This window comes from Aquila chrysaetos, chromosome 2 (genome assembly GCF_900496995.4).
Source record: "Aquila chrysaetos chrysaetos chromosome 2, bAquChr1.4, whole genome shotgun sequence".
Classification (NCBI taxonomy): Eukaryota; Metazoa; Chordata; class Aves; order Accipitriformes; family Accipitridae; genus Aquila; species Aquila chrysaetos.
This window is the reverse complement of record NC_044005.1, coordinates 12,316,914-12,601,405: the sequence shown is the minus strand read 5'-3', so window position 1 is coordinate 12,601,405 and position 284,492 is coordinate 12,316,914. Positions and strand designations below refer to the sequence as shown.

Below are 284,492 nucleotides of genomic sequence, written 5' to 3'. Positions count from 1 at the left end.
CCAGCCACCAGCACCCAGACCTGCTGCTTTTCTAGCACTGAAACATGCACAGCTGGAATTACTTAGGACAAATGAGTTAAGCTCATGGAAAATCTCACAGGAAAACTAATAGTTCCCCTGTCTGGTAATAAAGGTGAGTAAAACAAACTTGAACAAAAATCTCAAATACCATTCCATGAATAAGCATATTGAATTAATGGATTCCAGGAAGAAAACCTCTACCCTTGTAACAATCTGCTTCTTGACACGCCTTTAGCTGGCAGTGAAGGATAACAGCATTTCGGCAGGCTGAAAGAAGAAATTAAAACTTTACTTCAAAAATAATCTCCTTATCAACACCTCTTGTTTATAGTCTCTTCATTTTTACAGGTAAGACAAATCTTTCATTGTCTAGTGCAAAGGATTCACAACTTTTTTTTTAGTAGAGACACATCCCTTTTATAGGCTCGTGCTCAGCTAAATTTGGATATTAGGACTGCTAGTGAGAAAGTCTTCGATGCTCAGTATAAAAGAGGTGAACGATCCCGTGTAAGTTTGCTGATCAAATTTAAGGAAGCATCTGCAAAATTAAGTAACAAATCTCTGAAGTACATCTTGCTTTTAAGTGTAGGTTGCAGCTGAGAAATATATCATGTATATTATGGAAGTTAAGTGTAAAACCCCAGATTTCTCAAAATCACAGACTTAAGATAGCTTCTTAGCTAGCATAAACTATAAACACAGAATATCAGTGTAGCTCTATGCAATACATTCTAAGTAGTTACAGAGCACAGAAGAATTCCTGTGCAGCACTAGAAGATGTGCAGCCTGGTATAACTTGGTTAGCCACTACCCCATATTATGTAAGTAAATACAAGATGCCTGTCTCAGTAATCAGGCTACATAGCCAAGCAATGGCATGCTGGTCTACCAGCAGGAGGTCAAAGTGCAGTGATAGGTTTGTTTTGAGTAAATAAGGTCACTAGAAGGATGACACCTAAGCTCTAGGTTTTTAATTTAAGACCCAGTTACAAGATGCTTCTTGTTCCCCTGTCTGCTGGCAGAATTGCCCTGACCCCACTGAAGTTAACTTACAGTAGCTAAAGGTAAGACCCAGCAACAGATCACACTATGCGAATCTGCTTTGGATCCCACATAAATCATTCTGTACAGACAGTTATCCAAGAAAACAACCAAGGATGCCCACAGATTTGCAGCTACGTTTGCTAACACCAGCTGAGCATCAGAATCCCTTGGGCTTTCCAACATCACTTGCTGCAGGAGTCTCCTACAGCCAGGGTCTCCTGTGTTAAGCTGGGGATGAGGCGTCAGTGTCATAAAACAGTAGCACTACTGCTGAGCCAAATGCAAAGACCCCCTGAATATTTAAAGAGAGGTTTCAGCGGGTCTGAGACATGTGTCACTGAGCCACTTCCCGCTGCAGGTTCACAGCATACCTGGGGACAGACAGCCCTGCATCCTGCAGAGATCACGTAACCGAGGAGAGGACAGGAGAAGCGAACAAGCCCCGGGCCCTCCTTGCATCCACAACAGCATCCTCTGCTTTCAGCCAGCCACGAACGCTGCCTGCCCAGCCATGCCCAGAGCTACCTGTGTATGTAATTTACCCCCAGGCCACACCAGCCTCCCCGGTGCCTCCCAGGAACCATGTCCCTTTGCCTCCTGCACAAAAGGGTCATTGGATGCAGTGTCAAGCTCGCCTCCAGCTGCACCATGCTGCCCCAAAACCATCTGTAACTGCAGATGGCGAACCTTTCCTCTCCCCTTCACATTGCCGTTGGAGGAGGCAATGAAGCACAGAGAAAGTTACTGCACTTCAGGGCCAAATCTCGCACCCTTTCATGTTTCCAATGATTTTCAGGCTGATGTGGCATCCAGCATTTCTGTTGCATGACGATGGTTGTTCCTGGCTACCGGTTGTCAGGCAGCAAGGGGACCCAACCCCGAGGCAGTCCCGGAGGGGGACCCTCCGCCCTGCTCAGCCACAGGCTGCCCTGAGGTCAATCAGTGTTTTCCAGAGACCAGAGATCATGGGCTTGCCCATTAGGGTGGCCCCTCCGCTTCTGCCTCCTGTTTTGGCAGACATTGTTGGGGGGAGGGTGTTCCCTGCTACCATGATCTTTTGGAGGGGAGAGTCCCAGAGACGAAAGCAGCAGCCCCGGCGGGCAGGATGCCTGCCGAAAGGCACAAACCGGGAGAAGCATCTGCTCTCCAGCACTGTGCCCGCTCAGCCAGGTGCCTCCTTCCAGCAGAGACGTAGGCCCCAGATCACGTCTGCTGCAGGGGGATGCCCCCATGCTGGGCCTGCATAGCCCCCCTGAAAGTTGTGCAGCCACAGAGGCGCTGAGGGTGGGCATCAGCAGCACCATGAGAGCTCATGGTTCACACTCAGCTTTAAGTCTCTGGACCATATTTTTGCATTTTGCATTAGACCACAGCTATCAGATATAAAACAGAAATCATCCCAGGCACAGTAACCAGGCACTGGGACCTGCTGCTTGCCCCACTCCCTGCCCCACAGCAGCTTCCCAGGAAAGGAGAGAGGAGGTACGCTCTGCAGGACCACAATATTTTGATTTTCTGCCTCCAGGGCAGCTGCTTCAGCCCAGATCTCAGCCAGATGGGTGCAGAAGATGCTCCATGTTGAGGCTATCTAAGTGAGGGACAGCACAGCCCTGGCAGCCTTCACAGACCCTCTGCAAGGCCCCCCACACCCATTGCTGTCACCAAGGCATCCCCTGGCTGTCCTCAAGCCTTCCCCTGCCGTGGCAGCACGGACGCTTCCCCAGTGTAACGGGCTCACCACACGTCCACGGCCAGGGATGCAGGTGCCTAGGAAATCGGGGACAGAAATCAGGAAGACAAATGTCCCTTCTGCAAGTGGAAGATACAGGTTCAGAGGCTTTGGGGTAAGGAAGGGAGCCTGTGTCGCCCAGTCCCGAGGCAGGGACTCAACCTGCTGTACTGAAGGTGCTTGATGATATTAGTGGCTCCTGGGAGCGAGCCCTGCTCTGGGGAAGGCGCTTCGCCTTGGGCACAACACAGCACCCCGATACGGCCGGCTGTGCTTTCGGGCACGCACCTCATCCCTGCCAGCCGGCCCGTGGCAGTACCCTGCTCGGGGAGCGGAGCTTTTGGAGGCACCTGCCCCATCCCTAACGGTGCCTTTCCAAGCCTGCAACGGGACACATCATGTACGCAACCCCCCGGGGCAGCGAGGCCTGGGTGCCGCCGTGCCCCATCCACCGGTCGGTCCGTCAGGGCACGACGCTGGGGCTCAGCTCCCCGGCAGGGACCAACCCGGGGCAGAAGCCCCCACCCCCGGGGCCAGCCGTCCCCCCGTGTCGCCCCGTTCCCCCCCCTCCGCGGGGACTTCTTCTCCCCCGTCGGAGGGGATTTCTCGCTTCCCTTTGGCTTGAGCCCATTTGGGGAGGGGAGGCGCAGCCGGAGTTTCCCCAGCCAGCGGGCTCCCTGCGCGGCCGGGTCTCCGCCTCCGCGCCCTCCCCTTATAGCCGGGCTGCCCCGGGGCTCCGCAGCCAGCGCCGCCCGCCGCCGCCCCGCCAGCCCGCCCGGGAGCCGCCGCCGCCGCAGAGTAAGTCCTTCGTGCCGCCTGTCCGTGCTGCGGACCTCGGGCCTTTCCCCTTCCTTCCCCGTAGGGCCGGTGTCTCTCCCGCTTCTCCCTCCCGGCTCACTTGTTGCGAGGCTAGCGAGCGGCCAAGGCTCCCTGTTGGGTCCGAGAGAGGGGAGGAATAAGCGGAAGGTGCTAAAGGATGGATTCGCGGACAAAGCGACAGATTTCAGCCCCACCTTGTCATTGCCGGAATAGAGAATAAATCGAACTGCTGCTGCGAGGACAGCAGCTCCAGACACATCCCGGGGCTGGGGACGGCGAGAGTATGTCTGGCAATTGCATTGACAGCTGCGTCCGATTTCTGTTGCTTATCCCCCAAATTTCAGGGCACGAACACAGGCTGCGAGCAGTGATTCCTGTTGCTGTCCCCCCGACCCCCCCAACCCCTTCCCCAAAAGCTGGACGTAGGTCTTGGGCACCGAAGCATCCTAAACCCAGATCAGGCACTGGGATCCAGGTTCAGCGTGGCACTTCCCGCCCCCTCCTCTTTGTCTCTGTTGGGAAGGAAGTGGTTTTCTCCCAAATCACAGGAAAATAATTGGGTTATGATTCACTCAGCCCGATGGCACTGGAAAAACACCATTTCAGTGCCTGGATCCTGGATGGTCCCAGGCAGCGCCTGTGCCCTGCACCCTGCCAGGGTCGCTGCACTGAGCTGGCACATTTCTGCGTTGCCATGCTCGCCATTTTGTGACTATTTTTTTCCTAGTCAGGGAAGTCCCCTGCCCCTAGGACCTGCCTTTTCCCAGAGCACTGAAGAGCCTGTCAAAATTCCCTCCTGTCCTTGGGCAGCCGCCCCTTATCCACTGCATCAGGTCTGCAGGCACAAAGTGAAGGGTTCAACCTCAGGGTTAGGATCCTCAGCGTGTTTAAAGTAGGATTTCTTCCTGAGGCTGCTGCAAAGTAAGGAAGAGACTTTCTGTGACTGGAGCATATGGCTGATCTAGAAGCCGTGGTCCCTCGCCATCATACCCAAGTTCAGAGCAGAAAACCTGAAGAAACAGTCATTCTCCAAGGCATTCAACCGCCTGCCCCCGCCGAGGGACTTTGAGGCTTGCCAGTTCCGATAGAGCCAATTGAACGGGAGCAGAGAGCTTTGGAAAACTCAGGTTTGGGTTTGCTTCAGTCACCCTCTCTGTAAAAAGAGGCCTGGAAAGCCAGAGAGTCTGAAAGTGATGGCAGAGGCGAGTGCTCCAGGAACTCTAGGTCTGGCTCCCGGGGATTTTGTGTATCTTCTCAATCACTGTTAGCTCTAGCAGTGAACTTTGCAAATTCCGGGCCTGAATGCAGGATTTCAATTTGGGAATAGTAATATGAAAACAAAATCCTAGACGGCAGCAGCTGATTTCTCTTTCAGCAGCAGCAGTTTAAAATTATACTGCCCAGATTTGAAGTGAGAAGAAAAAGGAGCATATTACACTGCATTTTCCCTGTTCTTTCCCAATAACAATATCTATGTGTAATTTTCTCTTCTCTTTCGCTATTTGAAAAATTCTCACTAACAACAGGAGGCGCTGGTTTACAGGCCATTTTCAGTTGTGCTTCAGCAATTTAGGGAAACCAAATTCTCATTTAAAAATGACCGAGGCACTGAGTAACTCTATCTACGCTGTTCCCCAGACAGGTGGTAACACGGTTTAATGCTGGTTTAAAGCATCTCGCACCAGGTGACATGCCTGGGGATCCTCTGCCTGGTCTGCCACTGCCATTCCTCTAGATGCCTTGGGTCCCCCATCACCCCCAGCCCCATGGGGGTGCCTGGCACTGCTAAAGCACATGGATCGAGTCCCCCAGGGAGGCTCTGCTCCTGCCTTGACTTCTTTGCTGGAGACATAGGTTTTGTTTCCCCTCGGCTTTTGACCCCATTAGGAGCAGAGGTTGGCCACCATCAGGGTGGTGTTGGACCACATGGGGTGGTGGGTGTCCCGTAGGGGTCCCCGGACAGGAGCATGGATTTGAGCAGCACAGTAAAATTTCAAGGTGGAGCTGTTGGTGGCCCAGCTCATCTGTGGACTGTGATTTCCCAGGCAGAGCCAAGTGGGAGCCCCCAGCTTCATGGTGTCTCCATTCAGTACCCAATCCAGCTAAAGAGAATTGATAGGAAAAAAACCACCTCCTAGGAGGGCTTCCCAACTTGCAAAGATTGGGGCTGGCACCTCTGTAGACTCTTTGCTTTGATTTATTAGCAGCTTATTTGTGTGTCACTGCATAGTCTGAGGTACACTAAGCTCAGACTGGCTGCACTGCTTTGCCGCTTCAAAAGATGGTTTGACCAGGTGCAATTTTCTCATGTGGGCAGAGGTGACCCCACTTCCATGGGGAGCAGGTGGGGGGAGAAAAGGCTGATGCAAACGCAGAGAACAAACTTTGCTAAATAACTCTGGATTTCTGAGAGGCTGTGGGAGTGGGGGGGATTTCCACTAAAACAAGATAAATCCCTGTGACCTAGGATGTCAGCAGGCTGGAGAGGACTGAAAATCCAAACAAATGCTTGTTAATACTGGCAGCAGCTCAGGAAAAAGCAGTCAAGAAAAAGAACAGGAAAAAAATTCAGAATAGGGGTAATTAATAAATCTCTTCCCCTGAGTGCTCTCTGGCACACCATGAGCCGCCCCTCACAAATGAGCTTACTCCTAAGTGTGCAGTTGGAAAGCCGTTTCCTTCAAGGAGGAAAAGGAGAAAACAGGAAGCCACCATGCCCAGAGTCTGGGTTGTGTCCTGTGTCGTGGCTCTGCTCCAGGCGTTTCCCTTGCCCTTGCTGCCCACCCTGGAAAAGCTCCAGCCTGGGCGTACACGCCGTGATCGGCACCATGCGGAGAGTTCGCTGGGTCCCTCTCTGGCGTGCCAGCAGCCAGCAGCACCGCTGTCCTAATGGTACAGGGCCTCTGTATAGGGTAGCAGAGGATGCTATGCGAGCTGTGCTGCTCTTCTGGTTGGAAACCGTAAGCTGAATATACTACGTCAAAAATAATTGGAGCTAAAGACTCCCCTGGCTCAAACTATAGTGCCACAAAGTAATAATGAGGATGGTGATGATGATGATAACAGTAAATTAACAGTAAATTAGTAATAATAGGGACTTGGGATCTATGTCAAGTCTTGACCTTAAATCATTACATTTCCCAAGACTTGAATTTTAGCTCTGTGCCTGGGAAATGATTCAGCATTTCCCAAAGCGTTAACTGCTAAAATAATTAGAAGCCTGCTGGAGTTTTAACAAGCTTTGATTTGTGAGCAGAACACAGGCGTACAGGAGCAGCCCATGGCCATCCGAGCCAGAGTCGAGCTCCTGGCATGTCCTGTCTGCCACAGCGGGCAGGAGCGGATGCTGGGGAGGGCACAAGGAGCAGTGCTGGCACAGCATCTCCCACCCGTGGCCTCCAGCCGTAACCAGTGCCATCTCTTTTTAGCTGGGTGTTTCTTGTAGAAAGTGGGGGTTTTTTTCTATAAGAAAGTTTCTTATAGGAATTTTCTTATAGGCGTTTGTTACAGTAAGTGGTTGGTCATCTAATGATAAGGGAAGAGATGGAGGGGGAGGTTTTGGTACTACTTGTCATAAGTGTCTGAGGCTGCATTTCAAGGTAGAACTGGGAGCTGGAGTTTACTGGTATTTCCTGCTGCAGATACAAACATATGCAAACCAGCAGTGGCAAACTGATGAATGCTGGGCGAACGTTCAAGCTGACCAAATGTGAGTGAGCATGGTAGCTATTGCACTGACAGCCTTACTCAGATGTTTAACTCCTTCACTGTTTATTAGCACAAGATGAAAAAGCACACCCTAACTTGCCAATATTGCCAACAGTTCACATGCTGCTGATGTGCAGCCCCTGGACAAAAATGCTGGAGCTGATATTATCTTTCTTCTAATTCGGCTGTGGGACTTCTTTAGGCAGGTCAGGGCATAGGGACGTGCTGCAGACGATGGCTCGGTGCGCTCTGCAGAGGGACCGCAGGGGCTCACCCAGGCTGCAGCCCCCGGCAGCACATGCCCAGCTACCTGCTTCGCTCCCGGGCACCGCCAGCCCCTGCGCCTGGCCCTTTCAGAGCATTACCAGGACAAAGTTCTGCCAGATGTTAAAAACTAGGCTTTTAACCAGCTTAGTCTTTCCCTTACAGACTCTTCTATGTGTAGTGTCATTTCAATGGTTTTCAAAGATACATGGCATTCATCTTAGTATTGAAGAAGAAGGAAAACCATTTTGAAATCCACCTTTCTGGCTGTCATTCATCAAAACAAAAGACTCTGAAAGTCATCTTTAGCTATAAGAAAGGGAGAGGTACTTTCTTTGTTTAGAAACCAAAGGAAAAAAAAGGAACAATAAATGCTTTGTTTGGAATAATAGGAGAGAGAAGAAGGACTGGGCTGAGTCTGTGCTTGAATAAACAGGAAGGAAGGGATTTGGCAGAATGGCTCTAAACACAGCGTTGTATTGGGAAATGCAGGCTAGGAAAATAGCCCTACAAAAATTAGGAAAGTCCCAAACGCTTATAGAGAATGCCTGTTACCATGATTTTTTTTTTTTTTTTTTGTAATGGAAAAGTAACAAAAAGGAGCTCGTTTCCACCTTTTTTAGGATTCTAGTGGGGCATCCTGACCAGAGTAGCCAGAGTGAACCGCGGGGGGTTGTCCTCCCTCCCTGCCCAGTAAATGTGCTAGGGGAAGAAGTGTGTGCGTAGCTTGAGCCATGACTCACTGCCGCTGGGCAGCTCTGGTGCTCGAGTCCCCGTCGCTCGCCCATGCAACCGACCCCGCAGCCCTGGGGGACGAGGGCTCTGCTCAGCAGCAACCCAACACAGCGACCCAACGCAGCAACCCAACGCCTCTGGCAGCCACCGCCGTCCCGCTCAGCCATAGAAGCACCTTAGGTTTACCTTTGCGCTTTGTCCCAGGTCACAGACCACCAGTGTAGCTGAGAGCCAGCCAGACTGTGCACACACACACCCCTTTCTCTGCTTCCCGAATGAGTTTTCATCTTCATTGTGTTTCAGAAGCAATAGCATTACTAATCCTGAACGTGACCTGGCAGCCGAAGCACGGAGAAGGAAAGCTTTCAGCCGTGTCAGGCTGTAACTGCTCCACCTGGCTGCTACTACTAATCTGATGCGTTGGAACTCTCCAAGCTGCCGGGAGCCAGCAGGAGCAATCACAATTAAAACGGAAACCACAGTCTTCCAACCAGTTTGCCCAGAAATAAGTATCACAGTTTGTATCAGCGTGATGCGTATCAACAGTATAAATTTAACAAGGGTATTTGAAGATCACGCCATTGTGACCTTATAACTGAAGCCAAATTCTTCCCTTATTTAAAGCCTAATTCCTCTGCCCTTACGCAGTACAAGTAAGCCAAAACTTGCCTGACTTCTTCGTACAGAAATGCACTGGTCTCCCAGAAAGTCACTTAAAAAACCAGTGTTGTTAGAACAAAGATTGGAAACTACGAGTCACTTTATTTACAATAATTACATAGTTATAATCATTATATAAATAAGTAGAATTATGCAAATAAATCTATAGCAATATATTAAATGGTACATGTACATAAATAATTCTAAATATAAATTCTAAAAGGATGTTGTTACAATAACAAATTTCTATCGTTAATTATTTGTGGCGCAGGAGTGTTGGTGGTAGAGCAGGACTGTGGCAGGATAATGTCTGTTTAAACAAGGCTAAACCACCCTGATCCTCATGCCTTGTTCCTGTTTCCCCCTCAGCCAGACAAGGACTGCTCTGGACATGCAGCAGCCCTGGTCACTAGCACCAGTTTAATTTAGCAGCCCTGGGAAAAGTCCAATCTGGTTAGTCCCTGCTATCAGAACCTTACCCCCTCCACCCCCCCATTTCACTAGCATTTCTTTCTGCACAAGCCACGGCCCGCATTACAGGCCCACATTTCAACATAAACAGATGGGACAACAATTCCTCCCAGGTATTTGAAAACACCCAAGTCACACTGAAGTTGCAACAAGCTGCGCTGAAGTTGCCTTGTCTTGGGATGCCGTAGTCACCCTGGGACCGTTTTGAAAATGAGATTACGTAGACTGTGAGTGGGTTTGAAGGGTCTGAATGCATCCCTGAGCTTGCGTCTGCCACCGTAGGGATGCAGGCAGCACGTAGAGCATTGAAGCCATGCTTCTGACTGGGATTTTTGGGCCTAAAGTGATAAGCCTCGTGATGCTCATATCAGGAGATACTGCTGTGCTTCCCACATTCCCATCCGTTCAACCATGTTTTTCACATCCCTAATGTTTTTGAACTCTCAGCCACCTTCTTTTGGAGCTCTCCTCAATAAAGCTAAGGATTTTATTACTGACTTAAATGGGGACACGGTTAAACCAGCAGGACTTTTGCTCAGCAAAGACTGACGCATACCTGGCTTGGTAGGCTCATCTCATTTTCATGCTGTAATTGCAGATTCATTGTGCAATAAGCTAAATAGGTGCTTCCACAAACAGATCTGCAGTCAAATAAGCAGAGATCAGAAAATCAGGCCCTGAGGAAGGTGGGAATTGATCCTGATCCCATATAAAATTATGGGAGTTTGTGGTTGCTTTAAATAGCCACAGGACGCTTGTCCACTCACCCACATCATTCATGTGCAGCATCCATGCTCACGTCCGTACTCCCACAGCATCCCGTGGGAGAGCCCTGCTCTCCTGTATCCAGACAAGCTCAAGGTCTCCAATCAGGCCATCTGAATCACCCTTAAAATCACTCATCAATTTTCTCTAAGTTATTTATTAGACCATAGAGCTGCTTCCATCCTCTCAGTTACAGAGAGGTGACGTTGCTCAGGAGCAATCCTGCAGAGGTGTCCTTATACCAAACATGTGTAGCGCTCCCCACACAAGGACAACTCATTCCAGCATTTGGTTTTTTTAGTGGGGATACACCTTGCCACATTGTGCCGTGGTAGCTTTTATGCAAACTGTTATAATCTGACCAGTTCTTTCTGAAATTTACAGGCTAGAAGGAAAATGATGAAATTGTTACCTTTTTTCCAAAGTGGTCCTATTGGAATACGCAATGGATCAGAGGGTTGCATTGGTGCAAACAGGCAGCTTGAAAACCCTTCGACATCAGTAGCTGAGCAAGGCCCTGCCTGTCCTCAACCTTCTGGAGACGAGATCTGGTCCAGGGACCAGGAGAAGATGAGTGAAAGGCCAGAGGCAGCCTGCAGACCCTCACGTGCATCTTCCATCACGAGCAATGGGAGCTGCACCTCTGCTGGGGACAGCCCTGAAAAGGGGAAGAAAGGAATAAAGGGAATCCTTACGAATGCACTTAAGAAAATGAAAAAGATCAAGCCACCCAGTGGTAAGTGCTCCTCCATCCTCCTTGCACCACCTCATAGGCCATAGTTACCTCTAGAGGGGCTGCACGCGGTGGAGAATTGTCCCCTTGAGAAACAAGGGCACCGACAGACTGAAGTGACTTGGCCAAGGAGCCTGAGGAAACACGGGTTGAGGGAGACACCACCTCAAGTCCTAGTCCTTTGGTACCAAGGGCACACTCCTTGAGAAACTGCCAGTTTGCAGGTTTTCTGTCCAAAACAAAACTTATTTCTACCTCTCATGGGGGCACAGAGATCTGTGGGTGGGTGAGAAACCAAAGCTTACCCCTCTGCTCTGTTCCTCCATGAAACTACCACCCTGTGAAATCTCCCCTTCCCCCAGGGACAGCAGTGAGCAGCATGCGGAGGTCTTTCCCGGGGCTGATATATAAACAAACAGCTCCTCCAGTTGTGGGCACTGTCCCTGCAGGGTGCTTAGAGAGGTAGAAAAATATCTGCTCAGTGAAACCCAGAACTGGAGATGGAAGTGTCCTTTGGCACTTCCAAGGCTCACTTGCCACCTCAGGTGACATATCTTGTTACCTGATTCATAAACTTAGCAAGCTGTACCTTAAAATAAGTTCATTTTTTAGTCCTACCTTCTTTACTGGGGCCTCTTACAAATTCTCACTGATTTAATACAAATTATTTCATTTCCAGGCAAGCCTTTACCTGGCTAGTTGGCATCTCTTTCTCCATGTGTCAAATGTTTTACCTAACTGGTGGTTTTCCTTCTCGGCCTTGAATTTGCTCAGCTAAATGAACCGAGTCTGATGAAAACAGGCCCTTCGTGCCTTTGTTCTGACTGCCACATTTCCCCATTCCCAATGTCTTGTTTTGAAATAAAGCAACCAGAATTGCAGAAAATATTCCAGATGAGATACCATCGATGCCTGGTACAATATGTTACTATTTTCCTATCTTAGCTGGCCATTCCTCACTGGATACATCCTGGGGTCATATCTGACATTTTCACCATCATCTCACAGTAACGATTTACTAATTCTCCAGGCATCTCTCTTCTTCCTCCATCTCAGGCTGATTCACATCCAGCTTGCAGCAGAAAATCCTATTTGTTACTAAGTAACCTTTGTTCTATTGAATTTGTATCTTATACTTTGTGCTATTAAATTTCAGCCCATTTACTATTCAAGTTATCCCGTTGTTCCTGTATCACACACCAAGCCCTCAGTTTCGATAATGTGTCTGAACTTTGTGTAATCAGCAGATGCCAACAGGGCACTCCCAGCTTTTGTGCCACAGTCTCCAAGGAGAATATGAAGTAAGATGAGTTTCATGAATAATGTAAGCTTTCTCCACCCAGGGTTCTCCATACAAACCTTACACACCTAACAAAACTTATTCTGGCGTATAACTTCTCCAGTTTAACTAATAATTTCCCAGATTGCACCATATCGAGTAGTTCAGATAAAATAGTTCAATTGTATTTATCTTGCCTTCTGAATATGTCCTCCAAAAATATTTCGCAGGTCAGATTGTGCCAACCTATTTCTGGAACACCCATGTGGTATTTCCTCTAGCACAACTTATTTAGCTGCATCTTTCCATCTACACTTTTTCTAAAGCCATGCTTCTGACTTGAGGTCGTATTAATGGGAAGGGGGATAATAAATAAATAAATAGATAGATAGATAGATAAATAAATAAAACTCCACAAATCTAAATTTAGGGAAAAAAATACAGGTAGCTCATGAATAGCTGTCCATATGTAACACATTGGTGACGGGTATTTAAATTTCCATTTTCCCACTTAGAGGCAAGCTAGAAATAACCTGATATTTAAATAAACAGAATGATTTTCTATATGGTGAAGGAGCCTAAGATCTAACATTATAGAATTATAAACATTTTTTTAAAAAAGTATTCCAGAGCCATCATTTTTTAAAAAAACAGAAATTCAAATCTTCACTACTGGGTAAAGAAAGGCTGTTCTTTTTTCACCAGTCAAACAAGTCATGGAACTCCTTGAAGAGCAAAAGCTTTGTGATGCTGCTCAGCATCTGATTCTCCTGGAGAAGAGCCTGTCTAGCAAAAGTGAGGAGGGACCGAACATCAGCCAGCAAGACGTTGAGTCCGTCTACGAAGTTCTGAAGCACAAAGTCTTCAGCATCTTGAAAGACTCCATACTGCTAGCAAAAACAAACCCAGAACTGCTGCAGCAGGCTGTAGAGGTACTGAAAGAGCAGGAGAAAGAAGATCAGAACTACACGTCAGAGAATCCACCTGACCAAAACATGCAATTTAGACCTAGAAAATGGAAAGACCTTTGGATGGCTACAGTAAAGGAGTCAGTAGAGACTCGAATGAAGGAAACAAGCCATACTTCTAGAACTGAGAACCTCTCCACAGTTGGCCAGAACCTCCTGCACATGGGAAAGACAATGAAAGAAGATTTGACAGTAGTTGTAAAGTACATTAAACAGCTTTATCCCCCTGAATTTAATGTGTTCAGCACATATGCAGAACTCTACCACAACTATTTTGCATCCCAGGCGAAGAAAAATGCTGAGTCTCATCTGGAAGACAAGGATATTTACCTTCTCCTCTCATGGGTGCACAACATATATCCAAAGTAAGTGAGACTTTTACACGTGTTTACCCCTGGTGATCAGCACAGGTTCACTGACTGCAAAACCAGGCATTTGCTTGATTTATGAATCAGTATCACTGCGATGCAGTCTGGCACCTGGCTAGGTTTTGGTGTCACTGGCATCATGCTGATGGCCAGGACAGTTGGAAGGGACACACTCAAGGATGCTAGTCTGTAAACCATGGACTAACCCCACTATTCAGGCTTCTGGGCAACAGACATACACACAGATGTTTAGGGCTTCACTTCTGGCGTAAATTGGACAGGTTCATTGCCCTGATCTCTATTCCAGCTGCAGACCTGAACTAATTCTTAGAAAATTTGGGAATTTCAGCCCTCTGGACCAGACAGCAGCCAATAAGTAGAACAACCTGAGATACAATTATCCTGGGCATGGAGGGTGTTGCTTAGGTGTTACCCACATTCTATGCTCTCCTCCCGGTTAGGCAACCAAAGGGTGCATCCCTGTGAGAGGTCATCATCAGCCAAGGGTCACCCTTCATCCTCACAAGCCCTGTATGTTATAGAACTGAAAATATTCCCTGTTGTGGCTTATAGTACTGGATGGAGAATTGAGAGCTTTCATTTCTTAGGTGAAAACCAGTAAATACACCATCAGTGTTTCTTCTGTTATTCTAAAGCCATTCAGTCTTCACCTCCACTTTTTCCTTCTCATGTTTCACTGGCGGAGTATAATGAGTCAGTGTTGATGGTGGAAGTTTTCCAGAGCCAGCGCTGTGCTCTAGGTCAGGATATTCAGGCCTGAACCAGCGTGTGTTTGGAAATCAGTAGCTGCGAGGAGCACGGCTCAGCCACAGCAGCGCAGCCTGGTACTGGGGACGGTGCTGGCCACAGCAGCGGCTGCTTTGCAGTGTGTTCCCAGAGGCCACGTCCAGGTGTCTGCTGGGGGACCACCGTCTCCATAGCTGGCAGTGAAGGGAGCAGCGAGGAGGAGGAAGAGGAGGAGGAGGAGGGTTGCACAACAGCCTGGCCCCAGCTTCCAGTGTCATACCAGAAACAGCCCATTGTGGGAAGCACGGCGGTGTACCCATGTGGAGCTGGGTGATGTGCAAACACAGGGCTCAGGGGATGTTCAGGGTTATTCTGTGCAGCTCCAGAAGGAGAGGCTGCTTCCAAATCAGCCCCCCCAAACCAAGTGCTGGCCTGAGCCACCCACGGCTGGCAGGTCCCTTCCCTCAAAGCTGCTCAGGAGCACCTGGCTCAGCCAGCATGCGGTGGGGACGTGACAGCAGGATATGAAACCACCCACTCCATTCCCAATTAGCCACAAAATGCCAGCTTTTCATCTGACCACCTCTATAGATGGAGAGAGGTCGTGTCCTGGGGCTAGATGCTTCAGGTCCCCCATCCCCACCAGAGCTCAGAGGCTGGTGCTCAGAAGCTCGGCAGAACATGACTCCATTCCCCAGCGTTGCTTGGGCTCCCACCCTCACAGGTCTCACCCCTGGCACAGATTCAGGTCCTCCAAGTCCTGCCTGGACTAAGGCCAATGTACATTTCCATCTGTTTTTTTCACTGATAGCCTCAAAAAGCGTCAGCGATTTTCATCAACAGCTGTCTTGCATTACGCTGCCCTTGGAAAATGTGATTGTTTGGCTTTTTCATTCCAGAGATATGAGAAAAGATCATGTTTTAGCCGAGGAGTTGGAAAAAGTGAAGCTTGGAAGCCTTTTGCCATCAAGTCTGAGCAAAGAGCTTGAAAAGAAATACCTTGACAGTGAAGAGGTGAGAATCTGTTCAGTCCCCCCTCTTCCCTTTACTACTCCCATATGACCCCTCAGAGGAGCTCTGACTTGTTCTGCACACATACTTCTCACCTGTGAGCCACACACCCTTCCAGAGAGAAGCAAAAGCAAGAATGCTATTGTTTCTTTTGCGGGGACAGGTCGGCTTGCTGCTAGATGGGACTTGCAGAGCGAACTTGATAGCTCTGTGAGCCATCAGAAAAGAACTGCTCTGTTCTTGCAAACCTCGTGGTAGGAAGGTGGGGAAAAATCCAACAACAAATCTTTATGGGTAATTTTCCGGTTATCTGTTAAATCCCCAGAGGGATTTATGCTCCCTCTCGCAGATGATGGATTCAGAATTACTTCTGGTCTCTGCAGCAGTGCCAGACCTTGGGTGAGCGCAAAGCATACAGGTCTGGTCTTGAAAAATCTGTTTCTTTGATGGAGAATTGCCTGTTCTGCAGAGCATAACAGTTGCTCTGGTTTTTGGATCACTCTTGCCTTAATGGAAACAAGAAGCAACTTTTACAGTACTCCCAGATCTTAGGGCTTTTGGCATTTTGGGCTGGAATTCCTGGAAAATGAGAAGACAAGTTCCAGGTTTAGCTGTAGCCTGTGATGATTTGCGTGTGGGAGTGGTGGGTGTGAGGGCTGCAAGGCGCATCAACAAGGCACCTGGAGATCAGAAATATATGCCAGCCACCGTACAGACCATTTCCAAAGCCTTGCTGCACAGTGTGCACACAAGAGGGGTTGGGGCAGAGAAAACCTGAGAACGTTTTGTTTCACTTCCCAATGCTCGTAAGACGTCAGAAGGGCTCATGAAAAGCTATTGCAAAACCAGGCCCAGAGGGTAGCACTGAGTGTGACACACAGGCAGTGTGTGGCTGGGGGAATTTGGGCTCCGGCACGCGTAGCTGCCTGTAACCTTCTCATCCACCGCTCCCCTCCGCTGCCCTCCAGACCACCACTGACGTGGTGGGGTGGCGGGCAGGGACGTGGATCTTGGTCTTCATTCCTACCCTGAAATAGTCAACTCGCTATTGCATAGGTGGGTACTGTGAGGGGGTTGTCCTTGCTGCCGTGAAGTGGTGGGAAAGGCATCTCGTGACAAAGAGCCTTAATTTCTCAGCCAGGGCCAAGGAAAAAGTCTGCTGAGCCAGACAAATGGTGGGTGGGCGAGTAAAACCTGCATAAGGCAGGAGCCGCTACATCTGCTTTGTGGTAAATGCTGTTGTTCTTCCTTCCCTAAAGGCTACTATCAAAAATTCACTGATCAAATGTTTAGATAAAGAAATTCAAAGATGGAAAGAAGACAAAGAACCGGAGAAACTAAATGGGCATTTTCAGAGTGAACTACTAGCAATATTTGTTATCCAGGTAATACAGATATATATGAAAAATAAACAATTGCATCCTGCACATATGTAGGCTTTGAGACCAACTATGGTCAATGCAGGAAAGCAAAACGCCAAGTCGCTTGTGTAGGGCAGTAGTAGAGGTAGGTGGTACAGGGGAGCCCATACCCACAGTCTGGCACGGTCCTGGTCTACCATGTGCTGGAAACAAACTCCTCTATAAGCAAAACGAGCAGGAAAGCTGCCTTGGTTTCTCCCTGTGCAGTCTATTCTGCACCCCCAGCCAACACCAAGCCACTAGGTGCTGGGTAATGTAACAGCAGAGAGACAAGAGACAGGTTTAGCCAAGCGAGGAAGCAGCACGGTGCTCTTGCCTTGCTTGCTCCCAGGGAGACTGTCACGGGCAGAGCGCTCCAAGTGCTCACGCCCTTTCCCCACGCTCAACGCTCTCCCTCCTCTGGCTGTAGAGGATTAGTAGAGTTTATTATTAAAAAATAAACCTTTCATATATTGAGATTGTTGTCCTTAAATTGTTTTTTTTAATGCAATCATATGACATTCAGCAAAAAAGGCAAAAAAAACCCAGGTGTCATTTTCCCCATTTTCTCAGCTATTTTATAGCCTTTCTTTAAGGTTTCTTTCTTCTTTACTTCCATCCCCATTTGAAGATGGAGTTCAAAATTGGCTTGAACCCACCAAATAAGTATAGCTGCTCTGCACGGTCCCTGGCTCAGTCGCAGGGGGGGATGCAGGAGAGCTGGGTGCAGTTACCGCAGTTAAGGATCTGTAGCCTTTTTAACCAGCAAACCTGGCCTTTTTGGAGCAGGCGACATTTAAAATTGGTCTTGTTTGTTAGAGTATCTACAGTGGCCAGAAGCGAGCCAAGGACATCAGCGCGGCAGTGGGCGAGGAGCTGTCGGATCGCCTGTCGAAGGAGCTGCCTGCCTTCCTGAAAAGGTGCGGTAAGGCAGCGTCGGGCAGCGGGGCTGGCGGGGCCACCCGGGGCACACTCTCATCCGCCTCTCCTCTTCCCATCTCCCCTCCAGCTACAAGGATGCTTTTGAAGACTTTAAGGAGAAAAGCAAGAAGCACAGATACTACAAGCCTATACTGATTGCAAATATTAACAATTGCTGGAATTTTAGGTAAGGGTCCAAAAGAAAAGGCTTTGCTCCTTCCTCTGCAGGCAACAGACAATAGTGTGGCAGAGGGGAGGTACTCCAGAGTGGGCAGAGGAAGGTCCTTCTGCCTGCAGAGGAAGGTTCGGAGACCTCTGAATTTCTCTCTCTCTCTTTTGAGGACAGATTATTCTGACCTTGCTGATATTTCCCTGCAGAGACTACGCAGAGAAAAACATGGCAGAAACGGACTACAATAAAGCCAGTATCCTCAGCGCTCTCGGCGACATTGAAAACAGCGGCTTTGATGTGCTGCTTCAACAGCTGTTTGCCCAGCTGAAGGTACCCTACCCGTGACCCACACCCTCCTGCCCCATGGCTCAGCCTGTGCCAGCGCTGGGCGTGTTCTCCTGCCGTGCTATCGGTTGCCCAAATCTCTGACTGAAATGCAGCAAAGTTCAGAAGGGCATCGCTGCCAGAAAACTCAGGCTCACCTCTCCTTAAGCTGCTCCTCGAGCCTGCAGGCAAAATGGGCGCAGCTACATAGGCGTTACTGTGCAGATGAACGTAGAATGTGCTGATCACATCTAAGATAACTGCTGCAGGAGGGAGAGTCTCAACCTGCAAGAGTTTACACTCCAAACTGTAGGAAGCAATCACAAATGACATGAACTGCGATTACGCAGCTTTTGGCTTCTTCATAAAGGTGGCCTGAAAGGCACTTTTGGCTTCTTTCTTTTTTTTTCTTTTTTTCTTTATATATAACACAAGCCTTTTAAGTTAAGGAAGTGTGGTGGAGGAGAAGGTGTAGGAGTCAGGAACGTTCAGCCACAATCTCTCCTGCTTTCTCTGTAGGGCCTTTTGGAAGGCATGACAGAGCAGGGGTGCTTTTTTTATTTTCATATTTATTTACTGTGGCCAAGAAAACTTGTGATTGAAAATGTCTCATAATGATTCATGTTTTTCCCTGATGGTTCCATAATTCTCTAATCAGACAAGATGGTATGGACAAAACATTAACAATGTGGAAATAAAAAAAGCATCTCCAATATGAGCCTCTCAAGCCCTCAGTCTTCTTCATCATGAGAAACCCAGTACAGCCCCCTCTTCCCCTGTCCCTGTAAGTCATTGTCACATGTCCCTGCACAGGACTGCACACCACGCTGTCGCTATGTAGGATACTGTACATATAGAAATGCTAAATATACATGTGCATAGAATTTGTTTTGAGGGAACTAAGCAGATTTCCCTTTTTTCAGCCAATTTATAAGAAGTTTACAGAAAATAAGTGGGACTCCAGCAATGAAATTATGAACGAGATCATTAAAACCACCAGCAAACATATTTCAGACTTCCGGACCCTAAAGGACCCTTTCTACCATGTAAGTCCAAGAGAAATATTGGAAGGATTATGGGATGCCAAGGCTGCATTTTCAGCACTGATCCTCTGCGACTCGAGTTGCCTTGACCCGTATTAAGCTGGTGAGCTGGCCTGGCATCGGAGAGCCCTTTCAGGCAGGATTTCCATCAGCATGCAGTTTACTTAGATTAGCCAAATAAATCTCACTCTTCTCCAACAGAAGCAAACTCCTGTAGCTCTGCTGCAGTGTTTGCAGAGAAAACCACCCCTTCTGTAGAGAAAATCCTTTAGGGACTACCAAAAATATGGCTTTATGTATGGGTTTGATTTAGCAACCCTGAAGCACGGATGCAATTGCATGGTTCTGTCTCATGGCTCCTTTGATTGCGCTAAGGACTGGAGGAGATGGATGCAGCTGGGACAAATCCCAGATAACTGAGCCACAACCACATTTTCAGTGGTGCTGGAGTATATATCAAACATCATTATATAAAAAAATCTTTGATTTCCTGCCTTTGTCTTTTTAGTACATGAAACAAAATTATGATGTTTTGTGTATTAGAGAGAGGAACAGGAGGAGCAGCATGAATTCCTGTTTCTCTGGAGTACTGTTACTTCTCTAACACACAGAGATCTTTTCTATGCTTTAAACTCTTCCCAGAAGGAAACAACACTTGGAAATTCCCACACTTCATTAGTTTGAGTACAAAGAAATTCTCGGCATCTAGGATGTCCCGTAACCAGTTGTGGAGAGGTTGGCAACTAGCGCCATTCCTGATGTGTGATCAGCAGCAGGCATTTGGTGGGGCACATCTTAGAGCACCCAAGATGTTTTTGTCCTCCATCCACACACATGGCTTGTTTTGTCCCCAAGGAAAAGACAGATGAATGACCCCCCCTCTCCTTCCCAACAGGCTATCATGGAGAAGATCCACGCCCGCTTGGTTAAAGAGTACATCGTGAGGCTGCTGAAGAGGAAAGTCAGCCTGAAAACTCCAGCACAACAGCAAAACCTGGCCCAACACATCTCCAAGAACGCTGCTGACCTGGAAGCCTTCTGCACCAGCAATGTACGTGAGTGCTCGCTGCGTCCGCAAGAGCACGGGGCATGGGCACACTGAAAAACAGGAAAATAAATTTTATGGGGCCTCTTGTTAAACTTTCCAACTCAGCTTAATTTCCTGGAAGGCAGGACCTTAGACAGAAAGAGGTCTCCAAGTGCCTGTGGGCAGGAAGGCTCCCCTGCCACCAGCCTGCCCTCCCCTGGATGGAGAGTGATTATTTCATCCTCCTTTGTCCCATGGACAGCGGTTGCCTTTTGAAGATTTATATTAATAGGGTCAGAAGGTTTAGCTAAACACTGCACTGCTCTGGTTTCAGTACAGCTTGTGTGGAGTCTAGGTTTTGACTTTTCCTTCTCGCACTTGATTTCCCTCACTCTGCTGCTTTTAGGTCAGGCAGGGGCTGGCGTGGGCAGTGCTGGGTCTCTGGGACACAATAGTTTCCTCCACAAGAGGCATGGCTGAAAGACCCCTCTCTGTCCTCTGAGAACACCTTCCTCCTTTCACGCCTCTAAATTTGCCTGCAAAAAAGCTAAGCCAAGCCCTGTCCTCCACCATCCCATGTACATCTGACTGGAGAAGGAACAAGCCTGAGCATCACTCAGCATGGGCAGGAGGTCAGCCAGCCGGTGCCTTGGGACATCCAATGACCAGAAAACAGGTCCAGTTGGGGCTTTTACCTGAGTGGGCAGGGAGAGAATTTTGGCAATTCCTGGAGATGGTAAAGGCAGGGTTGTGTGCAGAGCTGGGGCAGAGCAGCACGTGGCAGTGCATTACCTTGCCCATCAGACCTCACATGCACACCGCCAGCATAGAAACCCAAGGAAAGGAAAACGTGATTGAGGGAGGAGCAGAGAGAGTTTGTTGAGGTGGATGCGGAAACCTCGGTCTTATGGCAAACCCTACACCACTTGCGTAAGAGGGTTAAAAACCACCACAAAACTAATCCAATTTCTCCAAGGCTGGTCCAGGCTAGAAACATCACTGAAAACAGTGTGAGGCACCTAAAATCGCTGCCATGTCCTTCTCCATCACCAGGAAACAGCCTCAGGAGCTGGCTTGGCAGCACCCCTGGTGAAACACAGCTCCTGGGCTGGGTGGAGGTGTGCACCTCCACGATGCCCTGCTGATCGCTTTCTCTTCTGGCAGGGCTCTCAAGCAACGTGGCTGAATTCGGCGCTCCCCAAACTGGCTGAAATAATCCGACTTCAGGATTTAGGTGCTATTAAAATTGAAGTTGCAACACTCGCCACGACGTACCCAGATATCCGGTAAGAGGCACTGAAACAGATTTGCAAATACTCGTATGGAATTTTAGCTGAGCCAGGAAACAGTCAGATATGAGTATAGGTGAGGTTCATATAGCCTGAGTCTATAAAAACAGGTGGGGGCTGCCCGCCAGGCTGTGGCAATCCCAGTGCCATCGGACAACAAAATAAGCTATTAAAAAAAGCCTATTTATATATTCCAAATTCTGGTCTGGTTTTCTCCTTTGTCTTGGAGATTCCCTACCCTACCCCAAGCCTCCTGGGACGGTGCTGGGTCCCATGTAGGATGGCCAGATGCCAACCTGGCATCTGCCAGGGACCTCAGCGCCATGGCGGGGTGGGGGCCGTATCCTGGCGCAAGGGACCAGGCACGCGGCGATCTGCAGGAGGAGATAACACCTGCCCATTTTTCTTCCGCAGCAAAAGGCACCTGGAAGCATTCCTGTACATCAAAGCCAATTTGTCACGCAGTGAACTCAAAAGCATCCTGGGCTACTTGGCAGACAGCACAGCATCCACACCACCCGGGGCCCCACTCTTCTCCAACATAAATGTGTCCTAGGCCATGGCACCCCTTGGCACCCGCCTTGTGCCGGACTGTGGGCTAAGCCCGGGATGGAGACCATCCTCTGGAGTGATCCACAGTGCACGCTGCCGCCTTTTCCTACGGAAAACACTTTGTCCTAATCTGGTGCTCAGCATCTTTACAGGAATCACTGTCCTCCATGCATAGCTGGGAAAACGGGGCACCCGTGGGTGGAGCAGTGCTTGCAAGGAGCAGGGCTGCTCCTCACAGCAGTCACAGACTCCCTCCAAGGTCTCCTAGGTGCCACCACGTTCTCTGCCTGGACACTGCCCTGGTGCTCTGACCTCCGTCTACCTCACGGGGTGCCACGAAGGCCACGTCACTGACTCCCCAGCTAGCTCAGACTGAGCACGTGCCTCCTATGTAGCTTTTTGTCTTCTAAGGAAACGGAGGGAAACAAAAAACGAAGCCAAAATTTAGAGATGTTGGAAAAGTCCCCTGTGAGCGTGCTTGCACCCCATTGGCCTTCCTCTGAGCCAGGCAGGGGTGGCTGCATTAGGCTGGTGGGAGAGGCACCAGGTTTCGGGTGAGGAGGAGCTGTGGCTCAGCCACGGCAGGACTCCCGCTGTCCCCCTGCGCTGCAGCATCCCCAGATCTGGGGCTTGGAGTGGCCTCGGCTGCACGCTCTGCCCCACGCAGCAGCGTTGCCCAGGGGCATCGAGGTTTCCGAACCGGCCCCGGAGAGCCCTGGCTGTGCCCAGAGCAGCAGTCCAGCCAGGGCAGCGTGTGCTTCCTTCACCTCTGTGAGGTGGGAGCGCCCGACCCCCCCGGCAGCCACCAGCCGCTCTGCAGTGACCCCGTCCAGTGCATCTGCACCGGGGTGGCACCCCGCTAACAGAGGGTTAGGAGCAAGCTGCCTATTGGAATGGATCGTGTGGGCTAAGCCCCAGCATCTAGTAAAGCACCTTGGATGTTGCTTAAGCCTTCCCTATTGAGGCAACGACTTTTCCAGACCCCATTGAAGTCGTAGGCTTTGGATGGGTGGTGGAACTGGTCTCAAATGCCATTAAAATGTATTGAGCACCCTGTATGCGTCACCATTTTCTTGCTCACTCTTTCCCCTCTTGCTGTGAGGTAGATATGATGTGAAAACACAAATGGGTCTGTTGTGAAACTATGTTTTGTTTTTACAGCCCGGTTTTTTGGGAAGCAAATCACTTGCCAAAACAACAATGTGTTTAGTTGAAGACCTTTCCCTTCTGTTTTTCTCTGTTTCAACTTTTGTACCAGGCTGTAGAAAGTTGGTCCGGAAGGGAGACACATAGTGACTGTGCAAACCATGTAATGTATTTATATGCATATGCAGTATACCATTGGTGTATTTTTGCATCCAATTTTTTTTTTCTCAGTTAGAGATATTAATTTGCAATGTTTATATTTAAACAGTATTCAAATATGCTAGAAAAGTGACTCATTTATTCTGTCTCTGGCTGTTGTTTACTGTGTTGCCACATGTAGTCCTATGTACTCCTTCAAAGGGCCAATTCTTCCACTACTCCCAGCCTGCTCCGGTGAATGTCACCCACTGGTTCCAGGAAGGGAGCCTCTTACTGGACTACAGACAAGCTGGAAAAGCAGAGGCACCCTCTGTTTGTGCTGTGTATGGGTCTCATAGCATGGCTTTCCTTGCTCTCTGGAGCAAGGACTGCTGTGTGCACTGTGTTTATGGCATCTGGTATAACAAGGTCCAACACATCAGCCTCTAAGCACTACCGCAGTCTCAGTGTTGAATAATAAAAGATATATATTTGACATATATCTCATCCTTACTGCTCTGGCATCCCCCTTTCTCCACCTCTGTTGTCTCCTCCGGTTCATACAAGTCTTTAGCAGATGCAGCCCACTAGAATTTGGCCCCAGCTGGCCCTGCTCGCCCCCTTTTACCCTCCTAGCAGCTGCTATTAAACCTGTGGCTTTGCTGCTGTCCACAGTGAGATGGATGCAGGAGTCCCCAGCCAACAGGTTATATGACAAAATTGTACACTGGGAGAAAAGCAGTGCTTTGGTTTCAGGCTGCTGCCTGGCCGTGGGTAGTGCAAACCACCCACTCCTTCCATAAGCACACTCATGCTCACACAAAACTAACTCATATATACACATAATTTAAAAACTTATTAAACATTATTTAAACACTTATCCCAGCTACAATTTAAGGCCAAATGCCAAAATGACCTCTAGCAGTGCTGAGCATTCATGACAACTGTCACCTATTGTACATTTTCTTTTCCAATTAGTGAAAGGTCATATTATTGCTATAAATAATTACATTTTGATTTAGTGATCTGTTAAGGGCCTACAGAAATGCATCACACAAGTGATTACGCTGGTCTTCTAAAAAAAAAAAGATTCCAGCCAAGTAAGTGCTCAAAGGAAAATAGTGAATCTATTTATATATCATAATTAGGATGGGTAGAAGAAAATGGTTTTCATACACATTTCATAAGCCATATGGAACTGCATTGTGCAATTCTCTTCATCCTGCTATAAAAACCCAGCTTTCAGCTCTAATGAGCCTAGGAAACTACTTTATTTATCTTCCTTTATGACTCGACATTTACAATGGCATTTATTTATATGTGGCATATTACACATAGCCAGGTACTTTCAGGAAGTTGCATGAATGTCTTCTGATAACAGTGTTAGATTAATACTTATAAATAGCACTCCTATAAACTAACTAAATAAAATTTTCTGAGGTCAGCGTGGCTAGATTTTCTTTATCACGCAACCTCTGCTGATGTTGATGTCTGCCCCTCCTTGGAAGCAGAGCAGATAGCCAAGATGAAAAAAATAAAATCAGCTTTATAAAACAGTTAAGAAAGCTGGTTGCGGTGGCATCGCCAGCTCTCCCAGTCGGTTGTCATCAGTGCCACCAGGACATCAGCCTGCAACAGCCACCGCATTGGACACGGACTGAGCTCACACATGCACGCACGCACACTCCTGGCTCCCTTCTCATCCATCGCGCCAGGCACTTCCATCGTTTGGCAGAAGACTTGCAATTTGCAGTGCAAAAGACACAGGGACGCAAACCACAGCATACCAGTGGGTGGACTGAGGCACTCCTCCCCTCCCCTGCTCCTGCAGGAGCCATCTGCTGCACGCCAAGTCCCTGATGACACCTGGGGAACCTCTGCCCTTGCTGCAGGGGAAGCCAAAACCAGTCAGAGAGCTCCTGGGCTCCTCCCAAGTGTCAGCATGGTGTGAAAAAGCAGAAACCTTCTGTTAGAACCTGCTGAGAAACTTTGGGGTTTGCAGACCTGGAAATAAAGCCTTCAGAAACCAGAAGGCCTGCAATTCTTCCCCTTTGAGGCTGGATCTTCTCACCAGGATCCCCTGAGATAGGACAGCACTGGACTAAAGGCCGTAGGATTTATTGATGTACTGATTTTAAGAGAGACACACTAGACCAAAGTGCTTTGGTAATTGGGCCTTTCTGAATTCAGCCCACATCTCCGGGCGGACAGTCCTGGCTTCATTGACATGCACGGTGACAGGCACAGGTGACACAGTTCCTCACCTACTAATCGATGTAAAGCAGGAAGAGTACATGCAATTACATATTCACAAAGGGTGTGGCAGCAATTTGCTGACCTCCATTTGCAAATCTTGTATTTTGTTTAGCTGGTATAAACTTTAATAGGAGAAAACCAGGAAACCCCAATCCAGTGGGAAAAGACCGCGAAGCCTGGCAATGCGCGGAGCATCCCGAAGGAAAGTTGCAGCTGGAGCGAGTGGGAACAGCAGAACCTCCTTCCCCAGGGGAATTAGAGCACACGGGCTGTGGGTCCTGCATCTCCTGGCACGGTTTCACATGCTGCCTCATCACCTGCCTCTGCTTTGCACAGCTTGGGTCAAAAGCCAGTGCTGGGGACCAAATGGGCAGGAGTCAGCATCACTGAGCGTTGGGGAGGAAGGATATTTCGAGAATGGGCCAGAGGCCGGTAAGCTTGGGTGTGACACTGGCAAAATCGTGCTTTGCCAGACTGTAGATTGAAACCCATGAGAGTAATTGCTGCCTTCCTGCATGACTTAAAAGAGGATGTGGCCATACCACTCACACTGATATCCTTGAAATACAAAATAGCTCTTCTGTAGCCACAATAATAGAGATGGCAGCTAATGTCAGGGGATTTCAATAATTACTCATCAGTGCAGCAACCACAGATTTCCCACTTAGCAAAGTTGCAACTCCACACTGCTGGGGAGGGAGGCAAATCTCACCTCCTGGGGGAAAACCAGAGGAAATGCGATGGAGCAGACACACACATCAGGCTGTTCAGGTGCACATTACTGGAAGAAGGTTAATTGCATTTTTTAAAGCAGTATGAAGTTTTTAAGGCTACTGTGATTGTTTGCACCTGCTAGGCACCATTTCTCCTTGCTACCCAGGGCTTTGTCCTCTAGAAATCAGGTTTAAAAAAAACCCTTTTGAACTGACCAGATTGAAGGCTTCCCTACAAACCCATTTTTCATCTCTTCTCTGGGTCTTGGCCCTCAGAGGTTTTTGGTTGCTTCTTTCACCTCTCCACAAGTCTTAGATGTTTGCCCCAGCTCCCCTCCCAACACTACCCAGTAGTGCCTTTGGACCACATTCTCCTAATCCTCCCACCCTTCATTCAGCAGATGGGACACGCCAGAGCACATCATGTACCTGCACCCAGAAAGACCATCATTTAAGGATGAGGAATTCATCGCTATTTATCTAAGTAGTTTTCATGCAAATAGTGCAGAGCACTTGAGCTGTAATAACTCTCCTAATGGACTAATAAAAGAGGAAAACTTATCATTTAGCAGAAAAGCTGAGCTCTCAAAAGTATGCATTAATGTTGGAACGGCTGTGATGGGAAGAGATTAGCTCTGAAAGGGAGGAGATTATAACAAACTCTCGGGTAGAACAATATTGGTCCTGGAGTCTTCAAGAGCTTTTGAGCTCTATCCCAAAGGCTGAAGGCCAGTCCCCAAGTCCCACTGGCAAGTGCAGCCTGAGAGCTGAACCAAGTGTAGATTAGAGAAAATATCAGGACAAAGCTAACAGTGCTATGTCCTAGTTAACGGAGGGTTGTTTCTGCTCTTTGGTTTCATTGCAGTCCCCTCTACCCTACACCAACGCTACAAGAAGCGGTGACAGGTGACCTGTGGGGCAGGGACTGTCATCTTCCCACTCCTGCACAGCAGACACCTTGTCTTTGGCAAGGTCCCAACCCCAACTTCATGCGTTGTGACACAGCCCCTTCACAATCTGCATGGGGCTATGCAGACCCAAAAAGGTTGGTTGAAGATACCCACTCCCTCTGTTTAACATGTGGGGAGTGACAGAGGTATTTCCAATGCCTCAGGAGAGGCATTCAACCCAGCAGGATCCTGGCAGCCACCCGCTTGTGACAAGATTGGGCAGACACTCAGCGACCCCACCGGCCTTGAGGTCCCTTGGTCGGCAAGCAGGTGTGAAGCGAACGTCATCTGCAGAGGCCACACTTCATCCAGAGGTGTCGTCGTTGTCCTGCCTGGGCACGGGTGGTTTGCAGTAAGCAGCTCTGAGCAGCCTTGTGTTCCTCCCCAGGATGCTTGGGAAGGGGCACCCCATTCCACCTCCAAGGGATCACAGGGCTTGGGGTAACTCAAGAGAGGCAGGTAGAAGCCACAGACCAGTCCTGTGATCTCATGGGGCAGAGACTCGTAAGAGTTACTAAAAAAGGGGGGCAAGCCAAACCGGGGTAACTCTTACACACGCTGGGTGGGCTAGACCTGATCCTGGAGGAACCTTGGCAGCTTGCGAAGATCTCATAGGTAACACTGTTAATCCTGGAGCTGGCAAAACACAGCACGAGCAGTAATCCAGATAACCCTTGCTGTATATCAGTAAGAGAAACATAGGACGTGCCCTAGAGAAACAAGGCTGCAGAAGTAGACACTGAGAAGGTGGGAGAGCAGCCTTCAAGTACCTGCCATGCCTCTGGCTGTGCTCAAAAGTTTTTTGTTGGTCTTTGTTTAACTGTCCAGCTCAGCATCCCCTTCTGATCCATTAAAATACCACAAAGACTAAAGTATTACTGTGGAATGCATGAACTGCCCAAGCTCCCATTTTTGTTTGATTTGATTTCTCTACGAAGTCTCTCTTAAGGAGCTCAGATTGCATTTACTTGGGAAACATTTTGTCAGATCAGCACGTACAGCATGAAATCAATAGCAGCTTTTGAAGAAAGACCAGATTCATCCATCATCCAGAAGAGCCTCTTAAGCCAACTTTTCTTGGGTAGAAACCACAGTTAATAAAAGGAAAAGGTTCCACCTTCCTTCCACCTACCTCAAAACCTCACCCTCTGTGTCCCCTGTGGGCAATGGGCAAAAGCCCATCTCTCCATGTAACGCTATTTCTGTACAAAAAACTATTTCTGTATAAAATAACACTATTTCTATCCAGATATGATGTTCTTCTTTCCAGTGTAAGTTTCTACTATCTCATATGAACAACTCTATACTAGAGGTTTCAGTTTGTTATTCAAAATGATACTGATTGCCCATTTTCATACATTTCAATATAGCTTGACCTGAAAAAGAAATTTCTGCTTTCAGTAGTACATGAGCAATGCTTCCATGTTAATGTGTAAATTATCATTAAGAGAACCAATGCATAGCAGATTTCTGCAATATGTTTACCTCTCTCTATACACAGAAAAAATTCTTCATAGGGGTGCTTTCAAGACAGAAATGGAGGCAATAAAATCTATAGATTTTTGAGACCTGCTACCTGAAGTTGTAATGGATACTTAGATCATTCCTTAGTCTAAGACTCCCGCATCGCACATGTATACAGTGTCTTCACACAGACACTACTACCACAACAACTGTTTTTCTTACACTCTGTGTCCAGCCTTTTGCCCAGTTTCAGCCCTTCAAAGAACACTGTTTTCTGGAAATTCAACATTTTTCTTCACAGAAAGTGGCCAAAACAGGGTATTTTGTTTGGCAAACTCAAACCATGAAGTCTGGGACCTGAGAACTAGATGTGCCGATGTGTGAAACTCCCTTTCTCTTCCCACGCTCTGCCACAGCGTGTGCTTAGATGAGTCCCAGTGTGGGTTTTGGTCATTGTTCCTTGTGGTAACTTTCACTTCAAGGAAAATATCAGAAAATTCAGGCCATGCAAGTTCACAATGTTGTAGGAGCTTTGACATATTATGAAAGAAATACAAATAATGTGCAGAGGACTTCTCTGTCTTCTCCAGGTTTGTGAGCCGTCAAGAACCTCAGTGTTTCAGCCATGCAATTCCCACCTAATGTACAAAATAATTTAATAACCAGAAAACATGTTACGATCTTACAATCTTACCTCTACTTCCAGTATTCAGGACTGACAAATTGGGAGTCCTGAAATTCTGAATTCTCTGAATTCTGAAGCTTTTGGTAGACAAAGACAAATATATGCAGGGTATGCCCAAAAGGACGAGGGTGGGCATCAGCCCCCAGAGGCTGATGTAACTGGTCTCAGGAGCCAGTGACAAGCCACATGGTTGTTCTGTTGAGGTGTTTCACCTGCATGTCATCAGGGCAGCCTGTGAGGTTTGGTGAAGGAGGTGTTCCTCTCTAGGACAGGCTGAGAAGTCACCCAGGGGCCAGGGGCAGTGTCACCTCTCCCAGCAGCAAAGAGCTGCTTATCGGAAAGCTGCTGCAGGAGGGAAAACCCTGCCTACGTATGTAAGTAAGTATGCAAAACAACCATTGCTGTGATCAAGTGGTTGTCTATCTCCTGGATAAGGAGGGAACAGGAAGAGTTCCCAGGAAGAAGGTAATACCTGCCTGGATGTCTTGGGACGATGTCAGAGGTGGATGGTTGTGCTGTGGAAGGGGAGAGTGACCTAGCACCAGCACCAAGAAGGGGGACCCAGAGCTGGTCTCTGATCAAAGCTTTTTAAATACTTTCCCTGACAGAGGCTCCTGACAGGCACAAGCCAGAGTGCAGGAGCAGGAGGAGGCAGGGAGCCTTTCTGGTCAAGCATTAGTGCAAGCGGCAACACTTGCACATCTTTCATGCCTTCATTTGCATCTCTCATGAGCATGTGCAATGGTGTTCTCAGGTGGAAGAACAAATTAGGATCACCTGGTTATGTTTGTGCTCTTACTTAACCTGGCTTGGGTGACTGCAGCGTGAGGTGACTGGGCAGCAGTGGGTTATCCCAACAGACCATGGCATTCCTCCTCCAAAGACACAGCAAACCCACAGTTAAGGGCTGAAGCACCATAATGCAGTGCCCCAGCTCCCCCAAATACTCCTAGCCACAGGCATGATATGTGAGGGCAGCAAAGGCATCGCCTGGGGGCTCTCCAGTACACACCACGAGCTGGGGGCAAGTGCCTGGACGCGGGCAGAGCCACAGGAGGGTTGTCACAGCTGCGACTGAAAGCCAGTGAGACACAGTCTTCAAGGTCAGATGATGACCAGCTTAGGACATTTGGCTTTATATTTGGCAGTGATGCAATTAGCTAGAAGCAAATATTCATTTTCCATTGATCTGTAGGCAGGGCAACCATTGCCAAAGGTAACATGAGCACCGTCAGTGATAGATGATACATTGTCAAGGTTCAGACCATCCGACTCCTCTACGTTTCTGTGTGGTCAACAGTTCTTAATGCAGTTTCGCTTCTCTTGGAAAAAAGAAAAGTGGTGAACGGATTATTTCCCTCCCACTATATAGTACCAAGCATGCCAAGAAATGGTGTGGTATTTCCACAACCTGAGGCAGAGGTTTCCTTTTCCAGCCAGGATATCCTTGTCAATCTGCAAAGCTTCGGTGCTATCAGCCAGAGCTGTGCTGCACATAGAAGCCAGTCTGAGGCCAAAATGCTTTCAGGGGTGAAGTTTCAGGCAGCAGTTTGTGCCAAGTGAAAATTTGGCTAAACAGCAGGAGGAACCTGGAGGACGGAGTACCCTGCCCTCCTTTCTGCTGCCCCTCAGCTGCAGGAACCACAGCCCTGCAGATACACCTTCACAAGTCTGTAAGTGACCAGTCCCACAAACATCACCTTGTCCTAACCCTGCCTTCAGCCACAGCATCCAGAAAACAGACGCCCTTCTTGAGCTGCTCGGCCAGAGCTCTTTCCTCGCCTGCTTTCAGCTGCCGTCTGCCCAGATCAATGAATTTTCTTTATGGCAGAGGAGTGTGTTGCTCAGCATGTGTCTGCTCTCCCGTCATTGTCCTTCATCCAGCTGCATTCAAGTAATGCCATTGTTGAAGGTCATCAAGCATCACTTATCATCTCTTATAGCCAGACCAAAATGTCTAAATGCTGCACATTATGCAGATCAGCTGAGGGGGGAGCAGGAAGGAAGGGGAGATGAGCACAGAATAAGAGAGCGTTTACATGCATTGCACAATGCTGGAGCCATGGGACAGAAGTGACCCCGACTTACACCAAGCCAGAAATATGCTGAGCTGTGTCTGCTGGCGCCCCGAGGGTGCCATTCCCAGTGGGCATTGATCCTGCTCCAGCAGCTCTGCTGGCCACCAGGCGGGTGCAGCACCAGCTGATGGAGCGGTGATCACCCACCTCCATCCCCACTTAGCCATGACAGACACTGTTATCTCACTTACCTCTGACAACAACCCACCTAAGCCGGGAGGGAAAGGAAACCTAGGGATGAACTGTGTTTGTGCAGCGTGGGGAGCTGGCCCTGGGGAGCTCAGAGTGCATCCTGCCGAGGTCTGGGTTGAAGATTGTGGGCTCGCTGCAATAAGAAGAAATGCGCACCAACCTGCCTCCTGAAGCCAGGTGTCAGGGACACACAGTGTTGGTCTCAGAGGGGACCTGGTAGCGCTGGAAAGCAGATTGGTCTTTCTCACTTATCACATGGAGGAGACAGGTAATTCATCGGTAGTGTGTGAACTTTTGAAGTCCTCAATGTAGAACTCATGTAGCTCAGCTCAATGTAGCTCAATGTAGCTCAGCTGGGAAGAGGAAGAAACCTCTGAGGTCTTAGTCCAGGTTGCAATTGCACCTTTGGCTAAAAACTGCTCCTCTGAAGAGCCACCTAGAGAGATTGCTGTGGGCAAACAGAGTACAGAGGTGTGCACGGAGCCCACGGTGGCTGAGCATCCATCAGGCCAGCACCTGGGCAAGTGCTGCCCTCAGCCTCCCTCCAGGCTCCACCACAGCACCATGGGCACTGTGTTTACCCTGAAAAGAAGTGAGACAGATGGTAATTTCATCAGCCCAGGAATGCACATGCCCTTTGAGTCGTCAGTCTCATGTTTCCTCTGCTCTCTCACTTTTCTCTCCTGTCCAACACACGCTTGAGCTTGTTGCATTTTGGGAAAGAGGTTATCATGTGTGAGGCTGGCTTGGTGCCTAACCAAACCTGCTTTTCAAATATAAGTGGAGCGGTCAAGCATCTCCAGCAGCACAGCAGAGCAGGTCACACAGATTTCACCGTGCCCCAGTCCAGCTGACAGCCACAATGTGCATCCACCAGGTCAGCCCACATCAAGCAAAAAATGAGGACATCAGGCATTATTTTTATTGGCTTTCCTCCATGCAGTTGAATTGTGTGTCCTTCACTTTGGGTTTGTTTGCTTTAATTTATTCCTCATTACAGGAAAGCATTGGCAAAAGATCTTTGAACAATCTCAAGTCTCATTAAGTTAACAACGGCTGGGAGAAATCAAGCAGCCTGTGTAGTTCAGTCAAAAACCTGTAAGTTGAGTTAATATAATAGAGTCCATATTGCTACACTTATACTTAGTTTTAAGCACACAAGAGATTTTGAGTCATGTGTTTCTGCATGGATGTAAGCATGTAGATAAGCTAGACAGGACCGGGCTTAAAAGCCTTTACTACAGCGTGCTCTCTGCTTTATATCTCCAGTACAACCACTTGCCTGCTCCCATTGAAACACACTTCAGTTCACAATGTAAATGGAATCGAGCCAAGCCAAAAAATTCTTAAAGAAGTGGACTGCACTTTTTTCAGGGCAGATGCACAGCAATAACCCCGCAGAAATCACATTGTGCTCAGACTGACTTGAACCACACTGCTGTTTCACTGGGGGAAGAGGTATTTGGCCTTGTTCCTCCTTGGAACAGCCACCTATTTAGATGGCCCATGGGCCCAGGATCACAGCCCAGTGCTGAGTATTTATTCCCTCTGTGCACCAGGGAAAAGAACTGTGCTGCATTTTACAGACCAGGAGATGAAACACAGATGTGACCTGCCCTTGGACACATGTCATGAGCTTGCAGCAGGACACAGACTTGAGCCCAGGCCCAAAGGTCCCATGCACCCTTCAGCCACCAGACCAGCTTAGATTTCCAATCAGGCTAAGGCAGCAAGTTTGGAAATGGAGAAGAGTCTCCCGCCATCCTCCCTTCTGACATCTATTATGCAATACTGATGGCACTGCGATGCAAAAGGCACCAGCAAGAAGATGCAAGCTATGGCTCAGGAAGTCCCTGTGTTGCATGCTGCTGGGGGCTGGAAGCAAGTTTTTAACTATCCCACGGAAAGGAAGGGACAGAGAAAAGTCACTGTGTCCTTTGGCAAGGAGAACGCATCAGCCAAGCCAGGCTGGGCAACATGCAGAGGGAATAACCCAAACTGCACCCCATGCCCCAGGCAGCTGCCCACCTTCACACCTGCCCAAACTCCTGGGACCCACCTGAAGGAACTCTACAGCTCTGGGGCAATTTTGTTTCTGGGCGCTCCTAAAAATCTGACAATTTAAATCACTTTCCTGGATCCAAAGTTTTCTGCATCTTGCTCTGGAGGGCCTCCCTTGAACCCGTGGGCTTTGCACTGCTGTAAGCCAGCGGCAATCAGAGGCCAGCCCCACATGGGGCACACCGGGAGAGGATGACTGTCACATGAATGGCATGCCCAAACATGTGCACTCCCTCCCACTCACAACTGGGTCGTTTCCCCATCACAACTAAACCGACTGTTTTTACCATTAAGTAACCCCAGAAAAGCATCTAAGTGTTTTCCTTAGTGGCCATCTATGTGTCTCTTCCACAGACACCCTTCCTGGCTGCCACAATGTGTCCCTCACATATTGATTTTCCAATTTAAAAAAAAAAGCATCTCCCAAGAGGATCTACAGTTGGTGCCCCCTCCCTGTGCTTCCAGCTTTAGCTTCAAATCCTGTTTGCTTGAAACTAAGTGAACAACCTCCAGGGTTATCAGAAGGAAGGAGGAAGGCCATCATCATGGGCACAGTGGACTGTCCCCAGGGGCTGTCCTCCAGACCACCGTTGGGACATCCCTGGTGTAAGGCAGCAGCCTCACCAGCATGTCCCAATCTGCCTCTCTGAAGTTCTTATGAAACAAATCCTAAAACGTCGGGGACAACAAGGAAGGACCCTGCGCCCTGAGACACAAAGCTCAAATGTAATGTGGGGATGGAGAAAGGATGGATGTGTGATATGCTTGGACAGACACACGTAAAAGCCTTAGGAAACCTGGCAGATCTCTCTCTTTTTGCAGCAGATTCAAGTGGGAAGGATGCAAAACCGTTGGGCGAGCTTTGGAGAAGCACAAAGCAGCTGTACCCCCTTTGCACTGTGGCCCCATGCCCAGGAAAGGCTCCTCACCAGGGCAGGGACGGGCAGGCTCCCTCCAGCACGGGTCTGTGTGGCAGCAGGCATGGACCCTGTGGCAAGGACAGCCCTTGGATGTTTCCAAATAACCTAGAAGACACCCACAGAGCCTGCCCCCCTCCCATCGGGTGGCACCGGCACGAACCTTTGTCACCTTTCTCATGGTGATGCACCAGGGAAGAGCCAGCCCTGCTAGGCAAGGAGAAATGGCACCTCGCAAACCCACTGGTGTTCTTGGAGGGGGTGAGCAAGGGAGCGCAGAGGAGATATGGTTGCTGTAACCTACTGAGGTTTCCAAAAGGCATTTGACAAGCTGTTGCCAAAGGCTCTGAGAGAAAATGGGAAGCAACAGGATGAGTGAGAAGGTCCTCACAGGGATGAGTAACAGAGCAGAGATGGAAAATAAGGAGCAATTTTCATATTGGAGGGGTATCCTTCCATGCAGGGTTGTGCTGGGGTCTCTGCAGGAACCTGGGCAGGGGTGGACAGGCAGGTGACCCTATCATTTGCAAATGATACCAAATTACTTATGGCAGTAAAAGTGACCTTATGAGGCTGAGCAAGCAGGTGTTCAAGTGGCAGAGGAGATCTATGCAAAGGGATGCAAAATCCTTGTTTTACATAGAAAACAGGGGAGCCAAATGAGACCCTGGGCAGACAGTGCTGTGGAAATGTTACCTAATGCAAGGAAGTGAGCAGAAACCTCAAACTGAATGCTAGGAGTTACGAAGAGATGAAAAAGTGAACAGATCAGGAGCAAGAAATTGTGCCATAACACAAACTCATGGGAGCCCCAGCTCAAGGACTGTGCACGGTTTGGGTCCCTCTATCTCAAAGATATACCAGCAGAAGTGCAGAAGGTCCAGCAGAAGTGCAGAAGGTCCAGAGCAGAGGTGTGAAGTTAGCAGGGTCATGGCAGAGCTTCTGGGTAAGCAGGACAGGATCCTCCAGGCTGGAAGTGGGACAACTGAGGATGGAAGTTTGCAAAATAACGGAGGACTAGAGAGGGTGGAAAGAGGAAAACCATCTCATCCTACAGAAGAAGAATCAGATGAACGTAATAGGTGCAAGACCCAAAACCATAAAACTGAAGCTTTTTTCACGCAGCGTGTAATTAGGCTGCAGCAACTCCTGCTGCAGGATGCTGTGGTTGCTAAAATCTAAGCTGTATGCAGAAAGCAGCCAGGCAGGGATGGAGAGGGGGCAAGAGGAACAAAATAAGGCTCTTAAATACAGATACTGCTCTGGCTCAGGAAATGTGTAAGCCACAAATTGCTAGTGTCTGGGAGAGTATATGTGGGTGGATCATGCTTCTCTCATCCCTTCTGCTTTCCCTGGGCACCTCTTCTGGCCGCTGTCAGGGAACAGACACTGCGCTGGAGAGATGTTTGGCTTGACCCATGCAGCAATTCTGCACCCGCTTCCAGATTCCCCAGCTGTTTGAGGCTCGTGGATTTGTCATTTGGCTCAATACTACCCGAATTTTGTGTTTATTTTAATCATTTTGATATAGTGCCCAGAGGTTCAGGAGAAGCGGTGAGTGCCTCTATGAAAGGTCACCCTCAGAGTCTGCCAAACCTCAGTCACACTCATTTTCAAGCTCAAAAGCAGTCTAGGAAGTCAGATTGGTAAATCAGCCTTCTCATAGTTCTTCCCCAAAAATATCTTCTGTGCACTTTCTTCTTGTGACCCAGCAGAAAAACAAAACAAAGCTGATACTATGTTAAATATGGACAATATCTTTACAGGAGATGAACTGCACTTATAAATTCAAGTCAACTTTAGCTCACCAAAAACTCTTAAATCTTTTCACTGTGGAGTTCTGGTTTCATGGAAGCCTAGAGCTCCGCCTCACGTCCTTGTGAGCAGCTAGGACATGTGTTTATGCTCCAGTCATGTCAACAAGAACAAACATCCTGAGCAAGCATCACTTCTTGGTTCGATGCCTTGAGAAAGCAGAGCCTTGTGGGAAATTCCAACCTTGCCACAGGCTCTTGGGAGGCCTCACTTCCCAGGAAGCAATACAAAAAATGTAGCTCCTGGGTGCCAACAAGCTTCAGACTTCCAGTGGCATAAGGAAATTCCCGTCCTTCCACTCAGCTCTTATCTGGTCCCTGGCAGGGACTTTGGCTGTCCCATCTGGTCCCATCCTGGCATTGTTTGTGGTGAAGAAAACAGACTCCTGACTTTAAGGAGATGCAAACCACTCTAGTCTACTCTTAATTATGTTTTCCCTCTCTTTGTTTGCTCCTTCTCTTAGTACAATAGGTCAATGTTTAGAAATTACAGAAGGATAAGAGTGTTCTTCACCCCGGCTTTCTACTCCATCAACCTCCTTGTTACACCATGCTTGGGAAAACAACTCTTCATGCAAAGTCCACAGAGCCTTCACCACCTATTTCTTTTCAGGTGGGTGAGAAGTGGTAATCCATTACACATGAGCACCCAGACAAGCTGTAAGTAAGCTTGGCCTGGCCACAGAGCTCACAGGATGATGGCACTGCTGGAAGGGGGTCTGGGGGCCTCCTGTCCACCTTCCCATTCAAAGCAAGGCCATTGCCAAAACTAGCTCAGGTGAGCCCATGGTTTTGCCTAGCAAAGTCTTGAAAACCTCTAAGTGCAGAGTCCACCACCTCTCTGGGCTGCATCACCTCCTAGGGAAGAAGTTTTGCCCTGATGCAGAACTTGAACTTTCCAAACCACAACCTGTTCCCATTTCCCCTTGATGTATCACCTGCTGCTACTGAGAAGAGTTTGACTCTGTCACCATTGTAACCACCCTTCTTGTAGGTTGCTATCAAACTGTCCTTTATCTTCCTCTTTGCCAGGTGTTTTGGATTTGTGTGGCAGGGTTTTGGTAGCAGGGGAGGGGGCTGCAGGGGTGGCTTCTGTGAGAAGCTGCTAGAAGCTTCCCCTGCTCCAAGTCAGACCTGACTCTGGCCAAGGCCGAGCCCATCAGTGACGGTGGTAGTGCCTCTGGGATAACAGATTTAAGAAGGGGAACCTGCAGCAATGGGAGGAGAGTGGAATGTGAGAGAAACCCCTGTGCAGACAGCAAGGGCAGTGAAGAAGTAGGGGAGGAGGTGCGCTGGAGGAGAGGATGCCCCTGCAGCCCGTGGTGAGAGGGCAGGCTGTCCCCCCCAGCCTATGGAGGGGAGCGGGGGAGAAGATGCCCACCTGCAGCCTGGGGAGGAGCCCACGCCGGAGCAGGGGGATGCCCCCGAAGGTGGCCGTGACTCCATGGGAAAGCCTGCACTGGAGCAGTCTGTGCCTGAAGGACTGCAGCCTGTGGGAGGGACCCCACGCTGGAGCAGGGAAGAGTGTGAGGAGTCCTGCCCCTCCAGGAGGATGAAGCGGCAGAGACAGCATGTGATGAACTGACTGTAACCCCCATTCCCCATCCTCCTGCGCCACTGGAGGGGAGGAGGGAGAGAGAATTGGGAGTGGAGTTGAGCCAGGAAGGACAGAGGGGTGGTGGGAAGGTGTTTGAAGATTTGGGGTTTACTTCTCATTATCCTTGTTTTGATTTCATTGGTAGTAAATTAAATTGATTTTGTTTTTTCCCCACATTGAGTCTGTCTTTTGCCCGTGACCATAAGTGGTGAGTGATCCCTCCCTGTCCTTGTCTCAACCCGTGAGCTTTTCTTTATATTTTCTCCTCCTCATCCCATCAGGGCCGGGGGGAGGAGTGAGCGTCTGGCTTCATGGTGCTTTGTTGCCAGCTGGGCTTAAACCACGACACCAGGTTAAGCAAGCCCAGCTTCTGCAACCTCCATTCATCGGCCACATGATCTAGACCCCTCAGCTGGACCTTCTCACTGACAACATGTCCATTACTGGGGCAATTCTCTCCTGCATGTGTTTTCAGATATGGAGGGCTTTCTAGCTGATAGCTGCAGTTTCCCAAAACTAGTGGCTCTCACATGACAGGCTGCTGCCCCTGCCTCCAAACCCCCTGACGCCGGCTCCCAGCACAGCCCTGGGGGAGATGCTGGAGGTGTCAGCCCAGGCTGAAGGACAGCCTTTGCTGTTGGTGCCTAGTTTCAGCACCTCCGTGGTGCAGCGGTCCTGCCCTGACTCTGCTGGCAGCCCCGTGGGGAACCTGGCCAGCAGAGGAACTTGTCCCCAGCCCTCACTTACGGCCAAGAGGGAGGTACCCAGCTGCATCCTATCTGAGGTGAAAGGGGAATTTCATCAATGCTGAAACCATAGGAGTCCAGCATTGTGCAAAATACTTGAGGCTAACATAAACAGTTCTGCATTTATGAAAAATCAGATGGCGTCTAAGTGAAACCAGAGTGCTGTTCCTTTGGGGCAGCGCTCTGTTATTTCTCCATGGATGGAGAAGCTGCCCCTCTGGGCAGAGCACATCTTTTCCAACCAAATGAGGGAAGCCATGCCCTGCCTTCATTGGTAGCTACAGCCTTGCTTTGACGCACTCCTTAAAGCATGCAGAAATATGAGCTTGCATCATGCCTGGCAGCTTTGACTATTTCCAGAGGCTTGGAGTCACACATGATTTCCCAGAATCGCTGCTTTTCCCGCATCCTTCCAGCAGTGCCAGCCCATAAATGCAACCCCAGCACTCTGCTGGGATAGGAAAGGGAAAGCCCTAAATATACACCTTAACCCCAGAGGGTTTGGCAGCTCAACCTCTGCTGAAGAGCAGGACACACGCGAGCTAGACACCAGCTTGGGTTTACCTGCACAGCCTTGCAGCAAGACAGGACAGACAAACCCCCTGCACCTTCCTACAGCTGGGACACAAATGACAAAATGTGTCAGGGCATGTAGTGCCACAAATTTAAATGGAAACTGAGGCACAGTGTTGCTGTCTGACAGCTCTTCCCAGGGCATTTGCTGAGGTCTCCCTGGGCATCCTGCAGCCTTTTCAGCCTGAAGCTCAGCTGCAGAAGTGATTTATCTGGAGTTCACCCACTGAGGTTAGTTCCCGTTCCCAAAATAGCCCCGTGCTGCCCCAGAGCCTGGCAGCATCGGAGACACCCATGTATGTGAGGCAGCCTGGCTGCCCTCAGCCTCTGGGCTATCCTCCTTCTCAGACCTCTTATAGCCCCAGTCGGCTATTTTGAAGAGACTGCCTTTTCCTTCCCGGGCCCCCTGCTCCGCTGCCCTCCCCCCTTCCAGAGAGGCTCAACCTAGCCGTACCTGTGGGCTGCCCTGCTTCAACCCCAGGGATGCCTCTCGTGAGCCTGAGCCTCCACAGATGCCTTGGGAAGTGCTCCTCACCCCTGCACTGAGTATGCAGGACTCAGCGCTCCTTTCCTGATCCCCTTCTTCATGGGGTGGGAGAACGGATCCAGCCCTGGGCAGAAGAAGGTAGGCACCAGGCATGGGGAGACCAGAGAGATGCCCATTCTGAAGACAGGAGGAGCTGGAAAAATTAAGTCGGTGGGGGCAGGTTGCAGCAGACACAGATGCAACAGGAGAGACCCTGAGGCAGGTCAGTCTAAGGGGAAGGTGGAATTTAGACGGGCAGGCAGCCCCTCAGGAAATAATACTGAAGGCACAAAGAAATCTCCTAGTGCGGAAGGAGGATGTGCAGCATGATGGGAATTCAGCTGAATCATAAATTCCTTAATCCCCTGAAGTTTAAGAAGGAATTACAGAAAGAAAACAAGTTATTCAAATTCCAGGGGATTAATGTAAAACTGCAGCACAAGCATCTGGGGAGCAACTGGAAAGCTGAAGCGCAGATGCCTGTACCGAGGGATGAGAATCACCAGGGGAACACAACTGTAAGTGCTCGGAGGTGCATCTGCTCCAGCACCAGCCTTGGCTTAAGCAGCCTCTGTCACCCCCCATCACCGCTGCCCCCTCCCCAGCCCCCAACAGCTGCACTAGCACAGGGTGGGGGGGACACATGCAGTGGGGGCCGCTTACACCAATAACGCTGCCAAAAAATAAATTAAATAAGATAATGCTAACAAACTGTGCATCCTACTGCAGCCTAAATAAACCGGAGGCTTCCAGAGGTGGATTTCATCCACCCAACTTGTCCTAGCACAGTGTGTTTGGAATATCGGACAAAGCCATCTCGCAGCCATCCACCGAGATGCCCAAGAGGGAGGTGGCTCCCTGGGCAACGGCAAGCAGTGCTGATCTTAAAAGAGGGAGAGGAATAAGTCCTGGGGTTATTTCCTGGAAAAAATATTGGTAGAATTAAAGAGTTTTAAGCATGAGAAAGATACCAAGACAATGCACCAAGATTTTTTTAATCAAATTTGTTCTGCATAAATTTATTTGCTTTCCCTCCATGGCAGGAGTTTCTCCTCCCTGAGAGCAGAGCAGCTGCAGATGTTGGAACTCTTGACTTTAGTAAGGTTTTTGGCACCATCTCAAGTACCATTTGTGTAAATAAGCGAGGTAGGGAGTGTGGTTCCTGCCAGTGCCAAGCGCTGCCCCTGACAGTGGCAGCAGGGATGAGGCAGCGGAGCAGGAGGGTTGTCACTGCTGGCCATGGCTTGGCACAGGTCTGGGGAGCACCACACATCTCTCTGGGCATACAGACCTCGAGCTGGGGGTCTGCTCTTGTAAAGCTTCTGGGAGGCAGACAAAAAACTGGATGAAGATTCATGATCAGAGCAAAACTGCATGGGGTGTTGAGTGTGAGTCCACAGGAGTCTGGTCTGAGCCAGGTTCGTTAAAGATTTGGATGTTGAAACGCAGAGGATGCTCACAAGAGATTCAGGGACTACAAGCGTGGTGGCCACGCGTAGGGGACAGGATCTGATCTTGGAGTTATCTAGGAAAAAAAAAAATCGACAGGATGCAATTCAACCAGAACAAGAACAGCATATGGCAATGACACAGAAGTAAACAACTGCACAAATACAGGGAGGAAATTGCCTGTTCAGTAATCACTCTGCAAAAACCCAAACACTCTGAAGCAATGACAGATTATGAACGGGTTGCGTCAACATATTGCTGTGAAAAAGGAAGCCCCTAGCTGCGACTTGCAAAAAGGAGTGACACCTGGACAACACGGAAAGAAACTCCCCTGCTCCAGCTGTCATCGTCGGAGCTCAGCTACTGTACTGTGTCTGCTCTTGGCACTCCAGAGTCCAAAAGACAAGAGAGAGAATGACTGACAGTCCAGAAACGTGATGTCTGACTAAGCATTGAAGGAACCAACATAGCTTAATTTAGGAAAGACGACGGGACTAGACAAGATGCTGGCCCTCAAACAGGTAAAAAATGGTTCTAGAAAGAAATGCAATAGGGGGAAAGGAGGGGAAGGGAGGGGAAGGGAAGGCAAGGCAAGGCAAGGGCAAGGCAAAGGCAAAGGCAAGGGCAAGGGCAAGGGCAAGGCAAGGCTGTCTTCAGGGAAGTTCAGCTCCACTCTGGATTTGATACCAAGCCCCGGTCGCGTGATGGCAGCTCTTCCCCAATCACTCTCAGGAAACCACTCACTCAAGGCTTCCTCGTATGTTGTGAATTCACAAGGTTTGCCTGCAGCTCCGTGCTCCTCCAGGGCCCTGGTTTTTGAGCAGGCAATAGGGGAAACAGTGTCAGAGCTCTGCCCCTCGAGCCCCCATCTGCCCCACAGGACATGGGCACTTGGCTCCTGCAGTCACTGTCACCTCTCCTCTCTCCCCACGACAAATGTCTGATACACAGAGACATTTCCCACTGTTCCCACACAGTAATCGTGGCCCGTGTGGCTATCAGACAGTCTTGGGGAAAACATCTTGGTCGTGACTATTCTTAATTATGATCTTGTAGCCTGAGCTCCACCTGCCTGGGCTTGTTTTGTTTAAGAAGGAGCCAGGAAGGAGCTGCTGACAGGGCTGCTTATCAATGGCCATGTGGGACATAGAGCAGGAAACTCATTACATCCCCACCGGCCAGGGACAACCTCTATAAAGAAACCACCATAGGTTTGGGCTTCAATTTAGTGCACCCTGTTTCTCACAGCGTTTCTCCCCTTGCAGCGCAGACTCCTGCTATGGAACGCCCCCCCCCAGGAGTGAAGCACCAGCAGCAAGTGCCGTGCACTGGGCACAGGGCTGAGCCGGAGCCAAGGGACAGCCGGGACAGCTGCAGCCCCAGGATGAGCAAATTCCACTGTGGCAGGGGAGTTTGGCTGCAGGGCTTTCCCCAGGGCAGGGAAGGAACAGGCTCCAGCTGGGAAGCCTCTGGGATCGGGTGGGATTTGGCCACAGGACAGGGCCAGGATGGGGACAGACCTGGCACAGGCTTTTGCCATGGCTCAGGCCCCAGGGAGAACAGATGAGCGAGCTGGTGGGGACTTTCTGGGAGACGTAAGCATAAGCAGGACGGGAGAAGGAAGCACGTCCGCGGTGGCCTCTCTGCCATGGCATAGAGCTGCTCTCGGCGCTCAGCCTCACTCTGCATTACCCTGGCAGCAGAGACTGGGGGGAGCCTGCCAGCGAGGGACTCTGCAGCCCCCCGAGGACTGGGGGACCGGGAAGCCCACCCCAGGGCCCGCACTGGGTGTTTGGGCAGGACACAAGTATGTATCAGTTTTGCAGTGCTCCAAACAGCCTCTGCAAGTGAGTCCAGCTCCACCGTCCTGTGTTTTTAAGCTGCAAGACGGTGGGACCGGGCTCAAGAATAGCAGATACCAGTTAGCAAGGGGGTGAGAGTTGGCACCGGGCACGTGTTTGGAGGGAGAAACCCTCCACGCCTTACGCCACCGACCGTGCCTGCTGTCCCCTCCCGCTTACCCCCAGCACCCAAGGGCAGGTAGGAAAGCGGCCGCAGGTCACCGCGGCCCCCCGCGGCCCCCCGCGGTGACGGGCATCCCTCCCACGCCGCCCTCGTCGGGGCACGGCCCTGCTGCCTCCCCGCAGCCGGGCTCCCCGCAGCACCGCCGGCCCCACGCGTGGGCCGTGCCCCGCCGCAGCGCGCCGCGCCGGGTGTTCCCGCAGGTTTTACCCCCATCTAGTGGCGGGTCCCGACTTCACACGGGCGCCTCACCGGCAAAGAAAGGGTAGCCAAGGTCTGGGGCGGGGGGGGGGGGGGGGCGGCAGCTTGGCTTCAGGCTGGGGCAGTCTGTCCTCCTCGCTTTTGGGGGCACGAGGTGACTACACGCAGGGCTGTGTCTGGGGTCTGCCCTGAGAGCAACCCCTCTGCCAGGGGACCTGCTGGCGCAGGGTTAAGGGGTAGAAACAGACCTTATTAACAGCTGAAATTAATTACAGGGGAGGGGAGGTTGCAGCACCCCCAGCCCAGGGTCGCACCTCGGCAGGGGGAGGTCTCCGTCTTTGCAATTCCCTTCATGCTGCTGCTCCAAAGGAGACCCGGCAGAGCCCATCACCCATGTGTCCTGGCAGCCAGCCCGGGGCTACAACCCAGGCACCTGGACAACCTGCAAAAGACGGTTCATCATGAAAGGGTCACGAAACATGGTTACAATAAGGCCCCTGAGGCCATCGCCTTGTGGGTTACTGGCTGAGTTGGCCCCGCTCCGCATCACCAACGCACGCTCAGGGCGTACAAACTGTCAGGGAGGTCCGGAGATGTCCAGCTACCCCAGCAGCAATTGCCTCAGTCATCTCTGAAGACAGGCGGGTTGCAGCATGGAGGGGAAGGAAGGAGCTGCAGACAGCTGCTGCCGTTGTGGCCGTGTTCCGCCCGTTGCAGCGCGTGCGTTAGCCTCGCGCCCAGGCGCCATCACCGCTGCCTCGCCACAGCAGCAGCCGGGGCAGGCCGCAGGCCCCAGCATCCCCAGCTCCACTGACAGACCAGCTCCAAACCAGCCCCCGGCTGCCCCATCCAAACAGCTCTGCCTGGAGCCGCAGCGGGGAGACCCACGGGTGCGAGGAGCAGCTCAGACCTGGGGGGGCGAGGGTGCCCTTGGTGGTCGCAGCCCAGAGCTGCACGCCCACGCCGGGCCACTCCTGGTATGTTGTCACCCGTGCGGCGAGGGTGAGGCCAGTGACGTATGTGGCAGGATTGCAAAATGCAGTCTTGTGCAATGCCAGAGCTTTCTCCACGCTCATCTTTACATGGGTGCTTCACACCAGGCAGAGCACAGCCATTAGCCTGTGCACAGAAGTACCCTCCCCCTTCCGCAGAGCTTTTAATAAAGAGCGCGTGTTTAGCATCTACCCCAGCTCCTTCCTGGGCTGCAACACCTCAGTGTGGGCTCATCCTTCCCCTTGCCAGACCCAGCTCTCCCTCCCAAGTTTGGTTCATGCTGGATGAGACCCCAGCAGATATAAGCAAAGTGGGCCATGGACCACGTGGCAGCATCAGCAGGAGCCGGAGCTAGTGTCTGGGAATGAAGATTCAGATCTTTCTCAGCACTGGGCAGTCTGGAGGGGAATAAAATGACATCATTCAGCATAGCACCAGCCTGTTCTGTAAGGCACAAAAGATCAGTGTGGAGAAGTTTGGAGGGTATAATCCAGTGAAGGAAAAAAAATCTGAAACTCATCTGTGAACCAAGATTTGCTTTACATTTTTTTCCAAAACCCTGCAAGGATATATGATATAACAAACTGCTCCAGACAGTCTGCTCTTGCAAAAGTCCTTGCAAATACTTTGTCCCAGCCCTGAAACACAGGGGTTTTCCCAGCAGCTGTTTTAAACCCAGCTCATTTACTTTAACTGCTGGCTGACTGGCACCCCTTTCAGAACAGCCCATCTGGGCAACGCGCAATGGCCCTGGCACAGGCTGTGTGAGCCAGGGCGGGCAGGACAGGCAGCACCACAGCCCCATGCTCTCCGCGATGCTGCAGGCAGCAGCAAGCAAACTGCCAGCGAGGGAACGGCTCTGTCTGGTGTGGGCACGGGGGCGGTGGGCAAGGGGGCAGCTCAGGGAGGGCAGCTGGAAACAGGATGAAAACCGCAAGCTTTGGGATGGCAACAGGAGACAGGAGAGTTAGCAGGTGTGGAGCTGGCAGCTGGAGCTCGGAGAGAGGTAACTGCCCTAGAGCCCCTGAGAAGGAAAGAGGAGAAGGAAGCCCATGCAGGACTATTTATTTTGGCTGTTAATTTGCTGTCACAGAAGTGGAGCCGACCCCTAGAGCCAACGTGATGGAGGTGGTGGGGAGGAACCCAGGGGTGAGGGCAGAAACCCATCTTCTGGCGCCAATATGGCCTTAGGTCATACTAAAACCTTATCCTAAAAACCTAACTAAAACCTTATCCTAAAGCCCTTCACTGCAGCAGGAACCCTGACTGCTGTGGAGAGGGAAGAAAGCAGTTCCTTGGGTCCTAGCTCTGCAGTATGGTCTCTCAACCGCTCCTCTGTGTGCTCACAAGCTCCAGCTGGTTTTATAAAGCACAGGACACATCCTGACAATTCTGTTCATCGCTTTCTTACACAATCTTCCCATGAAACTGCTGGTTATTTGGCTGGCAGAAATATCTACATGCTCTGTGCATCCTACTTTACACCAGAATTCCCAAATTTTTGTTTTCCTGCAAGTCTCACACCCTGGTCAGGGGTCACTCACAGCCCACACGACTGATATGCCACGCAGGCATGTACCCCGTAATACCCCATAACACTAATAAAAATAATAAATATAAAAGAGCCACGGCCCTTTCCGTGTCCCAGTGCCACTAGATGGCACCAGGTGTGTACCCTTCACAGCCCAGGGTGTCCCCCAGGGTCACGGGGAAACTGGGGGGACCGAGCCCAGCCCTTGGTGCAGATGCCGGTGACTCCTCTTCCTCCCCACATGGACCATGGGGTGCTGGGGTAAAGACAGACATTTAAGCCTTAAAATCAAATCCTCAGCGATGCGCTGGAGTGTTTCCTCATGGGGGAATTACCTGTGGTGGTTTTTGTCATGCTGCTGATCCCACGCACGCACCCATGCCCACCCCTGGGTCAGGCATCGCTCCCCAGATGAGTACTGGCAGAGTCCAAGGCTGGAGAGGAAAGCCTCAAAGGTGGGTGCAAGTTATTCCGGTTAATATTGGGATCAATATACGAGTTTCCCAGCATTGACAGGCTCCTCTGGGAGGGGGGAGAAAAGGGAATAAAACACAATTTACTACATCATTTTGCAATCAGCAAGTGGCTTGCCCTCTCTGAGGTCTCATGGTTTTAGGGATTGATTCTCCTCGTGCACATTTGCTATCCAGCAGAGCTCAGCATGTCCCAAACCCTCAGTATTACCTGTTTTTTCACCATCAAGCCTTCCATTCAGTCACACATCCTTAGCAAAGCCACTAAGTAAACCGAGGAAGCACAGGTGGCACCTCAGCAAAAGTCAGGTCTTTCCTCAGACCTTGCAGCATAATTAAGGAGCGTTTTCTTTTCCACAATCTTCAGCGTCAAGTACTGAAGGTGACCCTCGGAGACAGGAGCTCAAATGACGGGGTTGGCTGGCGAGGCTCTGCCACACGCAGCACTTCAAAGTGGCCAGCCAAACCCCAGCCCCAAGCAGTGTGGAGGACATGGGTGACAAATCGTTGCTCACCACACAACCCATTGGCCCAGTGCAGAGCCAGAGAGGTGATGGATGGCGAGCAGCTCCCAAAAAAGCCAGAGCATCAAACCAGCAGGAGCCACATGTCACTCCTTGCTGCCCACGTCCCTGGGGCTGGCACGTCCGGGTGATGAGTGAGCATGGCAGTAGCATGACCCTGGTGCCAAGGGAATCCCTGTGAAACCTCGGGTGCAGAGGGAGTGGGACAGGGTCTTTGTGCAGGGACCCTCTTGAGTGTTGAGCTCCGAGCGATGCTGTCCTGCTCACGGCGGTGGAGCCGCTGGACACGAGGGCAAATGAGAGATGCTCAGCATGGCCCCGTGGTGGCCCTGGCAGGCTGACAGCAAAGGTAGCGCTGCTCCTGCCCACATCCCGAGGCCATGAGATAATCCTGCAGAAGGATCCTGAGTGTGACCCTGCTTCCCAGCCCTCCGCAGGGTGCAGCACAAATCCCACCCAAGCGCTTTAACCCCAGCCTAGGGTGAAGGCTAGAAAGGAGGAGGCTGGGTCATTTGGCAAGGTCAGGGCACACAGCAAAAGGGGTTAAAATCCCCCCAGATAAGGGAAATCCCTCATCCCCTTCCCCACAGCCTCCCTTCCCCTGCCTGATCACCTCAGAGAGCCCCAGGGAGCGACCCAGCATCCCCCCTGCTGCCGCCTCCCCTCCCGGGGAGCCACCAGGAGCCTCCCCACACACCATCTGTTCTCCCCAGGCGACTCGCGGGTGGCCGAGGACATCCCTCCCACACCATCTGCCTCCACGCCAGGCGGCCTCTCCCCATCACCCCCCTATGCCCACCCCAGCCAACGTCCCTGGGCCCTCCGGCTCTGGAAAACCTCCTGTGTGCCGCCAGCCCTAAACCACATGGACAAACTCAAGTCTTTATTTGCCCTCTCCATGACTGGATGCTACACACAGGGTGCAGAAACTTGCTGCTAAGAAACCTCATCGAAAGCGGTGCTTCTCCGCCCAGAACAGAACGCACAGAACAGAAGGTGCTGCCTGTCCCCTGCCCACCCAGCGAGGACAGGCGCAGCGGCAGCCGTGATGGCGCGGGGCTTGTCCTCACCCAGCTCAGCCGCAGGGTCGATGGTGGCAAGCCCGGCATCCCCCACGGCTCCCAGACACTGCATGCAAGCAGAATATACCCTCGTCTGACTGCGAATGTCAAATGGCAGAGACGTACATAGACATCGACATGTACGTGGCAGGAGCCGTCCGCATGCTGTGGGATTATTTTTAGCCCAACCGTGATCGAAATGTCAAAGGGGGTTTTATTTATTTTCTCTGGAAGGCTTGCTGCTTGAAATCCCCATCGGCAGAGGCTGACTCTGACCCTGCTGTCGCAGTCGGGTCTGTCATCCTTTCCCGCCCTTGAAAAAAACGTGCAATTAGGCAGGAGGGGAGGGTGACTGGCCCAGCATGCCCAGCAGGGCTGGCACCCTTTGGAGGGCAGGCGTCCACCCAGCCCCACAGCCCGACCCGCGTCCACCCGGCCAGGCTGCAGCTCCGCCAGCTCTTCCAGCCTCCCCACATCCCAGGAAAAGTCTCACTGAAGCTGCAATGGACAGCTATAAAGTGCAAGGGACACAGGAGCTGGGCCTTTGAAGCAGACGTGCAGTCAGGAAGGGCAGGCAGGCCATGGGACGCTCTCGCTGCCCATTAATGATGTGAGGAGTGTATCGATGCCGAGGTCTCATGGTGCCCCAAAAGCCCACAGAGGACTCCCTGCCGATGGAGCAGCCTGTTCTTTCCCGCTTCTCTGCCACTCACCTCACGCTCAGCGCTGTGCCAGGAGCAAAGCTCATGACAGGTATAAACCTGCCCCGGCTCCTGTCAAGCTCACAGGACCCCGTCCACGGACAAGCTGCCTCTGAGCCAAGACACCCGCGTCCCTGGGGTGACGGCACGGCACTGCAGAGGGTGGCAGCACCCACCTGAGTCTGCGCTTTCCCGGGGCCTGGCACGTCCCCCGCCTCGCACATTGACGGGTTATGCACAAATTTGCCCCTTTTCTTGTTAGGGAAGCAGATTTGAGGGGGAATGGCTGCTCAGAAAAGCACTGGCACGTCTGAGGTAGCAGAGCTTTTTTGCTTGTTTACACGGCCAGCCAGGAGCAGTAATGGCCTATATTAACACAATAGCAAAGGAGGGCCTTGAACCAAATCCAGCTTGGAGGTTGTGACCAGTCCATAGATAACTGGGAAGAAAAGTCAGCGTTTTCCCGGCGGAACTGCCTATTTACATCTGAAAACAGCACAGACCTTGCCTGGAGGCTGGGACAAACAGCTCCTTTCACTGCCTGCTTCCCATGAGGCAATTCCCTCTCCAAGAGGAAATTTCCAGTAACTGAGGTATGAAAATGAATGCAAGACTCTGCTCCAGAGTCAGCTGTAAAAATCACATGGGAAGAGCTTCCCATCCCACAGCTGGCACCATGGCAGGTTGCCCCCAAAGCAGGTCACAGTCTTCTTGTGTGGGGAGCGAGGGAAGAGGCAGCTCTGTCTGCACCCCTCCTGGTGCAGGTCAGGCTTCAGGGGGTGGATCCAGGTGCCCAAACCCACAGGCACCGCTAGCACCATGGGCTAGGCAGGATTCCCTAACGGAGGGTCCTGGGTCCCTGGGGAAGGTTGCGATGCCATGTCATCTGCTAAGACACCATGTGGTGCAGTAGTCCCTGGTTTCATGTGAGATTGCATGAAACGAGGGATGGAAACAGAGAAATTTGGTGAGGGGGAACCTTCCTCCTCCTCCACACACCACCATGCCACATCCTGGGAATAACCAGCAGGACTCAGCTAAGCGGCAATCTCTAGCAAATTTTGAAGGAATGTCTTTCTGCCATATCCCATTCATCTTCCGCCTGGACTTTGCATAGAAGATTAGGATTTGGGCCACGTGGTTTTCCTGCAAAAGTGCGGGATTTGTATCTTCCATAGCTGTCAGGTGGGAATTGTATCTTCCATAGCTGTCAGGCTTTGTGCACCCGGCTGCACGGGTCCCTGAGGCTTTCAAGGAACTGTGATTGCAGATGCTGCCACATGGGAGCGAGACCTCATGTTTCTCACAGCAGGCCTGAGGGAAAGCAAGATAAAAGCTGGGTAATTAAATAGCACTTGTCAGAACACATGCAAGAGTCAAACAGCAAAAACATCCCTCCTGTGCACAGACTCTTGCATGAAGCTGTATCAACATTTACCTGCTGAAAATCTCTAGTTCCTGGGCTACTCTGGCTAACAATCCATGGGCCCACAGCCGTGGGCAGCATCCCTGCTGGTCCCTGCCCACTCTAGCCAAACCTGCTCACCCGTCTTCTGGGAGGTGTTGTGGTTTAACCCCAGCCAGTAACTAAGCACCACGCAGCTGCTCACTCAATCCCCCCCAGCCAGTGGGACGGGGGAGAGAATTGGGAAAAAAAAGGTGAAACTTATGGGTTGGGATAAAAACAGTTTAATGGAACAGAAAGGAAGAAACTAATAATGATAATAATAATAATAAAATGACAATACTAATAAAAGGGTTGGAATATACAAAATAAGTGATGCACAATGCAGTTGCTCACCACTTGCTGACCGATGCCCAGTTAGTTCCTGAGCAGTGATCTCCCCAGGCCAACTCCCCCCAGTTTATATACTGGGCATGACGTCACATGGTATGGAATACCCCTTTGGCCGGTTTGGGTCAGCTGTCCTGGCTGTGTCCCCTCCCAACTTCTTGTGCCCCTCCAGCCTTCTTGCTGGCTGGCATGAGAAGCTGAAAAATCCTTGACTTAGTATAAATAGACTTAGCAACAACTGAAAACATCAGTGTGTTATCAACATTCTTCTCATACTGAACCCAAAATATAACACTATACCAGCTACTAGGAAGAAAATTAACTCTACCCCAGCCAAAAGCAGGACAGGAGGTCACTTCATGCTAACATGAAATAATCAAAGATAACACTTTTCCAAAGTGCTCCCACCTCTTCATACAGAAGGGACAAACACGCAAAACTATTTTGTTCCTGGCTGGGAGAAAGCAGATGATTCCCGATGTACCTGCAGGTCACACCTCCAAGAGTGGCAGCAAAATTGCAGGGCTGGGATGGAAGGAGGAAGGTGACCTTCCTTTAAGCACATGCCATAACTGATTTCACCATTACTGCTACCCCTGAGCTCGGGTGAGGCTACCAACCTGTGCTACACACGTGCTTCTACCACACTGCAGACTCAGCCAGGTCTTCTGGGATTTGGGAGCCCATTTACCCAGGGGATTTCAGCAAATAGGAGATTAAGTGACTTACAGTGTTTTAAAAACATGTTCCTGAATACCTATTCTAAGGTGAAGGTGATGCCATGGGTAATTTCTTTAAAGGAGAGTATAAAAAGTGGGTGGCTGATAGCCAGTTCATTATATCAGTATATCAGTTCTTGTTAGGAGGGGAAAGCTTGTGTGCTTATTAACTGTTTCTCTAATTGCTTTCTCTCCCTGCTACCAGGGTAGCCCGCTGTCTGCTTGTGCCTGGAGGCCCAGGTCAGAGCCCTGCGTAACACATCCCTGATCTGCTAACATGGGGAACTATAAATAAATGGTGACACTGGAGAGCGGAGGAGGAGGTAGAAAGGGACTGTGCTTCTCAACCTGAGATACTCAGGCTAGTCAGCCTATACAACAGAAGGTGACTGGTGGTAACCTGTAAATATTAACTGAGGGGGACTATTTCTGATAGCCAAGGGCTCTGGCCTGGCAAAGATAAAACAAAATTCTCTGACTCTGAGCTGGAGCTGGACACATTTGGACCTGAAAGAAGTTGCAGATTACTTAAATTGAAGCAAACAGCTGCACATTCTCCACTAAGAAGTATTTTGAAACCATGAGGACCTGCTTAGTTTCAAGATCTGCTGCAGCTTACCCCCCCAAAAAAATCCCCAATCTGTGACTGCAAAGGAATCCCTTGGGAAACTGAAAGGAGATTGCAGGTGCTCCAAATGAGCCCTGGCAATTCACGCCAGGGGATTTAAGACCTTACAGTGACAGTCATCCATCTGACTTTTACCCCTCCTCCCTTCTGCCACCGTCTGCTGCTGCCAGCAAGGAGAGGGCACACTCTCCTTTGGTGCTCACAACACGGCACAGTCACCTGAACAGGACCGAGCCCAGTTTAATTAATACAGCTCTCATGGAGGGAGCAGCAGTGGGGCTCACATATCCTTCCCCTCAGCGCCAGGGAAGCAGGAGGACCACAGAGGAGAAAATCCCTCAGCATGCCCTGCCAGGAGACAGCAGCGCTTGCCTGGGAGACCCTGCCCATGCACACATGGTAAGAGCTGGGAGGGAGGGGATGCTGCGGAGAGACCTTGCTGCAGGGACACACAGATAGGAGCGAAGGACGGGGAGGAAAAGCCCTGTCTTCTCCTTTGTCCTTTCTGTAACCTGAATCACATATCTAAGCATTTGGCACCCCGCACTGCCTACAACACAATGCTTCATGATGTTGAAATTTGCAAGCGGAGAGAGGGAAAGAACCAGCGTATACAGCAACGAGGACCTCAGGGAGGTAATGCTACAGCCATAGTCGTTCCACCTCCCTGTAAGCAGGAATGCCTACGCCTTTGCAGGTACACGTATTACACACAAGCACGCTCACACACACCCCTACCTTTGCTAACAGCAGAAGCATCCACAGAGTCCATATTTTCTAGGATTTACTTCTATATCTGCAAAAAGCAAGTTTGGTTCTGTTTCTGATTCCCTGCAGTTATCATGAAATGCCTTCAAGAGAGCAGCTCTGTCTTCTCGGCTGAGCGAGTCTTTGATGTCCAGCACTGCACTCAGATGTTCCTTCCTTTCCAAAAGGATAAGAGGGCAGGTCAGTGAACGAGTCAAGGAAAAAAGATTGCTTCCTATTACTCAGTTTTGCTGGAACAGACCAAAGATCAGAAGCTGCTGAGCTGCTTTTTGACACCCTTTGGCCACCTAACAAGGAGGCGGCTGTGTCACAAGAGCTGTGTGGGATAAGGCTGAGCTCACGGGTCCCAAGCCCAGTGCACACAGCATCCCCGTGAAACTTTGGAAATCTTCACCTCAGGTTTCTCCAAGAAAAAGATCTGTATCTGCCATAATAGGTTTCGGGTAACTCTGCATTTGACCATTTGGAAGCATTTTTTGTATCTTTTCTCCCCTCAGATGGAGCTACTTATTGCTCATCTAGAAGGCTATAGGATTTTTGTTCTACATAGCATTGCTTTGCTGAGCGGGGCCACGCTATATTAGTCTGATTAACAAACAGGGCAAAGGTATCCGAGCCAAACAGTTTTAAACATATGGGAATCTGCTGAAATCAAGAACAGTGACCTCCTCTGAGATCTGGATCAAAAGAATATTATTCTGAGTACTTCCTATGCCCACTTCCTATACTATATATATCTCTCTCTATAAATATATGGTTATATATATATATGTATTACTATTTATATGTGTGTGTATAAATATAGTAAGAGAATAAGAATTGCTATGCTGTATCAGATAAGCAGCTTTTTAGCTTAATAGCATCTTCAAAAGTAGTAAATGCTTAAGAAAAGAATATAGAAACCAGATGAAGCATAACATGATCTCTCTTTGTCTTTCTGGTTTTTTGCTTCTGGCAGTGTGCAGTTTAGGGACTTCCTTCGCTGGGGGTTATATCATGACTGTCATGTTGAATAGGCACTGAAATAATTATCTACCACAAATTGCCTGCTCCCCATTTGAAGCTATTCACACTTTTGGCCTTCACAGCATCCTGTGACAGAGTGCTCTAAACTGTAATCATGTTAACTTGGAAAAATACAGTCAGTAGCATAAGACATCAGAACAAAAGATAGATGTAGTAAATCACAGACTTTGGAACAAACGTAGTTAGCTAACATCTCACCTTCCTAATAAAAGTTGGGTTTCATTTTTGTTAACAGCTTCCTGTGAGAAATGGAAGTATATATTCTTGCTGAACACACCTAGGATTTTGTGGAAATAGTTATACCTAGAAAAGGATCGGTGAAGCATTAAATCCAAAAGCCAAGTGCTTGGAAGTTATGAAACGCCTGAGTTAAGGATGTTCTTGAAACCTACGTTTGGCACACATGTGCCTGTAAATTGTCTATTCGGGTAGTATTTTTCCACAGCATTCCTGCTTTGTTGACAGCCATTTCATCCATCCTTCACCTTTACAGAAGGACATCTCAACTCCACTGGTTAATGTCTGGCAAAGTCATAAACCATGTTAATCAGCATCTGCAAATAGGCAGCACCAAGTGCATTCAGAGGTAAGCATTGTGCCTGGCTCAGCACACTGCAAAAGGTATTGCAGGACTAATATTGCTATAGGTCTTCTGGTGGCAAGTAATCATGTAAGAAACTACAGAAGTCAAACCAATAAAAGACCTTACCTTAGATCAGGAAATTCTTTGAGAATGGGCAGAAGGGCTATTTTCATCCCCTCAGCATCGGAAGTTTGAATAAGTTCTAAAATTGCTTTTATAGGATCCTTGAGGGGACCAGCTGCAGGACCCTGGGGAGAGAAGCAAAGGTGTGTTCAGGATAAGGCAAGCAGCATACAACATTAAAGAGCTGGACTCGTATCAGACTGGGGATCTCACTGTATGGGTTAGGAGCTTTGCAGGACTGTCTGTGCATGTATAGAAGCCTGTTTTCCCTCCAGGGTAGGAGAAAAGAAACTGGAGTGTAGCCACAGACTGTTTCCAGGGCAGCTGGGCAACTACCTTCAGCAGCGCAGAATCCACTCCTGCATTTCCTTGGGCAAAGTGGGCAAATGTACCTCATTTTTCCCTACATCGCCTGTCCTCTCAAGGCCATTTTGCCCTTTGGGAAGTGGTTTGCTTCCAGAGGTAAGCACAGCCCTGTGCCTATGTGAAAACAAGCTCTGTTGGCCAGACATGATGACATTTCTGCTGCCCTCGAGCAAGCCCAGGGACAGAAAACTGACCTTGGGGAAAGGGTGAGGGGACACCATCCCTGGAAGTGTCCAAGGCCAGGTTGGACGGGGCTTTGAGCAACCTGGTCTAGTGGAAGGTGTCCCTGCCCATGGCAGGGGGGTTGGAACTAGATGATCTTTAAGGTCCCTTCCAACCCAAACCATTCTATGATTCTATGAGTCTATGACACAGTTCCTCTAACAGAAAAACAAAAAAAATGGGAAGCAGGGCTGGACACTGTAAAGGATATGACATCGCTGGTACATGCTGCATATGGTCAGCTCCCCCTAAACTGGAGGACACAGAAGAAGAAAGCCTCATCAAGAAACACACAGCATTTTTAGCAAAGCCTGAGGAAGCAGAATGCAGATGAACTGCCAAGAGAGAGCTTCAGGCCTTGTTCACATTTTTCAACGGTGCAGTAATGCGATTAAATTGCTTCCCTGAATTATTGATGCCATCACGTCAACAGAGACTCTGTGACAAAGCAAACCTGGAGAACAGGCTGCCAAACTGGGGCAGGAGAAGCCCAGGTTCCCCTGATCTCCACGGGGCATGAGAAACAGCAGGCCACATTCTCGGTGTGGATCACCTCCACATTGAAGTTAAATTTAAAATAATAGTAATATTCGAAGACAGCCTTCTTTCTCTTCCTCTGCACTGCAGACACACAGCAAGTCTAGCTCTGCACAGCGCACAAGCTGTACTCAGCTCCTAAGGTACCAATACTGTATAGCTTCATACTTGGCAAGCTCACTATTACAAAATGTTAATTAATTTGAAGGTGTCAGATTTAGTTAAGCATTATATAGACAGGCAAGGTCAGAGGTAAATAGCCTGCAATCTAAAAGGACAAAAAAGAGGTGTCTTGTCAGCAGTGCTTAAGTGTCTTTGACACGTACTGCTCCGCGGAGAGAAGCAAGGTATTTCCCAATGTGTTTTGAGGACGGAGGGGAAGGAAGAGCCTGAAGAGAGGGCAGAGCAGGGCAGGGAGCAGGTGCAGCCTGTGCAGCAACTGCACGATAAATTCAGTCTGCAGCAGAGTACATATTTTGCATGCATAACCGTGTACCTCATTTGACTGAGGATCAGGCTGTCCCCTGCAAATCACTTACAAGTTTCCTTCCCGAGGTTTTCGGTGCTCCCACATCAAGTAAGAAAGCAAACAGACTGGGGATGCAAGGGAAACAGTGCCAACTAGATGCAAAATTTTTTCACCCAAGCTGAATGTAGGGGTGTTAGTAGATAATTAGATTTCCTGTATCTCCTTTACACTATAAAACCAGCTTTCCTTGCACATTACATCCAAAGCTGATGCTGAGCACAGCATTACTGGTAAACTTCAGAGTTAAGATTAGAGAATCCTCCTGCTATTCCCAATGGCTCGACTGCTCAAAGCATTGACTTGTCTGTGATTGATCACTCCAGGAGAGGTGGGTCTTCAGCTAAAAGCACTGGCAGCTTCCAGCTTTCCACCATGAAACTAATGCATTAATTGTAATGAGTCTGAGAGATTTTTAGAGGAGCCTACAGACAATCATTTTGATCTCATTTTATTCTTTGGACAAAGTAAGGATTGCTGACAAATGACTTGCAGGGCAGCTCATCTGGGAGAAAATAGATTTCTAGTCCCTAGCACTTAAATTCACAAGTCATGAGAATGACTCAGAATTTATGAAATTATTAAAACCAATAAACCCAAGGTTTTTATCTGCTCTGTCACATCTGAGTCCTGTTACCAGACTGACCTTGCAACTGTTAATGTGATTCTCAGTCCAGCCTCTTACAAAGTGCTATGCCTGGGTATTCTCAGCCTGCATTTGCAAAAGAGCTGTGGCAGGGGACATTGCATGGCCCCAATTCTCCGGCTGGAGCGACCACAGTCGGGTATGCTGCTGGCATTGCAGTCCTTGCCCTTGGCTAATCAAGGGACCCATGTGACAGCCTGGTGGCATCCGCAGATGCTGTGTGCAGTACTGCCAATTACACAGGATTATGAATTAGGCAGAGAGGCTTTTTTAAGCTTCCGAAGTTGCTTCTGCAAATCAGACCTACCATTTTTCCACAAGTTTTCTTCAAAGGTGTGGCTCTGCTTTTACACCCAAGCTATCCCTTCTGCAATGCATCTTTACCTCCTAATGGTGTGAGGTGTTTACCCCTGCAGGAAGACTCGCTGTCCCCTGTAACCGTCACCAACCACAACAGCATCAGCATGTTTCCGCCCTTGAGGAAAGACTGCAGCACAGGGAAATGGCTCATGCAGCCATCAGCCCAGCTCTGAGGGGCTGGGAAGGGCCTGCAGGGAGGGAGGAGGCTGGATGGAGGGGTAACAATGAATACCCCATGTCCAGGGAGGAGTAGCCGTACAGGGCAATCCACGGAGAAGGTGAAGATGTGGAGCAGCTGATTTAGTTCATCACTCCAGAGGCTCAAGGGGAACACAGCTCTTCCTCATCTGCACCCCCCATGCCATGTACCAAAGTCTTGCCTGGGGGAGCTGACAGCTTTGGAGCTGTCTCACCGGCTCAGAGGAGCGCGCCTCATTCTTATTACAGTGGCAGGAGTGCAAAACTTGCCTCCTCTAGTCACACATTTCAAAACTATAAACTAACAGCTTCTGGCAGATCAGAAGGGCCATCAGCACATCTGATTGTCATTTCTGTGAAGCTGGATACCACTGTGGTAAGACCTCTTAAGCTTTTCTGTTGCTTTCAGAGCCTCTTCCTCTGCTGGTACTGTTCTTGATGACGGAGACCAAAACGGTAACCATATCAAAGACTTACTAAGCACTCTTTAAAGACGGTTTGCATCATCCTATGATCTTCTTCTATCTTGCTGACAATCATCCTCCTCTGCACAGAAGATGGTTTCCTGGAAGTGGTCAGGAGGGCCTGCACATATTCTGTAATAATGATGGTGTTGACAGCCTTGACCAGGGCCTGTTCCAGAGCAAATACACACAGAGTAACTTCCCTGTACTGAGCAAGGATCAGCTCATACCTATAGGACTCTGACCAGTGTAGACAGAGGATATAGGATGGCTGTCCCATTTCTTTGCTTAAGTATCCCTTTAAAATGCCTGGTCTAACACATGGAGTACCTACCTCCAAGCTGTATGTTGATGACATAAACATTGATGATAAGTGTGGAGACATCCAACCAAAAACAATGGGACCAGTTAGCTGAGCCAGAGGTCACTCACACTTCAGAGCAGCAGTGACACTTGGCTTAGCTCCAAGCTAAGAAACACATCACCTGGGGACAGCTTGGACTACCGACAAAGCCAGATCCAGCCTCCCTGGAGCATCCCCACTAGACATGTCCCAGGGCCATACCCTTGGGCACACAGTTGTGACTGGGCACAGAGAAGTCACCTGGGCATCTCTGAGCCACTCACTACCTGCTGAGAAACCCCAGTGCCGAGACCATGAAGTGCCTGAAAGGGGAAGGGAGGGTAAGCCTTTCTAAGGGGAGATGGGCTGCTGCACAGAAACCACATTTTCATTAGCAATTGAAATCAGAGCAGTTTTAGGCTGCAGTCCAAAGGTACAGGAAATCCCCAGCCCTTTCCAAAACAGACAAAGCAAGAGACAGATAGCTCTGGCACAGCACTCCACCATCAAGCTGCTGCTTGCCCCAGCACTAATGTGACATAATGTCCAGTGACAGGCTCTGAACAACAGCAGAATAGCTCCTAATTTTTTCTGTTCCATTACTTTTTTCCACATTTCAAAATGTTAATTAAAATCGGCACTGACAAAGAGCCTGCAGACCTGGTAGGGTAAGAGAAAAGGAGTCCAGTGCTTAGGGGCACATATGCGGCACAGGTAGCAGCAGCAAATCCAACCTGTGTGCAAAAGAGGTTACCCCAAGCACCAATCTCATTGCCGAAGAGACAGACTCAAGGGTGTTGTGAGACTCTAGACAAATTGTTTAGGCTACTGTAAAGGTGAAAAAACTTGGGTACTCTGTGAGGTTGTTCTTTGCCAAGCCTGGCATATTTAACTGTGCTTGAGAGACTATGTCCTTTGCAGATCTGGGCCTTTCACCTCTCCATGTGTCCACTCTCTGTCAAAGGGATAAATATTCCTTACAACTAAGGTTGAAGCACATTAGAAGCTGAGATTTCCAATACAATGGTATTGGGGCAATGGTAGGATGAGAGATGGCTCAATGCTCCCCCTCTGTATTTGGGAGGTACTTTCCATTTCCACATTTCTTCACTTCTTGGTTTCCCTGCTGAGATTACAGAAAGGGCCTAGCTGTCACAGTGAAGAAGATAGCCAACTCTGTTGGATGGAGGAACTGGACTGAGACCACTAGATCTTTAAAAGCCATTTTAACAACAGACAAAATTGTACTTTGGATTAATGTTCAAATACTGTGCCATCCAGAGGTTCAAGGACTAGTTGTAGTGATTTCCTGAGTAATACCTTGTTCTTACTTTCTTACTTACTTCTTACCTCATACGTGTCTGTTTTTTTCTTCCCAAATGCCAAAAAGCTTTGCTTTAAGGATTCAAGGATGTGGTAAAAACCACTGTCACACTTTTTGAAGTGCTCCTTCAGTGTTCCCTGAGGAAAAGGGACAGAGTCAAAGGGTGCACATGTAGAGACACTGCACAGAAGAGAGACACGGATTATTGTGCTTTTGCTCTTTCTGCTCTCGGAAACAGACTCCTCCACGAGCTGCAGCATCCTGTGCCTTCATTTCAAAGAAAAGCAAAACATGAAAGAAAGAAACAATTCAAACTCAGGAAGGATGTATTACATTCTTAAGCCCAAACCTGGAAGACCAACAACTATGAAAAATGGGTGGCAATAGCTCTGATCCAGGGACTATGTAAAACGTGCCCCAGAAGATGAGGAGTGCAGGAAGAGCCAGCCATTCTGCACCCTTCTGCTTTGGCATCCTGCTCCCAGCATGGCTGTTGCCTCTTATTCAATGGGAAAGTATAAGAATCATTTAGCAGGCAGGCAGGGGATAAACTCTGTCTTTCATGATTCAAAGCCTGTGTCAACACATCCAAAGAAGGACTGAAAATCTGAGCCCTAGATCTGCTGTTTCTTCCCAGGGTTGTCCATGTTCCCTGTCAGAACCACCCGCAGCTCCTGTCTCGACACGTGGGCCCATGGGACAGGCTGGCAGTGAGCTCTGGAGACCAAAACTGCACAGTGTGGCCAAAGTTTCTTTTGTTATTTTCCTTTTGCTGCCTTCAGCATGCTTGAGGGAGCCTGTGCAATGAGCCTGAAGATGCTCGGGGGAGCTTCCCAAGGAAACACAGAACACCACACATTATTAGGAGCCTGCAATTGTGCGTTACCTAGACATGAAGCCCAGAATATGAAGGTGGGTGTCTGGGCTAATAGTCTGATATCAGAAAGTACGAAGGGAGGGAAACTTATCCCAAGCGAGGGATCCATTTCTGGTCAGCCTTCTCTACATCCTGACTACGCACCACAGCCTTGGGCTCTGTGAGTTACCACTGCCCCGAGAAGATGCCCAGCTGCTGGGGATGAGTAGGTATCAGATGAAGTTCAACCCTTGGGGTCTGGGTGCCCAGGGGCACCATGGGGTACCCATTTGTAGCACAACAGCAAATACTACAAACAGTGGAACTGGGATCCTAAAAACCGGAAAAGACAAAGCTGTCAATATACAGCTTCAGACAAGGCAGAGGAGGGTACTGGGCATGAAGATCAAACTATGGTCTCACCCTTTCCAAATCAGGACATGAGAGTGAAGTGCGTGCCTGCCCTACAGTCTGAAAATATTCAGTGTTAACATGGGTCTCCCATACCTTGACTTTAGAAGTGACAGCCTGCAGAAAATGCCCCGAAATCTCATCTTCCATCCTGTCCAGAAATCCATTTACCTTAACATCCTGACCAGTGCTGGCACTGCAAATGTATGTTAGCTTATGCCAGACAATTCTGTAAAAAAAAAAAAAAAAAGGATATGGAAAGTATTGATCAGATCAAATCAGGCTATTCTCTCAGATCAAAATTCTTCCTATGGTAACAAACACGACTGCCTGGGTAATTGAACAGACCAGGTCCAGGACTAGCTCAGTGACCCACATATGTGCACTCATCTTTTGGAAGGGTCTCATTAAGATGCTGCGACAAGGACACAAAAGCTCAATGTACACAAATGCCGCTTGTACCCATCACTAGTGATCTTTGATAAGTAAAAATTTTAGTATTTTCAAAAATGAGTACACATGAAGTGGCCTTGATAAATGGAAGCTGGGTGAGCACCCTGTGTGCCTCCAACACCCTACAAATACAAGACAAACAATTATTTTCCATCAGAACATTCTTCAAGTCAGCAAATCCTAGTTAAAATGACCACCAGCTTGAAACCAGACATTTTACTTTCTGCAAAAGCTCAGTGTGTAACTTCATTCTCAGTATCACTGTAAAGAATTACATAAAAGAGCCTCATAAGTATTCAGTCTAGGATCCAGCATCAGCAACATGCAAATACAACAAATAAAACAGCTACCTAGGCTCAACGCAAGGCTCCGATGTCAAGTAAGCACTGTGCATATGCTGGATCTGGGCATTTTGCTGACTCCAGAGATCCCCAGATAATTTTACACAGGAAGAAGAGAAGCAACCTTGTTTTCTCCATCGCTGCAAGCACTTCTGAAATTAGCTCGTAGGTGCAAACACCCTCCCCCACCCTTCTGTGCTTTATTGCTTCCCTCCTTCCTAGCAACCCCAAGGAAAGCCTGGCATGTTCAACTGGGTTTCACTCAGCAAAGCACTCACTTAAGCTTGGGCTTACCTTGAAGTGCACTAGCACATGCATCTCAATGCAACATTTACGAGGCTTTCCTAATGAAGGAGAATCAGGCCAGGGAAAGGAACCACATCGCAGCACACAGCAGGGTTGGCCAGGATAACGTCCCCACATGCAACATGGCACTGCTGCCTGCCTCCTGCTCAGGGTCGCGGGTACCAGGAAGAGCAAGATGCTGGACCACATGCTATGGCCCCTGCGCCTGCAGGGCCTGGGAGCCTCGAGAAGCAGCAGTATGGTGCTGCCGACACAGCAGTCCTGGCCCTGGCCACAGGCACAGCCCCCACCTGAGTCTCCCTCTCGCTGGGGCAGCCAGGGCAGCTCTGAAGGGGTCTTGCTGACTGCAGCTGGCTACCTCCATGCTTAAGGGTTGGGGTGCATGGGGTTGGATGACCAGATCCAGCGGGAGGCAAGGCTGACACCATAGCAGAGTTAGAAGAAGATCAGAAAGCAGAAAATTCATTTTGCTTCCCATGCCACTAGGGTCTGGTTTCTAACCTGAGAATGCAGCAGTTCTCCAAGATTCGTAAGCTGCTGCAGATCCCTGGGCAGCCATCGAGCTGGAGAAAGCTTCTTACTTCATTTTCATAGCTAAATTAAAACAGGAAGACGTATCTTTAAGCTGGTGTGCTCCATAACGCATCTGACAGCATTAGCCCAGCAGCAAATGGAAGAAATATTCTGTGATTATTTGTCTTTTCAGCACACACAGTTTCACTCCCAAGGTGGGATCTACAGCAGGACAAAGACGGTCTCTGTCCTGCCCAGCTGGCAAGGAAAAAGAGCACAGGAACAGCACAGGGAGAGCCCTTGAGCTGCCTGGGCGCCACTGCTAGGGATCGAGAGGCAGGAGGTTCACTTTACCATTGCTGTTGCTGCAACACTTGCTTCTGGGAAGCAACTCAGGCTTTGCCGATAAAGCTGCAGAATAACGCCTCAGCATGTATGAATAACCCACAAAGTCTATCGACTGCTTCATCACAAGTTCAGTCTCAGAAATGGTTCCTGGATAACTCTGTTTTATAGGAATTTCCTTTCTCTCATAATGTGAAGGGCCAAGGATCTTAAATCAAACCTCCTTCTGAAACATTCACCTACAACCAGCAGTACTGGCATTTTCTGCTGCAGGAGGTACACAGGGAGGGAGATGCCCAAGAACAAAAAGCAGATAAAGGGAGCCAGAAGTGGAGAGAGGGCAGAACATGAGAAGAAGACATTCGTCCTCCTCTGAGAAGCAGGACAGAGCAGAGCTCCTCACCCTCCCAGGGAGCCAGCAGAAAGCACCATGCCTGGGAAGTGCAGCCAGGGTAGGAAGGGCCAAGCCTGGGCACTGGCCACGCGGCTGCCCTTCTTTCTGGTTGTTTTTAAGGTTTGAGCCTCTCCAGAATAAACATCCCCCAAGGCTTTAACCTGTCCAGGCAAGTCCAGGTGCTCCCTCAGCTTTAGTCCAACAGCAAACACCGAGCACATAAAGAGCAGTGAAGCGCTGTCTCTCCGGTAGCAGCTTGATGGGAAACAGCCATCAAACGAAAAAGGGCAATGGCAGATCCAGGTAAACACAGCATCACCAGTCGCTTCATCAGGATTTCTTACTTTTGAGCACTGAGGACATGCCAAGGAGGAAAACAGCATCCCTCCTACCTCTCCAGGAACATCAAGCACTCCTCCAGGCACACAGCTTCCACCTTCTCACTCAGGCTCTCACTGACACGCCAGGCAGCCTCCGTCTTCTCTCTTAGTATCTGTGGATTTCAAGGCATGAGAGGAGAATGGGCCAAAGTAATTTTTCCCTATGCAGTGAACAGGAATATATCCCATCCCTCACTCCACTGCAAATCCCTCTGCCATCTAGGCAACGACTTCTGTTCCAGTTTTGAGAGCCCTTGTGGAAATAAAAGAATTTTTTAGGAGCCTGATTTTAATGCCTGATCCTACACCTTTGCCACTGCTGCTTTCATTGCAGTCAACAGGCTGGAGCCAAGTCCTGCACTTGGGGGAAAGCCTGTCCCTACAGATGTTCTGTGCTAGCAATGTCCAGTCTAGCAGCTCAGTTCATGCAAAGACCTGCCATCTGAGGGAGCACCTGCACTTCTGCATGATTCACCCTCTCAGATAAATTTGGGTGCAGATGCTAAAAAAAAGATTAGGCAGCTGTGTGTGCCCTGTGCCTCTGCCAGGGTCTCCACCAGTGATGCCTGAGGAAGACGGGTGTCTTCTTCCCAGCCACCACTGCTCACGCCTGACACGGCAATGTGTGTTAAACCCCACAGCGCCTGTCTCGCCCCACTGACCCCAGTTGGGTGGCCCAGGTGCCTGCAGGAGGTGGGCTGTGCCAGACAGCTAAAAATCCACCCCATATTGGGCAGGCTTGAGCAGGTGGCAACTTAATGCTGCCCATTAGTTGCTCTGTGGAAACAAAAGCTTGCAAGGGGAGGAGAGCCAGATGGATAAAAGGAGACAGATGGACTCATACGCTGTGCTCTCCCGGTGCTCTGGGAAGCATCAGCCAGAGACAAAGGGTGACTCACATCGTGAATGGCTTTTTCCACTGCTCACAACAGATGTAAAAGTTCACCCAAAGGGACAGGATAAAATATGCCACCCCAAAGAGTCAGGAAACCATGGCTGATGAGTTTCCATGACACCTCGTTCATTTTCTATCTGATCTTTAAGTGACAGCCTGAGAAAATTGAGGAGGCGGTAATTTCATAAGGCTTGCCTATTTATCCAGCCTTTTCCATCACCTACCCCAGAGCATTCAAACCTGTCAGTTACATACACAATAGAGCAAAACCACTCGTGCTGAAGCATGGCCAGATGTTGCAGATATGACAACAGCATTCAAACCAGGCTTTGGCCTGGTCCCTGTTAGAAACCTTTGCTCTGTCAGCCAGAAGCAGGAAAAAAAAATGCCAGCTTGGTGGCTAAAAGCCACCCTAGCACAGGTACATCACTGAGTACATCACTGCTCCAGCGGGCATATGGCAAGGTGATGAGGGAGCAGTCCCCTCTGTGAGCTCTGTACTTGGTGCCTGGGTCTGAGTTCGGCCAGAAAAGCCAGGTTTTGCCAGCTAAAGCTGTATCCTCACAAGGAAGGCCAGCTGCTGTTGATCTGCAATGCCTACTACCAGCCTCCAACAGGGTGTGTGAGGTTGTCTGCCATCCCAAATGACCATGGGGCTACTTCCCTCTCTCATGACCTGAAACAGGATTGCCACTGGGGTGGTGGCACAGGACAAGAAAGATACAGTCACGGCAGCCCACAATCTGCCCCTGATCTCTAGCATCACTTGAGTGTAACTCCACATGTAAACTCCAGGATTTATTTTAAGCCTTCTGTGGGTCTTGATCCAAACACCCTCTGGCCATGGTATGTACTACTCATAAATCAGCAGAGTGTGCTTCTGCAATGCCCTTTGAGCACTCAGCTTTGCTGTGCTCTGAAGTAGTCCCTTGTGCTGCCTAACCCATCAGGGCAGCAGTCGCAGCTGTACCCAGCACATAAGCAGGGAGCAAGCTGCCTGCATTTGCACTGCCAGATATGGGGACCTACATGGCTTGGCAACTCTTGCTGCTTTTATAAAAGTGCTCTGCAGAACGCACACAGAGCAGATCGGTTAACGTACACCATGACTTTCTAAAAGGTTATACAAAAATCCAAGTGCATATATGAAAATGCAATTGCAGCTTGAATCAGCTAATCTCAGGCTCATCCTTTTTTAGTTAGTTTAGTTTTCTTCATATATGCACAAGAGAAAAACAGATTTGGGAGCAAACAGATGCAGTTTAAGTACAGCAGATAACTGGCAAGCTTTTAACACACCAAGCTTAGCCCATGACACACAAAACTGGGTCTTGCCAAATACCTATGTACTTGTGTGCAAAAACAGGACTGCCCCAAAATACAAGAGCTTTTCAGTTCCCCCCGGTTTACCTGAATGACTGCAGCATCTGCACAAGGGGGTTTCCCAATATCAAAGGCTTCTTTCAGGGCTTTCCCTACTTCCTTCTAAATATTAAAAGAAAAGAAAAAAGAACAGTTGAGATACAATGGCATTCATAATGAGTTAGGTTTCCCAGCTTCTCATTATGCATTTGGACTGGATGAATTTCTGCCTCCATTTTTTGGCCATCTTGTTTAACCCAAAGCCTGGCTATTTTCCAGCTGACCTAATAACATTGTTCTGTTTTGTTCTACATTGTTTGTTTGAGTTTAAATGATTTGCAGCTTCCTTTCATCCCAGTGTCAGCTTGGGTTATCTACAGTCTTCCCTAGTTAGCTTAGCTCAAATGAAGGCGCCCACAAAGCAAAACAACACTTAGACACAACTCTGTGCAGCCAGCTACTGTAGCTGAGATTTTCCACCCTTCCTAGCTACAACCGGCACCCACATAAACCAGCCAGCGTTAATTAAAAGCATTCCCTCACTTAAGCCAGGGACTTGTGAGTCCAAAGAGGAGTCGGGTTAGTGTTTAGAGCTACTGTCATGGTGAGATGAGCCCCCTGAGGCTGCATGATGGGAAATTTCCCAAGACTTGGCTGGCTTGTGTTATTTTGAATGGACTGTAAAAACAAAACTAACACTGCAGAGAAAGGGCTCATTGCTTAAAACATGATCTGACCTTTATAGAAGCTTTAAACTCAAAAGCCTGGCTCGCTTATTTATTCTTTCATTTCTGCATCCTCCTCCAAGGAAATAAAAAGAATGTAAAGTCTGATCTTCCATTTTTGTCTTTGTTCTTTTCTAGCTGATGAATTAGGAAATTTGTGGCTGTCACTGAAGAATTTCATCAAAAGTATATTCAAAACAACTGCTTTGCCATACTCATTGAAAAGTGTTAATCAAAGACAAAAAAGCAGTTGTAAACAACCCAAGAAAAATTCCTTTCCTCCGAGTGCCATCACCTGACTGCGAGCAATTGTGTGAACACGATGTGCTGAGATAGCACATCCCAGCCGAGCTGCACAAACACTTCTAGCCTGCCCCAGTTGCACAGTAAAATGTGTCAGCTTAAGCCAACATGAAGGTCTTGCTCCCCAGTGGGACAAAGCACGCATTTAGTTAGTAACTGCAAGGCAATAACTTGTTGAGCCACTGTACTTAGTTGCTTTGGATCAGATGATGTGTCTGAATTAGCATGAGCTTGCTTGTTTGTAGTTCTCATGGTGACACCAGCACCTCAGGCACCAAAGCTCCAACGTGGAGAGGACCAGAATTTCTGCTATAACAAACAGGCCCATAAATAACCTCAAGTTTCCTCCTTGTCCCTCCCTGTCTGACCAAGACATAGTACCCCATGCTGTAAAAGCTTCAGATCCATGGATGGCCAGCCCGCCGGTGCTGACTGCCCAGCCAACAGCTTCCTCTTGGAAAACACAAGGGGCTGAGTTATAACTTGGGTCCCTCATCTGACCAGCTGCTGTTTTAAAACATGCAAGAATTTAACATCCTTGAGACCTTTACATCGTTATCAAATGCGGTCAAAATTCGCTAAGAGGCTCAACACGGGTGGGAGCGCACCACTGACAGACCGGCAGGAAGGTGGGCAGAACAACTGCACAGCCTTATTTGTTTGGGTAGCAACAGGTCCTCGGCCCAAATTCTCCAAAGCACATGAACTTCTCAGTCCTCCTTTCGTCTACTTGAAAAAATAGAGGAAGGGAGGGAGGGAGGGAAGAAGTCACAGACCCAAGCGATCCTTTGCAGGTCAGTCTAAACCCTCCTCGAGCTTTTGTCCAGGTATGCATGTCCAGTCCTGCCATCTCCGGTTTTGGACAAAGAGCCAGTTTTGAGCTGAGGCTGCAGAATCAGGGGACAGAAAGTTCATTTTCTACCTCCCAGTATCAGAATTAACCCTGGCATCATGCTGGAAAGTTTGCCTTGCACTCATGTCAAATTCCCCAGTACAGCAAGGGCAGGGGTGACGGATCAAAAACCCAGTCGATGGCACCCTCATTTTCAGTTCACCAACCCTGCAACCTCAAAAGGCGCAAAGCCCCTTTGCCCTAGAAGTGTTCGGGCTGAGGGAACACCGCCTGCAGGCAGAGCTGGCCAAGTTCCCCACAGTGATGTTTGGAAGTGGTTTTGAACCCCACGTGGCGTCTGAGCTCTCAGAACCTTCAGATGTGGTCACAGTTCTCATTGCTCATTTCTGTTTAAAGTGCTTTTAGTTTGCACAGATATCAGGCTGGCATTCCCAGTGACAAGCCAGGTATTCATAGGCAAAGCAGACCATGGCTTATTCTGGTCAGTCTCTTTTCATTCAGAAAAATTTAGTCATCCATTGAAGTGGCAAAACCTGCACCATGTGATTTACAGTCACAATTATATATTACAATTGCTCAGAGATAACTGACAGGGTATTTGCTCAATAGCAGCTTCCTGTATACTTGGAATAATGAAGGGCTGGAGTATCCTGGAAAAAGAAATAGAGGGATAAAGCAGGTTTTATAAGCTATGCCACTGAGCTGAGTGAGGAGGCATCTATAATTTTTCCATATGGAGTCAGCTCATGTCCACTTAAGCTCATTAGCTTGAAACTGGAGCTGGTCCTAAACTGGACAGGTTCGAAGTGAGCTGGAACACTGCTGCACCACACTCTCCAGCAATTCCAGCTCTGTTCTCCCTGTACAATGTGGCACCATGTAGAGCTGTAATGCTTCCAGATCCAAGGTGGCAGGCAAAAATGCAGCCAACTCAGGGCAGCATGGCACAAGAGCGCATAACCACTGCCAGATCTACATGAGCCTGCTCAGCGCGTGGTAGATCAGGAAAGCAGAAAGCCCATGGTTAAACAAAAGCTTTCTCCAGCCATTACCTTAGAGGAAACTAAAAAAAAAAAGAGTTAAATTCTCGATCACTGTTAGTCAGCATCTGTAAGGATTTGTCAATGACTCAGTGACATGCTCTAAGATAACCTCACTAGCACTACCTTGAGTAAAGTAATCTCCTTCACTGAAATAAGTGCTAAAACCAGACCTTAAGAACATGTGGTCTTCCCCAGGGTAACGATCAGAAATAGCCCATAAAGATGCTTTATGTTAAACACTGAAATCAGTAGGTTTTAAGCATATTGTCACCAGCTGGCACCTCTACTCCCATGTTTGTGACTACCTTCCTGTTCTCCTTCAGGGAATAGGTCTTGAGGAAAATCTCTGCAATTTAGAGTACTTTCCCTGGAGTGATTCAGCAGTTTGCCATGGAATTTCCCCTCCTTTGCTCCCCTGAGGCTGGTGGAAAGGGAAAGCGAGAGAGATGAGTGTGGTAACTCCTGCTGCTGCATTTCAGCTTTAGCTGAATCTAAAAGGCCCCGCTGAGTTTTCCAAATAGCATGATTTCCTCTGGAGCTCCCCGTTGCTACAATGCATCTTCCCTGCTTCGTTTGTATTCCACACACTGAGACAGCATTCTTCAAAAGGGAAGCTTTGCTGAGAAAAGAAGGAGATCCCGCAGCCCTGGAGCTGAGGTCACCTGTGGGATCGCAAGGCAGGATGCCCTGCTCTGACCTTACAGGAGGGCTGTGCCAGGGTGCACCAGCTGCACAATTTCTTATGCTGGGCTCTGGAAATAATCTTTGCTATAACCTCAGCAGCATCCAGCAGGCTGGAAAGGGCTGTGAGGGGTCCACATACAGACAAATCCAGCAGCCTCAATATCCTGCACAGCTGAGGCAAAGGGGCTATAAAAAAACCAACTGTTGCACACTGTGGGTTCATTAACAGCTGGTGAGATGAGCAGCATCTTGAAATGGCCCTCAATAAGGAAGTGGATTTCACGCATAGCTTCCCTTTCCTCCAGATACATTGGCTTCTGAGCAGAGTAGAATGCAGCACTTTGAAGGCGCAGCAATGGGATGAACAGAGATTTGCAAATGTCTCAGCATCTCTTTGCTAAGGAGCAAGGACAGGGCAGCATCCCTTTGGCAGAAAACAGTCATGGATCTTCACACCTGGGCTCTGCAATGAAACTCGGCCAAGATGGAGACCTTGGGGCTCACGCACACCTGAGCAGAGCTGGCTCAGCTAGCAAGAGAGCAGCTAATTTAACAAAGGCATTACTTATTTTAAAACCATGGGAATAAAACAGGCAGATTGGGGTAAAACTCCTGAGTTCTTACCCGGGTGACCGCAAGTAACTTTTCCTCAGTCTTCAATATAATCCACATGAGACACTGTACACCAAGGGAAAGGCTGTGTTGGGGGGTCTCCCTGGGTCTCAGACATGTCTCGCTGCCACTGCGTACAGAAACAAGAGCTCAGCCAGAAGGGCAACTTCCCGCTGGTCCACAGCCCATCACCCGCCTGGCACCCCCTGCTTGGCACCACGGCCTCATGCTAAGCAAATGGGGTGCCCTGCAAGCACCCAGCAGTTGGGGCAGCCACAACGTGGTAGCTGATCTTTACCATGCCCTTTTGCCAGCTATTCTTTTGTGCCGTTTCTTTTCCTTCTTCCTATATTTGCTGCCCAAATTACACTTTTTGCTCACCATTTCTCTCTCCCCTTCCCTCAGTCCTGCTGCTGAATTCCTCCTCAGGCTTGGGCAGAGTGACCCAAACACACTTGCATGGATGCACAATTTTACAAGCGTCACATATTCTCTCTGAATGGACAAAAAGCAGCTATATAGCAGGACAACTGCATCTACACTAGAGCTTTCATTAAGGTTGTAACTGTATTCGGAGAGGAAAATCCAAACATTTACATCTGGCATCTCTGTTCTTCTCATTTCCACTTTCTTCACTACCTTCTGACCGTAATACAGTCACAAGCTGCTCTTGCTGGTTTTTTTTCTTGAAGGAATTCAGCATTTGCATAACACTTACATTTTTTCCTATCTTCGAGCTTTTCATTATATATTTACATTATATAATTATTCACCTCCAATTTCGTGTAAGTTTTCAATATTTCACCAATCCATTACTCTTATCTAAACCCAAAGTTTTACCATTTTAAACCCATAAAAGTAGCAGTAGAAGGGATGCATCCTGGCCACATGGCTCCCATGTGTCTGAGGACAGCATGCACCAGGATGTACCCACTACCCTGCCTCCCTCCTTTGGGAGCTGGTGAGGGGAAGAGCCCACCTGAAGAACTGCTCATGAGCTAATCAAGGGTTTACAAGTGTAATTAATACAAAGAACATAGAAGCTCTAGGCTTGGATGGAAGCAATCAAATAACCCAAAAGGGCTGAAAACTATTAGGACATAAGTAGATTGGAGCTGTCGAGTAGCAAAGTAACCATGGACACAGAGAATCAAACACCTCATCTACCACTGTCATACAAAAAGAAATCACAAGAAAACTTCTGGCTTTGATGATACCCACAGGCTTTGAATTCACATTGGGCCAAAAGGTCCCAGATGTGCCGCTCTTCAGATCATGGGGAAAGCCACATCCGTTTTCCAAGACTTGGGCAGGATTTTAATGATCTGCTATGTGTTTTTCCTGTGATCTGAACACTAATGCAGGAAATATGGAAACAACTGGTCAAACTACAAGCCAGATAAAGCAGCAAGAGAACCAAGGAGACAACAAGAGAAGTCCGCAGAGCACCACGCTGACAAAAAAGGCAAGAGAAAATTATTTTGGAGTAATCAGAGTATTATGGACCTTGCTAAAAAAGGCTTAATGTGAGAAAAGAAATTGTTCAAGAAAGCAGGACACTGTGCATGTCCAACAGGAATCCAGCAGAGAAATACCTGCCTATCTCAGGTAAACCCCGGAGCCCAATACTAAGGATTTAGAAAGAGGCAGTATTGCAATGAAAAAAGGCTCTGATTGTGAGAGCACAGAAAACAAAACAGACAGTGGGCAAGTCTAAACTCACCAAGAGTCCTGAGCATCATTGCGTTAACAAGAAGCAGGGATGTGCTCAGAACTGATGAACTGAGACATAGAAAAAATGTAGATGAAAAGAAGTCCTTCAAACATACCTTTTGTACTTTTTAAGGCCCCATTCATAAACTGAAAGACATTGGCTGAAGCTGAAATGGTTACTGTCAGTAAGTGTGGAAAGGTGAGAAGACAAAGAGGCATGACAGCAGCGGGCATAGGTGACAAGCAGTCCGGCTTCCTTGAAGACATCACTTCTGTGCTCCAGGCTGGGGAGAAATGTCATTTCCAGCTGACTCAGATGCTGGTGTAGTGCAGTCTTGTCTGTGTTACTAGAGGACCCAAACTGGGGAATCTGGGCTGTCATGTACTGTATTAGTTTTTCCTCCAGATCTTTCCTCCAGAAGTTTGGACTCCAGGTGGAAACAGACTCCATCTCTTGGCTGCTGCCAAGCCACTCTGCCTCCTTCTGCTTCTGCCACTTCAGTGATTCCCCCACCGACTGCAACAGCTCCAGGAACATCCTACCGCTTCCACTGAGTGCTTCTCCCACCACAGTCCACATTCGTTCAGCCAGTAGCATATAAAGTGATTCAGATTTTCCCACACCATCATTTCCAGAATGCTCCAGGTCATAAATATGATCACAAGCTTCAAAAAATTTTCCTTGCTCAATTAGTTCACAGATGGTTTCCTCTGCAATAGAGAGAGTAACAAGACAACTTGATGTTTGTTCGCTCCTCTATTAGGACCCATCACTTTAATATCTGAGTCCTGAAGTATGTAGTTTATATGTACCCCAAAATTCCTCAGGATCTACTCAGGATCACCTCACTTAAGGTCTAGCACTAGCACCTCTCAGTTTCCTCAGGGCAAGCACTTACTTTCCTCTCTCTTTCTTCCATCCTTTCTCCTCCAGGCTAACTTAGCCTGCAGCCTAGTCTTCTGCAGCTTTCTGTCATCATCCCAGTAGACCTCCTCATGTGGGCAATGCGGGTTCAATAATGACAATCTTTCCTTAAGGAATATATCTTTTGTCCAGAAGAAAAGCATTACAGAAAGGACATCTGAAAGCCAACAGCTGAAAGTCAAGCCTAGAAGGAATCCTCTGTCTTCTCTACAGAAGCCTTGGCAGGACCAAAGTGCTGCAAACTCTCTTGTAAGGTCCCCCCCACCTGCTCAGTCTGGCATGGCTACACAGAGGGTGTCACTCCTGCCAGCGAGCTCTTGTCTTGGACTGAGACTGCTCAGTGCAGTCCAGGGCCCTCTCTTTGCCAGAGCTTTTTAACTAGGCCAAATGACTATGCGTGCTATTTTGCCCAAAGGTGAAAACCATAAGGTGGGCTACCTATCTGCAGCATCTCAGCAATGGGGATTCATGTAACTCCCCATGACTTCCATGTCTGCAAGAAGCTGTGGTGACTGAGCCACTGCCCTAATCACCAGACACTCCGTCAAGGCAGTTATGAAATCTTTAAAGTTCAGAAGTTGGAAGAAGTCTTTCACAGCTGTTTGTTTCCAAAGTATCTTACCCATCACACCCAGCCCACCAGTAAGAGTTAAATGTAATCTCACAACAGCTGCACAGAACTGCGTTTTTTTCCTGTGCATTTTACAGATGACAAAAATGAGCAACAAAGGGTTAAGAAGATTTGCCCAAAGGTATCTGGAGCAGCACCTAGAGGAAAAATCAAACTTGTTGAGAACCCAGGGAAAAGTTAAGCAAGGCCAGAGGCAGTCGGACCCTGAAATCAATTCAGGATACAGCTTTGGGGCTAGAGTGAAGAATGAAAGAGCATGAGCTTCCATTATCTTTCACCTTTATCCTTCACTTTCCCCTATGAAAACACCTCGTCTGTGTACTAAGACTTATATCAAACAGGACTGGAGAGAGGAATGTGACACAAAATGGAGAAGACTGGATGCAAGGATCTTCAGCAAAGCAATGGGCAAGCTGCTCAGGAGGGTCTAGCAAGCTGCACTCATCCTGCCTCGATACCTGTAACACTCAGGAAACATTTACTTGGTACAATTAACCCATGTACAACTTACCTCCCCCTCCCCATCTGTGGAAGAACAGCACAGTCACACCCGACAGGGTGTCAGTCACACATACCTCGTCTTTCTCACAAGACACATCAGGAGTCTTTGCAGGGATAAAAATAAGAACAGCAAAAAGAAATACTTGTGAGGCAAAGGGAAAGCAAAATACAGACGTTTCCGGAGGAGCAAGCATACAGTTCAGAAAGGACAAGAACTTGGGTGAAGGATGGAGAGGAGGAAAGCGCAAAGCACCTACTCTAGAAGCTAATGAAACCAAGAGCCTGCAGGGCTGGAAGAGGCAGAGAAGGTCCAGGACTGGACCCAGAGATAACTTCAAGGTTACCTGCAGGCATCTCTCCCTCTTCTCCCTTCCTACTGGTTGCTGTCTTCAGCAAATTCCCTGCCACATCCTCACTGCCAGCCTTCTCCTCCGCTGCCTCTTTCCCACTAGCCACGGACTTTAGTAATTTGCCTGCCATGGTTTTCAGTTTCCCTCTCCTCTTCGCTTCCTGCTTCTTTCTTTCCTCATGCGTGGCCTTGGGCAGCATCCTTGCATTTTCCCCAGCCATTTTCTCCCACTTGCTGCCTCTTCCTGCAAAGGCTGCCCAGGAATATTTCATCTTCCTCATGATCCAAGCAGATTCAGATGCTTTCCGTCCAACTGGGAATACCATCAGAAGAAAAAGTTAGAAACATTTTGATGCAAGGTGATCTTAGCAGCTGTCTCCCAGAGAAGTAATTTCTCCCCAGATTTAATTTTTTTCTGTGCATCTACAAGCTTCAGCTGCCTTCGAAGAAGCCTAACCTGGTTCCTGCCCGTGCTGAGTGAGGACATTTTTATAGGCTGCCAGGCCTCTTACGTAATCTCTGGCTCTTCAAGGGAAATAATGTCAAAAACCTCATACATAATCTAACCACGAGCACTGGGGGAAAGCCAGCGGGATTTTCAGCATTTTCTAAATGATTAAAATATCCCTGCACGCTGCCAGTTATTTTGATGACAATCCTATCAGTTTCAGGGAGTTGATAATTAATAGTTTCTATGAAGCACACATCATTTTCCACCCACCCCACGTGCCCCATCTGAACCTGAGCTCTTGTTTGGCAAGGAGATCATGCCTGGCTTTGGAGCCAAATTTTTCCCCACCTACCAGCAAGCCTAGTGTTAGCCAACAGGGAAGTAAAGCCCTGGAGAACAGGCGATGGTTTTCAGGTTTTAGCAGCACCATTCAGAGGAGATCAGAGTGATCTCAGCTTTCTGGATTGTGCAATTTTCCAGCAATTATATACACTATTGTATATTATTTTATATTTATACACACACACGTATACATAAATGGCATAACATTACAGCAATGCATCATAAATGTGTGCATGTCTGTGTGTCCGTATGTGTATGCGCACATATAGGTCTATTCACCAGCCAGCCTCTGGAGTGAAGAGAAAGGAGATGTATGCCCATTCAGTGCAAGCACCGTATTGGAGAGTCCAGGGCTGTTAAAGGTTCTGATCTATAATCCTCAGAACAAATTCCTACACAGAAAATATCACTTAACTCCAGGAGCTCATGTTTAAAATAGATTTTTAAAAAGTCCCTGCACTGCTGTAAGAAAGACACTACACTTGGAGATAAGCTGAAATGCTGTCCTTACCACGCTGTCTTTGCTAGATAGTTTTTATTTCTCCTTTCCATTATTATAAAAATGAAATCAAGACCTTGAGGATTTTCATCAGCTGAAGAAACAGTCTTGTATGAGCCATTACAAGCTGTATTGATTCAAAACCATACATTATTCAAGAATTATTTTTGGGGGGTATGAATTTAAGGCACAATTTTTCCACACAGCATCTAGATTAATCCAAATAAGTGCATTCATCTTTCTGGGTTTAACGCCTGCAGTTTTTTCCAAGATTTTCTACATTTTTGTGACAGTAAAATTCCACTAGTTTCCCACTTGGAAACCAAGTAAATGTTATGTTGTTCTGGCTCTTTTACTCAATGCTTAATTCCACCAGCATGTTATCATGGAGCCGTTTGATTCATCAGTAACGATAGGGAGGAGGAAATAAATCCATTTCATTTGGAAGGATAAACAGAAATTCCAGCAGTGGTCATAAATTTGAGCTGTTGCCAGTAGGAAATACTGAGGTTTCAAAATACAGTGTTTTCCCAGGTTGTGAAAAAGGTTGAAAATTGAGAGGCTTTATGTACATTCCATTTTGACCTTATTTTTTAATTGGCTAAAGTTAAAATGTTTCCTTTGGAATATTATAGCTGCACTATATATGAATACAAGACGGAGTGAGAGGGTTAGTACTGAAGAGACGCATTGCAGGCATGCTGAAACCCTTCAGCAATATTTTCTCATGAAAATTCCAACACAATGTGTTTATGTTTCACTTCATCAGCATTTTTCCAACAAGCCCAGCTCTAACAAAGATCATTTCCCCAGACTTCTCTGTGGAAGGAAATTGGATGTCAAAGTGCCAGTCCTGCAGGCAAGATTCTCTGCAGTATACGGATTTTTAACACAGTACCATTGCAGATCGTGCCCTAAACTGAGGCAACATGACGTATGGGAATTGCTGTATTTTCCCAGAAAGCTTCTTTCAAGGGAATACAATATGAGCCTGCAGAAAGCGGCAAGTGACTGAGCAGAGATGGATAGACTTCCTGAGGCTAGGACCATCTCTTGCTCCATGGTCCACTCAATCCACTCAATCAAAGCCATGGTAGACACTCTGCAAGATGAGAGTGCCCTGAGGGCGCACCCCATCTGAGCACTGCAGCACCAACAATCCAGACCTCATCTGTTCTACCTTTAATTGGTTCACAAACCAGGGGCAATGTGTGTGTATAGGCAAAGCAGGCAGTTGCCTAGGGGAGCAGGCAGCTATGAACACCCTACGAAGGGACAGCAAGTTGGGGATGGCCTTTCTGACTGTGGGCATCGAGCCCGTCAGCAGCATGAGGTGATGCCCCATCCCTCCTGCTGCAGCAGGAGCAGCAATCCATCATCACCCACTCTGCGTACCTCTGCCCACAACTACTTTCCAAAGGCAAGGGTTGAAGCATGGCATCACTGAGGGGAAATGCACTGCACCAGGAGAGGACGTGCCACAAAGGAGCTGCCAAAAGGTCACCAGCAGCCTGTTTTTCTGGGTCTATGTGCCTTAACAGCACATGCAGGGTGCGCAGGTCTCTCCCCTCTGTCTCTAATGCTATTTTACTGCTCAGGCTAAAGTTCTGCAGCTAAAACATGGGGATGATTTGAATCTCTAGGAACACCTTCCACCACAGTGCTTCCATGAATGGTTTTACGCCTAGACAAGCAAAGTCCCCAGGGAAGCTACACCTTTACAGAAGAGGAGCTGAAAATGGTCAAGATCAAACTAGAACAAAGGTCTTTCACCAAGTGTTAACATAATGCAAAGGGGTTGTTTGCAGTCCAAAACCATCATTTTGGGCAGTGGAATTGGGGCACTGCTACATTTCACCTGCCTCTTCCTGGGCTCCTGAGCTGCCCACCCAAGGGGAGTCCTTCCAAGCAGAAAGAAGGGCAGTAGGAAACCACAAGAACACAGCACTGTAACAAGCACAGTTCTGCTTCTGAACAATCTCCTTTGTCAGGTGTACCAAATGACCTTCTTCTTCCTCCAAAGACACTTCTTGGAAGCCCGCCCCTGCCCCCTCCTTCTTCCTGGTGTTTCAATGCCTCTATTTTATCCACAGTGTGATGTTCTCTAGGGGGGTCATTCTCCTTCCTGCCCTGACCCTTGCTATGCTCACTGAGGACAGCAATTTGACGAGCAATTTGTCTTCTGGGAACATCCCCAGTGTTCAGGAGTTTCCCCCGTTGCCTGGAGCTCCTGGGAAAGCCCACAGCCTCCCCACATCACTGAGACTCTGTCTTTCTCTCTCAGAAAAACTGTAACTCCTTTGTCTTTGGAATCTTTCACTAAACAAGCGAATATCTCAGAAAAATTTTTATATTGTTTCTCTGTTGACTTAATCTTGCTGCTTCCCATTTCTTTTGCCTATGTAGATAAAATCCCTTCATAATAAGTGGATTGTGTGCCTGCCTCGAACAATAGCTGTTTGGTCTGGATGCTAATCGGATGAAGTCAGACTATTAGCACTTCAAATTAAATGACTTTGCAAGAGTCCAATTACATTAATATTCCAATTCCAGCAATGCAGTGATGCCCCTGCTTGCTTTGCTGGGACTCCACATGAACACAGTCAGGCATATACAATGGAAACTTTGTGCTCAGTAGCATCTGTTATATGAAATACACTTGAGTCCTAACAGGCGGGCTGCGTCTGCAGTATCCGGAGAGAGAGATCTGGGGTTTTTTCACCTCCTTCTTTGTTTCCAGAACATGCTGGTACTCTTCACCACTTTGAACTAAAGGCATGAAAGATGGCAACAAGAAATCTTAATTATGATAATAAAACATGCAGAGTATGGCACAGAAACATGGTGGTTCCCTCAGATATAAATTCATGCAAAAGCACTTTGTGAAGCTATGCTGTAGTCTGACAACGTGTTCCTCCACCCACATGCAGCATCTTTGATTTCATCAGCAATCAAAGAATGGACAGTCTGTATTATAAGCAAGGTAGGCTTTTTGGAGAGAGAGAAAACAAACAAACAAACCAAAAATGCCTTCCCCTCCAGTTTGACATTGCAGCTGGCATTGCCATAATGGTCATATGCAAGAGGTGACTTTGTTAATTGTGCAAAATCAACTGTTTATCATTCTGTGGAAAGCATATATTTATTCTTATTTCCTAAGGATAATGCCATTTCCTAAAGAAATGAGGCAATGCAGCCACAGGTTGCATGCATCTCTGTGTTCATCTGATCCCCTGCCCCAGTGCACTTGACTGGGTTTTAAGTCAGTTTTAACAAACTTTAAAGCTAGTTTTAACCAAACTAACAGAGGGTGACTGGCACAGAATAGTACATCCTTACACACTTCATGAAAATACATGGCTGAGGAGAGAGGATAGACCTTCACTGCTCCTGTTGAGGAACAAAATACAGCATGAACTCAGCCTTTATTAGACATCAGGGACTCCACCCAGCAGCTCAATCTGAAGGTACACAGACATGGTTTCCTTGCCTCTGTTGCTCAGCAAATCCCCTGTTTACTCTCCAGCTAACCCGTGTGTGTGCAAGAGTAAATAAAGCAGCACAAATATTTAATACAAGCAACCTTTCCCATAGCAACAGCTGAAACAAAGCTGCTTCCCTACAGTGCCTCCTCGCCCCAGGCTGCGCCTCCTCGCCCCAGGCTGCACCCCCTTGCCTCCCTGAGATCTGTGTTACCCCAAACAGGCCAAAAAGCTGCGAGTTTGGAGCTAATTTGGAGCTGCTGCTGCTGTCTGACAGCCACGGTCAGAGCAAAAGGGAAAGAAGGAACCTCCTTCCTTTCTCTTACTGACTGCCTTTGCTTGAGTAGCTCTTCTCTGCTCGGCCACTGATTTTCATCCTGTTTTGCAGAAGTTAATCTGAGACTTCTCTCCTGCTCCGGATTTGTCTGAAACTGGAGGAATTCAGTTTATTAGGAGGGGACAGACAGATGGATTGACAGGCAGACAGACAGGCTGCATGGTCCCAGCAGTTTCAGAAACCACACTACAGTCCTAAGAATAAGTTCCCCAAACAACTGAATACTGCCCCTTCCCCTGCCCTGAATACTGAAACAAAACACATTTGAATTTGATGTACAGTTTGCACTGCCTCTGTTTTCCTCCTAATTGTAAGGACCCCATTCCAAACTGACCTTAATTTTCACTTAATTAGTAACCTACTTTGCCATTCCTTTGGAACATTTTTAGCTAATTCCTGGGGATTTTGCCTGATTCTGGTTTTGGGGTTGGTTTTTTTTTTTTTTTTTTTACAGAATGAAACAAGCATTGCTTTAAGGAAGATGTTCCCCCTTTTGACAACAATAATAACAGTAATAATAAATAAATAATCACTCAACTCCCAAAATTTTAAAGATATACTGTAGAAAGTCAAGCAATAGGAATGTTGGAAGTGACCCTAAAAATCCCTGCATTAAGAATATCTGATCCATGTAGTAAGAGAAGAATAAAGCAATACTTCCTGAAATAGCAGCTTACCCTTCAGTAAAGAAACTGGGAACAAGCTGGGAATTCCACTCCCTGATTTTGCCCTGCAGGCCTCCAGCAAGGGCTGAGGATATTGTAGTAGTTGCAACTTCCTTCTGTTTTCCTTCAGCATCAGTGGAAGAGGGAGAAAAATTTATCCACCAGACAGAGTACATAGCACACAATACAGACTGGTTAAAAAAGAGTTTCTCCAACCCCCCAAAATGATAATAAAATTAATATTAATATTAATATTAGTTGTTGTTGTTGTTGTTGTTGTTGTTGTTGTTCAAAGTAAACTTGTTAATTTTCACATACTTAATCAACCCCGAGGACCTCTTTGGAGTTAGGTTATATTTAGCTGTGGGGAGGCGCAGAAATAGCAGCTACCAGGAGGAGCAGGAGGCAGTTTCCATGCCACCCCTGCCCTGTACAGTGGCCAGCGGCTGGTTTGGCATTACTGGTGTGGAGGGGTGGGGGCTGCAGCCCTCAGAGTGGCACTGGCACCTGCAGGGGACACGGGGAGAGGACGGGGCCCACAGACCTGGGTCAGAGAGGGGATGGAGCCCGTCAGCTCCATCCCCTCGCCCCGTGCACCCCAGTTTGGTAAAAGCCCCCCGCTGCTTGCTACAGCATGGGCTGGGCAGGACATAAAGTTTCTGTAAAGGTTTGAGGGCTGTTTTCCAATTTCTTCACAGACAATAACTTAGCAGGGAAAGCAGCTGGCGTGGAAAACATCAGGGCTGCAAAGCAAGGCAGGCTGACAAAATCTGTGTTTGCCCAGGGCCTCTGGAGTCCTGCATGGGCAGCAGGTGAAGAAGAGATACTGTCTGACCTTGTTCTCCTACCATATATACCTCTATATAAACAACATATACCTCATGTCAATCTGAGAAGTACACTGTACCAAGGAGGGATTTGAAGGACAGGCGACTTGGCCTCTCTGCCTCAAAAGGGATCAGGAAAACACGAAGAAAAATTATCCCAGAGGTAGTTTTTCACGCCTTGTCTCCTGTTACCCAGGGTCCACCCTCATCACTTCAGCGCTCAGAAAACCCAAGTCCTGAACAGCAGCTGAGGGAAGTGCTTCTGCCACAGAAATGACCGCAGTGCTACGGGCTGTCGGTTTGGTCGCATCCTTAGAAAAGCAGCCACCCAACAGCTTGGTTTCTAATTCTACGAGCTATCTGAAGAGTTACCCAAGGAAGGTTGCAGGGGCAGGTCTGCCACCAGAAAACTACAACTTAAATGCTGCTTGCTATCCTTGGGATGGAAAGAGCTTTTTTAAAAAATAAATTATGGATATTGTTTGCTAGTGTGGTAAAGAATGCATTACCTCAACCACCACCATGTTTCTTTTCAAGATGATCCATGATTTCATCCAGAGGCGGTTTTTTTGGAAAGCTTGTATTATGAATATTCCATCTCCAATTGGACAGACAAGCCTAAAATGATTTTATTCAAGTCTTTTCATTTGGCATAGATTGGCAGGATTCCTCTGTGCATTTTTACATAGATTCTTTCCTGCAGTAAAAACTTTAGGTTCAACTTTGCAGGAAACTTCCTACACACATCTGTACCCACAGCCCTCACAGAGCAGTATATGCAGAGATTTGGGACTGAAAACCCACATTACATCATTTTCATGTTTATTCTGCTGCACAAGAGGCCAGTGATTGTGTCATTTCTAGTCTCCAGTGTTTCACCCCCACAGGCACATCTGCCAGACACCATCTGGAGGCTAAAAATCATAACTACAGATTGGCTTCCAGGTCATCCTGAGACCTCTCAGTTAGGAGCTGGGCACATTTAAATATTAACACAGGATCAGAACTCAACCATTTCTCCACTCAACATTCATGGCAGGTATATCTGGCTACAAACTAAGGCAGGAACACCCCATGCACCTGCACTGCCAAAGGAGTTGTTATATGGGATGGGATATATTTACAACACAACTCAGGGCCCCTATCCTCATTGCTAAACACTCTGACACAGCAGACAGGTTATTTAGGAGAGCAGGTGAGAGAAAAGAGATCAGCTTTCATATAGACACTTAAATAGATCACATTTTCAGAAATGCTCAGCACCTAGCATCTCCTGTTGTCACTTCTGGCAACTCTGAGTAAGAACTCCATTCCCAGCCCACAGTGAGCGTGGAGCTGGTTTAGCCACTAGCCCTGGTAAAGCTCAGGATATCCAAGAAGATGCCATGTCACACTGTAAAAAGGTCAGTCTTAAAAGGCTTTTGCAATCTCTAAACATTGGAGCTAGCTAGCTACAATGAGGGGTTTGCTACAGCAAGAGGAACCCAAAGGGTCCTAGGAGAGAGCTAATCATCCTCTGAAACGGTTTCAGAAAAATACCGTGGGGAGGAACTCTGCATGAGCACAAAGAGAAGCATTAAATTTTTATCAGCATGAGTTCAGGCTGAATAAAGCAGGCCTCCCAAATACATGGTGATAAAACATTTACACCACACCACTGTGTTTTCTTCCAAAACTAGAAAAGCATTTAGAGGAGACGTGGCACTGGAACATTCAGCACTGCTACATGATGTGGAAGTTCCCTGAGTCTTCAACACTTTGAGCAACTGATGTCATCTACCTGGACTTGTCCAAAGCAATTGACACTGTCCCGCATGACATCCTTGTCACTAAATTGGAGAGACATGGATTTGATGGATGGACCACTCAGTGGATAAGGAATTGGCTGGATGGTCACACTCAAAGAGCTGCGGTCAACGGCTCAACGTCTGAGTGGAGACCAGTGCTGAGTGGCGTTCCTCAGGGGTTGGTATTGGGACCGGTGCTGTTTAACATCTGTGTCGGCGACGTGGACAGTGGGATCGAGTGCACCCTCGGCAAGTTTGCCAACGACACCAAGCTGTGTGGTGCTGTTGATGTGCTGGAGAGAAGGGATGCCATCCAGAGGGACCTTGACAGGCTTGAGAGGTGGGCCTGTGCGAACCTCATGAAGTTCAACAAGGCCAAGTGGACATGGTCCTGCACATGGGTCAGGGCAGTCCCAAGCACAAATACAGGCTGGGCAATGAGTGGATTGAGAGCAGCCCTGCAGAGAAGGACTTGGGGGTGTTCGTTGACAAGAAGCTCAACATGAGCCGGCAATGTGCACTTGCAGCCCAGAAAGGCAACCGTATCCTGGGCTGCATCAAAAGAAGCGTGGCCATCAGGTCGAGGGAGGTGATTCTCCCCCTCCACTCCACTCTTGTGAGACCCCACCTGGAGTGCTGTGTTCAGCTCTGGGGCCCCCAACATAAGAAGGACATGGACCTGTTGAAGTGAGTCCAGAGGAGGGTCACGAAGATGATCAGAGGACCAGAGCACCTCTCCTTGAAGACAGGCTGAGAGAGTTGGGGTTGTTCAGCCTGGAGAAAAGAAGGCTCTGGGAGACCTTACGGCAGCCTTCCAGTACCTGAAGGGGGCTTACAAGAAAGCTGGAGAAGGACTTTTTACAAGGGCATGTAGTGGTAGGACAAGGGGTAATGGCTTTAAACTGAAAGAGGGTAGATTTAGATTAGATGTAAGGAAGAAGTTCTTCACTGTGAGGGTGGTGAGGCACTGGAACAAATTGCCCAGGGAAGCTGTGGATGCCCAATCCCTGGAAGTGTCCAAGGCCAGGTTGGATGGGGCTTTGAGCAACCTGGTCTAGTGGAAGGTGTCCCTGCCTATGGCAGGGGGGTTGGAACTAGATGATCTTTAAGGTCCCTTCCAACCCAAACCATTCTATGATTCTATGATTTTCTGACTCGTTCTTCTTTCACAGGAATGGAAGAAATACCGACAAAGAAAGAAGTGGGCAGAACTTGAGGGGGGAGGCATCAGATACAGGCAAGGTAAAGGAAAGGGAAGAGTATTTGTAATGCATTCATCTGCTGCCGGTATCAGGATTATCTCATCTTTCCGTTGCTTCCCACTTCTCAGCAAAGTGGAGGGAGCACTATATAAAGATTCAGAGACACCAACCCATCTCCCAAGAGCTGCACAGCACTGACTGCCAGCACATTGGCAGTGTTCCTCTGCTGCCTTCATCGCAACCACTCTGCCGGTGTTCATCACTCACAGCAAGTTCTTCCCTGCAAAGGAGAAAGATTTGGTCCTCGAGGAACCAAAATTAGGTAACTTGTAAGGATGTTTCTAAATTATCAAGCAAATTAGAAAAGGAACCACTATTTTTGCCCATGCTGAACAAGCATGTTATCTGTACTGTTATGACCTTAGAACTCCAGTGCATGTTATTTACTGGCTGTCAAGAGCCGAGACTCTTGGAACTCAATTAATAAAAGAGCATTAAGGCCACATTCCAACAAAGGATTTAAGTAAGTGACTATTTCCTTTAGTTTCAAAGAGAATATTCAGCCTCTTAGCTGTGCACATCTGTTTAGTGAGCAGGAAAGAGTGGTGTGGAGTGGTGTTTGTAAGCTCCATGGCTACATGACAACAAATGCCTTGGAGTCAATAACATCTGAAAATTGCACAAACTGCAAACCAATTTAATATAGCTGATCTTGACACAGCACAGAATCATTGGATTTTAAGGCAGCTGCCTTGGAGCTTGTTTGTTTGAATGAGTGGGGTTTTAATGGTATTTTCTGCACAAGGTTTTAATGGGCAGCTTCCAAGCCCAATAATGGTTACACGTTCACTGAGGTCTCCTTAGCTGTTACCACGCTCTTCACAGTTAAATATACCTTAGGCAGGCAAAATGGGTAAAATGGCAGTAAAATATAAGCTTTCATGCTCTAAACCTGGTTTACATCAGGAAAAAGAAGACTGCAATGATTTTGTTGATGAGGATAAGAAGATGAACTGGGCACTCCCTAGCACTGATTCCTACTAACGTTACCCTGGGTAACCATTTAGGTCTACGCAAAGGGAAAGCCAAAGAGCTGTAAAATATCTTCTGGATCAAAATGGCTACGGATCCCACTTTGTACAAATGGGACCTGAGTCCTTCATATCTGCAATTGCCTTCCCTCACCCTTCGCATGTGTAAATACAACGGAGAAAAAGCATATTAACATTTTCTTTCCTCTTGCTTTCCAGTCTCGGGGGGCCATCACACACAGACAAATCAGGAACTACAAGCTGGACTGCCGTCTTACATAAAATATATAACACAACAGATATGCCATGGTACAACTAGTTCCAAGAAGCAGCAGATGTACCTTATGATATTAATTTATTCTAACATTTTTTGAAGGGAAGAGATGGGGAGAGATATTGATATGTATGGCAGGTACTGACTGATATTTAAAACCTTTGGCATTACCATATGCGCCTGGAAATAACTGCCAGTGCTATTAGTTGCTGTCATTGATGACAGCATGTAAATGACTATCTAATCTGCATATACAATTAAATAATTAGATGCCATATGTAAGAGCAGTTATTTATAGGTGTGGAATCAGAGAAAAAATTTAAGCCCCATCTTCATAATGTATCACCTCACGAATCAGATCCTCTTGAACATAGGTATAGATCTTCATTATTGAGTGCCCCATCTTAGGTTAAAAAAAAAATTTAAAAATCACAATTAATATTTCATATTATTGATTTTCCCCTGTGATGCACTGAATCAGTAATGCCTGCATCTAGCCTGCTGGCAGGAAGCTATAGCTGCCGTCCACAAAATGCCTGTCAACTTTCGGAGCTCATTATGAACAAAACAAGCCAGGAAAAAAAACCCATCCTGCTGAAGGCCCGTCCACTGCATTCAATGAAGGCTTGATCTATTCTTACGAACAGCTGACCTAGATTCTCTGCCTGAATGAGAGCATTTCCCAGCATCGAGGCTGTTCAGAGAGTCAGAAATTCATATATCGCTTATCATGAGAGAGGGGGAAAAAAAGAAAGAGGATATCATCTTAAGGGAAAGCGATGGCATCCATTAGTCATAAAAGAGCTTTATCCATATCCGCACAAAGCACTCCCCGACACACTTCTGCTCTCATTTCAGAGTCTGGAAAGGACTGCAGCCCTCATTTCAGCACACGCAGCAGGCCAGGCAGCCACGGCTCCATGGAGAGGCTGAGATGTGCCAAAGCCGTGGAGGACACGACCGCACAACGGGGTGGCCAGGTTGCCGCTCCGGAGCCACCCGCGGCTTTCCGGCAGCTCGGAGGCAGCTCCCGGCCCTGGGCTGCCGGCAGCGAGGCTGTGCTGGATCAAGGACTGCTGCTTCACGTCATGCCAAGAGGAAATGAGCCAGCGAGGTCTGCTGAGCCCTACACTGCCAGGTCGCGATGGGATCCAGCTGCAGACATAGTGCACATCCATCACCCCTGGGAAGCTAGGGAGGCCTTGACGAGGCAACGCCATGTCCTACTGGTGAACCACACCGGACATGTCTCCATCTGCCAGTTCTCCAAGAGATGGGAAGCACATCCTGTGGCACTCAACAACGTAATGATGGTGGTATGTGGCTCAGAGGGACAGAAAGGTTGGTCAGCCCTGGAGTAAAGGCCTCCAAGTCCTTTTCTTCCTGCCTCTGCTACTGATCCATTTTGTCTACAACCACATTCATCTCCCCGAGATCCTAGCGGGCCCCTCTATGAGCCAGGCCCAGTAGCCTTTCATATTAACCAATAATACTCACCAGACCAGTGATCAGGGGACCCTGAGGGTGTCCATCGCTGTGAGGGATGCCGGCTTGATGCTAGCCCTTGACGGCTGCTGTCACTGCTGTCTCTGATGCCAAGCTGCCCACAGGGAGCAGCTCCAGGTCCAGGTCAGCACCTGAGCAGCATCCCCTCTGGTGGGATGAGAAGGAGCTGGCAGGCAGGGGCTAGTGCAAGACACTCTCATGTCCTGCAAGTTACAGCTCCCACCCCAGGGCTATGCTGCAGTGCTGGCCGCAGGGACAAGGACAGGAGCACAGACCGAGTACTGGGGGTGGGCATGAGCTGGGCAGTCAAGGGAGGTTTCCTTCAATACCAAAACGTTTTGATCTGCCTCACAGATGGAGACAGAAGGCTAAATTCACATACATACATTCAGGTCCTCTGATCACAGAGATATTCTGCCCTTTCTCCAGACATGAACGTCCTGGACTGAGTCTTACAGAAGAGGACTTCTGCTCATGAGGACCCCCACTGACTGCACCACACAGGTGCAACCCACACATCCGGCCCATGCAGAAGGCAAGCAACTGCTATGGGCCATGCTGCCAGCGAGCATCCCCCCTTCCCCTCTTCCCTGAAACTTCCAGAGGGGCCGCCGAGAGGAGAATGTAAGATCTAATTAACCACCTCTCAATTCAGATCTGGTTCAGCAAATGCAAATACCACAACAGGCAATTGGGTTTTCCTCACCAAGTTATTTTTGCATGTGGGCAACATGCAAACTAGGTCAGTATTATTCCTACCGAAACGCTCACTATGGCTGTTATTTTTAGAAAACCATGTGATTGTCTGACTTTTATTTATGAGAGCACAGAAAGATCCACTGTATATTTTCCTGTCTGTCTTGTTTGGGGTGCTTTGTTTTTTTAGTTCTTTGGGTGGGTTACTGAGATCTCAGGCCTCTTTTTAAAATGCAAAGTCAGACTCAATCAAGAGACCTTGCAGGTTGCATGCCTTGGCAGTCAATGAAAAAAAGTACATGCAGCAGTGAGCAAATCAAACCAGACAAGAGCACAGAGAGGCTATGAAAAGGCAAGGCAGTGATGCAGGTAACAAGGGACAAGGATATGGAGCAGAAAAGATGCCAGGGGGTAATGAGAGGTGGGGAATCAGGCAGAGTTTGAAGGATGATACAAAACACTGCACGCACTTACTTAGATCTTCACAACTCCTGAAAGGGTAAACCCAAGATCTCAGCAGCTAGACAAAAGTCAGCAGGAGAGCCAAGTTCAGCAACAGAAAACTTGTCCAGAGATTCAAGTTTATTTCCTGAGACTTCTTCCTGCCTCCTTGGCACAAGCAAAACAACTCGAGGCAACTAAATCCTGTATCAGCTTTTCATTCAGCAGGTTAGTGGTCACAACCCTGATGGATATCCATCGGACAACCAGGCCAGGGTGGATCCTCCCTGAGGGGGAGAGGGGGCCTATGGCCGGGACCTAGCAGGGACCCTCTGTGTCGAGGTCTTTACCTGCCTGGTTTTCATCTGGCCTGTCTGGGGAATCCAGATTCTTTGCCCAGTGTGTGAGTTAACAGGCAGTTCAAGTTCTGGGGACGTGAATCCTTTTACTAACCTTGCATGGCCAGTGTGAGAAGTCTACATCTCTGCTGATAATCCAGACTGCTTTTATAACCAGAAAAAAGGCACGGGCATAGGCAGTGCCCTTCCTCTCAAGCAAATGCAGACATCTAAAATAGGCCAGTCAAGCAGCATACCAGCACTGCCTAATTCTCTCCATCAACAATAGAAGGAATTCAGAATGAGTAGCTCAGACGTCAATGTATGTATTTCAGAGCAGACGAACCACAGCCTAAATTTCCAGAAATTAACCACCACAAAAAGTGCCAGAAACTAGTCTCCAGGCCCACAGGTCTTCTGACTTTCCACTCACATGAAAAAATTCAGATGTATATGATCTGCAAGGGCATAGGGTCAGCTGTATGGCTGATGAGTCACGTGCCTTTATGGGCTGCATATCTGGCAACAGCCCCAGCAAAAGTTGCTGCATCTCAGCAGGAGGGGAGCCCCGCATGGAAATCCTGCTTGCCCACCTCCCCAGGTCACCACCCCTAGCCCAGGACTTCTGCACGGCTGGGAGACATTGCTGGCTCCTGGCTTCAAAACCATGCAAGTAACATCAGATTTTGCTGCTGAGAGGATGAAAGCATGCGGACAGGCTGCTCCTGCCATGGGGGAAAGGGAAGGGCTTGATCTGGCTGGGAGGGCCTGGTGCTTGCTGACACCTTTTCTGCTTCTGCCCAGGAACTGCTGCCCCAGGAACTGGGGCCCTTTTGGGGTCCCAATTGCCTCTTTGGCAATCCACCAACATGCTGCACACACTCAAATTCGGAAAGGCTATTTTCAACTGTCCTTTGTAATTGATCTCAAGCCCTGAAGCTCCCATCCCAGGCAGCCTGCCTCACTGAGCTAACTGCTGGTACCATCTAGGTGACTCCCCCCAAAAAGAAATGAGAACTTCAAAAGAAACAACACAGGCAGAGACAAGGACAACTGGAAAAGATCCAACTCAACTTCCAAACTACAAATAACATTTCTCCAGCAAAGACCACGCTGCCACTGAGAGTTAGGTATGCACTGGAGATAAAGCTACACAAACTACATCCTCCATGCAGGGCAGGCAATTGTAGATTTTCCTGCAAACAGAAACAGCACAAACGAATGGGGAAAGGCTAGGCCCTCTTACATGTGGCACAGCTCTGTGTTTCTGGGGTGGTGAGTGAGAATCATATGCAAGGATGCTCAGGGGTGTTTTAAGAACATGGGACATATCCTACAAACTTGCTGGAATGGCCTGGGTGATACAAGCTGGCTGGAGGCTTAGCCATGCATCACTGTGTCATCATCTAATGCTGCTATGCCACATGATTCTAAAATTGCTTCCAGGAAAACCAGTGGTTTGGGATAAACATCATGGATATGGCTTCTTATACCCCAAACTTCCCATTTTTTTTCCATCCCTCACATAAGACTCACACATGGGTCACTTCTGCTACCTATCACCTGCAACACATTGCATGTGATACTGCACTGAATTTTCTGTAACTATACTTTTTGGGGATCAATTCATACAAAAATAAAACATGCTTTATCAGTCACTGACACATGCGTTCTCCATCTTATTGTTAAAACCAGCAAACTAATACTGCCTTGAAAAAGAACTGAAGGCAGCAATTATTCACTGCACTCATTAGTAGCAGAAACTGCTTTCCAGCCATTTCAGTTACCCTCCCGAAATTACGCAGTTAGTTGTTGGTGCCAGATTCCCATTTATCTCAAGAGCCTTTTGTAACAACAACAAACAATAGCTTCTTCTTCATTTATCAGGCTTCCCATAAGAGGAAGAACTCATGTTACAAAGGAAGGGCCACATAATCGTGCCTTACTAGCCCAAGGTACACGGGACTTTCACAAGTCCCTTAGAAATTTCAGTATACACAACACCTAGGACAGTTATGAGCAGCCCAAGGAAAACTGTCTGACCTCAGTAACAGAAGAAGTACTAATGAGTGCAGGACAATAGGCACAGGCAGGCAGGTGAACAAAAAGCAGAAGCAGAAGTGTAATGGGAGCCAGGTTATCAGCTGTCCCGTAACAAGAGAGCTGGTGCAGGTCTGCTCTGTTGCCCACCAGCACCATGCATTCACTGTGTCACTGAAGCTCATGGAGCCACCCCAGAACTGAAGCTATTGCAGAGGCGAGAAATGCAACTCCTCTCTTTCTGCTACTCAGAAAGCATGAGTCCTCTCCTCCTCTAACTGAAGTGATGTTCCTCTCACTGCTGTGTTTCCTCACGGGCAATGTGCATGTGTCATTCCAGCGCAAAGCTGCTGTGAAAGCAGATTCAGGGTCACATCAGACTGGCACACTCAAAACAGTCCCGAATTCCCTCATTCTTTAAACATCCTTTCTTTGTGTTTTTTTACAAGCATGAAATGAAAACTTTGTGTCTGTTTCAGGGAGGGTAATGTTTTATTTAAGGTAGCCTGCTAGCACCATGAATTTTACATGACAGAAGCTCCATCCCATAACATCCTTAAACCTCTCCTCATTAGTCAGCAGGGCTCTGATCCTGCAGCCAGGAGATGTGGCGTCTCTCACCAGAAGCCCTGGCATGGGGGCTGACTCATGTTGTTCACAAGCATATCCCTTCTCCCTGTCACCACCACTGAAACACAGCCTGCCCTGAGACCTTCCTGGGAGACAGATCTGCTGCATCAGCTCCCCCTCCCAATGCTGCCCACAGAAATCCCCCCCCCACGCAGGCTGTTTGGAGACACACAGATGTGAGCAGACGGTGGGCAGGTCTAGCGGAGCATCCTATCTGCTGCAAGGCCTTTGGAGGTCGCAGATAAGCAAACACAGGCAAGGGCAATGCTAAGGGCATAGATACATAAGCAAAACAAGACAGGCAGCAGCTCAGACATACCTTCCCATAATTTTGGGTCTAGTGCAGGACTGTTGATGTCTGTGGAGCTATGCCTGGTAATAAGTGTTCAGAAACGCCAGGTTTTACAGTAAACCAACCATATTCAACTCTCAATTAGCCACGGAAGATTAGCTGGGTTGGGGATTAACCAGACACTTCCTCCCCATAGCAACCATGGCTACACTACCATGCCACCACACACGTAACACGGGGCGCACGAGCCTCCGGGCCGTGCCCCACTTGGACCCCAGCAGATTAAAGCTGTCCCTGCTCAGCACGGAAACCAGCAGGCTTGTTACCAGCCTTTCACAGGTAGAAGACCTGAGTATGTTCTTGTCCCCTAACTAACATATAGCCTGTACTAGCCAGTATCTGGTTTTATCTAGGTTACCCCATCCCATATTGTCTTCGATGGCTGAAAGCTGACAATATCTAAGTGAACCAGCCAACACTAAAACAAGAACACACTGCGTAGCCTGCAAAAGCTGTCCCAAGCGTTAGGCAGCTGGTGTGCTGACACCATTGCCTATGTGCTGAGTAATGATGTCTCACTGTTTCTTTGCTCTCCCCTTACCCATCTCTTTCCATCTGTTGTTCCTTGTCTTCCACTTGGATCGTATGCAGTTCAAAGCAGGGCTTTCTGTTAGCACCTAGGAGATAATCTGTGACAGGGCACTAAAAAATTGGTCTGATCAATTCATGTGAGTAATTAGTGAATTGGAGTTGACGTTGTACAGGGGTGTGTGTATGAATGGGTTAAGCATGGTGTGTCTGGATGGAAAATGTGACTCAGAAGTGTTACTAACATTATTCTTTCTCATGTCCATAAACCTAAGTAAGAAATGGAAGAAATTGAGAGGGTAGAAAAAGACAGAAAGGCAAAGAGGCAGCAGGCTGGTGGGCAAGCTTCTGTCAAATACAAATGCACTAAATTATGGGCACACAGATCAGATGCTGAGAAGAGTTGTGCATTTGCAACTCCTACACACATTCTCTTTTCTTCTTTTATAGCTATTAACTTTGCATGCTTCTCCATTTTGGTTTTGCTTCATCTTTCACATACATAGACCAAGACTTGGACCTTATCTTCGTGTATCCCAGTGACTTACTGGCATATCATGCACAGGCACAGCTACACCCACAGGTCGAGGCATCTCTTTTGCTGCCTTCTGTACGTGATGATAGTGCAACTACGCTGGTCACCAGGACAACAGTCACAGCCCGTCAAACTGATAAGAAGTTGGTCGGCTGGGTTCATGCTCTGCGAGAGAGAAAGACTGAGGCAATAAATGTAATACACAGCAGTGAACTGCAAATGGCATTTGGTTTTCCCCTTAGGGAGTTGGAATGAGAACGAACATGAGAGCAACAAAGAAAGAAGAGGGTCTGAAGAGAAGAGGTTTGCTGTTTAACTTTTAAAGCTACACAGTTAATGGGAAATGGGAAAGATTCAAGTAAGTCACAGGATTGGAGCTCAGACATGGGGCTTATCTCAGCCCTCCCATGCAAAGGGAACAGTTTTGAGCCCACATAGTCCCAAATTCCCAAAAGTGACCAAAGCTACTGTCATGCCAATGGCCTCAGAGGTTGTCCCTGCTGGACATCAAAGCAAGGGGCAACTAAAAGAAATAAGCGTTACATTCCAGGCATTATTCTCTGTTGCTAGAATTACCTCTCGCTAACAGCAGCCAAGACTGCTAAAGGACTGTACTACCTCATACCAACACCCAAAGTGTCTCCTGGCTGGACCTAAACCCACTGCAGGAGGAGGAAGCTACCTCTTCCCACAAAATAGCCGCACCAAACAGCACCGAGCTGAATCCAGAATCAGGGCATGCCATTCAAGAAAACTATTTTGCCAAACAGGCATTTGGTAGATAAAGAGGTCAAGTTGTAAATCCAATCTTTTGAATGCTGCCAAAGTTCAGGTAAACACAGAACTGGTATCTCTCATGTTCAGCCTTATGGCTTCAAGGCCCACAGTCCAACCATTTTTCCAGTGCAGAAATAGATATGAAAGACAGTCTGAAAACAAAACTGGTTGTAACTGGAAGTCAAGTCCATTTTATCATGTTATCTATAGCCTATGGCGGGGCTGATGTTATAGACAGAACTTATCAAAGTGGTAAAGTCTTGTCAGAACAAGAAGGAATTGTGCGTATCCAGGTGAAGTCCAAGAACTCTGATAAGACCATTCCTCATAAAACTGATAAGAAATGCTGTCCTGTCTCTTTGAGGGATACTCATGGGCACAGCAGGGCTTCTGCCAGAGAAAGGCTTGCATTAGCTATGTTCAAAATAAGGTCTGGAAATGCAGGTCACACTGGCCAAGCTCTAATCTAAATGGGAACAGGGGAGCAATATCATGCTGTATGACATGGGATCAGGCATACCCACCAGCCAGTGCTAAAGGGGTAGGTGATGGTTAAAGGTGTCCTCCCCATCTCTGCTCCCCGCTGCTTCCTAGACACAGAGGAAGAACTTCAGTCTCTTTCTCCTGTCTCCCAGCTGTGATTCAGCAGTGAATTCTCATGTTAGAAAGGTGCCCCAGCATTTAGACACCCTCTCTATCCTCTAGCCTGCACGTTAGGGAGAAGGGAACTGCAAAGTCAGCTGCACAGATATCTCTGCTTGGCTGGGGCTGAGATATGCACAATGGTCCAACACATTCAAGGCCTTTCTGAGCATAACAAAGCAATGCCAAGAAACAGAAAAATATCATCAACGCCATATAGGTGGGTTTCTTGCATTTGTTCTGCATCTCAGTCAAAACAGGCAGGCAAAATGCAGGGAGACAAAGAGGCCTTTCTCAGCAAGCAGTGTGGCATGCACTCCTGGGTCACCTCAGGCGGCTGTCTGTCTGCCCAGTCCCCTTTCCCCTGTTTTGATTGTAGCTGCATCCTTTCTGTATCAAGATGTGGATACTTAATGCATGCTCACCTTTGCCCTCAGCTACAAGCTGTTTCTGCTTAGCTAATGCTTTTCTTGGCAGGCTCAGCCAGGCAAGCCAGAGTTCAGTTTGCACCCCAATCAGCTGAAGCACAGATGACTGGCTCTGGGAAATGCTGCAGAGATATGGCCAAAATGAACTGAAGTCACTTACATGGAGCTGCAAATTGCTCTGTGTTGGTACTCGGCCAGTTTCATTCTGGCCCGTGACCAGGCATCCAGCCACAGCCAAAGGACAAATCAAAATAAACAAACCAGGAGTTTCTTCCAGGGACATATTATGAAGAGATTTTCAAAGCAGGATTTAAGAACAGAATCCTGTCTGTCCTTAATGCGTTAGCATGGACTGTGCACAATGACAGACCCTCTAAAAAGCTTTAAACACAGTTAGTATAAGTGGGAAATCGGGAAGGTATAAGACACAGGACAAGAGTTAAAACATACAGGGGTTTTCACAGCTCTGGCGCAGCTCTCCCATGCAAGTGATGCATGCCAAGCTTTCAAAAGTGGTCAGAGAGAATGGCTGAAGCTTAGCTGGTCCTGAGTAAAGGCTTAAGAATTTGACTTCATTTTATCTGATATTTTTATTTATTTATTGAGAAGCAGCCATTAGGCAGCAGTCCATGAAAGAGACTGCTATGGCAAACCCATGACTAATAACTCTCCTTTGATTCACTTGTTCTCATTAACAGATTTTTTTGGAAGAATATATTGCACAGCCTCTTGTGCAATAGCCCTGTGCAGAGTCCACGGATGTAGGGAGACGGACCTCCCCAACACGGATCACGTCTTCCAAAGATCTCTCAGCAGAAATATGTAGGTTGGAATCACTAGAGCAAACACAACCTGTTTGCAGATCTGGAGCACAATAAGTACACAGGCAAAAATCAGGCAAATCTGCCACAACCTGAAGTAAGCTACAGAACTGCCTCTTTAAGATCTTTCCTAGGGTAAGAGAAGATGTTACTGAGCAGTTTACTCCCTAGCAGGGGATAAGGTGGTTTGTGCTGACTCTCAAGCAACCTAGCTAGCAGGCTGTGACTTGGCAGCCCACCGCTACTTTGCCCGTTTCCCTGCTGTTCCAGGAACTGAGTAAGCTGTGAGCAATCTGCCTGCACACATCACAGCATATGCCTCCCTGTGCACCAGAATTAGCACACTGCCAGACAGGTGCAGGGGCCAAGTCATTCACCCTCCTGCCCACCTGAACATTTTGCAGGGTGCAGAACACAGTAGCTCAGGACTCTCTGCCGAGAAAGCGATGGGACTCCCTTACATCCGCAAGGGGAGACATTTCAAGCTGGTTCTGTATGACTCAGTTGTTCACTGCAGGTCTCTGTGGGAGCAGCAGTGGCACTGAGATTCATAATTCATTATCTATAAAGTGAAAAGAAGTTTTATCAAACATGTATTAGTAAACATCCTCCAGAGTGCACAGACTCACACAGAGACTTATCCTAGCAGCAGATAGACCAAACTATCAAAACCCCTTGTTGCAGCACTCCTTGTCTCAGTGCACCAGGGAAAAAAGCAAAAAGGGAAAATAAGGGCCTTCTTTAGGCACAGTTGGTGCTACTAATCAAAAGAACTGGTTATCTACAAACTAAAAATAACTATTTATAAGCATACATCTTTGAAGACAGAAGTATTGTATCTGTACAGCATAGTCAGGGATGACCACACAAAGCCACAACCAGGAAAGACATCCCAGAGGTAAAGTCTCTGAGTTAAACTGGCACATTATCCACTGCTATAAAATGGTGCATCACCATAGACATGAATGAGCTCACAAGCATTTACATATGACCTTGGAGATCCCACCTGCACCCATACACCCTCCCTAACTTCATCTAGAATGGAGAATTCATCCATCACCTAGTCATCCATTAATCTGTTGGCTGTGCAAACAATCAGAAACGAGAGGAGCTGTGTATTTATTACACATTTCTGAATAAGTCATGCCCAATATCTAGGACAAACAATACATTAAACCCTAAGGAACCCTTTGAAAGCTTTTTGCCTGCTGGAGACAACAACAAAAAAGTAACATGATAGAAAGGGAATAGTAAATCATTCATGAGAATGATTAAAAATAAACTGTGGGAGAGGTGCAGCAAAACAACACTGAAATCAGCCAGTGTATTCTTCTTGAGTATCTCTTCTTTTAGTGGGTGGAGTGGTTGTAAGCAACTTTAAGAAGTCCTACTTTGTGTTCTTTAGTGCAGGGATGACATACCAGATACAAAACCCATGGAGAACTGCACAACCGCAAGTTACAGCATATTCAGATGCCCCATGACAACATTAGGCACCGAAGCAAAAATGCTACTGTGCTTAAAACTACTAGTGCAAAAAATGCTTAACTGGCATGTTAAGGACACTAGTGAAAGAAGGATAAATTAGACTCCCAAGGACTGAATAATGTTTTACACCAGGGATCTCTCTTACATGCACATGATCACTTTGGAATTCTAAAATCATCCTGAGAGAGTTACAGCACCAAAATGTTCACAAGTACCATCTAGTCTAGCATAGTTGTTGATACTATAGTTTCCCAGATGAGTGTGGACAGAGATACTAGCCACAAATCATGTTATTTGCATTTATTTTACATCCTTTCAACTCTATGAAAATACCTGTTTCAGGAAATATTTTTGAAGCTTGTTTCCTAAAACTATTTCAGGTAAAAAGCTCAAAAACAATCAATGCAGACAAGATTTGTTTCTTAAAGAGTCTTAAAATAACATCCTTCAGCTTCAAGGCAAAATTCAGCCTCCGTTATGCATTTGAGCATTCATTGACCCAACTGTGTGTCTTAAGGCCTTTCAAAAACTGATTTTTAAAACAGTTCAAGGTGGTAATACCCTTGGAAGAAAGTTCTGCCATCAGTGTGTCTCCTGGGTTGTTCTCAAAAAGAAAAACCTACATTAGGTCAATAAAATCATGCTAGACTTTACAGTCAACAACATGTTTGACCTGCATTCACATTCAAGGGTATTTTTAGACTTGTTTCTTAAATAAGCAAGAGTTATGTGATCATGGTGTGTGTATCTGTGTGTGTGTGTGCACCTGCTTGTCTCTTCAGCCTCATCTACCCATTCCTGAACCCAGTGGATAATTCCAAATACACTGACATTCAGGTACATGAGGCATGGGCAGATGGGTAGAGTGAAACATTATTAGTGCTTCAAGTCAGCTTTTATTAGCCACCACAGAATCCCCATAGGCCAAAACCAGACTTAATTCATTACACCACTCTTGGAAACCATGTGTGTTATCAGCTATTTTAACATTGCTACTAGTCTATGTAATATCCTTAGCATACATAACACTTGGCATGTGCAAACCACAGAACAAAGTTTCTGCCTCTATTTTCTTATTTTAAGTACCACTCCTTTTTTTTTTTTTTTTTTTCAGTTTGGCAAATAATTTACTTTAGTAATATATTTGAGCTGCAAACACCAGAGCATTCAAAGACTTTGGCACTGCGTCGCAGTCATGTATCACTTGCTTCATTACAAAAGGTAATCCCTGTATTTTTATTAAGAAGCCCACACCAGCTATACTCTAGCTGAAGGCAAAACCTACCGAGAAAGCAGCAAATTCTGAATTACAACCTACAAATTCAACATCATCCACTATAAAAACTGTGGCGCTCTGCAAAATACCTTCAATGTTGCAAGAGAGGCAACTCTGTAAGGGATATAAAATCAGACTTCAGAGACAAAACTTTTTCTGCTATATGTCTCTCTCTCTGTTTCCAAATGCATGGCTCTGCCTTCCCAGTCAAGCAGCACCTTCAAAGGTTTAGTTCTGGAGAATATGAAGATTTTCCTTTGCCTTCAAAACACACTTCTCCTTTGCTTTCAGCACAAGCATCAAGGATACCTTCTCCTCTACTAGACCTGCCAGCAGAAGAACAAACGTAATCCCTAGCTGGGCCTCAGTACTGCCTCCAAACCCCAGCTCTCCCAGCAATGCCCTTGTTATCTTAAAGCAAAGAAACTCCTCCATGCTCAAATGACCAGATCGTAACAGCAAAACATGCTGTAACTAGCAGTGCAGACCCTTAGAAACCAGCTCAGCAGCCACATATTTCTGCCCATGGGAGAAGGGCTTTGAGAGCACTTAAGATCTCCAAGGACTCCCCAGACTGGGAGTAAGTTCTGGAGACAGGCTCTCAAAACCAGGGGCTACCACACCTTCCTCTTCGGAGAATTGGAAAGCCAATAGGTAACTCTAAGCACTCACTACTCTTTTTTACTGGAGTTAACATCTGCTGGGAAATCAATACTGATAATCACAGCACTGGTTGCCAGACCATCAGAGGCCAAAGAAAAAGGATGAGACAGGAGGTATATGTGGAGGTGTTGGCAAAGCACATAACAGCTGCAGAGGACCTGAGCAATTTCTTTAATGAAATGGAAATGAAAACATACATCACTATAACGATACTGGAAGAGAGATTTAACTTAACAAACAAGCAGACAGATTTTGATGTCTGAAGCCTGGCCATGATAAGTAGCAGGGAAATGTAAATGCAGCGGTTGCTAATGGGCATAATGAACAGGCAGGCAGCTTTGACAGCGTGTTCTCAGCTGGAAGCTATATTCCCCAGGGACTCCTTATCTTCCACATCCACTTCTTTCAGCAACCATATAAATGTAGCAGGCAGATTTGCCAACCACGAGCATGCAACTGCTGGATAAGGCTAGTGGTTGCCAATTAGGCCCGTGGCCAAAGCTGCTACGTGGACAAACTGAGGAAACCTGGCTTCTCCGATTCCTATCACAAACACTTCCACCTACTGCTGAGACACACGGAAAAAAGACAGCTCTCCAAGCCCAGGGCATCCCTCTTTCACAGACCTCCAAAGTCTGCTGTGCTGAATTCACCTCCTGACTGAACTTCCACCCCATTTGCACTCTTCATTCATTTCTGTGAGTTTGCCTTTGTTTATTTGCCTCTTTAAACACAGACAGCCTGGGTTTATTTGCTCAAAAGGACATTTTATTTTGTCTTTTCATCCAAACAACTACTGTCTGTAAAATTCCCAACAGACTCCTCCCACAGGCAAAGAACCAGCCAAGTGCAATGCCAAAGGTAAAGGTACACTATTAAAAAATCACCAACACAGGAAAAAACATGCAAAGCAAATCAACATGTTCCACAATGAAAATCCATGTTATCCTAGCAAACACAGTGAGACCACTCAAATGGCCACTGGGTACCTGCAGCCTGATAGCCCAAACACCCACTTTTCTAATGCATTGCTGAAGATATGTACTGCTTAAAATTCAGCGATGCACGTGACAGCCTTTAGCCCTTCTCTCAGCCCACATGGATGGGTGTTACTCAGCTGTTCATGAAGCTTGCCAGTTCTTCCAGATGTTCGAGTTGGTCTAAGACAAGACACATTACTACTATTATTTTGGAAAGGGTGTTACAGCAAACATACATCCAGACAGAGCCAGGATACTCTCTGCCCACCTTAGCCTTATTCATGGAAGCCAAAGTGACAACAGCCCCATTAGATCTGATGATGCTCTGGGAAGCCACCCCCTACTCTCTTTAGTGCAACATAGTGAATGTACTTGGTGTTGGATACAGTGTTGGTACAGGCGGGCAGTGACCCATCTCAGCAGATGACCTAGGGTGTGGGTCTCATACTGAGCAGCACTAACTGGAGAGTCAGGCCCAGCATCCCCTTAGCACTGCTCCCCTACCCAGCCAGCCTGTATTCATCCTCTGCATTGCATCCTGATAGGAAATCCTGGGACATAGAAAAAGCATTTTCCCTTAGCATTTACAGCTATCAAACACTAGTTTATATTCTGCAGAGAAAGCCGGTTTTTTTCTGCTTGCAGAGGCGCCTCCCTTACATAGGCAGACACACACTGGAAGAGAAAGAGGGAGAGCAGGAGGGAGCCGCGCTGTGTCTATTGAGACGATAACAACAGATTTGGGGCAGCACCTGCCTCATGCTGTCAGCTAGCACTGGGCCCTTTCAGTGCACTCGGACTCAAACACTAGCTGGGAGATTTTAGCATTTTTGCATAGTAATAGAAGCAAGAAAAATAACTACCATAAATAATGGCTGTATGTGTATCTAACATCATACACTTGCTCTCCTTTTTTTCTCTAATTCCTGAACTAATAAAAATAGCTAACAAGAATGACAGTGTTACAGCACACGGGAAGGAAGGCATTTCACAAAGTGAGTCTCAAGATGAACAGGGAGCTGCTGGTCAGCAATGTGGAGCTCCTGAACAGTAGAGCCAGAATTAACCTCTGCCCTTGTTACTGATCAGTGTCTAGTAACAGTCCCGATGGATTTTGGACTCATGCTTCCCCAAAGGTTGAAACCTGGTGTGTAAATAATTAAACTTTCTCTACACATTGCCAAGATATGAAGAAGAAAAGCTATTCCTATTCACGGTTCAGTGTAACTGTACATGATCTTGGCCCTCCTTCCATCTTCCGAAATTACTGAAATTACAGCCAAAGCCATGAAGATGGCACAACGAGGAATCACTTACTCAGCTAAGTTGATACTGGACAAAATAACAGCTCTGAACCAGCCACTGGGAGATAACACGTACAGCTTGCAGCACAGAGAAAACATTCTTCAAGGCCAAGGTTACCAAGTGGCTATTGAAATAGGGTTATGTTTATAGCCAACCACATCACCAATAGACAACAAACTTGCTGAAGAATAAACGGCAGACAGGACACAAAGTTGACTATCAGAGAATATAAACACACATGATTACAACGCCCATTTTTGAAGATTTATATTTTAAATACAGACCTATATTAAGATTTTCAATAGAATTTTTATTTTGCTGCATTATCACAGGCATTGACTCTTTGTTATTTTTAATAAAAACTGACTAAGGCAACATAGAACAAACTTGAATTGTTCAAGGCTGAACTGAACGACAATAAAGCATTCCTGTGATAAGGAAACGCACCCTAAGGTCCACTGCAGAAAACTTCCTATTTTCAGACATGAAACCACTTCCAAAACCTGACTTACTAATGCCATTTAAAATGTCTTAACTACAAAAGTATATATAAAACCTGCTTAGTTTCTACCAGTGAAATGCAAAGCACAAAAGTGGTCTGTATTTTGAAGGTCACACAAGCAATGTGAACTATGAACTTCAGGATTCATGAAAATATGACATTTTAAAGTGAGAGGAGAGAAAGTATTTTTCTATCTTGTCTAAGCCACAAAATACTGAAATGAACAAACTATAAATATTAAGATTCAGTGAAAAATATTTGGGATCCAACATTTAATATTAATGAATTGTTCTGGTGAGAAAAAAATCAACAACTAGGCACCGGGAAGACAATAATCTACAATTTTAGTCTGTTTTGTATAATCCAGGAGATTATCATACGACTTCATCTGAATGGGACCTGCTTTTTGCAGAAGGAACACTATCTTAAAAGGTAACTTAACTCTTTAACTTAATGATGTCAATTTATAGACTGTAAAATAAAAAAAAAATCCTTCTTTATGCTCCTAACCATAACTGTTATTCATTATGTCATTATTCAATATGTCAAATAGCACCAAATCCAGGGTCTCGTTTCCCTTTTGCTGCTCAATAAAGTGCTGTTGGCAGCAGTCTGCTTTAACACTTATAATTTATTAACCTCATAGGTGTTGTAGCATGGAACTAAAGCCACAGACAGGAGTCACTTAGCAAGTTATACATGCTGCATATTTTCACAGCAAAGGAGTTCCTGCTGTGCTTTTCTTGCCTCCCACATTTTTATGATTTTTTTCCCTTCATGGTAACTGCCAAGCCTCACATATTTTGGAGATGCTTCCTTATTTTGCCCAAACCCTCTTTCTCATGTTTTAAAAAGTGTTGCTGTGTATTTACCAAGGAGACATTTAACATATCCTGAAGAATTTTTAACTTTTTCAAATGCAGATAGTGAAGTCCAAGACAGACTCACATGTTGTTTTATAGGATTGTGTCCCGGCTACAAGGACTTGCTATTCCACAGGCTGAAAAGAGACGTATAACTAGGGCAGCAGCCATCATGTAGGAGGATCTTGTTAGAAAGCACTGAGATGTGCATATTTATCTCTCGTTGCTCCAGCTGAGGGAACAAGATTTTTATTATTGTGTGTCACTGGAACTGTTCATAATGATAGCCCAGCTTTTATGATTTCCAAGAAAACCTCATTTATCAGTCACCTTCATATCTGAATGCAGTTCTTTTGCATATCACACCAAAAATGTTCAAGATGTACTTGAAGGTTCAACAGGAGTGGTGTTTCCTTTAACGGTTGGGCTTGATGCTCTTAAAGGTCCTTTCCAACCTAAATGATTCTGTATCAACATGTTATCAAAGTCAGCCGAGAAACCTATGTTTCAAAACTAACTTCAGGCAGAAAGAGATTTAGAGTATATGACATTATTTAATGTCACTACTAGTTTTATCTTCATTTCCTCTCTTTTCCTCTATACACCCACATAGCCATCGAGCCTTCCAACATTATTCAGTAAGACACAAGTGACAGGAACTGAGTATTGTTCTGCTGGAGTGTATTTATATAGGGTGGGAGAGTTGGTTCATCACTCAATTGATAAAAGTCAAAAAAAGTTCTTTGCCACTTGAACATTATTCACATTCTAAAATGTCCAAAATAGTAATTCACTGTGATGCTCGAAAAGTGACTATGGAAGAAGATGGGAAAGAATAAAGCACAGGGAAGAAAGCACTGAAGTCTTCTGCTTTTTAAGTGAATGTAAATGCAAACGTGTATTTCATCCAGGGTCCCAATTCAGCTAAGGAGAGCTGGCAACATTTTACATAGAGTACATAGACATGGTGATCGTACCATCCTTTGTAAGCTGCCCAAAGCTGAATCTTTGTGACACTTTAGTTTAATAGGCTCCTTCCTGCACCCTGAAAGCAGGCTGTACAGGAAAAACACAACTTATTCAGCAAGTTAATTGCTTTAAATTATTTGTAATATAGCTACTGTAATGTCAAGCATTCAGTCATTGCCGGTCTATTACAAGTCGCAACCCACCCAGACTCTCATTCCTACTGCATTGCAGGCTTCGCTTCCATCAGAAGCGCGGCCCCACACGCCTCTCCCCAGCCCCGGCCGGGCGTGGGCTGGCTGCCACGGCGAGCGGGAGCGCGGCGGGGCGAGGGGCACCGCCGCCCTCCCCCGGGCCCGCTCCGTGCCGCCTGCCTGCGGAAAGCGAGGGCGGGGAGCGCGACTCGGGCTCCTTCCCGAAGCGCCCGGCGCCCGCGGCCTGCGCGGGCCCGGCCCCAAACGCGAGGGGCCCTGCTAGGCCGCGGGGGCTGGGCCGGGCCGTCCCGCTCGCCTCCCGGGAGGGCTGGCAGCCCTGAGGGGAAGCCGAGGGGCCCCTCCCTGCCGCGGGGCGCGAAGCGGCGCTGACCGCGGCGGGTGGGCACGGGAGACGTCTCTCCGCACAGCGCAGCAGGAAGGAAGGGGAGGCCGGGGAAGCTCGAAGCCCCGGGCCCCGCCGCACTGACTCAGCCCTCGCCAGCTCCCGCACCTCCCCCCCGCCGCCTCCCGCGCCCTCTCGCGAGACTCGGTCGATGTAGACGCGATGTCCTTTGGGGCACCGGCGGGGGGAGGGCAGAGGGGGAGGGAGGCGAAGCCAGGGGTGCCTTGATCGATAGCGGTCGCCGCCAGTGGGTGAGGGGGACGGGGAGGCCTTAGCCAATAGCTTCGTCCCAAGGCGAGCGGCGAGCCAATGGCGGGGCTGGGAGGGCGGAGCACGCCGCTGGCTGATTGATCCCAGCTTTGGCGTTGTTCAGTTAGAGCGAGAACATTCTAGAGGTGAGTACGGGGCAGCCATTGCCGGGGTCCCATCAGCCGCCCCCTTCTGCCTGAGCTGCGCGCCAGCCGCCGCCTCTCCCTCCCCCCTTCCCTTTTTTCCCCCCTCCTCCTCCTCCCTCTCCTCACAGGTGTCGCCACTAACGATGCCCCTGATTGTGTCTTGCCCGCAGATTGTCCGGCACTGCTGTCCCTGCTGATACCGCCCGCCCCAGGACGCCGGGACCCGGAGGCTGCGGCGTCCGCCTCCGCCTCCCTCTCCGTCCGGATATAAGCGCCCCCACGGCCCTGTTCTCCTCGCACACTCGGCTTCGTCGCAGCCCGGGGCGAGCAGCGTTGGGTTTATGTCTTTATTGGACGAAAACGGTGAGTATTGGCCCTGGGCTAGGGCGGATGGGGACAGCCGGGATTGAGAGGAGGGTTTGGGTCCTGGGAAGGTGGGGGGAGCGGGCGGGCGCCTCAGGCTGGGCTGGAGCGTGGGGTCGTCGGTAAACGGTGGATAGTGGGACAGGTTTTGTGTATTGAAGTGTCCGGGACCTTGATGGGAGGGGAAAGAGAAAACGACGAAAAAGACCCGAAAAAAACCCGAAAAGGCCCAAAGCTTCAGTTATAGCCGTTTGCTGATTTTGGGGTGGGGTTTTTTTGTCTTTTTTGGTGTTTCTTTTAATTTTTTTTTTCCTTGTAATTCCCCACCACTGCCATGCGACGAGACAAGATGGCGGCGGCTGGGGCCGCGCCTCCCCGTGCTGTGGGTGGGCGGGGAGGGGGCGCGGGGAGCTGTGGCGCAGTTACAAACCCGGGGGGGGGACGCCTGCTCTTGAAGGGTTAGCCCCGGGGCGCGGGGGGGGGGGGGGGACGGGGGACAAGGAGCGTGGGGGGCAGCCGCGGAGCGTCCCCCTTTCGCGGTTGGAGAGCGCACGCGTGGCTGGAGGTGATTCCCCCGCCATGTCTTCCAGGGCTGACTCAGTGCTTAATTGCTGCATTTATGACTCATCACAGGCTGAGTGGGGCGGGGAAATGGTGCTTTGAAGGAGGGAGTCTATCTGCCTTCCCGCTCTTTCCTCTGTGCATAGCATACGGGGGGGGGGGGGGGGGGGGGTGGTGCTTGGGATGAGGTGTCCAAGGGACCAGGAGAGGGAGCTTTAGTCTACAGCAGACAAAAGCTGTAATCTGGAAGGAGGGGAAGCGGCATGTTCTGCCTGAGAGCTCATGCTCAGTCACCGAGATACCTGCTTCCTCAGTGCTTCTGCAGGCACGTGGCCAGGTCACATGGTGGCTTTTTTTAGATACCTTGGGGAAGGAAGGCTCGAGCTTGAAACAGAGTCCGTGGTGCACTTTTTGCTGAGGAAGGGCAAAACTGCATCTGGGCTAATGTAGAACACAAGGCACATACAAATCTGCTCGCTTTTTATGTGAAGAAATTGTGAGCCTGATCGGAGGGACTCGGACCACGTGGAACCAGGAGATGTGCTCTTATGCATAAATAGTAGGAAGGCTATTTTAATGTGTCAACGCTTCTGTCATTAATGATAACAACATGATGACGTGTCAGAATAGCCATACTGTAGTCAGGGTTGCCTGTGTAGTCAACCAGTTGTGGCTTAAGTACTCTTAGATCTGATTATAGAGACACATGTTAATTTAAATATGTAAATACTGCTTAAGGCAACTTTAATAATAGGACTCATCCTCCTTCCCCTTCCTTCCCCTCCCCCCTTCCCCTAAGAAAAAAATCAACTGGAAAAGCTGCTGCACTGCTCTGTACCTCTGCATTGCTAGGCTTTCTACAGTGAAGCAACTTATGTCAGACTTTATCAGGCTTATTGTTAAGTCAAAACTCAACAGAAGCTGCTATGAGAATCCATAAGTGAGAGGGAGAATTACCTAATTTTCAACTCTTTTCCACTCCGATCCAAAAAAACTGGTAAGCCATGTAAAAATTATGTTGGGCTACAGATTGGTGCTGCTTCATCTTACTGATATTTCTCAACATTCTGACAGACTTCTGTTTATGTCATGGGTTCATGCTATGATGTGGAAATTGAAACTGTTTTCCAGATCTTTCTCCTGCTTCCTGCAGCCTGAAATGTATCACATGACCCTCTTGGTGCAAGACCCATTGGTCTCCATAATAAATCAAGCAGTGTTCCTTTCCCTTCCTTATTAATTGCAGCACTCCTCCAGAGTTAATTGTACAGAAAATAGCTTTAAGCTGTTCAATGCTTTGGATAGTAAGAAAAAAGAGGGTGGAAAGCTCTGTGGTGTAGTTGAGGAAAAGTTCCTTAGTATACAATTCAAGGCTGTTGGTTTCAGTTCCACAAGTTGAAGCAAGCCATAGCGTAAAGAATGTTTGGAGTTTTTTTCTTCTTTTCACCCTATAATATAGTCCCTTATATAGCTCTGTAGCAAAACCTGGTTGGCGCACATTAAGATAAACTTCCTTTCTTTCTGTTTATTAACACTTGCAGAGCTGTTGCGCAGCCACTGGTACCTGTATTGGGGAAACATAGCATACAAGCAAGAACCTTACAGCCTCAGTGGCGAAAATTTTTTCATGTCAGAGACCGAGAACTCTTGCAGTCGTTTATGTCATCCCGTCTTCTCCAGACAGAAGATACCAAAAAACTGCAATCAAAGATCTCTTCATCTTATTGATAAAGCTACTAATAAGGCAAAATGTCTGTCAACGTCAACCGCAGTGTTTCAGATCAGTTCTATCGCTACAAAATGCCCCGTCTGATTGCCAAGGTAACTTACTAACCATTAGCGGTAAGTAGGTAGTGTTTCACACCACTTGCTCTCTTGTTAGAGGAGGAAGAAAGGTGTGAGGTAATGATAATGTTTAGCCAGTCAGAGGGCAAAGGAGCATGTTTGGTCCTTTCTGTCCAGACTAAGTCCCCATTAGCTCTTCTAAGATGACACATTGCAAAGCAGAACTTAGATGTAGTGAAATGGGGAAAATGCACACTGGGTTTGGCTGTTGCAGTCACTTAATCTTAAAACTTCTTTTTTCTTTTAGGTGGAGGGCAAAGGAAATGGAATAAAGACAGTTATAGTCAACATGGTTGACGTTGCAAAGGCGCTTAATCGGCCTCCAACGTGTAAGTAGTCTAGAGTGACACAGCACTTTTTTTTTGTCTGTTCAAAGTGGTAGTGTTACGTAGCTAATAAGCATTAACACTTTTTTCGAGATTTGTAAGAAAGACGTGACTATCTCAGGATGAAATAGTGAACAGAAAGAAGCAATGGCATATTAAATTGCTGTTAAAAATCACAAGATATGAGAGCAGTGGTGATTATTGTACTTTCTTTACAGATCCTACCAAATTTTTTGGTTGTGAGCTGGGAGCACAGACCCAGTTTGATGTTAAGAATGACCGTTACATTGTCAATGGATCTCATGAGGCGAATAAGCTGCAAGACATGTTGGATGGATTCATTAAAAAATTTGTTCTCTGTCCTGAGTGTGAGAATCCTGAAACTGATCTGGTGAGTGTGCTCAGTCTGTTGGGGGTAGCGCTATGGAAACACTTCATTAGATGTTTATGGAGGTGGTGTGAATTTAATAGCTGACTTGAATATCTATGAAGAGAAAATGCAGTGCACACACACGCCCTCTTTGGGCAAAGCTTTACATTTGTAACAGTTCAGAATTGTAAGCTAAATTGCTACTTAAAGACTTGCTGTGTTAGGGGTGATATAAAGTATTTAAACCTCTGGCTTAAGCCTGTGGGGATGATGATGTAAACATCAGGTTTAGACTTTAATACTTAATTGTTCTGTAAGTGGAATGTTAACTGGAGGTTGTTCTGTTTTACAGCATGTCAATCCTAAGAAACAAACTATAGGTAACTCTTGCAAAGCCTGTGGCTATCGAGGCATGCTTGACACAAACCATAAGCTCTGCACGTTTATTCTCAAAAACCCACCTGGTAAGTGTGTTTCCTTATCTAGTGGGAGTAAAGGGAACTTCTTCAGTGTGAGTGAGGTTAATGGAAGCAGAAAAACGAATAGCTCACATATAATTAAATTGTAAAAAGACTCCAGCGTACTCAGAGTATGTTTGTGGGTCAGGATGAAGCAGCTGTGTTCATACTTTCAATATGAGCAGTCTCTTCCCTTGTTATCCTGTATTCTTCCCAAGTAGAAGTATTTGAAGAGTTGGATTTGCCTGTGCAGGACAAGACTCAAGAAGGGAGCTAGTCAGCCAGGAGCTCATTGCAGCTTTGTCTTCAAGTCAGTGTGAACTAGAAGGGTAGGAAGTAAAAGCAGTGTAGTAAATGCTAACTGTAATGTACTTGTTCTGTGCAAGCAACACTCTGTAGTAAGCATCTAGTTGCCTGCTGCAATTTAAGCTTGCTAGAATAGAAAAGTCTAACCTATTCCAGGGGTCTCTGTGTTGTGAGGTCACCTGTTATATAGACTTGGACAATCTTATGTCTTGATGAGAAATGAGACTTTCACCAGAACCAGGGGTTTGCCCAGCAGATGTATATCTGCCCTGAGTTTATCTGGGGATGGGTACTATACATAACTTGCTGCTAATAAAAGCATCCCAACTCACTTGGGGATTTGGCAGAGGTGAGGTAGTGCAGGGACTTTGGCTTTCAATAGTTCATGGAATAAAACATTAAAATTGACTTGCAGAAAGTGGTGACACTGGTACAGGAAAGAAAGAAAAGGAGAAGAAGAACAGAAAAGGCAAGGACAAAGAGAATGGTTCTGTGTCCAGCAATGAGACACTTCCACCCCCACCACCAGAGGAGATTACACCTCCACAGGTTGTGGTAAGTAGAAGGGAAAGCAGGGAGGTGGGGGTGTGTGGTGTCTTGCTCTAATTTAAATCACTGGTATTCCCACTGCTAGTCAACATTGCACCAAAAGTTCTTATTGTATCCAGAACTTCATTGCTGGAATAGAAGTATCCCTGGGTCTCCTTTATAGCAGCTTTATCAACTCTTCAGTAGCAGTGTTTGTGTTCCTTACTAAGTGAAAGCTGCATACCCTTTACAGTCCAGGTCCCTGAAAAGGAGTATCTCATGAGCATATTAGATAGGAGTGGTAAAACTGCTCTTCAAGTCACCCTGCAGATGGCTACAAACTCATGTCTAGCTTACATTACTTCTTCCCTGCGTTTATGCTTTCTCCATCATCTTTGACTTCCAAATAATACTATAACCCTTTCTTTAGGGAAAGATCAAAAGTACCTGTTTAAAAATGCTGTCAAATCCGCATTTGGAAAAGACACCTATTGCTAAACTTGTAGTAACATTGTGTGAACCTGTTGCTTTGGTTATGTTTTTGAGGAGGAGGAGGATGATGATGATTGGGGTGAAGACACAACAGAAGAAGCCCAGAGGCGTAGAATGGATGAAATTAGTGACCATGCGAAGAACCTCACACTTAGTGAAGACCTGGAAAGAACAGTGGAGGAGAGAGTCAACATACTATTTGACTTTGTGAAGGTGAATATTCTCTGGTGGTTTGCTTGGTAGTCAGTCTGCTGCAGTTATATAAAATGTTGGTAAGGAGACTAAGCGCAAGCTGCGTAAGCTTCTACCAAAGTAGTTCCACCAGTGGTGGGGAAGGACGTGGTGCAATAGAGCATTGACGCAGACCTCAGTAGCTCTAAAACGTTTCTACCCGTTACTGTCTTTGTAGAAAAAGAAGGAAGAAGGTGTCATTGATACTTCTGACAAGGACATTGTAGCAGAAGCAGAGAGACTGGATGTAAAGGCTATGGGCCCACTAGTTCTCACTGAAGTCCTTTTTGACGAAAAGATTCGTGAACAGATAAGGAAATACAGGCGTCACTTCCTTCGTGTAAGCAGCCTCTTCTTTTGCATCCAGTGTAACAACTGTTGGGTTGGCTTTTTGTAACAACTGCTTTTGACTCAGTTCTCGATTGCTCGGTACTTTGGGGAAGAAGACTTTTTGTAGTTTGTTTTGTTTTTTTTAAATGCCTCCTTAGCTAGGGAGAACTGCTGGGAGCGATGGTATGAGCTGTTGTAAATTTTGTTATCTCATTTTGTTGAGAAGCAGCAGTCCTTTCTGGAGAGGGGAAAAAAAGCTAATTTAATTGTGTTTGCTTTTATCGTGATTTTAGTTCTGCCACAACAACAAGAAAGCTCAGCGGTACCTTCTCCATGGCTTTGAGTGTGTGGTAGCCATGCATCAGTCTCAGCTTATTTCTAAAATACCACATATTTTGAAGGAAATGTATGATGCAGATCTTCTGGAAGAAGAAGTCATCCTTGGCTGGGCAGAAAAGGTAAGGGGTAGTATGTCATGTACTATACAAGCTAAGTACCTGAATGTAGTATACTGTGTCTGGTTTTTTCCCTTCTGGTGTAGCTTCTTGTGCAGATGTCTTTGAACAACTAATCTGAGAAGTTAACTGGGAGAAACCTCCCTTTCAAAAATGGGCTGTTGAAGGCAGTGGGGAGAGGTGAGAGTTCAAAGTTAGGCTTTTGCTGTGTTTGGGTATGATCTAATGTAAACTGCTGCAGTGTTCAAACAAAGTCTGGTTACTTCTGTCTTTCAGGCCTCAAAGAAATACGTTTCAAAGGAGCTTGCCAAAGAAATCCGTGTCAAAGCAGAACCATTTATTAAATGGCTAAAGGAAGCTGAAGAAGAATCTTCCGGTAATGAAGAAGAGGATGAAGATGAAAACATAGAGGTAGGAAAGACTCAGTTACTGTAAACAACTCCAAGGTTGCGCTGTTCCTGCATGCTTAAGTCTTTGTCTCGGTGCACTATAAAATAGCTTAGTTTACTTCATGTATTACTGTGCATGTTGGGAGGTGGAGGGACACCTCATGTCTAATGCTGTGTCAGAGTGTTTTTGCTACACATAGTCACTTGTCTACCTAAGATCCTTTTTGTAATGGTACAGGTGCATCTTAATAGCCAAAGACTATCATTGTGGAATAGTATGAACAGTCTCTTGCACAGTAGAGTAGTTTATGTAGTGGAAGATTGACGGGAGGTATTGTGTGTAAAGCCTCATCTTCTAGAAGAGTTAGTGGGTGTATGTTTGTTAGAAAAGTTGATTAAAGAACAAATGACCGTTTCCTCACAGTATAGGCCTAGGTAAAATCCTTTAGCTATGCTTCAGCTGACTGTGGCTGAGGGTTTTTTTTGTTGTTTGGTTGGTTGAGTTTTTTGGGTTTTTTTGCATGTGGGCTTTTTGTTTGTTTACTCATTCTCATCCCAGTAGTACCTACTCTTGTTCGTGGGTATGAGATCCTGCTTCCTACAGATACACATGCATGCCTCTGCCTTCTAAAGACAGATGTTACGGCATAGTTGTAGTGTCGGCATGCCTGAACTCAGGTTTCCTGTGCAGCATTAGTTCTTGTAGGGGAAGATGGTGTGCAGTGCATTTCAGAACAGAGCAGCGTGTTAAGCAGGTCATGGCAATAGACAGGAGGGCTGTTGAGCAGGCGGGTGTGTTGCAGCTTCTGATGTTAAAACTACTCTAGTGCTTGATGACAGTAGGTGCTGTAGTAAAAGTAAGTGTCTTGTTTCCACAGGTGGTGTACTCTACAACTGCCAGTGTACCTAAAGTTGAAACTGTGAAGCCTGCAAACAATAAAGATGATGATATTGATATTGATGCCATTTAAAGTGATGCAACGTAGCTTCCAGCATAATAATGCAAACTTCTCTGCATTTTCTGCCAGAAGTGTGACTTGTATGTGCACAAGCTGAAATGGCTTAACATCCTGCTACTCTTTGTACTCTAAAATGTATCTTTTTACTGTGACTGGTCTTGTGTAACTAAGCCTAATACCAAGGAGTCAGCACGTCGGTGAACTGATCTAGTTTGCAACTGGCATGTTCTATTTTGTTTTTCTAACTTGTGTTGGACACATACTTGGAGCACATTTATACAGTTGTGGAAATAAAGGATTTGGTTTTGGTCAATCTTCATTTGTGACTCTGAACTCCCTTATTTCTTTTCCAAGTAAGTATTTACATAACTTGGTGAAACATGCAAAGTTGAAGACAAAACGACAAAAGCTGATGTGCAGAGTTTGAGACAAAATGACAAAAATGTCTCGACTGAGGCAAAAAAAATAACCTTAGCTTAGAGGCTGTTGCAACAGTGGAGACTTGAAACCCTGGGCAAGAAGCAGGTGTTGGGTAACCTGCAGCGTACAGATGCCAGCTTCTTAAAACAGAAGGCAACCCCATTGTGATCCGTGCAGGCTTTTTTTTTTAACAAAAACTTCCACAGGTATTCATTACAGAAGTTGGGGGTTTTTTTCTGATGTTTTCAACAGCTCCATTAAGTACAGGTTTCAGAGCTCTGACTAGAGCTGAGGGAACCAGTACCTCTGCAGTTAACATGCATTGCCACTGAACAGCTGGCTGTGGCTTTACACACCCGCTGTGTGGTGTCATCATAGCACAGGAGACTGGTCCTGCTCCAGTCTGATTTGGGGGGTGGAGGGAGGTGAAGAGGGCATGGTTTCCTTGAGCACAGGAGCCCCTGATGCTGACCTGCATAGCTGTGGAAGTGAGTTTTGTAGATCCCAAATGCCAATGCAGAGGTGCCAGATTCCTTCAGGAACAAAGAGGAGCTCCGCCCATCTAAATGGGGAAATGTGTGACATGGTGAGTGATGGGTTTTGGTGTAGGTGTGTGGGTCAGTGCAGGGGCTTGGGGGAGAGGTTTTTTTGTTGCCCTTCACAGCCTTCCACTCTGGAAAACCAAGAGTGGCAAGAGAGTGATAATGTTTTCTTTCATTGTTGTGAGATTCAGTATTACAAGTTTTGAGAGATCAAGGCACTAGTGCAGTGAGCTGCTTTTTCTAGTCAAACTTTCAGCAGAATTTGCAGTTGGATGAAGGGGAAGATTATGTTTGCTGGGTACAATAGTGGTGACTTGAGCTGTGGTGTAGGTCTGTGAACTTGTGTTGCAGGTGGCCCTGGGAGCAAATTGTCACTTGGCACTAGCAGATGTGACAAACAGCATTAGAAAGATGGGGTGAAGCCAGGAAGCATTTGAAAGTGTTTAGACGGGTGTTTATTGTAGTAGTACAAAAACATGATTTTCAATTGAAATACAGGTTTATTCCTGGCTTCTTTTTCTCTAAAGGAAAATGCCATTATAGGCATTTGCCTGCCAGGCTGCAAGGTTGAGATCCTCTGAAAAAATCCCAGCTGAATACAGTGTCACTATTGCAGAGCTGATGATTTTTGCCTGCTATTCCTATAGAAAACTAATGGGTGGGGTTTTGTTGTGTGGATAGAATTAAGAGACTAGAACCTGTGGAACCTTCTTAAAGTGAAAGGCTACAAGTTCAGGGGTGGTGACAAGCTTGAGAGGGAAGGGTTAAAAACACTGTCTAGTTGGAGGCAGCCCTGGCTTTCCTGCATACTTGTATCAACAGGTTGGGCATGACCAATACCCGGATAATGAAATCACTCACCAGTATCTCCCCGTCACCTTGGTGATGTGGTTGTAGGACTTTGCAAGTTGTACCTCCCTGGTAGTCACTTACCTGTTGCAGTGGGACGTGGGTGCTTGTACTGTGGGTAGGAGTTTGAGCCGGCTTTGCCTTTCTGAGCAGAATTCCTGCTTGTGCAGGGAATGAGAAGCCTTGCTCTTTCCCAGGAGTGTGTCACAGCTGCAATGTTGAGAAATGCTGTGGCCCCTTAACAAAGTGTACAAGAGAGCTCCCTGCAGCATGGGCAGGCACCACCTTCTGATTCTCTGAGGCTGATTCTTAGCTAGTGTAGGTCAGCAGGATTCACCAAAATAATCAGTTGCTCTGTGCTGATCGTCCACAGCTGTGGCTTTGCAGATCTGGGTTGATACCAATACCAGAAGGTTTCTGTGTGAGGTATGTGTTGCATGGTGTTGGCTGCTACCAGCTGTGACGAGGTGAAGTTTAATTCAGGGTGTAGTTAAGTTTCATTTTAGAGCAGACTTAATTGTAATTGCAGGCTGCCACCAAAGGGGATGATCTTTTTTTTTCACCCCAAGAACTAGTGACTAGCAAGACAGACCTATTCTTTCCCATAGGGAAACTAGGAAATAAATCCACCCAAAAAAACAATTTTTCATAGGGTCAGTGAACTGATGATGTTATAGCAAAGCTGTGTGATGGTAGATTTGGGGTAAACATGGTGGGAGTGTGCAGAGAGTGAAAATGTTCTTGTATGTAGTAGCCCACAGGTGGATCAGATTAAGTGTATTATAAAGTGGTACCCTAATATTCAGATATGGAGGAGGCTTGTAGAAGCCCTGAGGCCACCACTAACTATGAAATTCCTGGCACTGAGTTCCACTTCTCACCCTATTTTCACACAAATTGCTGTTTCCATCTCGGATTGTTAACTGAGGATTCCACCAGATAGTACTAAAAATGAGTGTTCGTTTTGTGAGTATTTCTTTAGGGAAGGAAAAAGCCTGACTTAGAATTTTCCTGACTCTTTGAATTTATTGCCGCTGCTATCTGATTAAAAGTAACAAGTACATCTTCAAAAGACAACTTGGTGTTCAGATACCATCTGCTCAAAGCTTCAAAGAGACTCCTGGCACCTGGAAAGGAAACAGTAAGTGTTGGGCGATTGCCCTCACTTGCTTCATACCATACAGTCTCTCTGTTTAAAACCCTCAGCGTGAATCCTGTGATTTGGCAGGTGGAAGGTCTAGCAGCAGGTCCGTTAGCCTTGGCTTTACAAACCTTCATCTCCCTCCCAGGGGCCTGAGATCAGGAGCTTTGCTGCAGCTCAGCAGCCTTCATCAGTGGCTTCTCTTCATCCAGCACAATGGGGAGCTTCTCAGCTGACAGCTTTGCTTGGGGCAGAATCACAAGCAGATGAAAGGAGCTCAGCAGCTTCAGCTGAGGTTTGAAATCCTGATTGTTGTTGTGCGTACAAGAAGTAAAATTGCCTGGTTTTACTTTTATCAATGAGAGCCTAAAAATCATCATTAGAGGTCAGGGCCTCGCTCAGCTGGATATGGTAGACACGTATTATATAAAAGTACATTCTTTGCTCCTGAGAGTGTACAGCTCGGGCTTGTAGCAAGGCAATGACTAAAGATAAGAGTGATTTGAAGTGATTGCAGTAGGCATAGTGATGTGCTGAATGCTTTTTACTTCCCCTTGCTGTGGTAGCGGCCACCCCAGCTGGTGTAACCGCAATGTGACGCTCCCAAAGAGGTCAGCTTTTTAAACAGGGCGCAGTTTGCTCTGTGGGGTCACTTGTGTGAGGCATTGCCACGAGGCCATTGTTCCTCCCCACTAAGATCTTCCTTGTTCTTTAGGTTGAGATGCTTGCTGAAAGATCCCAATCTCCACACAAGTCAAACAGCTGGATTGATTTGTTGCTGGCCAGATGTACCATAGAGTTAAAAGAGTTGATTTATAACTCTAATAAGTAATGTTTCCTATGTGGGTGTATTCTAGTTGTGCAAGTTCTGAACTTTGATGTTTGAAAAGAAGAGGTATCACTGAAAAGTAGTTAGTGTAGCGATCTGTAACAATGCTGTCCTTTCATTTGAGGGCTGCTACAGGGTAGTAATAAGATCACAGCAGTCCTGGGTTCCCAGTGAAACCAGTGAACGGAAATGGCAAGGAGAGATGGAACAAAAGTAGCTGACCCACCAATTAATTAGTCTTCCAAACTGTGGCAGCTATTTTCTTCTCAAACTAATTACTCCGAAAGAGCCTCAGTGGGCTGTTGACTCCTTGGCATTCAGTAACACCACTGAACTGTGAAGATGTGGAACAGAAAACCTTGAAGCAAGACAATAAAAAGCAGCTTGAAAACAATGCTCTTGAAAGCCTTATCTGTGAAATACCGTTTGCACGCTTAAATTTCAGCTTAAGTCTTATAAAGTTGTTGGAGCCGTTGGGATTGCTTACATGCTTGACAGGCTGCTGGTGTTGTCTATGTTTTTCTTTTGAAGACAATCATCTTGCTGCCACAGAGGTGTCAGAATCTGTCTCTGGACCCGGAATTGGTGCGGAGCTGTTCTGGAGCCGCTGAACAGCTTTCCCAGGATACCACTTCCTTACCTAGTGTGGACCAGCACCAGGGTGTCTCCACAGCTTCCTTAGAGCTGTTCCGGTTGGCATCCATCAAGGACATGGCCCCAGCACTCAGGTGATGCTGCTTTTAATTCAGTAAAATTCTGCAACTCCTTGATGTTTTTCAGAGGAAAAAGAAAAAAATCTTTGATATCTTGGGTTAGGAACCCAAGAAACAGGGGTTCACCCAATCATTGTCAGTAAAACAGAGGGAATGGTTCCTCCTGTTGTGATGAGTGTCACGGAAATCCAATAAATGTTAAACCATCTTTTCTGGACATCAGTTTTTCTACTTGCACATGCTTCAATGTTGGTGCTTACTAAATAGCTAAGACTCTAGTAATTTAGCCTCAGCAGAAAGCTGCATCCTGGGTTTCTGTGAATAGGATGCTATTAGCTTCCAGTGATGGCCATGCAAATCCGTCATGACGGGGCAGGTCCAGGGTGAAGCCAGGTCAGTAAGGCAAGGCCGGGATCAGCGAGGGCCATGGCTGGGCACAGGCATGCCCATGCGGGTATGCAAGCTTTACAAGGGCCCCAGCCTAAGTGCCAAGGTGGGGAGGCCCCAGACTGGGCTTCTCCCAGCTCCTTCTCACTCTGCTCCTTCTGCGTCACTCAGCTCCAAGGTTACTCAGCTGCACCGTATCAGAGCTGACCTTGAACACAGGCGGCCATGCACCTGCAAGGAGGGGGAAGAGGTTGCAGAGCCTGTTCCTGCTCCCAGGACCCTGACATTTTCTGAGGCTGGAGCTAGAGAGTGCTGTTTTTTCCACTGCTAATCTTATCTCATTACCATGGTGATAGATGCATTTTCTGCACAGGATTTTCTTTCTCAAGGGGGGAAGAGATGATGCAAAGGAGAGCTCTGGTCCGAGCCTAGGGTCATAGCCACTTCAGCCATACATTGCAAATAAGGGAAGTATCAGCACCAAGAACTCCTCAAAGGGAAGTTTGTGTGGGTGTTGTATTATTCTCTCTGAATTTTTGCTCGATACTGATTTTTATATCTATCTGATATTAATAAATCCCTGCTAACAGCACTGACGTCAATTGAGTATGGCTTTGTATCTGTGCAATTAAGGGAGACATCTGGCATCTTTAAAAGAAACATGAGGGAAGTGTATTTCCCCAGGAGAATCCCGTTCCTGTGTTGTCAGGGAATTGTTAATAAATTATTAATTAATAATCACTCTGATGGACAAAGTTACAGGTATACAAATTGCGAACAGAGTAGTTCACATAGGAAAAGACTAAATAAAGAAGGAAAAGGCTAAATAAAAAGACTAAGGGTTTTTCACGTGGTCTCTGAGGCTGTGAAACCTGGATTTAAAGGCTTCCATCTCCTGCCTCCGTTGTTCTTTCAGCCTGTGCTCATATTCTGTATCGTGAGCCAGAGGAGCCGGCGGTCCCAGCTGGATGTGCTGTGGGGCTTGGGGTGGTTATGGGCAGTGGGCCAGCACACTCGGGGGAAATGGGAAGCAGGAGCACAGCTGCGATGACAGGAAAATACTGCTTTGTGTGGGGAAAGTCACGGGATTTTAAATAACCTCTTTAGATTCTCATTTGTCACCTGGTGTTTAATCCAGGAATTTGCATTCTCCATGCCTTCTCCATGAACAGGATGGCTAGATTTTAGTTTCCATTTATTCTGCTGAAAGACTCCTACGTACGATCCAGAATGCAGAAGGGGCAATTTTAAGGAAAAAGTCATTGACTATCGATGGACTTTCAACAAAATCCAAAGAACCAGTTTAAATGAGACAAACGATGTCAGCCAGGTCCCATGAGGTCAGAACAATGTGGGAACTGCATCCACCCAGGCTGCTGTCAGGAGTACACCACCTCCAGAAGAGCTTAGGTGGAGTGGTACGGAAAAAGGGAAGGGAAACCTTTCTGTAAGGAAAGCAGGCTGGATCCTACGCAATGGAGGTCACCAAAGAACAACACCTTCACCTTGCAGCCAAATGGAGGAGCCAAAGTTTTTAGCAAGTAGCACAACTCGCTGAAGTCAAGAGTCCAGGGGTGAAAAAAACACCATAAAAAGTAGTAACATGTAGGCAGAACTGGGTGCTCCTCATGCTGATTAAAAATAAAGGCGATGGGGGAGTGATGAGTCCTCCTAGCCAGCTCCTGGTCAATCCTGATGCCAGAAGACAGGAGCAACGCATTTGACTTTGGCAAAACAAAAGCCATAGAAATCAGGAGGTGCTCGTGAAGCCCCTGGAGCTGTGCAGCCAGCCTCTCCCCGCTAACCAGTCTTGGTGAACCTCCTCACTTGTGTGGACCTGGAGATGCTTTCAGTTTTGCATGGCCAGGTTTGGGTGCCCGGGTGAAACACCTGCTCAGGACTGGTCCCCTGGGGAGGGCAGGAGTGTGCGGGCTGGGCGGGAGGCACAAGGGAGGCTGGGCTCAGCACCACGGGCACAGCTGGCTGCATCCTGGTCCGGGTCAGCGAGCGGGAAGCCAGGAGGTGAAGGTGGCCGTGGTACGTGGGTGGCGGAGGAGTGAGAGGCAACTGGTGGGGCCTTCCTGTTTGGTAACGCCAGCCAACAGGCTTGTCCCAGGCAAGGAGGTGGTTTTATCTGAATCATCGAGGGGGAACTGAGTGTTCCTGGTGGGAGGAGATGTGGGAGAGCAGGTACCTGTCTGTCGGGAGAGCCTTTTCTGGGGGCGTTCGGTGATGTGCAGCAGGGAGCTGTGGTGCTTCACAGGCATAAGGCACTAATTGCTGCAGTTTCTTTTTTTTACATAGTCTTTTATGATATTGTCGCCGCCTTTGTTCCTGTTTTGTCTCAGTGCTGGGGGATGGGACTGGAAGACAGAAAGAAGCAGCGGTATCTCTAATACCAGAAAACCTGTTCGGCAGGAAAACCTGCAGATGCGTGCGGGATGGGGAAGGAGCGGCTGCGCTCATGACCCAACCTGCCCTGCACACAGCAGGCCGGGAGGGTGATGGGGGATGACAGGCACCTTCCTCTGTCCCGTCCCCCCCCCTTCCCATGAACCCATTCTCAGCCCTGGATTAAAGAGGCCGGCCGCGGTGTTGCGCCCTGCGGGGACTGCCGGAGCAGGCTGGGGGAGCTGGGGCCGGGCACGGGCTACGGCAGGGACCCCTTCACCCACCGCCTGCCAGAAACGGGGGGGGAACGCGGGTTTCCCGGCAAGGACCCGGCGCAGCCCGGCAGCCGCGGGGCCGGCACTGCCGCCAGGCACGGCACACGCCGCGGCCCGGCCCGGCCCGGCCCCGCCCCGCCCCGCCCCGCCCCGCCCGCCGCGCTGCACTGCCGCCGCGCGGCCGCCAGGGGGAGCCCGTGCTCCCCCGTGGGGGTGAGAGGGGTGGAAATAATTCTCCCCAAACTACTGCCAAGAAAGTGCTCGAGAGAGAGAGCTACAGCTGCCCCTCCATCACACACGGTATGTAAACCAGGAGGTATGTTCTTCCAGAAGGTACATAGTATGTCAGTGTTACACCCAGGGAGGACTTGCTTGCTGATACCCTCCAGCCTGCGCTTTGCAGGATGCTCTCAAACCCCTGGACCATGTAATCTCAGTTCACATGCTCCGAGGGCAAAATGATGCCCTTTACTTTACATTGGAGGATATATTCAGGCCGTACGTAGCCTGCTTACCCTTGGCAGCACTTTTGCCTGCAGGAACAACTACCACATCTCCACACCCGGCATAGCAAACGCTGCACGGGGTCAGGAACTGCACCCGCTATGCAGCTCCTGACTCTGTTTCCAGGTAACACGTCTTGTGAACGAGCTGCGCTTGCCCAAATGGTATGTGCCAGGGGATCCTGCACATGCAGCCGGGTGCTGCTTCGTCCACACAGGTGCCTGCCCTGTCCTGCTGATGATCTCGGGGGTTCAACCTTCCTCCTCCAGCATGGGATGTGGCGGTGGCACTGGGAGGTAGATGGTCCCTTCTCACGCACCAGTGACTCACCACGCAGCACCCTGCTGTCCCATGGTCCCCCTTCCAGCTGCATTCCTGGTACCAGGGATGCTGTAATTAAACACCTCCAAAGAGCTGTTTTAGTACAAGGGCTACCCACAGCTGCAGGGAACTGCAGAGAAAATAAAACTAATGGCCTGGCAACGCCATCCAGCTCCTGCCCAGCAGTCTGATACGATGAATCTGAGCATCTTTTTTTTTTTCCCACTCTCCTGTGGTGTTATTTTTCTGCAATCATGTCGCACACAGCTAAACTTAAATGAAAAACACAATGGCAAGAGCATCTGCCATGGTGGAGGAGAGACCTCCTTACAGGATCGCACCTGAAGCTGCTGCTGGACAGCAGCGTTGAGCATCTTGGCTTTGCTTGGGCAGTGAGAGAAGTGGCACAGGGGTAGTGGGATGGGTTGATGGAGGCTGAGTCGTCTGCCCATGCAGGGCGCTGGGGGCACCAGCTGCTCTGCCATCCCCTTGGCTCTAGCACAGACTGGTCCAAAAACTCACTGCCGGCATCTGGCTGCATCCATGTAGCTCTGCTGGGCACAGGCAGGCGTAGCATCCCAGGAAGAGACGATGGATTCGCCTCTCCCCGTGGGATGCTACGCCTGCCTGTGCCCAGTGGAGGGGCTGAACAAGCTGCCATCCAAAAAGCAGCTGCAAATCAGCAGTGGATGCAAATCCACAAGGCTGAAAGCTCCGTGCATCACCTTAGCACCTCTGGTTGATTCACTTGACCTTTCCCACCAGCATCCCGGAGCCAACTAACTCCGCTCACCCGGGGGCTATGGATGTCTCCAGGATACATGGGTGGGCATCTCCCTCTTGTCTAGGAACCAAAGGGGTGCTCCTCAATGTGGTGGTTTCACAGTGTGAGTAGCTGCTGAGCATCAGGCGAGCTCCAACTGGTGTCTCTACACACAGTGAGAAGGGAAAAGATCATCATGGAGAAAAGGGAAAATTTTGGGGTGATGTCTTTCCTTGAAAATGGAAGGAGAAAAAATAATTTTTCATGATAAATGAAGACACCAGAGGGGTTTTTTTTTGAAAGATTTTTTTCCCCCCAGTCTTTCTAACTTCTTCAAAACACAAACATAGCCTGCATCTTCTGGGAGGGCTTTTAGGTGACTGCCAGAGAAGTGAATTTATGGCTTTGCAGGTGTCAGAGAAGCAAAAGCCTGACTGTCTAACTCAGATTTAGGCAATTTTAATGTATTTGAGCTCCTCTCGCCTGACATCTGTGAAATCAGATGCCTGGGGGAAGGCTGCTTGGCCCCAAGTGTCTCAGGGAGGTGGGACAAGTTGGACACCAAAGTCAAAAAGCCAGGCGAGTCATCATCCTGGGCCTGGGTGATGGGTGCCATTTGTGGAGAGAGCGTGAAGGCAGTGCCACTCATGTCACCCTCAGCAGGACAGGGGGGCTCCAGGAGGGTCCCTGCAGCCCTTCCCTGTGCTCCAGGGCTCTCCGTAGCACTCCCCCACCCAGGAGGGGCCAGCCAGACCCTGCAAATCTCAAGGAGGTCCCCACATTTATAAGAAATGGGGGTTTTTTCCCCAAAGGAGGAGTGTGATGGAAGCCGGGTCTCTGCATCCCTATTTTCTTGTTCAGCTCTGAAACATTAAATCCAGGTCAGGGCATTAAACCACCCCTTGTTTAGGCTTTCCCAGGCAGGTATTTTCTCCATGCTGGGCTGCTGATGGAGATGGCAGGTTTCCCCCTCCCCACTCTCCCCCCACCTCCCCAGGCTTTGATCCCAGCAGCTCTGGAAACTAAGCTTTGAAAATACAGTGATTTCACAGACGTGTTGATTAGGAAATGAAATTCCAAGAAGCAAATGACAACCCGGCTGCACCGCTTGGCTCCGTGAGGCTGGAGCTCCCCACCAGGAAATGTATTCTCATTTTTTTTTGACACATCCAGGGTGTTGTATTATTAATAAAAAATGCAGACAGAACTTCTTAAGAGAAAATTACTTCCAAAGAAACTGCCTTTTTTTTTAGTTTTTCCTGTGAATCTGTCATCTTGCTTGAAGACAGCTCAGTCCTTTCTCTCTTTTGCAGAGCAAAAATGAAGCGTACGTTTACCCTGGAGCAGGGACAGTCTCCTGGGCATGCAGAAAGACCCCAGGGATTTGTCTCCCCTAGCAGGCTGTTAATCAAGGTTTCCAGTTTCATAGGAAAATTGATTTAATAGAAGCTGGAGAGAAGGCTGGGGACCATCATGGTTAATTCTACAGAAAAATAACCCCAGCCTTGCAGTCCTGTGAGGACTGGACTGTGTCTAGTCCATCCAGCTGGGATGGGGAGAGGACTCGCTGATGGGGCTGCCTCCACAGCAGCCATGATGCCATATGGTGATTCTGAGTAGGTCTTTCTTATTCAAACATTCCAAAATCCAGCTCAGAGAGACAATATATTTTTCCTCTTCCATCTGTATTAATAGCATTGTGGTTTTTTGAGAGCTCCTGACACAATTCTGAGAATATCAGCCCAGGGTGGGAGGGTATTTGGGGCCTGATTCTTCTCATTTTTGCTATTGGGAAAGCAGGGAGTGCCCTCAGCAGGGCATGAACTCGGGCAGCTTTGCACTCCAAGCCTAGGTCAAGCGGGATGCTGGATCCACCCTGCCTAGCTAGTCACCACTGCAGCGGCTGGGACCTGCCAGCCCTCACTGGGACCATGCTCTGGTCCACAGCAGGGAGAAAAAAATATGGAGGTAGGTTCCCATTTCTGGAAACTGCCATTTCCTTGTCTCGATGTCTTGGTGTCAGCCTGAAGGCAGCTGCAGGGTGGTTCAGACTCCTTTTGCTTCACCTGCAGGCACTTGGCTCCCTTGGGAATTGGACCCCAGGGAGCCCAACCTTGCAGGGTGGCCCCAGCATTGCTCCTCGCAGCCCAGTAAGCCCAGAGCCATTGCACCCAGCAGAGCCCCGGGATGCTCCGCAGGCACCCACCCGTGCAAGGAAGCAACCCCAGAAATGTTCGGGTGGTGGATGCGGACGAGGTGGGCTCAGCAGCTTAGCGGAGAGGCTGGGGATGGGGGAGGATCCGTCAGCCTCCAGCGCCGGCCGCTAAGGGCAATGGCAGGGGCTGAGCTGGTTTGGTTTCAGAGGAGGTTCAAGGAGCTCTTTGAGGCTGGCAGAACTGCTGTGGGAGGGGAAAAACCAAAATGGGCTCTGCCTGTGCGGAGCAGCCATGTATCCGTGCGGCACCCAGCAGCCATGGGCTTGGGTGATGGTTCAAACCTGCTGGAGGGTCACAGCTGCAGCAGCGGGTAGGACTTTGGGGGTATCGCTATTTGCTTTGTCTCCAGTTTAAAGTTTAATGGAAGATTTTTAAAGTAGGCTTGAAAGGAAGATGAGGAGATGTTCACAAGAACCTTCCTGCAAGGTAGAAATACCTGTGTAAGAGGAAGGAGGAAGATCATTTGCTGGTAAACATGGCAAGTACCCAGCAAAGGAGTGACCAGCCTCTGGTTGGCACCACAGGTTTGATGTAAAAAGGCTGTAAAGGGCCTTCCAGGAAAAGGCAGATCATTTTTTCCTGGATGAAATGAGGACAGAAGAGCCAGGGAAGCGATGCAAAGAAAACCTGTCAAAGCAACAAGCCACTAGAAGAAGCTTTGCAGAAGTGCTTTGAATAGGTGCGCATGCTATGACAGGGGATGTATCAGAGCCAGAGAGATTAAAGCATATAAGATGAGAGATGATGCTGGCCTAAACATGAAGGACCTTATCCTACTCTTCTCTAGCTTGCATGTTCAGAAATATCCAAGCAGACAGGATCTGATTTCAAAACACTGAACAGAGGTAGACACCGATAGCCTTTATCCCTGTAGACCTTCTTCCCCACCAGCACAGAAAGGGTAAACCTATTTCTCTCTCAGTGGGTTGCCTCCCTTCCCTTGGTGCTGCTTAATAATCACTCCAAAACCTAAAAACGGATCAGCCCTTACATCTGCAGCTCATTCTGCACAAGACGTCCCGTTGGGAAGGGACTTTTTCTGGTGAAACGCAGGAAACCCGTTTTGTGCTCCCCAGCGCCTGTGCTGTGGCAGCCCCCACCTCCCGCTGCTCCCGTGCATGCAGGCGTCCCCGAAATGCCAGAGGCTCACCCCCCTGCAATGTGGGGGATGCACGCAGAAGTGGGGCAGGAGGTGGGGATGCGGAGTGAGCCCGGGGTGGGAGAAGGCCGAGCAGCCCCAATCCTGACCGCCGTCCCCTGCGGTATGAGGCCGCTCTGGTCCCTCCAGCTGGGTGCTCTCACCCATCCCCATCCTATCCCCATCCCCACAAAGAGCAGCTTGCAGGTGACATCTTTGACACCTCCAGCTCGCTCTCTGCACATCACAGCTCTTTGTATCTGGCAGCTAATAGCAGAGTGCTGGGGGAAGGGACCATATGCCAAAGCAGCTTGTCTAAGGCATCTTCTTACTAATAAAATTACATGCCCCCCTAGCAAGAGAAAGATTTTGATATGCAGTTAGAGCAGTGACCAGAATATTGCCCCTCTCTCCGTGCTGTAGGTGATGGTTTTGCCTCTGTGCTGGTGTCAGGAGGCAGCTCTGTGATGGGACAGGGGACAGAGCCACCTCTGTTTGGAGTGACACCACAAAAAGCACAGGCTGGTGGCAGCCAGGAGCATGTGCTTCTGCCAAAAGTTCGCTGACAGGAGTATGCAGGGTAAGCAGCTGCTATGCAGTGCGACAGAGCTGGAACAAAGGCAGCGGCTGAATTAATCTGCAGAAACAGCCACCTTCCTTCACTCTGCTGCCTGCAGAGTGTGTGCTGCAAGTAACCACTGAATCACGACAGCCTGGGGTAATTAGAGGGTATGAAGCTCAGGCTCAGTTCAGCTGCACACAATCTCGCTCCCCTCCTTCCAAGGGACACTGTTTGTAGCTCTGAGGAGCTCTGGTGCTGTCCTAATTAACGATGTATCCTGTTAATGGCTGATCCTACACAGTGAATGCAGGTGTCAGTCACGATTCAGACAGCAGCAGCAAGGTGATGGGTTTGCCCATCAGAGGGCAGAAGGTGTCCTGGCACCCTGGTCCTCTTCCAGAGGAGGGGAGGAGCCCAGGGGAGGTGAGAAGCTGAGCTGCCTGGTGATGCTCTCATCCTCCCCAGGTCCTGTCTGCTCCCCACTGCTCCCTCCAGAAGCTAAATTGCATCGTATCGCAGCCGTGATTTCAAATGGAGCTGGTGTCCCGGGCCTGGCTGCAGGGATGTGGCAGTGGCAGGAGGTTGGGCCCATGGGGGCTTGGGAGGCCCTGCAGAGCAGTGACGAATGCTCTGTCATGGGGCTACCTGCGGGGGGTGGCCCATGAGCATCCAAACCAGGGCCCAAACCTTTTCCTTGCGTTTTGCTGGCCAGCCTGACAGGCAGCCCAGTAGCTGTAAAGGATGAACTGGTGGCCCTGTCCATCTCTCAGTGCATGGGAAAACATTACTTCTGCATCTTTTTCTAAAATATGTGGGAGTGCTAAATATGCAGGTCTGCTTCTCCAGAGCCCTGGGTTGTGTGACAGCGTTTGCTCTGGCGCGCAGTTGCTGGAAGGTGCTGCTGGAAGGAGCTGGGTACCAACCTGCACAGGGGAGAGACAGGCTCGCCAGGTTTGCTTTCCAGCTGGGGGAATCCCGATCTCCTTCTCCTCTCTTCCTCCTGGATAACACTTTCGTAACTCCTCCTGCTTTTTACGCTTGGGACTCCTGAAACCCCTGTCAACAGCGAACGCTCTCACCTTTGCATGCTTGGAGCTCTCTGGGGACTGGGACCCACCAGAGCAGCTACTACAGACAGTTTTCCAGGGGCTGTCCCCTTCCCTAGCCCTCTTGCCACTACCCAATTCACTGGCCAGAGAGGAGGCATGGGCATGCACATGTTTCAGTATGTGTCTCATTTTTAATGCACTTATTTTTAGCTTGTTTTTGTGGCCCGTAGAGGATTCCACAGGAAATCCTGCAGCCATGGGATCATGAAAAGCTCAGGTTCCCGATTGTGTTACATACGTTAACAGAGATGTGATCTATACGGGTTTTTTTTAAAAAGCAGCTATAAATACTTCCTCCAGCTGCACCAATATCCCCTCGTCCCTCTTCCCTCCATGGCACCTGTTGACACTCATGCAGCCAGTTAAGATTAGCTGCTTCGTGGGGAAGGGAAGCCCTGACTCCAGAGCCATCCCTCCCTGCCCTGTCACAGCAGCACCTGGCCGGCCCGTTTCGGGAGGCCGCTTGGGCTGTCAAAATTTGCACAACCCCAAAGGGCCGGCTCCGACGCCGGGTTTGCTCAGCCCAGCAGCGGTGCGGAGGAAGAGACCCGGGAACCGGCCCCACGGTGATGTGGCGGCACCTTTCCATCTGAGCCTCGGGGCAAGGGCAGCCCCAGCCTCCCGGCCGGGCAGCACCACCACTGTGAGGAGGTTGTCAGTTCTCAGCCCTGCTTCCTTCCTAAGCTCAGGCCGGCCCAGGAGCAGGGGTGCCGAGGGCGAGCGTGCGCATGCGGGTTTTGTTTTGCAGCCGTGGGGTGCGCTGCAAAGTGCATCATTTCCCTCCAGCTGTGGAAGCAGCTGGCTCTTTTGCAGGACCCCTCCGGGCTCGCCAGAATGAGTAATGCCTGCAGGGTTGGCCTGTGTTTGTAAAATGCAGAGATACACGTGTATGCAGCTCGGGTTCGTGGCACCCAAGCACGGGGGAGACTTTTGGGTTCTTCTGGCTAGAAGAAGAGTGACTTCTCACCCATGAGAGATGGCACGCAGTCTCTTCACCAGCTCTGAGCACCGCAAGGGGAAGGTGATGCACAGGGTGCCCCAGTTCGACCTAGTGCATGCCTGGAGGAAGCACCTGCTGGGAACCTGTCCCATCCATGACGTGATTTGTGCAGCCTCCGAGCTCAATCCCAAGATCCTCTTCCATGTAGAGAAAACCCCAGTGAGGTGAGAGGGAGCTGTGACAAGGGCCAGTCCCTGCTTCTCTGCAAAGATGCCAGCCCCGTGCTGGCGGCCATGGTGGACGCTGCTCGGCAAAGTCCAGCTCTGAGCTGTGTCCCTGGTTTTCCCAGCCCCACATGTAGTCATTCCCAGCTGCTGGCGAGTCAATCCCTGTCCGTGCTGGTTACCTCCACAGCAGCTGTGCTCTGCTGCTCTGCAGAAAGCCTCAGCCCTCTGGGGGAGCCTGTAATATAGCGGTTGCAGACGGTGTTCCCCTTCCACGCTGGGATGGAGCCAAGACTTTCTTGAAGGTTTGTTTATGCAGAAATTATCCAATTTATAAAGCGAGATTCCCTCATTTGCCACTTTCTCCCCTACACAAGAAGTGCCCTGTCCTGCTCTCTTGTCCCTCTCCCACCCCCTGGGTGACCTGTTCCCCTCCACCAACACAGCTCAACCTCAGCAGGGGCAGGACTCAGAGCCAGGCTTCCCGCTCCCTGGGAGAGATGGAATCATGATGCAAATGGTTAAATTCATGCTGGTAGAGAAGTGTGACCAGCCCAGCAAGAGCTGTTCTGACATTTTGCATCTCCTTAGCCCACCAGCTCCGGATCAGGCTGCTGCTGAGAGCTGGCAAGCGTGGAATGGAGCTTGGCTTGGGGTCCCGGTGGTCCGGGTGAGTGCCATAACCCTTCACACTCCTCTGGCCCTGGGTTTGCCTGGAGAGTCCGTCCTGGAGCCAGGAGAGCCGCCTGATGAAAGTTTAGCTGAACATGAAACACAAAACATCTTGGCTTTCACAAATGAGCATTTGCTGGTGAAAGCTCACCTGTGGACTGCATCGTGAAACTTGGGGCCTAATGCATGAGCTGGAAGATGCATTCAGGTCAAAGTTAAAGCAATCGGAAATTTACCCCATCATGTGGAAACTCTTCTGATCCTCGCCCACGCTCTCTTAACCTACACCTCTGAGCGTGCCACACTCCTAGGCTGGCAGCTGGGTTCGTGTCGCTTTCCTCTTCACTACTGTGCAGGATTAACTGCGAGTCGAGTGAAACCCTTCTCCCCAGGTAGACCCTGCTGAGGTCCTGATGTGGGTCCTGTACGAGGGGTTCAGAGACGTTGTCAGCTGTGGGTCGGGTGTGCAGCCCCGCTGTTGCCATACCCCAGTAGTGCCAGAAGCTTGTACTGGGATGGGATTGCAGAAATCCTAGGAAAGGCTCATGATACTAGCACAGAGAAGAGCACAGAGGGACAAGTGGTATTACGCAGGCTCAGCTGATGGAGGAGAAGGCAAAGCCCTGGGTCAGAAGCAGAGGACCGTGGGCTTGGAGGTAAATTTGGTCTGTTTATGGAGATTTCAGATTCAGACCCAAAACACTGCAGTGAAGCCCATCCTGGAGGAGCTGCCATCCCACACCACAGGATGCGTGAGGGTTGCTCTGATCCTCTGACTGCCCAGGGCCTCCTCAATCTGGAGGAGGTCTTGGCAGAAGGATCGAACATAAGGAGGGGGTGAAAAGGAACAGCAATATTTGCTTTCTTCTGCCCTGCTCCGCCCAGGCTGTCACTTTTGTCAGGGCTCCTGACAGCCCTTTCAGCTGAAGTGCACTCCAAAAATGTATGCCGGGGTTATATAAGACTCCGGTACCTTTGGTGACTCACACGCCTTGTCCTAACACGCCGTTCCCCACAGCCGTTGTGTAACCTCACCGGGAAAGCACGCAGCGGCCGGCCCCAGGGATGGGGAGCTGCAGCGGGGATGGGAAGCCATGGCCCTGGGTCTCTCCCCTCCTGGGGAAAGGCAAACCCACTGAAGGACCATCCCACCCCTCTTGCATAGGGAGAGGAAGGAGTCCTGCACGGGGTTGGTCCTGAAGCCGGAGGGACTGCCGGGGAAATGAAAAATGCGAGATTCATCTGACTAGAAAATTTGTGGTTGGCATCCAAACCTGTGGTTTTCCCTGTTGTGTGCCTGTAGCGAAAGGTCTGCTAGTGCTTGTAATGAAAGGGCTCGTTGGTAGGAGGGAATGAAAGGGGATATCTTCTTCCCCCGGCCAGGAAGCCTTCCTACCGCAGTGAAGGAGCCTGAGTTTTCTCTCGTTTAAGCAGGGAAACCTCAGGATGGACTTTGCTGCCAGCAGTGGAGATACCGGCTGTCTCTCTGGTGCAAAAGGAGGATCAGACCTTTCAGGAGCTCCTGGAGCTCACAGCGGATGCGCGGGCAGGGTGAGAGGCAGCCCGCATTGCGGCAGCAAGGGGTGCAGGCACCCACGGGCAGCAGCATTGGGAGTGGGGGTGATACTCCCAGCAGCGGGGTGGGGACAGAGCAGCCCAAGGATGTCGGGATGGATAACCCCATAGGGGCAAATGGCACGTGGCTCCGTCTTGGTGTGAGAGGCTGCAAAGGGGAGCGTGTGTGCCTGTGTACTGGGAAGGGGGTCTGCCCCGGGCTCCTCGCAGTCAGGTCCAGTCTGTCACATTTCGCTGCCTCCTGGGACAGCATTCCTGGCAGCACAGAGCATGGCAGGGGCCGGCAGAGCAGAGGGGACCTCGTGCCAGCATCACCTTCCCTCCTTATTCACAGTCTGCAGCCACTGGAAGGACACAAGTCGCATCTGGGCAGCTGTACCTTGGCATTTTGTGTTGCTGTGGTTTGGTTTGGTTTGGTTTGGTTTGGTTTGGTTTGGTTTTTCACCCCGCCCATATGCTGTGTTTCAATGCATGTGCCATGAATCGAGCTCAAACATCTCAGCCCCTCCAAGGCAGTGGAGTTGCTGTAGATGTGGGTATGCTGGAGGAAGACTGAGCGTTGGCAAGTCAGCAGCAAATGTCTGCTCCTCTGAACTCACACTGCCAAGGAGGTTGAGACCTCATGCTGCCTCGCACTCGTGTCTCTCAAAGAAACCAGAGGCACTGAGCAGCATGCTGCAGGTTCGGGTGCTGCCTTGTGACTTAAGGGCCGGCTCATCAGTTGGGACAAGTCAGCGTAGCTGCACTGAAGGCAGTCCAGATGAGCAGATATTTTCCTGACATTTTGCCAGTCCTTGATTTCTGTCCAGGACTCCACACCTACCCCAGCCTACCTTCTGGTGCAAAAGTGCTGGGTTTGAATCATGTAAAGGATTCGCAGCCTGGCTCATTAGCTGAACTGAAAAATACAGTTAATGAAACTCTTCTTGTTCAGCCAAGGATCTGGTTCCCAATGTTTAGTAGCTCTGCAGTGGAGTGATAACATATTGGGGCTGACTCTCGGCTTCAGGACTCCACTTTTAGACTAGTGTAAAATCACAGTAACACAGGCATCAGACTCATTATTTATGATACGGTTATAAATTATACAATTTTGCCCCCTCAGTCCATAGCTAGAAATCACCACTTCCCACATGTGGCATATGCAATGCTTTATTTTTAAAAAAATAACTTCCATCTTTCTAAAGAGTAAAGGCAGAGCAAAAAGATGAATTAATGTGACCTATTATTAAGTTATGAAATGCTTACAAGCCCACAAAACCATGCAAGCGTTCAGCTTCCTCAGGAAAGAGGGCAACTGAAACAAATTTCAGAGCCAGAACCTTGCCTGGTAGAAAGCAGAAGACACTGGCTTCAGGAGAAGTGTCTGTTCCCAGCTGCAGAGCTGGTTCCCAGAAATGGCTCACCATGAAGCCCAGCACTCGTGACGCTGAAGGATGCTCATGAGAAGCAAGCCAATTATTTTCCCAGATTAATAAGGCAGAAGGACCCACAAGTTGTGTTCTAATGGCTATAACCACACGGCCACCACGAACTAAGTCTGCAGGAACATGCCCAGCCTTTGCCAGCCAGCTCCATGGACTGCTTGGGCACAGGATGTCTCTGCCAACTGGCAGCACTGCCTGTTGTCAACATGGCCCAGCATTTTTTACTGTAAAACCTGTTTCAGTCACTTACATTTTGCCAGGTTCTAACCACGCAGCTGGCCTCGGACATGCCGGCTAGCTGCTGCGCTGGGAAATCTCAGTCAAGGTAGTTTGGCAAGGGTGAGGCCGGGGGATGACATGTTTTGTCCTTGACCTTTTGGGAAAGCTCTGGGATGAAGAGGTAAAGAGAAGAGATGTGGGTATGCTGGGGACAGAGGGAGAAAGTCTGAGATGGGGGGTGGGATGGACGAGGAGGGGCAAGATGGGATAAGGAGCTGGGGGAGAGGAAGAGATGGACCTCAGAGGACATGGGGCAGAAGGAGGAAAGAGGAGTCCCTTCTCCCCATTAGGACGTGTCCCCTGCAACACCTGGCTGGGATGAACAAAATATTCCCGTCTGTATTTCTCCTCCATTACCAGCTGAAACCTTGCGGTCTTATGTCTCATGTCAGTTGACACATTGTGGATGGCAACCTTCTGCTGTGGCAAACGCTTTGTTCGCTCCCGTCACACTTCTGCCTGGTGGCCTTGGCATTCTGGCTCTGCTTCTGGCCTCAGCACCAAGGCACGGCGGGCCTGGTGGGGACCTCCAGTTTGCTTTGCTGTGACCCCAGAGTGCCCATGCAGAGGCGAGCACGTGTGCAAGCGACATTGAGAAAGCTGAGGTTACACGGCCGGCCGCTCCAGAGTTAGGAGATGCCGAACGCAGGCTGTCCCTGCGTATTTCTCATTTCACTGTTGACTCAAGGCTCCCCACCCAGCCTCGTCTCCACGCACAAAATGGACAGTTCCCACCTCCAGAACAATGGCTAAGCAAAAATCCTGCTTAGAGAGATACCTGAAGCAGCCCTGTGAGAGCCCTAAAGCAGTTTAACTGCAGAGCTTAGGGGAAATTAGCCCGCTCCATTGCTCTAATGCATTTATATTGCTCCTGGCAGAAGTACCCACTCTAACCCAGTCAACCACACAGCACGGCCATGCGCTGTCGGCGTATCCTGGCGAACAGCTCCCAGATTTTCCTTTCTCCATGCTGGCCAGTGTGTCAGCTCCAAGCTGCCTTTACAGCTGATTGCACAAACTTCCCTTGGACTTCAGCATCCGGGAGTTTTGCAGTCCCTGTTGAACTCAGCTTTGCAGGCTGCAGTCCCCTGGAGAGACACCTTGCCCCCCCAACTCCGCAGCCTCACCACCTCCGGCAGCAAAGCAAAGGGGGTTCCTCTCCCACGCGCAGCTCCGTGCCCCCGGAGCAGGTCCTTTGCGCGGGAGCCTCTGGAAAGGCAGAGTGCAGTCCTGTAATTAAAGCCTGGATCCTAATGTGCGAGTACAGAGAGGCCACATGCCGGCTGATTTACTTTGTAGCTTGAATAACATTTCTTTAATGTAGGTGGGTTGGTTTTTTGGTTGGCTTTTTTTTCATGCGTGCAAGAAACATAAATAGGACTTCATCTTTTATGCATTTTCTTGTGCCTTCCAGACCCAGAGCTCCTTTCCATCATTTGACGTTGTTCCCTGTTTTGAAAGACGCACTTACTAGAAAAAGATATAAGGGTGTTTTCATTGCAGTACATCATATTCACATACATAAAATATTAAAAGCAATACAGCTGAACCCAAAACCAATGCGGTACTTTAGAAAATAGTATTAGCCTTTTCCCTAGGTGTTAGAGAACGTGACAAATCCTACTCTCTTATACATACATTACAGCCTCCATGGATTCCCAAGGGGAGCGTGTGTCACACTTACAGATACCGGGAGGTTCTGTTATGAAGGGAGCAGAAGGTGGTTTCCTGTTATATGTATGCACACACAGGGATATAAATATGTGTATGTGTGTGTATGGATGCTTACATAGCATTTGTCAGCGCTGCCAAGGTGCATTGGCTGTGTCTGCCCCACACCGCTATCTGCTGAGAACAGGTTACATTTCCCAAGTCCTCTCCCAGTCTGTGCTGGGACTTCCCAGAGAAGCCCTGAGAGAGATCCTGAAGACCAAGGGCACAATGCCATGGAGGGGGCTGTGGGACGTGGCAGCGGGTTGCAAACACAGAGCAAACGTAGCCCTGTTGAAACAACACGTTTTCCTCTAACGGGCAGCCCTGTTAAAGAAGCCCTTTAATGTCCTCCAGACATCCCCGCTTGACTCATTGCAGTCAGACTTCGGTCCCAGGTGAGCCCGGGCTTGGTCTCGGGTGGCTGCAGGTGATGCCTCAGACCTTCAGCAATGTCCCCCGGGGATAAGTGCCCTAGCAGGTCGTCTGCCTCATGTAAGGAGGCAGAATGATTTTCCTCCTCTTAAAGGGTGTCCTACAGGCTCATCCCCACAATAACCACTGCAATATTCACTGAAGCCAGGTAATATTAGGAAACAAGAACTCAAACCATCCAGAATCTCACCCAGCGTGGGACCTAATGCGGCCTCTCAGCTCACTCGACCTTATGAGAGGAGCGCATTTAAAAGGAAAATTCTCCTGGGGTTAGTGCCTGCCTGTTTTTCCAGCCGCTAGCTCTTTCCCCATCCCTCAGATCCGTGTGCTTTTCCAGTTTGTCGGATCTTCCTTTGTGTCCCGCATGTGTGTTCCCTTCCTCCTCTCCCTGCAGAAGCCTCCCGCAGCCCACCCAGCCCTGGCCCCTCCGACGCCGACGCCGTCCTTCCCTTCCCCTCCCGGGGCAAGGCAGCAGGAATCAGCCCTGCTCCCATCTCCCTGCTTACTGGGGTTGAAGTCATTTCATCTGCTAATGTAGATGCACAAAGTGCTTTCAGCAAGAGCTGTTTGAAAAACAGGACCAAGCATTTACTGAATCTTTACAAATCTGCAAAGTCCTCTCCATTCTGCTGGCTTTCAGAGGGAGGAATCTTTCCTTTGTTCAACAAGTCTTAGAAAAGTTTTATATTAAAAATTATTGGTGGCTCTTTTTCATGGGTGTTTTGGTTCTCTCTTCCTTTTTTCCATCTTGCTACTGAAAAAAAGGGTAAATATAAAAGGTTCCTAAAGCATTCAAAGTCATACCCCCTACGTTTCTTTCCAATATTATCCTCCTTTTCGAAATCAGATTGAAAAATCTGTAATTACTGTGAAAGTTTTAACAACAAATTTAAAGGGCTGACTCTTCAAAGTTCAAGTGGCTAAGCTTCAGTAGCCACAAAAGATAGTAAAAGCAGAACCAACAGAAAATACAAAAAAAATCCTTTTATGGGCAGAAAATGTTAATGGGAAAAACATTAAAGGTGTTAATAGTACCAATGCCATATTCAGCATCTCCTATAAATGGGCAAGGGAATGTTACTGTTGGCAACTTCAGGCCATGACGGGAAGTATTTATTAGCTCCACGGGATCCTATATTTGCAAGGGTAAATCCTGCCAGCAACACTTATTGCTCCATTGCCAGACTAGCAAAGAGGCCAGGGAGAAGGTAGGTGGCAAACTGGGCATTCAATGAGGGCAGGGGAGGGGTGCAGAGCCCCCCAAAAGCAGCACTCCCCAGGCAAGAGGGTTCCTAGGGCTCCCTGCCCGTCCTGCTCCTGGCAGCTCGTGACTGCAGCCACTCCGATGGTATTTTTAGGAATGGTGAAAGGAGACTTTGGTCCAACAAGTCCCAGGAGAAGTACCAGGCTGAAAAAGGGAAGGGCAAAAGGGAAGAAAAACAATGACTGTTAATTAATGTAACACAGTTGTAGTGAGATATTTGCCTGTAAATCATGTGATGCTGTATAACATGTGAAAAGAAAATTGATGCAAGGTATTCAAAGGTAAACTCCATGACACACGGAGAAAACTTTCCAGCTGTACGCCACAGGCTGAATTTTCTCCACGGAGAATACCTGCAGCATGCACGGACTTCACTGCCAAAAGGAACTATTAATTTATTAGGTTTATATAGCGCCGGGCACTTCAAGCAAGTCATACAGAGCTATGTGATTCATACAGACCGCAGACCTAATCCCAAAACATTTATTGTCATCAGTGGAAAAAAGGCTAAACTGTGACTGGCACTCTTGGCCAGGAAGAAGCAGAGCCGGTGCCCTGACTATTTTGGGATGAAGATGTCCTGTTCCTCCAAAGCCTGAGCTGGGAGCACGTCTTCCCTGCCGGGGAGCACCGGCCAGGTTTGCTGCGGGGGCAGCCGGGGGAAACCTGGTCTTCACCAGCAACTTCAGATACCTGTTCAGATAAATACAGATGCAGATGAATACAGGACTTGAGTTTATTATTTGTGTGTGTTTGAAATGACGATAGTCCTAATTGCTGTTTTTTATTTTGATAATATTAAAACATTCCTTCTAATTTATTTTGTTCTTCTATGCATCTTGAAAACTGTCCTGTGCTTAGATGATAAAACATCATCTCTCTCTCCAAGTGCTTTTATGTTGTGTGATGTGAATTCTAATCAGGATTGGGGCAACAGCATTAATGTGGTATTTTTCCAATTCAGTTTGAAGCTGTTGACCTTCTAGCAGATATTTTCAAATCTGCAGCTCATCTTTTCCTATGAAACAAGCCCCAATATGTTATGTATTTGTCATCTCCTTGATGTTCTGAAACAAACAAACAAAGAAGTGATGATGTTACTACACATCTACAGTAACAGCAGTAAGTATGGGTCTGTTTCTTCATCTCCTGGGTTCCTGTCATTGTTTGAGGAGAATGGAAGGTAAAACGTGGTTTAGGACTAGAAGACCAAAGGTGTGGTGAAGCACCATGCTGGGGACCATACACAAAACCCATCTGTGCCATGCATCCCTCTGGCTAGTCTTCTATGAATCCTTTTTTTAAATCATCCATGCATTTTAAAAAGACCCTTTGTAGCCATAGTACTAGGTTGTGACATAGAAACTCAAGATAATCATGCAAATGAAACATTTCTTCCTATGCTTTTGCAAAGGTTGCTTATGATTGTTGAGTTAATTCATTATTCAAAACCCCCTTGTTTCAGTAGAATATATAACGTGGCTGGCTTTGTCAGGGTGATTATCAAGGATGTCTTCGACACATAAGTACAGCACTACAGCTGTGTGTGATGTCCAGTAACTTTCTGCACAGTAGGGAAGCTCCAAAGGAAAGCAGATGTTGGGAAAGTTTTTGGAAAAGCTAGAGAGAAAGATCTAAGTATTTATAGGCCTGTCTCCTGACACGAGTCCCAGCAGTATAATGGAATGACTCATATGGATCTAGATTAACAAAGAATTAAAGGAGGGAAATATAATTAATGCCAATCAACAGGAGTTTATGGGAAGAGACCCTTTCAAACTGACTTGTTATCTTTCACCAAGGAGATTGCAAGATTGAGTGATAAATGTAACGAAGCTGATGTAAAACACCTGGACTTCTTTAAGGCCTTCAACTTGTTGCAGCAGGACACGTTGATTAAGAAACCGGAACAATACAAAGCCAACATGACACATATAAAATGGTTGTCTAACTAATCATCCCTTAAACACCACTGAGGTGTTCCTGGAAGGGTGCTCGGGGCACTGCAGGCAGCAGGCACTGCTCCTGGGTGCAACCCTGGGATGTTGGGCTCAGTGTTCCCCTCCAACCATTTATCGAGCCCTCAGCCCTTGCACCCTTCCCTTTGCTTGCTGGCAGACCTTGGTAATCAGCTGTTTTTTCTCCAAGTTGTTTATTTTCCTTGTAGCCCTTTCCCACCCTGGGATGGCCGGTGCACTCCGTGAGTTTTCAAGGTGGCAACTACTTATCAATGATTTTTTTTAATGGCAGAAGAACGCAATATGGTCCTGTAACCCTGCACAATCGGTTCTTCATCTGCACCAACTGATATTTTATGAGGACTGTAAAGAAACAGAAGGATTACTGCTTGGCTTTGCAGATGACACCAAGACAGAGAGAAGAGGTAGAAATTAAAGGATGTGTCACTGGTGTGGAGCAAGGCAGTTTGCAAAATTGCGTTCAGGCGAATGATGCGCATTTGAGTACGACCACAGTTAAAAACCATACTTGTAGGAATAATAAAGCATGGTTTCAAGACAGGAGATAGGCGTGTGGAGGCGAAGGTTCAGAGACACTGAAAAGGGCACGTGAGTCACAGCTGAACATGAGTTACCAGAGTTCAATTACAGTATCTGAGAGCGCTAAACAGGTTCTTTGGCTGTGGCATCAGCAAAATAAGCTGTATCACGTCTGTATTTGGGTTTCATGTTATTACAGCTGGAATACCGTGTTCACGTCTGGTATCCGCAGCACAAACCAATAGATATGGTGGAGACAAATCAGAGAAAGCATGCACGCTAGTGCTTATGAATTGGAATAGGATGCCTTTTGGTGACAGACCCCAAGATTTTAATCTCTTCACTATCCTAAAAGGAGGCTGTGGGCTGAGCTGAGTCCTGGTTGGGAGTAAAAGTTTGATCATCCACGAGACAAAAGCAGGAGAGATCCCACAGCGGGAAGCTGTCATTAGTATCCATATCCAGAGCAGAAACAAAGGTTTTTAACAGTGAGGGGGAACAATCACATGGACAGTTTTCCTGGATTGCTCATGGATTCCTTGCCTCTGGCAATATTTAAATGAAAGATACAATCTAAATCAAACACAAGCTACTTCAGAGAAATCCACACAGAGGGACTTCAGGCCTTGGTTCTGTCAAAGCTTTGGAGACCATATGAGCAAGAACCTGGGTCTTCACCTGAGGTGCCTTCAGAGACTACTGAGCCTCAGCCCAAGCTTGGACCTGAACACACACTCTCATATAAAGAAGGTGGACTTACACGTGCGTTTGGGTGTACACTGAGCTGTCTGTGTAGACACACTTGGAGGTCTCTGGAGAATAAAGGATTCTTCTCAGAGAAGCGTGGGGAAGGGTATAACTTACAGACATGGTGGCTGAGAGGCTACGCTGACCACTGAAGGTGCAAATGGTTATTACAGGTGGGAGCTGCAGGTTGGATGCCAGATGCTCCAGGGCCGGAGACGGAGAAGGAAGCTCTGTCTAACAACTCCTTGGCAAGTCTCTCCAAGCAAAACCCAGCTCTTGGGGCTTATCATGGGGCCTGGGAATTTCAGCCGAGCTGTGTACTTTCCATTAGCCTGTCGACACTTTTAGATGTTCCTTTTTGAACAAGTGTGGGCTATACCACTTTTACATAACCTGTGCCCAAAAACCCTGAAATTTACCTCACCATTACAAAAAAATTACTTCCCACTAATGCTCAGGCACACCAATTATTAACTTGTGCTTGAAAATATTACGTGTGCTAGAGTCATCTATTCTTTTCCCATCATTGTGAATGGAGTCTTTGCTTCAGCATCAACCACACAGGAAACGGCGCAGGAGGAACAGTAACGTGCCTGACTCAGATGGCAAAGCATCCGAAAGGATTTATGTTTAAGACACAGCTCTGTTGGGGTCATGCACTAGTAGGAATAGAAGGGGCTTGTTATAAAACACCTATTTTAGCTTCAAACATACGGAGTCAAATTCAGAGTTAGCATCACCACCAACTGGCTACTTGTCCTTTGCATTTCCTTTGTAACCCAAAAGGCGTCAGGTTTATGGAAAGCTAAGGAGATATTTTCAGTTCTCTCACTTTTCTAAACACTGACCTTGTGCCAACCCATGACAGCAATGCTCTCACCTGGCTCTCCAGAGCAGTGTGATTCTGTCCCAGAGCCTATGATCCATACAGGCATTTGCGTCAAATGGCGGTAGAATTAGTGCAGTTCAGGCACTTAATAGTGATCCCATCACAAGGGTTCACATCTCATGCGCCATGCCATATGGCTCTGCAGGCAAAGCACAGTGTGCTTGGCCTTACAGGTAAGGAATTAAATAAGGCTTGCAGTCCAGGAACCACCACTGTTTGCTCTTGTTTTCTGGGTCGCTGCCCAGTGCCTGAACCTCTCCGATACCTGAGGAATGCAGAGCAATTGCACTGCCATGGCCACTCTGCTGTCCCCAGGGACTTGCTCTTCTTCTGCATGGAAAGGCAAGTTCAGAAGTTAAATGGGCACAGATCAAAGGAAGAAGTCAACACACAAAATCTTCTCCCACCTTTCAGATCCCGTTCTCTGCTGGAGAAGAAGTCGAGGAGGAAGATTTTTCTCTTTCCATTGTTTTCTCTGCCATCAAAAACACATTTCGCCCTGGCCTTGCAGTGGGTTGCACTTGGGCCTCGTTATAATTGAGCATGGACAATTGATTCAGGTTGCAGTGATCAGTCCATTTCTATCAATAGCTTTGTCATCGCCATTTTCAAAATCACACGCTTCTTTCTACTATACTGTTAAGATTATGTATTCTGTGGAATTTAAAATTTTAAAAACAAATACAAATAATGATTTCAAACACAAGTAATGACTTTCGTTTTAGAGGCAACACTGATGATGAAAGAGTGCTGGAAATCTCCCACTGCATGGGATTATCTTAGAATTTCTACCAGAAAAAAAACAAGGCATCGGAATAAGAATGAATAATACTGGTTATATCCCTGTGAATGTAACACATTCTAAAATGGGGTTTGTAAAGGCTTAAAGAAACCCCCAAAAGTCACATCAGGCCTAAAAATTATCAGTGTAAACTGATATTTTTGTATAAACTAAAATGATTTAATATTTGGGCAGATTCCCAGCTGGTGTATACTGTCATAGCTGCAGTGCACAACAAGGCAGCTATAACAATTACATTAGCTGATTCTCTACTTGCCTCTACCAACCAATATCTTTCAGTCCCCAGTCTTTAAAGCGAGGTGACGGAAATAGAAATTCCTCAGTCAGTTCTGCATTTGCAATCCTTTTTCCAGAATTAAGACTCAAACCGCATGCATTCGATTACATTAAAATCAATCCTTATGTTTTGTCCAGCAATTGTAACCAGTTCCAACATTTTTTGCTCTGATCGCAAATACTGTTAAAGTTAGGGTCTACTCTGTCTGTGCAGTGCAGTGATAAGAGATCCTTAGTGTGACTTTTAATGTCCAGAAGACAAAAAAACTAAACTCTTCGCCACAGTGATGTTGTTTTGTATCATACTGTTTTCTTTTGTTTTCTGTGTGTGGTCGCAGCCAAAAGAGTGACATAAAAATGGCACCTTAACTAGCAGATCTGCTTCCTGTGTGTCTTTGAGTCATATTCTCCAACTCTACTGGCAAAAACAAGTTTTTACAACTGTTAGCACTGTAGCCAGTACAGCTCAAAGCGCAAGTTGCAGCCTACTCTGGATAACATACAAACATTGTCATCTAAGTCCCACTTACAAAATCACTGTCACTATCACTAGCGATAGTACAAGAACCAGAAAGCACAATTCGATTATCAGGCTGCTTTCTGAGTTTTCAGACCCTTTAGATAGGAAAAAAATCACCTTCTGATTTGTGAATGAGCCTTAAGTAGTACCTGATAATATGCAGAATATTTATGGACAACAAAGAAACAGAAAACCCATGCAATCAGTTTTTTTACTATGGCCCAATTTCCAAGAAGAAAATGAATACACTTTGAAATGAACTCATTTGTTTAAATGGGAGAAACAGAATATAGCAACAATGAAATATAAAAGAGAGTAGCTGCTATGCCATTTGTCATTCCCTGTGCAAGTTTTGCTACATGGAAAAAACAGCACTAATTAATGTTGCTGTTCATTGGCAATAAAACTGCAAAATCAGCTGCTGTTAGTTTTGTGGTCTCAAGCATTTCTTCAAAAGTTTATTTCAAAATCACTTCGCCAATCAGAAACACAACTCTGAAAGACAAAAACAGTCCTTCCCCACAACTCCCATTTCCCCTGCACCCTTTCCCCAGCCCTGTTTAATTTGGACTGCGAGTATTAAACATGGGCTTTATTGAGGGCGATAGCAGAACTCCTATTGTATCAACAGGCCTAGGATTTTCACCTAACTATCCACCATTATATAGCGCAGATTTTATCTGAGTGACTACTGCTTCCACGGAACGGGCAATGCAATCCTTAGCTTACTTTAATACCTCTTCAAGCCTGTGCACAGAACTGCCACAGATCCCACTTTTGCCAAGGCTCAGGACAGGCAAACCCGTAGGTGCAAACAGCATTACTGAGCTCAGTGTGCTGCTCACACTCTGCAAATCGCTCCCCTGCTCCAACGCCTGCAGTTCAGCATTCTCATGCTGGCTGGAGTGCCCATGAGCGCAGGGTGAGAGCATTAGTCTGGTTAACAACGCAAATAAACCTCTGTCTATTTTTTACCCTTTTTCTGACTCTGTCCTAAGTCAATTACAATTTCTTACAAACACATTGTAAAGAACATATTCTACTGGCTATCAAAAAGAAAAAGATGAAGCAGCAGCCCTGTGGCAAAAGCAGAGTCAGGAGACCTGGATACTTTTCTTGGCTTTGCTTCAGACTTTGTGACTGACCTTGGCAAGCCAGAGAGAGGCAAATCCCACTCCCTTCACCGTGCAAAGGGTCCTGCCTGCTACCCAGAGAGAGCAGCTCCGCTACAAGTGCGTACTGTCTGAGCATATATGCACACAGATGTATATGTACGCACAGAAATATGGATCATTTGCACAAGAGACGAGTATTCAAATCCAAAATTCCTGTCATTGTCACAGAGCAAGGTGTTAGCTGAACTTGAGAGTGAGGAAGGAAGATAAGACGCCATGCAAGTCTACTGGGTTTCTCCTTCTGCAGGTCAGGTGTTGTAGATCATTTTGTAGTCCTGATGATGAAGTAACAGACAAGAAACTTATTTATTGCATAGTGTTCAAAGGCTATTTTTCCTTGCTGGTGTCTCTAAAAGCGAGGAAAATATTACCTACATCGTAGGACAGATTTCAAGGCCAAGCTGGTAAATATTTATAAGAGACATAAAGTTTGTCAGATAAAATACGCTTTAGAAAGACAAAATGTTATTGCTAGGCTGCCAGATCCCCAGAGATGCCAAGTTTCTACAAACCCCACCAGATCTAGTGTTTTTTTCTAGAGGTTTGTATTTTCCCTGTAAAAACAGAAATAGATTTGTTTCTAAACCATCTATACACCGAATACAGACAAGCTACTCCTCTTTCTCATTTTTAATTCATAATTAGATCTACTCATGACTATACCGAGGTCTTCCTTGTGCACTTAAAAATGACTGCGCAGAGGAAACTACTGGATACACGAAGCATGTGTTGATAGCCCAGGCTTCCACCCTCCTCCACCAAACCAACCAAGCATCAAGCTGGCACGAAAACGCCCCGCTCGAACACCGCCTGGGCGCCCGGCTGCACCAGGTGAGCCCTGCTAACACCAGCCTCAGCCCCCCCGACACGTGTCAGCTCCCTTCTTCAGCACACACCATCTTCTGGGCTGGCAAAGTCCAAGAAAAGGGAGGACGTGCTTTGGCAGAAGACGACCTGAGGACCGAACCCTGAACACCGCCGTACAGCAGACGCGTTTCTGGACTGCACACGCTAGTGTTCCCGCTGCCGGCTGTGAGCGGGCAGCAGGGTCTGTCCCCGCGTCCCTTCTCCGGCTGAGGACTGGCCCCCCGAGGAGGAGATGCTGCCATTTCCCCAGCCACCCTCCGCCGCTTCATCCCCTCTACCCCACGGTGCCCCCCCGACACCTGAGCTCCCTGCCCCGGCTCCCACCGTTTCTCCTCTCACGCCCGGCTCGGCCGCCCCGGGGCTCCCGCAGCCCCCCGAGGGCCCGTTTAGGAGACACCCCCCCCCCCCCCCCCCCCCCCGGCTCCTCCAGGCCGCTCCCCCCCGGGGCTGCTCCGGGGGCCGAAGGGCGGCCGAGCCCTGCCTGCGCGGCGCCAGGCCGGGTCCCGGGGACGGGCAGGGCTCCCGCTGACCGCTCCCCAGAGGACGGGGCGGGGAGTCGGGGGAGGGCCGCCACACGAGGAAGGGCCGGTGCCGGCCCCCCCCCCCGCCGCGGCCGGCGCCCCCGCCCCGCCCCGGCCCGGCCCCTAGCAACAAGCCGCCGGCGCCGGCCTCCCCGGCGCGGCCGGGCGGGGGGGGGGGCGGGCCCTTCCGGTTCATGTCGGAGCTGGGCTCGGCGCGGAGGAAGCCGGGCGGCCATCTTGGCTCGTCCGGGAGCGGCGGAGGGGCGGGGGGCAGGCAGGCGAGCGTCGGGCGGGCACCCAGCTTCCCCAGCCCGGCCGCGGCCCGCGGGGTGCCGGCCTTCTCGGAGCCTGGGGCGGGCGGGTAGAGGCGCGCCGGGATGCGAGCGGCGGCCCGGTGAAGCGGGGCCGCGGCGGGGGAAGGAGAGGGGAGCCCCCTCGGCGGCGGGCCTGCGCTAGCCGTCGTGCCCTGGCTGCAGGGGAGAGGGGCCGGCGAGAGGAGCCGGGCTGCGCGGCGCCGCGCTGCCTCCTCCTCCTCCTGCCCGCCCGCCCGGCGTTTCCCCCTCCCGGAGCCGCTCCCTCGCCGCCTCCCTCGTCCCGGCTCCATCCCTCCCCGCTTGATGAGGCGGCCCCCTCCCCGCTGCTGACCCCCGCGGACCCCGGCCTGGCTGTAGGATGAGCCCGGAGGACTCGGAGGGGGCGAGGCCGCTCCGCTCCCTGAGGGGGATCTAGCTCGGGCGTGGGGCGCCGCCGGAGGGTGGGGGGCACCGACGCGACGCCGCCCCCCGCCAGCCACCTCGTCCTTCATGGTGGCTCCCTGCGACCACCATCTCCGAGCAGACGCGCAGCCCGGCCCGGGGGCCCGTGTGTGTGTGTGTGCGCGCCGCCGTCGCGGGCAGCGCGGCCGCCCGAGTGAAGTAAAATGTCCACTCGGACTCCATTGCCCACGGTGAACGAGCGCGACACCGAGAACGTGAGTACCGCCGGCCGCGGGGGGACCGGCCCGCGCACCCTCCCCCGGCGCCGCTGGCTCTGGGGACGCCGGGCCCCGGCCAGCCGGGGGGGCATCGCCCTGCGGAGGGCTGTCATTAACCTCTTGCCGCTTGTACTGCTCCCAAATTACCGATTTACTTTAAATTAATTATTTTTTAACTCCTCCACAGCACGGTTCGCCTGTTTAGTAGCGTTTGCGGGTATCCCTCCCCCAAGCCCGGTGTCCCCTCTCTAACGCTTTATTCTAGTATCTCTCGGTGGCGAGGACTGGGTTTGTTATGTTGGTAACGGGGAAGAGAAGATCCGCGGTGGGGAGGGGGGTCCTGGTGGCTTGCTGTCTTCTCCTAGTATGCAAACTTACTGCTAAAAGCAGCCGAATAAACCTCTGGTAAACAGATGAGACTAATTCAGCTTTGGTAGTGGTGGGCTAGGTGACCTAGATAATAGGCCTCTTCCCTGCTTAATTTGCAGGGTTCTCGACGATAATGACGCTGTTAGACTAGTCACCTGTTCAGATGACATTAAAAGGGTTTCTTTATTGGAATTATCTTCCAGATGAAGGAGCCTGTTCCTTCCTTCCTCCCTCTCATTTTTTTTTTTTCTTCTTCTTAACAAAGCCAGGGTTTAGGAATTGACATTTTATTTACAGGATTGAGTCAAACACTGTATTAACAATTGCACAGGTCGCACGCTAAAGGAAGAAAGAAAGAAAAAAAAAAATAGTAGTCCTACCACATGAGCAGATAGCCACAAACGAAGCTTAGTAGGAGACTCCCTTTCTGCAGATAGGAACTGTATTTCTTTTAACTTAAAACTTGATCCCAGTGTATCCTGTCTAACCATTTTTCTGCATAGGCTCTGACATGTCCCCAAATGATAAACAGAAGGGAGTTGTCACTCACTGTAGTCTAAAATGAGTTGATCAGCAAACTTTGTATTCAGCTTTCTGTGAAGGCTATCTGATATTCTTTAGAAGACAGATGCTAAGCTTGACAAAGGAGGTTTTTTTTTTGTTTGTTTGTTTTTTTTTGCAAGGACTGCTTATGTTTTGGACTGGCATAAAAAGTGGAAACTTTGGTTAAAGATCAGGAAAAACTGTTGGATTGTTCCAGACCGTAAATAGTCCAAGAAAAGTGATGGTAGCCCCATTGTTTAAAACAAGACCAGACAAAGCATTAGAAAACATGCTGCATAGAACAATTACTGAATTACTGGGGATTTAGATTTTATTGACATAATAGGCACTTCTAACTTCTGTGATCTTTATTTGTTTTAGCACTAGATGCAACCTGCAGGCTAAGGGCTGTATTGAGCAAAAAGCCAACTAAGCATATTTGGTTGTAAAATCTCAATGAGCTTCCTGCCTTGTGGAAGAAAATAATTAAAATACTATGCGGCCCTTCCTATGCCATGGGGAGAGTTGAAGTTGTAGCATACTCTACAAAATACTATACAAAGTTTATTTGGATAATTGTTTTAGTCTATAAGTAAACCTGACTGAGGTTTTCAAGCTCCATCTATGTGTGTGGAGGCCACCCAGTAAATAATTTTAGAAAGTGTTCTCTAATGTAATCAGGTTCTCTAACGTAATTAATTCAAACTCTACTATGGATAACTTAACGGTGGAAAAACTTAGTATGTGCTCGAGGAAATACATTATTCACAAGCTGTGTGTTCTAGCACTTGGATTTTTACATGTCTTCCACTTAACGCACCTTGTTCTCACTTCAAAATATTGGTCTAAGACTTCTCTTTAGTAATCTTCATAATTAACATAGATGGATTGTCTTGCTTGCAGATGAATTGCCTTGGGTTCAGATTAAGGCATATTTTTCAACTGCTGTATTCTGGTCTGGTGACCACAGAAATACCTGTAGGTAGTGATATTGACAGGGAATGATTAACCCGAGTACTTGCCAAGTCCATTGAACCAACCTCCCAGTACAATACTGTATCCCTCAAGAAGCTGTCTTTGATATTCTGGCTATCAGCTATCTAGAAATTCACCAAAATACATTCTGTTTAGCCTTGCTTAAAACTAAATTTAAATCTGACATTTAGTCTGTCTGACTTAGCCCTACAGCTGTGAATGCCAGGTCTCTTTTTTTAATACTAAATGTGATGATTTTAATACTTCAACTGACTTTTCTTCTACCGCAAAGATGGGTGTATTGTGTTGGCAGGTAAATTGAGCCCTTGATTCTCCTTCACATAAAAGAAGTCTAATTAGTTAATATTCATAGGACTCTTTGAAGCTCAGGTGGGAAGAGGATTAAGAGGTGCCAAGGTACTCAGCTAGCCTTTGGGCCACGGTTGTGGACCCCCTTAATGACTTCTGTCTGCTTGGAAGGTTACCACTGCTGACAAAGGCTTGGTTGGTGTTGAATCTGGTTGAAGCGTGCTGATCATAGCTTATCCATGCCTATACTTGCAGTTTGAAAATGAAGTTAGCCTCCAGAATGACGGTGAACGTAAATTATCATTGTCTGTGCTTGCAGTTAACCACGTTCAGCGGTTGGCAACTCCTGTTGAATAGACAGGGTCTAATTGTCAGGACTTGATTTTTTTTTTATTTTTTTTTTTAAGGCAGTGTATACCACTTCTTATCAAGACATGTACTGCTGAAGTGGAAATACTGTCACAGTGACTTTCCCCAAAAGCCACTCACAGCTATCAAGCCTTTAGTGCCTTTGAGATTAAAGAATTTGGCTCCGAGTCACCTGGTTTTGAGAAGAAAGGCATCCCAGATGATCTGTGATCACAGGAACTTCACACTTGGACAGTTGGAAGCTGGCTGTTGGCCTGCGATGAGCTGGCTTCTCATCGCAAAGGTAGAGCAGCTCCTCTCTGGCCATGTCTTGTGCAGCAATGGCTGCCAGCTGCTTAGGGGACAGAATTGAATGAGAGGATCAGATCTTTTCTGTTTTCCTCAGAATTATGTCCTGCATGTGGGAGAAAAAGCAACAGAGTCAGCAGAGAATGCCTTCATCCAAAACTGGGAGACAAGGTAGACACAGAAGAAGGACCTTTAGGTGACGGAAGAATGAGTAAACCTGTTTTACTAGTGATGAGGAGGAAGGGAGAGAAGGTGGAGGAGGAAAGATTGTGGAAATACAGTAGGAAAGGTAGATGGTGGAAAGCAAAAGATAAGAGGTGGCACAGAGGAATGTGCGTATGGCAGGATGGAGGACAACCAGCGACAAAGAAATAGGAGCAGAAGGAACAGGATTGTGGGGAGTAGGACAAATGTTCATTAAAAAAAAATCTCAAAGAGTGGGAAGATGATAGCAAACTGTAGATAGAAACAAGGAAATACAGGTGGTATGGAGGTTGGTAGATTTTTTTTTTTTAAGAGCATGAAATAGAAAACAAAAATCTTAGACTAAACAGTTTAATTTGAACCTCTGTTCATTGCACAGCTGTGGGGTTTTGGGGGAAAAAAGGTAACTGTTTTGAATGTGTTGGTACTGCAGGCCAATCTGAATTAAAAATTTAAGTAATTTGAGGAAAAGCGAGACTAAAATATACTCTTTATCTCCATGACTGTGCCTAATGTGAAAAATTTGCTATTGAAAAATACCAGCGTGATGGCAACTTGCTTGTACAAGCCTATACAAAAGGATTCTGTACAGCAAAAGTATCTCATTTGATTTTTTTTCATTTAAAAAGGTTTAGTAAAGGCAGGGTTATGTTCAAAAATTTACTTCTAAGGTACTGTGAAGGTTAGTGCAGTACATCTTGGTTTATTACCAATTAGCTATGAAATGCATTAGAGCATTTGCAGACAGTATGCAAGCTCACATTATTCTATATATTATTTATCAGTCTTCTCCTCTTACAAATAGATCTGTAATCAGAATGCTTTCTTCCATAGCGTGAAATCCTGTGGTGTTTTTTTTTTTTTGGGGGGGGGGGGCGGCGGCAGTGTTTTTTCTTTTAAAGAAGGGGCTGAGGAGGAAAGTATGCCTGTGGCCAAGAGTTCTGGTAGATTTTTTTTCTACAGGGACCATATATGTTCTTCCATATTTTTCACCAGTTGTCATAAATGTTCTGGTTTGAATTAGGTGAAGGTGGCAAAATAACTAGAAATAAAATATGTTTTAGGAATTCATCTGGGATGTATTTTTTAATTCCAAACTTTCACAGAGCAGGAAAATGCTTTTTGTGTGTTTCTCACTGCCTGGGGTGCCTGGTAGGTCTGGTACTGTGTTTGTACTCAAAAAATACCTGATTAGGTTGTGCAACATTGCGAGTCACCGACTGCTAGTATTTTCACATTTTGAAGTGAGAAGTTTCATTCTTCAGCTCTGCTAAACCACCTGTGCCGTATGTTTAATCATTTGGTTTCACTGTCAGCTTGAACTGATAGGAGGCTGCTGGGGGCGTCAGCCTTGGCTGCATCTTCCCACCTGTGGTTTATGCTGGCACTAATTAATGCAGGGCTGTATGACAAGTCTGGTCGGCTCTCTGATCTGACTAAAATGAAGCCTTAAGAAAAGTGGGTTTATCCCCATTCTGTGTGGCTGCAAATACTGACAGGAGAGGATGGGAATGTCCAGTTCAGGTGGGGAAGGCTAGAAATGCTTCTTATTATTTTAGTTTTGGTTTGATTTAAGCCAGTCGTAGCACAGCACCCTAGGGCTAAGATAACTTGAGTTGTGCCACAACTATGAACTGAGATACATAACTGCAGTGGTGTACCTTTCACAAGTCATGCTGTTCTGCTCCTGGAAACGAACTTCCATTTTTTTTTTTCCTTTTTTACATTATTTCAGTAACTCAGAAAAACTAAGCTATAGGACCTTACTCTAGAAGTTGTTAAAAAAATCAGACTTAGTTCATGTATTTTATTAGCACCAGTGGATGTGACTTAAATTTTGGCCTTGGAAGTAGTGGTCTGAAAACCAGAACACAGCTACAGAAATTATTGAAAGAAAATAAACAAGAGGAAATATGGGGTTTAGTACACTAAACTTCGTAGACTTCTTCCTAGGCTTTCTTAACCACTCGCCTAATATCCTTACCTGCTCAGTTCTCCATTTTGATTCTAGTCAAAAGACGCACTCGTGTTGATGTAAGCGGACAATTCCTGTTGACTACATGTCTCAGGTGACTCAAGTCAAAGGAATTCTAAGAGTGGAGGCATTTGTCTCTCCAGATCTCCATTTCATATGATATATAAGTAGCATGTGTCTGCAACTTCTTCCTCTTCTCAGTCAAGTAATGCTGCCTCATGGATGTCAGCCAGATCAAAAATGGAGGTCACTTTTTTTTTTTTAGGCTCATGGCGTATCAAGGTTGGCTCTGCTTAGTGTGGAGATCATCTGCCACTAAAAATGTTTAGAACGTATGACAAATAGATGCTTAGTCCTCTTAAAACATAAACCTGAAAGGTACTCAGTACGCCTGCGATAACGCTCCAGCCAGTCTTCTGGATTAAATCCTTGGGTTAAGAAGAATTCTTGGCCCGTAAAGCAGCAACTTGTTGAACTCTGTGTGTGTGTATATATACATATAAACAAAAATTAACTTTGAAATAAAATTTGTTCCTGCAGGGTTAAAGCCTAAACAAAGTTTTCTATCTGCAAGCTCAATGTGGTCTTTGAAAACCAACTGTGAGGTTTTTTTTTTTTTGGTTTTTTTTTTTTTTTTTTTTTGTTTAGCATGTAATTACTGGCAGTGATGATTCTGGAAACAACTTAGTTGGCAGTATTGTTGATGAAGAATAGAATATGGTTGGCTCTTCAGCTATTATTCCCCAGGCTGATGTCAATAAATATCCATTTTAATCAGCAGTAAAGAAACTTTGGCTGGAAAGATATGATGAATGTCAGATCTTGATAATGTGAAGCAACAAAAGAGCTTTTAAAAAGCTTTTCTAACCGGCACCAGACTTATCTTTTTGATTATATAAGCAGGATTTCTTCAGTGTTGTGTTGTTCAGTGCTAATCATGGAATTACAGATTCACTCTCTTTCATATGCTGTATAGAGTATGAACCAAATGAAGTCAAATACATCGGCAGAGGCTGTAGTGGTTATACATGGAAAGGACTCCTGAGCCAGACCCTGTATGTCTGCGAAGAGGAGCCTCTTCCCTTCGCTGAAGGCTGTTAGTGCTTTGCTATTGGCACTCTCCCACTCTGATGTTTACCTCCATCAGGCTGCCCAGTGTAGGGAGCTGCATTGCTCTGCTTGGTTTGAGCTGTAGCTGCCTTGTCCTGACTGTTACTCCTGTTTTTTTCCTTTATTTCGCCCTCCCCGCTGAGGTTAGGGAGAATTAGGAATGTGTGTCAAGAGGTATAGCCTGTGTGTGCGCTAAAGATTGTATTTACCCTTCAGGTTCTCCCTTTAAACTGGTTGTTTGACAAATATGACTTAATTAAACTAGCCACTCATTTTCATGAAGTGTCGTACCAGTTAAGTGAATGAGTACTATGGTAGGCTGAGAATTATGCAGTGAATTCTTCACCTTTTGACAATGGAAGCATCCACTTTAGTGTTTTCTCTCCTTTACCAGCTATAATGTATTTCTAGAAGGTCTGTTTGTCTCCCTTGCTGAGTTCTGACCCTCTCAGTTGTTCTACTCGATTGCAGCATCCATAATGGTAGACTTCAGTGAATAACTCTGCCTTCCTGGATTGATAACTTTAGTACCACATTGGATAGCATTTTCCTTTGTAGGACGGTGTTTAAAATTTCATGAGGTGGAAGCCATGACTGTTCACCCTTAAGATTGATTATGTAGCAAGCTAGTCTAAAAACTGCCTTTTAATTATATGTGCTGGAACTAAAGGATTGGTTACGCAAACATCGTCACGGGCATACTGGGTCTGACAAAATCTGCCTTGCTCCATGTCCTGATTTATGCCCTGGGCAGTGGTAGGATGGAAGTAAAATCAGGACAAGTACAGGACATCTTCACCTGGTGTTGTCTGTTTTATAGTATAGGAAAATAATGTAATGTTTCTATAATATATGATGACTTAGGGATTCCCAGAGCAGTAACTGGTATATAGACAATTCTGGTTGAGTGTTTGCTGTGACACCTCTTGGTGGTTGCCAGAAATGTAAGTCTGTGTTTTGACTTTCCGGTAGAATTCCTTCGTCAGCAGTCGCAGGATGCCCTGCTGTGCTGTTTCACGGATATATCTGTGCAATAAGACGCTATGTCTGTGAATATCTGTATGGCTAACCTATTTTCTCTTACACTGAGTAGCACTCAGCAGTCTGTATGTTCTTAAAGATGTTAACGATAAATGGGAAATAAAATACAACACATTGTTAGGAAGGGTTGCAGTGAAATTTGTCTTCACATGTTTCATTTAAAATATTTTTGTGTTTTAAAAACCTATGTTTCCTGTTAAGTTTTTCTATAAATAAGAGCGCTGGTGGGGAGTGTGCAGCCAGAAATTACCATGTATTTATATGTTGTGTGCCCAAGTTTGGGTGATGAAGCAATTTAGTGTCTCAAGTGTTCATCATGTCCTGGAATGTTTAGATTATTAACATCGTAAGGGATAGGCTTAAGTACAATTTTTTTCTTATTACAATTAAAAATGCTGAATTGAATGAGGCTATCATGACTGTTACTGGTCTGACAGCTTTCCAAGAAATTCTATAGTATCACTTTGTAGTATTTCTTGCAAAGATGAGGTAACAGCTAAGGTAATAAACATTCCTAGAGACTTTTGTAAGATTACATTTTATTAGTTCATTTGGCTGATGAGAAGGTAGTTTTCATTATTTTATAAAATAAATGCTTTAAAAAAATGTTGATACCTTTTGTCCTCCCCGTTTTAGAAAGAAAGCTTCCTACTTACTGTAAATAAACATGGATTTTTACAGGTCTTGGGCATTCTAATTTCTTAATGTTTTTCAGCTCTTCGAATGGATATCAGATTCTGTCTCTTCCAGGTTTTTCTCAGCTGTTGGCACCATCTTAAGCAGTATGAGAACTTTGATACTAGCCATCCTCTGCCCTGCGTGTTTCTAATGCTCTGAATGTTAAGATGTCTCTAATCATACAGATACTGGATAAAGCTAACATCTACCAAAAAAGATTTCAGTTATTGGCACCTTCATACTTCATTTGCTTTTTACTTTCTTTTCTTTTCTTTTTCTTTCTCTTCATGCTAATCATTATCTGGCTATGAAAGGATGTCGGCTCATCATTGGGGGAAGGCTTTTGCGAAAAGGTGGGTTTTGCGTTGTGTTCCAAATATAGTTGGTCTTAGGCTCAGTCCCTCACAGTAAGGTCTCTCACAAATGGAGATGTTTTAGTCCATTCCCTTCTGGGTTGAGTAATAGCAGGGTGGGGCTGGGGGGAGGAGGAGAATGCTTTTTTTTTTTTTTTTTGAGAGAGAGAGAGGTTATCATGTTGACTTGAAAATGGATAGTTTTTTAGGGAAGCCTCCTACTATGTGCAAAAAAAACCCCTTTAAACTATTCAAAAGATTTTGAAATGGAACGTGATGCATGCCTAGATATGGAAGAAGGTGCTTTCTTGTCATGAGTGGATTTCAGGAGACTTTTCTTTTAAAAGATGGTGACTGGCTAGCCTGAAGCTGCACAAAGTAGCCAGTCTCCTTGCTTCACCCCATCTGCAGTATAATGGTCTTTCTTTGCATGAAGACAGGTATTTTGGGAATCCCTCAGCTATGGTGAGTGTCATGAACAAGTGTTACCCTTACATACAACACATGACCAGGAGATACAACTCACCTACCACAATGTATAGAAACTTACTACAAATAAACACATGCTTGTTTTAAATCTGATGTTTCTAAGACAAACCCCCATTCTTGCTGAAGCAATATAAATGTGGACCTGGGAAAGAAGCCTGTAATTGAACAGAGTCTCTGGGGGCCAGGGTGTGAGGGAGGCAAAATCTGCAGAGTTGAGGGTCTGCTTGGGAAAGGACAAATGACCTGCATCTCAATTTAGAGAGCAGAGGATGCTGTTACTGTTTTTCTGGGTTGAGATTGGAGCTGTTAATCTGTTTGCTGAGGAAGCCACCCTGGGAAGTAGCTGAGTACAGCCAAATGCTATACAAGCCAAAGCGTGACTTGAACTTTTCTTGGACCATCTATATTTTTGCTTTTTGCCAACACCATTTAGCGTTCCATCTACCTATCATGGCTTCTTGAAAATTATTTGGGTGGGAGAAACACTTTTACTCAGTTTTGAGTTTATGCTTTTTAGTACTGTATGCTACCAAGCCCTCTTCCTTCATTTCCATGAGCAAAAGAAAATCCATGTTGAAACTGGGAAGCCGTTTTCTGCAGTTTTTAGAAAGCTTGTGTTCTGTTCAATGCAATAATCTTGTATTTGACAGAGGAAGGACCTGCTGATATACTGACTTACGTGAAGTGAAATAAAGTCCAAATTAGATATGGTTGCAAATGGACAGATTTCTACAGAGCAAGACACAGCTATGAGCAAGTCAGTTGGAGAGAACTGAACTGCTTAGGAACACACAGTTTGATACTCAAAAACCACAGCTGAAAAAGGCCATATTCTTGAAAAGAAGTAATCTGGGTTAGGGTAGAAATGCAAACCTCCGTACAAGGAGATTGTGTTAAATTTATCAATGCTAGTCCAAATAAATTCACAGCTGTTAATTCCTGCTTTTAAGTGCAAAGCTAGAAAGCATGAAAAAAATGATGAGACACAAGAAGTCATTCCTCAACAGAGGACGGCGAAGCTCTCAAGGTATTTTAACTGGGGTGGTTTACTATGTGGAATAGAACTTGTTAGTGTAACAGAGTCTTTCTTTTACCTAATATTGTTTATCTAAGTAGGATGTGAGTAAGATCAGTTCTGAATAACCTATACACAGGTTCTCTTGTTTGGGAATACATGGTACCTGATGCCCACATCTTAACTGCCTCATAAGCTAGCTGAGGTCTATCACAGTTTATTAGTTCAAGCACAAGACAGCACCGATGCAGATACTTTGTTTTCGGGGTCAGCTGTGTCGTTCAAAAGCAACCTACTTGTTGAATCTGTCTGCTGGAGAGCCTAAGCAAATAAGCCCTGCTTGGAGGCAGGCTGGCTCTTGCTGAAGCCAGCTTGTGTGCCTGTGCCACATGCCCAGGTGTGAAAGAGCTATAGTCTAAATAGTCCTGATATGCTTGTTTTTCCAAGGTACGTTATCAACTTGGTGTAGTGCAGTGTAAGTAGTGCAGCTGTATTCCTGCAATGCTGTACTTGAACTAAAAGTGAACCTTCCTCTAATGTATCCAAGAAATATCCTCTTGGCCCTGTACAGAACATTCTGGTCTCTGATCACTGGGGGGTAGCAATGTAGGAAGGATGTTAGCATCTAGCATCAGCAGTTGCTGCTTTTTTCTAGTTGGTCTGAATAATTTGACACTAGAAAGTACCAAAGGAGCTGACAGAGAAGTTCTCTGCATTGTGTGCTGCAAGGTTTGTTAGAAGTCAAAGTTAAGGGAAGTATAGAGGCATTGCTGTGCCAGTACATACAGAGGTAAATAAGATGGCCTGAAGAACCAGCACCAGCCTGGCATTAAGGGCATGCAAAATAGTGAAGCTGTTGATACAGGATTTCACTGGCTTTAGTAGTTCTTTCAGCTGGGTTACTGCTCTTGACCTTCCTCTTGAGAATTATTGATTGATAAACATTTATGTAGTTGTTACAGTCTTGAGATATTATTGAGAACAATGAATTGTTATCAAGCATTGAATTTTTACTGGATCTTGTTACGGGTGTGCTTCTTGTTCCTGTGCCGGTTATTAGTGGTTTGGAAGAAGTGTATACTACTGCTCCTGAAAACTAGGATAAAGATTACTAGAATATTAAATAGGGCAGGATGGGCCAATCGTGGGGAACACGTAACCTGCATGTAAGGAAACTCTGCATTTCACTTCAGCCAAATGTGAGATCATGTGTGTAAGGAACCAGGAATGAAAGTCATTATGTGTGGTAAGGGAATGGGAAGCAATAATTATTAAAGACTTAGGGTCAGTGTTGGGTGGTAAGATACAGATGGCCTTCTGCCAAGAAGGCTACTTCTGTCCATGTGACATCAGTGGAGTGTTGAACAGAAGATGCAGTCTCTGTTTTTAGTCCTACTGCACCTACTGTGGGTATGGCATGGCCAGTTCTAGCATAAGCCCTACAAAAAGATGTTGGAAAAATAGGAGAGGGTTCTGAAAAGAACTATAAGAAATGTTTCCTTGTCTTTAATCATTCTTACAGCAGCCTGTTTAGGGAGCTCAATATATATATAACTTATTAAAGGGGTAATGTGATCATAGTAATTAAGTACCTATATGGAAAGTACAAATCTGGTGACAATGCAGTAGCCAGGCAGTAAGGAGAAGCTAAAGCCAGATTGATACTAAAACGTTATATGCACCACAGTGTGTGTGTGTGTGTGTAAGGGCTTAAATAGTAACTGTTGAAATAATTTTCCGAGAGTTGCCATAGACCTCTATCAGTAGTATTTCTTAAATGAAATGAATGTGTTTTTAAAAATAATTTGATCACAGCTGTTGCACTCAAATTAACAAACCAAGGAACTTAAGATGCCAGAGTATATGGTCACAAGGTTACATCAGGTTATTAAATAGAGTGTGAAACTTGCCAAGTGTCATGCAAGCATGGATTTGTTCATTTGTGCCTGTACCATGGTTGTTAGCTCTTGAGTTATGATCTCACATCCTTATGCTACAGGGATTTTCAGACTGAGTGTTGCTGTATGCCAGATTTTTGGTTGTCCCTGCTGGGTTTCAGGAAGAGTAGTAGTAGAAGAGCAAGATCGGGGATTTCTGGGATGACTGTGAATTTAGTGTGTCATCTTCTGCGTAGCCAGACATTTGCTCCACATTTGCAGACTACTGAGCTTTTCTAACTAATACTTTAATTAGTGAAGTTGGTGTATAGACCTCAACCATGAGTTGAGAACATGAAGGGACCTGCTCTTTCATAAACAGGCTGTCAGGAAATGAAAGAATACTTTACTGTTATCTTAACCATGTGATCTAACAAATAAAGACTATTATAGGTATGATATATATATACCCATTCATTTTTACAATTAATAGCTGTTCAGAGAAACTGAGTGAAAGGAACTTAACAGATTGCAGACAGTATCTCAGATCTCTGTAACTGGTGCTCAGACTATTAATATCTGAGGTTTCTGTACATTAGGGAAGATTTCTTCCCTTGTTCTCCAGGCTGTCCTGGGTGTTTTGAGTCACGAGGTTTTGTAGGAATAGGAGTCTAGTGTAAGAGAAAAAAACCCCTTTTATTATTTTATCAGTAGTATTAAACTGTCAAATATGGGTGAACATTTTACTGTGTGTACTTTGGAAAAGCTTTGTTCGTGTCTCCTTTCCAAAGGCTTTCCTGGTCTAGTTAGGCACAGTAGTGCAAACGGGAGATAATATCAAAACACCTCCATGTTTCATAACTGATTTGGCAGTCCATATAAGTTACTTGAAACTGCTCAACTATTGCTGCAGTTCAGGTTGTTTTTCGCTTGGTCTTTACCAGGTGATTAAATGGATATTGTGTTATGAACTGGGAACCTCTTTATTGCCCCCATCAGAGCAAAGTTCAGCGTGAATCTGAAGTTTGAGTTGGATCCTTTGAAGAAACCTTCAAAGGAGTTGCTAATGTTTTTGAATGTTGTATGCTTCTCATCATTGATGTGTTTTGTCTTTATTTCTTAGCCTTATCTATGTATGTTTTTATTGCAGCACACGTCCCATGGAGACGGACGGCAGGAAGTTTCCTCTCGAACTGGGCGCTCTGGAGCTCGCTGCAGGAACTCTATAGCTTCCTGCGCAGATGAGCAGCCACATATTGGAAACTACAGACTCCTTAAAACGATTGGAAAGGGGAATTTTGCAAAAGTAAAACTGGCAAGGCACATCCTAACTGGCAGAGAGGTAAAGTGTTATGGGTGTAAACAGTAGTGAATTGCAGTAGGTGTGAAGGTTCTCTTAGAATAGCATCATCTAAGTCTGTGAACATTTAGCACATTTTACTAGAGGTACTGCCACTGATGTAGGAAAAAATATAAATGGAAAAGTATCTTTTTTTTAGCAATGATTACAAAACAATTTCTCTTGAAAATGGTCTCTTAAATTTGTATTTTTGACAAGTCCCTGTCCAACTGCATTGTGTTCAAGTTTGCTAGTAGAATTCTCTGCTGAATCCTCCATTCCAAAAAAAGGGCTCAATATATAGCAATTAAATAAGCTTGCTGGAAAGACTGCCTCTTGGTGTCTCTATACTGCACAGTGTAGGGCTGTATTGGAGGGGAAGTTAGGAATGAGAACTAATACATCTTCTTGATTATGGTCTGAATAGCCCAAACTCAGTATTTTCTTGCCAAAGCAATGTATCTCCCAGGAGATCTGCTAGTGTCTGCAGTGCTGGGCAGCCTTGGGAAGACACTCCAGTTTGTTCAGACCTGGTTTGTGTGTCTTGCTCAGTGTTGTATGGTGTAGACAAGCTTTCTCTTGTATCTGTTCATAGTGTCTAACTCAGTTCCATAATTAGTTTCTGCATGCCATTGCAACGTAATTAATAACTTACATTTAATGATGGTTCTGCTTTGGTGAGCTATAGTCCTGTTTGCTTGTTACAAGAAGGTGTTACTTGGTGCTGTTTTATTAATAGCAGCTCTAGGTACTGAGAGAGGGAGAAACACTTTGTGGACCTTTTCTTGCCAAACCTGTCTAATGAAGTTAATGTTTGCGGATACCAGCAAGGACTTTTAAAAAAAGCTATGTGGCTGACTGCAGTGCTTTAAGGGAATTTCTTTTTTCTAAGCTAATAGGGAGTTCAGTAGCACTAGGAAGAACAGAGGGGATGTCATTTTGCAAGAGTTGTTGGGAGGGTTTGGGGTTTTGTTTTGTTTTTTTTTTTAAGCTGACAGTTCCAGTGATCAGCAGTTGTCTTCTGGTGTTAAAGTAAGTGCTCGTTTGTAGACAAAGATTTTGGTTAATTGCTTTCCACTCTTAAGTTCCTTCTGCTTTTTACTAATACTTAATATAGGAAATCCAAGTACCTGATTAGTATTTCTTTGCTATTATTATAGGAGTTGGAGATAGGTATCATTTGTCACACATTCCTTTGCAAAAATTGAAGTACATTTTCTTTTACTTGTACATAACTGTGTGTTGACCTCTGGTTCATTATCTTCGTTTGAAATTTCAGCAAATAAACTTGACGGTGTAAAATCTTTGGCCAAATTTAGAAAGATTTAAGTACTAAGTTTCTTTAACTCTCATGGAATAGATGTCATTCAATTGATTCAGAGCATAAATCCTTTCCAGGATGTGGCCACTGGTCCTGTTTAGCTAGAATGAGTGGCCTTCCTTTGAAGGGAACAATTAAGCTGGTTTTATAGGAATATCTTGAAGGTATTTTAAACTTTGTTTTCTTTGTAAGAGGGATGGGTAAAAGTTTCTCTTCTTGCTAGGTGAACTGTACAGCATTGATAATAATTACCTTTTAGATGTGCATGACCAGAATTGTTCACAATATTCTGGATAATAATTTTCCCAGTGTCATTAATTTACCCTTACAGAAGTATTTATCTGATCGATCTTTAGATTGTGCTAACCTTTTTCATGGCTGTCACATTGATGGTTTTTGGTTTTGATCAGCAACAGCACCTTGTACTTTGTTGAATTTCGCTTTCTTTGCTAACTCATCTTCAAGGTTGTTTATATCAGTTTTCCATTATATTTGATGGTGCCTCTTAACTCCTTCAACAGACTTAATCATTATGGTTTGACTTCCTGTGCCAAGGCCACTGATACAGATATTAAACAAGATTGGTCCCAAGTCTTGTCCTTGAAAAACTCCCTCATTTATTTCCAACCTGTTATCTCTTTAGCCATTTTTTTTTTAATTAAAACAGCTCTGTGCACATTTCAGCTTATCTAGTTCAATAATTTCCATGCATCCTCCTAGACGAGGCTTTACAATAGTCCAGATAGTCATATCTTGTGTGTTTCCATAGGACACAATTAACTGTAGGAAAATATGTTGCATTTAACCCTTCTGTCGGTTTCCCTATTTTTTCCCTGCAAGTTTCGAGCTCAAGAATTTTGTGGTAAATGGCTCTACTAGGAGAAAAAGGTCTGATAACTTCTAAACCTGTGTTGCCATTTTGTTCTTGATGGATGTTAGAAATCTGTGCTACAAGAATGCTTGGGGTTTTTTCATTTTTTTTTTTTTCTTTAAACGTGCCACTCTTAAGAATTCTGGGATAATGTTCTCAGTCTGCCCTCAGCCAGATGGCACTCATCTTCCTGAATTTGTGATTTCCTGCTTTACACACTCATTCCTGCTGGCTGTCCTGTCTCTGTTCCTATTCTTTTTTCCATCTTACGTATCAAAACCTAAAATAAAATGCTTAGTTTCGGGAGTCATGCTTAAATGAGTTTTCATCTCTACTGTATCCTTGCTGTATTTGAACCCTACTTACCTTCTCCTTGTTATCTATGTAGCTAGTTTTAATGTTCTTTTAAGTGTCTGGTTCAGCTGCACTTTATCGCAATTCCTTCTTTATATATCTCCACTGATTAACTTCTAAATCATGCAGCAGATCACTTTTCTGTCAGTTCTTGGGAGGAGGGTGTGTTTGTTCAGGCATTATTCTAGGGTGGTTGCTCATCTGCTTACATCTGGAGTCCTTCCCTATGAATTTTCCTGTTGCTTGAGATACAGCTTTCATGCTTCCAACTGTAGTTAAGTTCCAGGACTCTCTTTCATTTCCATCTTTAGTGTATCTGCAGGATGTATGATGAGAGCCCAGCCTCAAATTACAGAAAGGGAGAAATGTTAAGCCCTTGGCGGGGTGATCAGAACATCAGCCTAACTTGAGGGGCTTGAGTTGTCCTGCCAAGGAGTGCGTGGCCTTCTGCTCACTGCAGAGGTATGAAGGGAGGGTTAGCTTCACTGCACTAGAGCTGGTGTTTGGAAACACAGTCCTTTGAGATCCTCTGTCTAGGAGAGTATTATCTGTAGTCTGTCTGCCCTTTCGAAAGCAAGAATCTTCATTGTAAATCGTGCTTTTGTTAATTCTTTGATTTTTCCGACAGAAAATACATAGCTTAATTTCTCAAAGGTTATTTCCTCTGACAAGTTTTCCATACTTGCCAAAACTAAACTAAAAGGTGAAACTACCTTTTGCTGTTACTGAGGTGCTCTGAATCACATCCAAAAAATGTATGGATCCTTCTGTTCATTAAAGGCATGTGTTCAGTTAATAGCCAGGAAGTTGAAGTTTCCTAGTGAGACAGGATTCTTTCAGGATCCAAGTCTGACTCCAAGGAATCTATTGCCATCTTCTTTCTGTGCTTCCCTTGGAAAAAAATAAATTTAAGAGGGAGAAAACATTCTGAACGGTAGCAGTTTGGCCAATTTGCTCAGTGTCTCAACTTCTGATTGCTTTCACTCCCTCATTCAAGTCATGTAGGAGGAGTGTTTTAAGACATGTTATTGTGATCGGTGAAAGCAAAGTTAATTTTAATTCTACTAATGAATTCACATAGAATATCATGGCCGATGCAGTGGTGTAACAGTGTAGGTGGTCTTACATTCCTCCAACATTGGCCATAGCACACATTACTTGAAACCGTTCCAGATTCCCTTGTGTAAAGAGAACAAAGTTTCTACTTTGGAAGGCAATTTGATGCTTTATTAACTATGCTTAGTAAAACAGAGGATTTTCTTTCTCAGGCTCATCAGAACTATTCTTGAGGGCAGGATCCCTTTGCCTGTGATTTGGAGACCTTATCAAGGCACTTGAAGTTGGTCCCTGTTCTGATGATGGGTTCAAGCTCTCAAAGTCAGTGTTAACACATTGTACTCTCAGTGTTCATGTGGATAGGAATTCTCTAAATTCATCCTGCCTTTAAGGCTATAATTAGTGCACTGAATGGGCCTATGAGTCTGCCTTTCAGAAAACCGAGGTGTGTGCCTTCCCTGTATCTCCAGGGCTGAATTTGTTTGCCAGTGTGAGAGACCTCTACGTTCATCCAGCACCAATGCACAGTGCAAGAGGTGAGCTGTGTTTTGCAGAAACCCAATACCTTAAGACTTTGTGGGTTGAAACAAGTTTACGTCTTTCAAAGATTGACCAGAATGCTACAGCTCAGAACAAAAATGCAACTTTTTCTGAGTGGAATGCACTTACCCAGCAAACAGCCGTCTTCTGTGGCATGGGTAGTCTTGGAACACCAGGTGACTTTGTCAACAGCAGATAGTGTTATTTGAAAGGCAGTGGTCACTCTACATCCAGCATGGATTTATAAGAGATTGCAGGGAGTGAGTAACTTTTGTTACCTTTGTGACAATAGTTCAATAGGTGTAAAGGTAGAGATAAAGATCTTTCTTGGTTTCATACACAGCTGCTAATATAAAAAAACCTATTGCTTAATGTGTTTCTCTTGTTTGTATTTTTGAAGTGATTTCTCAAGGTTTTGCAATGGAATTTTGCCTCAGGAAATAGTCATCTTTAATTTCAGTAGCATACTTTAGAAGAAAATACTCCCCAAAGCAAAAGTATTCTTAGATGGCTTCTTGGTGACGTCTCATCGTATCTTGCATCTAATCTAGAAGGGCTCAAAATAATCTTGAATCTCAGTTTCAGAAAACACCATACCCATCATACAATTCTATGATGCACACAAGCGTTGAACACTGTGTTCCCCTTTTACCCTCTCCGTCATGATGATGATCCATCCATGTGTTTTTGCACTTGAATGTAGGGATGTAAATTTACTTTGATGTAAGATATTCTTTATTCCATATGTTGTCAACCCCAAGTTAATGACATGACAAAGATAGCACAAAGCGATGCAGGGAAACAGGAGCTGTGGCATGGGAAGGAGCAGCATCTACTGTTTGAGCCAAAAATTCAAGGGGAATTGAAAGTCCTTGCTTTGCACCAGTGAGGTATTATAATCAGCTGAGTTGCAGCATCTTGATTCTTTGAGAGGCACCATCTTCTTGGCTTCTGTAGAGTTTCTTCTGGTATGTTTAGTCTCTAATTTAGAAAGGAAAAATACCAATTGGCATGTAATTCTAGAAGGATTCCTGTTTCCTGTTCTAACTCATCCTGTATCTAAATGGCATTGCACTGAAGCTTGTCTCTGTTGCCTATTGATTGCCTCAAATCTTCAGGTTATGACTAGTTGCCCTGGTACTGAATTTCTCTTTTGATTAATTTGTGAAATTTTTATTTTGTTCTTTAATATTTCTGTGCAGTATTTACTAAAAAGACGATAACTAGTAAAGGAATGAACTTGCCCAAATTGTTGTACTATAGCCAATATAGTTGATGCACAAGTGACACTTATTTTCATATCCATCATGAGCAAATTGATACAAATATTCAGTGAATTTCTGAAGATGAACTTGGTTCTTGCAAAATCTGTGTGGAATTGCTTTCGGTTTGCTCTGAAATCTCTGTTTTTAGAAGCATCTTCACAAACTGCCAATGCCCAGTCAGTACTGTGTAATCTGTTGTGTAATTATACTGTGTAAATATTATCTGTAGGCACACTGCTCTCTACTGGGGCACTGTCTGGTGTTGGAGTTTCCACTGTTATAAGTGTGGTGGTCTTAATGTCAAGCAAAAGACTGAGTGAGCTTCTCGTCTTAATACATTTAAAATACAAGGGTTTTTCCCACTCTGCTGTTTAGTTTGTTGCAGCAGAAGTAAATTACACTTTAGCCATTATTTCCAATTGTTTTTAGTTTAAATACAAGTACATAATTTACTGGAGAAACTTGAATGATTTTTGTGTAATTTTCATGTTTTCCATTTCTGTTACTGGATTTGACTGTCTTGTAATAACGCTGTGTTATTCATACAGAAAATACTGATTATGAACTCTTCCTTTAGGTTGCCATAAAAATAATTGACAAAACACAGCTGAACCCAACTAGTCTACAAAAGGTAGGTTTTTACATTTAATCTTTCAACAGTATTGTAACTTGTTCTATTGCACCACTTTCCATTAACCCCAAATGCCTGTGCTGGAGAATCTGAAGCATTACATATCTTGTGCACATCTGACTACTGTATTTAATAACTAGTTTTGTAACAGATATTTTTGACAACCCTGCAGTTGTTCAAGATGAACTTTTACAGAGCTGTAAACTGAGAAAATGGTGGTATTAGCCACTTCCTTTGTCACCAAAGCATAGCTAACTGTAGAGAGGACGTTCATGGTTTGGTATCATACACCCATGTCACATTCATGCTGGTCACTTTGTTAAACTTACAAATACAAAGCTTATGTTCTCTTAAACTGGCCTTGAAAATACTGCCTCTTGACTGAAGGCCAAGCAGTATCTATGCTTTCCACGTAGTTTGCAGCAGGAAAGGTGATGCAGTTTTATGGAACAAACTGGGGCATGGCTATTCTGGTTTCTTCCCTCTAGCCTCAAATGTTTAATGTGCTGTTACAGTTGTATCGCCTTATCTATTTTAGTAAGTAGTGATAAATCCTACTCTTTCATCAAGCAAGCCAGTCTGCTTTGGAGTGCTTGCAGGAAGTACATTTAAATGTCACTTTTACCTAGGACTCTTCTAACTCTGTCCTTTTAAGTGCTGCAGTCAAAGGCTTTTTATTTACTTTTGAGTACTTTGATAAAAAAGCCCCTTGCAATATTTCTGTTTGAACAAGAGAATACCCAGAACTTACCTGCAAACAAAATGAAATAGCATAACCAGAGTAAACTGGAGAATATACACATTTAGGCTTTATGCAAATATTGAAAAGATCGTGTTACAAGATGTTTTTATCAAAATTAATAGTGCAAAAGTAAATTGGAAAAAACGCACAAGTTCTTACATTGCACAGTTTGGTTGAGAGGCAAAGAATAACCTATAGAAGAAAGGCTCCTTCATCTGAGCGGATAGCAACTTCCTGCTGACTCTGTAGACTGGGTAAAAGTAGATAATGTGGTTCCAGCTTTCAGAATTTTTTTCAGCTTAATCCCTGAGGTTATTGGTAATTTCTGTGCAAGCAGGGAGGAAATGAAATGCAAATTAGGTAATAAGATGGATTAGATAAAGTTGATTTTGTGTGGCAGATCTGTGCAACTTGGAATACCTGAAAAAATTGTTAAATGCTTGAAGCACTTGGAAGAGAAACAAAAGCTGTGTGATATGAAAGGGAGGGGTCAGGGCATGGGAAGAATGGTCAGAGAAAAGTAGAGAGGCCGTGTTTTCAAACAAAAATGTAAAATCTTAATCCTTCGAATGGTGTTATCTTGAGATTGGGCTGTAATGCTAGCTTGAGCTCATATTAAGGTACAAAGCAAACCTTTTATAAGTCACAGGTGTTCAGTTGGCAAGGCCACAAGGTGGAAGTGCGCTTGTTGGCCCTTTGGTTCCTGGGTTTCAGCCTGCTCAGTGTCCACTGGTGTCTCAGTCTCTGTTGTAATTTCATTTTTATTTACAGTTTATAAATTAGATTATAAAGTGTGATTTGTAAATTGGTCTTGTCTACCACTGGGTTTCTTAAATGGGAGTCTGGAAGAATAGTAAAAAATAGCAGGGTAGAAAGCAGATCAATTTTGGGGAGTGAGATTGCTAATGTGCTCTCCTCTCTAAGCTCGTTTGTTACATGAGCACAGAAAAAATTTAGCGAGATGTGTCAGTGTTCTCAATTCAAAAAATGAAAGTAATTTTCTTAAATGCCTTCTTGTCATAGTAAGCAGAGTAACGCACAACATGTTAATTACCAATTTTGCTTGATCGAGGCTTTTTTGCAAACCCTTGCCCCTTTTCTCCCAGCGCTGTCAGCAGTGCCGTAGCCTTGGTGCATTTGAAGCCACTGTGCACGCAACCTGTGGATGCAGGGGAAGCTAAGATCAAGTGCTTCTGATCTTGTACTTCTGGAGAGAGTGATAAAATATTTGAGGTATGGTGGGGAGGGAAAGGCTGTGCCAAGGAGAGGGTGTGGTATATAGTGTCTCAGCTGCGGTGTAGCTGCATACCCTAGTCATCCTTAGGTGGGGAAACAAATGGTGATTAAGACTGCCGGTTCCTATTTCTTTGTATTACGTCTTCCACACCAATAATACCGATACTGCTGCCAGAAAGAAGTTAACCTTGTTAAGGACTTGTTTTGCTTTCTGGAGCAGTAATTCTTGGTATGCCCTTGCAGTAAGCTACGGGCGGCTGCGGTCTTGACAGCTCAATATTCAGCAGTGCAGCTCTTCAGGAGAGTCGAGTTTCTTGTCTGTTGCTGAGGAAGTCTGTGGTAGCCACATGCAGCTACCCTTAACTGTTGTTTTAGGACCTAATTACTACTCTGCTGCTTTTGCTTAGTGAAGAGGAAACTGTAACCGGTACTTCCCTGGTTTGAAAGAAAAAGGGAATTCTCAGAGCTTTTTTTTTCCCCATGCTGGTGGTGTTAGTCATAGTCAGTGTTCTCCACAAATGTACTTCTGTACCCAGTTCCAGTGAATATTGGTCTCACTGGAAACAAGTGCTGGTGCTACAGTAGTTCACTTCCTCCTAGCCCCCACCCCCAAATTGTCTGTTTTTTTTCCTTTTGAATTAGCAATGCCATTATATACAAGTCTTTTTACCAAGCCCATGTAATAGCACTAAATCACTTCTCATTTTCCTTTTTTGGAACTTGGCTCCTCAGCCAAATATTTTTGTTCATTATGTGCAGATGTTTTGCCACTTGTTTGGGCCATTTTTTGTTAAAGCTTTTTAGAGTTCTTAAATATCAATTTTAACAGGGACCATGTCCTTTCCAACCGTGGATCAATAAGTATTTTAAAAATGGTGAGAAAAGGATGAGAATTTAAAATGCCCAAGCCTTTCAGTTTATAACAAGTATTTTTTCTGTTTTCAAGTTGTGGTTTGTTTGAGGCAAACTTGTATTGTGTAAAGGTTTCCTGCTTGAGGCTCCTAATTGTATGTAGGGCATATTTCATTGAGCAGTTATGAGGAGGAGCCTAATACAGAGGTCAAGCCTGAGCTGGCTTGGGACACCTCATTAAAAGCCCTCCCCCTTTTGAGGGGAAGGAGGACAGGATATGTTGGTGCTCTGCATCTGACAAATGTACTGACTTGCTTTTTAGCAAACTTTTTTTGGTATTTTTTAAATAATTTGTTACTGAAACTCTTGCAATCGCTAATGTAGGAACAATTCTGATCTCTCACTGTGTTCAAAGAGAGTTGGCTTAAGAGACTGGTCTTCTTTCCCCCCACTCCCTGTTGTTTCGGATGTGTCAGCGTAACAAAGTTGAAGTAAAATTGATTCAAGATCATTACTCAGTATGTGTCTCTGCTTCCATTGCTGGTTTGTTGGGGTTTTTTTACTCAGTTTGTTGGCTAGCAGCATTAATTAAATGTAATTCTTTCCCCATATCTAACATGGGTTACAGTCAAAGGACCAGACCACAACAAAGCTGAAAGCCATTTGTTTGGCAGACTAAGGATGTTTGTCTTTGTCTTTGCCTAGAAGCATTTGTAGAGCTCCTGTTGACGGAAAATGAGCTGTTCGACAACTTGGGAGTAGTTTTTAATCTCAGCATTAGAAATTAAACTGATGAGCACTGTTTTCAGTTGATTGTCTGCCTTTATGGTCTCATTATAACAAGTAAGTTCCTAAAACTAAGAAAATCTTTTGTATTGAGACCCTTTACATTACATCTTCTGGTGTTACACCTCCTGTGGCAGAGAACCTCAGATGTGTGGGCTTTTATCATACCTGGCTAGAAGTTGATGCACATAATATTTTGGGGGAATGAAATCTGGGAAACCTTTTTCCAGCATACTGTGTGAAAGTTATATGATGTTTTACATTGTATTCCTCTATCAAAAATAGACTATAATACATAATACAATGTCAAGCATTTGCAGATATCCCTGTGGAAGTTGCTATCTGTGTCAAAATACCACACATAACATTTAAACTGATTAGGGGAGCACAATCTCAAGTGCATTTATCTAACTAAAATTATAATAAAGAATTCAGTGGTGGTTGTATCCTATTCTCAAGTATTTTTATTTTTTATTTCCTCTGAGACAAAAATAGTCTTTTTTTAAAAAGCTTGTTTCTAGTCACCCACTTCAACAAGTGGCTCATATGTAGAAGCTACTTTTTGACATGCTTTATTCGGGTTAGTAATGCAGAGTAGTTGTCCTGTGGACTAATGTTATATTTAGAGCAGCCCAAAATGTATTATGAGCCTGACTTTATTACATTAGACCATCAAAGTGTACAGTGTACAATGGAGGAAGTAGCTAGCTCCAGCCAAGTTGGCGTACTTCATTTAAAAAAAAAAAAAAAAATTAGAGTGAATATATTCATTTACATAATGGTATTGTGAATTCTAGCCTCATTTTTACTGTCTTATTCTATGTTGCCCTTGGTTGACTGTTGTTGTTTGGTGGCACCAATTATTATTGCCTATATTCCCATACTTAATCCTATGAAAGGATTTTTTTTTTTTTTTTTTTTTTTTTTTTTAGGTGGGTGAGGTGATGATAAATAGGCTAATGGCTGAAGAACAGCCAAGGTCTTAATCTGTGCAGCAGTGGAGTTGCCCTTGATAAGAGTCTGACCCAATAGGCTTTATCTGAGTGTTGGGGGTGAAGATACCAACAATCAATTGAGAGTGAATTAAGCAAACTGTCTTCAAAGCTTTAAAAGCTGACCAGAGGCATTCAGTTATATAAGCTGTGATTAAAAGTATTAGTGGAGTATTCAGAATATTTTATACACCAGTTCAGCTGAACTGAATGAAAAATAAGAGAAAATAGCCATAGATGCCATTGCTTTTAAATTTCTGACAATCAGAGAAAGATGGTGAAGTAGTCTGCCTTGTCTAATTATATATGAAAAAGCTCCAGAAATAACACAGTTTTAAAAAAAGGCAGTTTACTTACCTCTCTGGGGGAAAAAGAAAACATGCATGCATAGTTTTTGACACTGTATTTTGCATGGCCAAAAATTTACTTGATCAATCAATCCTGATTGCATTTAAGCAGCTTGTCATCTAGTGAAGTGTCAGGCATAGACCTGGATAATGATAATAAGATAATTAAAAGCATTTGGAAAACTGTTTGGGTTTACTCTTGTGTTCAGGTAGTGTGCTATTCACAGCTGTGGCTGTAGCATGGGGGAGAACATCTGTTGGGCAGTGTGATGAGCATGACTCCCCAAATCTTAGCCTTTACAGAAACATCAGAAAGCAGAAAATGGTTAGAACAACTCATCTCCAAATTGTGATTTCCACTACCCTTAACTAATTTATTTATTTATTTATTTATCTTTAATCCTACCCCCTACATTTTTCTTTTATTAAAAGACACAAAGGCACATGGATTTTGTTTTGCTGACTCTTTGGTGGTTTTCTGTTTGTTTCCTATGTTTCACTTTTTTTTTTTTTTGCACTTTTATTAAGTACACCTACAGATTTTTGAGTTGTTAGTAATACGTGTAGGCATCTTAAATGTCTTCACTTTATCTGAAATCTGACCTGAGGCAAATGTTGCAGCAGCACTTTTTGCTTCTTTACTGTTAATAACAATGCTGTTATCTCTTATTTACAAAACTCTTTCTTTTCTCCCATGTCTGCATTCCTGTGGAGCTGTGGACTTTCGTTCTGCTTCAGTCGCTTAACATTAAGTTTAATGTGATTTGTTACGTTACTGGTGTGCCTGTAGAAGTTGGTGTTGGGTTATAATAAAACCTCTTAATTACTCCTGCTTTTTGAAGCATCCTGCTAGAAAATAAGAGAGGCTTAAGAACATCAACCCTCTGGAGTCTTGGGCTGGCATGGGAGGAGCTGCAGAGGAAGAACAGCTATGCACTTGACAGCCATATAGCGTACTGCCTGAAAAGAGAATTCTTTGGGTTTTCCAAATACAATAGTATTTGCACTTCAAGTTTTTTGTAATAATTTTTTATCTTGGGTCTTTTCTGGGAGAAGAAGTAGGACTATTTTTACTTTATCTGCTATTAACCAACTTCATTAAAAGCAGTGTTTTATATTGCATTAACAACACCCGTGGCGTTTTTAGTATTACACTTACAGATTTTTGTGCATCTTATAATTGTCTTTTGCAGAAGAGTTTTCAGAGGTGAAGATAATTAACAGCTGATCAATAATAGACTTTGCTTTCATTTGTGGTTCATTAAATGTCATTCCCATATTACCGTCCAGTTGCAGGAGGACAGAGTTTACTCTGTGTGACAGGCAAAGTTGAACTCTTTGGAAATAAGTATTCAAGCAAAACCTTCTTCACATGGGTATTGGTGTTGGGGTGGGGGGAACAAGATCCTTACAATCAGTATGTGATCTCTGGATGCAGCACCATTGATGTAATGTCATGCTGCAGGCTTGAAATGGGCGGTTGTATTCCCTCACCCCTCATCTTGCCAAAATAGATGCGCTGGGCTGGGCAAGGGAGCTGCAACAGAAAACTTAGGGATGGAATGTTTTTATTTGGGGGAGTTGTGTGTTTTGTGAGATTTTTCTGTTGAATTCATTCCTGGACCTTGGGTGTCAGTCTGAGTTAACACCAATGCTTGCATAAAGGGAAGCAGTATGATCCTGTTGCATGGGAAGGTGAAGAGGGTGGGAGCAAGCTAATCCCTTTGAGACTGCACCCCTGAAGTAATGGTGTTTCTTCTGTCTGCTGGGGTTAGAAGAACACCGTTGGTGTTCTGCCCTATTAATTTTGGCAAGTATGTTCAGCGTGTTGTACTGGCTGAGCAGGCTTGGAGGCTGGATGTCTGGCAGTGAGTCAGTGGAGCTGCAGTGACAAACCCAGGACTAGATGCTGCTGTGCCTCAGTTGCCTTTCAGGAACACTTGTGCAATACAAGCAGCTGATTTTTCACCTGTGAGTGCCTGTGGTAGCACAGTAATACCATGGTTTTAACAAAGTACTGAGGAGTGATGAATTCATACCAGTAACTTACTGCAGTGGTCTTCAAAAGGTGCTCTCATGGGGGTTCATGAAACTTTGGAAACAGTATTTTCTGTGAAGGGGGTGAAAAATGGTGTGAGATGTACTAGCCAGCAATGAGCTGTGTGGTCTCATAATGGTCTTGTGGCCCCAAAAGTCTGTGAACCACAGAGCTAAGATCACTTCTCTCCTGAGCTATCTGTAGTGCTTTGTGGGTCTTTTCAGGTTTTTGAGGGTTGATTTGTTTGGGGAGGTGTGTTAAAAGAAGCAGGCCCGTAACTCTTCCCTCCAGTAAGTGCTTATTTCAGGAACTTCATTGAAATGCTAATAGTAATGTTTGTTGTTTGTGTTTAAGTATATCAAAATGATCAGGCTGTAGGAAGAATGGGTGTTACCTATTTCATTAACTTATTTCATGTTTTATGTTTGTTTCAGCTCTTTAGAGAAGTAAGAATAATGAAGATCTTAAATCATCCAAATATAGGTACATTGTTTCTTTCACATAATTTTCAACTCTGGAGAAATTTTAGCTTTTTCACTGTTAAAATTGCTGTGGTATGATTTTAAAAGATGATTCTGCACTAGGGTGTCAATTTACTGTAAAGTAGCAGTAATAAATACTTTTCAGAGCTGTGTGTTGTTTGTTTTTTTTTTTTAAAAAAAATGCAAAAACCAACATTTTGGTCCCTTTGCACAAAACACTTGTTTGCATAGCTAACTGATAATTTTGCTCCTTTGGAGTGTAATACTGATTTTGACTGAATTCAGGCTCTCATTAAAAACAACTATATACCAAAAATAAGAAGCGGTCAAGAAATTAATCAGGATTGTACATTTAGATGATTTAGTCTTGTTATGGGACTGTCAGCAAACTGACTGATAACTCATTTGTCACCATGTATGCCAGTTCAGTGCATAAAAATGACTATTGCTGATGCTCAAATCTGTGGAGGTTCTGCTTGATTTAGTTGCTTTTCTCATGTAACAGAAGCAAAGTATTGTTTCTTGAGAAAATGTTGTTCTGTATGGCTTGACCAAATGTGCTACAGTATTTTCCATTTAGGATCGTTAGACAGAAAAAGCTTCTTTAGAGTAATAGTCTGATATTGTCAAGCAGCAAGCAAATAGTTTTGTGTTGGGTTTTTTGTTTTCTCTGACAGAATTCTCTGTGGGGTTAACAATACTTCTGCAACTAGTTAACTGATTAATAAATGGCTTTCTTTTCTAGTGAAGCTATTTGAAGTCATTGAAACTGAAAAAACCCTCTATTTAATAATGGAATATGCAAGTGGGGGTAAGTATCTCTCTGCTGTGATGACATAAGTAAACAAATTGCCAAGTGGGAGAAAGCATTTGTTTTCTTTAAAGTTTTGTTTTCTTTTTCAGCAAATATTAATGTCATGGTAATGTGAAATATTAAGCAAAATCCTAAATATTCTCTGGGACTTCTTCAGGCAACATAATTATAACTTGTAAAACCAGCTTCTGAACTTACTGCAACTTAATCACATTTGCTTTGTTTTCACAATTCAAATTTAATGGGAATCTTTATTTGGCCATCAATTGTTCCTGTCCATAACCAATGCTAACCTTCTCAATTTATTGTATTCAGCTCCCTACCTCTGGTGCCCTATTTTGTATAAGGTATTTGGTAAAAACATGTTCAGACGAAACATTTCTGTTTCTTTAACTGTTGCTTTCAAAAGCATGAGTACTGCAACTTTTGTGTTTTAAATGTTGACATTTGACATATCTTAATCACAGACCTTCTACTGTCAAGAATTGTTAGGCTTAGCCTTATGCCATTTTAGGAGGAACTTAAACATTTATTCCTGATTGCAGGGTGGGAAGGGGGAAAAGCGTGCATCACTCAATGTCAGATATTTTCACCAGAGTTAGAATTAAGGTATTCAGGCTTAAGTTACTCCTTGCTGACTACAACCTAATAGCACTCAGTTTGTTAATGTGACCATTTAGCATCCACAGCTGGGGATCTCAAATAGTTGAGGCTTTGCTTTAGTTTCGGGAGGGAGATACAGACACTTCTTTTCAGAGAAAATCAGCATTGAATTCTGACTCTGACATTAGGTTACGTGAAGTTTAACAAACTACTATAAATCAAGTAATGATTCTCTACCTGCCTGTGTTTTCTTCTAGCAGCCCCCTAAATGCTCAGCCAAGATATACATAAACAGAAACAAAGTTGGTAAAATACCATTAAAATATTTGGTAGTACAGGTGTTTGTGTAGTCATGCTGTTTGATGGTACTAGACTTAAAAGTGAAGTCCTATTGCCATCTAGTGATTAGCTTCTAGGAGGTGGAAGGGCCAGCGGTTCTCTAAAGCAGTGAGGATCTTTCTTAGGGTAGTAGCGAGATATATACGGTACTGGTCTAAAAGGCTGTGAGCAGTACCCTTTGCACATGCCATGTTGTGCAAGACAGGAATGGCTCTTAATCTCAGTGGCAGGCATCAATTTCCCGTATTTCCTCTTTATCAAGATACTGGTCACGCATGATGTATATGAACTCTGTGGCTGCAGGATGAAACTATTGCTACAACTGCAACACTTTGCATAAATTGGGGATAATTCTTTCTCTGGTGAAATTTTCTCTGAATTACGAAGAAGTGTTCAGGTTTGTTCCTTCAAGGTTTTTGAAGAAGCAGCTGTGAAATACAGCCAAGAGAGTTACCTGAGTTGAGTGTTAAATAATACACTACAGAGGGAAATAAGGCTATTTTGTAGAAAATCCTGACATTCCCTCAGAATGTTAAGTTGTTGCTTTGCCTGCTGTATGACTCTTGGGTTTTTTATTCCAGTTAGGTGGAGTTGCTGCTGTTCAAAAATAAACGTGAAGTTACTTAGCTCTTCCCTTGTGAGGTGGCTATCTACAAAACAATGATTTCTTGCTCAGTAAAGAATATTTAGACATTTGATCCACTTCTAAAGTTTTTATTAATTTTGCATATTGGCGAAGAATTTTTAAAACTGTGTAGTAGTCTGTGTTTGTAGGAGTTCTTATGTACGTGACTGGTTTTTAGTAAAGAAAATCTCCCATGCACTTGCAAACATGGGCCAGTTGGCAGCACCTAAAGCTCAAACGTTGTAGTCTGTATTGATGTGCTATAAAATGACTGGATTGGTTAAAGGGAAGTAAAACCCCCAAACACAACAGATCTTTACTACTGCTTTAGTAATCTGCTTTAGTAGTCCACAGCCATACAACATTGGGCTTGTTCAGGAGTAATCCTTCTCAGTGTATCTTACAGATCTGATGGTTGTGTGATGGATTATGTCAGTGTGTCCTGCTATGCTCATTATTGTGACCTTCCTTGTGGATACCTCTTCCAAGCCTAGGTTAAAGCTAAGATTTCTGATTTTGGTTAGAACAACTTTATACACATGCACAAAGAAAAATTATAGTGCTGGTATGACAATATTTACAAATACCATCAGATGTTCTCATATATGAAGCTTTTTTTTGTGGGGCAAAAGAAACCCTTGTGAGAAAGTCTGTGAAGGGGTACGGGTCATCTTTATTTACAAAACAGAACTATGCTGCTCAATTTCTATCATAAACAATTGGAAGGAAATGTTGTTTAGGTTTTTTTCCTATATCCAGTCATTCATTAAGTCTTACTATTCTCTTGTATAAGAGATGATGTAGTAAATTGCATAGCAGTTGTGCCTTGTTCTCTTGAGCTAATCTGTGATCATAAACTTGAAGTACAGTCATTCCAGTGAAGCTGCTGTGGGCTACTGCTAGAGTGGAATCTCTAGATTCTGAAATTGGCGTTAATGTATTTTGTTATTGAATTGTAGGGGAAGTGTTTGACTATCTGGTTGCACATGGAAGAATGAAGGAAAAGGAGGCTAGAGCTAAATTTAGACAGGTATGTATACCATTCCTGTACATGAGCTTTCACCCCTTCCCTGGTTTTAATGCTGAAATGAGTAGAACGGCTGTCCTTTGTGTTTGACTTCTTGCAGTGTTCAGCATGTTGTGGACTTGTAGCCCTGTGTGAGAAAAAGCTTGGGTTACAATCGTACTTCAAAGGGGTTAGTAGTCCATTCAGTGCTGCTAGTTTCCTTAGGGCTGTGTGCCAGGGTGTCCAGGAGTGCCAGAACACTGTGACTGCTTGATCCGGAAGTGTATTCCATTCCAAAATGCATTTCCTCTAGGTTGATTTCATACATCCTTAGTTCAGCTGGTCTGTAGCATTTTGGAAGTTGCTCAAATGTAACAGGCTACAAACAGGCCAGTTTCAAAATGCAGGCAGTGCACGTAACAGGGATCTGTTCACCTCTATGTGCTTACATGAAAATATGCAGTTTAATAGTTGTTCTAAAAAGTCACAGAAAAGTAATTTCTAGGCTTGTTAGTTAGCTTTCTGTATGATGGATAAACTAGCCTTGCAAAGTTGTTGGAATTTCATTGATCTGTAAAAAGCCTTTCCATTCTACAGTAAAGCAGTATTGAACGTAACAAAATATTTTTGCATAACTAATTTAAATCCATATCTCTGCTCTTGTAGCACCTAGAGTTTCATTTGTGGGTCTGACTGGTCTGATATACTTTGTTTTCTGCTCTTGTGCAGAAATGCGTAAATGCCTGTGTTATTTCCATGCCTTTGGTCACTTGGATAACCTAGGTAATGTTGTGAAAAGTAATAAATATCAAAATTATGCTCCTGCTTAATGACACTTTAAAATAATGAATAGGGAAAAGAGTGTTTTATTGAATTATATGTAGGGGTTTTAAACTGGTAATTTGTGGCAACGACATGACAGTCACTTTCACTCTTGGAAGGGGAGGCTCCAATAGCTTCACTTCTTAAGCGTAGCCATACAAAAGTAGAAAAAAATTGGTATAATATACAAGAATTCCAGGAAATAAATTAATGACTTTCACAAAATGTCTTGTAAAGAAAACTTTCACACTTCTCTAGTGTGGGTAGTGTGACCAAAAGGAACAATTTGGGAACTAGGAAACTGTGCCACAACTGTTTTGCTCCCTCTGTCTCATATAGTAAGAATTGTGTGAAAGCAATATAAGCAATAAGCTCAAAAGTAGCAATGAAAGTAAGAAAAAATAGAAATGTATTTAAGCCAACATAAGGAGGCAACAAAAGCATTTCTGTGAAATCCCTGTTCGTTTGTTTTCTCTCGTGTCTTTAATCTTTTGGAAAAAAAACAAAACCAAACCACCAAAACCCGAACAAAACAACCCAAAAAAAGCAGCTGCAAACTTCGTATCCCCAGAAGTGATTTGTGATTACTGGAGTTATACAGCTTGATAGTAAGGAAGATTTTTCTTCCTCTTAAACAAAATCTTACATGTCTTTTTAAAGCTGCTTCCTTCCCTTTCATATTCTGGCAGGTAGAGAACTTTCCTTTGTGATTGAGAGTTTTTGGTATGTGTTTCTGTGCTGTGTTGGAGTAGATATGATGGGTGGTGGAGCAGTCGTTCCCACTTAAGCCGTCTTCTAAATCCCACACTGTTGCCTTGCTCTTTGTAATGTCACTTGAAGAGCTTCAGAGTAATTTGAGAGGATTTGCTGTTGTCTCTCAGATGTGAATGTTGAAAACTTCTACTGGTATGGCTTTCTGCTCTTTGTCCTCAGTTTCTTTTATCAGGAGCTGTGTGGAAAAAGATCTTGCAGTAATTCCATTGAAATTGCACGTTTGTTCAGCAATTACCTATTTTTTTCTAGTAATTTGACTCCCCTTTAAATGAAAACTTGTGGAAACAGGTCAGACATGTTTTACAGGTATGCTTTGTGCTTAATTTTATGGGATAATTTGGGTAGTACAGGATATATGTAACTTCATTTTTCAAAAACAAATGTGAAGGGAAAGAATTTAAAAGGTAGTTACCTGCTGAGCTGAGTATTTGACCCATCAAGAGCTGATTTTATGCACTTCAGGTTCTCAGCTTTTTTTTTTTTTTTTTTTTTGTACTTCAGTAGACTAAATGCTGCTTATAAAGATACATAGATGGCCTCACTTAAATCCACTGAAATACACAGAAGTGTTTTCAGTGTTGTCTTGTAAGTCTTGTCTCCTGACACAGGCAGCTGTGGTCTGTCCTCCCTCAACAGCTGACTTCCCAGCTACTGAGGTCAACCAATTTTAGGGGACCTTGATCTTAAAGATGGGAGGTTCTTGAGAGCTTCAAAAGCATGAGCGCCTGGAAAAAAAGAGAGAACCCTAGTAATAACCAGAGGAGAGAAACTATATGATAAGCTCATTGCGCTTTGCTAGAGAGAAGAGAATGCACACAGGACAGAGGTCAGGCAACTTTGATCAGAACTTGGCATTTATTAGACACTAAGGCTCTGGCTGTGGGACAGTGTCAAAGGAAACTAGATCTTACTGGGTTTACAGGTCATAAAACTATTCATTTCACCTTACTGTAGTCCCAGAATAGCTTCATACAGCTTCTAGCCATTGTTGGAGGGAGAATGCTCTCTGTAGAACTTTTATCTGATTCAGTGCAGCTGTTCTTATGTTAGATAGAGACTTATGACATAATGGGGGGGGGGTATTTGCTAACTGGTTTAACAGACGGTGGCTGTCTTTAAACTGAAGAAACAGTTGTGCCATGGTATTGAGCTTAGTTCTTACAATAGGTTGTATTATATCTTGTTTTCGGATCATGTTTCTTCTTTCAGTAGATGTGATTTCTGGATCAAACACTCATGTTTTATCTGAGGAGGCTCTTCCTCTCTAGCAGGCAAAGAGCAGAATTTGGCAATTCTCCCCTCTTTGCTTGTTTAAAAAAAAAATAATTTTTTTTGGTCTATTTTGTTACGCATACTTAAGGTTTTTAGCAGGAAAACATAACATAAAAGACAGTGATCATGTTATTCTAGTCACACTTGACAAGGAACACAGGAGAGGGTACAAACACTAAAAATAAAGCCATGCTCTGCAGTTCTCCATTTCAAACTCCTTTTGTGCAGCCATGTGTAAGAAATTCAAATCCAGAACGTTTTGCATTCTTAACGTCACCTCATTTTTCTTCCCCTGTTACAGGTTTCCAAGCAGTTCTGGTTTGATCTTACTATCCTTTTTCCATAGAATAATCTGCCTATCTGGATAAGAATTAATACAAAAATGAGAAGCCAAGACTCAGGGCAGAGGGTCTCCTGAAATTGATGTGTATTAAATCCCTCTCTCCCTTTACTGCGGCCAATTAGATCTGGCCTGCTTTGGTTTTCTTACTGTTGCCCTGCAGAAGTATTTTAGAATTTTTAATGCTGGTAGATGTTTGGACAGATCTTGGAAAAAAAAAAAAAAAATCCGCAAAAATACATCTTTCTTCTATGTTCCAGTTAAGAAACAAAATACTCGTGGCGGTGTGGAAGGGACCTTGAGAGGTCATTTATCTATCCTTCTGTCATTTAATCCTTATGAAGAATGGTTTCTCTGCCTAGAGATAACTTGTTCTAACTTGTTCTTTAAAACCTGTGATTATACGGATTTTTGAAATCCCTCCCAAGAAACTTATTTCAATGCTCCAGTTGTTATCTCTAGCAAAAAGATCTGCTGTTTCTTCCCCTCTTCTCCCCACCTGCCAACCATCAGCAAATTTCTCAAACTGAAATAGGTTGGGGGTGAGGGGGCTGTCAATGGAAACAGTGATGGAAGTTGGAAGACAAGGGAGTCAATGCAGTGCAGCCATGCTTTGTGCTATTTTTCATTGTTACGACTGCTGTTCTTCAATTATTAATGTCATAAACATTGCATTATTTCCCTTCCATTTAGATTGGACTCACTTCTGCAGTCTCTGTGCTATCCTGTTGCAATGCAGAGTAGTTCAAAAGCATCTGCAAAGGAAGCTACTGATTGATCATCTGCTAGACCTTCCGCTCTTACGTAGTCAGAGTAAAAGCAGTTTAGGAACAAGTGGTGCAGTTTTGTGTCTGCAGTCCCGAATAAAGCTTGAGGTGTTTGTCATGCTGTCAGCCTTGGAAACCCCTGCAGAGTGAGGTTGTGACTGGTGATAAAGCAACGGTAGCGGAGACGAAAGGAAGGAAAACCAAAAGATGGTACAAGTGGTGGCGTGGGAGCGCTTTGGCAGTTTCAGTAACTGTAAAAAGCTGAACTTGGAGTCTGAAAGAGGGAGCCAGTACATAATGGAACAAGCAAAACCAGAATGAAAGTGTAGGGAACGGAAATATTTCAACTTCTTGTAGACTGCTTGGCTTCTAAGGTGGCATTTTGCACATGCGTGATTCAATAATACAGGGGTACAAAGATCAAAATGCTGGTGCTTAGGTTTCAAATGCGAAATTGACTGGTAGGTCAGTTCTTTGACCTACCAAGAACCTTACTTTCACCTCCTGTAAATACTGGGAGAGAGAACCATTGCTCCTTACCAGTACAGGAGGATCCTTATGCTAAGCTGGGCGGTCTGATCACAAGTTATTTTTTGTAACAGTAATGATACCTCGTCTTCCTGTGTTGAAAATCTTAATCTTGAACAAAGAATGGAAATACATTTATTTAAGCATAGTTATTACAGTAAATTATTTTTATGTGCAGTTCCACTTCTTTTAAGCAGTCATAACATCTGCCTCAATTCTGACCACGTATCCATGGCAATAAAATGTATTTGACTGCATTTGTGATCATGTAACAAGACTTTATCCAGCTTTTCCATACATGTAGAGTTCTGCAGCAATGCTTATGATTCTAAAGCAACGTACTAGGACATTGTACTGTGTAAATAGCTTATATAGTTCTCTATATAAAGCAGGAAAAACTAAATGATATTTGGAAACTATGATGGAAGAAATTATTCCATTACACTTGAGAGACAGAGAGAGTTTTTATCCATTGAGCTTGCTACTCTTGTACAGTATACAACATACAATAAACCATATGCACTTAGACAGCAGACCTCTGTCAGATGCACAGTTGCTTCTCACTGCGTAAGTTTTGACAAACAAGCTGTTTCCTGGTAGTTTCTCTAGTAGCTAAGCTTGTTTCTTACCCTTTTGTCTCCATGCTGCAGCATGAAAACTCACCTTTGGAGAGGGACTGAACACTTCAGTCTAGAGTGGAAAGCTTTTATTGCTGTATACAGTATTGGAATGGAAATACTTCAGTAACCTTTCTGAAAGTCATTGCTTCTACTGGTCTATAATTAGGCACACAGGAAAAACAAACTCCTCTTTCAAGTATAGTAGAAACCAAATAGATCAAATAACAGACACCTAAGTTATTTAGCAGCTTTTCCTCAAATACGCTGGTCAGTATAGTAGTTGGTTACATTGGTCTTGAGTGGATAAGTACATGTCAACTTTAGTAATAAGTGTTGAACTTTTTGATTAAAACTCCTGTTTCTTTGAGATGTCACTTACATAATTGGGCTTGTTTTCTATCCAGATAGTATCTGCAGTGCAGTATTGCCACCAAAAGCATATTGTTCATAGAGATCTCAAGGTGAGTAGGAAAAAGTGCATGAAGTGTGTCAGTGTGTGTCAGCTTCTGTACTTGTGGGTGTGATCTTTATTGTGCCGATAAAATTTAGTGTGTATTAAGCTTTCTGGTTAGTTTATTTTTTTTGCGTGTGTTATAGCAAGTTTTGAGGAATGTTTACAGTATAGAACCATTTCAAATAAAAGGAAGAGGATTTGTAAGGCTTTTAAATACAGAAATTTAATGGCTGCTGAAAGATAGCCTCTCACCCTGTGGTCACTTTCAAATCTGATGCAGGTCAGTGTTAGCTGAGTTTTTGTTTTGTTTTGTTGGGTTTTTTTTGTTTTGTTTTGTTTTTTGTTAGTTTGTTTGGGTTTTTTTGAAAAGGGTAGTTTGATAGAGGTATGACAAGTTTTGGTCTCGAACAGAATGAATTGCCGGTTGTGATCATGCAACTGAAGTATGGTGCTTTGTAGCTTGGCATGAAATGGTATATCCCTTCTTTAAATTGTGCCTATTGTATTAATAGTGTCGCCACATAACTTGTTCAACATATAGTTTTGTAACTTTAAAAAAAAACAAAAACAAAACAACAAACAAAACACTACCACCAGAAAAACCCAACAAACCTCTCGAAAAGAGTTTAAAGGTTATGTATATTACCAAACTTTTGCAAGAATACTACATAAAGTATGGATAGTGAGACTATATCTTGTTTTCATCTTAATAGATCAAAATGTAAATTACAATAGCTCAGGGTGCATTTCTGTGGAGAAAACAGATGGTAATAACACAGTTTTCAGGTAGCATAACAGCTCGCATAGTCTGAAGCCATTGTACAGAGATTTTTAAAATAGGAGATATGCAAATGATAGAGTAAAGCATACCTAAAGACATTGCAAGGAAGTGAATGTTAACAGATATTTCAGCTTTCTGTCTTTTAAGAATGAGTAAAAATGGACAATAGCATTCTAAATCAAGTGTTTTAAGTTCATCTTACAAACCATTCTTTCTCTCTTCCAGGCTGAAAATCTATTGCTAGATGCAGATATGAACATTAAAATAGCTGACTTTGGTTTTAGCAATGAGTTTACAGTTGGAAATAAACTGGACACCTTTTGTGGCAGCCCACCATATGCTGCTCCAGAGCTTTTTCAAGGGAAAAAATATGATGGACCTGAAGTAGATGTTTGGAGTTTAGGTGTTATTCTTTATACCCTTGTGAGTGGATCTCTTCCTTTCGATGGACAGAACTTAAAGGTGCGTTTTTGTAGAATATGTTGGGCATGTTTATCTAATGTTTTAAGTGATTTGCTGCTTACAACTTACTGTCTGTTCTTCTTCTGTTACCAAGGAACTTAGAGAAAGAGTGCTAAGGGGAAAATACAGGATTCCTTTCTACATGTCCACAGACTGTGAAAACCTCCTCAAACGTTTCCTGGTGCTAAACCCCACAAAAAGAGGCACTCTAGAGGTAATGGCACAAATAAGGTGCATCAGAAAGCTAGACGCTATATTTTTCAAACTGTATTTTTGAGTTGCGACTGATTATTGTCATACTGTTCCTGTATAGTTTATTTGGAGTGGGGTGGGGGATTGTTGAGTAAAGCATGTGACTTTTTTTTATTTTAAGATTTTGTTTACTGGGGTTACAAGAAAGCTGACTCCACAGTTACTTTCAAAATGAATGTGAGACTACGCTGCATATGTCATATAACTTTTCCTGATGGATACCTTGTGGATTCCTGCATTAATGGATGATCCATCAGGACATTTTCCACATTTTCAGATGTGTACTGGAAGTGTTGACTGCTAGGTTATGATGGGGTTGCCTTTTGCCTGCATTTTGTTCCATCATGGAGGAGAAAGGCTAAAACAATACTGGCTTCCATGGACTTCCATAGTCAAGCCTGGATTTACTAGACTTGTCAGAGTTGTCGCGCTGCTGCTGGTCTGTGTTACAGACTTCTAGCTTTCAGCTATGTGCTAGAATACAGCTGATTGGGAAGCAGCCTGGCTTGATGTGCATAGTTGGTCTCCTCACTGGAGCAAAACAAAACTGAGTAGGTGCTGGCGCCTGTTCTGGAAAAGAAAAATTAGAAGAGGCCTTGGTGTTTGGTAGATAGGGGAGTTGTTCTTTCAACAGCTCATCTTCTTTTCTGGTAAGTGTATTGTACTAACAAAACCCTTTCTTTTTAGCAAATTATGAAGGACAGGTGGATCAATGCAGGGCATGAGGAGGATGAACTTAAACCTTTTGTTGAACCAGAATTAGACATCTCGGACCAGAAAAGAATAGGTAACTGAGTATTTTTCAGCATACTGTTTGCATGATGTGGGCATGTTTTTTTCCTCCACCATTCTGTATTTGTTTGCCATTTGGAAAAAATAACTGATTTTTTAATAATGATATTTCATCAGGCTTATGTTCTCACACTTAATCGTTTTGTTTAATTCTTTAAAATGTTCCACTCTTTCTCTTGAACTTAAACACTCAGCCAGGCTAAACATCAGAGTGTTTCTGTTACTTACAGAATGTGTGTTTGCTTTTAGATATTATGGTAGGAATGGGATATTCTCAAGAAGAAATTCAAGAATCCCTTAGTAAAATGAAGTATGATGAAATCACAGCTACATACTTACTGCTAGGAAGGAAATCATCAGAGGTAAGTACCATTCTTAAGAATGCAAAGAAACAAAGGAATCCAAAAGTGTCCATAGCAAAGTTAGAAGCAAAAATAAAGTCAGTAATTATAGGCATTGCATTCCTGCACAAAAGTCCATTATGCTTAAAAGCATGTTATGCTAATCATCAGTGTCAACTGTCCAAATGATGCTGTGTTTGTTCTCACCTTGATCTGAGTCAGTAAATTCTTGCCTTTAGGCTCCCCAAAACTACCCTGCTTGCTCAGCAGTTACTCCTCTGAAGGACTTTGTATGCCAGATACTGTCCTGTCTAGTCTAGGAGCTCAAGTGTGAATATGCCAGCTGTAGATGTTTTAAAAGAACCAAGGAGCAGGACCGATCAACCTAAAAACATTCCCGTATTGTAGATTACTTTTCCATATGATGCTGAGAGGGCTCGGCATCCGTAAGCTGCTCTGGGTTCCTCTGCTGTAGGAGTTGGTGTGGTGGCTTCTACAAAATGTATTCTCTCTTCCTGTTAAAATCTTAAGAGAACTCTGAGGAGACACTGTTGAAAGGAGATGGGTTTTCTTTATCTGATTGTCCTTTGAGGAGCTGCAAATTCCACTGAGTTTTACCTAAGACAGTTGCACAAGAATCTAAGAGAACGGACCTCTAAGCAACTTCCTTGCTGACTCAAAATTTCCTATGTACCAGAGCCATCTTCCTTCTGTGTCCCTGTTACTGCTCCCCTAATATGGTGGATGTTGAATTTGTTTTGTCTGAACAACTTATTCTAATATTCTCATTTGTATTGTAGTTGGATGCAAGTGATTCAAGCTCCAGCAGCAATCTTTCACTTGCCAAAGTTAGGCCAAGTAGTGATCTTAATAATAGCACTGGACAATCTCCTCATCACAAAGTTCAGAGAAGCATATCTTCTAGCCAGAAACAGCGGCGGTACAGTGATCACGGTGAGCAATTCTCATTTTCAGTGTTGCAGAATATAGTGACTTCCAGTTCTGTTTGGTTTCTGCATTTGTCTCCATCCCCCAAAGGTAAGGAGGATGACAACAGTGTAGCTCACAGCATGGTGGTTAAATAATTCACTGAATAACCAATTTTTTTTAAAATGGTTTTGTTGTAAAGCCTTCAAAAACAGCATTCTAGAGGAATGCTGAATACACCAACTTAATTATTTTATTTTGCCTTGTCTTGTCCCTTGCATTCCTGACCATGCTGGGGAAGTCTTGTTACACAAATTGAAGAGAGTGTTGCAACCCCCTTTTTCATGAAAAGCACAGCACTCCTCCCCCATGCTCTTGTATGTCTGTTCAGCTTTTGTTTTCCTTTGGCACTAGTAGGTCAGCTTGTGTCTAAAACGAAGAAATGTCAGTTTGCCAATATTTCTTGTTTCCTGTTTCCTGAGGGTAGTGTCACTTGATTGTCCTGCAGGAATTAAATTTCTAAAGAACAGTGACTCAGACAAACTTAGAACTCTACTGCTTAATGAGTGTGCAAGGTAGTAGCTTAGGGTTTTCTAAATATCTTAACCATCTTCCTGCTCCGACACTAACTCATAAAAGGAGTCTGTGTTTAGGTCTACTTTTAAATGCCTGAAGTGCATTCAGAGGTTGCTCTCCTTGGGGAGTTTCCTGGGATGACGGTTACTGTGTTTTGTGATGCTTTTTAATATATATTCTATATATATTTATAAATTTATATATTTTTTTATATATTCATATGTATTTTTATATGTTTGTGTGTATACATACACTTTTTGATTGTTATTAAAACACTAACTACAAAATTGATGTATCCTCTTCTGAGAAGGTGTAACTGAGACAGCAGAAAACGCCATCCTGATATACTTACATGCTTTTCCCAGTGTGCAGGAACCTATTAAAGCAAGAGGGAGCTTGCCACTGTTGAATGGGCTGCCTCATTCTCAGGTGTGCTGGAGCAGTTTTCTGTTCTTGGTACACCCGGGGAGGCTAGTGGCAAACCGCTGCTGCTTCTGGGCTGTTCCAGGAGTGCAGTCCACTGGCTGTTAGTGCTGCTGGTGGTCCAGGGTTCTGTCACCAGGTACCTGTCTCAGGAGCCTGGTTTTATCAGAAGCTGGCTTGAACAGCATGTGCCAGCTTTGTGCTAATGAAGGATCATCTAGTTTGCATGAGTCAGTTACTTGTTAAGTGTCTTTAAGGTGACTCTAAAGGGGTTTTTGTAGCAAGCCAAACCAGTGCCAATACTCAAACACCAGAAGCTTCCGTGATATTCATAATTTTTTCATGGAAATCAAGTAGTATCTTCACCTGGAAAGGTTTTTGTTTTTCACAATATTTTGCTGTCTTCTGAAATATGCGTACTTCGATAATTTAAATAATTACCTTTTTGCAACTCTGATTCCCAGTGTTAATTATTTTGATTCTCATGTGTGAATACGTTTCCATTGTAGTGAAAAATAGCTACTGAACTTCTGAGAAGAAAAATCCTTTTCCTGTTTCTTTTGTGTTTCTTTTTTAAGCTGGACCATCCATCCCCTCAGTAGTGGCATATCCCAAAAGAAGCCAGACTAGTACTACAGACAGTGACCTCAAAGAGGAAGGAATTCAGTCAAGAAAATCCAGCAGTAGTGCTGTTGCAGGAAGAGGAATTGCACCAGCTAGTCCAATGCTTGGAAATGCCAGCAATCCCAATAAGGCTGATATTCCTGAACGTAAGAAAAGTTCGGCTGTTCCTAGTGTAAGTAGAAATGCTTATTTATCAAAACCATGAAGTGTTTTTGAGGGGTGAAAAAGTGTTAAACCTGTGATATATCGGTGGTTCTGATTTTACTTTTCATTACTTTTCAAAGGTGTATTCCAACCTGTATTTAAAAGCAGTGTGCCTGGCTTTTGTCGTTATGGGCTTCCACCACCTGCCCCTAAACCTCAACAACAAAAAAACCCCAAACACACTAAGGTGCATAACTAGTGAATTCACAGGGTTGAGCAGTAGGCAGTGTGCCAAAATAAAGAAAATCTTCAGTTCAGTTTGGCTTTAACTTGTATACTCTGTGGTGCCTCCCTCTGAGGCAAAGTTGGAAATCTGTTTTCACATAAGTCTTGAGTCTTGTAACATTTAATTACTAAAACTTTGGGGTTTTGTATTGAAAAACTTCCTTCTTTTCAGAAGAAATAACTTCCCAGTCCTTTATTCTTCTTGGAATGGTTTATTTTTTCTTCTCAACTTATCCCACAAAGCTGTCATATTTGGTCATATACTCAGCACCATTACTTACAAAAATGAGAACAGAACTTCCTGAGCTCACAGCTCTTTGACAATCTGAAGCAAAAGAAGTAAAATAAGATTTGTTTCACTTTATTGGCTCTGTGTTGTCAGTTGGCTCAGTGGCTGATAGTGACTTAGCTGGAGGATTTCAGCCAAAGAGATGGCCATGGAAAGACATGTCTTCTACTGTAGCAGCTGTCATTCGTAAATCTGAACAAGACCTCATGATTTTGGGGGACCTTTTTCTGATTTTTGTGGTCCCCTGCCCTTTCCCTTGTTTTTTGATCAGTCCAGAAACCATTCAGATTTTGTTTCTCCTTACATGACAGTTCTTGGCTACTGAGCCTCAAAATGGTAGGATAATCAAATCAGTTTTGTCCTACATTGGACTTCACTCGGTGTTGTGTAGTGCCTTATTCAGGAGCTTTGCATCGCAGTTACAACATATGTTGTATTTAGTATCTTTAGTATTTTGATCTGCTATTCTACACCACTCCCAAATCCTGGGGATTTATTTTAGTAGTCTTATTTCAAATTTCATACTACTGTAACTGAAGTAAAATCTGAGCTCATAACCGTAGGATATTTCTCTCTTCTGATTCAGTGTGCAACTGATCCAACTGATGTTTTACAAGCAGTGGTACAAGGTGGTGAACATGGAATCAGACTTGTGATGCCACTCAATTAATTAGGGTTTAAAATTGTCTCTGTTTATAGGTTGCGATGTCAGACAGTGCAAACTCTCTCTTTTTTTCTCCCCCGGCTAGAGATTATTCTTTTGCTTTCTGTCTGTTAGGGATAAAGGGAAGCACTGACTTTTTTCACAATTCCTGGAACTGATTAGGGAGTTTTATTTCTTACAGTGTTAGCATGCATCTAGAAGGAAAAAAAGAATGTTGGAGTTTACCATATTGTCCTGAAGTTGAAAAAAGTTTGAGGTGGAGAGAGTTTGTGTTCTCACTGAGCACTTAAGACCTAAAATCAGTAATATGGTGAGAAAATCACTGAAGAGACAGAAAAATACTGTTTAAAAACAATTATTACTTTGACAGATACAGTGAAAGTAGTAGAACTGGTCCTCGCTGGAGACCCTTAGCCAGTTGTGTGCTGCTCTTATTAAACAACAGAGCTTACAAGCATGCACTTAAGGATAAGAGTTGTGCTTGTAGAGCTGATAGCTAAGTCTGGGGTTGAAGTAAGGGGCTCCAAGCTGTACCTCTGAAGTTGTCAGAGCGTTTAAGCTCTTGCAAACTAAATAGTTCTGCAAGCTGAACAAGTCCACTTCAAAAATCTTCAAGTTCATTGGGCAAATACTAAATCAATAATGGAAACCTGCTCCAGGGGTTGCATAGGTAGCAGCAACTAGTAACAACTTGTTATTACTCACAGCTTTGGATATTTCCTCAATGCTTGTAATAAGGCTGCCCCAGAGCCCTTAGTATAGCTTCAAGAAAATTGGAAGAGGAGGATAGATGGTATGTTTGGAAAATCATTTAGGACCAAAAAACATACTAGTGCTCTTAAGTAAATAGATTGGTTCATTATTGTAAGTCAGAAGCTGATTCTTTGAAAGTTTTTCATCAGTCCTCACCTTGGTGTCTCAATGTGAAAATAGCCTGCCTAAGCAGCGGACACAAGACTCCCTAGGAAAAGAGGAGGACTCTGTACCACAAATTTGTCCTTTGTGCTGTGATTGGACGTTGTGCGTATGCTCAGAAGTCTTAACGTGCTTTCGCAGTGTCAACACCTGCAAAGAAGGCAGACAGTGCCACAAGGATGAACTTATGCAGCTAACCCTGACCCTAGGGGTTGTCATTCCATCAGGGAGTGTGGTGCTGTTGACACCAGTTTCGGGCTTCCTGTGCTGTGCATCTATGCAATTTAGTCATGCAGTAGATTGGCTGAACAAAAAAGTCATAGCTGAAGAACTTCCTTGATGAATTGTGAAAGCTTGTATGCTAAAAAGTGTAAAGGCCCCAATACCAAGACTGTATTCTTGCTAAAACTGACATTTGAAAGCTTGAAATGCTTAAATCTCCTCTCACGACCTCTGAAATCTGAGCCAAACAGAAAAAAAATGTATAGTGATCCTTCTGTCTTTGCATTCCAGAAAGAGCTGGGAAAGTGCATCTTCAGAGTCCTCCAATTTCAGATATGAATTACAAAACTTGTCCACTCACAAACCTGAAAATGCATAGTCCTTAAAGTTTGATCCAGCACAGAGGTTGCTGTCTTCTCTTTCTAGATGTGCAACATCCCAGTACATTTTAATGTTATGTGGTGTCTTCTCAAGGGAAACAAATATTTAATGTTCTAAGGGAGCAGGTAGAAAGAAGGAAGCCACCCATTTTTGTGTGTATTTCCCACCAGAAGAACAGTTGGATATTCTAGGTGCTTCATTCTCGAGTATGTTCAGGAACACAGACCAAAATGATAAGCAAATATTAATAGGCAATACTTCAATGTACCCTTGGTTTGTGAGGGCTCCGCAGAGTGTCTTGCACAGCGTGACCTCTCAAGAGCACACAAACAAAACTTCACCTTAGGTGCACAGCCTTCATTGCTAGCAAGTTTAGTAAAGAGAGGGGAGTTTGCCCAATGACAAATGTCAGAGAAAAGTAGAAGAATCAATGTGACTTTTTTTTAACATAAACACATTCAAAGACAAAGGATGTGTAAGGAATAAAGTACAAGGAAAGGGCCAGGAGGACTTCTGCTGATGCTTGGCACATGCCTATGCCTAAGGAATATCCAGTGAAAAATTCTTGACAACCCTTGAGACAACTACATCCATCTTTCGTTTTAATTAATAGTTCTGCTAATCTAAAATACTGTTGATACTCTTTGTACTTTTTAACACCATGAGGTTGCGCAGTTCACTTGATTTCATTTTTGTTTGTACATTCACGTAAAGATGTATAACAGGTCAGCAGTCTTTTAAAGAGACAAGATGGCTTCATTAAATCTGCTGCTCAGGGATTGCATTGCTTGAGACTCCCTGTATAGCAAATATTTTGCCTTAAGGCACTGGAGGAGCTTTTGCTGGTTATTGAGAATATTCCACTTTAACAGTTTTATTTCAGGTTTGGAAACAAAAAAGGTTTGTCTACTCTCCTTTTGTGCTTGAACTAGTTTTTCCTTTCTTTTTTTTTTATCCTTCTTCCCATGATTCTCTACTGTGACCATTTATGTAAAACCTTTTCTTAATGCTATTTTAAAAATCCACTGAATTTCCCTTGTCTGTCATAGCAGTAATTCTTCAAAGAACTCCAAAAGGTTAGTTGAGCATGAAGTCCCCTGCCTGATTCTTAGTGGCCATCCTTATTCAACATGTGCTTATCCAGGTGCTGACCAGTCATTCCCTTAAGCTAGCCTCCTCCAAGACTTTCCCCAGCAGTGATGTTTAAAGTTAATAGCCTATTTTGCTTCCTGCTTTGCCCCGTGATCCTTTTCTTTAAAGAAAAATTTTAAAGGTTTTTTCCACTTTCCAACCATATGCAGTTTCCTGTGTTATGTTCTTGGGGTGGGGAGAAAAAAATATAAGGCTTGCCGGCTTTTACTTCCTCTACAACCTGGGTGTGCATGTTTATCTGGACCACCATGCTTTTCCTACAGTAATTGCATCTAACTTTTTATAATTCTGTTATCTGTGAATTACCTAGCTTCTCAGTCGTTCCTGGAAAATTGACCGCCAACTTGGGCATATCTCCACCCTCTTTCTCTGTAAAGACAGAGGCAAAGTAATTCTATTTCTTTTCTCCCTCTAAAGTAAGGTCTGTAGTTTAAGTTCCCCTGGTTCTCTTGTCCTCAATGTATTATGCTCGTATTTAAATGTATATTTTTTAAAATGTCTTATTAAAATTCTCTGCAATTTGTCTCTTTAATTTGACTTATTCTTCCCTGTTTTTAAACTTGTCTAGTGTTTTATAGTATTTTAATATTTAAAAGTCCATGTTTACCTTCCCACTGAATTTTACCACATTTGTTTCTTAAGTCTTTGCTTTTCCTATCTTGTTTAAGGGTATGGTTTTAACTTAAAGGAAAATTCTACAATCTGCAAGTGGTAAAGTATTTCAGAAATAGGTTATAAAGACATAAGGTATCCAGATGTAGATGAATGCTATACATGTTGAGAGTTTGTAATTCAGAACATTGGTAATTAAAAACTTTAAGCGATATTAATTTTGAGCCATCAACATGAAATACAAGAACAACTTGTTAGAATTATTTTTTGTGATTGCATTATTCCTTAAAAATACTGGAAGGTGTTGTATATTAACTTAATTATTGTAAGTCTTCTAACTGTGTAGAACTAGCATGAAGTAAAACTGCCTTCAATTATATGTAGACTTAACCCCAGAAAAGCCTTTTGTGGGGAATAACAAGCCTGTGTTTTTTAATTGTAGAATAATACTGCCCCTGGAGCAATGACACGGCGCAACACATATGTTTGTAGTGAAAGAACCACTGCTGATAGGCATTCAGTGATACAAAATGGCAAGGAGAACAGGTATATGAAATGTCTTCATATGGTGTATGTCCCTGTCTTCACATTTCCAAAAAATTGTAATGCCTAATTTAAAAATCAGTAATACTCTAGTGTAATTCTTAATGAAAGGTGAGTACAGATCTTTGGTTATGGAGCACCTGTAAGTATGTTGGGTTTTGGTTTTTTTTCCTATACATACAGTCTTTATACTTAGAATGTAAAAGGAAGTTCCTAATTTCTGGTTAAATACATGTCATATTTGTACAGCCTTCATCTTAAATCAGCTGTTAACTCCTGTGGCCAAACAACATACACTTGCAGAAGAGGTTTGTTTAGTGTCAAACGACAAAGTCCATCTCTCTTGGGCCATTCTCTTTTTACATTTCACTCTAAACTGTACTTTGTTGGGATTATTTGGAATACTGTTTTTCTACAAAGTCTCAGGGAGAAGGTCAGTTTTTTCTGAGCAAAGATGAAACAGTGGTAGGCCATTGTCTTGGACTAATAATGTTCCTTACTGATACTCTTGTAGTCTAGTTGCTTCCCAGTATTTACAGAACTCATCTTGAGAAGGGATGCACTGATACCTCCATATTCTGAGTGAAAACAGTTAAGAGAAATAACAGGTTTCCTCCTGCTTTACTGAATGAAAGCCTGACTGGAGCATGCAATGGAATTGGAGTTAACCAGTTCATGTATTAGCACCATGGCCATGTCTAGTGCCATCCTTCCCTGTGTACCAAAGACTGAGAGCCGTAGAAAATAAATATAATAGTGAACGTACACATTAGGTATAGAGTAATACTTGTGAAACATACCACCAAATTTCCTGGCTGGGTGAGGTGTTTTAAGTTCCAACCAACCATTCTTCACAGAATTTTCCTGGTCTTAGAAACTGGTAACAGTTAAGTACTTGACCATTGCCAGGAGAGCGCCCAGATAGCTAGTACTTAATAAAAATGCTTAAGCTTGGAGGAATATGTCCATCTCTCCTAATCTTACCAATTTTCTCTACCCCTTCCTAATTTTATGATATATTGTAAAGGGTGGGAAGAAAATACTTTTCTTCTAGGTCAGGTTTAAGTTGGTGAAAGATCTGCCATTTTTTGCACAGAATTTTTCCGCTTCCTCAGCAGTTCATAAGGAAGAGTGGCAAAGTTGTGATGTTGCATGGAAGGTCCTTCTGTCCCTTGTTTGACTCCTGGAGCCTAGGGATAAAGAACATGATTTTGACCCTGTCTCTTCCTCCTACCTTTCTGCAAACTGAAAGTGGTTAAGAAAAAAGTCAAGTATAAGTTTGAAGAGTGCCAAAAGTCTAGCTGGCCAGCTGGGCCTGCAGTCAACTGTCTTGTGAAGTACAGCACAGCTATTTGGTACTGTCTCTTAGTGTGTCTGTCTCAGCCTTCATTGGTTAGTCCTTGTTAATGTTACCAAGTTTGTTTAGATTAAAGCTCACCATCCTTTCTTTGATTTGATACGTTAATAGCTTTTTTCTTTCCAAACTATCTTTGAAAAATGGATCTTTCTGTCCAAAATAGTTTTGATCGGATTTGATTACTTGATTTCTTGGTTTAATTACATTTTTGTTCGTCTTTAAACTAATATTTTTGCAGTATCTTATCTAAAATTTCTTTATTACATTTTTAAAAGTTATTAGATATTGTTTACTAAGAAGGCTTGAGATTCAGATGTCCCCTTAATTTAGGAGTAACTTCATAATCCTAAGGAGCTGTCTTCTGAAGTTGTTATTTTTTTCTCCAGATTGGAGTTTCTCAGCAAACTACTGTCTTTCCGGTTTGTCGCATATGGGCATTAAGCTCAAAGTTAACATTGAGTAGTACTTGGCAACTACATTAATTCTATTTTATATCCATAATTGGTTATCCTTACGTAATTTACCTTTTATTGTCAATATGGTATACAAACATCATTTGCTTATCCTGCAAACTTTAGCCCTGTTTGGGTCATTTGAAATGTCTGAGCATTTATATTTTCACTGTTGGGGGGAAAAAAAAAGTCTTTATAGCTTTTATCGTGTATTATTGATTACTACTTTTGTTACTTTTTATAGAGGGTTAAAATGAGAAAAGATAATGAGAATGCATTGCTAATTGTTTTACAATTAGACTTCTCATTGTCTGAAACGCTTCAACACTAAACTGCACATTCATTTTGGCACAATTTCAGAATTACTGTGATTTGGCACAGAATTCAGAGCTTACGTCTGAATATATTTTGTTGTTGTAACTGGGCAAAGGCTTGGCTGATCACATGAAATGCAGGGACCTTTAACGCAGGCTAAATCGATATGGCTGTTGATGGGACTGGCTCTTCAGAATGAATTCTGCCTGCCTTCAGGTGTTTCTGTAGTATCTCTAGTATTGTACTTTCAACTTGGCAGAAAGAACTTTAGAAACTTGTAATGGTGGTTCTTCTGTGAAGCAAGATCTGACGTAGAACCTGGGCTTTGTATAAATCCAAGGTTTTGTTAAAAGTGCTTTCTGTGCTTTTGAAATGCCTATTGGTGGCAAATGGTAAAGGCAGGAGTAATTGCTATAAATGATTTGTTACAGATTGGATTTTAGATTTTCCATAGCCAGTCAGATACTAACTGTGACCCAGTGAAAACTTGGGAGACTTGCCTTAAAAGGCAAGATGTGCACATCTGAAGTCTCTTCTTTCTGTAGAGAAAGTTTTAAAATGTTGCTTGTTCTGTTTTTATCTTGCACATTGAATTCTGAGAAGGCAGTATTTCCAAATGTATGGAAACTTTGAGGAATTGATAGTCAGCTAGTGGGCTTGATGTTGGAGAAAGTAGTCTTGAAGACCCCTGTGCCAGACTGGTAGAAGCAAAAAAAAGGTTTTGAAGTTTCACATCCCTACTTAACACATTGTGTGGCTGACACAGGCATTCTGCAGAGGACTGCTGGCTTTCCTCCAAAGTCTGAGCATTAATTAACGCACTTGGGGACTTGTGAAACACTCTTCATAATTATAGGCAATTGCTTTAAATCATTTGTAACACAAATGATTTACAACAGCATCAGATTTTTAATAAGCATTGGCACTAATTAGTGAATGTTAGCTCACTGTTTCTGTGTTCCCAGGCTAGTAAGGAAGCTGATTTCTAGCAAAGATTCAGAGGAAGAGATATATATGCTTTAATAAGTGCTCTGGTACCTTACTGATACCTTTAGCTATCACATCTTTGGAAGCAGGCGACTAAATAAAACTTGGGTCTAATGTGTTGTAAATCTAGATTCTTTCTCCTTTATCTTTTGCAACAAATTGAAAGGAGCTAGAAGTGCTTGAGAGGCTAGTGACCAATTATTTGGGGATTACTTGCCTTCAGAGTATTGCTTTTGAGATGAATGTTCATTTCCTTACAATTTCTTAATACTCTGGGATAATGTAAAAGCTTGGCTGTGTTGCAGGCTTTGTTGTAGAGATGCATACACAATGTGGATGAAGTTTTCTAGATTCTGAAAAGTTAAAACCAAGAGAAAAAGTAGTAGATTTTGCTAACGGTTTTAGCCAGCAGTTCTGATGTCTGAGCTGTGGGGTGTTTTCTACTAGTGCTTTGGGAGCTAAGCCTGAGAAGTGGGTCAGCTGATACTTGTAGCTGGACTAGCTTTCTCCGAAGTCTGACATGCCAGAATGAGATAACAGGACTTGAATTTCAGTATGTGCAGTCATGATGTAACTTGGAAGTGAACATGCAGTGTCATGAAACTGTCGCTGACAATTATGATTTCCTAACCTTGAACAATATTTCTGAACTACAGTTGCCTTACTTTTAAAGCAAGCAAGATGAATGACATACGGTGTTGTAGCCTGAAAGGTCCAATACATCTTGTGGCCTCTCAGTTTTCTCACATCCTTATCGTTACTAGATAATGTGAAGGCTGCAAAGAGTATTTTGGCCCAAAGAAAGAAGAAGATTTCATGCTCCAATTTTAACATATTATACAGCTGGCAGCTTACTGGCCATTCTGCTAAGACGGCACTGTATACCTTCCTTCAAAGCCTGAATGGTAATTTGGAGAATTTAAGGTTCATGGCCAAGCAATATGAGACGCTCTTCAACAGTCATACCTCTTTCTTCAGAGAACACCAAGTGTTATTCATTGCTTCCTACATGTGCAGGTTGATTTATAGTAGCCTTTTTGTTTGGGCCTCTCTGGACTTGTTAAAGATCATGATATTGTTGTTTTCGATTGCACCTGTGAAGTCCTCTCAGTTATCAGATGTGGATCGAGATTTGACAGCTTGCCCAACTTACACTGATTTCTTTTAACATGGATACATTCTGAAAACAAAGTATTTCGCTGCAGTAATGGAGCTGTCATCAGTCTTCGGAAAGTGCAGTTGGTGGGGTTTTTTAATGCATTTTTTAATGTTAAGACCAATACGAGTTACATCAGTGCTTTATAGTAGTGCTTTGGCACAGAACACCAAGTTATTCAGGTTCTGTATGTCAAGGAGGGTATCACTGCAAACTAATGCTAATGGTAAGAGAATGATCACTTCATAGATGTCAAGTGATATAGTAAGGATGCTTTTTAAGGGGAGTGTAGGGTAGTTACTGCTATTTACATAGAAGAGGGCTGTTAGAGTTCGTGTTCTTTGATAAATCAGTTAATAGAAGGAAAAGTTTGCTTTTTTTCTATGCAGTAGTTTGTTGTTGGTCCATCATGCTCTTCTTTCTGCCTCTGCCTGAACCCAAACCCCCTCACAGCCTGACAGAAATGTTCGCTTACGCAGCTAGCCCTGCTTCAGTTTGTACTACATCCTTCTCCAGTGTTCGGCTGCGACATCAGAAGTCGATGTCCATGTCAGCCTCTGTGCACACGAAGATGATGTTGCCTCCAATAGACAATGGCGCAGATAACTTCAGGCCTATGTAAGAACCTGAAATCGTTGTGAAACTAACTTATACCCACTGCTTCTTAACTTTGTGCTGTGGAATTTTAGTCCTAGATTGTTCTAGTATATATTGCCCACAAGATGTGTGTTTCCTCATTTTTTTTTAGTCTTGTTTACATTTGTCTTGTGGTGTGTCAGGCTGTCTGTGACATAATCCTGCAATAATGAACCTTAATTTTTTTCTTAGTGTTAGGAGTATTGGACATTCCCTATTGTCAAAGTTTGTGGGAGACTTTAACTCTGTATCCTGAAGGACTTCACTACTTGGAGCAGTTCACTTGTAGAGAATTTTGTGTAGGATACTTTCAAATTAGCAAGATTTTCAAAGATGAATATATAGAATGTGGAGGGAGAGACACTAAAGTTACCTATTGCTTCTCTTTCCTGGGAGGAAACTTTACTTGTCTATTCTTTTATCAGTCTTCAGTGAAACATTGTGTGCCTAGTTTATCTGGTCTTTTCCAGGATACTCCTGTTGCATTTTTCTGCCTATGTAGGTTTCTGTTTCGGCAGCCTTTTAATCCTAACTTCTTACAAGTTTTGATTCCATACAGTGCTGTAATAATGTTGGTATTTCCAAACCTGGCCTATATAAAAGTGTCTGCTTATGCTTTACTGTAGAACGTAGTGTTTTGTGTTTCCTGCAGAACTGTAGTGCTTCTGGAAAGAAGTTCTAGCATTGTTTTTTTTTTCTGCTCTAGCACTATTCCCGATCAAAGAACTCCTGTTGCTTCAACTCACAGCATTAGCAGTGCAACCACACCTGATCGTATTCGTTTCCCCAGAGGAACGGCTAGTCGGAGCACTTTCCATGGCCAGCTCAGAGAGCGACGTACTGCTACCTACAATGGACCACCAGCCTCCCCCAGTCTGTCCCATGAAGCAACACCACTCTCACAGACTCGAACCAGGGGCTCCACTAACCTGTTTAGTAAACTAACTTCAAAACTAACAAGAAGGTAAGCCTTTTAAAATGGTAATGCAACATTTCCTTTTTACCGGGTAGTAGAAATACCTGGTAGTTCATTGCTTAGGTGGTTTTGTCCACATTCTCTGATTAATGGCTTAACAATTTCTGCAACTTGAAATGCACTGGCTTATGATTTTTTCATAGTTCTTTTTGGTTACAGAAGCCATTTGTTTTTAGCAGTTGAATCAAGTGGGATAAAAAGTGAGACAGTTTGGTCTGTGCTCTTCTATGCTCTTCATCCTCATGTCTGAGGTACAAATGCTGCACAGCTGAAACATTTCAGCTCAGTTCAAAAGCTGCTCGCTCTGACTTCATGGTCAATCAGTAGACAGCATAAACTAGGATCGCAGTCTTGATATTTAATGTAGTGTTAGAAGCTCAGGTTGTGTTTCCCAATCACTTAGGCTGTCAGTGTTTCCAGAATAATCTTGCTGGCAACACATGAATAGAATTATCACAGGTGAAAGGGGAGGGGCAGGAGACAAAAGTTTCTTTTGGCAGTAGTGCTAGCATAGGTCATGTTAAAATAATGGCAGTACTATGCTTTCAGTCTAGGCAGGAGTCTGGTCAAACCTTGAAAAACTTATTCCTGTTTTGACCTTTAGTTCATGTGCAGATTCTGGTTTTGGTGTGAAGGTATGTTGGTGTAGCCAAAACCTAGCTTAAGTAGGTGTTGTTCCTGCACTAACAGTTTTTATTCTAATTGGACTTCTAGTTTCAAATCCATGTATGATTTAAATTAGTTCCTACAAACCCTAAAATTGAAAACTATCTATTTTCCTTCTATATTTAAAACCTGTTGATTCACATACTGCATACTTCAGACCACTCTGATACCAACAACTTGTGTTTGCAGAAGTGAGGGTTTGTTTATCTTTGCCTTAAGATAATCTTCATGCTTTTGTACCCTCCTCATCAGGTGAAATTTTTTTGAATATATCATTCTGATCTTGGCCTGCTTGCTTTTGTTTCAGGCTTACATCACATCAGCACCAAGCCATTTACTTCCTGTCTGTTCTGTGATTATATGTGCCTCTCTCTCAGCATCCTCTTCATAGTCTCCAATTCCTACAAAATAGTGCTGAGCCAAACTTGCAGTTTTTCACAACTGGCTGATTTCAATTTAGAGACTGAATTTCTTTAAAAATTTAGAAGTTGTTTCTGTGAAAAACAAAAATGTGACAGCCTGGCCTTTGGTAAATGTTTTACCCTGCTCAGCTCTCTGCCAGCTAACACTTCCCTGGGAAATACTGTGCTGTATGAAATTCTTTTTTTTTTTTTTTTTCTTTTTTTTCCCCCCTTTTTTTTCTGTTGAGAGAGAGGGATAAAAGATTAATTTGAATTTCTTTTTAAGAATTAAGTTATCTGCTTTTTGTCAAGTGAAGTCTTAATCAGACACATTCTTTTGTTACATCTTTCTTACTGTACTTTTGTTTAATGTCGTTACTTAATTTTCCATCTGACGTTCCAAATGTGGATGCTCAAACTGTGAACATGCAAGCTTTTCACTCAGTTGTTTAGGCAGTATTCAAACTTCTATCACTACCTCTGAGTTTCAACTTTTTGCAGTGCAGTGTGGTTTTCTTGAAGTTTTTCCGCCACTACTTTTGACAATAGTTTAAATTGCATCTGAACTTGATTAAATAACATCCAGTTGTAATACAATAGCACTGTTAGAGATGGTTAAGTTTGCACTTGGAGGACCTTTTACAGCTGGGGCTCTGTTTAGTATAGGTGCTGTACAGACTACTAAGGAGGTGAATAGTGTCATCAAAGGACATCATTATATTTCTTCTCTTTAAATAAATTATAAAGAACCTTGAAACCTGTTAATTTATTTTAGCATTCTCTATGGGGAATCAGAATCCTTTTGATTATGAACTAAGTATGTTCTGGTGTAGGCAATTGTTACAGCTTCTGTCACTAAATTAACTAAATATTTAAGGCAGTTTTTGGCACAGCGTGGCTGACCTAACGTGCTGAAGGAAGGAAGAAACCTAACTCTGAAAATACTCAAGATCTAATTGTAGTAGAGTTACCGATTTTTGCTTTCTATTTGAAATACATGAAGAAAATCCAAACATATTTTTATGTGGCCTTGCAAATTGAGTTTCAAAGTGTTTTGACACCAGTACGTATTTTAATTCATAATAACTACTGGTGGCATATTTCCCAGAAAAATTAAGTTTGGAAGCAGCAATGTTAAGAGTTTGACTCTTCAGACCCTAAATCCTCTGCCTAATCTCAATGTATTGAAGTGTAATTTCATTGCGCGTTTTAAATGACATCTTTTTGCATGTTTCACTCTAAATGGCTTTTTCGATTTATTTTGTACAAGACTTTTTGTTAATTATTATTTTGGCTTAATTTCTTTTAGAAACATGTCATTCAGGTTTATCAAAAGGTAGGATTTATTTATATTTAAAAAAAAGTGGCTCCTGCAATTAACAACAGATTTGGCTTTCTAGCCTTGGTTTCCTGAAAAACTAAACTTTCTGCTGAGAACTAAATACTTTCTTTCTTGAGAGGAAAGCATAGAATAAATCCATTAACTCATGATGATACTTAAGAATCTGTGGCACCTGTATAACAAGATGCTAAGCATGCCTTGTGAATTCTTCTTTCTTTGATAGAGTTGGTAGTACCAAAGTAATTCTGTTCTCTGTACTAATACACTTAGCATGCTTATGTTTGAAGAATGAGGTGTTTGATAACAATGATGAAAGTATAAACAAAACATAAGGTTACAAGCAAATAAAGGTAAGTGATTCTAAATTTACATTCTTTCTCTCTTTGTTCTATGATATTTTATAAAAAAAATCAGTTTGAAGTGTTGTCTGCAGGTGATACAATAGAAGGCAAACTGAACACGGTTGTGAATAACAGTTTGGTATGGAAGATTGAATGAAGATGCAACGGCTGTGTACTTATTTTAAAATGGGATGCATTTGCTGAAGTGAATTGCAGCTGCAGTGCAAATAGAGCACTTCAGTTATAAACAAAAAGTATAACATCTATGTAAATTTACTGACAAAAGGGAAAAGCTCACAAGTCTGATTTGCATTTCAAGCCCAAAGGATTTAATTTAGTTTTACAATTTGGGAATGAATCAAGCTGCTATATATCTTGTTAATCCATTATGATTCATGAAAGTTGGTTATACAATTTTGATCAGCAGGTAAATATTCCAGTAGAATTTTGTAATACTCTGTTCAGTTGTATGATAACTTGGAGCTTCTTAAAGGGTAGTACTTTCAATTTCCAACTACTGATCAAAAATAGGGAGATGGGGCCAAAAACCAGACATCTGTTTTAACTTTCGAAATGCAAGGCTATGCACGTGACTAATTTGAAGTTTGTCAGACCATTTCAAGGAAATACTTTGATTAGGGAGACCTGTGATATGTAAATTGCTGCCTAAATTTGGGATTATTATGTACAGTCCGAGTCTAAATGTACCCTACCCGATTAAATGAGTAAATTCCATGCAACGGTATTAATAATCAGAGCTCTTCCAAACATGACTATGTTTAGAACTGGTGTTGGTTGGGTTGGCTGGCATTGTCATAGCTGACTTGAGAAAAAGAATGCACACCAACTTTTAAGGAAGGAAACAGTCCAACACAGCATACAGATGAAACTGAGCAGCGGAAATAGTTTTAACCCATTGTGCGTCATGAGTTGTGGGGTGCATACCACATTGTAAGAGGGAGCTTTTGCCTCTCTAGTCACATTGCTTTTAAAACAAAGGGTTATGATCTGTGCAACCTCCACAACTGGATATATATAAGTTTGTTACACTGCTGCTCTGAAGAAAGATGGAAAATGCTAATATGAGTACAATTTTAAACTATAAGGTTACTGTTCACATTTGAGACTTAAAAAAGTTAATTTTTTAATAATTTTTAAAGATTTTCCTTTGACTTGAGGCCAAGAATCTTAGAATATTGTGGAGATAGCTGCTACAGCTTCCATGAATATGTCTTTTGAGTAAGAGATTTGCAAAGTCTTACACCACCTACACAGGACCAGACTCTGCTTTTTAAATTCTGTTTTAAGTGTGCATGGTGCCCCTTCATACCTGATCTGTATGTAGGTACAAAATAAAATTGAAAATGTTGGGGGTTTTGGCAATTTCTTCTCACTTTTTGTGCTATGAATCTTTGATACTGAAAGAACTACTGTAACTGAATAGCACATATATATACTACTGCAACATCATTCTGCGGAGCTGAACAAAATAATCAGTAACTCCTTTTTAAACTACTGAGTTCTAATACTGTACTTGGTGCACAGAGGTATAAAATATATATGTATCTCTTGTACCATGCACTGTCCTTGCCAATCAGCATATTGTGGAAGTCTAAATTAACCTTCTGACAGCAAAAATCACCTTCTATGTTCTGGATTTTATTGCAGCATCTTTTCTCCATTTCCATAAATTGATCTTATTTTAGCGTCTTGCACTTTTTGCTGTTTTTCCATATCTTTTTAGACAGTTTTCTTTGTGTTTATTTGGATTTTCAACACAGTGTACAAAGATGTAAAGAACAGAAAACACAGCATAACTCAGGACAGATGTATGGAAACATTTTTGAAAGCCTTTCACAAATTATAAAGGAGATAGTGTATAGGCATTGCATGACAAATGAGAACACAACTTTCCTTTATATTTGTTCCATTCTCAAGATCAAGGAGCATCTTGGTCCATAAAATTAATTTATGTAAAAATACAAGCAAAAGCAGAAAATTCAGAGCATACATTAGCAATTTGTAGTTCCCGCAGAAGTGAAGATTGTATTAGCAGTGAGGCGGCCTCAGGGCTGCCTCTGACTTGCAGACCCACTGAAACAGTACTGGCAGTACAGTAAGTGACTGTTCCTGAAGCACCAGTGCTGGGCTGTAGAACTGGACCATAACCATGTGCTTCATGAAGGAAGGAGCATCTAGAAAGACTGGCACAGCTCTCCAAAGCTTGGCGTGATGGCTTGTATTTGAGGATACGTGTCACCGAATGCAGTTCCTCATGCTAAATGAATGGAACATTGAGGCATGGAAAAACTGAAGATAGTAAGGATTTTCTGAGAGGCTTCCATGAAAGTGTTTATTATTTCAAAGTGGCAGGTATTTTGTAAATTATGACCTTCTTAGATTTAGAGTACAGTGGTTTAGAAACAGAACAGTTTGGCTTAATTTCAACCATGAAAGGGTCTAAGAACATCATTAGGGATTTTCCCTCCCAGACTTTTCTGGCTAGATTCCAGTAACAGTAAGACTATTCATTATCAGGGAGACGGGTTATGTTCCCGTTTTCTACAACCTTTGGCAAGTTAAAAAAAAAACAAAACAAAACAAAAAAAAAACCACCAACAACAACAAAACACACAAAAAACCAACAAAACCAAAAACCAAACCACAAAAAGCCCCATAAATGCTTGCAGCTCTTAACAAGGCTGTTGTCTTCCACTTTGTAGGACCACAGTAGGCTCTTTAAAGTTCAAGTACTCTCAATTTTTCAGTTGAGCAGTGTTTTCAAACTTGTTGCTTGCTTTGCCTGGTAAAAAGAGCCTTTCCCAGATCACCTGAAAGGTGTGGATTTTTTCAGTTGGTACATGCGATGGTTTCTCCCTTCCCACCTACTCCCTTCTCGGTCCTACAGAGTTGTTGTCAAGGATGAGTTCAGGGACTGTATATGCAGACCTGAAAAATCTCTTTCTACCTTCTCCTGTATCCACAATAGATAAGTAGCATGAGATCTCATGAAAGTAACTACCATTAAAAATCCACTTTGAAGTGCTAGAATTAGTTGAGGACTTGTCAGTTGTTTTCTTCTCATTATCTTCTTTATCCTTTTTGCTTGTGACAGCTGTTCATTAGTCAATGGCAAATGTTTCATAGCAGAGACTCTGTCGTACCATGTGCTGTGCACTACCTCAGAGAGCAGGGTTCTGATCAGATGCTGTTGTGACAAGCAGCTCATAGCTGAGTGACTTACCACTTTCTTAATTGGATTTCTATTGCAATAGCAGTGTGAATTTTGAACAAGGAGCAGACTCCATAGCCTGTACAGCAAGTGCTGCCACCATGCTCCTCGCAGTGCTAACACAGCGTCTGTTTCCTCGTGACAGGGACTGTAGAGTCCTTTTACAAGCCTGTTCCCTCACCACAACCCTCAAAAGGAAGGAGGAAATTAAGCCTCGTAACACCCCCCACACCCTGATCTAAGTACTGCTCTGCATCAAAAAATAAGCTTACTGTCTTACATTCCTATCCCTAGACACTTGTCAACCAAACTGCTTTAATAATTTACATTATTCAGTGAAGCCATGTACTAGCTTAGAGTAGTCTTGATAAGAGCCTTATAAAAGCAGCTTCCCTGCAAGCAGAGTTAATGCTGAGATGTCAAACCGTGGTACTGCAATAATGGGAAGGTCAAGGAAGATGATTTTCCCCTTAATTCTGCTTGATAATGGGTTTTTAAAAAATGGTAGTGATCAGCAATGTAGCTTTAAGCAATGCAAGAAGACAGAAAGCTTAAGTTTATTCTTAGATGTGGAAGATGCGTCACTGTGGGAATTAATAGGATAGAGTTACCACAGCTTGAGAAAGCTTGGATTTACCTCTAAACTTTTGTTAAAATATATATGCATCTTGTTCTTTTGCGTTAAGGTATTTGGTATTGTTTTAAACACCTAATACCTCAGATCTGATGTGCATGCAAACACACAGGGTGATGAGACTTGTCTGTAAATAGGGTATTTTTTCAAATATACATTGTACTCCCAGATAAAACTTCTGTATATCACTAGCCTAAAAATAACTGGGAGTTATTTCTCTTTTAGGAGGTACTTACTAAATAATACAATAACTTCAATACACTTTGTAACTTTAGTTTCACATTTTCTGCTTTTAGAAGTTCAACTTTATTCAGTGAGTCCTACAGTATTAATATATATAGACATTCATTGTAAAAATAAGTTATGGTCTTTTTAAAAACTGTAGTTTATAGACTTCCATTTAGTTTGACACTATATTCTGAATTTGGTCTAACTTATGAAGTTCTTTACATCTTTGTTGCTTTGTATTTTAACACACCTTTGGCATGATTGCAGTATCTTTTAGCAGCTACTCAGATATTGTATATTATAGTGTAAGATTTGTCTTCTCTTTCCCACTTCCTTTTGCTTCTGCATTCTTTTCAATGAGGCTCCCGACTGAATATGAGAGGAACGGGAGATTTGAGGGCTCAAGGTGAGGGTAAAATTTTTGTTTAAAATGTTACTTAGGTGAGTTTGAACCTTTCTCCCCTCGATTACGTGGCATAGTGGCTTCAGGCAGCAGCTTTTGTTTTGTGTAAGGCTTTGAAACTAAAGAAAGAAGCATTTCTGTCTGCAAAATGGCTATTAAAGCACTGACTGACTTGGTTCTAAACTTTCATCTTTCCTGTTGCCTTTTCCTTTGTGTGTTTTTTTGCATTTTAGTCATTATAATTTGCTGTTGTCTTGTAGATGTGTAGGTAAGTGGTCTCTAGTGAGGCTGCAAACGTGTGGGATAACCACTGAAGGGTGATAAGATATGTCTCATCTCCAAAATCACAATAAACAATATTTTTCACGTTATACTCTTCTTCCAAAATCTGCATATCAAAAAATACTAGAAATGATCAAACTTGTGCTGGTTCTGCGAACTGTTTTCAGGTAGAAAAAGCTTTCAAAAAACAAAATGAGCATTGACTAGAAGTTGGTGTTCCCCCTGCCCCCTTACAGCCTTATTAAATTAAAACCTTAAAGTTAAAACAAAGTTCTCTTTAATTTGCTTGCTGAATTTTATAACATCTGGCAAATCATGTAGCTGCATTTGACAGCATAATTCTATGACTCTTGCAGTTACTGAAATCTTTCTAATAGAAGATAAAATTATGAAATAGGTTATCTTTGAGAAATCTTATTTATTTAGTTTTGACCTTGCTATTGCTTTTTATTTAACTTTTTCATAATTGGCTGCTTTTCATGGTGGTAGAAGAAAAGCATTGTGTAACCAGAAATCCATTGCCAACTATTTTAAAGAGCAGCTTGACTTAATACTGTAAGTTGAACTTTGAAGCTCAACATGAGACCTAAACTGCATGGTTTGGGGTCAGTTAGGTTAGGTATTTTCAGAAAATACTGAAGCATGACAGTCAATATATTTAAGTCTCTTGTCCTGAGGGCAAGTAAATTTGAAGAGGCAACTGACAGTGTGCAAATATTCATAAAGCAAATATGTAATTTTTTTTTCCCTGGAGGTCCAAATATAGTTCCTTATTCTTCAGCTGCGTGACCACTGATTTTAATTGAAGTAGAAGAATCATTGCAAACTAGAAATTTCTGGAACGTTTATTTTCTTTGTCCTGTATAACTTTATTTATCCTTACAAAAGGAAAAGCTTTTTTTTATTATTAAAAAAAACAGTTGCAGACTTGGGAAATGCAGCCTCAATATTTTGTGCTTTATTTCTTAAAACTGTGACAGTAATGGTAACCATCTTATTCGCCATCTTTACTAACGATGTTGAGGCGGTGTCTGATAGTGACTTCCAACTCTCCTTCCTGCATTTCAGCCTCAAAGGCGCTTAGCTGCATAGCTTGTAGCAGTGAAACATTTCACCACGTTACCTCTATCAATTGTTGGTATTAAACAAATTACTTCATCTCTAAGTTTCCTCCCTGTTGAAGGTAACTCCAATAGCCTACAATGTGGTGAGTCTCTAGTGATCATCTCAAACACTTACCAGTGCAGGAAGGCCAGAGTGAAACTGAACCAGCCCAGAACTGGGTGGCACATGTTGGCCCTGGGACAGTAGGTGGGTGACCCCTGGCAAGGTCCCCTGGTCCTGCTGTCCTTCCTCCTGCTTGCAGCTAACTACTGTGGAATGCCATGGGCCCTCCCAGGGCTTGGTCTCCAACCTGCTGCACAGGAGAAGGTGCAGAGGAACCCCCAGGATCTTTCTGCACAGGCTCATCCCTGTTGCGTATGAGTGGGCACCTCCCATGGGCTGGCACTCCTACAACCTGGGCTGAGCACCCTTTTGTCACAAGTCACGCTATTTGAATGTTCCAGAAACTTCTAGCACAGACTTGGTGTTTCCGCTGGCTGCGTGGCCTAAGAATAGGGGTTTGAGCAGAACCTGCCTTAAAATCGAGCCGTAGGTGATGCATGTAGTTCTACCTGCGCAAGGTCGTTTCCCTCATGCTCCTGACTCCAGTGACTTCCAGTTGTGTCGCCCGCCGTACCATACCTTTGTTTCAGCCCCAACAGCTAATGCTTCACCTTGACTGTGTGTTTGTACAGCAGCTAGGAAAGCGGGGCATTGCTCGCAGCCGGAGCCTCTAGATGCTGCTCTAATACCGGTAGTGTGCGTTGAGTGTTAGTTTGCTTCACTAACATGAAATGTGGAGAAGTTAGCTGGCCCTGCTAATTAATAAATTCCTGTCTTTCAGCCGCAATGTAGCTGTGGATCAGAAGGACGAGAACAAGGAAGCCAAGCCTCGGTCGCTGCGTTTTACCTGGAGCATGAAAACCACCAGCTCCATGGATCCCAATGACATGATGAGGGAAATACGAAAGGTCCTGGATGCCAATAATTGTGACTATGAACAAAGAGAGCGTTTCTTGCTTTTCTGTGTCCATGGAGATGGGCATGCGGAAAACCTTGTACAGTGGGAGATGGAGGTGTGTAAACTGCCAAGACTGTCCCTGAATGGAGTTCGCTTTAAGCGGATATCGGGAACATCCATAGCTTTTAAAAACATTGCTTCCAAAATTGCCAATGAGTTAAAGCTGTAACAAGAAAAATAGTTAAGTTGTAAATTAGTTAGCAATTTCAAGTGTTTTCGAGAATTCCGATGGAAATGTATAGAATAACATTTAGGCAATAACTTCTGCATCCTTCTGAATAGTGATATTAAAAAAAAAAAAAAAAAGCTGCTGAGCTGGGAGGGAGAGTTGGACTTTTTTATAAGTGCACTACAGCATTAAAGTTGCCTACTATGTAAAATATTACCCCTTCTGCTTTATTTCCATTGCTCCTAAGTCTTTGACAACAAATTGAAACACAGAATATATTCATTTAAATATGCCTCCTGTTTGTGTGGACGTGTGAATGTACAGTATGTGTGTATAATATATAAAGTATTATATGTAAACAATTCATTTACAACATCGAGCTGTACCAGTACCTCTTTTTGGGCTAATTTTGGTGCTAAAAATTGAAATGGCCAAGGAGGAAACACTTGAGTTAATATTTAAAATAAGTGAAGCGATAATCAGTAAATGCAGGTTTACAGTTCACTGCTGTGTTAAGAAAAAAAAAAAAGTGTGTGAAGGGTTTGGATTTACGGTTGTGAACATTATTAGTCCTGTTTTCTAAGTAGATCTCATGAGATTATTAAAAATTCACTTTTACTGAGTAAGTCTTGCATTATATTTTGCCCACCTATTTATTATTTAAGTCTGAATCAAATTTTTAAAATGTAGTTGACTTGTGCATTAAAATTTGGGTAAACGCTTCCATTCTTCTGTTTCTGCTAAACTACTAAAATTGTATCTTTGTCCTTTTGGCTTATGAATATTGATTGCAGCTAAGAACACTTTTCTGTTGTTCCACCATTCCTCTACAGAATGAGGCGGTCTAAAAGGATGTGCTAACTGCTGACTAGTGACTTTTTCTTTCAGACCAAGTTCTCTACATTAGACTAGGTCAGACTGATACAAAGCACGAAAGGACTCTCAAATAATGACGGTATTTTGATGCAAGTCTCCGCGTCCGAGTCAGTGCCATTCTGGGCTATTGCTGCACGTGTGGCAGTACTGTCCTTTGCGTTCTGGGTATGCACAGTATTGAAACCCAAAAGTGGGAATCAAACTGGCTACTGATCTCCTTTGTTATAACATCCAACTTGCTAAACTACAGCCATAGGCAGTAGCAGTTAAAACTTTTCCTTGCAGCTCTCTTCCAGCGTGCTTCCACTTGGCTCTGGTTGTATTGCTTTTGATGGCTTTGTGCCAGTTGTGTCTCCTAGCTTCTGCTGCAGAGGGAGTCCACTGTCGCTCTTAACATGCAGTGTGGAAGCCTGCCCTTGATGAACTCTGACAGCCAACTAGCTTCCTGTAGGACACAAAGATACTTTGGGATGGTCCCCACTTTTTAACCATCACTGTGGTGTGCCGGATTTGATTTTTCAAACTAGAATGAAGAGATTTCTTCATGCATTGTTTCCTACTGATACTCAGTTTATTTCATCGAGGACTTCTGTAGATAATATCCTGCATTATCTACTTGACTTTTTGTATTACTGTTTTATGGTTATATTTCAGTGAAACACTTAAGCATGTACTTCACATGTGCTTTAAACTGGAGCCTAAATTTGCATTTTAAATTTGCAGTGAGCTGATAGTTTCTCATAGTACACAGTTCAGATTTGACCCGAGGTGAAAATGCAAAATCCTTAATATTTTGCAAGTTAGTTCTTGTTATCTGTAGTCTGTGAAGGCAGCAGACTTCCCCTCTCTTTCCCCCTAAGCATTGATATTGATTATGCTAGTTTAAAGGATAATCATAGTTGTTAAATGTAGTAAATATTCCTGAATTTGCATTTTATTCTCTGTATATTCTGTATCATGCCATGGCTTGAGAACTCCAGGTGCTACTGGAGTTCAATTGGCTTTCAGTGCTCTGCCCGTGCCTGTGCTGCTCAGTATGGTTTTTTCCATGAAAACTCCATTTTGTAATAGCAATAAGACATTTCAGGGCAGTCATTGTACTTTCTCAGGTGAATGGTCACCTATCCTTTCACTTCCTAAATTTTAAGCACTCCTCCAAATGTATTTTTTTTCACCTGGCAGTGCACTTTGTTGTCTGAACTGAAAAAGTGTTCTGATAAATGATGTAAATCTGTATTCGATGGAAGTTACAAAAGGTTTCATATTAAATGTTTTCTGAAATACTCTCTTCCTACTTCACCTGTTAAGTATGTAATTGTTTCTAAAAGGTGCACCAGTATCATACTTTGGATATTTAAAGTTTGTACTTAGAGTATTTTTCTTAAAGTGTTCTCAAAAGGTTCTTTCAGAGTAAATCTGTATTTGAGGTATTAAAAAAAAATTACTTACTATAATCGGAAACAGATTTTTAACAGCTTACTTCCCAAATGCCGTGTAAAATTACCAAGTTGCAAGAATATGCCCTTGTTTCTTTAGCATACTGCGTGCTTGCTGTTCAAGTCTCTAGGAGTTGCCTGGAAAGGAGAACTGCTTTCTTCATGTCTCCAAAACAATGACGAACTTCTTCCCAAACACGGGCCTTTTACTTGTTCATATTCCTTGGGGACCTGTGTAGGTTTATCAGTGTTGCTGCTGATACAACTCTGCAGAACAACAGCTGTTTTTTCTCTCCTTAAGAGACAAGTTTTAAAAATACTCAGAGGTCACTTTGTGGTGAGGAGGTAGCAGCAGGCCTAGGCATTTTGAGATGCATGTCTAGCAACCAAGAAGGGATTTTATGTAATGGTATGACTGGTGTCCTGGAACGTGTGGTCTGAGTGGTGTGTTGGGGAGTGTTTGTAATGGGCTTGTGACCAATGTTTGCATCGCCAAAACCCGTGTCATCCAGCTCTGAAGATGTCTTTTGGTTGCTGGGTCTGGCAGAGAAAAATGTCTTAAGAGTTTGTGTTGCGGGGGGGTTGACTGCTTTAAATAAAAGTGTTTAGATATGTACATTTAAAAAAAATCTGAACACTGAGCAGGAACAAACAAGTTCAGATAAACTTTTTCTCATGCAAACCTTACCTGTACTTAGGCTTTCTAAACCACTTCAGTCTATTTGACCTCTTTACAAGGTCTAAGGTCCTTGACCATGTCAAGAAGAAGTAGAGAGGTACGTTAGAAGAACAGCTAGTCTTGCTGGTTTAAGTGTTTTGCATACTACATTTGTTCAAGCTACAGCATCTGGTCCAAACTTTGTGGCTTCAAAGATTTTTTAGTACAGATTTGGGCAAGGTTCACCTTTTTCTGCTGTAGTACAGTAAAATTTCAAGATGAAATATAGTGAGATACTGTACCCCAATCTTTTTTTTAATTGCAGTATTTTTTGTCAAGATAAATTAGAACGTTTAAAGAAAAATAAATCTGAAATTGTATCCACATGCTTATGTTAAAGAAATGAAGTCAGATGGTCAGGAGTGCTTCTAGTCATATGGAAAGATTGTAGCAGATCTGGAATTTAAATAGACATCTCTCCAATTCAGTTAAAAGCTCAGATATACATGGGCCTATCGGGATAATGTGTAGAGCTTTTAATCAGTCGTTTCCCACAGCTGCTGTGTCATACAGTGTGTTGTGGATTGCAATTTAATTAGGACTGCAGCCAACCCAGAGAACCATTTTCTCTGTTAAGCCCTGGTCTGGAGCAGCAGTACATAGATGCACACTTCGATTTAAAACTCGCTTGGTCGTGCTGGTTTCGGTTCCTGAAGGGCTCAGATACCACGCTGGGTGTGGGCAGAGGCCACCTATGAACTAGTGGTGTTCTCTGTGTTTTCAAGAGTGGGGTGTTTGGATGTTTCTTGCTGTGCAGTCTGTGATCAGCTATCCAAGACCGTGTCTTTTCTTAGTAAGCTAAAGAGTTAAATATTTAGAGAATCTCAGTGGTAGATGGTATTTCTGCTATTGGGGGGGTGTGTCATACTAATGTAAAATTTTTGTTTTCTAATTCACATTGCAGATGTTTAAGAAATACTAAATACAGTTTTGGAAAGCTGATCCCACTGTAGATTAACATTTAATTTTAAACATGTAGATTTGCAATTTCTCCTATTTCCAACAGTCAATACAATCTCATTTCTGTAAGTTCTCATAGAAAAGCCCTGGAGCTTTCCTGTGAAGATAGGCTCACATTATTACAAATCACTGGTGCTGCCAATTAAACCCCTGATCTGACATTCTGATGAAGTGTGGTTGTGTAAATTCCACCTCTGACCGGAATTTTTCCTTCCGGTAGCAGTGACTTGTTTCATTGATTTCACCACTGACCATTAGTCCATTGCTTCAGAGAAACTGTTATCCAGCAAGAAGGGGTATAAGCTTTGGATAAAAGCTCAACCTAGTGCGATTAATAAGAATTTTTTAAAAGACACTTCTTCATACCAAAGGCCCATCAGTGTCCTGCATTACAGCAGCAGTAAATGCTTAGAGAAATCCAACAGACAGATACAGTAATTGTTCGCCGTGTGTGTGTTCCTTACTTCTGACAAGAGCAGAAAAAAAGCTAACCTTTAAACTTGTTCGGATAACTCGATGGTTTTCATGTTCCCGTTTCTGCTGGTCTCTTCTTAATGTACTACCAGGTACTGCTTCCAAGGAAAGGGGCTGGATAAAATGAGCAAAACCATGGGGGAGCAGTCTCTTCACCCAATGCTTCTGAAGTTGAAACAGTATGGTATTTGAAGCAATAGAATTTGAAAGACCCTTAACTGGTCTTTTTTAGCCTCCTAAGAATGTTTTAACCTTTGGTACAAACAGTGGGCTCTTGTTCCAGCAGTAACTGAAAACTGAAGCTGTGTCAATACCAACACTATGAATCCTGTAAGTATCTGCACAGAAGCCATGTTCAGGGCATTAATTGCCAGTTGTTGGGATTTCATCTTCACCTACAAGTGCCATTAACACCTTGTAGTGGTTGTGACTTAGCAGGTAAGAAGCAGCAGGGGAAAAAAAATGCTTTTGCTTGGTTTTTGCTTCTGTGTTGAGCACTTGAAACTGTGTTCTGAGACTCGGATGTAAAATTCATGCAAAGTGGCCATGGTTATGGTTGCTGTGGGAACCACAGCATTGAATTTCAAGGCATAGAAATGTTGCAGTTCTCATTCCATTAGTGCCCTTATGTTATCATTTAATAATATCCTTATGAAGTTCAGTGCATAAAGCCAAAATAGTCGTACAGTTCATGTTTCCTTGTAGTTGCTGATCACACTGAATGTATTAGGTGAATAAAAGCAGATCATGAAATAACTCACCAGAAAAATAATTCTGTTAAAACGTATGGGCATGCAAATCAGAAAGTAAAATGCTACTGGTGTTGAACAATTGCACCATTTTCAATCATTTGCCTGTCTTGAGGTAAAGTCCTGTTTGCTTGGAGGTGTCTCTTACCAAGACCTCAGCTCAGTGTGAGCACTGTAACCAACTACAAACAGCAAAGTCTTTCTAAGCACAGAATTATTTCCCCCCCTGCCGTCCCCAGCCAAAAGGCGTGAAATGAAGTGCTTTCACGCGTGTTTCCACAGAGATGGGATAAACACCAGCCTGATAGGATCTTGGAGACACTTGAAAGCATGTGTTCTAGTGGTCCTGCGTCTGCGGTGCCCAAAGGAGCAGGGGCTGGCGGCGTGGGGCACCTGCTGCGCAGCCGGAGGCAGGGTCGGCCGGTGCTGGGTGCCTGGGTGGATGGATGGATGGTCCTTTCTGCAAGGAAAGGCGAGCTGCCGAGGGACGTTGCAGTGTCTGCAGTGGCCACAGGATGTCTCTCAAATGCAGAAACACCGTTCTGGTTGGTGTTCATCTGGAATGTTTTTAGAAAAGAGCCCCAAGGATCACTTGCTCTGTGCAGAGCGACGACTTCACATCGGTTATCAGTGTTACCATCCGTTCGGACAACTTCGACTTATTGTTAAAAGCATTAGGGGGAAAAATGCACCATAAGATATTGACGGAAGGTGCATATTTTTCAGGTTGAAAAATACCCTAATGCTATGTTTAACTTTCCATTATGTTTTATTGCTTTCGGAGCTGAGGTGTAGTTAAATGGTCTTTAGCTTTGCCATGGAAAACCTCTAGGGCTGCAAAACCCTTTTCCACTTGTCAAGCCTTGTTCCATCTCCTTTTCTAGAAAATGACCATGCTGGGCAGCAGACTCTTCTGCTGAGAAGGGTAAAAGGAATATTGGATATTTAAATTCATTTCCAGCTTTTTAAAGAGTAAGAATCTTTGTTTTCCTGTTCAGAAATTTAATTACTGAAGCTATTTTGCTGTTCATCCTTTAGTAATCAGTCTAATCAAGGCTGTAAATTGCAGCCAGCCTTTTCTAAAATAATCTGGGATCACTTGCCATTTATATTTCACTGTATTAAGTAACTCTAAAGCTTTATGCCTGGCATTTTCCATGTCTGCAGTCTGTTTTAATCTTCAAACAAATCTTCTTGCTTATGCTTTGAGTAGGCAAGAAGTGAAACTTCCTTATTTGCTCAGGATTTTTTTCAACTCACATATTTTGCTGCAGCTTTCACTTTTACTGTAATCAAAGTTTTGCTGTTGGGGGATTAATAGTGACTGGTACTAATATTTATCGCTGGGATGTTTGGCTTTGGCATCTGGAAATGGAGAAGCTGTTTATTTCAGTCGATCTCAGGCTGCTCCGTGTTCTTTCTATGAAAGAAGCCTGTGACTGGTCCCCTTCTTCCTGCAGTCCCAGACCCCATTGCCTGCTGCCGAGCCCTTTTCTGTGCTTCCCAAGGCGATGCCCTGAAGCACTGGTTGCGGTGGGAGTTGCGGCGTGCGCAGGGCTCATGGCTTTGTGTGTGGCTGTGCGGTGGGAACCGCGAAAGGAGGATTTTGCTGTTGGGAAGTTCTGTTCCTTGTCACCAATCTGGGAGCAGCCACCAGAGCAAATTTGTTGGGTCAAATGTATGTATTTTAGTGGTTTTATCTAACTGACCCCTTTATGAACTTCTTTATCGCTGGCATCTAAAACTTGTTGCCTTCTCCTTACCTCCAGAGATGAGCCTTGGCTGAACCCATCTGGCTGAACCCTTCTTTGAGCTAAAGTCTCGATTTAAGGGACAGTCTCTTTTTGAGGTCTCCTGTGGTGTCAGAGCTCCGTGAATATCTCTGGACTGGGTCTGTAAGTGCTCTTCTAGCTGGGGAAAGAGTACAAGTGCTCCAGGGCCCCCTGAAGTGTCTCAGCACAGGTCTGTGGTACAGAGCATGGCAAATGCAAAAGGATCTCGTCAGTGTTCAGTTGCTGAAGTGATTCTTCAGACCTGGGGGACAGTTTAGCTCAAATAAGTGCAAGGCTGTAATGAATGGTTGAATTTAGAGCAGTCCTTAGCATGAGGAGGAAGGAGAGTCATCTCTTCTGGATGACTGCAGTTCCTAGGTGCTTTCCAGACTTCTCGTTACAGATTCAAAACACCTCACCAGAATGTATACTTAATTAGGCGTATTCTGTAATGTGTGCAGGGCCTGCACAGTGGTGGGCAACGTGCATGACAGCAAAATGCCCCAGTGAGGAGCTGTGTGGGCTCTATGTACTAATGAACAGGGGCAGGACTGTCCTGTTGTTGTGGCTCTTGAGGGAGCAACCTGCTCTCACTTGTGAGGCCTCCGTAAGCAGGAGGAAAAGCTCATCCTGGTCATGTTGCTGTAGGAAAACACACGCATTTCTCTCCCTAATGCTCCTTTGGCTCTGCTTGGGAAAGGCATTAAAAGGAGTATTGCAAGGTGTAAAGGCAGAGGTGGTGGGAGCTTAGTGGTGGCAGAAACGGAGCTTGGTGTCTGGGGCTCAGTGTACCATTTCCCATATCATCTCACACTGTATTCAATGGTCCAAAGGGCTCTTGGGGTGAAGCTGCAGCTTACAGGGACTTCATGGAACGGCCTGTTCCTCCTCTGAGCTCTGTTTTCAGGGGACTTGCAGGGAAGTTTATCTCCGATCTGTCTGCCGACCCTGGTTGAAGCTAGCTTGCAGGTTCAACAGCTACAGGGAGGACAGATTGAGTGTGCACGAGCACAGGCGCTCACACACAGTGCCTCACTGCATAAGGCTTGTTTCTCTGGGAAACCAGCCTAAAAACTGTGACAGTTCACAGCAGGGACCAGATCTGCTGGTCAAGAGGCAGCTCTCCTTAAAAGGTCACTTTTCAGGTCAGAGTTGCACTTGGGGTGAATCCTGATGGAATAGGGGTTGATTCTGCTGTGCACAAACGGGAGCCGAGCTCTAGTCTGTGCACTCAATGACTCAAGTAACTTAAAATACCAAAGACTGTTTTCCAATTTTCTTTCTATTGCTAAGATTATTAGCTTGGGTCTGCCAGGGTGAGTGTTGCATGATGTAAGACATTATTATTTTTTTTTCCTGACTATTTTACATCTGGCTAATTCTGCTGAAGCAGCGGGGAAATGTGGAACCACATTTGCAAAGCAGTAAAAGTAAAGGCAGTGACAAAAGCATTCGTCAAGGATAAAAATAAAACAGAGGGATGAGAGCCAAGGCTTATGGGGAGACACGCTGTTTATTTAGCCAGCATCCAGCATCTCTCATTAACTTACTGTTACCTCTACCTTACCCTCCCCTTCTGTCCTACAACAACATGTGAGAATAAAGAATGTTTCATCCTTGCCTTGTTTTGTCACTCAGATGATGCCTTTTCCCAGTTTTCTGTCTTGGCAGCAGTAGCATTCAGCATTTCACTGCAAAGCTGAGTTTCATTGATTTAGCAGCTGAGTTCAGGGAAGGCAGGGGATGAAAACAAGTCCTAAATTTGGACTCAACCAAAGATAGACATGCTGCTAAATGGAAAACCAAAAACCTGGAAGTAAAGCTCTGGATCAGCATGGTATTGCATTGAAATTTGTGGTTATGCTGATTGCATCTGTTACGCTCACTGCTGTAACGTGCCCTTTAATCTTTACTTATGGTATGTGCAAGTGTCCTGGCTGGGGACGTGTGGAGCGTGGTGGCAGTCACTTCTGTGGTATCGGCTGGTTGCAGAGAAATGGGGTTTTGTGCTGCTAAGTTCACTGGTGATAGAGTAACCCTATGGGTAGGGCATTACAGAAGTTGGAGGCCAAACTGATCTCTGAAAGGGTCTGATCCCCCTGCTCTCCCCCAAGGGCTGTGTGAGTCACTGCTGGGGTGCTCTCCTGCCAGCAGTGCTCAACCTTTGCAGCTTGTTAGAGCAACGAGTGTATCCCTGGAGAGAGAAAATGGTAATTTCTTGCCCTTACTTAGCAAGTCTAAGCTACACTGGCCTGCTCCAGCCAGAGCTCTGGGGAGATCCACTTCTACACAGCTTTAACCTGCAGAAGCCCCTTGGCCTGAGAGGTGGGAGACCCTGATTCAGCTTGAAAGTGGTTTCCCACAGAATATAGGAAGAGAAGTAAGGAGGGGGGAGGGGATGGAGAAAAGGGTGCTGGTCCGTCTCCCATCTCTGTTATGAGTTCAGTATTGCTCTTCCAACAGCTCAAACCTTTTTACCAATATGTGCCCAAATTTGTGTGTACTTTTGGTATGACATCCAAATTTTTTGAACCCTTTAGTGGGGCTGGGATACCTGAAGCCATGTCCTCTGCCCAGCCCGAGCACCCTGCAGCCTGCAGGGCAGCAAATCCAGGAGCTTCCGCTTCTCTGTGTCCACAGCGATGTCTTGGAAACAATATTGTCAGTCAGTCTTTTCAAATGAAATTACTCTAGTGCTAGAGACAGCTCTGAACATTACAGCAAAGTGAGCACGCAAGGCCAACGCTCGTTGCTATAAGCTTTTCTTTAATTACCATGTGGAACAGGTATACGGCTGGAAATGTTCCCAAATGTGGGTCATGCTGGCAAGGGCCTCTTGTGCAATATTGGCCATGTCAAAGTGATTGTGCTAGAGGAGGATTTTCTGGACACCTCTCAGCCTCTTCTCCGAGCAGTGCCTGACACCCACCCTGGCTGCAGAGCACCCTTCAGCCTGGCTTCTGGTGCAAGGGCGAAGGGCTGAGGTATGGGCAGCCTCTGCAGCAGAGATGCTCTTTGTGCAGTTTAGGAGGCCCTCCGCCAGCTCTGTGGCACTCTGATGAACGACGTGCACCCATTTAGAAATCGGTGTACGTGCAAAGAGGATGCGGTCACCAGCAAAGCTGAGCTCCCAAACCACTTTTTCGGTTTGTAGCGCAGCAAGCTGTCTGCGCTCGTGTGGTGTTGTACAATCTGCTGTTGAGCCTAAAGGGCGCGTAGCCTCCTTTCCCCATGTTTCTGGGGCAGACAGCAAAGGAATCGAGGTGTTAAACCCAGTAGGAGCTAGAACATAGCCCTGCTCAGCCTTGATGCCATCGGAGACAAAAAGGCCTGCCAGCAATCCCACTCACCAGCTGCCGTGTGGAAAATCCCGGAGTGGGCTGAGATTCAGGAAAAGGTACTAAAATCTGTCTTTGCGGGTGATGGGGTCCCTAACTAGGCCATCTCCTGAAGCAGGAGACTGAGCAGAAGTGGAGCTGAGTCCAGAAGAGGAAAGGCTGGAGTGATCTGATCTCTGCTTCTGTTCTGCTTTCAAGTAGGTAGACTAGATCAATGGATTTTAAAATGGAGTAGCAGGAGTTCCATCCCTAAGCACCCTCCTCCCAGGCATGGCTGGAGGATTGGGTCAGTTTTTAGGACAGTCACTTGTTCCTCCTCCCTGTCTAGTGCTTTTAACAGGGGTCCCCTCATGCTGCACCCCTCTGGGGCAATCTCCATACAACCAATGCACGGTCACCAGTGCTCACCACCACTGCCTGCCTGCAGCAAGGGTCCACCCTAGCATGAATGGGGGAGTACCCACAAGAAATAAGATCACCCACTGATGCATCCTTCTGTGTAGTTATGGTTTTCCACAAAAGAGCACCCCAGTCTGCTGCCATCTTACCCTACAGCGCAGCAGGGGGCTGCTGCCCCAGGATGGAGGTGAGCTGGAGGGTGAAGGACAAACTGCTGCCTAATCATAGCAAAAAGCCTCTTCCTATCTCGGCTGGTTTCACTTCTCTTTTCTGGCCTGAATCCAGGCTGGGTTGGGGCCAGGACACTTCCTAGCCCTGCTTTCTCGTTTAGTCGCTAGACCAACTTCTCCTTTGGCTGGCTGGATGCTCTCTGCTGGCCGCTCCTCAGAAGGACCTTCCGCATGGGCCAGGCTAGCCCTTGTGTGAAAGAGGAAGGGAAGGTCCTGGCCTCGCACACAGGGAGTGGTGCAGCTTGTGCAAGTGTCTGTCACAAGGCAGGAAGAGTAGGAGTCAGACTTTCCCAAGTCTCAAGTTAGATCTCTTTCTGGCCGCTGCGATGAGTGTGGGTAGGCTGACGTGTAGGACAACAAAAGCTCTCTGTTGGTAGATATAAGCGGAGTAGTTTGAGAAGGTCCCAAATTTTCTTCTCGGCAAAGGAAAGCAATAATTTTTCACAGTGTCATGAGAACTTTGCTGAAATTTTCTCACCTGGAGAAACGAAGAGAAAGGGCATCCAAGGATACTGTCAGGAAGACCTTCAAGCTTGTATTATAGTCATATGGCTCAGCAAAGAACTAGGAGGAGGCACAATACATCAACCCCATGGTTATTTGTCCTGTGTACAAGCTGCTGCTGTCCTTTCTGGGGGTCATAAATATTCTCAGTCAAATTGGGCATATGGTTGGCCAATTATGTCTCTGGGGAGCCAGAAAGTCTCTCGAATCCTCACTGTAAAGAGCTGGTATCTGTTTGAAGTGGCGCTGAAAAGGGCTGTCTATCTCATTGACAGCCCTGGCTATGGCCAAAGCGTGGCCGCTTGCGTCAGCTGGACCAGAGGTGTCCTGTGCACATCGCAGGGAGGGAGCTGGGGGAGTATGCTGAAGTCTCCCTGGGTGGACAACTGTGACCACCTCACCACCACCGCTGAAGGAAGCAGCAAGCTGTTTTGTGAATCCCTTAGCCTGCAGCAGCCCAGAAAAACCTTGAGTGTTGGCTCTTGCTTAAACTGTCATATGCTTGAATTCAAGCAAAGTTTTCTCCCTCGGCAGAGAAGGAGCAAAGCCAGCCTCTGGTTTGGTGCTAGCCGGGAGCATCGCCGCTCTCCCTCCTGCCCCAGCCTGAGCGGTTCCTGGGCTGGCTGGTGGTGGGCCGTGCCTCCTGCTGTGGCCACGGCCACGGTCCTGCAAGAGCTCCTCCCCACGTGTGACGTGCTGCAGACAATGTCCCCAGAGGATCCAAGGGAAGGAGCAATTGTTACCAGGAAGGACAGGTCTCTCGGATGCCCTTTGAAGCCTCTGAGGCCTGGGAGTGGGCAGGGCTGAAGTAATGTGCTCCCAGAGCAGGAACACGCCAGAAGTCTGGAGGAGGTTATGGAAATAACAACAACAGTGACAATCAGAATAGGTGGGATTGAGCTCAACGCAAAGACAACAGGTCAGCGGAAGCAGGCATCTGTTTCTGTGGAAAAAGTCATCTGTTTTTGTGATGAGCCTGTGCCCCTCCTTGCCTTTGGGGAGCTCGGGGGAGGAGAAGACAGGAGGGATGGAGGTGGCTCAGTGTGCTGGTGGCCAGTCCTGGCTGTGTCTGAGCTAATGGCAAAGCTCGATGCCTTGGTGTGCATGTAGGAAAAAGCAAGGGAGCTCTTTTCCCCACTTACTGCTCCCAGACAACATCAGCTATGGCTTTTGTGAACCTCTGAGCCAAGCTGAACCTCAGTAGGGTGAACATGTCAGTAGAAACCCTAATGGTTTGCAGGAAACATCATGTCAGGTTTGGGCCCATTCAGCTTGGTGGACTCTGAGGTGACAGTAGGGACAATCCGTGGTTTAAAACAGGTCAGCCCCAAACTGCAGCAACTCGTGGTGGCCCTGGGTATGTGGCCTGCAGATGGATGGTCTGGAAATACAGCTCCAAAGGTGAGTGGAGACCCATCCGCAGCCTGATGCTGTGGTTTGGAGAGAGATGCAGTTGGAAGTAACAAAATGCTGGACAGCGAAGGGCTGTGCCATGCCTCCTGGCACCGTTTGGTCATGGCTGGTGGCGGCGGCAGCCTAAGTGTCCCTGAGCCTGGCCCAAATCCAGCTGGATGCTGGGTTCCTGGTGGCGGGTGCACTCATGTCCCGCGATCCCACTCACTGTGAGCAGTCCAGTCCCCTGCTGCCAGCTCCTCGTGTCTGGTGGGTGCTCACCTGACCTGTCTACCCCCCGTGGTGGAGGTCATCCTGCAGGACCTCAAGGGGCTGGGGCCGTGTCCCCCTCTCCTGGGCTGCGTTCTTGTCACCTGCAGAGTGATGTTCAGGCTCACAAAGCATCACTCAGACCTGCAGGTCTTGCGAGCCCCCACTGGTGGAGGGCTGCCCCATGGAAGCACCACCCAAGCAGTGCAAGGGGAGCTCAGTTCCCAGGACACGTCAGCTCTCCTGCAAGCACCCTTGGCTACACTGGCAACACCCTGCTGTGTTTTGGAGCTGCACCCTTCACAAAAATATGAGCATCCCCAAACAGACCCGGGGTCCTAACATGACTTGCCAAGGACTTCTGCTGGGCTGCAGCTTCCAGCCTGTGCAAACATCAGCCCAGCCGGAGATTAAACAATATCCTTTAATAGGAACAGACAGGCACCGATTTCTAGCGCAGGGAGAAAAGCGCATTCCCCATTCAGAGCTCGCATGCAGGCAGCACGAGGGCCACAGGGGGGACTGGGATGCCCTGATTTGGAAGTCTCTTGCTTGACCCAACTACTCGAAAGGCGGCTGTTTTCCTGTGCTTGGGCCAAGGGAGATTTTTTTTTGTTAGAAGATTCCTCATCTGCTCAGTGTAGAGGGGAAGTTGAAAGACGCCAGCTTGCGCTCCTGGCCTCTGCCGAATGTGACTTTGACCTACAGCAGATACGGGAGTTACCACTGGCTTGTCAGAGCCTCCTTGGCGTGCAGGGCTGGAGCTCGCCGGTGCTGCCATTTATGGGGCTCCGGCTGCCGCCCTGATTAGATAGTGCTCTCCCAGCGCAGGGGCAGCTCTCCCTCCTGTGCCTCGCGGCGTTGCCTTGCTCCTCGAAGGCCACCCCGGGGTCCTGCCGGGGGGGAGCCCCCGGGAAGGGGGCTGCTGAAACGCTCTCCAGCATAAACAGGAGCCACCTTTAAAAATAAGCTGAGAAAACAGCCAAGCTGAAGGGCATCGCTCCTGTTTCCATGAGAACGAGAGAATGAAGCCTGCCAGGGCAGCACTGCTCTGGCCTCGGCTTTCCGACCCCACTTTCACCCTGCAAGATTTCTCCCCAGCTTTTCCCTGCTTTTACCCCCTTTCCTTATTGGGGATCTTTCGGGTGGACCTCGCTGTGGTCCCTGTTCTCTGCAACTACTCCTGCTGCCCATTCTGGTCCACAGCCCCCCAGCTCCTTGTTTCACGTGCTGGGCTTTGTCCTCCAAGTTTTGGCCATTTTGGGATGTGCGACAAAACTTGGAGGACAAAGCCCAGCACCTGAAACAAGGAGCTGGGGGGCTGCGGACCAGGAGTCGGCCTCATCTATTGCAGGGTTTTATTCCTGCTAGCACTTGGGTTGGTGCAAGGGTCTGCCCTGAGCTGGGTTGGAGGGTGATGTCCCCTTTAGTGCCATCTCCACGCTGGTGGGAGGTGACCTGGGTGACCAGGGTCTCCAGCTGTGAGTGGACCACAAGGCTCTTCACCTCTGATAATGTGCTCTTTACAGTCTTTTCCATTCCCAAGAGAAATTCTGCAGGAATTTTCTATTTCTGCAGGAGAGGCAGCAGGGAAAGGTTGAGCTCTCTTGAGACCTTTGTACTTTATTTTTACTTTTGTTGTTGGGCTTTTTTTAATCTCAGGGAAGGAACAGAATAAAAGGGGCATAAATAAAATCCAACTAGTTGGGACAAAAATACTCGGGCAAAATCCTCACCCAGGACTGTGAGCGAATTTGTACGTGAGAGAGACACTCAGCTAAGGGCGGATTCTGCATCTTAAACCAGGATTGGGTTGTGGGGTTTTTTTTCCATTTGGAGAAGACAAAGAGTGACCAGGTCAACCCTCGTCTCTAAAGAGGGTGAGCAGGAAGGCAGAGGACCATGTCCAAGAGCTGCTGTCCCCAGCCTCAGCAAAGCTGCTTCCTCCACACTGTGAAATGGGGCTAACGATTAAAAGCCTGCATAATGATTTGCTAAATGGAACATCATACAAATGCAAAGTACCATTAGTACTAAGCCTGGCATAAGCTGAAGGAGTGATCTTGGTTTTTTTCCCAAACCAGAGTCTGCGGTTTCACTGTTGTTGATGTCCCCAAAGCCTAGCCCTAGAGATGTCCTTCTCCTGGGTTAGCATTGCATCCCCCCCTTTCCTACCTTGGAAAGGAAAGAAAATACTGACAAGCTTTCAGCTGCCTCTAAAATATGCTTTAGCTGCATGCTTCATGCAGAGTGTAAGTGTTGTTGCTTAAAATAAATATATATCTGTATTTAATTTTTTTGTCTTATTTTCCAAAGATCGCACAGTCTCAGTGTGGCTTGATAACAGTCCCTCACCACAGGTTGCCTTTTCTGAGAGGCTCATTTCCAAGTCCCAAAATATCTCCCACAACAGCTCGTTTGGAAACTGCAGCCACTAGGCCACGGCCACCATGTCCCGGGTGCCGGTGTGAGCACAGGCTCGCCGCCGTGGCCAGCTTGCTGCTGCTGTCCGCAGTCACCTCTGCCCACACTCCAGGGTTTTTCTCAGTGAGGTGGAAGGACAAGAAAGAACATGTTGAGAAATAGCAAACGGAGAATTATGTGCCAAGTTCAAAGATTAGTGGTTGGCTTATTAGGTTTTCCCCTAAGCTCAATATTAAGTAATGCTAAATGACCCACAGAAAAATCAGAAGGGAGAATTAACAAAGGTTTAATGATGGATGTTTGTGTTTGAAAGCATCATGGGACTAAGTGCCGGCAAACAACAAAGTGTTTCCCCCCCTCACTGGTACCCACTGGAAGATATTTCTTAGTATCTTAAAAATTGTTTTACCTTACTTCTGAGTTTTATAAGTCTTTGTAATAACTGTTCCCATGCCCATTCAGCCTCGAATAGCTCTTAGGTTTATAAATACATTTCACTGTTTCTCTATATCTTCTTGATGTGTTTATTCCAAATTCCTTTCAGGTAATCTAATCTGTGTTTTCAGTGGTCCCTGCAACAACTCCTGTACAAGATGATGGATCTCCGGAGGAGTTGTTCTTGGTGGAGGCTTCACTTCAGAACTAAGTTGTATGAAAAATCTCTATGTGGCCATGTCAATGGCAAGCAAAATGGAAAGGATGTCAAAAGATCCCAGGAAAGTAAAGGCTGAAAGGGCACATAGTCTAACTGCAAAGCCAAGTCATTGCTGGCTTCAACACTGGTTATATAAAAGTATTTGGTAAAGATACACTGGCCATCTGCTGTCTTATGCCTCTTCAGGGACTCCAGGGGCTCCAGCTGACCCACCGCTTGGTGTCATTTCTCATAAATACTGCTTGAGGGCTGATCCTTTATTCCGTGTGAGGAAAAACAAAATACAATTTTTGTCTGCCTTTAAAACTGTGTTTTATACTACATTGAAGGGTTTTCCCAGCCAGGTGTTCAAGGGTGTCATGCCGAGGCACCAGGACTACCTGAATCAATTAAAAAACATTTCAAGAGGAGGGGGAAGGGGCTGTGGGGAGGGGTGCTCAGCCCCTGGAGACGTCCTGGTCCCCCCAGGAGAGGAGAGGGATGCGGCACCTTTCCAACAGTGGGTAGCAGCCCAGGGCTGCATCCTGAAACATGCAATCCTGTTGCATGTGTGAGGACACAAGTGACCACCGGCACGAACCGCTGCTGAGCATCTTTGACGGCCAGCGGGAGAGGAGGCTGGATGCTCTAGAGGTGGCTGCTGGGGCCAGACTGGTGATTCCCCGCTGGGGCTGGGGCCTGGTTTTGTCCAAAGTTTAGGTTACTGCCAGGAAGTGAGCCACATGAACCAAGGCAGAGCCCCGTCCTGCCACAGGGCCCCTTCCCCTCTGACACGCTCCGAAACCAGCCCCCTGTGCTGGGGGTCTTGCCCCACAGCAGCAAGCGGCAGGTCTGGCAGAGATGGACCTTCTCTGTCCCCTGCTGAGGTTGTCCTCATCACCTTATTCTGGCTCAGTGGTGACACAGGCTGCTGCCTGCAATCCGAGGCAGGCAGCTCCCCCCATGCTAAGCTGCAAGGTCTCCATCCTGCTGACAAGTCTCTTCGCAAACCACAGCGTTCATTGCAAATAAAAACCACCAAAAAAAAAAAAAAAAAGCCCCCCAAAAGGCCAAACCACCAAGTAACAGAAAACATGTAGCTTATGGCTCTGGTTTGGTCAGTCCCCTGCAGCAAGCTGTGAGGTTAGCTCGCCTAGATGAGCCCTCAGCCCTGCCCCACTTCATAGCACCCCACAGCATGAGTAAGTCAAAGCAAGCACTTTGGTGAGATAACCGATGGGCAGTTTAGCTATTGCACAAGGGTAAAGTGATGCTCAGATGCAAGGTGTGATATGCAGCAGCTGGGCATTAGTGTGCTTCTCACACAGCCCTGCAGAGAACTGGCTGGTGCAATCCCTACTGCCTCTCAACCTGACTTTTTTCCATGTTAATGCAGTCAGGAGGTGCTTTGCAGTGAGAAATGGTCTGTATGGTCACCGGTGGCCAGGGATGCTGGCCAGGACCCACCCCTTTAGGACATCACTGCGGTGGGGAGGTGCACCCTTCCCCAGCACTTACCTCCCGCTGCTGGGATGGGGCTTCACAAGAGTTTGGGTGGTGGGGGGGAAGGATGGACCTTCTGGGATGCTGTGAGAGCCAGCACGGGCTGGGGATCAGCGTCTGGAGAGGCACAGGCAGAATGGGAAGATGCCCAGAGCACCTGGTGGGCACTGACACCGAGCGCTGCGGGTGGCTGGGTATACTGCAGCACTTGCACAGGCGTCCATGCGTGCCCGGCCTTGCGTTCCCTCCTCTGCTCTCCTCTGGCCTCCAGAACAGCTGTAAGAAATCCTCAAGCCTCTCCCGAGGCTTTCAGCAGTGGGAAATAGCTGAGCTGTTGATTACTTATGGCCCTTTCCACCCTCTAGGTAGGTGCAAGGTTTGGGGCACTGCTGGGGCCCCACCAGGCACCCCTCTGTGGGAGCAGAGAGCACCCCGTGCCACCCACCAGACAGAGGAGAGGAAGCGGGACTGGCAGCAGCATGTCCCCCTGGCCTGGCAGGGGCAGGGGTGACGTCCCCGAGGCAGAGAGAAGGAAGTAAGGCACTTATTCCAGCTCTAGGGAGAAGAGCATCCTCAAGATGCTCAACAATGTTTTGCCTTAAAGCAATGGCTTATAAAAAAAAAAAAAAAAAGCCAGCCATCAGTCTCACATGGCGAGGAGCTGACACTCTGGCCCATAAGCACTCCCGTCCATTGCAATCCTCTTCTCATGCACGTTCCCATGAGTATCTCTGGAGCCGTCTCTCCCCAGACAAGTCCCAACTCGGAGACTGTTACAGCAGCGATCCGATACGATGGTATCCCGATACCCCTTGCTGAAGACAGCCCACTTGTGGAGCAGCATGGTCCCATGGCTTTCCTGGCGTCCACCCCACTGGACACCTCTCCTTTTGTGCCCATCTGGACACACGTTCAGTCACTCGCTTCCAGCACGTCCCTCCGGATCGGCACTGCCAGCACGGGACAGCTCTGCTGGCTTCCCAGTGATCACAGGCACGCTCTGCCCAGGAGCCTGGGAACATCATTAGCCCAAGCAGTGATTAGCGATGATTCAGGGGATTTCACCACAGCTGTGGAGGGAGACCAGCCAGTTTCTGCGGGCAGACGCAGCCTGGCCCACACTTACTGAAACACCAGTTTTCCTGTCCGAGATGACTTCACCATCCAGTGCCCTAAAACCATCTCGTCTGCCTCTCACTGCTGTGGTCACCTCCAGCTTTGTCCCAGGCCAGCGAAGCAGGAGAAATCCCCTCTGTGCCAAAGCCCGTGCACAGCCTCTGTCAGCTCCCGTGGGCAGGGCTGGCGCCAGTGCTGAACCTGCCGTTGGTGTTCCCTCCGGTTTCACTGCACTTTTTGAACAGATGGCAGCGTTTGAACTGCGAACAGCCGCTATTTACATCCCAACAAAACTGTCCTCAGTGTACGTGCTAACCGCTCTGCCGGACCAGGCTGAAGAACATGGGATTTCAGTTGAGTTGAGTTAATTCACTTATTTTTCAGTGTCTTGCTCATTCGCGAGTAATCCAGGAAAGCTTTGCTGTGCTTGAGTACTACCATCAAACACCATCACAAGAAGTCACTGCAAAAATATAAGCTGACACTTCCAAGGTCTCTTCAGCACAGGTTATTCTCAGTTTTACTCTCTGGTCATCAATAATGGATGTGGAAAGAGCAATCAGACCGCAGCCGTTGGCCGAACCTCGCACCCACCTGCACTAAACACAGTGAGAAGCCGAGGTCTTTACAAAGATCTGGGGCTTGCATGTGTATCTGGCAAATTAATCTTCAGTTCTGACTTTATTCTGAAATTGCATCATAGAAAGCTCGGGGTTGCCCATTCTATATTTGTAGCTGAAGCTTTTGACAGTCAATAAAAACCTCAGTGTTCACATTTTTCTGAGCGTTACCTTTTCTATCCCTTTTCCCAGGTGTTAAATATGAGACATTTTGCCCTTTGAAAGTTTATATTAATATATATACACACATATATATTAAAATATACATATGTATATATAGAAATATACGTACATATATTTATTTTTATATATGGTTTCTCATAGTCTTACTCACTGGCTGGAGGAGGAAAACAAAAATCTTTGGTAGGTTTGGATGCATCTCTGTTTATTTTTACCCTGTCTGGTAATGCAGATTTTCCCCGTTAATTGTCGATCCCAGTCTGAGCCCACGCTGACAATTTAATTACTAGACCCACACTGTGGGTGTAGTAGATACGGCTTCTCACCTGATGCGCACGACCTGGCTCTCTGCAGCGTTTGAATAAAAAAAAAAAGATGGTCTTTCAGAAGGCGGGGGAACCCCCCCATCTCCACACACAAACGTCCCTGCAGCCCAAGGGCAGCCCGAGCTCGCCGTTGGGTTCTCCTGCGCGGTGGCCAGTGAGGCAGAGGTGCTGTGGGGCCGGGAACCCAAGGCGAGCGGGCCGGGCCTCAAAATGGAGCTGAGCGGGAGCTTGCATAATTTCTGTGTAAGAAAGTAAACCCTGGTGTGTCAAAGACGGGGGAAGAGGGTCAAGCGATGCAAGAGGCCTGGTTCTGATTAGGCTCTCATCTCAACATCTTAGGCTATGGGGTGTCCTGCTCCATTGCTGGGCTCGGCTCCCCCTTCAATGGGGACAAATAAACCTGACGAAGCCCCAGGATGGTGGAGAAGTGCCCTGTCCCACTGGCGGAGGGCTGGAGAAAATGGTCACCCGGGCTATTTATTTCCAGCTTTGTAACTGTGGTTTTTTAGAAGAGGTGGGAAGGCAGACTAGCCAGAGGAATGCGGAGCAGCCAAAGGAGCCTGCTGGCCTGCTGCTTCCCCAGGGGAAAAAGAAAAGCAAACAGGAGATGAAAAGGCTGTGATTCTGTCTCCATTCCCAGAACAGTGCCCTTCCCACCACGCTACCACATTTTTTGTGGGTGGGTGGGTGGGTGGAGCAAAGAGGGGGAAAAAAAAAAAAAAAAAAAAAAAATCACTAAAACTCTCCTGCTCAAGCTATTCCATGTTGCGTAAAAATATGGTAACACTCATCTGAGGACAGGCTGGAGCCTAAACCTCCTCCCTCCCTGATGGGTGTCGGAGACATTAGGCAATAGCACCTTCCTTTTTCTTCTTAGCCTAGTGAAGGATTAATTACGCTGGGCAAAATGGAAAGCCGGAGGAAAGCATTGCCCTGGCCTCGGCTGTGGTTGGGCCTGAGCTGAGCTGAGCCAAGCAAGGATCCCCGGCGGAGGGCAGGACTCGAGCAGCAGCCTCCTGCGCCCCAGGCAGGACTCTCGCCAGGCGTCCAGCAGATAAAACCACCTTGCTCCGTACTTCGTTTCCGTGAGAGAGGAGTCACGCAGTTGGGCCACCTCGTCCCAGGAAGCAGGAGCCTCCCTGGAGCAGCTGGACCTCCTCGTGAAGCAGCCCTCTGGTCCCCTCGCTTGGCCGGGGGCACAAGGGAGCGTGTGGGGAGCTCGAACACTTCACTCGGGCCTGGGAGCTTCCCACGGCATGGCAGGGTGCCCAGGGTCGATGCCGTAATGCTGAGCTTCCTCCGTGTGGCTGAGTCCACAAGTGGGTGAAAGACCATGAATGATTTTCCAGTAGATATAGCACGAAAGTGGAATAAGGAGCATTTATGGGCAGTCCATTGCCAGTAAGTGTAATGTGAGATGTAAACGGTTTCCCCAGCAGCTTGATTTCTTGAATACGGACCCTGCGGTCCCAGCGGGCAACATGCTGCCCTGTGCCAGGCGTGCCGAGAGGGAAGGGGAATGGGCTGGCTCGCTGCTGCCGGCGCGGGCATTGCCCCGCACGGGCATCGCATGCAGACCGGGGCTAGGCAGCTGGCTCCCCTGAGGAGAGAGAAACGTTTGGAAGAGAAAGACAATGACAAAAAGAAATTCCCCTTGAAAACATTATAAAAATGGCGCGTGTTCCGAGTGGTGAGCCAGCAGCCGAGGGACAACGTGCCAGCCTGTGGGAGCAGGGCCTGCGAGGGCAGCGAAAGAAGGCCGGCGTTACAGCCGGCAGAGCGCAGCTGCTCTCCCTGGCAGTGGGACGGCAGCGACGATCGCTGCTCCCGAACCTGTAAGCGAGAAAAGTTCAGCTGAAACTTCACGAGAAAGCCCAGAGACACAACACACGCCTGCATGGCCCGAAGGGCTTCCCGGCCCCTCTCCTCCCCCAGCCCGCGCCCACACATCGTCAGCACTTTTTTGGCCAACTGAGAAGTCTGTGCGCCGCTCCGGGCTGGGTGAGGGATGACGCCGCCACCGCTGGGTGTGATGCAGAGCGTGAGCTCACCCATCCAGAGGGCTCTGCCGGCCACGCCAGCTCCCGCATCCTTCCCAAAAGCTATGTGACACGGGTGGCTCCGCCAGCAAGGCTAATTGCAGTTCCCCTGTATAAAGCGCACCTGCAAGTGATGACCTGCCTCTCCTCCCCCCAGTTTAAGGCCAAGGCACCCCTGACCCACGGCAGCTTGCCGATGCCCAGCACGATTGCAGATGCCTGAGGCACGAGCGAGCAGCCGCTCCGTACGACCTACTTCGTACGGCCGCAGTATCCGAGTGACCCACGGTAGGCACCCAGGGCATGACGGTGAGTAATGCTGAGAATCAAACCAAAGCTTTTAAGGCGAGGGGGTGGGAGGTTTAATTTCTCTCTTGATCACAGGTTTTTTAGCAAGTTCCAGCTGGGGTAAGTCGCTGTGTCCAGCCTTTTGCCGTGACACGTTCATTCTCTGGAATATTTTCAATTGCTTTGTACAAGCTGAAACAAAAGCACGGTCATGTTATTCCTTGTGGCAGCAACAGGAGGGAACACAGCAAAGGTGGTGGGTGGGAAAGAAAACCAGTTAAAAAGAAATATTTTCTAGTTAGATGCAAGCATTGAAGACTAGCTTGCTGCTTTGACCATAATTTTTTAGCCAGCTACAGGTCCTACCTCAGACTGTGGGGACCCAGGGGCTAAAATGAGACAGAGAGATGTAGCAGCTCTGATGGGCTAAGGACATAGGAGAAACAAGATGCATAGGGAGAGAGATGTTTTTATTAGTCCAGCTGATATAGCTAGAAAAATATAGACAAGTTTTCAGGCACCCTCCTTCCATTAGATAATTGCTGTGAGTGCAGTAACGACACTGTGTTGAGGAGAGGTGCCACTAAATGAACACTCTCTGATTACAAGATACAGCACCAGCTATTCGCCAAGCGTCTGTGAACAGTGACATGAAGCACAGCAAGGGGGATCTAAAGAATATACAGAACCAACCAGTTGTCTCTTGCACAATTTTCCCTTTCCCGCTCTCACAAGCCTCATACAGAAAAATCCCTGTGCTGATTAACTCAAATACAGGAACATCACCCAGCACAGAACAAAACTCTTACATGTCACGTCCTCTCCCCACCCAGTTAAATTTGAATCACACAGAAAGCTATATTAAAAAAAAAAAAAAAAAAAATCTCATCTGAGATATTCACTCAGCCTTTCCCTCACCAAAATTTAATTAGCTTACCCGAACTGGAGTCATCACTTTAGCTAAGTGACAGCCTGCAATCACAGACTTAGAAATATCACAGCCTCTACAAAAGAAAGCTTCAGTTATCTATGCAAACCTATATAAAGCTGCACGCTGTGAAGCTATGTATCAACCTTTCATCAGACTCCCCCTATAAAAGCCAGGTTTTAGCAGTGGGTAGAGCTGTTGAGCAGGTGCTATCTGCTTCCCAGGTAGCACAAGCTGCAAAAACTCTTGTTACTAAGGGTCTGATGCTTCTAGCTATCAGTACTTCTGGAAAACATTGTTCTTGTGGGTTAATAATGTGATGCTTCCACTCAGCAAGCACACACATACACTGACTACAGCCATTCTGGATAACAGACTTACCTGATGTAACACTGTAAACTCACACCCAGAGAACAGCCTGAGCTTGCAAGCCAGACCCAGTTTGGAAAAAAACCAAGTATTTAGCATGTTTTAATTGACTATACTGCTTGCTTTTAGGTTCATGGGATAACTGCTACAGCTGAATAAAGCTAGTTATCTGTATTTTTCCTGTAACTGGTAGCTTACAGCCCTCACCTCTTCCCTGGCTGAGCTGAAACCACTTAGAGAGAAACACGAGTTTAATTTAAGTTTCACCTCACTCCTTACCCCCAAAAGAACAATTAGTTGTTTACACCAACTCTCTGCACATCTCTAAAGATGTGATCTTCTCCCCACAAACAGGCTTAGTGTGGGTATTATTATGGGCTGAAGTCTGACCTCAGAGTATTGCTCTGCAGCCCCAGGAGGACCTGCCTGAAAACAGTAGCCTTTTGTACCCAGATCTGTCTCCCCTCCCTTACAGGAGTCAGCCTGGCTTGCTGTAGTCAGGATAATGACAGTTTACAGTTGCCACAAGCAGATGCACAAGTCAAAGCCTCAGAGGTAGGACATGTTTGCAGTGACTCACGTTTAACACTAGTTCTCAAGTTTACAGCAACTACAACCAAGTTAAAGGTTCACTTTGACACTACTTTAACCACACTTCAACTTGAATAGACTGCAGCAGCACAGCCAGGAAGATATGCTAGCACACGAAACCAGCCCACCTAGCATAACTAAGAAAAGCAAGTCACTTAAATCTCAAAAGACAGTCAGTTAACACATCTAAGACATCTCAGGCCAAAACAATAGTTTATTTTGTTTTTCAGCAACATCTCAACCATCAAAAAAATAAACTCTAACACAGATGGATGAAAGACTTCTCTACAGTGTAACTAAGTGGGCTCTGACCCGAGGGGTTTGAACTGGAGTGACATTTTATTATTCATCCAATAAGTTAGGAAGCATGAGAATAAAATGCTTTATTTCTGAGCTGGTATGAGGTCATCAATGGACTGGCCTTTTTCAAGGCGTTTTTCCATTTTAATGAGCAGCTTCACACCATCCACCACCATCTGCACCAGCTCCACTTCAGAGAAGCCCAGACGATCAGCATTGGAGACATCAAACACTCCTCCAACAGCAGCTGTGTCCACACCACCTGGAGCAAGAAATTTAGTTAGTACACTGACCACTGCTAGAGCAGGTGAGTCTATCTTTCTTCCCTCACTAGCTTGAGGTGGGAACACAGCAAGACAGTTCTCTACAAGCTGCCACTGCCACCTCCTCCTACATGAAGGGAGATAAAGCTGTATGTGACTGCCAACATGAGCCACTGAGCATGCCATTAGGCCAGCTCTTTACTCTTTTAACCCATGAGCAATCTAACCTGTGGTCAGAATTACCACTGTAGCTATTTCCTAGCCAGAAGTTAAAACAGAATTCCCATCCCTGCTTACAACAGCAACAGCTGCCACCAGGTTTACCTTAACTGGTGCTCAGAATACCACACAGAAGGACATACCTAGGTAGCCAGATACAGTAAGGTATAAGCAGAGCACTGTCATCCCCAACTGCTCCAAGATACAATTTTAAGGCTTGCTTCTCTTCATGTGCTTTACAAGGATACCTTTTGGATGGTGTGACAGGCACTGCCAGTGTGAACCAAGACATGGCTCTGGCTGTAGGCAGGCTTTTGCTGGTGTCTGAGGGCAGCCTGACTAGGACATCTCTGTATCACCTCTCACCTGTGCCTCGTTTCTGCAGCCGAAGCCTCTTGAGGACTTCTCCAAAACTCTCATGTTTCCCAAGGTTTGGTAGCTTGATGTGCACACCAGCACGGAGCCCCGTTCCAAGGTTGGATGGGCAGGTCAGGATGTAGCCCAAGTGTGGATTCCACATGAACTCATAGTTTTTGGTCTTGAAGAGAGTTTCTATCTATAGAGAGAATGAATGTTTAGAGATTGTTCTCTGCCTGAAGGATGTAGGTCATCCATTAGTGCTCACTTACAGCTTCAGTTACATAGCAACAGCCACAACAGTTTGAACACCTATTTAAGTCAGTCACTAAGCCCCCTCCATTTAAAAAAGGGCCACCAAGGGGCTTTTAAGGCCTTAATCTTGCTCCTAGCAGTGAGACAGGCTACATTTAAGCTACACTGAAATCTGAAATCACTACCTGTTGGGAAGCTTGATTTAGTACATGTCAAGCTGGCACATCTGTTAGGATTAGGGAAGGGCTGGTAAGGCTCAAGTTCATATCAAGACTAGAAGCTGAGAAAAGCATTCAGCCTAGAAACTTCAGTCCAGCTTTACCCGTCCACATTCAAGCACTTTCTCCTCCCTCCCAGGGTCTCTCAATGCTTGATTTATAGAACCATGTGGAAATCCTTTAAGTACAATTTAGACACTTGGATAAGGGTGCCACATCAGAGGACACATTCTAGATTTCATAGCCACAATGCTTTGACAACATAGGTGTTTCAGCCCTCACAGCTCTGGACCTCATCAGGGTGTTCCCAGAGACCCAGGCTATGAAGCACCACCATGCAGGACTCTGGAGGGGGCTTGAAAGAGTTTGCAGTCTCAGCTCTAACCCAACGAACATGTACCATTTGGACCTAGAGCTCAGGCAATATTGATTTACCTGTGTTAGCCCAGTACAGAAGCGGGTAAATACTTCCTTCATGTTGCCACCTTTCTGCATGGAAATAACTCTAAGGTGATCCTCCTCATTGATCCAGACAAGGAAGGTCTTGTTATCATTGTGCCTAGGAGACAAGGCAAACAACTTGTTGTCTGTCCCACCTGACATTTTCAAGATGATTGTAGTAGCACCAAATTACTCATCACTATAGCTTTTATTTTGAGAGGCTCACTTAATTGCTTCTTCAAAGAAATTAATTTTACTTCTTTTGTCCATGGAGGACCTAACAGAATTAAGCTGGTATTTTTTACCCTGCTCTTTTCAAGACGTATCTAGAATTGGCCTGTATCTAAACAAGTCAGAATGAGTAATAACATGACATTAGCCAGCCTAACAGTATCAAACCCTAAAATCCACTCATCCCCCTAGCTCACTCATGGTCTGAGTTTACAAATTTAAGAGATTTCATCTGTTCAGCAGAGTTTGCAGAAGGGTGATCAGTACAGACTTTGAGGCAGCCCTGTACAGTGATGTTCGTAATGACACCATGTTGACAATGTATAACAAAGCCTTTTATCAGAATTTTGTCAGATTCTGTTAAACTGCACTTTATACCTTATCAGAGAACTAAGTTGAGTTTTCACTATTAATTTTAGATCGGGGCTCTTCAGAGATGATATAAAAACCTCTGAACACCAATGGGCCCCTCTTGTCCTAGCTTGCAGCTGGCAGCAAGTACTATTGTCAGTATTTATCATGCTGATAATTTCTCAGCTTGATTAGGATCAAAAATTAACTAGTACCTGAGGAAAGTTATTTATGCAGACAACACTGAGAATTTACACTTCAAGCCTGTGGATTAGTCATGCTCAGATGACAGCACTATCTAGTGCTGGCAATCTGCAGGTAGATGATGCAATCTTAGAGGTGACCTACAGAAACAAAGCATGCTTCCTCTGGGTTGTACTGAAGCAGCTACAGTAATAAGATTGGAGTATTCCAGCTGATAAAAACCTAGCCCTTGGCTTACAAGGGAGCAAGTTAATTATGCTGCAGAAGCTCCCGAGATGCAGAGTTTTATGTAGGTGACCTACATCTGACAAGCAGAATCCTTCCATTCCACACCTCTGCATCAGTCAACTCATGTCACCGAGTCTCTGGGGGCAGGGGGGGATATCTTATCACTAGTACAGGTAAAGCCATACTAGTCCAGCATAAGTGAGTTTCTGCAAGCAGAAGCAATGAGACTACAAGGGAGCAACTACGCATCCAGTCTGAGCTAAGCCAACACTATGGTTTTGTTACCACAAGTTAGTCTTGCTCCTGGGACAAGAGCTGAATGTAGTAGCACATCTACTCCTTTAGAAGTTACTTACTTTCACAAACTGCTTCAATTATTGTCTGATGCTTCACTAACCCCGGCTGGATGGGTGGGCTCTGGTTACAGGCTAGCCAACTGGCTTGCTCCTACCAGCCCAACGTGGTGCATGGTAACACTTATCCAAATTCTGCTGGTTTAGATTCAACTTTCCCAGAGGATACCACACAAGTTTCTCATTAGATTCCATAATACGAGTCCAGAAGCTGCCATTTTGCCCAACAGAACAAGCCACAGCCAAAACTGCAAGATGTTTTTGCAGGGACTTTGTACAACTCCTCCCTTCCAGGCATACTCACCAGATACCCCTGGCATCAGGCCAATCTCGTGCCATCCCAGATGCCAACAGAAGAGGAGAAACTGGCTTGTCAAACAAGAAGTGATCATCAATCAGCTGCTGCTGCTCTGCATCAGTCATGTTCCTCAGAGCATAGTACTTCCCCTTGAGATCACCTTCCAGACTACCCAGAGCTGAAAGAGAGTTACTTTTAGGATGGGACCAAAGATGCTAGACATTCCCACCAGTTTAGAGACCACACACAAACTATGGCAGTGCCTGATCTGCTGGGTTTGGTTCCCCCCTTGCTTTCATCTGCAATGGCAATGCCTTTGTGGCATTACAGAACTTAAGGCAGTATCAGATGATTTGTCTGCACCTTCCAGGCTTATACAAGTAGCCTTTGTTCCCTTACATGCAGTATAGAATCATTAGTGCTGCTTAACTGTAGAACTGGAGTGCTTTCTTCCAAGGAGAATCAAAGTCATTAATATAACAAACAGTATTATTCTAGTCAAGGACTGTTACCCTGCCCTTGAGAGGTTTTGGAACAACTACACTCTCAGTCTCCAGAACTGCACCTTGAGTGTATCCTTTCCTCTCACGTATTGGAGTTGGGAGGCAATAGAAAAGAACTGCAGCTGATGAGTTCCACTGAAAACTAGGGCTTATTCCAGTCAATTGCACATTTGGAGCAAGACTACACCTCTAAGCAAGCTGAACATTAATGAAAGTCAATTAAAAGCAGCCACAAAATACTGCAACCATGACTCAAGCCCTGAAGTTGCTACATACCTATTACATTTCAGGTTTGAGCCATGATGAACCAACCTCTTTCCCCCACACACAAAGAAGCTTTCAAGATCAGCAAAGGTCAACTTAATGCAGTCTAACTTCCCTCTGACAAGTGCTCTTGCTCTCAGCTACAAACTGCAATGCTGAGGCAGCTGTAATGTAATGAGCCTTTTTCAGGGAAGGCTCCATATTCAGACTAAGTCTTGAGGGAGGTGGCTTTTGCCAACTGCCTCTATTTTCAAACTGCAAAGAACACCTCTTGTGCAAAGGACATAAGTAGTTTCCCCCATGCACCCAGTTCTCACTTTACCTTCAACAGAGAGCTTTTCAATAGCCCGCCTCTCTCCTCGACTACAATGCGGGGGAAGACAGAATCCACGGATGCTTCTACCAGTTCTGACACGGGAACTTAGCACGTAATTGGGATCCAGGTCATCACCTCCCTACAAGACAAAATAAACAGTGACTACAACCCTGTTGCCAAGATACCTACCCTAAATACATGTAGCTCCCATTTTATACTTGAGATATTCACTACTTGGCCTGTAAGCCAGTGTCTTGTCTTCAGGACTATTTTCTTCAACTTGAGCTCATGTATCTGTGTAACACAAGCCTTATTTTGAGGCTAAGCCTACAGCTACTAAGTAGTGCTAGAAGACAGGGATACCACCAGACCATCAGTTTTATGTCCATTTCAGACATTTCTGGGCTTCTGTTACCCCTTCAGATCTGCAATCTAGAGATATCAACATGAGGCAAACTCTTGTTGTTTAGGTAGGTGTTTACTCTTGCAAATAAGAATTATTCACTACTGTTATCCAAAGCCTCTTATTTTCAAGATGACCTATGGCTAGCCAGTCAACATGGCATTACGAATTCCTAGAGTCTACAGTAACATTTGAAATCCATAAAACGGGCAGAAATCCTTACTCCTAGCCATAACAATCTCTACTCTATAGTATGAGACCACCAGGTGATATTTAAGATCCAAGATCAGATAGTAGAAAATGTTAAGTTTCATGACAGTCCTCGAGTCCTAGGACAGTGTTGTTTAACTTGACTGCTACAGCCCACAGTTCATGGAAATACATGTTGAACATGTTTGGCATGACCTATGTTGCAGCAGCACATGAAGCAAGCTCCTGCTGCATGCCAGCTGCCTGGTTCTACCCAGCTACTGACATCCTGCAGAAGCAAGCTCTTAAGTCTGATTGCACTGGACACACAGCCTGTGGGTCTGTGCTGGGTGAAAATGAGGGGACAGAGCCCAAGCAATCAGTTTAGGCAGCTGCCAACAACTTTATCCAGTCCTCAGACCACTAGGCATCAGTAATTGATCAAAAGTTTATACCTGCAGGTTATCAGCGTTCAGGTCAGTCTTGTGCTCATCAGTTGGTTTGTAGCCACCATGCCTGTCTTCAATAACTGGATCAAAGAGTTCCTTAAACACATCATAGGATTCTTCATCACCAGCTACGCATCCTACTGTCATTATGAAGGGATGCCCTGGAGTGGTAATAAAGTCAGAAGAGCTAAGTTTGGGTGATGTTTGGCTGTACTCCAACACAGCACTAACCAGGCAAGTTCTTTAGTGGTAGGTCTAGTCACTTAGAAATGCATTCTTGCATAAAAACATGTGGAGAGACCCTACATTTCACACTTTATCCAGTTAGTAAAATGCAGTGCTATGGAAACCCATAGCTGTTGCCATTAAGCCACACTCATTTGTCAAGCTTGGTTTAGGACAAATTTGCACAGCACATCCAATTTCACTAGCTAATTTAGACCACCAGATAGAACTTTATGCCTAAACAATCATGCTTTGCTCTAAGCAAGCATGCTTTGCTTTTTGTTCTTTCTGCTACAGACAGAGCTGCATTTCTGTAGTCTGCTCATAAATACCACCTCCACAAGATTAGTTTTAAGTCACCATATTCAAAAGCACCAGTTACTTCAGCTGGCTCACACAAAATATTCTCAACGCATTTTACCAGGATTATCAACCCCAGTCTGAATGACATCATCCAGGGTGAAGCCACTGGGCGTGACTCTGTCTCTCAGTTTCTTGTATAAATCCAGGGTTAGAACTTTGGCCATGTGGTTGTTGTGGGTGCTCAGGTCCGGGTACTCCTCATCAGGAGGCAGTCTCTGATTATTTAGTTGGGCCATTTTGATATTGCTAGAGTAAAAATAAATACTGTAATGTTAACATGTAAACACATCTGCTCCCCCTTTTTTCATAGAAGTGCTAGAGAACATCAGGTAACCAGTTTGGAGTAGAAATAGACCAGAACAGCCAGGTAAGCCGACATTTTTTTCCCCCCCGCAGTTGTGTTATAATTAGAATGCATTTGGTTTGGGTTTTTTTTTTTTTTTTCCCCCTCCAGATTGAAAGTATTTAGCAGAGCAGTTACATAATTGAAGTGTCTGGGAATTGATATGTCAGATCACAGCAAGGAACGTGGTTTGATAGAACAAGGCCTCTTTTAACACAGCCATGCGTTTAGAGCCATCTCTCAATGCTTTATGAGATTTGCCTCTCAGCAGCTCAAGAGCTTTGGGTGCTGTTGTCAAGAAGCACTTCCAGTAAGGAGGGAGAACAGATCATTATGCAGATCTAACGGTCCCCAGCCGTTACCTGGGTTGTCAACCCCAGTCTGGATGACATCATCCAGCGTAAATCCACTGGAAGTCTGTTTATCCCTCAATTTCTTGTACAGGTCCAGGGTCAGCACCTTGGCCATGTGATTGTTGTGAACGCTCAGGTCAGGGAACTCGTCATCAGCAGAGTACTTCATCTTCAGGAGGTTGTGGCTGTTTGAGAAGGGCATGTCTGACCCTACCGCAGTCACTGGGGGAGAAAGAGGGGAAGCCTATCACTGGGGGCTTGGCAGGCCTCCGAACCGCCCGAGGTGGGCAGCCAGGCACCCAGGCAAGGTCACCTTGGCCGTTGCTCCACCCGTGCCTTTTACACCTTTGCTGCCGCACCACCTTCCACAAGAGCCAGGAAGGAGGAAAGAAAAAGTTCTTCACCTCCGCCAGCCTTGCCCCGTCCTTAAACGTCCCAGCCGCAGGGGCAGGGCTCTCCCCGCTCCGCCGGGGCACCGCCCAGGTGAAGGGATCCACCCAAGGTCGCGCAGCGCGGCCGTGGCAGCGCCGGGCGCTCCCCGCCGGCGGCTTTGGGGCGGGGGGGAGCGGCCGGGCCGCCGCGGGGACGGGGGGGGCTCTGCCCCGCCGGGACCCCGGGCCGGGCGGCAGGTGAGCGGGGCGGCAGCACGACGCCCTCGGCGGGCATTCGCGCCTCCTCCCGACGCCGCCGGGCTGGCGGGGGGGGACGGGACCCGCCGCGCCCCGGCCCGACGGAGGGATCGCGCCCGGCGCCCTCCGCACCCGCGGAGCCCCGGCTGCTCCCCCCCGCCCCCGACTTGGGAGCGAAGGGGTGGGAAGCATCCAACAAGCCATTATACAACAGACGGCTCCCTCGGGGGACCTGGCTGGGGCGAGCATATGTAACTACCCTGCTAAATACCGGGTTAATCTGGTTTTAGAGCGGGGCCCGCTCCAGCCGGGGGCAAGCCCGGTAAGCACCTGCGCCGCGCCCCGCTGGAGCTCCGCGCCACGTCCCCCGCTCCGGCTGCACGCCGGGCGCCCCTGTCCTGCGCTGCCCCCCGCCGCGCCCGCAGCCCCGCTCCCCCTCCTCAGCCGGACCGGCTCCACCCCACACAGCGCAAAAAAAAAAGAAAAGAAAAAAAAAAAAAATCTTATTTTAAAGCTGCAGGACGGCTCGGCTGCCCCGGGACTTACCGAGGGCTCCGCAGCCAAAGCAAGGACCTGCCCGCCCGCTCAGCGCCCCTCTGCTGCCCCAGTCGGAGTGGAGCCCCAGCAGCCGTGCCGCGCCTCTTTTATATAGAGCGCGACCCGCCGTTCCATTGGCCGCTATTTATAGCCCATTCATTCCATTGGGCCAGGCGCGGGAGGGCGGGGCGAGCGCCCTGTCGCTGGCCGGGCCCAGGCTTGCCGCCATTTCGCTTGGCCTCGGGGAGGCAGGGCGGTGGGACTCCGCCGGGGCTGCCCCCCGCAGCGGAGAGGCAACGGCGGCCTTGGTGACTTCATTAAACACGTACACGAGTGCGGAATCCATCTCCGCCTTCCATCGGCCAAGGGTTGTCCGCAGGTGGCGGTGCGGTTGCACGCCGACACAGGCACATGGCGTGTCGCCGTTGAGGCTTCACACCTTGAGGATTCAGTAATGCTGTAACATTCCATCATCCTAAAAATAAGGGCTTTGTAGTGTCAGGACTGGCACGCCCTGAGTCGCGTGAGTGATTAACTCCCCCTGAGCGGGCTTGGCAGAAGCCACCGACATGGCTGTGGCTCTGGCGCTCAGCCCCCCGCGCCCGAGAGAGGCGGCCTCGTTCTGCAGGGGAAGGCACCTGCCGCCCGCCCTGCGCCTCGCCTCCAGCACCTGCGAAGCTGTGGGCTCATTTTACAGTTTAATCTGAAAGGAAGTAGGGTGGTTGTGTGAAGCACAGTGAGTCTCCTGCTCTTGTCATGTGCCAAAAAAAAAAAAAAAGTCTTAAGCTTTATTGGAGAGTGGCTGATTTCCCGCTGAAGACAGATGCAGGAAGGCTGGGATTTGACCCATGTAAAGCTCACCTGAAATTCATGAAAATAGGGACTTCTACTGGTCTCTTTGTATGAATGAGCAGGGTTTGTCCCAAAGCTAAGATACAGCTGAGAATCCCGTTGTTTGCAGAAATAAATATACTAACAACGTGAATTACTATCTTGATCTTAATTTCACCTTTACATAATAGTTTCTTTATCTTTCTCTGACGTGTATTTCTCACAACAGAACCCACGTTTATCCTCCTGTCCAAACAGAGAGTGTACTTATCCATGCGAGTGCAGATCTGAGTCGCAGGGTTCCTTACTTTGACACGAGTTGTGAATGTCAGGAGACATCAGCTGAAGCTCTTTCCCCACCACAATTCTTTCAGAACCACAACCAGTACCCTCACCCTGACAACGAGAAGCATGTGCACTTTACAGAACCGCTTAGGATTTAAAAAAAAATATATACATATAGTGGAAATTATTACAAAATATAAAGCATAGACTGCTTCAAATAAAAATGCGTTCTGTTTGGCTACCATCCAGATTTTGGAGTTACTCCAGGTCTGATAGACTGAGATGCTGAGTATACAGATCTCCAGCAGAAGCCAAAGGGCTCGGCATCTGTGCAAGTCTGGTCTCTTATCTCCCGGATCAAAGAACAAATCCTCTCTCTAGGTCTCCTCTGCCTTTTTAACCTCACAGAATCTTCCCCAACGTTTTACTAGTTTCACACAATGTTCATGCTTCAGAATAGCGTAAATTGCAAATAATGCCATCGCTAAGCAAGTATTAAATGAATGTAAGTGTAAAATCATACCCAGAGTCTTCAAAATAAATGTAGTACTCCTGCATGACCTCAGTTGCAAACATAGTTCTGATTGTGGATTTTGCTGATGTAAAACACTCAGTTTTATTTTTAAATTAGAACAATAGAAGTAAAACTAAGCATTTTCTTACTTTACACCATATTTTTGTGGCATTTTTCTTCACAAAAAAAAGCATATCAGGGTAGGTAGTGAAGGCTACTTTTGGTTTATTCCATAATCTGTTGCCGCACAAACAGAGAAGCAATCAACTGTTCTGTACTATTAATTGTTCCATAGATTCATAGAGTCAAGGTCACCTCAAGAACCAAAATCCAAGGATCCACTTCTGTTCATTGGATATGCTCTTTCCCTCCCAGTCTTGCAGAACAGGGAATACCAGTCATTATTATAAGCTGGTAGTAGTCTCAATGTGCCATTCATTACAGCACTTCCAACACAAACAGACACCTCTTCTTCACAAAACTTCTCTCTGAAAAGACATGGAAAGAGTGTCACGGGTACAAAACAACCAAAATATATCCAATTTATGTGTTTAATAAATAGCGCACCCTCTACCCCCTTTTACTCACCACTATTTGACAAATTTCTAGCATGCAGTAAGTCAAAAGTGGCTATTACCTCACTGGGTTTTATTCAGACAGCATTTTAAGATTTGCTGAAAGCTGTGTATAAGTTGGATCCTACCTTTGTTACAGCATCCCATCCCAGCTTCCCTAGTGACTTAATTATAGATGCTGTGCCTTGTGTCAACAGCCTCTGATCAACCGTTTTATCTAGCTCATCTGCTGAGAGAATACTTTCTTTGGATAAGCCTGTATGGCCTGTTAGACTGTGATAAAGGCACCAATACTCACCTTCCGTGCTGGGATGACATCTTGGTGCATACTGACTTACATGCTACGTTGCCGTTCTGCAGCTCAGGATGGGAAGGTGGGTGATTACTCCAGAGATCTCTGCACTGAGCTTTAACAATGAAGAATTAAGGGAAGTTAATCATGGGCCATGCAGCTAACTTCCTAAGAGGCTTAATTATAAATGTTGTGCAGTGTACAACTGCAAGAGGAGATGGGTGTTAGCTAGTGAATGTGTCTTCTGAAACTACTCACGTGAACATAAGATGAACCTGAAGAATTAGGGGATAAACATCTTGAAAATCTAGAATAATATTCCAAATTAGGAAATAGCAAGAGAAAGTGGTTTGCTACGAACAACTGAATTGTTTCCAATTCCTAATTGACAACTAAACAGCACTTGAAAATTAAACATAACACTCATGTATCAGCAGATTAAAGAAATTGGTTATAGCTGCATCTGCTTAACTTCTCAAATGAAACTTCTTTTCCCATTTACATTTATTGCTTAAAATATATTTTCCTAGTTATTATCTTTGGTGTATTTTTTTCAAACTGCTTAGGCAGTCTGTTGAAAATTACTGATCATTTCCAGTGAGCTGAGTGCCTGTGGAAACTAGGAGTTGCTGAGCGTCTCGATCTTGCATACAGTTGGGCCCACAGTGATCAGAACAGCAGTTCATCATGGGAAAGAAAGGACATAAGAACATAAACAATGACAAATATAACCAATGACACTAAAAATGACAGAAAAAACCCCAAGGTAGATGCAAATATAAAGGCACAGTAGAGCCATGATTGCCAGTCAGAAAAACAGCTGAGTAGGAGTTCGCAGTTTAAGAAACCTCTGAAACTGCATACATTATGTTTAGATTAGATGGAGAAGAGTTTCATAACTAAATAACAAAGACTACTGCAATTATGATATGGGCAGGTCAATAGCACAACAAAAAATATGTTCTCACTTAAGGTAATGGGCAAAAAATTCCCTAATACTTGATGGAATCACATTCATTAAAAAAAAAATCTCAAACTGTCATCTAAACAGCACTCCATTATTGTGTTATTGATTGTGGAAGGATGACTTTTTCTCCACTATTGTGCATCACAGGTTACTGGTGAACGCAGCACCAGCACCGTACAGAGCGTTATCTGATTTAGCCGGAACGTTACCTGCACGTCCAGGGTGATTCACATGCTCTCTGCTATGCCCATACCCCTCCCATGCCAGGTGGCCTGGGCTTGTTGCAAACAGAAGATGAGGCGATACTCTCCTCCTTTGCTCCTCCTTGCCTCCTGACTACATCCCCCGTACCACTGGGGCACGCAGGGCTCTCCACATCACTTCAATCCTAAACACGAGACAGAAGTAGGAGTTAGTACCGTGCTATTTGGGGTTTAGATAACGATTCCGCTGCTTCTGAGCCCACATTGTGGTTTCTCCTACAGCCTTACGAAACTCATATGAAGAGCTTGGTTGGCCTTGAGCTGCCTTTCCCCCGAGGAGGCTGCCCTGGGGGGAGGGCAGGCAGAGATTTCTGGAAACCGCCTGCCTGGGTGCCGGAGGCGAGGCCTGGGTTCACTGATGGGAAAGGCAGAGACATTCCCTGGGGAAGGGGCTTCACCCTTGCTGCCGGTGACCCTCAAGTCTCCCCAAACACACATTTGATGGGAGACACATGAGTTCCCCTTGGGTTCACTGGCAACCCTCGCGGCCCGCCACAGCAACCCGCTGCCCCCTGCGACCCCTCGAGTTTCACCGAGAGGCACGGTGAACGGCAGATGCCCCTCTGCACCCTCACGGCCCCACAGCCGGCTGGGACCGCCTCCCCTCGCCCAGGCGGGACCACCCCGGCCGGCTCGGAGAGGGCTTCCCGGGGGGCTGCCGTCGGTGACCGTCCCCCTCCTCAGGAACCCCGCAAGCAGCGCTGAGAGGACCGGAGGCTGGGTCGGGCAGCGGCTGAGGGGCCGGGCGCCTTGATCGGGCTGCGGGCGGTGGGGGCTGAGGGGCCTGGCGGCGGGAGCTGGGGCTGCCCGCGCCGGGCACGGGCGGCGGCGACGACTCCCCGGCTACCGGCAGGGCTGGCGGGGGCGGAGGCGGCGGGGAGGCGGGAGCGTCAGCAGCCTGCGACCGGGGCGGAAGGAGGCGCTGGGCGGGCACCGCGTGTGAGGAGAGCCGGGCCGGGCCTGCTGGCGGGGCTCAGCCCCGGAAGGTAACGGCTCCGGGGACGGGGCGAGCTGGTGGCTGCCGGGGGGACGCGAGGCCCTGAGGAGCGGCGGGGGCCCTGGGGCGAGTGCGCTGCCGCTCCATGCGGAGCCGCCGCCCGGGCCCGTCACGGGTTAATGCTGCTCTCTTGCAGGCTAATCCCTCCTCTGAGCTCGCCGGCAGGCTTTCTCCCCTTCCCTGCCTGGTCTGTGCTTTTAACCCCCACCCCAGCAAATACCGAATTAAATCAGTCAACCCTGGACACGGCCCCGGAGCAGCCATTAGGTTCCCGGGTCCGCTGCGACCGGCTCACGCTCTCCCAGGGCGCGGAACGGCGTTACCGCTCTCACGGCACGGGAGCCGGGCTGCGGCTGAGGGGGCGCGGGGAGAAACGGCCCCCGGGAGGGCGGGAGGCCCTGCGACCAGGGACGGCCTTTCTGCAAAGGGTGGCCAGGGAGCGGATTCACCGGCCTTCCTCTTACCGGGGGGGGGGGGCTGCGCTGCCCGGGAGGTGAGACGGTCACGCCTGCCTCCGCCGCCGCCTCCTCCTCCGGAGGTTCCCCCTGCTGCCGTGTCGAGCAGCCAGGCATCTCGGAGAGGGAAGAGGCAGCTTGGTAGGTCTGTGTGGAAGCCAGTCAGGAGAGGGAGAGGTGTATCTGGGTTTGGTTGAAGGGAACACAGAATCACTTTAGGGGTTTAACTTGTGAGGCTGCAAGCGATCGCCTGGGTCATTGAGTTTGGGTCGCTGCAGTCAAGGGAAATGTAAAGTTGAGGCAAGCCCATTGAAAAGTCCTAACCCCTTGCCACAAGCCACTGCCTCACCTTCCCTTCTACTGCCACTCCACAGCACCATGTGGCAAAAGTAATACTGTACCAAGACATCTGCGTGCTACCCAGAGAGTAAAGGAGACGGAGGTGACACCAATGCAGGAGGCCCCGCATTGGTAGGGAATGGAAAATTATTGAAAATGAATGAAAATTAGTGCTTGTAGATCACCATGCTCCTTGTCATAGCAGGAGACAAAGAAACTACCAAAACTACTCACAGACCCCAAATTTAGTGGCGGGTACGATCTGAGCCCAAGAGATCTGTCACTTGGGATGTCAGCATACACTGTTGTGACAATTAGCTGTGCAAAGTGGAGCGGCTCGAAGGCAAAGAAACTGGAAGCCCGTTTGTGTAATCAAATGGAGAATAATTCTCTCCACATCCCTCCAGAAATGCTGCAGGAATGTTGCTTTTGCACATGGGTGTAACTACAGTCTAAATAATGTGAAAGAAATGGATTACAGTCGAGCTCCTTTCAAATGGTACTGTTCTAAGATCTGAAAACTGCATTGCATTAATACTATCTAGAGTGAGAACTACAAGTGTCATTTATGAAAGATTAAGACATTAATATAATCAGAAGGTGCAAGCTATAAAACACGGTTGAGCATTTGTACTATCTCACAAAGTCCAGTATGTATATGTTTCTGAACTCATGGGATGCCCTTCTTACTATTTCACCATATGTCCAGACAGGCCTGTTCTGCTTTGGCATCTGAATACCTTATGCAATAAGCATGTCATAAGTTATGGAAGTTTTGGCCACAAGCACATCTGTTTATCAGTCTCAGTGACTGCAGTGGAAGAATTCTAAATCTAGCTGCTTAACAGCAAATTGAACCACAAAAAGTTCTGGTCAACAAAAAAAGACTAGAATTTGAGAACTAAAAGTTTTTAATGAAAACGATGAAGTAGGACCAAGCTATTACACACTCAGTACAAAAGCACTGGAATCAAGTCATTGTTCTGAAACTAAAAGTAACGCTGCTTTTAATTCTGTAGTGGAAGAAGTACCAGAAATCTGACTTCCAGAGCCTTCTGTCATAGGCTTTAATTTCTAGTTTTGGGATTACCATTACTTCCTTCCATGAACTGATCAACCTGCAGCTTAGACAGTTAGCTGCCATATCTGAAACGCAATGCCACGTTTCATTGTAAGCTGCCTTCTCATTTCTAGATCTTCTCAAAGGCAACAAAATTTAATTGTAGTTCTCCAAACAGCTCTGAGATCATGGGGCTAAAGTGATACAACTGTTCGCGTTAGTTTGCAGATGGTTGTTTACATTTAGTTGCAGCACAGATCACTTCCCGGACAATTACTTTGCACCCCCAATGGCATATTAAAGGCCACAATATTGTTCTTTTCCTTTTAGTTAGTCATATTTATGCATAAATTAATGCAGATACTACCTTTATCCTATCTCTAAACCTTCATTTGGAAGACCTTCAAGTAAACTTTTGTTAGTGGTCCTAATAACTAGTGATTGATATCCAGGCAAGTAACAGTTGTCTTATGTTGTAAGTCACCAAGGGATAAGCCAGCAGATGGAAATAAAAGTTACTACTTAACAACAATACTCTGAGAGCTTCTGAACTGGAATTGAACAGAGTGCTGAAATTGATACTACCTTGCAAGTTTTGAGTAAATTATAATTTATTTCCTAAATTTTCTTTAAAATGTACCATAAAATGGGAAAAATACGGGTTATATTAAAATCTGTGGGATCTTTCCATTGATTTTAATTGGATCAGCAGTGCAGTGGCAGGGAGGTCCCTGAACTTCATGGAGTTCTCTTGCTAACATCTTATTTGCACAGTATGGTTTTGTTCTGTATTGGGGAAAATAGAATTACTTGGGTTTATGTTTGTAGTTTCAGCTCCATTGTGATCCTGCAAAACTCTCTTGGCATATTTATTCTCTTCTAGGTGACAACCACCAGCCAACTACAAGACTGTCACAATGAGTTTTGTTGAATATGGAGATACGATAAAGGATGGTGACACAGCTATTGTGTTCTTGGGCCATGAATCCATGTTTCCTGTGAAAGTCCAGCATGGCACTGTAACTCAGACTAAGTATGGGGTCATCAGGCATTCCACAGACCTCATAGGCAAGAAGTATGGCTCCAAAGTGACCTGCAGTAAAGGAGGGTGGGTGTTCATTCTTCATCCAACTCCAGAACTGTGGACTATGAATCTTCCGCACAGAACACAGATTCTGTATTCCACTGACATCTCTATAATCACCATGATGTTAGAACTGAAGCCAGGCTCCATAGTATGTGAATCAGGTAATAATTAATATGTTGAAATCCTTTATTAAGAACTAACACCAACACTTTAATGAAAAAACAGGCTTATCTTTATATTTTGCAAAAGGTCTCTTTTTTTTTCCATTGTGATATAATTTTCCCAGTCTACACATTGAGTAATTCTATTTCATGTGCACGTGTTATCAGCTGCTGTTTCTTCAACAAGTGATGTTACCTCAGTATGCTGGCCTTATGTACGGGTATACCTTTGAGTATGTGTTTGATTAATTTTCTTAGAATAAATATATAAGCATTTTTCTTTCCCTTTTCTAAAACTGTTGTTAAGTACTTAAAAAATATTTTTAAATACATGATTTGAATCAAAGTTCAGGCTTTGAATTTGCAGTTTCAGAGAACAGAGTTGAGATCACCCAGTGAAAGAGACTGTGATGATAGGATGTTGAGCTAATAAGGGAAATAAATTGGCAGTATTTATATAATGTGATACCATATAAGTACATGTATTGCATCTTTCTCTTCCAAAGTCTGATCCACTTGTAGCACTGCAACTGCATGTAAAATCACTGTAGCTGGATAATACAATGGATGATGTGTTCATCACAGGGCTGTGTTTTGTTTCTAAACTTGGTTTAATTTATTACGGCTTCCATGATTTTGCTTAATTTGCAAGTGAGGAAATTTTATATTAATAGATATTTTCCTGGTTAAATACAGTTTATAGTAATACCTGCATGACTTTATTACTACAGGCAGTATGAGGCTTGCTTGATTTGAGTGCATCTCTGTAGTTTGGAAAAATATGAACTGAGGTAGTTTGTCCTTGTTCTTTTCTGGTTGTTTCCTTTGAGTCTTTTTATGAAGCAGTTTCATACACTTCCCTCTCAAGCATAGATACAGCAAAGGATCAGCATGACAGGATTGTGCTGCACTGCATTTTCTTGCATTAAACATTTCCTGTTCCCACCCAAGCATAATTTTGGACACCTTTTCAAGCCTAATGACCACTTTCCAACACAACTGAAACACCACTTATCTTTGCATCCAATTGCACCCATTAAGAAGGAGGTGGTATATGGAGCTGGTTGCTGTATAGCAGCACTTGAAACAGGCAAAGCCATATGCAGAAACCTCTGGTACTGCTAAAATGGTTGGGTCCTATGAGTTTATAGTTTGGTTTGTAGGACAATCAGGCATTTTTAGGGTTGTCATGGGAAGTAGCAGTATTGATCATTGGGGAGCTCTTCACATCTTCCCCTCCCTGCTATGTTTAGACAGAATGGGAAAAATAAACACAGCTAATTATTCAGGGTGAGGGAGGTTTGAATTGCTCCATGTTCTGTCTCACTTGGAATAGGCGAATGTTAAAGTACAGAGCTGCACATATGTTTTCAGTAACGTAAAAGGTACCTAGAGAGGGTGAAAATGTTTGAAAGTTCATTTATCTAAACAGCTAAGAAATGGAAACGCTTGATGAGATAACCTATTCAGATTCCCAAAAATGTTGTGAGTCAAAAGTCATAGCCACAAACAATCCTTTTTGCTAATGGGAAACTGTCCCCAGGTTTATTATAATGCCTATGCTGTCAAAGTATTATAACTTCAGCTTTCCGGGAAAAGTGAACAGTTTTACTACTATAGTTTTGCTTGTATTGCTTGAAAGATTCACTGTGCTTGAAAGATTCATTCTGCAAATGTGCTTGCAACTGACCAGAAGGGGTGATTTGAATTAAAAATTTTACAGTTATTGACAACTGGAGCCTCCAGTGTGATGATGTAACCTACTTTGGTGCCATCCTAAATTAGACAGTATTCAGTGATCCAAAATCATTAGTTCTAGATTAACCTTGTGTGGCCCAGACAGAACCAGCCCAATGGCGATTAATAGAAACAAGACAGGAAATCTGGTCTAGCAATGACATTTGAGTCTGCTTCCTACTGGTGCTGGTTTTAGATGTATTTTGAGCGTTAATTAGCATGGAGGTCTGCCTTTTTTATTGTTTGAAATTGAACTGATATAGATAGTTGCTGTACGGACTGGCAAAGTAGGCACTGTAAACAGGCCAGGCTCTCTTCCTCTTGTCTTACTAATTAGACTGTGGAAGAGTACCGTGCATTTACCCAGTGTAAGCAAGCAGAATGTATGAAGAAAGGATTGATAAAGTGAGATGAAATACCCTCTGTGTCATGTTGTAATGCTGTGAATATGAGTGTAAATGATCTTTTGTGTGTGATAAGAAAAATTCAGTAGAATAACCAGAAGGCTTAATTTTATATCAATTGAATTATGCAGTTTAAATTGATTAGTCATGATTTGTCATAAATGATACAAACATATTAATACAGTTTTTACTATTTTTAATCATCTTTAATAAATACATAAAGAGCAAGCTTGTCAGCAGTGCATGCATAATTAAAATGATCCAAGCATGCTCTATTGAGGCTATAAGGGAACTCGGCATCTGCCTGATGTTTCATGATGGAGGTGTAGGAATATGATCCTTTTTCTTTCTTCTGCTAATTTCTAATTTATAAAGGTATGTTGAGATTTAAAAACTGTTAGCACCGTTCCTGGAGCTAAGATCTCTTGAAAGCACTGGTCCCTGGTCTGAGGAATTCCCCACTCTGATAGTCTTTAACAGCTGAGTCTTTCCAGAATTAAAGGATACTTGAGATAGCTGCTAAAATACCTTCTGTGGGTGGCCTGGTAGTGTGAAACTTTAATTCGTCAGGTAACTCGGATCCCGTTTGCATTCATTGCACGTGCAGCCACTGTCTAGATGAAGGCATGAGCTGAATCTTTTTTTGTGTGTGGCTACACTCTCCAACACTAATCTTGATGTCAGCTTCCCAGGCAAGGCTATTTTCAGTCCAGTGATTACAGCTGCCTGTAGTAAAACAACTCCATTTGACAACAAATATTGAGTTTTTTACATTTATTTTTATACTACATATGAACCAATATGAAACCTTCCAAATATTTTTTCCAATCAAAAGAGTGTGGAACCCTTTGTTTTTAATTCCCAGTCCCCACATATCGAGGCTGTTTTACTGTCCTCTCTCCCTGGTGAGACCTGAACAAGTGTCTGTCCTAACCCTCTAAATTGCTCAGGGAATGCAGTACAGCACTGTGAAACCTCGTTTAATCTGATAAATCTCAGAAATATTTTGGCTTCGATGGAGCATTGTATTTAGACAAAATGTAATTTAGTCAAAAGTATTCTAACCACCATCCCAGTGATCCTTCAGCAACCAACAAAATCAGACTCACATGAGCAAAAATGTTAATTGGATTTTTCGTTTCCCTTCAGCTAAATCCCAAATTAAAAATTGCTAAACCCTGTTCATTGCCACACAGCAATGGGTTTCTGAGCCCACAGACTGGATTTCTGAAGACTGAGAACAGTATTCTGGGTTCTCATGGTTTCTCTGTGGAGGAGTAATGAGAGCTGCTGGCCGGCCTTACACTAGAGCTTCTCAAAAATAATTATGAAATTTTCAAACTCACAGCCTGGCTATAGATTTTGTTAAGAGTACACTCATAAAAAAATAATGAGGACTTAATGATTAATGGATACTCAATAAATGATTAATAGTTTATTGTGGAGTCCCAGCAAGTCAGCTGTATACTTATGACTCTTCCGAAGCGCTTATAGACTTTTGACAAATACTGCTCATGTCTTTACAGTTTTTGTGGCATAAGTATATGTAAACTGTTTGCAGCTCTATCTTTAGTGTAAAATACAGACCAAAGTTTCTAAGTATTAATTTGATTTTGGAATGTGCTCATACTAATTAAGTCAATGTTTTATGATGTCTCCCTTATCTACCTCTTAGCAGCTGTTCAGGTTAGAGTGTGGGAAGAATTTGAAAACCTGATCCTTGTATAGCACCTTTTGAAGTATAAGAAGGGCCTCATCAGTACAAACATCAGAGAGCATAGTATTCTCTTGACATACCAAACAACTCAACCAAAACTGTGGCCACATGAGGCATCCCTCTAATGTATTCAGACTTGTGGCTGACCTGCAGCTGATGAGGAATGCTGTTCCTACCCTAAAGCATTTGTTTCCAGACCTTCTGGACTCACTTTCATCTTATCATTTCACTTGACCGCCACGCGCATTTCTCATGCAGCTCTGAACTTAACAATATTATGTCCGTTTGCAGAAGAGCCCTCCCTAAAGAACTCTGACTCTTGAATCTCTAAGGAAAAATTCTTTTCAGTTTTCACATTCCCATTCCTTTTGTAGGCAGTGCCAATCTTGAAAACTTCCCTGCTATCCTTCCCCCAACTCCGCAGTCTGCTCAGTGTGCAGTGGCCCTCTCTGACTTGCAGGCTGCTGCCTAAAATGTCTATTTCAGCATGGTGTCCACAACAGATAGGCAGGAGAAAGAGCTAATCTTCTGTAAAGGGAGCTTCTTGATCTGCTGTTTCCTCTTTCAGCTGCCAGCTCATCTCCTTGAAGCTCTTTCCCTCCCTGTCCTCCTCCCTCTCTTTGTCCCTGCTTTTGCTGTGTCTCACCTCTGCCACCATGATTTGTGCCCTTGACTATCTTCACAGTAAGATCTTAGGGTTAGTTTCCATCAGATGCTTAGTATCTCTTAATATATTTGCTAAGAATTATTTTCCTGTTACATAAACTTGTCATGTACAGTGAGCAGTCTTTCTCTGTTCAGTGTTTCTTGACAGATAGTAGCTGTGGAGTTATTAGCTCTGTCTAAAGATTAATTTTCCTTTGGTTTTGAGGCTCCTTCCGTTCTCGTGGCTGACTCATGACCTGCCTTACTATTTGCTAGGTCTAAGTGGCGTAGCTAGGAGACAAATACAGCAACACTGTCATTGTTTTGTTGTATTTGCTCATTTTAGAATATCTTAGGTAGCCAAATTTTGCAGCAGAAACTTCAGTTCTATTAAAATATTATTAGATACTGTATTGACCCAGTATTAAGTAATATTCCTTATACTTTTTCACTTTTCCTCTTTTCAAGCAATATGAACCTATGTATGCACTTAAGCTTCTTCAGCTTTATTCCAAAATGCATTTGCTTATGCACTGCTGTAAATATCTATAGGTCCTAAATCACAATTTGTAGTTCCTTTTTTAAAAAGAAGCAGCCATGATGAGAAATTTTTAGGGAAGACAAGCCAAGCGATAGCCTGCAATGAGGAAATATAGTGGAATGCAGAATCAGGTCACTTATGTTTATAGCATGGGTGGGATTCCAGGAGGTTAGACAGATAGGCTTTGCAAGAATAAAACCAGACTAAACAGAAAACTGTAAAAATATACTCTCTTACTTGGTTATCAGTCAAGTGCTATGCTAGATACTGTGGTAACACTCGTGTTTCTTTTGACAGTGTTCTGATGTGTATCTATACTGTGTTGAAATAGCACACGTTATTTTTGAACAGCTCAGATGTTGTCCACTGCAGCTTTGAAAAGGTGAGAAATGATCTTAATGTGGACATTGTCTCAAGATGGCTGAAGTGTGTGGAGGCTTCTCTGTGGAAAACCTGTCACTTGAATAAGCAGAGAGTGAGAAGAACAGATCTGTTTGAGGTCAGGAGAATGATCAGGGAGTTCATCTGATCAATACTTACTTGTCTACAAATCAGAAGGAGGTATCAGTAAGTGGTGAGCTAGAGTGTTTCATCTAGGTGTTGACTTCTTAAGATTGAGATCCCTCTAAAACTGCAGTGTTTTCCTTGTCTTGGGAGAGGGCAGAAACACTCCCCTGAGCTTAAATGTATCAGAGAAGAACAGAGTGTGCTTGAGCTCAGGAAGAAGGGAAGGATACTACATCCGTCTGCAGGGCCATTAGCCAACTAACTCGTGGTTTTAACACAGGATCTCAATTCATGCCTTTGGACTGAGATGGACCACTTTCTTAGTCTACATGCTGATCCCCTACACGGTGCCTCCTCCTCAGATTTTGAGCTTTGAGTATGGCATACTGGGGACCCTGTAGTGTCTTATTAAATGCCTTCAACACAGATGTCTGCTTTTTGACTAAGATGTTTAAGATCACAGAGTAGTCAATGTAAAAGAGCATCATATTTTCCAAAGGCATTAGCAATGACCTAAGTGCTCACCTAAGTGAGCTCTAAAAACAGCAGCAGTGGTGTTAAGAATGTCTTCAGTACAGTTTGAATTATCGTCGTTTTACCTCTCTTCTATAGGCTCCATGATTAATACGCTCTAGTTAAATGGGCATTGTCTTGTGGTAAAGAGCAAATAGTTTCTAAGGCTATTTATAGTGCAAGCTGTCAGAAGGGCAAGCGTCCTGGTATAAAAATTATAAACTGTATTTGTTCTAGAAGTTGTCTTACCTTCCGCTTTCTTGGTCAAACCAGGAACATAGGCATTTCACCACACCTGTATGAGAATGAAAATCTATTGAAGTCCATCCAGTTCTTAACTTGCCTCTTCTGATACAAAATAGTCATTTTTGAGCATTCAGTTTTTTGGTTCATTGCTATACAGGTAATTCAGCTGTGATATTTCAGGTTTGGTAGCATTCTAGTTCATGTCTTCAGTAGTACTCCTTGCGTTTTGCTGCTTTCCTGACTGATTCTGTATCATGCTAAGGATACCTTTCATTGCCCAAGGAAACCTGAATCTGACTAGAACTTATTCCAAACTGGTGCCTAAGACTCTTTGAGTCATATTTTGCCAAATACTGCTTTTCCCAGTAGTGATCTTGAAATAAGAACAAAGAGGAATTGAAAAGGAATTGAGAAGGTGGTAGGAGGGCTCAAGTGTTGACTGTTGCAGATTTGCAGGGGAGAGGGCGAATGTAAACATTCATCTCCCTTTCTACAACATCAGAGAAACATAAGGTTGAACCCCTGCCTTTTGTAGACAGTGCTGCTGGGGCTTCAGGGGTTGTGTTGAGTATGGACTCATGCTGAACTGCCAGACCCTCATATTCTTAATGAATTACATCAAGCGTGCTGAACTATCAGGCACATGAGAGTTGAGGGTCATCATTTCACAGGACTGAGTTCAGAATCTGTCATCTCTTCAAGGATAGATTTTACAATGGTGCACGGTTCATAACCATCTTTGTTTCTTGCAGTTTTGAGAGTGTTGTCACGGAGAAGGCAGGCAACATCTTCAGAAATACTCTCATTAATGATGTTAGTGTGATAGAATTTGATATGTTAAAATGTGATACATATGTATTATTCTCATGTTTGTGGTAGCCAGTCAACAATAAATAATTCCTGGCAACCTTGTTTAACAAAAGCTCAGTCTGTAATACGCCTGCAAGTGGTGACTTCCAACATCCTGGTTTTAGTTCAGGATTTGGCTTGGAGTGTTTGTGAATAAAAAAAAAAGAGTACAAGAAAAGAAGCCAAAAATACTTAATGGGTTTTCCTAGGAAGAAGACAAACAGTATCTTCTGTGGTGTTTTTAAGAGCAGATCTAAAACGAAAGTGATTAAAAATGTAAAAGAATATGAATAAGGAAACTGGATACATGCACAAGCTGCCTCTCCCTTCTGCTTACAGCCCAGCTGTGCTGACAGGCCTTCTGTTCACTCCTTTAGATTAGCAGAGAAAGATGCAGAAAGCGTGCAGCATGACCCATTTGAGAGGTAAAATAATTAAATTCTGTCAGTTTGCAAAAGTTCTCAATTGTGCAATAGTGCCTTCTGGCATGAAATGTAAAGGCAGAATTTCAGTCATTTTAGCATCCTGTGAACAATAGTTCCCTGCTCTTGTCATTAAAAAAAAAAAAACCAATGAAGTGCTTTCTTTGCTATGCACATATATCATTGAGTTTTTACAACCACATGGCTGTTGTGCTACCATTACTCCTTTTGACCAGGGAAAAGTTTATGTTGACATTTAGAGCCTACAGATGCCATGACCAGATAGTTTTTCATGTGTGCACATGCAAGTGTCTTTTGCCTTTTGTTTGCTTTATTTTAATACTGGCATGAATGCACGGATTTTCCCTTTAAATAAATGTGTGTGTCAGTTTTTCTTTTCCCTTGGACCTCTCTGAGGCCAGTGCTAAAATCTGTAGGTCCTCTCTCCCTGTCTAATCTGCCCCATTAAAGTTGGGGGGAAGGTGCTAGTCTGCCCGTTGGGGTCAGAGCCCTCTCAGAGGGAAGCAGAGGAGCAGTGCTGATTCTGCAGTGCAGGCGGTTGTTCTGGGGGCAAACATGGGCCCTGAGCTCTGTTTACAGTCTGAATGGCTCCCCTTTCAGAGCTGTCGGATTAAATGCAGTGCCACAAGAATGTTTCTCCCCTTACGTGACTAGAGGCCAAGAACCTTGGATCCGTCAGTAAACTCTGACTTCCTGAACAGTTACGGGAAGTATTGCTCCAATTAAGCAGCTGTACCAGCCCCTGTGTCCCCTAATTAATTTCCTTTCTACTAGTTTCTGAGCTTTCTCCACCACTGCCGTACTTCAGGTTCTGTCCTTTATAAGTTTTTTAAGATTTATGTTAGTTGAAAGAACTTGCTTTAGGCTGAAATTTAGCCTGAACAGTCATTGAAGATAGCTAGAAATAGATTTTCTTTCTACAGGAGAAATGTGTTCCAAGTACAGAATTATAAATCAGTAAACACAGATAATTTGGGGTTGCTGTGGGGTTTTGAGTTTGGGGGGTTATTCAGTTAAATGCCACTTGAGTGAGTAATTTGCAATGTGAATTGGTATATGGGAGTTTTCTTCAGTGAAAACACTGGTTATTAGTCATTCATCTATTTAATACTCCAATGGATCATTTAAAAAAATTTCCTAAATTATCGAACTAAAAGAAGGAAAAAAATCTGTGTCTTAATAGTTAGTCCGTGGTTGTACACCGTAATTGTACTTACATACAATTTCAGGTATGTGATGGATCTCATTAGACTTCAGTAAGATTGTGTAGGCATGTATGTATGTAAGTCACATGTGAAATCAGGCTGTTTGGTCAGTGTGACTGCGAGGAGCCCGGAGGCCTTAGTTTTGGATAATGTCAGTGGGAGCTGAGGGTGGCCAGTGTCTTTTAAGAGGCCTGGGCTAAACAGACTCCATATGCTGAAGCCATTTGTTTGCATGGATGTCAACAGGACTTTCAAACACGGACCCTTGCCAACATCTCTTCTTTCTTTTAATGAAGTATAAGGTTTTGAAAATATGTTAAAATTTGCCTTCATCTCTTTTCACCCTCGAAGAGTCTGGCACTTTGAAAAAAACTCTCTGGATAATTTCCCTGAATTTTTCCTGTTGCATTTACTTCCTCCTGTTCTCTTGTGGCACTTGTTAGAGCTATAGCTGACCCTTGACATTACTATTCTACTCCAGGGAGAGAGGACAGGTCCTGAGTTTGCCAGATTTTTAATTAATGCTTTGAGGACCCTAAAGACTGTTTCCTATGTCTTTTAGTCCCCCTCTCCTTGTGAAGGAAGGACTGTTCTCTTTCAGTAGTTTAACCAGTGGTTTCTGTTCATTTGGGTTTTGGGTAAGTGGACTTTGGGTTTTGGCAGGACTAATGGAGAAGACCTTTGTTCTAATGTTTAGCACTGTCAAAAGGCATTTCATGAGTTGTTTTTCTTTTGTAGGTACGGGCAGCGGATCCCTCTCCCACGCTCTCATCAGGACAGTGGCTCCCACAGGGCACCTGTACACAGTGGAGTTCCACCAACAGAGGGCTGAGAAGGCCAGGGAGGAGTTTCGAGAGCATGGGGTGGAGCATCTGGTCACCGTGACCAACCAGGATGTCTGCAAAAATGGGTTTGGTGTCTCAAACATTGCAGATGCCGTATTCCTAGATATTCCATCTCCATGGGAAGCCATAGGACATGCAAAGTCAGCATTAAAACCTGAAGGTAACTGCACTTACCTCTTTCTGTTCGGGAAGTACTGTGTGTGCACACATCTCTGCCTTTGAGCCATACGCTAGATCTGCTCGTTTCCGTTGTGCGATCACTGTTCTCAAATGTCAGTCTCTAGGTATTTCTAAGGCTGAAAAACCTTCAAAAGAGGTCTTCAATTTACAGTGGAAGATTTGAAAGGACAAGAACAACTTTTTCCTACAGGCCTGTGCTAGCTGCTACAATTAGCATGGGCAGTTTATAAAAAGCCCTTTGAACCTCTGTCAGGTGCATTTTGCTAGATCTGAGGTGTGTGCGAAGCAGCAGTAACGATAAATGCTGAAAGCAAATTTTTTCAGCAATTCAGTGGAAAGGTGTTTGTATGAAAGGTGTTTGTATAAAAGGTGTTCAGATGCACTTCACATCAATCATTGCAGATTTGGACCTATTTAACAGAGCACCCCATCAGTAATGTTAAAGAAAAGGTGGTTATACTTAAATATGCTTGCCAATTTCTGCCTTAAATCTTTGCTGTTGGAGCTAATGAGAAGTTTGCTGTTGGTTGCAGTGGGAAAGGAACATAAAGGCTGTTATAGCTTATGCCAGTTATTCCGGGATTGTGACAGCAAGTGAGAACTGCTGTTGAAATTTTTGATGGATTTCATCAGTTTATTATAAATCTTTTCCCTATTGAAAAATCAGCTTCAGTGAATAAATCATTCTTTCATCCTGGAATGAGTTTTCCCCTAAGTAGTGTTACACTAATGTAACCATACTATTGTGGATCTGAACTAACTTGCGCCAGATCACTTCCATCTACAAAAGTGACTTTTCTAATCAAGAGAGCATGGAGTGCTGAACAGTGCATGTGCTGGGACATGAGTTTATAAAACTTGATTATGTGCCAAGGCCCAGTTCTTTGTTAAAATATGTAATCACAGGCCTGACTAAGTGAATTACTAGGTCTTCTTGAAATCACAGGATTTAAACTTGTCTTTAAAGGTCACTGAATATGCATTACCTTGCTGAGTCAGGACTGACCCAGCTGTTAGGCTACCTCAGCTACTACTGAAAATTTTCTAGAAGCTTTCTGATACCAATGTAACACACACTTTCTTTAAAAAGTGAATAGGTAGAGACTTGCTAGCACTCTGTACCTGCAAGAGTTACAGCTTAATTTGTAGCTGCTTTCCAGTGTGTCCTGGGAAAAAAATAATTTTCACTGCACTGTACGATGCCCTTCCCATGCTCAAATTATCTAATCTAGTGAGCACAACACTCAGCTGACTTCCCAGCTTAGAAGGCGCTGCATTGCGCAGTCCAATTTGAATTATTTAAGTAGTGTATGTTTAGAATACTAAGCAGAGCTGCTTAAACAGTTCTAAGTTGTGAATTCTTGTCTCACTCCAGCATTTGAAATCCTAGAAAAGGTATTATAGTCCCAAACTGGCCATACCATCTGGCTATACTTTTCTGTGCTATGCTACAAGGTTACATCTGCTTAGGCAATATAAATAATACTTTAAAATCCCACATTTTTGTGTTTGTGAAGTGGCATCATGCACTTTGCATACCAGTCAAAAGGCGAAGTTGCTGTTCCTTGCTGCAGTTTTTGCTGCAAACAGCCACCAGTGTCTGAGATCTGGTATTAGTCTAAGGCTCATCTTTTGGGTTTCATAGTACCTGAGCCAGGGGGCATTTTTTTTGATTTTGCATATAAACAAAATCTGTTTTTCATACAAAATATAATTGATTGCAGTAGTAATAGGTACAGACTTACACATGTTTCTGGTTTTTTCCAAATCATGCAGCTAGTTTTGTTGTGGGTTTTTTTGTACTGCTGTAAAATCTAAAATACGATAGAAGGGTATCTGTAACTGCTTCCCTTTCCCTACCGCAGGCAGATAATTTTATAGTGCTGCTTTGTTTTGTTTTCGAATAGTTAAAGCTCTTCTGCAGTAAGAACAGTCTGTGCACATACTGCTGTTGTTCACTGCCATTCCAAGGGTTAGTATAGTGATAAAGCATCACTGGAGAAAAGGAGTTGTTCCACTCTTTTCGCTCCACCCTCTCTCTCTCACATCTGGACAGGGTCACATTTGAACCATTCATACTGTGGGTTTTATTGTGATGTGCCATGCAAATATCGCAGCTATACTGCCAGATAGCGATAATTTATTCCCTAAAGTCTTAAGGTACTTTGAATGAAATCAGAGCTAAGGAAATTCAATATATAGCATCAGCTAGCCTCCTCTTTAAAACTGCAATATTCATTATAGAGTGTTCAGCTGAGACAGTGTGTATGAGAGAGTTCTTAACCTTAACAAAACCTTATCATATCAGTGTTTTCTCTCCTACTTAAGCTCAAGATCCTGAATAGTTGCAGCTTCTAGTCGGCTGAGTATTAATGATGCTCTTTACAGAGTACATTTATTGCTCGTGTTACGCCTTGCAGTATGCTGTAAATACACTATTTACAGTAGCTTGGCCTCCCATTTAAAGCACTGCCCACCTCTGAAAAGCTAAAAGAATAAAATGGCACAGTAGGTTTGTGACGCGAAGGTTCTTGTTCTCTGGTGATGTGCTCTGCCGACGTTCAGGGATGCATCTTAACTGCATCTTTCTGTGCTGATTTCACCAGTCACACTTTCAGCAGAAATGCTGCTTGTAATATCTCTTGGGCAGTGCTGCACTGCAGAACTAGCTTTCATTTCCAGACCTGCACTGTTTTTTCTTTTGCAGCATCTGCTGATTAATGCTTTTCTATAGTCATAGCTGCTGTTCCCAGTATCTGACCTTGGTGGTTTTTGCAAAGTTGCTGTTAATCCCTTCAGGTTAAACTTTAAAAATTGTGAATGTAACAAAATGAAAAAATTGTGAGGTAACAAAAATATCCTCGATATTCTACAGTTCTTAAATGCTCTGAAACTTTTGACTCACAGTCATCTCACAGCTGAATACTGTAGTGCTTTGAATATAATTCTGCACCCACCTACTCTACTCTTATAAATATTGTCTATTTCTTCCAAGGCTGTGGAAGATGAGGCAGAAACCCATTTGTATAATAGTTTTCATACAGATTTTAAATTTTCAGGTAGGGAGATGGAAAAATACAGCCTTATATTAGGTTGGATTGGCCTCTTTCATTACAAATCGGTCCTTGGTGGTGTTTAAATTAACAGTCTGAGTCACAAAATTATTAAAACCACCCCTCTTTTATTTCCTTTCTTTCTTTTAAAGACTTTACTCTTAAATGCAGACTTGCCACTCCCTCTTGAGCATCATAAAGCCTCTAAATTATGAGTTTGTCAAATTGTGATCCTTGAGATATCACCTGAATCAGGTAACATGGTGCTTTCAGGTCTCCCCCCAAAACTCTGCAGGGAAAGTTCCCTCTGAACATCTCTGTGTTTCCTGCCATCACAGAAGCCCTTCAGCAGTACTGTGCTCTTTGTAGTAGTAGTAGGTTTTCATTTCCAAAGTCTTATATTTGTTTCATTTGTACACAACGGACTTAAAACAAGTCTTGTTTGCATTTTTTTCCCCTTAGCATAGCCATTGATTGTTGTCCTAACCTGCCAGGTTTGGTTATTACAGATGCTGTATAAGAGAATAAATAATATCTCATCCTCCCAGTAGCCTGTGGTGCAGGTAAGGCATTGTCTCGTTTAGCTAGTTTCAATTTTCATTTGGGCTTGCCTTCCTCCTCCCCTGAGCTTTCAGGGAATACCGTGTCCATGTAGAAGGTCTCACTGGCTATTTTTCTTGAGTCCCAGAGGTTATTCATGATCCGGTTTTAAACCACCCAGATGTGGCTTTGAGGAGCAGCTGAAATCCCTGGCCACAAGTCTCACCCCTGTGGTGTCAGGGTAGGGAGTACCCCAGGCTGAATCACACTGAGAAGAGGGCAGTGACATCAAGGCTGATGTTATTTGGGCTCAGACTACCTCAAGAACGCACAGGGAATGTGTTAGGGCAGGAAGTGGAGCCTGACAGTGTAGCATTCTGTTGTCCTCCACCCATGCAGGTGGTACTCAAGTCAGTATTAACATTTCTCATGTCCCCAGGAGACTGTTTTGGAATAAATGAATGAAGCAATAAGTGCTTGCTGAAATGTTGGCACCAGCCTTTGCTAGTGTGGTACTTGCTTTGATTCGAAGGAAAATTAACTCAAGGTGAGGTTAAAGATCCACAAACTAACTTTAAATTGAAGCATATCCTGTCCACATTGAGGGGCCATCTGGTCTAGTGCAAAGCTGCCCCACTAGGATCTAGGACTGGGTGCTGACCCACAAAGCTTGGTCTGGTTCCCAAGCACTGGCTGCTTGCTGGGCCAGCCCCAGCTGTTGTATCTCATTGGAGGGCATTAAGCTAGCTCTGGTCTGTCAGGGATTGGTAGGTTAGGTGCACGTGATGGGCCTGGCCTGAAGTAAAAGTGATTCTCTCACGTGTCAAAAGTCAAGCAGAAGGATTCCTGCATCGTAATCCATGCTGTGGAATGCCGACCAAAGCTATTGGCCTTTACACAGTTTATAGGAAGTAGTTTGGGATGAAAGGATCCTCAAAGGAAGTTGTTAAGTTTTGTTCCCCAATTCGGAGCCAACTGATTTTTTATTTTCCTTGTTGCATGCTTTTGCCAGCCCATAATAGTGAGCAGGAATAAATTCCTTTTGAACGATGCACCTACAAATGTAGAGGTTAAGGTCACATTTGCAGAAAATCACATCAAGCTCTTACTAATGAGCTGGCAAGTGATTTGGAGAAAATTTTCTTTTCTGAATCAAGAAACATCCTTTAATTTCTTCCAACAGCCGAATCCTCTAATTTCACTTGTCAGGGAAGCTACATCAAATCGCCCACGAGCACACTCACTTAAAGGACGTTCTGTCCCCTTTTACGGAGGCAATATTTTTAGTGTCCTACTAGCGCAGAGTAAATGCCATGGTGATGCTGCTCAGTGACTCTCCTGCCTCACCCCTACATAATGATAATGCTTGTGTGATTTTTTTTCTTCCATGAGATCTTTGTAACATAATCTGCCAATTATGACAATGCACTGAAGTCCCAAAACCCAGAGCTGTATTCTTTTACCAGAGATAAAAATGCTGTGTTATATTCTTTACATCACAGAACCATTTCTAAAATTACAGGCCCTTTTCTCTGGAACTTAATGGTGCTGCGCTACATATGTTCTTTTTGCATCTTCTGAATAATATTGGGATGATGAAAAAACCTGTTAGAGCACTTGTGACACATACTATAACTACAGAAGTGAGAGCACAAAACTTGGACGTGTTTTGTGTATTGTAAGCATGCACTGGAGTTCTTGTCAATTGGGTAGCACTGCCAGATTTTCCATACTTGAAACCTAATGCAGTTATTAGCTAAATAGAACTGGTAGAGGTGTTAGTCCTTGCTCAGACAAACCGGAAACAAAATTGCTGGAGTTGCACGGGAACGCACCAGTAACTGCTCTTGAAGGAGGAGCAATTTCCAAGGCACTGACCTCCTGGAAAGATGCAAGGGTGTGTCCCTTGATTACTAATTAGATACTGTCTGTTAAAATGTACAGTGCTATGTGGATGCAAATTTTCTCTTTTATTTCCCCCTTCCCTTAAGCTCTCTTCTCTAATCATTCCAGTCTGAATTGTACTTCAATTTTCATATCCTCTCGACCCTATTGCTGGTTACAGTGACTGCCAGGACTGTGTGGGCTTGTTCCAGCCTACAGATTCAGGAGATTTAACCTCTCCATTAAATGTTTCAAACTAACTCAGTCCCTGTAAAATTGAAGGTAGAAAAAAATTTAAGTCTTTCATACAGTCTCATTATTCTCTTCTCCTCAACTGTAGCACTTGTCAGATGCATTATACATGAATAAACACATTTCTAGACAGCTCTTCAGATCAAAAAGCTCACACAGCTTCCCAATGTGAACAGGATTAATCTCAGATAATTACTATATCAATTTATGGTGACACACAGATCTCATTAACCAAATTTAGGAACGGTAGCTTTCCTAAAAGGAGAGCTCTGAAAGAACACAAACTCCGTTTGTACTAAAAAGTTTCCGTTCAGTTGTTTTCACTGCTCTCTAGTCTAGTCCACCCCTTTTTGAGCCACAGACAGAGCAGTGTGCCCCAGCGAGCAGAGAGAGGGAGTACATGTCTTTTCTTCATTCACTAAGGAATCCTTGGCATGGCAAGACAAAGCAATGCATATTCAAGTCCTTTAAGCCCTAAATGCCTCTTGATGTCTAAAAGGACAAGAGGGCTCTTAGAGAATCTGAGAATTGTGAATGCTGAAATCTAGATTTATATCTGTTTGGTCATTGTGACAGAAAGGGTGTTGCCTAGCTGGTAATCCGGTGGGGGTACAGAGGGCAGCCCACAATGTAGAGAATTCAGAAGCATCTGGTCTGTTGAAGATCTGCTCCTAGAACAGATGAGTATGTCCCTTTGAGTGCTGTTTTTCTGCTGCTCAGAGTCCAGTTTTTTTGCTGTCTAAACACACCATGGCAATTGAAGCTTTACCAAATCTTTCTATTTTAGACAGCGTCTCACAGGCTGGAGCTGCAATTTCATTTTTGCCTTCCAACCTTCTGCGAATTGTATGTTTCCAATTGTCTCTTAATATCTGCTTAATCAAACAAGTCCAGCCTGCAAGTCATGTCCGGCCTGCCCTATGGTGTGTCCAGGAAAAAGCAGAGGAGGCCCCTCTCCTGCTTGTTAGGATCCATAAAGACAGATGCATGGTGGTTTTGCTTCTAAGTTGTTTGTAGGTATGTTTATTTGGGAGTGATGTATAATAATAATGAGAACAATAGGTGCAAAAGGGAAAATATTAAATTGGCAGAACTACTGAAACACACTGGATGCTCTCAGTTATATGGAATACCAGCCATTACGCTGTTTTCTCACTCTTCATACCTGAGAAGCTTCCAGCAATGCAGTAAGTAAAGTAACATTATTTTTTGCGCTTCCCCTCTGGATATTAGCTATTGCAAGCAAAAGCTTTCTTCCCTACCAAGTGGCTTGAAAGCCTACTTTCTGTAACCCTATGTCCCCAAGCAGTTCGCTTTGCAAGGAGGCAGTCTGATAAATCATCACCAAGTTTGGTGTTGACATGCTGTGCTCAGCTGACCATCCCGAGGCAAAATGAAGGGTGCTCTGCCTTTAATTGAAGGCTTGACAAGAACCGTAGGCGGCTCTGCAGCTTGTATGGCAACAGCTGTGTGCAGACTTCTTAGTTTTTGACTGTAAATCTAGAGCATGTGAATTTGAAAGCCTAAACATATCTTGAAACCCTTGTAGTCAGAATAAATAAGAACAGACTTACTGTAAATGTAAATCTATTTCCCTTTTTTATTGCAATATAAAACACCAAAAACAAAAAGCCTGAATGAAATAGTAGTAAGTCTCTGGTCTCTCTGCACATTCTTGCTTTGCAGACAAAGAGTTATTGTGAATTGACATTTAGCTAAGTTAGACATTTGTTCAGTTCCCTACACAATAAGAATATAACATCTTTCTTTATAACATATGTGCATCATAGTAGCTTTCTAATTATGTAACAGAAATTTCTTCCTCAGCTTTTCTCTTTTACATCTACAAACGTGGTGGAAGTGTGTACTGCTTTGGCCAGAAAAGATTAGCTGTCTGATTCAGAATCATTTTGGTAGCCCTGGCCATCCTGATGAACATAAAAATCTAATTTCATGGGAGCTAGCGGACTGGGTGTGCAGTTAAATCAGCATCAACAGAATTGGTTAATAATGACACATACCAGCATTAATTTTGCAGGTGATTATTAGATTTGGTTTTTAATTGTCACTCGAGGGAATTACTTGTCCAGGGTACTTTGTTGTAAAGATGCATGATAAGAACCCCTGGCTGTGGAGACTTTATTTCAGGACTAAAATTAAATCCTACTTAGTATATGGTGGATTAATGGTCATGGAAGGTGTTCTTCCCCAGTCAGTACCCAGCACATCATTGCTGCACAGTAACTAGAGTGCTACAGTGACGTGACACTTTCAGACCTGATGCTTTCTTTTTTTAGACTTTAGAAACAAAAAAGGAAAAAAAAAGGGGAGTTTGAGATAAAGCAGGCTTCATGTAGTCCCAGGATAGCCTCTATTTTTAGCAGGATGCTTTGCTCTCACTTGCATGGCTTCTTTAACTACTTAGACAACTGGTGTTGGAAGGCTTGACTGGATGAGCCTGGGAGAGGGCTGGGAAGGAATGTAAATCAGGTCAGCAACCATTTTCATCTAATTGTAATAAGTAAAACAATAGCTGAAGCCACATTGCCCAGCGTTCCTTCCCCTAGCACAAAAGCCTTTCAGGAAGGGCAGTTGCCTTGTGGGACACTGTGTCCTGGGTGAAAGCACATGCCCTGGCTTTATGGTAGACAGTGTCCTTATAATTCTTTGATCTGATTTGGCTGTGGCTTTCCAGAGTAAATCTGAATCATTCTATTCTCAGCTGTTAAGGTGACATTGTAGCACACAGAAAGTTGTAGGGGGCCTATTAATACTCTGTATTTAGAATCAAAAATCTGATCTATGCAGAGACAAGGAGACAGTGTTAGTTTATCACTTAAAAGTCCTATCCTGGAGTTTTGAAGCATTTGCTGTAAACCTGCCCAATGTGATATCCAGTAAACTTTAATGCTCAGGAGACATGCTAGTCAGCTTGACTAAAAGGGTAAAGCCTTAACAGCACTCCATCTATGGCCTGGAGAGATTACTTTATTCTGTACACGTATACCATCATTCTCAAATAAACACAGCAGCTTTTATCATAGTGTGTGTGCACGCACGCTTATATTCTAATGAAGGCAACTCTGTACAGTGTGTGGAGAATGACTTCTGGCTTTGTGTAGGTGCCAACTCCAGTTCGGTGCCTCAGCCGAGAATAGTGGATAGTGATTCCAAAAGAGTTGCTGCTCTAAAGAGATCACCTTTAATGGTTTTGTTGTGAACAAATGTGGGCAACACTGGATTTGGAAGATGAATGAATTTGCTGTTGCAATTTTTAAAGGGTCTGAAGCATCTTGTGGAGTCATCTGTGTTTGATTTTGTGCTGACGCTTTACATCTGCATAGTAGCCTCATGGAGATTTTCTTGAAAAATGTTTTCACTTTGTCTGTATAATAGTAACTCTGTGCATCTGTGAGAATTTGAAAAAAGATAAAAAGCGCTTCATTTTGGTTTTTGCTCTCTTTTCCACTACCTGTCTCGTTTTGCAGGTGGCCGCATCTGCTCTTTCTCCCCTTGCATTGAACAAGTCCAAAGAACCTGCCTAGCGATGGAAGAATTTGGTTTTACAGAGATTAACACCTTGGAAATTCTGCTCCGAGTGTACAATGTAAGGACAATTAGCTTGCAAATCCCTGACCTTGGAGAAGCAGCTGAGGATAATTCTAGCACTGGCTTTGACAGCAGCAACCCATCAAACCAAGGTAGCCCGTGCGCTAATCTGCAGCAAGGAACTGTGCAGTTCAAAAGTGGCGTGCCACTCAGGGAGATGGTCGGTCACACTGGATACCTGACCTTTGCCACCAAGAGCCTGTTTTAGTACATGTTGAGTTTGTGCAGTTTGGAGTGTTTTGTGTGTTTGTGTATGTATTCTGTGTTCATGGTTCTTTTTTGTAGGGCATCCAAATTTTTTCTTGTCAGGGAATTCCATATATAGTCACATTTTGTTGGAATATGCCTTGTTTAAATAGCAGACAAGTATTAACCAGAGCAGCATCAAGGGAATGTTGAAACTCTGGAGTGGTGCTCCACTTGCTGTCAGAAAGAAGATGAAGTAATAACGAATGGCCATTCACTGGAATGTGCAGAATAAAGATCCCCCCCGATAAGAAAGCAAAACATACAGCACACTCATTGCAAATAAGTTGGATTTTTCCTCCTCTTTTCTGAATTACTTTCCCAGGTTTAGTTTTTTTTTTCCTAGCACCACTAGACACTTCTGGTTTTTAACTTCTCTAGTGTCTGTGTTGCTCTTAGGAATGTGAAAGTGCCTACTTGCTTCCTTTTAGATAAGAAAGTTGCGAGGTTGTAGTTTGCCAGCACAACTGATCATAGAGTTAGTGTTTCCTCGGAATAGTGTTTGGCTGCACAGAGGATTATTGGCAGTGCTCAGGAACACAACCTCTCACTCCGTTCCAGGCTGGCATCTGCAAATCATTTAGATTACACAGAGGTCAAAGAAGTGTGCTAATTTTTGGATTTGGTTTAAAATAGTATATTGTTCTCATCAATTTATAGTAGAAATTTGGACCTGGATTCATACTGTAGTCTTGTAATAGATCATCCGCTTTCATAGTTGATGAATCCACTGTGAAAATTCATTGAATGGGTGGTTAATATTATCTGAACACCTCTTTGTAAGCGGTGTGGCTGAGGTTCTGTTTGTTTGGTGTTTTATGTGCATTATGGTGTACTGCCTTCCTGCAGTTGAATGACGGATTGCTTTTGGCAGGATTTCTGTCTCCAAATTGCAACAACAATGCAAACAGTAAAATCCTCAACCAGCTTTATCAATTAAGTTTTCAGACCATTTACTCTTTGGTCTTCCATACGGAGCTGGTGGTTGTGATGAACTATGTGAATGCTGGATTAAATTTTGTATTTACAGATTAAAATAATTATGCACATTTATAAAGTTCCTGTTTTGTTTTTTTTTTTCATGAATTCAAAAGTATTTTTATTCCAGCCACTAGTACTGTCTCTGGAAGCATTTAGCTGTGCCTTGCATTTGGTACCTGAATATATTGATTGCCATGTAAGAAAAATAACCATTCATAAACCACTGCCTGAACGTTTGAACCTGATATCCCTCCCCCATTCTTGACAAAAATAAACAAAGCTAAGCTTTTAACGTGTTATAGCAGAACGCTAATCCATAACGGTTTAAAGAAAGCTCAACCGATCACGACAGCAAAGATAAACTGTTGAGCAGATTAAAGGCAGAAAGCAATTCTGTTGAACTAAATCAGTTATGTAAGTTGGCCTACAACTGTAGCACTTTTCCAGAAATTACATGAAAGTTCTCCTTCTACTGCTGTTAATGTCCTCCAGAAAGGCATGCAGTAAACTGTTAATACTCTTTGTATGGTTTGGTAGCTGTGTTATAGTGACACGCTTGCATGTGTATGCATGTGCACGTTTGTGTGCTTAAACCACCAACCATAGAAGTAAGGCTAAGGTATTAACATAAACCAGAAGAAAGGATGGGGAAATACGACATTAAAGCTAAAGGTTGTTCTTAACTTCCTTCAAGGTGATTCTCATTCACTAACAAGTGGGATCCCCAGTCTTTACCAGGGATAATTCCAGCCCTAGACTTGATTCTTTTTTCCTGACAGACTTTATTTTAAAACAGTGTAACATTTAAACAGGATTAAAGAGGAGCAAAGTCACGTTTCGGTCCTACAAATAGCCGTGGAATGGAAATACCAATGTGTCTTCATGGAGCTTGAAACAACGCTGATGCCCTTCTGCCTACAAAGCCCAATTCAAAACCCCTTGAAATAAACCATTGACTTTGCATGGTCCCATATTGATTTGATCCCTGCTGAGGAAGGACAAGCATTGCGTAAGAAGAGAAGGATTTCATTTCTGTCTTTGCAATATTAGAAAGGCTTCTGTGTTTTTGTTGCCAATCACAGCCATGGCCAGCAGCACCACACCACTTCCTGCTGTTGCTTTGTTGTCAGGGTCACAGGGAGGATCCCACACTGTCCAGTGTGGATGGTAATGTGCTGCCAGAACCCCCCATTGTTTATTTCTGGTTATGATCACCCGCATTTTACATTCTGGCTACATTCCCTGCCAAAAGCGATAAATCAGAAACATGGGTCTTTACTGCCACACTGGGAGAATCTGCCTGGGCCATGCTTTCAAAGACTCATTTCTCTTTTTAATATGTTTTAGTCTTCTGTCTGGCATGAAACATCTCTTCTTGCCCTGACACAGTTCAGTCTCACGCTGGCAGGCTGCACGTTTTCATTGCTGCCATGTGCTTGGATCCCTCAGTTGTTATGGACAAGCACTAGTACACAGCTCTGCCCAACAGCCAGGTTCTGCTTGTCCCTTTGCACTCCATGCCCTACAAGCTAGCGTGGAGAGCAGTCTTAGACACCTTGCAACCTACAAGGCAAACAGTAATGACTAAGATGAGGCTTGTGAAACACTTGAGAAGTCTGCTGCTGTTCACTGTTTACCTGTGCTTTAATTAAAACATTACAGATCTGTATCTCACTGTGGTTGTTCCTGCTTACCTGTTAGCACAACACTGTTTTCTTCTGAAGAAGACATGATCATAAATCCTGCTTGAGAACCTTAAAGGGATAAAACAGCAAAAATGCTAGGAACTCACTCCTCTGCTTAATTTCCTGCTCTGTCTTCTCCTTAGGTACTTTGGGATATGTGATGGTGAGGAGATGGTTCTTCCTGGGAAGTGTTCCAGAGATGAGGGTTCTGGTTCACGCTCACTCCCTTGAGAGTACATCTGTGCTCCATTAGTCCTGGCGAACAGGATGATTGCGGACGTCATGGTGACCTAGAAAGGACGGGGGCCCAGAGATGCAGCAAGCCTAGATCTACTTGTAAATACTGGCGCTCATCCCAGCAGAATCTGCATCATTTAGGTGGACGAGTGCACTGGGCAGCCCACGTGTTCATGCCTTACCAGGTTCCTTCTGGACAGAAACTGGAGAAAACTCTGCCCTCCTGGGCTGCAATTCAGAGGTGTTTGGTGCTCCCAGCTCACCTCTGATGCCAGTGGGAGCGGTACAGGCTCAGAAAAGGAGGGTTGAGAAATGGCTGGGCTCTCGGAGGCCATTGCTGGGCTCCTTCTCGGCTTCTGCTTGCGCAAATATGGGAGGCACAATAAGAGCAAAGTGGGAGAGTCAGCATTGCATAACCATGATGTTACACCAAAGGTACGTGCAGCTGTGACTAGTCAAAGGGAGGAAGGGGGTTGCTCTAGTACCAGAAAGTTCTGTCTGTGTCACCATGAGGGAAAGCATTTACATGCTGCTGGCCTCTCTAGTGCTTCTGAGGAACTATGTTGTTCAGATGCCAAAAGAGAGGAGCCAGATTGTGTTATTTCCTTTCTCCCTACGTGACGGCTTCTGAACTGGAATGAGTCTGCATCAGTATCAACACAGGGAACAAATAAACCTTGAATTAAATAGTCAAATAAAAATAATCCTCCTCAGTGGTATCCAGCCCTTTACCTGCATATCTCACCCAGGAGCTGTGTGTCCTTTTGTAGGCTGTTCAGGACACGCTGTTCTCCTCTGCCGCAGGGCAACAGCTTTGAACTCGGAGGTTAGCTGGCTGATATGCTGATAGAAATAAATGCAGAAGCCAGCTGGGAACACTGGCCTATGGGGCATCTCACCGTACCTCTGTGTTTCTACCTGGCTCCCTAGGTAGGTGGTCCACAACTGGGCTTCCCTTGTGTGGAGCAGTCTCCCCCCATCTGCCCTCAAACCCAAAGCTAACGGAGGTACCGCTAGCATGCAACAGCTCTTCCTGGCACTCCGAGGCGGCTCAGATTGCACAGCCAGGTTTTTGGCGGAGGCAGGCCTTTTCCTCTTCTCTTTACTGGACTGCAAGGCAGGGAGAAGGGCTGGGTTTTGCCACCCCATCAGGACATGCAGCCGCAGAGGCTCTGCAGGTACAGCTGCTGTGAGATGCTGTGGTGAGAAGCTGCCTGGCTGCTCCTGAGCCCAGGGACCCTGCAGAGAGGAGAGCGGTGTGCTGCCGTGGCAGCAGCCCAGCATCATTCAAGCCACTGAAGACCTCAGCCTTCCGTGGGGGCTGAGTGGGTTGATGCTAAATATCGTATTCCTTTATAGTTCTTAAGAGGGCAATTTGCATGAATGGTTCCAGTGGAGCTGTGAAGGAGCTCTCCCCAGGGGTCTGGATAGCTGCAGGAAATGTCAGAGACCAGGACCGAGTGAATTCAGAGCTTCTGCTCCCAGAGGTGCTGGCTGAGCAGTCAAAGCTACGTAAGTAGAGGAAGGAGCTTTTTCCATCTTTTTTTGATAGTGCTGATACTGATTCAGCACGAAGCCTATGTGCATGACTAGGTCTAGTAGTCAGCTAGGAGAAACTGTTGCTTTAGCAACCTCCCTTTGTATGAGGCACTGTGCAGGAAGGGGAAGTCTGCAGTGGGATTTTCCTCTCTCTCTTATGTTGCATTGGGGGGGGGGCTGTAGTCCCCCCCCTTCCTTCAGTCAAAAGTACGTTAGCAGTAGTTACCCCTAACACAGGTGTCTGGGACTCGGCATGGCTGGTCCCTGGGCATGTGGAATGTAAGTTTGTGATTCCAAAATACACTGAGCCAGAAGTTATTTTATTCCTCTGGGGGAGTTAGGAAGATGATGAGACTGTAGGCTTTCTGGTGCTTTTTTACATTGGTTCCCCCATGCCCTTAGAAATTGTCTATAAAGCACTATTTCAGAATAATTTAAAAAAAAAAAAAAAGATCAAGAGCCTCCTATTCCTAGGAATCAGCTGGATTTGAGGACAAATCTGTTTGGAGGAAGAAGTGGAAGAAGCACTAGCAAGGTAGAGAACAATTTCTGGGAGAAGGCTCCTCCTTACCTGTCCTTCTGCAATGAAGAGGCAATTCTCCAGAAGGTTCCAGCTGCTCCCCTTAAAAGCTGTGGGATCAGAAATACTCATTAGTGAGGATATCAGTTCAATCAGGCTGTTTTAACAAGGCATGTAGGCTGGGATCTACAACTGATGGACTGGAAAGGAGGGAGGGATAGGAGAAGGTTTTTAAAGCATCTGCATTCAGTTCAACCTGTTGGATTACATATACGTCATGTCATGCTGTTCTTGCAAAAGTCGCAGTATGGTCCAAATTATCTTAGCAAAATATACAATATACTTATATATAATACAGAAAAGAATCACCCACTTCAGTACATTACTAGGCAAGAGCATGGGACAAGAAAGATTTGATTATCTGTGTTGAGAAATCAGGTTTAACTAAGACACCAGTTGCAGTTTGTGCGTGTTCTCTTACTGTGTGTTTGTGTTCTCTGTCAGATAAGGTGGAGACATTTAAGAAAATGGATAATACTTGAGTGGAATATATGTCCCACAAGCACACAAAGCCTCACAGATAGGAAGTCGACTTCCAGTTTTTACCACCCAATGGTCCCTGGAGGATCCTTCATTGTCAACGTTTCCTCATTGATCTTAGCAGCACTTTAAAGAGAGAAAATCGCCCTTTTTCAGTGGAGAAAGCAGATATTCACATGATTACGGCTGATTCCCAGCCTGTGGACACATGTCAGAGCAAGGACGGCAGCACTGGACTCCTTAAGGTTTCTTATATAGAGTATAAATGGGACTGTATCCCCCTCAATGGGTTGCTAGCATTACATCCAGCCCCTATGCATTGCTAGCATTATTGCAACACCACGAGGCCCAGGTGGGCTAAACACTGCACATAGAGCCTGTCCCAAAGAGCTCACCAGCTGAGCAAGCCACAGGCAAACCAGGCATGGTGTGACTGGTGCACGACCGTGCAGTGCATGAGCTAGCCAAGGCTTTCCGCTGACCCCGGGAACAGCGCTGGGTCTTGTGCATTCTCCTTTGGAGCGTTTTCTGCCTCCGAGGGAGTACGCAGGGCTCAGTGTTTCCTTTAGACTGAGCAAGCACCTTTGCACCTGCCAGGTCCTTCTGTACCACTTCTGTCAGAGGTGTATTGTAAGAGTCAAGGTGCAACTGCCTCTCTAGGAGAGGAAAATGTGATTCTTCTGCATGATAAATCTCCGTGTGAGACATGATTTCTGCTTCATAAGGAAACACTTCCTCGTTTCTCATGCAGTTTGATTTTGATCCTGCAAACATGTACTCAGGGAGGGGAAGGGATTTGGTAAAATGGCTATGGCAAGGAGATGGAAGTACCCGCTGCTGTTGTGAGAGCATGGTGGTACCTCCATGTAAGGGAGCTGCTGGCTGCCTGAAGAAAGAGCAGATTTCTCAAAGAAGGTAAAGGGATTTCATGCCCCAGTTCCTACTGACTTTCCTTACTCATTTATTTTAGTGGGATTTCAGCACAGCTCTCTTGATGACCTGGGCCCTGGATGCATAGGCTTCTTTGGGAATCATACAGCACCATGCTCATTTTAAAGGCTGGTGCATAACGGGATTGTGCAAGTCAGTGGCAGGATGGAAAACAGGACCTGAGGCCCCAGATCGTCCCTCTCCTAGAAGGGTCACAGCTCCTTCCTAAATAACAGTGCTCTCCTAATGCTAAGCAAGAATCTCCTCCAGAGCAAAGCTCTCACCTGGCACCATCTCATTGCCCACAAGGTCTTACAGTACCTGGATGCAAATATAGTTAATGTTCACCGTGTCACGACTCATTACCAAATCAGAGCATGCAGCCATATCAATGCTTAATGATTTTCTGAAACTTTAATTCATTTTACTCTGTAGCCTTTTTCATTAATTAGCTGGATTAATTTTATAGAGATAAAAAATGTAAGTCAATCTCTGAAGCAGAAAAGTGGCATTTTAAAATCTATATTCTATCCCAAGCCTATAAATACATCTGCCTCATAAAAATCAGCTGTTCATGGTTGTTCTTATAGCAGAGGGGATGACTCAAAGAGGCTTATATGCTGCATTGTTTTTATCAGAGCTGAAAAAAAACCCAACCAAATTCCCTGTGAATTAGAAGGATCAGTGACTATAGATAGATCCTGTGTTTTTCCCCCACCAGGTAAAACATGGCACTGGTTTTGGATAGTCTGGATCCAACGCGGTCACGCTAGCAGCAAACAGTCACATTTTGTTGCACTTTTACAGAATACCAGCCAGCATTTGATTTCCTTGAGTAAAAATCAACAAAGCAGAAATACCACGTAGGCTGCCAATTGCTCAAAACAGCACATAGCCAGTGGTTTCCTCTCTCCCTGCCCCACTTCATTATAGAGCACCTAAGAGTGGTTGAATTCAATTATACACCCCAAAATAGTATTAAAAGACCATGAGTAAGGCTGCAGAGCCACCCATGCAAAAAGCTAGGGAATCTAATAGAATTAAGGCACTTTCTGAAGCCATTAGTTGCAGGATAAATAAGGCTAAGTAACAAGTTCAGGGATAAGGGACAGAGGGTAGAGGTCCTAGCTGGGTCTCGCAGGAGCATGGAGGTCACGAGTGGCATCCCAGCGTCCGTGCTGGTACTTGTGCAGCTCAACATCGTTATAAATGACCTGGAAAAAGGGCTGAGCACTTAGCCGAGGAATTCTGCTGATGGCACAAAGTTATTTATGGCAGTAAGGATGGGGACAGGTTGTAAAGAACTATAGACTTTACAGGTGAGTCCTTCTTATGAATGACTGACTGGGCAATAAAGCACAGGTGAAACTCAGTGTAGGTAAATGCAAAGGGCTACTAAGGTGAGGGGAAGGAGGGCAACTCTGTCAAGAAGTGTGAGCCGATGGGTGTCGGGTACCACGTGTTGGGGCTGCAGCACAGAGAGAGAAGCTCAGCACTCATCCTCTCTGAGGGAAGGACAAGCTTGTTCCTTTTCACAGGAGCCGTTTTAAACCTCCTAGCAGAGCGTGACTAAATGGAGCTAATCTAGGAGCTCATGCCCATTTACTTCAAGGTCCCTCTGTACCTTTCTGGCAGTGATGGTCTAAAGCTGCATGACACTTCCCAAAACGTGTAATGGCTGCTTGGTGCAAGTCAGAGTCAAGTTCCAGTTGTGTTTTCAACCACAGTAATAAGATTTATATTGCAAAACTCTAGTGGTTCTTAACAGCACATTTGCCCACTTGTAAGATGGGAGGTTTTCATTATGACTTTGTTTCCTAAACATTTGAAAGCCTTTGAAAAGCAAAGGCCTTGCTCAGCTGTGTCCATAAACATTCAAATTATACTTGACTTGATAAATACCCTGTATTTATCCTCTGAGTACATGTGTTGCTGTTTAGCAAGTGCAGCAGTCCTGTGAGACCAACGATGGAAGAAGCCTCCTACCTGCAGCGCAGCCTGGGGAGCTAAACCTCCTAGCTCCTATGCCTGAATTTGTGATGAACCAAAGAGCGAGACTTCTAAATTCCTTGTTTAAACTCCATTCCACCCCAAAACCGAGGACAGCAACCACCACAGCGCCAGGGAGGGCACTGCCAAGAAGCACCTTTGGTTGCACTAACTGATGGAGAACTGGGCAACCCTCCTTGTCCTGTGACTGCACCTCTCAGCCCATTTACCTGCACCAGGGTTTGGGCTGCAAGCAGGTGGCTGCAGCGGGGAGCAGCCCTGCTCCCCGGCCAGGCAGCTCGAGTGACCTTGGGAGGTGGCACGGTTCAACAGGGGCAGTTTGATTTATAGGCATTAGGATTTTACCAGGAGTTTTAAGAGACAGCGCTCTGCCTCAGGAACAGGCAACATAGCAAACACTGGTGATGGTGCTCTCCCCTGCAAGGCACCGCACAGCTGCAGGGAGTATCTGTTTCACTGCTCCTGACAGGGCTGCCCATGGCATTTCAACTTTTTTCTGCCTACTACTAAGTCCAACTCTTCCACTTCGTTTGGGAAAAAAATGCAATAACCACACACTACAATTTGCATGAAATTTTTCAACAGCCCAGGCTAAAATCAGTCTTTAGGTGCTTGGAATTTATTTGAACTAATTGCTATTTATGCCTGCCTTTTTTTTTTTTTTTGGCTTTTAACCAATCTAATCAGCATAATTTGATTGTGCTGGAACAAATCTACAAGACTCCAGAACTGCTCTTGCAGATCATGCAGATTAAACATGAACTAATTAGTAGATTTCTGGATCTCTAAGTCCACAGCTTTGGAAAAAGCTGACAATGCCCATCAGTCTTCCCACAAGAAGAGAGAGAAAAAACCCAGATGCACTAGAAAAATGGCTACAGATGGAGACGTGTGAGAAGCCTTTGCAAAAGAAAAAAAAAAAAAAACAAAACAAAGACATTGGGATATTAAGCAACAGCAATTAATTAATTTTTTTTCTTCTAAACATTTTGAGAATAAAGACCTTTTTCTGACTTTAGGTCACTCTTTTGTGGAAATTGAACATGGTTCTGTAAGAACTAGTGGCCATAAGCCACCATGGAGTAGAAAAGAAAATGTAGCAGAAGCTATGAAGATGAATATTGAATTCACCCACGAGTTAGTCCAAGCACATCCAAAAGCCATGACGTCAGTGAAACGGAAAAACTCTAACTATCACCCTGGGAATAAAACCAAAAAATTGCTTTGCCAATATGCGAAGGCTTCTTCATTCTGAGTCTTCTAAAAGTTTCCTTGGGAGACAACAATAACTCGATCAGAAACGTTCCAGCAGATGAAGAACAATAACAGCTGCTCCAAAGCTCGTGGCAAACAATGGAAAGTCCCCAGTGGATTTGCTCAGTCTTGAACAGGGTCCAAAATTAACAGAATTTTGGAGAAGAGGTAAAAGCAGCTGTCTGCCTGCGAGAGTGGCATTCACGCAAGGAGGGAACTGGAATGGCCCCGTTATTCAAGCCCCGTCCAACAACTGCCACTGACAGGGAAGAGCCTAAAAAAATGCACTGGAAAAGTGGGTTCAGCAGTGGTCCCGAAGAAGGATGCTGCCTTCCCAGGCTGAGTGTTTGATGGGATAACGTGGACAAACTTGGAAAGGTCTCTCTGGAATTAGACCCGTCATGCATAAGGTGACATTGTTAAATCCCAGGTGCATTAAAGAGGTGGTTTTATGTTCCTGTTTGGTTAGTCACAGGCAATCAGGGTGCCCTCCTGATCCCACCGGTACCGGTTTTATGGGAGGTCTTGTGGTTGCATTCGCTGGCACTGAGCTTATCAGGCTGCCAGCCAGGGCTGCTTGGGCCGGACAGGCTCTGCTCTTTGATCTGAGCTGATTAACGTCCCAGACCGTTTCACCTTCAGCAGTTACTCAGGGGATACCCATACACGAGACTGCTCTAACGATTTCCTCTTCTCATCGCCACCTAAGGCCTTCCTTGCTGCGCAAGAGCGGGAGGCTGCCGTGTCTCTGCCCAGAGCCCCCGTTCTCATACCCAGTGCGATTAGAGTTAATGAGGAAATTTAAACCAATGGCATCAGAAATGCATTTGGCTCATTATCTTTGAAATACAGATAAAAGAGGCAAGACAGCTTCAAAGACATCTGAAGAACGTCCCAGTGCTGGAGTCTGAGTTTCACGGTGCGGTGCTGGCGCTGCCCCGGCTGCCGGGGATTTACTGCCGCGAAACCGCAGCCGGAGCCGGCCGCCGGCACCCGGGGAGTGCTGGGCTGAGCTCCGCAGCAGCACAGGCTGTGGGAGTTGGTGCAGCCTCGCAAGGACTTTTGGTTCGGTTTATCTACGGATAAGGGAACTGTGCTGCCATGGGAGCGACAGTGTAAGCGGCGGGTTTTGTCAGCGGAAGGACAAATTCCTCTTTCACCTTTTCAGGACCTGGACCAAACCTGCACAGCGAAGCTTCGTGCCTTCCCCACGGTTCAGAGCAGAGCAGCTTTGCACTGTGGTGCAGTAGCTGGGGAAAGTAAGCAGGAACAAACTGAACCCGCTTCACTTTCATAGCTCTTCCCTCCACTCCCCCCCCAAAAGACATATTTGGGAAGTCCCAGAGACTCTTTCCTCACAATGCAGCTTGAATTCGGTTTCAATAGAAGACCTTACTTCTCTGCAAACGGAGCTTTAACAGCACATTTATTTCTTTAACAGGAAAATCAAGCTGAAGAGAAAATAAAAATTAACCCTATTCCTGAGCTTTTCACTAGTACATGTTTATTTTGTCATTTCTCACAAAGCTACATAGTCTTTTATTTGAAGGGAGCTTGTGTTGCATCATACTCTTTTGGTCAGGTACAATACTCCTAAAAATAATCCTAATAATAAACCTCGTGCAAACATGCACATTATAAGCATGCTCCCTTCCCAAATTCCTGTCCCTGCCCCATGGAACTGGAATCAGGCTTTTTCCATGACATGGTTAAAGCCTGTGCACAGGCTGAGCAGAGGCTCTGGGTCCTAGTCCTTGCAGTTAAAATCCCTCTGGAATTTGTGTCAATTTATCCAAAGACCCACTTGGAAATACTGCACAGGGCTTAAAACCCCCTCCCCCATGCTATTTTCGAGTGCAAGCTCTAGCAGCTCTGAAGCATTTATTCAAATTGCACCCACAACTTTTCAGTTTGGTCTCTTTTTAATGTGTCAGTTTAAATCTCTTTCCCTTTCTCAGGGCAGCTCTTGGGCTGCGTGGTGGTGTTGGGGCTGCTGCCCGAGAGCAGGAACAGTGCAAGGTGCTCTCATGGCAGCGGCACCATGGGGATGGCTTTCTCATTTCACTGCTTTGCACGTCTTGGCAGGGAAGGGGTAGGTTGGTTTATGCCCCAAAAGCCATGTTGGCACTTTGGCATGTGTGAAGGCAATGCAGCCAGCAGCCTTTGCTTTATCTCCTTAATCACCTCCATAACTTTTCCTGCCTGCGTCATGAGCTGCTAATTCAGACATTAGTTATGGATGGGGGGGGGTTGGGGGTGTATTAAAGGTTTTATTTGGGGGGAAAGAAGCAGTTGCACCTTCACCACAAATCATCACACTCAGTCATCACTATGCACTTGCAAAGCAAAGGCTGGGTAGCGACAGAAAATTGCCCCGAGGTGGCTATGCCCCAGAGGCAATGCTGCCGTCAGCTGCCAGAGCAGGAGAAGTGCACACACACCGTGCCCCTATGTCCCTGTCACCGCTTGGGACACTGCAGGGGACTGGTGTTATCCCGCTGGAGGAGCCATGTTCTCTCCCTGTCTGTCTCACCAGGAGCAAGCGAGGAGGGAGGAGGTAACTTCAGAAACTCAAGCCCCAGAACTGGGAAGGCTTTTGCCATGTTGCTTGCTGAAATCGGTCTTTCCACTTCTCTGCCAGTCCTCCTCCTCCCAGTCAGGCCTGTCGCTGAGGAAATGCTAAACCCTGGGAACTCCAGTGCCGATTTGGGGAGGGCACGGGCAGGGAGGCTGCTCCCCCTCCGCAGAATCAATCCCTCCAGCTGTGGGGGCAGTTTCTTGCAAATTCAAAACAAAGAAATCAAGGAAAATGTGATTACCTGTACAGGAAAGCTTCAGCTGATGGAGCAGGGCCAGTGTCCCTGCTTGGCCAACGCAGTCTCTGTGTTTGACCTTGGATGGGTCACTCAGGTCCAGCAGGGCACTGTCACGGGCAAGGACTCTGCAGTCAGTCAGCACGGGGCCAGATATTGCTGCCGGCTCTGCCCTTAGCATTCTGCTGTTTATTATTCATATTAAGCCTTCTAACATGCTCGTTTATAATATTAGTTTCTACTCTGCAAAGGCCGTACAGACATGGTGATCGATTATATGCAGAAAGCAAAGTGAAGGATGCTTTATAAAGTCAGCATATTAGCGGTTTATTCAGTAAATGAATGTCTTTTAGAATGCTTATGTACATTGAAACAAAGATCTGTCATAAATTCTGTAGTTCAGGCCTACAATTTATATTTCTGAAAGCCAGGGAACAAACCAATATAATTCAGCCCTATCTCTGCACACAATAAACACTCTATACTCTTCATCCAATATGAAAGCAAAGTGTTTGGAGGTCTCTGGAGCAGAGTTGCAATAGCCAAGCTCAGCTGTAAGATGCACTAGCTGGAAGCCAGATGAGCTCATGGTAGCGCAGATTAAAGAGGGAGCAGTGTGATGCAGCTTAGTTCATCCCCTGCTCCTCTCACCTGCATCCCACTGGCCTGAGTTGTACAGGGGCAGTGCTTCAATTTAGTAAAGAAAGTGTTCTGTCATATTTCTCCAGATCTTCACAAGATATAGCCTGTTCTTAATGTAAATATCAAGAATCTCAAAAAAACTCTCCCTTGCAGCACACAGAGCTAAACAAAAATGTCTCTTCCTTAGAGCTGGCACTGTTTAAGAAGTCTTAATGAACTTCTCTTATTCACTAAAATGCTTTGTTTTTAAAAGCTTGCTGTTTCATATTTAAATAACAGCTTTAAATATGTCTTATGCATATCTTCAAATTTGCAACTTTTTTTCCTCCCACTTTCCTCCAAAGTCCATGTTATGGAGCGTACATGATATGGTCTTGCAGCTGCTTCTCTGTGAGGGAAATCCAACAACTCACCAAGTGGCAGCTAGGAGGAAATATCAGCAGGGAAAGTTAATTTCAATGAGAAGAAAGGAAAACACCCAGTGACAAAAGGCAAAGCCAGCTTGTGCTACCAGTGGAAACCGCTTGGTCCTGTGGGACCCCTGAAAATCATACCCAGAGGACTCGACCCATACAAGCACCTTTGCTGGGCTTTCTCCCTAGCTTCTTCTTTTAAGGTCCAGCCCAGCCTCACTTAACATGGACATCTTGCTACACCTGCATGACGTCTCTCTGAATTCTGCCTGCCTGCAGAAAGTTGAAGAAATGGCATTCTCTATTAATTTTTTTCCAAGCAAGAACTGTTCTTTTAATTACAGGTTTTAATGTGATATAATGTCACTCCTGTGCTCTCAGGCGCCCTGCTGTGTGCTTTTGCAGAGCAACAGTAGTATCCTAGCAGTGATAAGATCTTTATAAACCCATTGTCCTTGCTAAACAAAGAGGACTTTGATTCTATAGTAACATTGCATTTGGTGAAAACTTTATTTGCAGACAGTCCTTTCCCTTCAGCCTACTAGAAAACCCTACCATTGACCTTCAAAGGCTTTTGAATTCATGTCTAGCAAAGGAATTGCAAGGTGAGCAACTGACTTTCACCCTGTTTGTCAGAGCTGCCATTGCTGGCCCCGCCTCAGCGCGTAACCTTCAGCCGTGGACTCCGAGCTCGCAGTCAGCGCTTTTACCACCTGAGCTCTTTGAAATGCCTTTCAACCCCATTGCAAATGGTAATACTGGTGATAGAGAGAGATTAAAGGCCGATAGGGGAAGTGTCATAGGAACTATTGGTATCTCTCCAGTTGTCTGCCAATATTTTCCAGGAGCCTATTTCCTCTTATATCAGGATATATATATTAAAAAAATGATCTGCCTTAAGCAAGTACTTCTTATCAGCAGATAAATGCACCTGCACCACCAGGCATATGCGATTAAGGAGCCTGGGCTCGAGGTGACACAGCGGTAGCACATGGTACCGTGCAGAACAGCAGGTGGACTCTTTCCGTCTAAAAAGTTGTTTGTACTAACCATAAGGAATGAACCATTAAGCACAAATGACTCATTTAGCAAAATGCTTTGCAGAGTACCATTGAGTGGACCCTCCAATCTAGCCTATATATATGTGCCAGTCCAGGATTGGGGCGGGGACAAAATGTGGCTTTAATCCCTTAAACTCTTCAGATGAGCAAAGTAATATAAATGTGTATAATACAAAACTGCACGTCTATGATCCAAGGTGCCATTGTGGCACCCAGGAGTTCACCAGCAATGCTTCCTTTCTTCTCAGGACAGTAATATGGGGACCAGTTTCCAAGGCTGTCATGTATTAAGTGTTTTTCTCAATGAAACCATGCTCAGGATTTAGGGATCAGATCTAAACCCATGGACATAGTTGGAAAGCCTCCCATTGACTTCAGCAGCCTTTGAATCAGTCCCTCGTTTCTGCAGGTGCTGCGGGAACAGGGATACACAGTGCTCTGCAGCAGTGTTTTTAAAAATATATTTGGGATCATCCCTCCCTCTGGCAACCTTTAGTTTAGCAGCTTAATCATCAGACAGGAACAAGCGTAGCTGAAAGATCTTTCACCTTCCTGCAATGAGTTAATTTTCTCCCCTGCTATATTAGCCGTCATACATCTATATATATTGTCATTTGTTTCTTACCCTCCTCCAGATCAGAGGGCTGCTTAATCACTGCCTGTCAACTCCCTCCTTGCCATATTTCAGCCTGCTCATTTAAAATGTTGTTATTTGCTCCCTGGGCAGGCAGTAGTAAACCAGAGAAGCAATCAATAAACGTCCTTAACTGGAGCTCAGGCTGCAAGCGGAAGCATTGTCTACAACAACAGGGGGAGGATAAATCCTTGTTTCCTTCCCCCGGCACTGCTGATTGCACGTATGCACTGATTCACTTGTCAGCTTGCCATTAGCAGACGCGCTCTCCCTCCTGAAGCAAAGGGATTGCGAAAGAAGAGAGGGGAAAGCCATGTACGGGAGCAGCCGGTGCCTCCCTGGGCAAGCCGAGTCTCCTCTCCAGGCTGGGCTCACACCTCCAGGACATCCCTCCCTGGGCAGGCTTTGGGTGCCTGCAGCCCGTCCCCATCCCAAGCGCCCGTGAGGTTCCGGCACCGGCTGGCACATCACGGCCCCGCAGCATCCCACAGGCAGGCCACTGCGCCGGGGAGAGCCCACGGTACGGCAGCGACACGCCGCTGTCCCTGCTAAGGGCTGAGCTTTGCGGTTGTCCCGCTCAGCGCCGAGCTCACCCCTGCCGTGGCTGGTGCAGGTCCCCACCAGACCCAGCCGCAGCCGGCGGCCCCGCAGACACGCGCCGGTTGGAGCTCCTGCCCCTCCAGAAGCAGGGAGGAGCTGGTCTCCTCTCCATCACGACGGCCCGTACCAGGTGCCCCATCCCTCCTCACCTGTCGCCTGCTGCGTAGCTCGTCAGCGGGAGCCGGGGATTTCCTCCTGGCCTCGAGTGGCAGCACCTCTGCACCCCGAAGCCTCCAGGCCCATAACTCTTGTCGGAGTTGCAAATGCCGCTCAGACGCAAGCGACGTCCCCCTCCTCCTCCTGCTCTCCCAGTCCTCCGCTACTGGGATTCTTTGGATGCAAACAAATGTTACTACACTCTCACCAGCCGTCCTTTTGGAAACTGGAGAGATTATTCTTCTAACCGGCACTTTACACTCGGACAACACCACCAGGTTGCAACAAAACAAAAGCACAAATCTGTCCCCAGTGTTGCCTGCTGCAGTTAATTCAAAGGCGTTGTCCACACTGGGAAGTTGCCTCCTGTTGTTACTTGCCGATTAAATCGAGGTACCAAATGCCTCTTCAGATGCCAGCCTAAATAAGGGTGTTAATTCCGCTGGTGGCACAGCCAGTAACTGATGTGAAAAAGGGTTGGTGGGTGAAAAAATGGTGGGAAACATTTTTATTTGTTCTGCCAGTGATGGAGCTCATGCAGGTGACTCCATCCCTGGGTGCTCTCACTCATCTCCAAAGCTCCCACCAGTCAGTGTGTGGGTCACCATGCTCCCATCCAGCCTGGGCTCCTGAGCAGATGTTTCCATGCCATTTGATGCCACTGTGATGGACGTCATAAGCCATAAACCTGGCATTGGGTGAGCAATGGGGATGAGAGCTACCCCTTCTGGGTCTGGTGAGGTACCAGAGCGGCTCCCTGCGGCTGGTGGAGCTGCTTGCTCAGGGACATGCCAAAGGAGGCATGGGAAAGCAGTGGCACAGCCACTTTGTCCTTGGGTGCACAGACTTTACTGCAAGACCAGACTTGTTTCCATGCTCGGTGATGAGAGCAGGGAAGCGCCATGCTCTGTGCAACACATGTCTCCAGGTTCATTATAAAGAAAGACAAACAGTTCATCTCTGCTGTTTGCTGCCAGGGCTCTGCAGCCCTCACCAGCCTGGGGACAGAAGTCTGGAGAAAGCAACCTTTGCTGCAGCATAGCAAAAGAAACAGAATTTATTACCAGTCATTCATTAAACAAATGGAAAAAAATCTCTGCTCGATTGATGTGACCCTTTTTTTTGACTTCCAGACCCCTCACTCTGCATGTTCAGAGGTGTGAGCATCCTGGCAGCACCCACAGCCATGTGCTCTGGGACCAGGCATTGCTGTATATCCTTAGCATGTTAGGCAAAACTGGCACAGAAAGGTCCTGCCCAACCTCAGCAAAGGGGTAAGAAACACCGTGCCAATGACAAGCGTTTGTGGGCTTGAGTCCTGTATCTAAGCGGCTCCAAATGCTCAATACTGATGTCTTGTTAGAGACAGTAAAAAGGCATCAGCCATGTGGAATGGGCTTGCGTGACAGCTGTTTTACCCTAGAGGCATTTCAATAATCACTACATTAATTGCATCCCAGTTTGTACATTTTAACCCAGCAAAACTAAAAACAGCATTTGTCTTTCTTATACACATGCATTTTAAGTCCACTTAAGCATACAAAGCCATGAGAGGTGGTTTTCTTTCCTGCTGTCTCTGCCTGGGATCCTGTGTGTGTCTACAAATGTTTCCATTTGTTCCCCTTATCATAACATTTTCTTGATACAGTAGAATACTGGAGATATCCATTAGATTTAATGCCAGTCCATAGGATGGATATTCTCCAGTTTTAGCCTTATCTTTCTCTGTAAGCCCTCAAAAGTTAAGTGTTTGAAATTTATTAAGCGTTCCTGAGTTGGCCTATAGAGAAAAACTAGGCAAATGAAGCTCGTTGAATGATGTTGTCCTCATAGACACACCTTTTAGGAAAGTTTCAAATTAGAAATCATCTACCATTAAACAAGCAGGACACTTCCCTGTGGGAAAATCAGGCATTCCAAGCTAGGAGCTGGAAGAGATCCAGAATTTGGGAATTGGAAAATACAGCTGATTTTCACTCCTGATCATAATGGACATGGTTTAGTGGTGGACTTAGCAGTGTTAGGTTTACGGTTGGACTCGATGATCTTAAAGGTCTTTTCCAACCTAAATGATTCTATGATTGTACTTCATTGCAATACCCTGAAATAGCTTGGTGGGCTCTGCTTGTTTCAGTAGCCTAGTTCGGTCTGTGTTGAGTTCTGTAGGTACAGATGCCACTTAGCTATTATTATTTTATATTTAATTCATTACTGTCATGGTTTAACCCCAACCAGCAACTAAGCACCACTCAGCTGCTCGCTCACTTCCCCCCCACCCAGTGGAATGGGGGAGAGAATCAGGAAAAAAACATAAAACTTGTGAGTTGAGATAAGGACAGTTTAATAGGACAGAAAGGAAGAAAATAATAATAATTTAAAAAATAATGAAATTACAATTATAATAATAAAAAAATCGGAATATACAAAAGAAGTGGTGCACAATGCAATTGCTCACCACTCACCGACAAATAGCCAGTTAGTTCCTGAGCAGCGATCCGCCCCCCTCTGCCAACTCCCCCCAGTTTATATACTGGGCATGATGTCATACGGTATGGAATACCCCTTTGGCCACTTTGGGTCAGCTGCCCTGGCTGTGTCCCCTCCCAACTTCTTGTGCCCCTCCAGCCTTCTTGCTGGCTGGCATGAGAAGCTGAAAAATCCTTGACTTAGTATAAACACTACTTAACGCACTGATGTTTTTCATTGTTGCTATCAACATTCTTCTCATACTGAACCCAAAACATAACACTATACCAGCTACTAGGAAGAAAAATTAACTCTATCGCAGCCAAAACCAGGACAATTACTTGTACTCTGATCTTTGCTGTTGGCCCAAACCTAGCATGACAAAACCACAGAGGTAGTTAGATGAGAAGCCCTTTCCAAAGGGACTTGACTGCCTCAAGTCAGCAGAGGGATTCCCAGGGGTGCTATAGCAGATCCGAAGTAGATATGTGATACAACAGCTGCAAACAATGGAAGGAGGGAATACCGTGGAAAAAGAGTAAAGGAAACAGAAAGCTACACAGATTGCTCAAAATACCCTTTCATTCCTGCCAGTCTTGACTCCATAACACATCTTCTCCTAAAGCAGCCCTAAGAAACACCATTCTCTGTCCTCCTCCAAATGTGATCCGACATCTTCTGCCTTGACACTGGAAGCTGGGAGCAGGCACCCATGCTGTTGCATTTGCAGCTGCCAAGGTGGAGAGAAAAAATTCAGGCAATTCCAACTGATCTACTCATGTGTCACAGTCATCAGCTGTCAGCAGTGAGACACTGGCCGTCCATGTTGTCCTGTCCCATACATATCATGAAACCAGAGAGTTGCACACACAGATGCACCTGGCCCACACCTTTAATAAATTTTTCCTTCTGTCTCCATCTTCTCTTGCAATAAACCAGCTCCCCAGATGGCTCACACTATAGAAATATTCCACTGCAACAGCTCTTAGATACAACCAAAGTTTGAGAGATGCTACCATGGTGCTGGCTGAAAGAAAATATGGCTTGTCAACTTTGTTCTCAGATGACAATAAGTGTCACATGAATCATTGCCATCCCAGCCAGAGAGCACTATTAGTGTCAAGAAGAATAATAAAGAAGATAAGGAGTGCAGAAGAGCACGTGCAGCCCACTCTAAATACTCCAATCACTAACAAGTCAATGAATCGAAGCATGAAAGTGAATATGCCCCAAAAAGTGTAAAGCTGAAGAAAGCACTCCTTATTCCCTGATGCAGAAGAAGAAAGTCTGCATCAGCGAAACAAAGCTTCAAAAGCAGTACAAAAAGTTGAGCCTGAAGCTGTCCTGGCCACACTGCACCCTTGGAGTCAATCTCCCTTCTGCAAAATAGAGATGGTGCCTCCTTTCCTGCATCATTGCCCATCTGGATTTGGTGTTTTTCAAAGTTCTCCTGGGAGGTGACTGTCCTCTGTCCAGCACACAGGAGCTCCCACCTCTAGGCAGGAATCCCCAAAACCTAAATAACA

The 284,492-nt window shown here is 45.4% G+C and overlaps 6 protein-coding genes, 5 long non-coding RNA genes and 1 other non-coding gene across 46 annotated transcripts; 7 read left to right on the top strand and 5 right to left on the bottom strand.

Annotated features, from left to right (window-relative positions):
- Positions 1-3,546: 3,546 nt before the first annotated feature.
- Positions 3,547-23,830, top strand: TNFAIP2 (TNF alpha induced protein 2). Its single transcript, XM_030005695.2, has 12 exons — positions 3,547-3,592; positions 10,601-10,952; positions 12,934-13,561; positions 15,211-15,325; positions 16,582-16,707; positions 17,542-17,642; positions 17,732-17,830; positions 18,022-18,145; positions 19,063-19,185; positions 20,078-20,233; positions 21,374-21,495; positions 21,913-23,830. Exons 2-12 carry the CDS (start codon positions 10,613-10,615, stop codon positions 22,052-22,054), a joined length of 2,076 nt encoding a protein of 691 aa, XP_029861555.1. The 5' UTR covers positions 3,547-3,592; positions 10,601-10,612; the 3' UTR covers positions 22,055-23,830.
- A 17,120-nt stretch (positions 23,831-40,950) lies between these two features.
- Positions 40,951-46,971, bottom strand: LOC115338585. Its single transcript, XR_003922438.1, has 3 exons — positions 46,787-46,971; positions 43,827-44,020; positions 40,951-41,431 (listed from the first exon to the last, which is right to left on the bottom strand). It is a non-coding gene; the product is annotated as an uncharacterized LOC115338585 (long non-coding RNA).
- Positions 46,972-47,965: 994 nt separating this feature from the next.
- LOC115338583 lies at positions 47,966-74,509 on the bottom strand. 4 transcript variants are annotated; one of them, XM_030007228.1, is made up of 12 exons: positions 74,080-74,509; positions 71,795-72,389; positions 69,978-70,095; positions 65,794-65,868; positions 63,501-63,601; positions 62,358-62,450; positions 60,853-60,985; positions 59,516-59,626; positions 57,836-57,991; positions 54,507-54,628; positions 52,742-52,927; positions 47,966-50,175 (listed from the first exon to the last, which is right to left on the bottom strand). In XM_030007228.1, exons 1-11 carry the CDS (start codon positions 74,408-74,410, stop codon positions 52,747-52,749), a joined length of 2,016 nt encoding a protein of 671 aa, XP_029863088.1. In that variant the 5' UTR covers positions 74,411-74,509; the 3' UTR covers positions 47,966-50,175; positions 52,742-52,746. The 4 variants fall into 4 exon arrangements, with proteins under 4 accessions (XP_029863088.1, XP_029863090.1, XP_029863089.1 ...); XM_030007230.1 differs by lacking the exon at positions 57,836-57,991; XM_030007229.1 differs by lacking the exon at positions 62,358-62,450.
- Positions 51,738-53,691, top strand: LOC115338584. Its single transcript, XR_003922437.1, has 2 exons — positions 51,738-52,402; positions 52,841-53,691. It is a non-coding gene; the product is annotated as an uncharacterized LOC115338584 (long non-coding RNA).
- Positions 74,510-87,179: 12,670 nt separating the features above from the next.
- Positions 87,180-117,130, top strand: LOC115352820. The gene is made up of 3 exons (XR_003927273.2): positions 87,180-87,196; positions 88,097-88,098; positions 112,645-117,130. It is a non-coding gene; the product is annotated as an uncharacterized LOC115352820 (long non-coding RNA).
- EIF5 (eukaryotic translation initiation factor 5) lies at positions 103,638-111,682 on the top strand. Of its 4 annotated transcripts, XM_030041477.2 has the most exons (13): positions 103,638-103,750; positions 103,921-104,113; positions 105,474-105,671; positions 106,216-106,495; positions 106,767-106,848; positions 107,064-107,236; positions 107,568-107,679; positions 108,395-108,534; positions 109,054-109,212; positions 109,409-109,570; positions 109,854-110,018; positions 110,292-110,426; positions 111,283-111,682. In XM_030041477.2, exons 4-13 carry the CDS (start codon positions 106,424-106,426, stop codon positions 111,373-111,375), a joined length of 1,293 nt encoding a protein of 430 aa, XP_029897337.1. In that variant the 5' UTR covers positions 103,638-103,750; positions 103,921-104,113; positions 105,474-105,671; positions 106,216-106,423; the 3' UTR covers positions 111,376-111,682. The 4 variants fall into 4 exon arrangements, with proteins under 4 accessions (XP_029897337.1, XP_029897321.1, XP_029897346.1 ...); XM_030041461.2 differs by lacking the exon at positions 105,474-105,671 and having other exon boundaries at positions 103,639-103,750; XM_030041486.2 differs by lacking the exons at positions 103,638-103,750; positions 105,474-105,671 and having other exon boundaries at positions 103,757-104,113; positions 109,057-109,212.
- Positions 108,057-108,180, top strand: LOC115338710. The gene has a single exon (XR_003922519.1). It is a non-coding gene; the product is annotated as a small nucleolar RNA SNORA28 (small nucleolar RNA).
- Positions 117,131-142,552: 25,422 nt separating the features above from the next.
- Positions 142,553-206,985, top strand: MARK3 (microtubule affinity regulating kinase 3). Of its 23 annotated transcripts, none has more exons than XM_030007423.2 (21): positions 142,553-143,314; positions 151,493-151,531; positions 156,063-156,254; positions 162,236-162,289; positions 169,717-169,765; positions 170,510-170,575; positions 173,105-173,175; positions 178,679-178,735; positions 179,735-179,971; positions 180,066-180,185; positions 180,911-181,010; positions 181,265-181,377; positions 182,157-182,310; positions 183,861-184,078; positions 188,269-188,346; positions 189,013-189,116; positions 193,834-193,998; positions 194,723-194,980; positions 197,369-197,395; positions 202,198-202,242; positions 204,470-206,985. In XM_030007423.2, the coding sequence occupies exons 1-21, from the start codon at positions 143,264-143,266 to the stop codon at positions 204,813-204,815; spliced, it is 2,544 nt and encodes an 847-aa protein (XP_029863283.1). In that variant the 5' UTR covers positions 142,553-143,263; the 3' UTR covers positions 204,816-206,985. The 23 variants fall into 23 exon arrangements, with proteins under 23 accessions (XP_029863283.1, XP_029863285.1, XP_029863284.1 ...); XM_030007425.2 differs by lacking the exon at positions 151,493-151,531 and adding an exon at positions 145,925-146,165; XM_030007424.2 differs by lacking the exon at positions 151,493-151,531 and adding an exon at positions 145,921-146,165.
- Positions 206,986-229,147: 22,162 nt separating this feature from the next.
- On the bottom strand, positions 229,148-237,371 carry CKB (creatine kinase B). Of its 2 annotated transcripts, none has more exons than XM_030031264.2 (8): positions 237,253-237,371; positions 235,440-235,627; positions 234,800-234,954; positions 233,759-233,891; positions 232,676-232,847; positions 230,999-231,122; positions 230,100-230,289; positions 229,148-229,513 (listed from the first exon to the last, which is right to left on the bottom strand). In XM_030031264.2, the coding sequence occupies exons 2-8, from the start codon at positions 235,615-235,617 to the stop codon at positions 229,335-229,337; spliced, it is 1,131 nt and encodes a 376-aa protein (XP_029887124.1). In that variant the 5' UTR covers positions 235,618-235,627; positions 237,253-237,371; the 3' UTR covers positions 229,148-229,334. The 2 variants fall into 2 exon arrangements, with proteins under 2 accessions (XP_029887124.1, XP_029887116.1); XM_030031256.2 differs by lacking the exon at positions 235,440-235,627 and adding an exon at positions 236,087-236,299 and having other exon boundaries at positions 237,253-237,370.
- Positions 237,372-239,081: 1,710 nt separating this feature from the next.
- On the bottom strand, positions 239,082-241,775 carry LOC115348502. 5 transcript variants are annotated; one of them, XR_005933840.1, is made up of 3 exons: positions 241,199-241,775; positions 239,747-241,095; positions 239,082-239,361 (listed from the first exon to the last, which is right to left on the bottom strand). It is a non-coding gene; the product is annotated as an uncharacterized LOC115348502 (long non-coding RNA). The 5 variants fall into 5 exon arrangements; XR_005933841.1 differs by having other exon boundaries at positions 239,747-240,047; positions 240,917-241,771; XR_005933839.1 differs by having other exon boundaries at positions 239,747-239,855; positions 239,999-241,763.
- A 66-nt stretch (positions 241,776-241,841) lies between these two features.
- On the top strand, positions 241,842-267,135 carry TRMT61A (tRNA methyltransferase 61A). Of its 2 annotated transcripts, none has more exons than XM_030031279.2 (4): positions 241,842-241,956; positions 244,705-245,069; positions 254,615-254,881; positions 264,119-267,135. In XM_030031279.2, the coding sequence occupies exons 2-4, from the start codon at positions 244,739-244,741 to the stop codon at positions 264,445-264,447; spliced, it is 927 nt and encodes a 308-aa protein (XP_029887139.1). In that variant the 5' UTR covers positions 241,842-241,956; positions 244,705-244,738; the 3' UTR covers positions 264,448-267,135. The 2 variants fall into 2 exon arrangements, with proteins under 2 accessions (XP_029887139.1, XP_029887149.1); XM_030031289.2 differs by lacking the exon at positions 241,842-241,956 and adding an exon at positions 242,217-242,563.
- On the bottom strand, positions 266,922-267,673 carry LOC121233750. The gene is made up of 3 exons (XR_005933842.1): positions 267,571-267,673; positions 267,161-267,441; positions 266,922-267,029 (listed from the first exon to the last, which is right to left on the bottom strand). It is a non-coding gene; the product is annotated as an uncharacterized LOC121233750 (long non-coding RNA).
- Between the last annotated feature and the right edge of the window lie 16,819 nt (positions 267,674-284,492).

Bases quoted from the DNA above. Each gene is read 5' to 3' on its own strand.
- MARK3 (XM_030007423.2), top strand. From the start codon at position 143,264: ATGTCCACTCGGACTCCATTGCCCACGGTGAACGAGCGCGACACCGAG. The intron at 143,315-151,492 runs GTGAGTACCGCC...TGGCTATGAAAG, and splicing joins ACGAGCGCGACACCGAGAAC to GATGTCGGCTCATCATTGGG. The intron at 189,117-193,833 runs GTATATGAAATG...ACCCCCTCACAG, and splicing joins CAAAATGGCAAGGAGAACAG to CCTGACAGAAATGTTCGCTT.
- EIF5 (XM_030041477.2), top strand. From the start codon at position 106,424: ATGTCTGTCAACGTCAACCGCAGTGTTTCAGATCAGTTCTATCGCTAC. The intron at 106,496-106,766 runs GTAACTTACTAA...TTTTTCTTTTAG, and splicing joins TGCCCCGTCTGATTGCCAAG to GTGGAGGGCAAAGGAAATGG. The intron at 109,213-109,408 runs GTGAATATTCTC...CTGTCTTTGTAG, and splicing joins TACTATTTGACTTTGTGAAG to AAAAAGAAGGAAGAAGGTGT.
- CKB (XM_030031256.2), bottom strand. From the start codon at position 236,279: ATGCCCTTCTCAAACAGCCACAACCTCCTGAAGATGAAGTACTCTGCT. The intron at 232,848-233,758 runs GTAAAGTGAGAA...ACTCTCTTTCAG, and splicing joins TGAAAAGCTCTCTGTTGAAG to CTCTGGGTAGTCTGGAAGGT. The intron at 229,514-230,099 runs GTGAGAGGTGAT...TTCTTGCTCCAG, and splicing joins GCTGCAGAAACGAGGCACAG to GTGGTGTGGACACAGCTGCT.
- TRMT61A (XM_030031279.2), top strand. From the start codon at position 244,739: ATGAGTTTTGTTGAATATGGAGATACGATAAAGGATGGTGACACAGCT. The intron at 245,070-254,614 runs GTAATAATTAAT...TTTCTTTTGTAG, and splicing joins CTCCATAGTATGTGAATCAG to GTACGGGCAGCGGATCCCTC. The intron at 254,882-264,118 runs GTAACTGCACTT...CTCGTTTTGCAG, and splicing joins GTCAGCATTAAAACCTGAAG to GTGGCCGCATCTGCTCTTTC.
- TNFAIP2 (XM_030005695.2), top strand. From the start codon at position 10,613: ATGATGAAATTGTTACCTTTTTTCCAAAGTGGTCCTATTGGAATACGC. The intron at 18,146-19,062 runs GTACCCTACCCG...CCCTTTTTTCAG, and splicing joins AGCTGTTTGCCCAGCTGAAG to CCAATTTATAAGAAGTTTAC. The intron at 20,234-21,373 runs GTACGTGAGTGC...CTCTTCTGGCAG, and splicing joins AAGCCTTCTGCACCAGCAAT to GGCTCTCAAGCAACGTGGCT.
- LOC115338583 (XM_030007228.1), bottom strand. From the start codon at position 74,410: ATGGTATTCCCAGTTGGACGGAAAGCATCTGAATCTGCTTGGATCATG. The intron at 62,451-63,500 runs GTAGGAGGGATG...GTTTTAATTTAG, and splicing joins TGCTTGATGTTCCTGGAGAG to CTATGAAAATGAAGTAAGAA. The intron at 54,629-57,835 runs GTAAGTCTTTGA...TTCTCTCCCCAG, and splicing joins CCGTCTTTAAAGAGTGCTTA to GGTCCTGCAGCTGGTCCCCT.